The following is a 225,297-nucleotide window of genomic DNA, read 5'->3' as shown; positions in this document are numbered from 1 at the left end:
GGAATGTTTAAAATCAATTTTGGAACACATTTGCTCAGTTCTTCAGCAGAAATGAAAATAGCCTGGGGACTACAAAGCAATACTTTTGTATGAATGCATAATCAATAGAACTGCCTCCCCAAAGGCCCACAAATTCAAAACCAGATTCTAATAGTCCACAGATCTGTGGAACTAGCATATGCAGAATGTAAACTTTTTATTGCGCAATCAATCTTGCAATAAAGATACATAAACAATTCTCAAGTTATGGAAATTTCATTTGGTTTACTGCAAAGCTGATTGAGCTTCCAACTGAGACCGTTATTGTGCAATTCTCCTGCCTCATTAAGGGACCTTTAAAGGTATATATGATCCAGCTGACACTCTCTTCCATTTGTACCCTTTCCTTAGCAACCCCTTGCGTCTTCAGCCTTTATTCTTAACATACAGACAGAAGACAAAAATTCACTAAAGAGAGAAAGCTAGAAAAACTGCACAATGCCTTTTATTGATGGCATTGGGAGTTGTCCATCTGGAAGCACCTTGAGTGCCAGTTTGCAAAAGATATCTTGCTGTGCAGATACAACAGTGCCAAAAAAGCTCTTATATACACAAAAGCTCCAGCAGTTGATATAATCACATTTAAAAGATTTTATCCTCTGCAAAAGCTTGTACAAAACCAAAGAAATATATCCCTGGCCTAAGAACAGTTATTCGTGCTCTGGTAATTTCCCAGCTGGATTATTGAAATGTGTTATAATGGAGATGCCTTTGAAAATGGACTGGAAATTTCAGTTAGTTCAAAATACAGCAGCTAGACTGTTCACTGGGACTGACCAATAGGAACATATGCCAGAACTTTGCCATCTACACTGGCTGCGGGTCTGATTCTGGACCCAAACAGTTTAAGATAAGGCAAATTATGTTGCAGAAATTGGTAGATGTCCCAGCTAGTGGGAAAAGATATTTACCAGTTGCTCCTGCTAATGTGGGCTGGTGTCCGTGCTAGGATAGGAGGCAAGTTTTTAGCCACTTGTCAGAAATGTTACAGTTCACTTTAGAGACATCCTGGTTTGTCACTTTCTCTAGTGACTAACAGAGAAAAACATGGACTAAGCACCCTGTAAGTGCTCTGAGAAGTCCCATTCTACATGTATCAATAAAGGAGTAAGATCACAAAAGAGGTTGCTTAGAGAGGTCTTGGTCTACTGTTTTCTCTAGCAATGTTGCTGCTGCTGCTGCTGTTCCCAAGATGTCTTCTCAGTCCAGTGGCACAAATCAAAATGGCCATGGAGGAGAGTCAGTGATGACTGGAGTGGAGGGTGCATGCCTACGACGACGAAAAGGAGCCAGCAGGAGATGTCAGATCTCAGCTCCTGCTGTATCACCGCCACCTTTGTCATAGGACCTTCTCTTGCAAATAGCAAGGCTTGACTTGGGAGAAGATGGAAAGCACCACTTTTACATTGCATCAGAAATGTCCCAAGTTAGTGGCCTTGCTATGGGCTGGAGATGATTGGAAGTTTGCATCACGGAGATGGATCCTCAAAGTATAGTTAGCAAGAATCTTTGAGCTGAATTTGGGGAAAGTGTTGATCTGCCCACTGAGAGCTAAACGTGACAGAGTCGGGGCCGTAAGGAGAGTGCATAAAAGCCAATGGGATGGGGAACAAAGTTTAATATGATAAGGGTTCATAATTCTTTAGTCAAGTCATGTCTCCACATGTTCTGTATAAGAAGTAATCAAAGAGGACCTTTGAATATGTGAAATGTATATTTTCTATGAAACAAAATAATTAGCTGGCCCATACAGTTCTGGGATAATTAAAAGGGATTTCAGATCAAATGGCTGCCCCCCGCCAGTGTAAGATGCAGTACATCTAATTTTAGACATGAAATATTAAATACAAAGTGACGATGGAACAGGTTGTGTAAGGAAAACAGTGCTAGAATTATTTTTTAAAATACTTTTTTGAAAACCAGATGGCTATCCAAGGAATCGAGCAAGTTGGGTGGAATGGAATGAGAGCCTTGGCAGAAGAAAAATTGATTATGAGTCTGAACGTGAGGATTATGCATCTTAAGCAAGGGTCAAAGTAGTTCTGCAGTCTGGAAAACTGTATGAAGGTTAGGAAGGACACTGAAGATGGAAGCAGCATATGACTGGGCAAGAGTTGTAGGAAGAGATCTGGAAATACTAAGCCAGAATACGGTTAAGACATTACTCTGCAGAATTTAGTCTAGCTATACCCCACCTAATGCCCTCCAGATGTGTTGGATTACAACTCTCATCAACTCAAGCCTACATAGCTGGACTATGCTGACCAGAGATCAGAGCTGTAATCCTACACATTTGGAAGGCATCAGTGTTTCAGAGGAACCCAGAAACTGGGTGGGCATAGAGGAGTGCAGGAGTAATGCAAAATGAAGAAAGAATGCAAAACCAGTTAAGTAAATCCTGGGAAAGAGGAGAAGGTGAGAATGAAACTCAAGCTTAACCCGCCTTGATTCTCTTTGGAATAATGGGGGGCAGAGGAAAACTCTGCCAGGCTTACAGGTTTATAGCCTACAACAATAAAGTTGTAATAGTCTTTGTGGTGTCTATTTCCTGACCTGGCCTACCTAGAAGTACTGACAATTGGGTGACCATGGGATGCAGACACAGCCTGGGTGTGAGTGGTCACAGAACACTGATAGAAGCAGGATGGAAAACGGAGAAGAGTGAAGGGTCACAGAATGGAGTGTCCTTGAAAGGAGATGGCTGTCAGGTTAAGGATTCCAAGTTCTGCCCACACTGCAACATTTTGTGGCAAATCCCACTTTACAACAACGATGCCTGAGCAAGTCCATTTTGGAGAAGAAAAATGTATCCAGAGTCAAAAGATAGGGTCTCCCTCAACTTCAGATTGATTCCTAGCAATTATCTGCCCATCCTTGTATTGCTTTCTTATTCCCAGCCTAGTTTATAGCACTGGGGTTTTCTAATAATCTCCTATCCAAGTCCATCGCTTTCCATTTTGGGGTTTTCAGCCAAGGTTGTCCCCCACTGGGACCAGCAAAGCTTCTTCCAAGGCCACCATGACTCTTGGATGCCACCTGTCGTTTTCGTGGCGAGAGTAGGAAGGGGTCTGCCACTGCCTTCACCTGGGAGACTTCTTGCACTTCCCAGTCCAGCCTACAGCCTTGGTGCTTTGCCACTGGTCTCCCATCCAAGTAATAACCGGGCCCGTCCCTGCCTCACTTTCGGGAGCGGCAAAGATCACCGAGTCTCCGGTTGTCCCGAACCTGCCGGTCTCTTCGTCTCGCAGGCGCGCCGGGCTCCCACGCACCCAAGACAGGGTGTCGTCCTCGCTGCCGCCTTTGGGCTTCCTGCTACTCGGGAGATTCCCCGCCCGCGCCTCTTCCTCCGCCGCGGCCTCCGACCCCGCCTCTGAAGGGGCCGCGGCCCTTCCCCTTCCCTTTCGCTTTCCCTACCTGCCAGCGCCGTCCGACCGCCGGACCTTCGCGCGCTCCGCCGCCGGGCTTCGCTTCTGCCGGGATGGCGGCGGCGGCGTCGCTGCCGGCCGCCCCGCTGCTCATCCACCGGCTGGCGGAGCGGCTGCTGAGGGGCCTCAGCAGCTTGCTGGACCGGGCGCCTCCGGGCAAGGGCTGGCGGGACTTGGCGCAGCTCGCGGGGAGTCGCGGCGGGGTCCGGCTGAGGTGAGGGGCTCGGCAGGGAGGGGGTTCGGGAGGCGAAGGACAGAGGAGGGGGACCCCGGACCCGCCCTGAGGGGAGACCGGGTCCTCCGAGGGCCACGGGGATCCCCGTTCTTGGTGAGAGGAGGGCGCCTTCTCCGCGCCCTGGGGAGGCGAAAGGAGGCGCGTCTGGACACGAGATGGCACCGCCGCCGAATTGGGAGGCTTCCGAAGATCCAGGAATAAAGATGAACAGCAACTAGTCCTCCTAGCTGTGTATTGTCTCCTGGATCTGGGTGAAAGACCCCTCAAGACCAGGGGCTAGAACCAGAAGAGGCTGCTCCATCCTGGTTGAGGGCTTCCTGCCGAGAACTTCTGGTGGACCACCAGGGGAAAGAGGAGGCTGGTGGTCCAAATCCTAATGACTTTCACATCCTAGTACTGTTTAGGCTTGAGTAGACTTTGGCGCTACAGTACTTCCTCTTCCTTGGTCAGAAGTCAAGGAGCCGTTGCCAGAGCTATGTTTCCAAAACAGTCAGCAAGTGCAGGCTGACCCAGAAGAGTCAAGAGCCCTGCCCAAAGACAGAAAGAACTGAGACTTGCCTTTATGTAAAAAGATGCCATAGGGAAGATAATCAGGAACTATGTTCCATTGCTAGAGAAACGAGGGCAAAAAATAATGGGTGCAAGTTGCAGCTATCTTTATTTTGCTTAAATATAAGGAAAAAACTCTCTCACACTAAATTCTGTACAACTGTGGAACAGTCTAACCCATGGAGGTTGTGGGTTCTCCACTTCAGGAGGGCTTTAAGAAGAAGCTAAGTAGCCACCTCTCATGGATGGTTTCAGTGGTTTTTCTGCCCATTGCAGAGGGTCAGACTAGATGATCCTTGTAGTCTCTTCCAATTGTACAGTTCTATCATTCCACTTTTTATCATCAGTTCTGCCCAGATTATGGGAATGTCCTCACAGAAACCCAGAATCAAACCAGCCAGATTGATCAAATTGAACATTCCCTAATTTGTGTGTTCTGAACGGGGTTGCTGTTCCCAGATGGAGCAGGTTGGCAGCTTGAGAATACGCCTGGATCTCCATCTGTCCTTGGATTTGCAAGTGGCAGCTGTGGGGAGAAGTGCACTTGGCCAATTACATTTAGTGCACCATCTGCAACTCTTCCTGGGCCAGTTAGCCATGCCTTGGGGATATAACCCATCTCAACTACTGCAGTGCACAATACATGAGGCTACCCTTGAAAAGTGTCTGGGTATTGCAACTGGTGACAATATCCAGGTAACTGATGGTGCCAGATGTAGAGATTGTGGGATTTTTATACTGGAAAGTTATAAAATACTGGCACAGGCTCCCAGATGCTGGCTGGGCACCATTTAAAGTGCTGCTCCTGATCTTTAAAGCAGCAACGGGTTATCTGCTGGACCACCTCTCTTTCTGAGAACTTGCCCAATTACTTAGGTCAGCAAGAGATGCCCTTCTGACGATGCCCCCATTGCCAGAAGCTCAACTCTCGGGAATGCAGAGAAGGGTAGCTCCCAGATTACAGAACTTAAGGAGGTCCCTTTGGCTCTCACTTTTTCAGTGAGTGGATGGTAAACACACATCTCATGGCCAAGCTCTGTTGATTCTTTCAATGGCTGGTTTTGATTTTAATCGATTAAAGTTGTTCTGTTTAACACCCTGTATTTCTTGTTGCTGTATTCCAGGGACTTGAGTGCTGGATAAAACCAAAAGGTGGATCAATTTAATCATACATTTTTAAAAGTAATATTTCCTATTTTAGGCATGTGAATAATACTGGTAATAGTCTTCTATGTGGTTATAGCTTGCATTTTATCTATCAGGTTATTAATTAAAGCAGGCTTTTCTATCCTGGTGGTCCTTTCCATGTTCTGATACAAGCCCCAGAATTCACAGCCAGCATCTTTGCACAGCTCAGTGCTTTGGCTTTTCCTCCCCCAGAGTGGGTGATTCTCCACTTATTTATTTGCATTGGTGAGAACTGATCATCCTAGCTCTTCTGGGGGGAGATTTCCCCCTGTGTGTCAGTGCTGTGGTGGGCCTATGTGTTGGGCCTGAGTCACACAGAGACACAGGAGGTGGCTTCTTGAAGGCTGAGTAATTTCATTTTTTCCCTGCATTCTAGGAGCGAATAATTTTAGATGTGAGGATGAAACATTCTCATAGAGGAAATGGTGCATCTCACTTATTAGATGTTTTGCGAATGTTGACCTAATATAAACATGGTGCTACAGGACAAGGTGTTCCCATCAAATTCTTCAGAATGAATGTGTCAACTTTCATATGGTCCCTGGCAATCTTTGAAAGGCTATCTTCTTGCATATCTACCTGCCTGGTTTCTAAGATCATCTTCCAAGTGACTTCCCCACCCCCACTCCCTTGAGATCAGTTGGAGCAAATGGCAATCACTGAGAGAGTTTTTCAAGTGGTAGCCTTAAAAAAATGTCCCTACATATTTAAACCATCACTTGGCTATTGCTTCTATTTTGGTTTTATTCTATCTATGTTTGCTTTTTTGCTTTTATTGATGTTTTATCACACTCTTTTATGATATATTTATTACACTTATTTTGACTATTGCCCAGAGATTCTTGTCTATTGAAATGCAGTGAATGACATCAATTGCTTGAGGATGGTCAAATTTTGCACAACATGCTGTGTGATCTGGTCGGGGGCTTTTTAAGATAGCTTGACCTGTGTTTTCCTGGTGCTTTTTTCTAGGCTCCCTTAGATTGTTGCAGACTGACTTGGCCTAGCACTGGATTCATCAGTTGGACAAGTTAATTGGGTTGGGCAAGGAGAGGAGAAGTAAATTCTCCACAAGTGCTCATTCTCTGGCTATTATGCAAGACCAAGTCTTTCTCATCTATGATATTCTTTCTGCGAGCTAGAGTTGCAATTTTACTCTAGGCCAGTGTTTCTCAACCTTGGCCACTTTAAGATGTGTGGACTTCAACTCCCAGAATTCTGGCTGGGGAATTCTGGGAGTTGAAGTCCACACACCTTAAAGTTGCCAAGGTTGAGAAACACTGGTCTAGACCTTACTCATAATTAACGGTAGGTATATAAAGATGTTTCCATTATTATTGCTATTGTTATTTGTTGTCATTCTTTGCAGTTCTCTTGAATTGGAGCATTGTTCTCTTCAAGTTCTGGAACCTGAAGGAAGTCCCAGCAGGAGTCTCCTTCAACTCATGGGTGAAAGAGGCTGTACTGTTTTAGAGTTGACAGAATTTCTGCAGTTCCTGGAACTTACTGAGGCACTTCAGTTGCTCAATCCAAGTGAGTTTGAGTTCTCAGCCTAAGGCACATCTTAATAAGCTGATTGTTACAAGTTGCATCTTGCACTTAAAACATGTAATTGTCTTGGTGTCCATCCTACAAGTAGAAAAATCCAAAGGATTTTGCAATCTGACTGTCAAGGAAGGAAGAAATGTTAACAAGGTTTCTTTTCTTGTATATCTTCCAGTTTTATATTCCCTGCCTGCTAGAAAGAGCTTTTAGGATTCTGCCTCTGAAGAGTCAAATTGCTGTTTGTGAGTTAAATGTAACATGTAGTTTAGCTCTAAATACACAATAACCTTATATATTTTATCTTTATTCCAAATATAAGACGTAAATGATTCAAAAATCAGGACCTAATGGAGTGAGCTGTGTTAGAGTGGGATGGAATGATAGCTCTGTTAGTGTAATGATTGGAGGTAAGATTTTGGGTTGGCAGTGCAAACACAGCACGGATTAGGTCTCATGTGGGAACCAGCCACCCCTGATTGTAGGCACTGTGCAAACATCCTGTTTTAGTATGAAATTGTTGCAGGGTATGGGATAGGCCAAGTATTTGGATCAACACTCTGCAGATTTCTGTATCTCTTTGATTCTAACCTTTTAGATGATGAAGTAAGCCCTAATTTAGAGTAGGATTGTGATTGACCACAGAGGAAGACAAAATAAGCATGGTTTGCTATGCAGTATGAGTGTAATTATATCAGAATATCTGTATCAGAGGTGTACAGTCTGAAATCCCAAGACATAGGGCCTTCCATCCAGGATTTTGGTGAGGCCCCCACAGTTATTTATTTATTTATTAAATTTGTATGCCGCCCATTTCCCCCAGAGGATGACTCTGGGCGGCTCACAGTTGATGTCGAATTGCAATTTGTAATGAGACAGTAGAGAATAATTGCAAAATACATGGGTATTCATAGTACCAATATTTTATTAAGCGTCTTTAATTTTAAGCTTCTTTATCATATCTTCTGGAATGCAGTCAAGACCTGGCTCTGCCAACTTGCAGGGGCGAGAAGGGGCAACCAGCCCTGGGGGTGGCTAGCACCTTGAAGTTGCTCCCATATGTTAATATCTTTTCAATCACCAGCACCTTGGAAGATATTATTATTTAAGGATGTATTTGGTTTTATTGTATTATTATACTATTTTAATTGTATTTTAATTAATATTTATTGTTTTTATTGTAAACCACCCAGAGTCATTTCCTCGTGAGATGGGCGGTGTCCAAATTTGAAACATAAACAAACAGAAATAAATATCTAATCTTTATCATATATCTTATTTCAAAGGACAAGGGTATCGATCTTGTCCAGTTGAACAGAGCAGGTGTCATTACCTTAGTTGAAATAGTATTTTTTGCAGCTTGGTATTTGAGAATTAGCATAAGAATTCTTTCATAATCTCTATTCTAGCAAAAATTAGTGTTTTTCCTCCCAATACTTGCATAAGTGAGGTCCAAGAGAATAAACAGAATTTAATTACTGTTTGCTAATGTAGAATAAACATAGAGGGTTAGGGTATTTTAAGTGTGTTGGCTTAAAGACGTACGGTTAGGTGACGTTCTCTCACAGGAATTTTTATCTAATACAAAAGGAACAAAGCAAATTATTTACTTTTCATTGGTTCTTAAGTTCAGGTTGGTACATCATGGTATGGACGTTTTAATTGAAGTGTTTAGAGTATTTTTTACAACAGGAAGTAGTTCTTTGTAAATTGTAGTGATATAACCATAGAACAGCGTAAAACATGATTGTAGAAATACTCAAAGTTCAGATGCAAGGATAAAAATTCAAAGATGCAAAAAATACAAGAAAAAGCTAAAACTGCTGCATTTTGAGATCAGAAAAATCCCACGTAGATATAAGGATAACAATCCAGATCTGAATTCTGTATATATTCCTGACATGGAATCCCACTGTTAAACCATCTGCTTGGTTATTAAATGTTTTGGGGTTGATTTGATTTGCAATATGCTTGGTTGCTTAAAAGGAAGTGTGTGTTTCTGAATCGTTTCTAATGATAGTGTTTCTTTGTACTCTACTTATTGAAAAAAAAAAAGTTAAATTAATAGAAGATGGTATCCTAGATTTTTGTTTTGAACTGAACTCTGTATTTTTGGAATGAAATAGAATGTGAGTCAAAGAATTTACAGCCAGGCATTTTTCATCTCCTACATCATCATAAAACTATATATAGAACTTTGTAATGGTTGATTGCAGGAGCAAAAGGAGCTAAAGTAAGGTGTATTTTGAATGGCAGATGTCATACATACCTACCCATCACACTATTTCTTTTGGAGTTAAGAAACACTATGCAGAGTTCAGAAAAAGAATAAAGCCGAAATTATGAGATAAGAAAAGGAAACATAGCTAGGTGTACTTTGTATCAACACTATTCACTACATCTCTCCGTATCTTTCTGTCCTTGGAAAACATTGATGCTTCAGCTGCATCCATAGAAAGCTTCATACGTTGCCCTTGGTGCTTTAAGCTTCTCGCCTCTCTTTTTTTGAGGATCTTTTTTTTGGTGTTTCCATTCTTCATGGCCTATTCAGTCTTTTTCCATATATTTTGCAGTGTGATCCTTATTCATTCTATGTGACCAAGCTATATCAAAGTCCTTTTTCATAGTGGCTACTCAATTATCCCACCTTTATTATTTTTATAAATAACTCAAGGTGGTGAATATACCTAATACTCCTTCCTCCTCCTTTTTTCCCCATGACAACAACCCTGAGAGGTGGGTTGGGCTGAGAGAGAGGGACTGGCCCAAAGTCACCCAGCCATCTTTCATGCCTAAGGTGGGATTAGAACTCATAGTCTCCTGCTTTCTAGCCAGGTGCCTTAATCACTAGACCAAACTAGCTCTATTGAATTTTGTATTAAATCCACATTTATTCAGCACCCATTCAGGCTCGACCCCATCTCTTCTTATTCTGCCACACAAGACAGTTGCTGTGCATTGATTCAGAGATATTTGCTGAATCCAGAGGTTTTGTTAGAATGATGAATTCTGCACTGTGACACAAACACCACACCTTTTATAGTGTGTGCAGCATTGCAACACGTTTTGCCATTAGACCCCTCTTGCTCCCCCTGTGAATGCTGATGCATTATTTGTAATTTCTAAAATTCTGATTAATTTATATATTTCATCATGATTAATAACAAGTACTAGGGCATTTATTTGTGCATTTTAAAAAATTTACAACAAAGTTTTATTATACCTTGTGAGTTTAAACAAATCATACCACTTTATTAAATTGACACGTTAGATTTAGAAATATCAGGTATAACTGGGGCAGGCGGACTTCCTTTGCTTTTATTGACTGTGTACAAAAAGCTAAGGGAAAGAAATATATGAAATTATAAAGAAGAAAGAAAGGGAAAGGAACCTAAAAACGAAAACTTATGTATATATACACGGATTCAGGGACACACACATATTTGAGTTCTGCTTAAGTATTTCAATTATAATGGAACATATTTCATTATAATAATCCATAGCAAATCTACACTGATAAGTGATTCATTTATAAGTTGCTAATAACATCAATTCTGCAGACCATAGATTTCAGGGTCATGTGTTTGTTTTTTACAATGCTAAATAATGAAGCATCTACTTACTTTGTCCCAAAGTCAACTTCCACTAAATATAGTTCAAAAGAATGTGAGCATCAGTAAATATTAAATCTTATTTCATAGTTGAGTTGATACATGTAGTAACTTCCTCCCCAAATGTAACAATTATAGAACACTGTATGAACATACGTTTAAATGAAGCATTAATCTCATTGCCTCTCAAACAATGTGATGCCTTTTCTGGATAAATGCAGTGGAGTATTGATACGCAAACTGGTTAACAGTTGGCTTCCAGGTGCAAGTCAAAGTGTTGATGGTTATCTTTAGAACTGTTCATGACTCAGGGCTTGGTCATTTCTGAGACTACTTCTCTCTAATTGTCTCTGCCCATCCAACAAGATCTGATAGGGTTGGCATGCTCCAGGTCCCCTCAACTGAAGAAATGTCATTGTATGGCACCCTGCAACTATGCCTCTTCTGTTGTTGTTCCTGCCTACTGATACAACATCCCCTCTCCAAGGTCTGCATGACCCCAAACTTGCTGTTCTTCAGGAAGCCATAAGGACTTCCAGCAGGCCTTGCGCTATAAGGCTTTGAGAACCCATTGCTATGCTGTGACTATTTTAATTTGTTTGTATTCCCTACATGGTGATTTGATTCTTCCTTTACTGTTATATTGTGTTTTTAACTTGTCCTGTATACTGTCTTGAGTTGTCTGATGATTAGACAGCTTTACAAACCCAACAAATAATTAAATAAGCAAGCAAGCAAACTTTAGTGCTTTTATATAATTAGGTCCATCTTTTGCATTAAATATAGATTACTCCTATCTTTTTCACAGGCATAAAGATTGTTGTAGAACCAGAATCCCAAGCTGTTTTATCTGGCCAGATGGTGAAGCTGAGCTGCTGGGCAACAGGATATCCTCTCCTATACTATCAGTGGTTTAAAGAGAAAAAAATGGTAAATAAATATACTAGAATGTAAATGGTAGCATGTAAAATATAGAAAATTCCGTGCCATATTGAATGCAATTTTCTTTTTAAAAATATTTTGTTAAGATTTTTCAATACAATAAAAGTATAGAAAATATTTTTACGAAAAGTATTTCGTAAAAATACTTTTACGAAAATACAAAAGAAAAGAAAAAAAGATAGAAAAAAGAAATACATGAAAAAAGAAAGGAAGCATAGAATTATGGCTTCTGACCTCCTTTCCATCAAGTAATTGCTATCTTAATTTTTCCCCTTCCTCTTTAACCCTTTTTAATCCCCACACCCATAAATCATCAATTCAGTCTTTTCTTCTTTCAACAAAAAGTCCGTATAAGACTTCTAGTCTCATAATGAATGCAATTTTCATTCATCTTTTCCTTACAACATAAAGCTTATGTACACTATGGGATGTTAGACTCTTATGTATTCTATATCTATTATTATTATTATTATTATTATTATTATTATTATTATTATTATTTTATTTATAGTGTTTATATCCACCTCTCTCTTGCGAACTGAAGGTGACATATGCACTACGTAGGGTAGGCTGAGAGAGAAACTGGCTTAAAGTCCTTTGATGTGTTTACATTGTCCATATCTTGTCCCATGACCATGTGTAATGGGCAGAGGGAATGGCCTTATGGGACAGGAGGACGAGCCGCTACCGAGACAATGGTCAGCTAAAAGAAACCTGGGTGCGGGGCAGAACTGTAACCTGAGAAAACATCTCAGACAAGCCCTCCCTAGTTCTCACAAAGATAAAGGGAGGGAGAGGGGAAATACATTCACACCTGCAAGATTCTGCTACTATATATTTATAATAAAAGTAATCTTGACTTGCATGCCTTTGGTCTCCTAGTCTGGTCTACATTGAAGGGTTTATTTATTTATTTAATCAAATTTATGTGGCCACCCATCTCACACAAGATGTCAAGAGTTGACACCATGACACTGTACTGGTCATCTTACAAAATAATTTCCAACTTCTTATTTTTGAAGTTATTTTGAAAATATAATTGGGATAAAATGTATGGAAATTAAACTTACTTCTTAAAGCCAAATACTGTTTTTTCAGTTCCTATGGTGTTTTAAAAAATGTGTTTTTCATATCTGAGGAATAGTAATTTCACATTGAAAGTCAGCATATTGCAGGGATCTTGGCAGCACTCATAAAAATGTTCTGGAATGGGTGTTTATAAAGTGTAACTGAAATATGAATATAACTGTTTTATTTCCAGACAAAACATTTCTATTACATCAAGCAGTGCTGAACAAGATGCCTGTTAATGCTATATGATTTTATTACTGGTAAACACTTGCATTTGGCAGAACTTGAAATTTCACTACTGTTGAAGTCTAAGTACTCTTCATCTGTAATGTTTGATTTTATTTTGATCTGTGTGTACAGTGTGGAATTTTCCCATTCTCAAAAACGACATCCAAAATAGGTATTTAATTAATTGAATTAATTGTATGCTGTGTACACGGAAATGTATTACCATATTAGGCTGCAGTCCTATGTATTCTATCTGTACTAAGTTATTAAGCCTTAGTAAGGAAATGTTCATTATTAAGTCATTTCCCCACTAGGAACTTATAGTATTTTCATGGCATCATCCAGCCGTTGTTGAACTGATATAATCCCAAAGTCCACCAAGGAGTTGTTACTTAGATTCAGCTGTCCTGGCAGTTTCACAAACCATTTTCTTTCCGTAGGTTCAGGGTTAACAACATTGGTCTGACCATGTTCAATGTGACCATAAAAATCTGATTGTTAAGAAATCACTATTTTACCACTATTTTATTCTGAGAACTGCTGTGATCATTTGCTTCTCTTTCTAAGCAAGGGATCCTGTGAATAACGTGATTGCCCTTTCTATGGACTTTAAAGGCAACGGCAGTTGTTCAATGAGCTGTCGTCCATATTGACCTCAAGGTGTTAAGTTAAATTAATTTCTGAAGAAAAGAAAATATCTATGACTTTCCACTAAAGAAAACTCTGAACTAAGAAATTCTGAAGAAATATTTATGAGTTTCCATTAAAGAAAATTCTGAACTAAGAAACTAATTCTACAGGGTACTTTACAAATAATAGATACTTGTTCTTTTTTATGTATGGGTAATTCGCTTTACCAATTCTGATTTGTTTGAATCCTTGGGAATTACAGAGAGCGTGAAGGATATATTGAAGTAGTTTGAACCAAGGCTACAAAAGAGTGTTTCACTTCTATGCTATCTTTAAAATACAGTGGCTAATTAAACTAGCACATAATTGCATAGAGGAAGCATTCTGGCACCGTACTCTCACAAAGCTTAATAATGTAAAGTAGAAATGTCAAGCATTATTCTAATATTGTTCATAATACCGTGTGAGTTTTGCTGTTTTATTCCTGAGAAATGTAAAACTGAAAGCGTATTGGTGCTCGAACAGGGGTTCAGTACTTTTTTTACTAATAAATTGGCTATGATGCTGAATGATATTGTAACTTCCCAGACTTCACTTTGTTAAGAAACACTGCTGTGTTGACTTATAATTCTGGCCTGATGTCTCTATGTCTCAGAAATCAGTCCCTGCCTTCTTGAATAGCATTCCCCTGGACTTTTTATGGCCCCAACTCTTTTGTGTTTTCAGGAAGCCTTGAAGACCTGGTTTTTCCAGCAGGGTGTTTTGTGACCTCACTTGTTGATCTTTGTTTTATGGTGTGTAACTGGTTTTGTTGTTTCTCTGACATGGGTTTTAACAGTTTTACTGTGATTTGCTTGATTTCTCTTGCCTTGTATTTTAATACAACTTATTTATGCTTTGTAAACTGCCTAGAGCAGTATTTCTCAACCTTGGCAGCTTTCAGATGGGTGGACTTCAACTCTCAGAACTGGCTGGGGAATTCTGGGAGTTGAAGTCCACCCATCTGAAAGTTGCCAAGGTTGAGAAACCCTGACCTAGAGTTACTGTTGTGACTGAGATGGCTTATAAGGTGGTAAAATGAATGAATGAATGAATGAATGAATGAATGAATGAATGAATGAATGAATGAATGAATGAAATGTCAACACGCTGGATCTCAAGAATGCTTTAGAATCTCTTCTTTGTGTTCTTAGTCTTGGTCCTGAACTGGAGAGACCTTCAATTAAATCCCTGCTCATCTGCAAGTTTATTAGGGAGCCTTTGCCACCTCATTGCCTTCCAGCTTAATCTGTTTTAACAGCGTGGTTGTGTTGATAAAATGGAATAATCCCATTTATGCTGCGTTTCTTGTAGAATGAAGATTAATTTTAAAATCTTGAGGGCTTAAGATCTCCTTTTCCTTACTTACTATGTTCAGACAGGAAACACTTTGGCCTGGAATCCCAAACTGATCGTTGCTGAAATTATATTCTACTGGTTTACAAATAATGCTTAACACAGAACAATGGCTGAATTTACCAATCACTCTACGTTTAAACCAAACAATCTACAAAACCAGCTTTTGTGTGTAATATAGCTAAACACTATTGTGTTTTATTTTTCACTATCTTCCATATTGTGGCAATATGTGCAGTCTCTTTTTCATGCATCCTAATTCAGGTTCCAAATGGGAATTCCCCAGAACTGGTGTTCAACCAAGTGACTGTAGATGATACTGGATTATACATATGTCGAGTGAACAGCGATTCCTCCTATGAGTTCAGCCGATGGGCACAATTGGAAGTTTGTGATAGCCAAGGAGATTCTGATGGTGGGTTACAAATTTTTTACATCGTAAAAATGATAAGAGCTAGATGCAAATAGGAGGAATACTGATTTTCTAGCTTCATTTCAAAGTTGTGATAATAGTGATTATGAATGGCTATGAAGCCATAGGATCTCTTATTATAGAATCATAGAATTTTCTCCATTAGCCATAGAGATGGCTGCAGTTTCAGGAAATACAAATCAGTGTGTGCTGATACAACTACATTAAAAGCATCTGGCATCTGTGTTGGAAATAATGCTTTACTGGTTTCATGTACTTTCAGGAGGTCCACAAAAGCTTAAAGTCTTGATAAAGCCTAAAATGTGTTTTTTCTCAGTATTTACCTGGAGACCTTGCATGTTTATTCCTTAGTGGTTTTTAAAAATATTTATAGATTACCTTTTAGTCAGAAGGATCTTAAGACAATATAAAAAACACATATTAAAGCAATTTAGCTAACTGTGTATATAACTTTCAAAAAACCCCAAGTTTTAGATCATATATTAAAAACCATCTAATGAAGCTGTAAAGTCTTTATCTCTCATTGGAAACTGAGTAACTAAAGACTTATCTAATCCCTGGAGAAAGTATTTAAATCCATTTAAAGCTTTGTTGGTAAGATCCACATCTTGAATTGGGCCCAATAACAGTTGGAGCCAGGGCAAATGACATAAGATTGAAGCATGTTTACCTCTATATGCTTTACCAACTAATCTAGCTGTACTATTCTGGATTAACTGCAATTTCTGATCACTCTTGCAAGGCAATGTCATTCGGCTGCTAATTGTAATATTAAAATGATAAGTGACTAAAATATTATCCTCAGATGTATCTTGGTGGAAGTTCACTTAAGCAATTGCTTGTCGAGAGAATAATATATTTGAGTCTTTTTACAGCTCTTACAATTCTAGTAAGGTTATTTCTCATTAAGGAAGAATATGTAATTAAGCATGGCAATAGTTATAGTTTTATAGGTAAGTTTTATAGTGCATGAAATAGGAGTGTAGCCATACTTGCAATTTATTAATATCAAACATAATTAAGTACTTCTGTAATGAATTAGCACCTTCACATTAATGTATGTTACCTACAGGAATATTTTTGCTTTAATGCAAGAAAATGCATTAACCATTGAGTAGTTCCCAGAATATGAACATGGCAAATAATTTAATACAAATCAAATTGCCTGAGAAACTAGTACCTTTTTAAACTCAGTATATTGGATTTCTTCTCTAAAGGGACAAGCACACAGTTTGTTGCTCTCTTCTCAAAACCACCCACTTCCTTTAAATTAGATTCAGCAAATAAACGGGGGAAGTGACTGTGGAGGGTACAACGTGGCCGAAGAAATTGTCCTTTGCTGACTGCTTCTGCTCTGCAAATCTTGCCTCTCTTTATTGCTTTGCCGAAAAGACTTTCAGGTTACGAATGTTTAAAATCTTCAATTTAAGGAAACTACTTTGAATTGCCTGAAAAGAAAATACGTATCTGCCTGCACCCACAATCTCAAAACTTGATGGTTGGAGAAATGTTAGTTCTTCAGTGTGAAGCGATAGGAATCCCTGTGCCTCAGTACCAGTGGTACAAAGAGGAATTTCCACTTACTAATGGAGATAAAAAGGTCTATGTGGTGAGTCTTTTTTTCTTCAGCTATACTGATGAGGAATTGATGATCACATTTTAAATTCAAAGCCTCCTTGAAATAAATTCTTCAAGAGTAGCTCTGAAATTCAGTAAATAAAATAGCATGTTCATTAACCCCCTAATGCAGTGTTGTCCAAACTTGGCCACTTTAAGATGAGTGGACATCAACTCCCAGAATTCCCCAGCCAGCATGGCTGGCTAGGGGATTCTGGGAGTTGAAGTCCACTCATCTTAAAGTGGCCAAGTTTGGACAACACTGCCTTAATGCTTTGCCATTAGCATGCTGATAATAGTTGCGTGGTTCTCCTTGGAATACTGCACTCTGAAGTGAGTTTAATTGCCTGTATCCTGTTTCCTAAAGTATTAACTGGCTGGGAGACTGAACCCAAGGCTTTAAATTATTTATCATGACTGCAAAGTTGATGCAAGACTAGGTACTAAGACTAAATGCAGTGACCTCCATTCGTTATTAGTTTTATGAAATGCTTAATACAGTTTTATTCTTGGGCATTAATGCCTTACTGTAGAAAGTTATTATTTTCCCTTAAATTTGTATAGCATATAAAGTACCTTTTTCCTTTTGGGGGAAGACAGTTCAAGTTTTGTATTTGGGATTTTTATTCTTGCAAGCCACCCAGAGTCACCGTGAGTGAGTTGGGCGGCCATATAAATTCCTTAAATAAATAAATAAAGGTGAATTCAAAGTCTGGAGAGGTTTGTATATATTTAACATGGTGCAAATTTTAGAAGGAAAAATATATGCCAGGGTTCTGTGTTAGGAGATAACAACTTTTTTTTTTATGAGGAAGGATTTTCTTTTTTTTTTTAATGGAGGTACGGTCAATTACACGAGCCTTTATTTGCAATTTGAAGAGTTTCTCGTCTCAGTGAATTAAATATTAGGGTGCAGAATTTGTAGCTTCAGATTCAGTCTGCCAGAATGCAGACTTCATTGAACTTCATTGAAATGCATGTAATAGTATTGCTGGAATAAAAAGAATGAACTTTGGAGAATGCCTTACTAGAAAATGTTCTGATATTCTTCAAGATATCCTCCGTAAACATTGAACATCAAGGGACATATTGGTGTCGGGTATACAATAGCCAAGAAAATGAAGAAAGCAGAAAAGTGAAAGTCACTATAGGTAAGAAGTCTAATAGTGAATTTAATAAGCATTAAACTGGCATGTAGTTCAGTTTGGCATATCAACATCAGAAATTACTAATGGGAAGTTGGATCAGGTATAATTAACATGGCCGTTTTTATGGGACTTACTTTCTATTTATCTTAAAAAATTTATTCTATAGAAAATTATGGTCTGAACTTTTTTAGGTTCCTATTTCTTGATGCTGCACACCAATGCAGGTGACATCTTTATAACTGTAATGATTATTTATGTTACAGATTTTTTTTGCAGAATATCTTGTTCAAACTGTGTAATTGTTGTGTTCCTCTGAATGGCATTTCTGGAAGAGATAAGCTTGCCACCAACATTGTGTTCATGTGAGAAACTTCATCATCTAGGGAAAAAAGACAGGATCTTTATACTATTTATCAAATTTCTAAGCATGCTACCATATGTTAACTTGATTTCCTGATATTTATTCATGCCATGTGGGAAAGGAATATATGTCAATAATGTTACCCTACTATTTGCATTCTGCTGGAGGTGTATAAGCAGGATATCCATAAATTTTCATTTTTAATATTTTCATTTTTTAAAACTTTTTAAAATGTATCATACACCATGAAGGAAAATGACTAGTATAATACATGTCTATGTGTAATATGTACACAAAATGTACACGATTAATTTTAAGTCAGGGTACAACAGGCTGCTTCAGCTTTTGCATTTTAGTTTCTAACTGTACAAAAGAAACTGGATTTCCAGTAGGTAGACAGTTAAAACCTGCTGTAGAATTGAGATGTATATTGTCCTTCTGTAAATCATCTACAGTTGTTCATGTTATTTACAGTTCATTGTTCCACAAGACCCTTTAAGTTTATAATACTCTGTGGTCACTATTGGTTAGAAGACTCAGTATTCTGTGTTCTATATGTTTATCACTCTCAGCTCAGCATGCTAATTTACATGTGTTAGCCCTTCAAGGTAGACCAAAAACCAGTGCCATGTAGGTCGGTACTACTTTTATTGTAAAGCTATAGTAACAGAATCTTGCAAGTCTGAATGTATTTTCCCCTCCCTCCCTTTATCTTCATGTGAACTAGGGTGGGGCTTGTCTGAGATGTTTACTCACGTTACTTTCTTGGTCCTGGCTCAGGCCCTCTTATCTGACTGTTACCTTGGTAGTGGCTTTTCCTCCTGTCCTTTAAGGCCATTCCCTATTCCCTCTACAACATGTCTGGTCTATGTGTCAGAGAAGGGGATTTGATTAAGCTCCCTTTGGATCTCTGATCACTGGCATACCAGACTTTGCTTTTCCATTATATAAATGAGATTGGCTCCAAGTTTTTAGAAAAATAAAAGTCTACAATGAAGAAAAGGTTTTCAATGTATCACATGTTTCATCATGCATTGTCGTTTATGAGTTTGATGCAAAAAAAAAACCCACACAAATTCTCTTCAAGAGTTGTGCTTTCCAAGTTTGGAATTTTAAATATCCATTTAAGAATATTAGTTATGTCAAACACAAGATGGATCCTTAGACAAAAAAACAGTTCCAGTTTTCTCTGTTTGACACACGTTTAAGTATGAATTATGCAGTAATGCTTGGCTCTAGACTTGTTGGAAATGTAAATATCATCCTTACCTCCTATTTGTATTCTTATCTGTCAAATAAAATCAGGAGCTTCACTCTAGCATTCTTTTCTCTTGAAACTCAAGGTGGAAAATCTATTGCAGTAGAATGCACTGAAGGTAATGTTAATCAAATACTGTAGAGCTTTCTGATGAAACTTAAATACTGACAATTTGGTGATTCTGGGATCTATAGCTAGAATGGAATTTTGTGCTGCATTAGTCTATGAATGCCTATGTAAGATAATGTCATATTCTTGCATGAGCTGTTCATTTCTTCTTTACATCTTCTACTAATTATACAAAGTCGGTCCTTTTCTTTGCCACTAACTTTGTAAGCATTGAAGAAAACAATCATTAAACATTACCTTCCTTCTATTTTTAATTTTCATTTTTGGATAACTCGTAAACCCCTTTTCATATATTTATCTAATCTGTATATTCATTTTTCTTTTGTTCTTTTCAGAGGAATTAAATGACCTTGAAAGACCTGGTAAGTGCATTACACCGGATAACACATATAAAAACTGTGCAGGATCTTTGCTCATGAAGAAACAGTTTGCTTCTATTATGACTGTTATTGATGTTGCTCATTATTTTTCTCTGTCTTTAAATGCATCCCTGAGTTTATAGTCAGCTTTTATATGTCTTTATCCAGGCTATCCAGTACTATCCTGTACCAGTCTATAAAGTAGAAATATAAATTTAAGCACCATTTAAGACCTAATGAAGGTCCAGCTAAGGATCAAAACCATATTTTAATACATTTGTACTGCCTGAAGCAAACCAAACATTCATCAGAAATATAGTTAGTTAATTAATGTATTGATTGGTAAATTGGCTACATCAAGATACAACACAGCATCAGCTAACAAAAGGATATAATAGATGTAAATAAGCCAAAATACCAGCAAAGTATATCCAGATAAGTGCATCACCTTTGTACGAGGCCCCAATCTCTTCTATGTAACAGGCTGTCAGCTGAACAGTTTTAACTATACGGTAAACTTGGCAGTGCTGCTAGCTACATATTTTCTGGCGTCCTGAAGGAAGTAGGACAATCTGTTGTTGAGATCCCAGTAGGCTATTATGTCAAGTAAAGATCCTAAATACTGAGCCCTTGCTGGGTGTATACAGATAGTGTCAGGCCCATCCCCAAAATAATGGTGAAACAGTCCAGTTGAGTTAAGGTCCTTTATTTGCTTACACCATATAGACAGAATCTTGCCAGACTAAGTCTATACTACTGCAACTTGTGGATACACCCTGGGAGATTCTAGGGAGTGGCTATTTTGAACCTCTTATGCTTCCCACGCTCCACCTCTGGACTGTGTTGTCTTTTATTTCCTTTCCCTTCCTGGAATACACCCCCTCCTTCCTGAAAGTCTTGTTCTCTGCTGCAATCCACATCACTCTTCCCTTTGTAGATACATTCCATCACAGGTAGTCCCCCGGTTCAGAATGCCCAGGATAAAGACGACCCATAGTTAAGAACAGAGCTTATTGTAGCAAAATTCAAGTTAAATACACAATGATTCGAGTTAAATACACAACGGTTCGAGTTCATTACACAATACTACTTATACCATATTATGCAGTAATACTGTTCTGGCTTGCATACAAATTTGACTTAAGGACAGACCTTGGGAACAAAACTTGTTCTTAAACTTGGGACTACCTGTAATTGGCACCCAAATAAGACTAATGTGATGTCTTCTATATATGTAGTTCCACCTATATATTTCCTCTCATAATACACATGTGGTGGAATCACCCATATTTTACCAGGCAGTCCGGCAACTCAAATCTCACTTTGGTAAAGGCTGTTCTTTAATACGGTGGCAGAGACGTCACCTTGCCGACAAAGATCCGCATAGTCAAAGCTATGGTTTTTCCAGTAGTAATGTATGGCTGTGAGAGCTGGACCATAAAAAAGGCCGAGCGCCGAAGAATTGATGCCTTTGAACTGTGGTGCTGGAGAAGACTCTTAAGAGTTCCCTGGACTGCTAGGAGGTCAAACCAGTCAATCTTAAAGGAAATCAACCCTGATTGCTCATTGGAAGGATCGATAATGAAGCTCAAGCTCAGATATTTTGGCCACCTAATGCGAAGAGAGATCTCTTTGGAGAAGACCCTGATGCTGGGAAAGATTGAAGGCAAAAGGAGAAGAGGACGGCAGAGGATGAGATGGTTAGATAGCATCACTGAAGCAATGAGCATGAAACTGAGCAAACTCAGGGAGGCAGTGAAGGACAGGAAGGCCTGGCGCAATATGGTTCATGGGGTCACGAAGAGTCGGACACGACTTAACGACTAAACAACAACAACAACAACAAACCTTTTGTCAAATATTTTTCTGTTTGAAATGTCGTTTTATTCCTGGCCAACCACTTTAAAGATCTAATGCTTGCAAGAAACTCTATATCAATCTGGGTGCTGATATCCATTACCCTCTGTTTAAATATTGCCTTGGCCTGGTATCCAGCTGAAAGTAGATATTAGGTGGATAGCCTGTGCTGCAAGATAACTTTAATAAGTTGGTTTATCCATGTGGTAAGCTGAATCATAGCTATCTGACCTTCTAAGCACATTTTGCATAGCTGCCAAGGTTCATTAGGAGAATCCTCCTCCAGTAGCTAAAGACTTGAATTGTTGAGTGGCTGTGTACAGGGTAGATACCTGTTTCTGCTCTAACCGCGGAGCATCAGAAATATATGCAACTGTTAACATATATCAACTATTATTTATACAGTATATGATAAGATGATCCAGATACTAACTGAAGATAGTATGAAATGAATCACACTATTTGTTGTTCATGCTAAAACTAACACAGAGCTATAATCTGGTGCTTGGTAAATCCATGGATTCAAATGATACCTCCATTGGGAATTATGCCAAGCATTTTGCTCCCTGTCTAAAAATCACATTAGTTCTCTTGCTACAGGAGCATATGTTTACGTATTTGCACTCTGCCAAGTACTAATGTAGGTTCTGAGCAGCTCTTTGCATGCGCGCGCGCATGTGTGTGTGTGTTTGTCCTTCACACTGTAAGCTGCACAGTAATAATAATAGAAAAATGAAAAACAAAAACGTTTATCTGGCAGAGAAGCTGATCTTCAGTTCCCAGTGGCCAAGAATCTTGCATTACTTCAAAAGCAGGATCTAGAATCTCTGAAAGTTACATTAGCTTTATATAGTGAGCTTGGAAAGATGTTGCTAATTTACATATTGAGTTCTCTATGGGTGGCATGGTTAGAATATTTTCATGACTGATAAGATCAGAGTAAATGATTCTGCAAGGAGTTTACTTAGCTTGTGCAGCTCTTGGACAGCAGGGCGCATGAAGTAAGTATCAAGATAGCATTTTTAATTCCTTGGGGCATAACTCTGCTTCAGTTATTCTGGAAAAAAAAGTCTAGAAATTCCAAGATGTTAAAACCATTAGGAATATTTCTCTCCACCTTTAGGTAATAATATCAAAAGAGAGGTTCAAAAATTATGTTGGAAACAGACAGTAGCTAACATCAATTATGGGTCTTTATTAATGTGGCTCTTTACATTGAATGACCTGATAAATGGAACATTTTTCTTTTTTTCAGAACAGATTTTATCTTATCCATATGATCCACATAGTTCCAAAAATGAATCAGTCTAAACTATCATTCTAGCAGATAGTTATTTCTAACAGGTCCAGAAAAATTGTAATTATTTCACTTGAGAAGGTTGAAACTTTACTTTGTAACCTGTATAATGCATATCCAATAAGATAATCTTATGAATATATAACACACATCAGTCTAGTAGTGCTCAGCTTTAAAAGTGACCTACCCACTGTTCCAGTGGGGAGTAAAAGTGGGATAACTCTGGTGAACAGGACACACAAACACATAGATTTCCCTTATAAGAGCTGGAAAAGCTGGATGATCCAAGCTGAAGAACCTTGTAATGTATTTATTATTTGTAAATTATATTGACATTGGGGAATACAAAACTTTAGCATTCTTTCTTTCCAAATAGATCTTGAACAACCAACTGAAAGGCAGTTTGGTAAGTAGCTTAATGCATCTTTCCGACCAGGCAAACAATGTAATGCAGAGATGACAAGATCCAACTCAAAAGCCTTCCCCAACCTGTTTTCAAGGAATAATCAGAGGTCCTCCCATTATCCAAAAATTCACTCTTCAATACCAGATGACTCCATGTGTACCCTTATCCAAAGCATAAAGAAGCAGAGCAGTGTGGTTCTGGCCAAGCTTTTTTTAAACAAATCAGCATTTTCAATATTTAACCATGAATTAAAAGAAGAATTCTGTGAACTAAAATAAAAAAATCCTGTATCTGTAAAAATGCAAACTTTGATTTGAATATCCTATTGCAATCTGATGGAGTCTGCATATCTAGCCAGCACATATATCATCTAACCCAAATCTCCTTGTTTCATGTTTTGTGGTGCCACAGTAACCTTCATAATTCCATGATTTGGACTGTAGCTTCCTCCCTCTCAATTTTGCCTTTGCTTAGCAGTAAGCAAATAAGTAAACAAATAAATTCTATTCTAGGCATACACGTATGTGATTAATTCATTAAGTACAGTTGCTGTATTAAGCAATATACACGATCCTTTATACTGTAGGTTGATACCTTCATCATTCTTTCAAGAATTATTGAAGTTTGAAAATAGTCCATTGTTTAAAAAAGAAAATTGCTTTCTTTTAACTTCAGCACTCCTAATAGCTAGATCAAGTAATTAATTCAGACAAGGTTAATTTCTTGCTTCCATTACTTGTTTGAGATTTGGCCTTCTGTAGAGGGTGTTTAAGCCCATTCTGGGAAAGGTTCCACTGGAATTTGATTCGTTGTTTGGCAAAGAACATTATTTATAAAAGGGATTTAAGTATAGACCTGAACAACAAAAGGTCAGTGTATTTCCTTAGCAGAGCAAAATGCAAACTATTTGCATGATGCTACATGAAAGGTCATCATTGCAATGGGAAGTAACTGGGCTACTGCAGTTACGTTAAACAAATGTAGCCATTGATGGAATTTGCTCCTGCAAATTCAAAATCTGTAACAATCAGTCTTCCTCCTGCTAGTGTATCAATTTGGGTCTGTCAACTTTGTGCAAAGAAAATTTAAGCTGGGTGAGAGTTCTTCCATTATGCTGCTATGGAGAGATCCCCCTGTCAGCTACCTTAAATTCTTGGAGGGAAGGCAGAATATAAATCTAAATAAATAATAAGGAAGGATCAATCTACAGACTGTAATAGTGCATGTGATTTCAAAGTGATGCTTATGTGACTTTAGACAGATGCAAGAATATAGATCTCATAATTAATACTCTGCTACATTAAAACATTGAGTAAATGAGAGAAATAGCATTACATGTCAAAATGTTCTAAACAAGCCTTCTTGGGCTGATCATTCGGTTTTGGTTTTTATTTAACGAGGACAACACAAATATGCCATTGCTTCCCTCAAATGATAGGATCAGAACTCAGATGTCAGCACAGAACTATGTAAATCACCTCTATTGTTATTGTTGTTGTTACTGTTTATTATTTTTCTGTTGCTATCCAAACGCGCCGTTGATCTTGCTGTTCGTCACCGAAGGCAAATTTCTTGTATGTATTTTATACTTGGTCATTAAAGTATTTTGTATTTTTGCATTTTGTAAAGAAAGAAATAGCTACATCTGGGCACAGGAATGAGTGAGGGAAGACACAGAAGGGACAGCAGAGAGTTAAGAGGGACTGTACTTTCTTTCATGTTTTTCTCCTTCAACACTCAGCAGAAAAGTGAGATGTTTCATTGAAAATGAATGTTGAGAATTTCTGCCTTTTCAGGGGAACAGCAGATCTCGATTACCGGTTGCTACGATATTATTTCATCTGAGATACTGATATGCCTCCCATTATAATATATACCTAAGGGAGGTTTACAATCAATAATAAATATATAATAATCAGCAAACATTTAAGTCAAAACACAATTAAATCCCCTCCACACACACACACACACACACACACACACACACATACTTCAATTGCTGGCTTTAAAATATGTCCACCCTTAAGGAAAAAAACATTAAATACCTGGAAGAGGCTGATTTTCAAGATTAAGTTTAATATGTATTGCTGTGTAAGATTAAAAAACATTAAATGTCTTAATCTGACACTGCAAAAGATAAGGTGGGCATCAGGTGTTATACAAATTGGTGGTTGTTGCATATATTCTATTCTCTTGCGACTACGTCTCACACCATTACTATAAAAACTGCTCAAGAAACCTGAGACTATCCAAGGTACAGCCAAGAATCTGGAATTCCTATTCAGAGTTTTGATCAACAATGAGATAGCATTTTCCTATGACAGAAATGTAACATTCCCAACTTGAAATGGTTTGTGGGAATGGCCTTAGAAAAGGGGGGGGGGGAAGAGATGCTGCCTAGGGTACAATCAGATAAGAGGGGGAGGAGCCCGCAGCTGCATAACAGGCAGAGAAACTCAGAAAGGAACCTCTCTAACTTATCAGGCTATAAAAGAGACAGTGGGAGATTTGTACTTTCAGACTTGCAAAATTAATGTCAGTTTTCCCAGGTAGACCAGACAGGAACCACAACCAGATGAGCTAATTCTACTTTATTGTATGGGTACATTAACAGAATCTTGCAAGTCTGAAAGTCCAAATCTCCCGCCGTCTCATTTACTGAATAAACAATTCATGCTGTCCGTTGTTTATATTACACCTGGCAGTTGGCAGACTGTTTTGCTAATGTATAGTTCCTCTCGGGATGAGAACAGGTCAGAGATCCCATTCTGTCATTGTAAATAGGTCTGTATTAAATCCCCCTGTGTTGCACTAACCCCCCAAACAGGTGATAATTGAACTCTTGAGAGCGTGCGGTCATTTGTAACTGTCTCTCTGAAATGGCTGTCACTGAGATAGAGCTTGACAGGTCCTATTACATCTATAAACTATTTGTTTATTTCTAAAGCTGCAAGTATAAATGGTAAATTAAGTCCAAGACAAAGAAATCGGTTTACGATGGTTTCAGGAAAACTGTTAAATCTTATGATACCAAAACAAAGGAGAAAGTGAACCTGAACTTGAATCAAAATTTGGGCTAATGTTTGCTCTTGCTTCTGTAATTGCAATCCCAATGCTATTAACATGCCTGTCCCCCACCCCCGCCCCGGTGCTCATCGTTACACATTTTTTTCTTGGGAGTTACTTATGTGTAAGATACCACAAAGCCTGCCTATGGAGTATCATGCATGTGATTTGCTTGGGTGCACACTTTGGAAAGTCTGTTTAGAAACATGCTGTGTTTTCTGTCTTTGTAGCAGTGGACAAGGTAGCACTGCTCATGGGGAACATGAGCTACTATAACCATCCCAAGCTTAAGGCTCCGTTGGTTGATGTTTATGAGCTGACCAACTTGCTGAGGCAGATGGACTTTAAAGTGGTTTCCTTGCTGGATCTGACGGAACCTGAGATGCGGAATGCAGTGGATGAATTCTTACTGCTCCTGGACAAAGGCGTATATGGTAAGACTTTGTGGCTTGATGGCCCGTCAAGTTGAACTTCAGTTTGATTGCCAGAATGTACCTTTCAAGACTACCTTATTCTGTGGAATTTGGATTTCTGCAATGAGCAGGGAGTGGACCTGATGACCCAAATAGCCTCTTCTTGCCCTGTGATTCTCTGATTCTGAAGAAGTACACAATGAGCCTTACTTTTTAAAATACATAGGAAATGCACGCTACATTAATGTAATTCAGTGTTTCTCAACCTTGACAGCTTTAAGATGTGTGGACTTCAGCTGGCTGGGGAATTCTGGCAGCTGAAGTCCACACAACTTAAAGTTGTCAAGGCTGAGAAATACTGGTTTAGTTGTAGTCATCTACCATTGATGCAATATATAGATAAAACTGCCATCCTGTTTAAATTAGCACTGAACATGGATGTTAAACATGCGACGCTTCCATATATCAAGTGGATTGGCAATCCTGTTACCTCATGTTCCAGCTTTCTGTTCAAAATTTATGGCAAGGATCTATCCCAGCCCTCCATCTAAGGCAGAAATGCAGTCTGTGGCTACATTCTCTGTAATGTGTGGGGGACCTAATCTTTGTCTCCGTCTGGTTTATAAGTTTTTCCTACATGCCTGACCCTTTTTTGTGAGCATGACCCTTATCTTTAATCCTAATAACCTGAAGGTTTGTTGTTGTTACTCCTTTTTAAAGAAGTAACATTATCTAATTCATATTTTGCTGTTTGCAAAGTCCTCATTGTATTGTTTTCACATAGTGGCCTGGCCATTAAATTACCCTAGGACCCTTTCCAGGTTTTCTGAAGCACTCAGGAGTCTTTCAGTCAGTGTTAACTTTTTTGATCATCTCCACAGTAAATCTGCTTCGTTGGGTGGCTGCCTTCACTGAACTTCAAATAGTTTTTTAGATCTTGTCAGGATGCTTGCTCTTCATCCTAAGTAACTATGCTTGGGCACTGAATTTTAAACTGCTTCATGCTTGGAGTTGAAATTATGCTTTTAGGAAGTACCTGAGATGTGGCCTTGAAATGTGATAATGCAATTCAGTATCTTTATCTGTTATAAAACTTGGAATGCCCATTTTGATTTGACTTGGTTCTTCCCACCATTGTGGTCTAGTCTTTGGGATCATCTCCAAGTTAGAATTCAGCCTTTAGGCTGTACATTTTTTCCCATTCATGTTGTGTGTATGTGAAAATGTCTTTTGCTGAGTCTGTTTAATCAAACGCTGTCTGCTCTACCAAATACAATTCTCCCACATCTCTTTTTTCCATCACTTGACCTTTTAAATGAAGATGCTGTGGGCTGCAAATTCTCAGACCACTGATACTCCTCTACACGCCCATCACTTTTTAAAACTGATTTAAAAATGTATGTCTCTGAATTCCCATCAGTATTTTATTTTTCATAGTTATTATTACAGATATTTCACTAGGGAGGATAGGAAGAACCCAGCACCTGATAGTACATAAATGAAGTCAAGCATTGGTTTGAGTTGGACGTGTGTCTGCAATAGATGCTAGCACACAGTGTGAAGTTATTACATATGCAACTTCCTCATCGATCAGATGCTTAATGCTTGATTCACTTAGTTTCTCCTGATCTGACATTCAGAATGCCTTTCGCTCTTCATGTTCCTGAGCCAACATTCACTCTGACAGGAAGATTTATTGTAATAGCAACAGCAGCCACAGACTTCCAGGCGGCAACATGCTTTGACAATCCTTTTTAGCGGTGGCTTGTCAGGCACATTCAGGTCACTCGCGGCTGTAGATGTGATGTTGCTGCTGCTTCCTGAATGCTTGTAGCACTAACTTTGTGTTACTGGTTTCTTTTTCCACTACAACAAAATATTTTAAAAGTTCTAGATGACAACCTATGAAAATCCAAACATGGCAGTAACACAGCCATAGTTGTTATCATGGGCTCTCCAGAGTCCATAACGTGATGTTACCTAGAGATCATTTAACAGAAAAAGATTCTTCTCATAAGCTAATATTGCATATATTTCTCCCATGCCCAACAGACTTTATGCTGTTGATAGCTAATAAGTTTTTATTTTTTAAAGACTCAATAGCGTTCTTGTCCATTTCTTCAAGTTACATTGCTCAGGAGGAAAGTAAAGATACAATACCACTTCCTTTACAGAACTGTTTTTCCTGGAGACTTAACGGATATTTCTGTATAGTTTTCTTGGCAACAATGTGGAAGTGGTTTTCCCCTGTATTAGATAGGGCTGCTTTTTCTGGCTTGTTATTTGTTCAATTAAGTGACCAGCAGCGCAGCGCTCTGCAAGGAACCAAGGGAAGATGGTGTTAGAGCAACCACTGGTGGTGATAGCTGGGGATTATGAGAATTGACGTTCAGTACATCTAGACAATGTCTGTTTGCTTGCTTGCTTGCTTGCTTGCTTGCTTGTTTATTTATTTATTTATTTATTTATTTATTTATTTTTATTTATTATTACATTTGTATGCCGCCCATCTCCCCGCAATGGGTGACTCTGGGCGGGTTGGGAAAGCTGCATTAGAGTCTGGCAACCTTTACAACTAGGAGAAGTCATTCCGTACCCTGATCTCTATACCTGGACTGCCTGTTTGCTTAGCAGTGAAATTAAATGAATAGTGTTGCTTAGCAGTCTTGCTCAGTATAACTGTTAAGTGCAATTTTAGCTGTGTTTTGGTTTTCTCCCCAGGTCTATTATATTATGCTGGGCATGGCTATGAAAATTATGGGAATAGTTTTATGGTTCCTATTGATGCCCCAAATCCCTATCGAGCTGCAAACTGTCTATGTGTACAAAACATTCTCAAACTGATGCAAGAAAAGGATACTGGCCTTAATGTATTTTTACTGGATATGTGCAGAAAACGGTATGAAATTTCTTTCGTCACTTAAAGAATGCAACCCCCATAATTCAGGGCTCAAGATACATAGCTGTACAGATCCTACAGAAAGAGTCATGTTGTTAAATCAACTAGCTAAACACTGTTTCACAATCTTCCAGTCCTTGGAAAATTATTTTTTAAACTTGGTTTTCAGAACAAATGCAAAATAATAGGAAATAAAAAGAAGAACTTCCTGGGCAGTCATATTTGGCTGTTGTGTAAGAGACTTGATCATCCTTCAAAGTTAAATGGTAGATATAACATGGTTTTGATTACCAGCAAACTGAGCTTTTTAAGAACACCAAATCCTTCCTTCCAGCAGACAAAAGTTCAAAATCAATATGACAGAGCAGTTCCCCACCCCCCACCCCCACCATGGTGATATCTTGTCAAAGATCCCTCTACTTCTCTTCAGTCTACAGATTACTAGAAGACTAGCTGGAAAGACAACTGTGCTTCTTCTGTGTGGCATCACTCATCCACCAACCCTACTTTTCTTCACTAGGGAGATAGTCTCCAAAATTCTGAACAGGCCAACGTCTCCTCTTCTTTGTGGTCCATAGGACGTGTAGCCCGTATTGATTATTGTTTGTTCACAAGTTCGACAAGTCCAAAACAAGCATTTTCAAAGAGTCTATAAGCCAGCTTTCAAGCCATTTGTCTCTGAACAATATATAGCAACTTTGCCACTTACTATAATGGGTTGGATTGACATTTAGTCATCTTTAGAATAGGCCAGTGAAAATAGTGGGACCTAAGTCAGTCATGATTAATTCAGCCCATTGATTTCTATAGGTGCATTCCAGTGCAGTGAGATTTACATTCAGATGTGTTTTTAAAGGGTTTTTTTAACTGTTAAGATTAAAAAAGCTGACAGAGGAGGAAAGAACACTTTATGAGAGATTCTCTAGTTGTCAAAAGTAGTCAGATATATCCCTTGTCAATAAGTATGTATTACCTGATGTAATGCTCTAGCAACATATATTAGCTTTGCCCTCTTCAGGATGATAATGATGATTTGCATTTATTTAGTCATCCTTATGTAGCATTCATAAAGCTGTTCACAACAATAAAAACAGAATACAAGAACTGAAGCCATACGAAAGTTAGGAGCTAAGAGTTGCATTTAAGCATCTTATGAAATGGAACCATGGAAGGTATCTGCCCTACTTCCAAAGGCAAGGAGCTCAACAGTGATGGCATCATAACAAAGATTTCTGACTCGTATATCCACCCCTGAGCATCACACGTAAACACTCTTGCTCATTCCCTTTCAGTGAGGAAGCAGGTAAATACTGGAAAGTACTAAAGACCAGTGCCATTTAGCCAGCCAGTCAAGCTAGGCACACCACAGTGGCATTCTGCTTGAACTAGTTGAAGCCTCTGAACTATGTCCTCAAGGATACTGTGGATACTGTAGTAATCTAGGCATGAGTTATTTCACCAGGCTGTCCAGCACACCAGTTCAATGAAAATAGATTGTGACCATATTTTAAACAGACAATAAATGGGGAAGATAGCTGGCTAGCTCGACCAACCACTGTCAGATATGTAGAGGAATGTTAAATGCATAATGGAAAAGGGCTTAGAAGGGCCTAGAAGTGAAGCAAGCGCAAAGTGAGGCTAAATCTTTTTGTTAAAGAAAGAAAGCTGGAATCATCAGATCGCATCTGAAAGACAGCCTCCTAGTATTTTCAGCGTGGTGTAACCAATCCAGAGGCACGTGCTTAATCATGTGATTTCCCAATATTGTAAATCTCTTCACTGGCTCAAAAAGATATTTGGATCCTTACTATATATCAACATGTCCAAAGCTAATAGGTAATATCAAATGGCTTAAAAGACTGGATCACAGATTCCACTCCTGTTCTGCATTTGTTTTGCCTTCACTCCGTCCTTTCATTAAATAGCAACATGATTGGTTTACCAAGCTGATGGAAGCATTTCACACTTCTCTTTAAGTATCCATTGGCAGATTCTTCCAAGGGAGTGAGAGAATAGGATTTGAAAATGAATAATAGTATGCAGTAGTCATAAAAACATTAATTGTTCTATTCTCGTTTCTGATTCAGGCTTTTTTGATCATTTTGTTTCTTATGTTTATTGAAGGAATGAATATGACAATACTGTTCTCATCTTGGATGCCCTGAAGGTTACAGCTAACATTGTTTTTGGATATGCCACGTAAGAGTAGCTATTGAAGTATTTATCTTTTTAAAATGTGGTAACCTATTCTAATTTCTAACTAATAATAATCCATTACTTTGTTATTTAAAGGGAGTATTACATGAATAAAATTCTGCTTGGGGCTTTAGCAAACCTTTATAGTGCATGTTAGAGGTTAAAATCTGTTTTTATCTGAGATAAAATAAATTTATTCATTCATGATCATTATTTAAACTGTGACTGGGCACCAAGAGGGATTTTTCATTCCTCTTGACACCGAGTCATGGACATGACTTTCAGTATTTTATGAGTCTCATCTCTTCCTTGCCACAGAAAAAAAGTAAAGAAATAACTGAGCTGTACCTCATTGATCTGAATATTAGTATCTTCTTAGTCACCCGATGAAAAACTTGCTTCTGAAGGGAGACTGAGAAGATACTGCGTTCAGTTTAGTTTGAGAAATCTCACCACCTGGATTGTTTTCTCCCTGTGCTGGAAAAAAAGCACATTAAGTCTCAGGCTGAGAAATCCCCTGAATTCTAAATGGCAGCTATTATTCTTCTTTGATGGAAGAAAAATTGAGGGAGATTTCTTAAGGCCACATAATGTGTCCATGATAGAGATGGGCTTGAATCCAGATGAGATCCTGTTTATTGAAACTATTGGTTCTCAGAACTTAGAAGACTCTTTTGTTAGGTTCAGACTTGGCTGCTAGTGTACTTTGCCACAATGGCCACTCATTTGTCTTATGAGTCAGTGTAGTATATGTGAACATTTCTTGCTTGTAGGAAGGGTTCAGTATTGGCCTAGAATTCCTCCATCTCAGGAAGAAATACAGTGGTACCTCGAGTTACGAACGCCTCTGCTTACGAATTTTTCGTGTTACGACCAGCTCTGGCCCCAAAAATTTACCTCGTGTTGCGAACCACCTCGAGTTACGAACCGGATCCGCAGCCATTTTCCCTCCCATGACACGTGGTCCGTGGCCATTTTTCCACCCCTGACACGTGGTCCGCAGCCATTTTTCTGCCCCTGACACGTGGTCTGTGGCCATTTTTCCGCCCCTGACACGTGGTCCGCGGCCATTTTTCCGCCCCTGACTCTCCCTCCAAGCAATAGCTGCCTCCCTGTCGGAGGGAGGGATTAACACCAGAACGGATTAACGGTAATTACATTGAACCTTATGGGAAAATTTGCCTCGTGTTGCGACCAATTCGAGTTGCAACCAGAGTCACAGAACGGATTAAATTCGTAACTCAAGGTTCCACTGTACTATTATGTACAGATTGGTTTCTGCATAGAGACTCTTGCACAACCTATCCATCCATCCACTGAAAGAGTCAATTAGATGGCCCATGGCTTCTTTAAATATTAAGTTCTTTTCAATCTGTCTGATCAATGTGAACAATTAAAAATATTCCTGCTGCACAATTTGAAGCAACGCTACATCGGAAGTTTAACCTTTGTAGTTTACATGCTGCATGATAAAGATGCTTCTCCATCTACAGTGCTAACATATGTTGTCAACATATTGTCAAGGTGCCAAGGGGCAGAAGCTTTTGAAATTCAGCAGTCTGGATTAGCCAATGGAATTTTCATGAAGTTTTTGAAGGAACGCTTATTAGAGGACAAGAAAATTACTGTGCTGCTAGATGGTGTAGCTGAAGGTGAGAAAAGCCTACCAGAAATAAAAAGATATGCTTATGGATTAATTGTACAGGTAGTCCTCAATTAACAACTGCTAGTTCAGCGACAATTCAAAGTTATGACAGCCTTGAATGAGTGGGACTTATAACCGGTTCCTGTAGTTGTGGCCATTGCAGCATCCCTGAAGTCACATGATCACAGTTTAGGTGATTGGCAACTGGCTTGCAGTTACGACGTTGCAGCATCCCACGGTCATGATTGCCATTTGCAACCTTCATTGCCAGTTTCTGACACACAAAGGCAATGGGGAAGCTGACAGAAGGTCACAAATGGTGACATAACGTTGTGCTTAATGACTGTGTGGGATTCACTTAAGGACTGCAGCCAGAAGTGCCAGATCTGCCGTTGTAAGTTGGTGCAGTCATGTGACATTGCGCTTTACGATTCCATTGTTTAGTGATGGAGTTGCCAGTCCCAGTTACTGTTGTTAAGCAAGGACTACCGGTACCTGAATCGCTAGTTAAAATTGTCACCGATAAAAGCAACTATTTTGCATAGCCCTAACTTGGTGTTTCATTTGGTTATTTTGAACACCAAAAAGCTACACCAGGAGACTCAGATTGTGAAAAGAAGCTAGGGAATAGGTAGGTATGCCTTGTCTATGTAAGTTTACTTGTTTCCTTATCAGCCTGGAGTTTTTTTGTTCAAAATTGTTCCCCAAATGGATTTTTGACATATGGGGATACAGATACACATTTTAAACAAGCATCTGCAAGTCTGTGAGCTAAACAGCTTGGGGAAACTGGGGAATTTTAGTGGAAAAACTGTTGGTGGAGGAAGGATTAATGAAGCATGCATCTGTCATTTTTCTGTTCAAAATTATCCCTTTTTGAAGCTTTCGCAAAAAAAAAAAAAAAGCAGCAGCCTGAGAATTACTACTAGCATTATAAAATTTTTTTAATGTGCCTTCATTTTTTGGAAGCTGTTTTTTTTTTTTTTTTTGGCAGAGTAAGAGAGGATTGGAGAAGGAAAACCCTCTATCTTTGCTCTTTTATGCAGGTTCTGCAGCTGGTCACAACTATTGTTTATGGTCTGCTGCTAGTTTGGTGTCATTTCTTTTATTAGAAATAATTTCTCTGCATAATCTCAGAAAATCCAGGAGTTAGGTACTAAATGTATTAGTATTAGGTAGGCAATCAAGTGGGGAAGTTCTGCAGCCGTCAGTTATTACTTTGATAGTGGATTTCCTGAGAACTCCAAGCCTGCTGATGAAACAGGGAATAGAAGAAGAATACCAGGAGAAGGCAGCATGGCATGTCCACAGATGCAGTCATCAGAAATGCTCAATTCAGGGGCATGTTTACCTTTATAAAGATGAAAGCGACCTTCATTTCATACCCCAGTCCTAGAAAGCTCCTGCCATTCAGAATAGAAAGAGGCCAGCCCTAAGTAGGCAAAATGGCAATGAAGCCCAACTGAGTTCACAGTAGCCTGGCTGAATCCAAACTCCTCCAGGTGGAATCTCTCCATCTCTTTCTTTCTCAGCAGCTCTTGGATTCAGAGGGTTGAAAATTACTGAGAATTATCCTCCACCTGGCCTAGAATTATGCCTGAAGAGTGGGTGCCTTCCTAATCTGGTTGGGCTTTGGATCTTATGTAAATTTCTGTTCTGCCACCAGATCTTGAAGTTTCCACTTGCAGAAATGGCTCATCCTTTATATCTAATGCATAAAGCAAAGATTTTATTGAATAAAATGTGGCTGTATAAGGGGCTGCTTGATCCAGTCTACCCATCCTGTCGAGAGATCCTGCTCAACGTCCCATCCTGGCAGGAAATGAAAGGACCACGGGACAGAAAGCAGGACTTCTCTTTGGCAACCTCATGTTGTATGGAGATATGTCTGGCTCTCTTTCTTCTGACATTCAAGAAGTTGGAAAATCCATTTTAAACAGGGATTTGGTGCCTAAGCTGTATTCTGGGATCATCATATATTTCATTGTTGGGTTTCAGTTGTATGAATTGAGGCAACTGGGAATTTCTTTTATATTGTTTCATTATATTATGTAATGCCTAGAATCTTAAGGTTGGCAATATGGAAATTATTGTACTAAATAAATATTTTCAAAGGGAAAATATTTTCAAAGGGAAGAAAGAGCATGATAATCATTGATCAAAATAAGCTAAGATGCTTCAGTAGTGTGTTAAGTCCTACTGAATACTACATATGCAGGAGTGGTAGTAGTGGAGATCGTTTTAATGACAATAACTTAAATGACATGTTCTAGACCAGTGTTTCTCAACCTCAGCAACTTTAAGATGTGTGGACTTCAACTCCCAGAATTCCCCAGCCAGCCATGCTGGGAGTTGAAGTCCAAGCATCTTAAAGTTGCTGAGGTTGAGAAACACTGGTCTAGACTACTAAATTTTGAAGATCTAGATTTAAAGGGCACCTTGAAACCTGGTATGTCATGAAAATGCTAATGTGATTATAACCATAGTGACAGGGTTATGCTGCCCAAATGTAGATAGCTTAACTAGAATTTTAAACAACTTTGATTCCTAGAAAATTACCTGTGTTTGATTGATTGATTGATTGATTGATTGATTGATTGATTTTTAGATATGGGAAAGTGTCACCTTACCAAAGGCAAACAGGCTTTGGAGATTCGCAGCAGTTTATCTGAGAAGAGGGCGTTAACTGATCCTATTCAGCAAACAGTGACTTCAGCAGAAGCTTTGGCACGAAATCTGCAGTGGGCCAAAGCTCATGGTACAGTAAATGTGAAAATAACCTTTTTGCTTAGTTAATCAGTAGCCCCTCATGTCTCAGAAAAATATATTTAAGAAATTAGATCGTTTCAGATGAATCAGCATCTGAACTGCACGTATAGATAGATAGAGGGAAAGAGCAAAGTAAATCAAATAGAGGGGGAAATGTCACTATTTCCTTGTTAACTTTATTTCATCAATAATACCCCATAGCTCAGAGGCTGGAAACTTTTTTACTGTCCCCCACCCCCCAAAAAATCTAGTGACATCTTGTCTGTGGTGGCAATACCCAATCCTATCCCATCTACACCTCTGAATTTTGGGTTCCTACCCATCTGAGATGGAAAAACCGCAACAGGTATAGTTTTAATAAAGTTAAAGATAAAAATACCCCCAAAGCTCTGCAACAATTTTACTTATTTGACCCCCCCCCTCCTCCAGTACACACCTGCCCAAAGCTATTAAATGTAGCTTCTAGCTATGCTGTTGCTAGAGCAAAATTGTTTTGATGCTCATGGCCGTTTGACTGTGGCAAAAAAGGGGGAGACAGTTTCCCCACCCTGATTAATTATTTGCAGATTGGCTAATTATCACTTGTTATTCCTGCAAGGCAACCTTCCACAAACTGGGTCCCTCAAGGTGATGTGGGGACTGGGCACTACAGTCTCACACTACTAGGGAATGACAGGTTGATTTTAGGATGCTGCTAGTAAGTGAAAACAAGGGGTGTTCTTCAATGTAGGCCCATACTTTAGGAGGAAAGCAGAACAGTGGATAGCTGTCGGGGCAAGGGAATTTGTGCAAAATATATGAAGAAATCTTCCACTTTAGTTGGAAACCACTTCCCTGTATCTGCAACTATGTAATTGCTAAAATGAACTTCTGAAATTCTGGGAAGATCATGACTAATAGGTATGAGGAACCATGCCATTGGCACAGCTGTTTTTAAAGAGGAACACGTATGTATCTCTGCCTACTGAAATGTGCTTGTTTTCAGAACTTCCTGAAAGTACGTGTCTTCAGTTTCAATGTGGGGTCCGGATTCAACTTGGTTTTGCTGCAGAATTCTCCAATGTCATGATCATCTACACAAGAATAGTAAAGAAACCACCTGAAATAACCGTTTGCAATGCTTACGTCACCGATTTTCCCCTGGTAAGTTAGTCTCAGGAGTTTGCATGTTCATTCTCTTAAAGATGAGATATACAAAATAGAAATACCATGCTTTAAGCCGGAAACACAACTGGCATGATCTAAAGGCTGGGAATGGGAGGAAGGGATCTCAAAACCTAACCACCTCATCATTTTAATTTTTTAAATTTCCACAGGATTTGGACGTGGATCCTAAAGAGGCAAATAAAGGAACCCCTGAGGAAACCGGCAGCTATTTGCTTTCCAAAGATTTGCCCAAGCACTGCCTCTACACTAGAATAAGTTCATTACAGAAGCTAAAGGTAATTACCTGCAGGCAAATTTTGTTTGCTTTCTTACACTTCTACATTCCTTCAGCAGCAGCAACACTATTCAATTATTGTTAACCTACTAAGATTATCCTTTGCTTGCAGCTTTAAAAGCAGAGTATGTGTGTTGAAGGTTACAAATATCCAAATGTTCCATGTTGGAGTTATTGGATGTGGGTCAGTGGTCTCTGGAAAAGTAGAGCAACTGTATGGGAAGGTTGTATAGAAGAAGAAATACTACTTAAGCAGGAGAAATTAGGCTTCTGTAACAAGTCTGAAGTATGAATAGGGCTGTCGGGGCTAGCCCAAGGAACTCCAGGAGACCATGCAGATTCAGTTCAGCGATGTTTATTAGCTACAACCTCTATCAAGAATCTTCCCAGACTGAAACTCTGTTCCCACAGTAGCTATGAAAACAGAGTGAATTCCTCAGGGAGGTGCCAGCCTCATCCTCTTCTCTCTTCCTCGCCCTTCTGGAGACGAAAGAGGATGCTTGCCTCCCTGAGTGTGGCCTTCATAATTCCATTCCATCACAAGGGCCTAGGAATGAATGGAGAATGAAGTACAATTTGAGATACTATTCTGAGCGAAGAAGCCGCCTTAATCCACTGAAACTGCTGTGTGTGACTAAGGAGAAAAAGCATGTAATTTGGTTAGCAAATCCCCCTCATGGCTGGTGATCCAACCCCACTTTCCCTATATTAGTTGGGACTACTGGGGGTTGTAATTCTGCGTTCTGGAGGGCACCATTTTGGAGAAGACTGTCCTACCATGAGTTACATTGGATATATTTGGGCCAAATATATTTAGTTCTTGGTTTGATTTTCCGTGGAATGTCTACCTTTCAAAGCAAATTAGTTTTGTGAAATTCTTTTGTTTGCCACATTCTATACATGTAACATAAATGGAGAATAAGTCAGCCTATGACTGTCATTTCCACTTCTAATATCTGGCATAACATGGTGATGGCCGAACGTTAGAAATAGTTGGCCAGCATCCTTTAGTGTATGTGTCTGTCCGCTTTGTGAATGTAGTGATAGGCGTATAGAGATACTTTGATTGCAGTAATAATATTGTGTTGGTTTGAATGCCTGGCAGTAAAAGGCTATCATTATTAATATATTTCCCTTTAAATCATAGGAAGATTTAACATTCACTGTTTGCCTGCATTATGAATATATGGGACTTGAGGACACTGTGGATGAAAGGAAGGTGGTTAACATCGGCAAGCCACTTGTTGCTAAATTGCGCATTCACCAAGGATTTGGAAAATGCAGCTGTTCCCAGAGCTGCTGTTTGCCTAATGACCCTTCTTCTGCCCAGTCCCTGGGCACAGGAGCAGCTGGATTCTGCCCATCTCACCTTAATCAACCGCACTCTTACACAGGCTTTGTCCAATCAAGTCCTTCTCCTATAGAAAGCCTGATGCAGCCGCCAAGATGCCACTGCAGGATGGTGCCAGATACGTTAATTGCATGGCAGTCAAAATGGTCACATTCATCAGACTCAGACCTGAGCAATATTCCTGTGGAGACCACAGATGAACTAGAATCTGATTTCTCAGGAAGTTTAAAAATATCTCATGAGCCTTAGCCAACCCTTTTTGTAGTTTGGAATGCTGTTCATGTATCTTAGATACTGAAAGGAGAGCAGTAGCATTTTTGTGAAATTATAGGGTCTGGTGGCACCCTTGTCTGGATCCAATGCACTGGAATTACAGGACTGGTTGAGGGAGAAAGAGATTTAAAAATGTTTTCAGACAACCGGAAATGCAAGTTGCAATATTCCCAGATATTATCCCCTGCGAGGTGAAAGAGGAAAAGGAATTCAGTAAAGGCAGACTAGATTTCTGTGGGAAATGACTCCCTAATGACCAAGCAAACTGACTGTCAGAATAAGCAGAAGCTAAGCACCAGTCTTCTGCATTTTCTTACCTTTAAGATACAGAATTTTTAATGTGCTGACTGAGAGACATACAAGAGCTATGATGCCAGTCTTTCACTTTCCCAGGCATCAAGGAGAGGGAGAAGAGCAAATGGGCCATAAAGTCAGGAGATCCCAGTGGGCGAACCAGGCGTACATTTAAGCAATGTTTGGGGAGGAAAAAGGTAAACTGGCCTGTTGCAAAGTCTGAAAAGGAGCCATCACAGAATGATCTTACAATTCAGAGAAGTGGGTGTCAAAGGAAGTTAAGGGATACCAAGCACCTACTTCCTTTGCTCTTCCTTACTGTTGAGGCAGTCACAGTACACAGGCCAGTGCCTTGGTGGTGGTGGCGGTGAAGAGAGGAAACTGGCCAGAAGTCCAGTGGGATACGCTACACTGGCAGTTGCTGAGCAGGAAAGGGAGTAACATGCATTAGGCTTGCCCCCTTTTTAAAATCGATTGGGTGCCATCAAGTCGGTGTCAACTCCTAATAGATTTACATCCCTCCTTTCGTTCAGAAACTTAAGATGGCGTACAGACCACTCCTTCCTTCCATTTTTCTGCAACAGCCCTGTGAGGTGGGCTGGACTGAGAGAGAGTAAGGATAGTCCCAAGTCACTGAGTGAGCTTCCATGGCTGAACCCAGGTCTCTCTGACAAACAAAACCTTAACCATTCTACCACAGTGGCTGTGCCCAGAAAGAAAAAGGTGTAAACATGTAAACACCAGCTGTTTCATTATCTGGGTTTACTCATTGTGCTAAGCCACTGTTTATTTTAAACATGGTCTGTTTAATAAAGTCACAATGGCCATATGGAAGTCACCCATAGTGCTTATCAATCATGGCTTATAAAACACATCTTAAGCTTGTGTAGCTTTGATTATGTGCCATCAGGTTGGTGCCAACTCTTAGTGACCACATAGGTGGATTTTCTCCATGATGATCTGTCCCTAACCTGGTCTGTCAGGTCTTCCAACAGTGGACCCATTGCCGTTGCAACTGAATCCATCCACCTTGCTACTGGTCATCATCATCTTCTCTTTCCTTCCACCTTTCGCAGCATTAGAGACTTTTCCGGAGAGCTCGGTCTTTGCATAATGTGTCCAAAGTAGGATAATTTGAGCCTGGTCATATGCCTCTGGTGAGAACTCTGGGTTGATTTGTTTGATGATCCATTGGTTTGTTTTCTTGGCTGTCCACAATATTCTTAAGAGTCTTCTCCAAAGTCATTCCATGATGACTCCAGATTTTGTTCTTCCAGTACCCCAAACAACCAAAATATTCTTAGTTTTGTTTCTGCTGGACTCTGTCTATCCCCAAACTGTTCAGCAGAATTTCCAGAACATGATGGTATCTTCCTGGTTCCAAACAAAGCATGTATTCCAGTTCATGCATAGTCTTACTTTTGTATCAGATAGCAGGTCACCTTTAGTCATTTAAGCACCTTCATCCAAATCCCATTACAGTATTTATTGTTTATTATTGCCCTGTTCCCAAAAGAGGTTGGGAAATAACCAGTAAAGACATGAATTCTTGTTCTGGCTTTTTTCTTGCATTTCTTATTTTTTTTAACATTGGTAAATTAAGACATCTCAAAAGATCCAAATATAACAGTTTATAAGAACTCCTTGACCTGGGCTCTTATTTCCTCTTCATGCACACATGTAGGACATATTCCACTATTTTATTTTTTCCAAGACAACAGAATGTTGCAAAGAAATTATGTAAAGGATCTTGGGATTCGTTCTGTGTATCCTTCTGTGCATTTATCTGTCCAAAACCAGATTGGAATGGGACCAAATTTCATCTGGTGGGACAAACCAGCAAAATAAAAATCAAGGTCAAAATGGGTTGGATCTGACTGGCAGTTGCAGAGAGACAATCCTGGGCATCTTAATGGGGGAGGCAGACGGGCAGCAGTTTAGAATGTTGCCAAGTCCTTCATTCTTAAGCCCCCTCCCTCTAAATCATGACCCAGAATGGAGCATACACATACATACAGAATCACATACAAACACAACACCAGGGGAGAGCAGAAATGCACAAAGGCAACACATATGCATTTACCTAGATAAGGCCTTCATACTGTACGTGCTACACAAGTAAAACACCTATTCTGATTAGACCCTCACCCACACACGTGCTAAAGGCCATATAGGCACACACACTGATGGCTCCAATCAGAAAGAGTGCACACAGACACACTCTGATACAATTCATTACTTCACTACACAGAAGAAAATAACAGATACCTCCTATAGCCAGCACTGGTAAAGGGGCTGGAAAAAGTTCTGGAAGCCACACGCTGCACGCTTTCCCTATCTTGTTTAGGGAAGGTAAATTCGCACAAGATGATATCAGTGCAGATGCATAACAAAGTATCATTTGGCACGTCCAGATGATAGCCTAATGCAATGATATGATGTAGATTTGGGGATGCTTCAATGTTGGGCCATTTTGCCTGCCTAGGCCAACTTACAGGTACCTGCATTGGTTAACTGACTGGAGAATATTTTGGTGACCAAACTTCTGCACGTATTCTCAGTTCTATGTCAGTAGCTCCTCTTAATAAGTGGAGGAAGTAAATAAATCAATACACCCCACTGTAGCCATCTAAGTAACTTTTGTACCCAGTAAACTTCCAAATATCTAATTCTGCTACTTTTCTGCAACAAGCAGAATTCTTGAGCTCAATGGTCAAGAGTAAGGTCAACAAAAATATAGAGCATGACTGTATCAGTATAGAAAGAGTTTTTCCATATGGCTTCATGTCTGTTTCTCTGCCCCCCCAAAGTATTTTGAAGTTGGCCACGCGATCCTTTTTGCTCCTGCCTACCTTGGAATGCTGAGAACAGACAGCATGAGTCAATCAGGGCTCTTCCTGATTTGGGACAGAGGAAACACTTTCATTCAGTGTCCTGCTCATTTAAGCTACAGCAGCTTCTGGAGTAACAAATTTCCTTTGCCCTCACTCCAGTCAAGCTCACAGACCACCTGATACTAAGCAGATCTCACCTTGAAGAGCTTTTTGAGATCAGCCAAGGTTGACTAGGTGGCTGCCTGCCACCTAATGAGGCACATGTTAGAATTACAATTACCAGCATTGCTAATTGACATGTTGTCTATGCTATCTGGTTATTATGGGGGTTGTAATACTAATATATTGGAAGTTGTCAGCTCAGGAACATCTTCCAACCATTTATTACTGCTCCATTTTTTTAACCTGCATAAATCCTTTGAAATATAATTCCAGTTTCTAAAATCTTTGTGATGCTCTCTGTGGAGTAGTAATGACTAGACACTAGAAAAATATTGAAAAATTATCATTTATAGCAAAGCTCAGCTTTACTCCACAAGGCCCTCTGCTGATCATGATGTGCTTCATCAGGCCAATGTTATCTACATTAGTGCAATATTTTGTGTCACAGAAGAGCTAATCAGATGCCTTCAGAAGCTCCAGTCATGCACAGACCAAAAAGCTGACAGTCTCATCTGAAGCAGAGATTGTGACAGAACAACTGAATTGCCAGCTTCTGGCATTTTTCGTATGAATTTGCATACAACTCCCACCGACTTCATTTATTTGATTGATTGATTGATTGATTGATTGATTGATTGATTAACTGCCCATCTCACATATGAGACTCTGGGTGGCACACACAATTAAAGTAACAAAAACCAAACCAAACGATTAAAAAACAAAACCATTAAAATACAATTAAAGCAGTTAAAACTATAATAAAACAAAAGCACAGGAGAGTGCATTCCAAAACTTACAAATAGGATATCCATTTTGCGGCCTCCATAAGATTCTGTGGGATCCCCAGGCTCGATGACAAAACCAGGTTTTAAGGGCTTTCGAGAAGGTCAGTAGAGTTGGGGCCGATCTCCCTTTGTGGGGAAAGATGTGCCACAGCAGAAAAGGCTCTCCTCCTGGGTCCTGCCAGACAAAGGGCCCCCTCCTGCTGGACCTGATGGTATGGGTAGATGAAACTGGGGAGAAGCAGTCCTTCAAATAACCTGGCCCTATGCCTATAGGGCTTTAAAGGTCATAACCAGCACCATGAATTGAACCCATACGCAGATTGGCAACCAGCACAGCTTGCTGAGCAGAGGTGTAATGTGCAGCTCGAGGGGCACACATAACTGCCCGTGCCATCGCTTTTTGCAGCAGCTTGATGCTTCCAGATACTTTTCAAGTATCATTTTGCAGCTCCATGTAGAGCGCATTACAGTAGTCCATTTGGGAGGTGACCAGGGCATGAGTGATTAGAATAGAGCCTCCCAATCCAGGAACATACACAACTGGCACACAGCACGAGGTTGCGCAAAGGCCCTCCTAGCCATGACTGCCACCGGCTCTTTGAGCAGGAATCGTGAATCCAGGAGGACCCCCAGATTGTGCACAGGGTCTTTTTGGGGCAGTGCCACCCATCAAGCACCAAAGATGGTAAATTCCTAGATCCAGAAGGCCCCCAAACCCAAAGCCACCCGGTCTTGCCAGGGTTGAGCCAAAGCCTACACAGCCAAAAGCTTCAGTGGCCGAAGGTAATAATGAGCTGCCAACTATCACAGAGGATACGTTGAGAACAGATGTGGCACAGGAATTGTCTCACAGGAATAGGGAACTTCCAGCATACAGTTCATAAGCACTGGCACAGGATCAGCTGAAAGCAACTAATGCCAGCACGTAATCTGCTGTGAAATTTCCCAGAACTTTCGGCTTTCCACATTGTTTGGTACAGTTAATTTTAAATGCTTCGATTTCATGCATGTTGCTTAATAGATTAACAGCCTCTATCTTTTGTTTATTGACTTGTGGGGGTAAACTGCTATTGCTTTTGAAGTCTGGATATATTTTGATTAATTATGTGGCATCAAGTCAGTGTCGACTCTTAGTGACCACATAGAAGACTCTACTTAAGAATGAATTAAGATATGAATATTACTTTATGGAGCTGACATCAGACAAACACAGAAAATGACAATGCACTTGATTTTTGACACAACACTGCCTCCCCTTTTCATGAGGTTTAATTTTTCCTACTGTCTAAAAGTGGACAAATGTTTGGGCATTTTAAAAATTTCTTTAGACAGATCAGAGAATTTCAAAGAGGCATCAAATCTTACTCTCTCTCCTCTCCCCAGCAAAGTTCTGGTATACAGGTATAAATGATGCTGGTTCTGAAATTAAAATGTAAATCTGGAGATCACAGGGACCAAATTGGATGTATTTAATACTGAATATTACCAGTATTTGAACTGGTCTTGTTATGAGTAGATTCACTTATTATACTTTTATATTTCACATTATACTCTGCCTTTCTACCCATAGGACACTCAAAATAGCTAATACTAAGACAAAAGGAAGGGAAGGGAAGGGAAGGGAAGGGAAGGGAAGGGAAGGGAAGGGAAGGGAAGGGAAGGGAAGGGAAGGGAAGGGAAGGGAAGGGAAGGGAAGGGAAGGGAAGGGAAGGGAAGGGAAGGGATTACTGTATTGTGAGGAAGAGGGGGAAAGTTTCAAGAACTTGAAATGGTCTGCTAACCTGATATTCCCATTACAGTAAAAGCTTGGTAAGTGTTGGAGAACATCATATATATATAACATCATATAATCTGGACCATTTGTGATTTTGAAGTAAAACCCAGGCAGAACAATTCTCCTGCAGTTTTTCTTTACTGTTCTCATTCAGTCTGATGAAGGGAATGTGTTTTTAAACTTTCTTCCAAAGGAGAAAAGCATTCTGGTGAAATTCTCATGGTGGAATGGAGCGTTCTTCCCCTTTCCTAGTTACAAGATGGTGGATACACATATCCTGTCTTTCCTCTCCGTACCAGTTTGCACCCTCTCTGGCTTCCCGCACTTCCATTAAATCCCAAGTGAACTCTGGGAACTCCAGAGGAAATTCCTCTCAATGGACATTTTTTGTAGTGATGCTCCTCTCAGCCATAAGGAGTCCTGCCTTTTGGAATGTGGTGCCATTGCCCACTCAATAAATTGAACCATTTGGTCTCAACTTCAAAGGACCATTTGGATCCACCAAATCCAAAGTTCTCCAGAATTGGTTCTGATGCCACTGTTGATCTAGCACTCTGCAAACTTCTTGGACATGATGTGCTCTTTTTTCTAATGCCTTTTTTGTCTGTTAGTTCCATCCTGATAGCCTTGATTAGCAAATCAAGTGTTTTAAGCAAGAATGAAGGAGGTGTGTGTATTGCTCTCATCTTTTCTTAGTGTCTCTGTTAAATCTCAGTCAGCAGTCCTGTGACTTGAAACCCTGACCTTTTGTAACTGTGCTCCAGGAACACTACAGTCTCTTTTCTGTTTGTTTTTAAAAATTTAAGGTTCCTGAAGTTAACCATTTTCCCCTTACATGACTGATACACTCAACCACATTTCAGAAAGCACTGAGAGAGCAATCCTAAACTGATGGGAGAACTGCTCAGGGCTATTTAGCATGCTGCCAAGATCATTGTCTAACCCTAGAAAGAAAGCTTGCGACTGGATGCCTCCCCAGAATAGTGCAAGGAGGTTCCCTTGCCCTGGTTGACTGGCAAGGTTGCATTCTATGGGTGAATGGTAGGGGGCTGAGAAGGTTGCCTGAGGTTTCTAGTTCTCCATCTACCTATGTAGAATTTAATCTATTCATACCCCATTTATTTCAGTGAGGAAATCAAGTACGTGCTGAAGTATCTGGACTGAAAACACGCCTAATGCTAATTTCTCTAGAATTGATATCTATAGGAGTCAAACATCTTTGCTGAAAGCTTGAAACATTTACAACCCTTAATTTGGGGAGCAAACTTTAAATAACTATAACCTTCAATACTTTCTGGCAAGTTTATCGATAACTATGCATAGGAATAACGGAAGGAGAATAAACACATTTCAGTTTCAGAGGCATGACATCATTCCTCTGATTTCAGTTCTACCCAGGTGATTATGAGTGTATTCCCAAACTATTCCACTAGAGGTCACACATTACACATCAGTGATACCAGAAAGCACGCTTGTACACAGCTTTTCCTAAGGCTATACTATTAAGCTGTTCCATCATTTTCTATCATGTATGCCAGGAAAAAAAAAATGAAGATCAGAATTGGATCCAGAACCCAAGAGCAATCAAGACTGGAGCAAAAAATGCATCAGAATCAAAAGGAAAACTGAAATACACGATGTGTAGCAGGCTATGTCCCAAGTATGTTTTCTGGTTCTTCCAGTCCCATCATCCCCTACTACATCAACTGAGAAGACCAGGCTAAATTGTGACACAGAGTCCTGAAGGGTAGGTCACTTGTCACATATAACTCTGTGTACCAGCTGTATTCTGTCTTTTTTTGGCATCCACTCTCTAGGGTAGGACCTGTCCTGCCTGCGAGAAAACTCCAGGCTATTTTAATGACTTGCTTTTGAACCACATCTTGGTTTCTTCCCATGCTAGTATGACATGATCATGTAACACATACAAGGCATACTGACCAATATCCCATTATTTAATCTGTTTCTAGGTGGAGTCCAGGCTATGAAAATTAATTACACATAAAAATGATTATTTATCCAGAAAGGGAGGGAGGGAGGGAGGGAGGGAGGGAGGGAGGGAGAAATGACTGAACGTGCATTTCATCCAGCTGGCTTAGATGTGCTTCACACAGAAAATAGGACTCAACTAGATGGGTCCCTCTAATTTAATTGGTGGCCAACCAAAAATGCTCTGCTAAAAAGATGTTCTACTCTCTCAATGTTCAGAAAATGTCTAAAAGTGTCTTTTTTCCACTGGACTTTTAGGCTGATAGCCCTATTTTATTGTAACTTAATCTCTCTTTTTAAAAAAACATTTGATGTCATTTTTGTTAGCTGCCCTGAGTGTTCAACAAAGAGAAAGGTGGACTGTAAGTCAAACAAATAAATAAAATAGGCTAAACCTCAATGGTAGAGCACTTTTTAAAATTTAAATTGTATTACTTTAGTATACAAAAAGGAGGGAGGGAAACCAAAAAGAAAGAAAAAATAAAAGCAAAAACATATTATGGTACATATAAAAAACAGCTCAGTTTTTCAAGACAGCGTTAAAATTTGACCACGTGGAATAATACTATTATTCAATCTTGCATTTATATCATTAAAGAGCCAGCTGATATGCAGAAAGCAAACACAGGTCATCAGTCCAAAATTGTAAATCTGGAGTATTTCCATAGTAACAAAATAACCATTGTTATACTTCATGCTCAATAAATCAAATGTTCTTATCAACAGTTCCTAATTTTTAGTATATACTTCAGTATTTTGCTCTTCTCCTGACATAAACCTTGCAATAGAGACTACCTCTGACATCTTGATGGTGGTGGTGGTGATCGTGTGGTAAGGGCAGGGATCTGCCTAGCTCCCATTGACCACTTAGGTCTGCTGCAGAATGTTCCTGCCCTGTTACTGGGACTGACCCCTATGGCACATTGGCTTCGATTGCCGAAGAGATAAGATGCCTCTTTCTTCCCACCATTCCACACAACATGTCTGTGGGGTAGGACAAGCTGAGAGAAAATATCCGGCCCGAAGTCAACCAGTGAGTTTCCATGGCTAAGGAGGTCCCTGACCTCCTTGGCCCTAGTCTGATGCTTTAATCACTATGCCACATCTTTGTTGAAATATAACACAGAGAGGGAACAAAAAAAAAGTATAATGAAAGGGATGCAAAACTTCAAAGAAACTATCACAGCACAACAATGGGAGAGCTATGGAAAAAATCAATAAAATTTACTCCAAGTTATAATTTAAGGGAAAATTGGTATGAAATGTTTTACAGATGGTATTTAACTCCGTCAGTAATTACCAAGATAGACAAATTATATGACAATGAACATTGGAAATGCCAAAGGAGGAACATTTTAACATATGTAATGTTTATGTAAAAAAAGGCTCAAAAATACTGGAAAGAAATACATCAAAATATTCAGAAAATCCTAAAAATAAAATCTGAATGGAAAGCACCAGTATTTTTATTAGGTATGATTCCAGATGAAAAAGAGATGAAAAATATCACAATTTACTAAGATATACACTGACAGTTGCAAGAACAAAATTTGGCACCACACTGGAATAGTGGACAGTTGCTGACGATATCAGATTGGACCATTTCAGACCAAAATGAAAGAATACGCAGCAATGGCAGCATTGACAGGTTATATTTAGGCAGGAATGGTTCCCTTATATGCTACACATTTCATAACCAGGCAAATTTAGAGATTTGGAATATGGTTTTAGGAAAGATGAGTGGACTCAAATAGATAGTAGCGATAACTTTCAGTGTAAAGTGTTAATATCTAGGTTGTGATTGGGGAGAATGTGTCACTAGAAAGTTTTCCCACATTTTTATTTAAGCTCAGTAGTTGTCTCCCTTTTTTTTATTCTTCTGTCACAATCTAATATAGACTATTTTTTCCTTTGTATTTCATTATTCTAATAATAAAAATATTTTAAAAAAAATATTTGGGTCTCCTTGGGTCTCATATTATTCATCACCTGGGTATTTATTTCCATGTGTCCTTGTTGGTGTTGTTATTCACAGCTGATACCAAAGATGGCAATTTTTTTGTTGAATCCTGTAATGGCCTACCAAATGCCTAGCGTTTGGTTTATGTTCTTGTTTGGCCATTCTTGTCATCAACCTCATCATGTATCCTAGCACATAATACACACATTTCGCTGTTGCAGGTTCTGAAGGAGACGGTCTCAGACAGGACCTGCTGAACAAACACCTTCCTCTGTCATCGTCTGTAGAACACCTGAAACGGCTTGTTGGCACAATATAATTCTAATGATGACCTGAGGCAAGCCAGAGTGGGTGGGGTGGAATTGATGCATCCATCTTTGTGCTCCTTGATCTCTGTGGCTTTCAGCACCATCAGTCAAAGTATCCTTCTAAACCGGCTCCAGGGGTTAGAATTCTATGGTGGTTTTCTTCCTTCCCTCAGGGCTAGTTCCAGTCGGTATTAGTTGTGGTACAAGTTGCTCCCTAGGCCCCTTCTTTGTGGGGTGGCTAGATTAGCTCTCCCTCCTATTCAACATCTACTGGTTTGGGGTTCAGTTATATCTTTTGACCCACTTTTGAGCCATCAAAGTGAGGCTGTCAAAATCCTGCCCCAGTACCTGGAGGCTGTCTGGACATGGATGGGGAGGAACTGTCTCCAACTCAATCCTACCAAGACTGAGTGGCTGTGGGTTTGAGGGCCACCTAATTATGGGGATATTCCCTTTGCCTTTGGATAGGGTTGCACTTCCCCCTTCAAAGATGGCCTACCATGTGGGGGTCTTCATGGATTCACACTCCTGCTTAATGAGCAGGTGGCAGCTGTGGCCAGGAAGGCCTTTGCACAGCTCCATCTACCAGGAAGATCCTTCAGGTAGTCACTCATGCCCTAATCACCTGGCTCGGCTACTGCAATGCACTCTAAATGGGGCTGCCCTTGAAGACCACCTGGGAGAGTCAACTGGTCCAGAATGCAATGGCACGGGCAGTCATGGACACACCTCAGTACCCATTACTTAGCACTGGAGCCCTCTATACTCAAGAGCGTAGCCAGGTTATTAAAACAAATGAGATATACAACAACCTGGATAAGTTCAATGTCAGTAATGCAGAATTCCTTTATGTCACCATGCAGGTGAGCACACAGGGCCTGAATAACTGATGACAAGGCCATCTGGGAAAGACTAGCATTGGCTTATTAATCTGTATGGGTTGCTATCTTATCAAGCACGGGTGCAACATATGATGCAGTGATGAGCAGCATATCTTTAGTACATATTAAAGAAGTGAAGCCATAGGTCTAGCACTACAAAGGAAAAGGTGGAGAAAAACACGTTGCAGTTTTCCTAAGCAGAGAAGCTGAACTCGACCAGGTGTTCATCACTGATGTATTTAATACCCACTGAGTCTGAATCACAGAATATTAACAATATGACTCAGGAATACTAACAAGTGTGTTTTCTCCTGAAATGGAAAGAAAAAGAGAATTCAAATGGTTCAAAGAGAAGGAAATGAGTGTTTGAAATGGCCAACATAGTCCTGGTCTGAAATATCCTAACTTCCTGTCTTGCGGTTCTGTTCCATGGAGCAATATTTTCTAGATCTCTTCCCTGGGTAGGGGAAACCAAACTGCCATTCCTGCCCACAAAAGAGGGTCTACATTTGCATAAAATCTGCATATGTGAACAGATGCAAATATAGGCAGAATTGCTAAGAATAAATTATAATTACTGTAATTAACCTTATTATAGTGGGAAGATTATGACTAGACACCATCTGCTCTGTGTTGATGCTTAAATCCTAAATGCTGATGAGCCGCTTCAAGGCCTCTGGGGTCCCATCTTGAAACTGGATTTGGGTGAGCGGCCCTTCAAACAGAGGACTATCTTTGGGTGTCTCCTCTGTAAATGAAGACCTGCATCAACCGGATCCCAACATAACATTCAAGTCTTCTCAAGATCAGGAGCAGGAACCTGTGTGCTACGCGTAGCCTCGAGAATGGAAGGGTCAATTCACGCCTTGTATTTGGCTGGTGTCCGATCGTACTTTAAGTTTCAGAGCCATACCGCAGTTATTTCATACTCTCCCCCCAAGCTGGGCCTTTTTCCTCATGGGGGAGGTTTAAGCTCAACGCCCACTCTTTGAGGCTAAATGCATTTTTTAAAAAACAAGTCAGAGCCAGTTGTTAAGGCACTGGACTGTGACGGAGGACACCCAGATTCAAGTCCATCTTCTGCTAACTTTGGGCTGGTCCCTCTCTCCCAGGTCAATACACAACACAGGGCTCGGTTGTGGGGATTAAATGGAGATCCCCATGTAAATCACCTTGAGCTCCTGGAGAAAAGGGTGGATATGAATCTAAACAACAATAATTGCAGGGGATATGGTTGGGTGACAGGTGGTTTTTTTAATATGGATATAACAATTCTATTCTACTTAGATAGAATTTTAGGGTATCGTTTTAAAATGGGGCACACCAATTTGCAGTTTAGAGTTAAAGATCAGATCTTCAGATTAAAAAATTGAACACCACTGGTGTTAGTTGGATGGTGTCAGACATTATTGGATGTTTGGGATATAGAAAGGGTCCATGGATCCTAAAAGTGATAGTGTCACTATTATGTTGCATATAACATCAAGGAAAGAAAAGAGGAAAGAATTAGGTTATCCACTGAGGGTCCCTAGCTCAGAAATTCTCCCAAATCCTGAAGTTGGGACTTGATGACTTTTGACAAATTGTCCTCTCCCTTGGCCTACCCAACCTCATAAAATATTTAGAAGATAAAATGGAATGATCCTACACATCCCGTTGACTTAAATCCATTGAAGGGTAAAAAAAATCAGTGCCTGACATCATAACAATGTGGTTTGATCTTAGTTTAGGGCCACTGTGGTTTGTAAACTACAAAGTGATGGGCAAGTGTACTTTTATAATATTTTGTAACAGATCAAATAAATAAATATTCATTAAATTAATAGATTTCCAAGATCAGGGCTTTAGAGTTAAGAGGATCCACATATCCAAGTATCATCTTTGCACTCCCCTTCTCATCTCTGCCTATTGGGTATTGTGGTCATTATTAATTATTATTTTTTAAAGGTGGACTCAGAGAAGAGGTGGGGCTTTCTAGAGAGCAAAATCAGGGATGGTAACCATGACAGAAGAAGCATCTATCTCAAGACCTTGTCAACAATAAAAATATGGGGTTAGATTAGCAGATGTGTAGCTTTCAACAAGCCAATCTTATTTCATGCCCTCATTTCTTACCAGGATCTTCAGGGGCCACTCTTAATGCTGCAATGTTCCACGTTGCCTCCAGGTTGCCACGAGATGGCAGTTCCAGGTAACTATCTGACGTAAATGGGAGGAGGCTTTCAGAATGAATCTATTCCGACTCACGTACTTCCGTCTGGATCCTTTTCCACGTTCTTGAATCATATGGACCATCAACAAACCTATCTGTAGTGACACCTTAAAATCTTTGTTGTTTGTGAAAATCTTGAAGCAAGATTAGACTCTTCGGGACACATTCTGTAAGAAACCAGAAAAGTTTAAAACAGTTTTTCATACGTGAAATAGTCCTTGAGTGTAGATCACATTATCAACAGATAAGTAGACACAAATAGATTTCTGTGAATGTATGAGAAAATCTGTGTGAGTAGGTGAAGTTAAAATCAACATACATAATAGTAAGATGGATAGTGAATACAGATAACTTTTTACCAAATATTAATTTAATCAATATTAATTTAATCACTAGTTAATGTGCCACTTGTTCTGAACCAGTATGTACAGATCACTGAAAGTTAGGAGTGTGTCTCAGTTTTGGCCAAAGCCCAAATTCCAAGGTGGAGTGGGGTAACTTGATACAAATTTTCATCCTCCCACATGGGCTTAAACTTGCTCTGTTCTGAATCTGAATCACCACAAATCTTCAGTACCAATTACAACATCTTGGAACCAAATGTGTCATTCTACCTCACTGTTGCCCAGTTTTAGATCCTGAGCAACTATGTGACATATTTTAGAACTATGTTAGTTAGCTGACTGGAACCAATTTATCTGATGAAAAAGACTTGCAAATAAATCTCTTCCACTTTTGCTTCAGTCCCTGATAATCAGCTTTACCACACTCCTTATAACCAACTGTTCTTTGCACAAAAAATTCTCAAACTCTGTCTGAAATGTGCCACATTTATTCTTCACCATGGTAAATTATGAAAGGGCAGAGCTCATTTTTCTGAATGCTACTTTTGATCTGGAGATCATGTCAGATTAGACATCACCATGATTCAGAGTGGACTGAGTATTTTCCAGAACTCCACATGCAGTTCACAAAGCAAATCAGATTCTCTCCAATGTGATCCCTCTTCAGTATGAGTGTCCTTGCATTGGGTAATTTTGCCATATATATTAATCTCATAAAGTTCTCATGAGAATAAACCGTAGTAGCATGCATATACTTGTAGTACAGTAGTTGTCTGAATCTACTGTATCACGACTTTTGAGTTGTATCAGAAATCATTGGACATATGTGAGCCTTGAAAACCAAGATATTGTGGGGTGAAAGGGCAAAACAGATCTGACCCTTAACCAAACACTTGCTATAAACTGGAAAATGAACACAGCTTCTAGATCTGGCATGGAAATTAACTGTAGAAGTAGTAACCAGATAACTGAAGAAGAAGCAAAGTGAAATGAAATGAAATAATGAAATAAAGCAAAGCAAAGCAATGGGGTTCTTGCCTTTATGGGGCCATTTTTTAAAAAAAAATCTGTATAAATGAGTAATGAACATGATTTAAATTTCCTTTTATTTAAGACTTTTGCTCAAACCTAAAACAGATTTATCATGAAGGGATTTTAATACTAGCAACTTTGTTACATAAGTTGAGATAATGTTGAGTCAAGGCAAGACTAAAGCGGAAGTATGTGGTTGGTCGCAAACACCCTTAAAGAGGAAACCCCATTCAAACCAGTTTAGCCTGATTCATTTTGCTCCTTATTAGTCTGCCTCTCTTATTCCACAACCACCCACCTTCTTTTGGGGGAGAAGTAAATATGTTTCCACGTTCACTTAAGCAATGGGACTTCCTAGTTTGATCTCACAAATGTTACCATGACTGTAACATTTTATTTTCTTTGCTGAAGGGAAACATTTTAAACAGAAGAGTTTTCAAAGTGATGGCTGCAGTAAAACAGAGTTTTCTCGCACATTAAACAGGATCTCCAGCCTTTCTGGGCCTGTAGGCACATGTGGAATTTAAAAACAGGTTGCATCCACAGAACTGTAATTTCCAAATTATTCCACTCTATTCTGATTAGACCTACCTGAACTCCTGTGTCCAGTTCTGGGCGCCCCTTTTCGTCAAAGATTCGGATTAATTCAGACAAGTTCAAAGAAGGTGAGCAAGGATGACCAAGGCAACTAAAACCTATGAAGAGAAATGGAAAGAGCTGGTCTGTTTCGCTTTGAGAAAAGGCAATGGAAAGGAGATATAATAGCACCCTTCAAATATCTTAATATTTCATAAAAGGTCAAATTCTGCTCTAGTTCCACAGTGCAGAACGCAGAATAAATTGCAAGAGAGCAGAAGATGTCTGTAAAAGCAGTCCCAAAGTGGAACCAACTGCCACAGGCTCCCCCTTCATTGGATGTGCTTAAGTAGAAAACATTCTTTTTTCTTTCTCCTTCCTTCCTTCCTTCCTTCCTTCCTTCCTTCCTTCCTTCTTTGTGGGGGAGCAGATGGCCCCATTTCCAAACCAAGCCCTGAGCTGCAGTTTTTATTTGCAAAGAATAGCACTTGGGGCTGTGTCCAGAGCCATTATTAGCAATAAAGGTGGGGCACGAAATCTGGGGGCTACAAAGGAAGAGGGCAGCAGCCACGGGCACACCAGTCCTCATTTATCCTCACACGTGTTTTTATGGACCTACTTCATTAGTTTTTCAGTTAAGAACATCGACTGAGGTGTCCCTGGTAGTGCCAAGTACTTCTTTTTAAGCCCTCTACCCTTCCCCTTTCTGCTTATGTTATAAAATATATCGACTTTTTCGCAATTAGGGGAAACAAAAAAAGCATCAGCTTTTCCCTTCCACTCCTGCAGGGAAGAGCATCCACAGATCTCTCCCTTTTTTCAAGCTGCTCCTTTCTTCCTCGCCGGTAATTAAAACATGCCGGGGGGGGGGGGAGGAGGAGGTGTTGAATGCCTTTTTAAAAAACAAAAAAAACCTCTTTTTCTCTGCGTTCTCCACAAGAGGGAATCCCTGATTTATCAAGTGACGGGGAGGGGAAGGAAGGGAAGCTTCAGAAGCACTAATAATGGTCGTGCGGGGGGGGGGCACCTTTCCCTCCCCCCTTCTTCCTCCTCCACCATTTCTTCTTCACACTCCAGTGGCAAGTTTTAAATTGAATCCACAGGGGAGAGCGCTTCCCCCCCCAACCCCATCCATCCCTCTTCTTCCCAAGCTAGAGAGGCAGCCCCCACCGCCCCCACCTTTCCCCCCTCCCTCCTCGTCCCTGCCAAAGCCTCACTCTCCCTGCGTCTGCCTGCCTGCGTGCCTTTATGTGCAACCATCTTTTAAAGCCAGGCCTCTGGCTGCAGGCGCCTTGGCGGGGAGAGGGAATGCTTAAACATGTCTGTCTGAAAAGCACCCTGGCAGGATCGGCCCCTCCCCGCGTGGCAGCACCCTGGCCTCTTGCCCAAAAGCTACCAGCAGCAGCAGGTCTGTTTGCATGGGGGTGAAGAGTTTGCATGCGAGGTCGGGAAGCGGGGATAGATCTCTCTCGGTCTCTCTTTCCAGAGACACAAATGCCCATCTCTCTGTGGATCGATATTCCTTTCTCCTCGCCTCCGTCCACCCTGCTGGGGCCTGGCTGCTGCAGAGCCTACACACTGGGGTGGGGACGGGGAGGCACACATCTCCTTCCCCAGCACTGCTTTTCACGCTCCCTTCGCCGGCTATGGCTCCACGCCGAGCCCCGCAAAGGAACCACGAGGAGCCGCCACGGTTGCCTCGCGCTCCGCTCCGGGCCCGCCGTTCCCGCAAGGGTTAGATTTGCCCCGCTGGAGTCGAACTGCCGGCGGCCTCCACGGAAAAGGACCGGGGACCAGCGTGGAAGGGGCCAGCCAGGCCGCCGGAGCAATCGCCGGCCGGGGGGGAGCAGCCGCGCGCGCGTCCCGGTGCAGGCAGGGGTCGGCCGCCGGAGATTAGGCCGGAGGCGCGGGCGGAGGCGCAGCCTCCCTCCCGAGTTTTTCAGAGCCGGCTTCGGGTGGAGGACTGGCGACCCGGGGCTCGCTGGAGCTCGGGGAGGCCTGGCGCCGCTGCGCTCCTTGCTTTATGTTTGAGCGCGCCCGCCTGGAAGCCATAAAGAGCTGGCTTATGCGGCCGCAGAAATGGTTGACTGAGCAAGGCCTCGTTCGGTCGTGCCTGGCAGAGGCGCTCGCCACGGGCGCCGGGCAGCCCGTCTTCCTTCTTCCCCGCAGACGAGCCTTCCGCTTCTGCAAAGCCCAGACGGCGAGCGCAGGGCAGCGCCGGCAGGGGTGACTATGGGGTGACTTTTTCAGGCCCTCTTCCTGCCCTCCTCAGAGCATCATCCAAGCCTGTGCCCATTTGCTGGAGGTTCCAGTAAAGTCCCTGGAGATTTCTCTCAGGTAACGCCGGCCTTTGCTGGCCATCTCAGCCATATTGGAAATACGTGGAGGTTGGAAGAGAGCGTCAGAGAATTTGGAGTTGGAGGGGGCTACAAATGTCACCTAGTTAAAGGCTTCCCAACAGGCAGGAGAACCAATCAAATCGTTATGAGAGGTGCCTGTCCAGTTTATTCTTAAAAAACCCCCAGAGATGGAGAACCCACAACCTCTATAGGTCGCCGGTCCCCTGAGGAACAGATCTTATCATTAAGAAGTTTCTCCTTATATTTAAATCTAGGTAGCTACAACTTATGTCCATTATTTCTGGCCCTAGTTCCTGGCCATCTGCCCTGTAAAAACCAGGAATAGTTTGTCAGCCAAACTGATGGTTGAGGCAGATTTTGGAGCTAGGTCATGTGTGTCCAAAATCAGATATGGAAGGGCACATGGAAGAGGTCGCTTCACCTTTATATCATTGTAGGACCAACCCAACATATCTATAGTCACAAGACATCTGGAGGTTGGGGAGTGATGATAAATGACCCACTAAATGATCAGGTATGAGCAAAGTGACATATCCTTACCTGGGTGCTGAGGGGGATGGGTTGCCTTGACCCATTGATCAATTGCTTAGTGCATGTTGCATGGCTGGTATTTATGTCTGCCTATCGAGATCCATTTCTGGCCCATTTAGCTACTTGCTAAACTTTGCATGGCTTTTATTTCCAGACATTCTTAACCACAAGGCTGGAAACAACAATTTTTAAGATTATAGTCATGTGACTTTGAATCATCTGAATCTGAATTTAACTTTTTTGGGTGGATAGAGTTTCACTCTTGAAATGGAGAGATTGAGATTGAAATCCACTTAGGCAGAAGTGTTTGAGCCAATCCTTATTTAGTACCTCTTTGAGTTACTGAAAGTATGAAAAGGAAACTGTCTGTAGTAGACACAAGCCCTTGGTTAGGAATAACCATATAGTAAAGCGGGTGTTGCCAGAACCTCACTTCCAAGTGGTTAAGGCTGTGTGATACAGAGATGGTGTATGCAAGTGTCAATGACAAAGTTGTTTTCCATGCTGACAGCTGTGATAGGGATGTAACAATAATGTGGGAGCAGCCTCTTTGGCATAACTCTAAGTCTGGTGTTTCCATTCATTACTGCCCCCAAATGGAGGAGGAGTTCTTCAAGCAGCAGCTGAATATAGAGTATTGTATTACTCCAATCCACTGTACCATTCCATCGGTCTTTTCTGTGTGCTCTCCAGCCTTCCTTACTGATGCCTTCAAGCTGATGTCCTCCAATTTCAATTCCCATGGAGGACATAAGTTCAGGAAAGTTTATCTATTCTGATTATCAGTGATCTCCCAGTTCTTACAGTGACAGTGGTCTTTGCCATCACATTAACAGAGATGATAGAAGCTGAAACTGGTCCTTTTGCTTGTAAGACTGGACATTTCCATTAGTTAGAGCCTACTGATTTATAATACAATCATTGGGTTATGGTTATCCAGCAGAACAATGTCAATATAATTGTGAGGTAGGTATAGTTGCGAGAGAACATAAGGACAGTGGTGCATAGAAGGAGGAAAGAATAATTAGAATAAAGAAGCCATGGCTAGGGTCCACCTTGTTGAGAAAATGGTGAGTAACAGTAGAAAAAATATAATGGAAAAAAGTATGTACGATGCCAAAGTTCTTTGGTGGAATCATTGCCATTGCAAAATTGTTCTTCTAGGGTTGATGCCCATTCTGCAGCAGAACCTATAGGTGAAGGGGTTGGGTTGCGTTGAGTCCAAATGTAGAGTCAGGAGGAGATTAGCATGAGGTGCACCTGGGTTTCCTTGTGAGGTAAATATCTGTACTGTATTTAAGAATGTGAGAATAGCCCTGGTAGATCAGGCCTAGGCCAATCTAGCCAGCATCCCATCTCATGTGGTGGTTCACCAGATGCATCTAAGAAGCCCACAGATAGGAGATCAATGGAACCCTCCTTTCCCATTGTTGCTGCCCTGGACCTAATATTTAAGGGTGGACTCCCCTACGCCCATTCATCAGAGCTAGTAGCCACTGATTGAACTGCCCTCTAGGAATTTGTCTAGTCCTCATTTGAAGCGTATAAAATAATGGCCAGCATCAGATCTTGCAATAGTTTATTCCATAAGTTGATTACATGCTGCATGAAGAAATATTTCCTTTTATCTTCTACTAATTAGTTTCATTGGGTGGTGTCTATTTCTAGTATTATGGGAAATGGAGAACTTCTACCAGTTTACTCTTTCTTCACCATGTATAATTTTATAAGCCTTAATTATATCTCCTGTATTTCTTTTTTCTAAGTCAAACTTCACCAACCATTGTATCTTGTCTTCAAGCCCCTGATCATCTTGATTGTCCTTTTCTGCATCTTCTCCAGCTCCATAATATCTCTCTTGAAATGTGGAGACCAGAACAGTACACTGTATTCTAGATGTGGCCACACAATAGGAAAGGAGGGCTCCTTTGATGTCCTCTTCGTGGGCTTCTTAAATGCATCTGGTGGACCACCATGTGAAATGGAATGCTATATATTTGATTGTTGTACTGTTGGAGCCAACCACTAGCAGTTGCACTGGCATTCTTATTACAGAGGCAGCCAAGAAATCAGTCCTGCTGTTATAATAAGACTGAGAAGTATGGGATAAGGGTTTATGGTCATTTATACTTAAATGCTTAGAGGGTGCATTTGTATAAGGATGGTGGAAACTACTGGATGGTGACAATCAGACAGTTACCAAAATGGTGGCTTCTGTTCTTACCTTGAATGGCACTGGGAACCTCTGGCTCTCCATATGTTGTTGAAGTACAATCAACAACGCCCCCTCAGCATGGTTACTGGTGAGGGAAGCTGGGAGCTGTATTTTTGCAATATTCACTGGGCCAGAATTTCCCATCACAACCAATGCATGACTGGACAGCTGCCCAGAATGTTTATGTGTGATCCATAATTCTTGGAGGAGACAAACGGAGCGAGATGGTTTTTGAGAGCCCAGTTTCAGAAACTCTCTTTGAGGAGGTTTTGAATTATGAAAATAGGAGGTTTTAGACTATGGAAATTAAGGAATCTCACAGCTATTGAGGTTGTATTTGGAAGCCATTTTGGTAAGGAGAAGGAAGAAAGGCTGATCTCTGAATGAAAATATGAAGGCCATAAGTTAAAAAGTGCAGAGCAGATATAAGGCACAAGGAAGGAATTACAGCTAGGACTGGGAATTTTGGAAGTTGCTGTCCCAACACATCTAGAAAGCACCAAATCTGGGATGTCTTAGGGGCATCTGTATTTTAATATTGTGGAAGGCAGAGTCAACTTCTCATGGCACCTTGCTTCAAGTTGCAGAAAAACAACACCTGCCGATGTTCACTTATCTATTATTATTAAATAAAAGTAGAGGTGGACCTACATCTCAGTGAGGTATATGGAAAATTGCACTAACTTCTTCATGGCAGGGTGGGCATCTTGTGAGAAAGGAGTCTTGCATAGGTGAAGAGAAGGCCTTGTAGTTGTAACAACTGTTGCTACAATACGTGTAAGTTGCTAGTGGCTTGGAGGTGGATAGAAAAGGTTGATAATAAGCACTTTGTGAAGAGTAAGGAATATTTTACAACCACTCCAAATGTTGTACAGATGTGTGATCTGAGAGCATGGAAATCTTGCTTGTAGATGCCCCAATGTTGAGAGCACATAGGAAAGTATGTCACTCAACAGAAGCATCTCACTCTCTTGGGAACAGACATGGAAATGGGGGGGCCTGCTTAGCAGTCACCCCCTTGCTCTTGTGGCTGAGTAACCTTCATGCAGCAAGAGGAGATCCTGTGAGCATTAAAAAAAAAAAAAAAAACCCCAACTGCGGTCTCTCTTTGTTAGCTTCAAGACACACACAGCTTTTCAGCCAGGTTCTGGGAGGTGAGTTGTGGACGGAAAAGGGAGAAAGCTTATAATGTCGAATGTTCTGTGCGTGTGTGTGTAAGGGGCTGTGATTGAGATTGCAGGGGGTGGGCAGGGGGGAGAAGCAGGACCAAAATCTTCTTCACACCAGAGAAGAAAACAACCGAACCACTCTGGTTTTCAGGATTTGTTGGCAACTCAGCGAGGGTTGCCATAGCTTTTACGTAGGGTGACCAGAACCGGCTGAAACTGGTTTGAGGCAGTTCAGCTCCTGAACACAATGCAGTCATTCAGCTACTACAGTGGGATGGCTTCTCCCTCCCTCCCTGCCTCCCTCCCTCCCTCCATGGCAGCCAAAAGCAGAGGATCTTGCAGAACAGATACCGTCCCCTAACAATATGTGAATGCACACTTTAGACACACAGCACTGGTATGTGGCTAATATAAGTCATAAAGGTTTCTGTGTATGTATGTGCATATTTGCAATGGCTGATAACTTCAGCTGGTTCATGCCTTTAAAAACAACGATAATAATGGTAATGCTATAAAAGAATGGACAATAGCTGAAGTTTATCACCCTTATTAAGAAGAAAGAAAGAAAGAAAATTGTTTCCTTTGCTAAGTGGGACACTTTGATATGTAGGTGCTTGTTTTGTTTTTAAACTGAGCAAAATAAAAATGGGTTGGTTTGCATTTCCCTTTTATGTATGTGTCTCAGGATTGCTACTTTGATCTCTCTCTGTCTCTTTCTTTTTAACAGTGCTTGTATTGTGGGTTTCTTTTCTGGGGGGGGAAAAATGAAAACTGTGTATGCGTATGTATGTTGTGCATCTGTGCAAAGGCCAAAAGCAGTGTTGTTGTAAAATTGCGCATGAAAGCATTTGCAAAATGAGCTTTAAGAGGCATGCTCTTGTTTCGCTTTCAGGCCTATTGATTAGGGCTGCCTTTAACTCGTTCAGGTTTGCTGTGGTTGTACAACTTTGGCTTTACAACTGATCATTGGCATTAAAAGAATTGTCACAGGTCAAAGTACACAAGGTGAGCTATGGTGCTTCTTGAGGGTGTAACTATAGGAGCCTGGGCACAACATGGTAACAAAGCCTGAACGCAATTTGTGATTGCATACCGAGACACACTGGAGAATAACCAGTGGTCTGAGTTAAGAGAAGAAATGCTGTTAAAACTGATTCAGGTTATCTAGGATTAGAGCTATTGTTTATAAAGGTTTACCATAATCAGCCTTTGTTTGGTACACCTTATAGGCAGACATTTCCTCCCTACTGTTAACTCATAAAAGAAGAGGGCCCCGTATGATAGTCATAAATTGGGGACCATATGGCAGGGAGCTGTTTTGAATTACTTGGTCATTAAACTTTTAACATCTTTTCCCCCATCATATCAACATGATGACTTCTTACCCTTCTCCTCTTATTTTTTGTTGGCTCAAATGAGATAACCTCGCTTTGATCTGGAAGTCAAAGACCATTTTAAGACAAACCGTACATTTTATACAAATTAGCATATGTACGCCTTCCCAACATACTGTGAATTTTGCTAATTAAATAATCTTGCATCGAACATTTTAGCAGTCCAGTGGAGGGGATCTGTTTTAAAAGGTTTGCAGAACTCCAGTGGATTACTAGGAGGCTAAATTACAATACTCTCACATTAATGACATTCAAATGGGAACCGGATGGACAGTGCTTCAGCTGGTAAGGAATGTCTCCTCCTGCCTCAGAGCTTCACAGCCTTAGATTTTGGATAATATTTGCTTTCCTTCTCTAAAAAAGAAATGTATACATAGATAAAGAGCAGGCATTTTGCATCTTATGCTGAAGCTGGAGGCTCCAGGGAAAGGGAGTGGAAAGTAACATGAAGCAGTGGCAAAAGGAAGAACAAAGGCTCTTAAAGAAGGTATTGGAGGACTTTTTTTTCCCCTGCATTGGTGGTTATTTTGCTAGAAACAGTGACTTCCTAAAACAGGAAATCATCAGTAACCCTGGAATTTTATGTGCATTGTGAAGTTACAGCAGTCCACCCTGTCGTGGCTGACAATTGGTATTATAAATGTACAGCCATGGAAAATAACAAATAAAAATAGAGGATAAACAGTTGAGGGAAAGAAAATGTGTTCTGATGGAGTTTAATATTTAGGTGTCTGTTGTATTCAAGCGGAATAAAGTAGACAATCTTAAAAGCCCTGGGAGTCTTTTGATTGGGCAAGTTCCATGGAGGCTGATGACAGGCAGGATTCGCTACTTTAGAGGGTGACACAAGCATTAAGGAACCTCTTTATTTCCTGATTGTGCAGCAGATGACATAAGGTATTTAAGGAATAAATTGTAGTGTATTGAAAATTGCATGTGATCTGTTAAGCCTGAAAATATTTGGTCTGGTGTTTTAATGTACTGTGCTTCTCAATTCTGACAGGGCTTTAAATAGCTTGCATGAAGGAGCCAAGTGTGCTGTGATACCATCGTTGTGTTAGTGCTTAATACTACCAATATTCAATAGCTCTGTATTTAACTGTAGATGTCTGTCTTAGAAACCACTAGTCCCTGTTATATGGTGGGGGGAAATATGGATGTCTGTTCTGCACTAAGGCTTTTCCTCAGGGTCAGCTCCAGTCCACAGGGTGACATATAAGCTCACCTTTATATATTGTGTAGGCTTTTCTAAAACTGTGAGTAACAATGCTTTGTCTTGTGACAATATTCTTCAGCCAGCTTAGGTTTTGAAGTAGCTTTGCACCATACATGCTTCGGTTTGTTTGTATGTTCCCTTCATTTGATCTTCCTTACTGCAAAGGCTTTTTCCCTCCCATTCATTCAAACATTATGCTGGGGATTCTTTCGTATCAGACTAGAAAACTGAACAGATACTGTTTATGTTTCTTGGCTGTTTCTATTTAAAATATACAAACATTGTAGAGAAGAAATTTGGGGGAGGGGTTTTTTTTACAGCCATGTAGGCCATTCTTTTAAGCAGAAAATGCAGATTAATGTGTCAGGGCTGGCCTTTTGCCTTCCCTCAGTAGCTGATTCTGAACAAGGCACAATAATTTAATGACAGCATGGGGAGAATCTGGCCTGCAGGCCTAATTTGGGCAGGCTTTATGTCTTTTCAGAAATGAAATAGTTTTGCTTCATTTTCACTGAATATGTTGATCTAAGGTAGAAGATAGGCATGGATGGTGCTTTGTCTGAGCAGGTGTGAATGTATTCATCCAAACTTCTAAGGCCTACATCTTTATATTTTTCAGTGGTTTTTTTTTTCTTGGAGTTACCAGGACTTGTCTTCTTATACAAAAAAAATTGTCTATGATATTTGCTCTGTTTTGCTTTAGCAGAGGAATAAACCAAAAGGAAACCAGAACCGAATATTATTCTTGTCTTGTCTTGTATTCATAACTATGAATCTAAAGCATTTCAAAGCACTCAAGGTGATGTTGACTACACTTCCCAAGTTCTGTCCACTAGTGTCTTCTCCTGCAGCATTGCAGGCCATTTCAGAGCATTCCTTGCCTTTCAAGGTGTGGCTGACTGAGCTAGAAAGGAGAGATATTTTAGGACTGTGTGCCAAACTGTGTATACGTTTGGCAAATAGGCAAAATGTTGAACTAGGTGGCAACATCTAGCTGACACTGACTAGTCTAGAAATCTAAGCAGGTCAGCCCTAGCTAGTACTTGGAAGGAGGACCATCAGGGAAGTTCAGGGCTATAGGTTAGACTGGAAAGTCAAGAAAATATCCTAAAAGAAGGCAGTGGGAAATCACATATGGTATTCTGCAAAGATATGTCGATGTATATTTTTAAAGCCCCCCCCCCAAAAAAGACATTCTGCAATTTCTGTTTAGGATTTTGACCATCTGGGGTAGGAATGCCTACCATATCAGAGGTGATAACTTGAATGTACGAAACAGTTGCTGCCTTTTATTATAGATTACAGTTTCAGTGGGAGAAAAAAATATCCAAAGTGCATATTAAGGCAATATAACTAGGTCAAGTGGAGGAGTTAAACCAGGACAAAATCCGAAGCAGTACTGTAGAACTCTATGATGTTGGTGATGGAAACCATTAATTTATGATCTTACTTTTTTCCTTTCCCTACCCACTTTTTATGCACTTATTTAGCTACCAGATTCTCAGAGCTACTTATTATTCCCTAATTTTCATGTTTCATTGAACCTCAGAAGATTGACATGATGCAAGTCTTATTATATCAGCAGTGGAAACTAAAATGTAACACATTTTATTTTTCTAGTAACAGTGGCTTTCCTAGAAGCTAGAACTTCAGTTTGTTGAAAGACTTGAATAATATTGGCAACTTAGTAGCTTGGAAATCTAGGATTGTTGTTGATATCCAGGTAATAGAAAAATTGCTTAGCAGTCTGCATGCTGGTTTCTTAAAAATATGGAAACTGATGCTTAGAAACTGGAAACGTGGTTTGAAACCCAGCGCATCGGAAATCTGGAGATGGGTATAGCCCACAACTGCTTCATGTTTCTTCAGAGCAGTGCCTTCCAGACTTTACTGTCCAAACAGGGAGGGAAATCTTGGTTTTCTACTGAGGGTTGCATTCACACTGGAGGATAATGTCTTAGTGGTCCCCTATTCTTGCTATACAACAGTAAGAGTACTATGGTCTACCAGACCAAATGACCACCTAACTCAGAATTTTGTTAATACCAGCTCCTTCAGAAAAGTTTAGAAGCCTAATCTTAAGGCAAGACTGGTCTCTCATCTCCAATCAAATCAGATCAAATAAAATCAAACAATATTATTGCAATCACAAATCAGCATATCAAAATAAAATAAAAGCAAAAACATAAAATTAACAAAGTAGAATTAGTGATACGAGTCCACACTGACAGATCTGTCACATTTGCACCAAGAATTGCCATGTTTTCACATTTGCAGCCATAAAAAAAATTGGCTGCTGGGTTGGATCTGCCTCTTATCTAGCATTCTACCATAAGATTAAAGGTGACAACAAGAGGATAATGTGGTTTTCTTGGCAAGAGAACAGAAGTGCTTTTCTGTTACCTTCTTCCAGCATGCTTCCCGGTCTCTCTTGCAACCCAGGTATCCCAGTGGTCTCCCATCCAAGTACAACTAGCCCAACTCTGCTTAGCTTCCAGACCAAGAGGAGGTCTCATGGCATTGCCACCTACCGAGGAATTCCATCATGTATTTTAAAAAATGGCTCTGAAGTTGTATTTGAGTGGCCTTGCTAATGATCACTGATCAACCTGGCTTCACCTAGTTTCTCAGCTTTTCAAGTCATCCAAGCTAGTGGCTGCTACCATATAACTCTTCATTCTCCCTCGTGTTTATATTTCATTTCTGTCTGTCTCCAGCTGTCTATCACAACTGACTTGGAAGGTTTAGGGAGCCTAAGATAATTGTAGCTTCCTTCTTCTCATAGCTGCCAGGGATGATGGGATTGCATTTAGGCACATTATAGGATTTTTCCTTTATAGTAATATTTCTGCTGATATCTTCAAAATGCCTAGGATTGGTATCAGAATTTCAGTGAAGCTTATCAGCCATTGACTACTGCTGTAGTAATACATGATTGTGGTTCAGCATGGAAGAATTTAAGGAGAGTTCTGCTGAATCAAACCAAGATCCAAATTAATTCAGTGTTCACTGAGGTAAGCATTGTGGAGAATTCAATGAGTATTGTGTACATCGTGGAGGATCTAGAACATCCTTCCCCTACTGGATGTCCTCCAGATTTCTACCTAGGAATTCTGGGAATTATTGCTAAAACACATAAGGAGATTGGAGAAGAACTAGAATGACATTCTCAAGATTGAGCCAAGCTAAATTTAATTTTGTGAATTTATTTTATTTACTTAAAATACTTATATTACTGCCTTTCTTGCAGTGCCCCTCCAAGCAGTGCACAGAATTTAAAAAATACATTTAAATGCAACACACATAAAATACAGTAACAATGGGTACACATCAGGTGTTGGTAAGGACCCCTGAGGGGTTACAAGCAACTCAGAGGGAATCATGATTTTTTAAAAAAGAACCTGATTAGGTTTGTAGAAGCAAGGTGGGAGCACTCAGTATTCACTCTGGGCTTTTCTTCTTGCTTTGTCTGCTTCTGTCTGCAGCAGGCAGTTGCACGCCTGCAAAGTTTAATATAAAGATTAAAATGTAATGATTGAAAATAAGTGCTGAATTTATTTTTACCCAACTCTAACACCAATGAAAGCATTTGTTTTATTCATGGGGGCTGGGGAAGTTCCACTTATTCATTTATCTGCTGCCCCTTCATGAAGCCTCAAAAAGCTGAACTGAATAAAATCGTTTTCATCCTGTGTCTAGATTATAGCAAAATTGTGCATGCTCTTTCTAGGGAAAAAGCATTCCAAACAATGGGAGCTGAATAGGGAAGGCATTATTTCTAGATGCATTGAATGTCTGCATTTTATTTTTAGAAATGCAGAGGACAGTCTGATCAACACTGTTGCCATGGGGTGGAGAAAAATATCTAGTTTACCCTGAAGCAGCTGGAAATAGGATGCAGAAAGGTACGATGTGAAGGGACAAACAGAAAGATGAGGAAGGAGACCAGCAGGTAAAAAGACAGACTGGAGATAATGCAGCAGAGAAAGGAAAGGAAGCGAAATATTAGTCAGATATAAGCACGCAATATTAGGATTAGTTTGGTTTTTGCTTAACATAGTGTGTGAACGTGGCCAATAGGCTTGTAAACCATGGTATATAATTTAGTGTTATCTGTGAATTAAGCCCCTGTGGCTTGTTTAACAAGCTGAGATTAAAAAACTATGGCTTAATTTAATATTGATTGCGCAGCTTGGTCAGAGAGCACCAATAGGCAACCTAAGTGTGGAGTATACTTCCATCCATGGTTTGCCTCTATACAAGGGGAAATTCCTGGTTCATTTTGACTGAATAAGACACAGCCCCTTTTTAAGACTCCTTGCCTCTGTCTTTAACAGCTTTGCGTACAGTGCTAATTCAGAAACCAAGTTATCTAATCCCAACACTTGAGCAAATATATTATAAGCTCCAGCAACTGGAGAGAAGATACTGAGAAGGAAAGGGGAAAATGCTAGTTAAATTTGCTTTTATTGTTTTCATTAAATATGTATTTCTTTAGTTTAAACTTCTGCTGGTTTGTGGTTTTGATAGACAATACTGTTACTATTATGATGAGGGTTCTTGATATTTTCTTTTTTCTCCGGAACTGTTCATTGGGTTGATTTGTTCAGCAGTCAGGAAGCAAACTGAAGCAATCCTGCTTCATTTGTTGGGCTGAAAGTAAGTAAGGTGTGGGATCAATCTGTCAAATTCAAGATTGGTAAGGCTTTGCCAGACACACAAAAAATCACATCCCTTAGCTCTTCATGGACATACTAACATATGCATTTGAGATGAAATAGATCAATCAACAAGGAATGAAATACATTTGTCAGCTATCTGACTAGTAAAATAACTCACTTTTGAAGTGACTTGCAAAAGGAAGACCAAAAACCTTTGTAACTCTCAGTCTTCCTTAATCTGGTATCTGCAGGTGGTTTGGACTATATTTTACAGATCCCCACCCAGAATACCCTTTGGGAACTGTATCATCACAAATAGAGGGCACCTGGTTGGATGAGACTCCCCTCCCCAAAAAGCTTTAGAGTCCAGGTATTCACAGACAACATATCTATTCTAACCATTTCCCCCCCCATGATGGCCAACTCATGGTGGTCCTGCTGAATGTTCTCCAGTAATTGTATCCAATTTCAGGCTCATATTGTCTCTGGTGGGAAGGGTCATATGTAGCTGTCATTAGCAGCCGTTGATAGTGTTATCCTAGTGTAATCTCGTTTCAGATGTCTACATAATTTCAACGTGGTTATAGCTCCATGCCATCTGGAATTCTGCAGTCTCTAGCAGATATCTGTTTCATTGCTTAACGTTTTTAAAGTGAAGAATTTAATCTGGTACCTTCCACTGACTAAATTTTAATTCTACCATTCAACTTCTTGACTTGTGGAGTTGGGAACATCATTGAGAGACTGCTGATGGAAGAGATGTTGAAAACCTAGCAGCAAGAGTGGTGTGTTGGGCAGAGGACATTGATCAGATAACTGAAGGGGAAATAGAAATGCCTTATGAGCTGCTTGGTTATCTCATCTATCAAGAACATGAAGACCAAGGATAGAGAGGAGGAACATGTGTATGCTCAGCTTCTCCAGCCCAGTACTTCTAGATGTATTGAATTTACTGAACTCCCATAATCCCATATCAAAATTAAGGGAGTTGAAGTGTAATATTTAGAGTGCATTAAGGTTGGGGGGGATGAACTAGCCATACAAATCCACCACAGTGAGAAAAACACTTGCAGCTATCTTTGCAGCTTTTTGAAACGGACTTCCACAGGATCCAGTGCTTTTATCAAAATGACAAAAGCAGCATTTTACCATTGCAGTACAAGCTCTGTCCCTTTTGTACATGCTTGTGGTATTATGATGGCTGTGCAAAAGGAGTGTGGCCTGCATCCTGATGATCTGGATGTTGCTTCTGTCATTTGACAGCTCCTCCTACAGATGCAGAATAAATATGGTTATAATACCACAATAAATCCTGACATCTTTTGATTAGGTTCATAACCCAGTTAGGAAACTCAACCACTTTAAGAAATGAGATAACATTTCAAAAAGGTGGATTTAAACACTGTTTTGACATTGACTGTTGCTCACCCAGGAGCCCATAGATAGATTATCTTTGGCTTAGAAATGTTTCCTTATGTCCAGCCATTCTCAACCTCTTAGTGTGTTGAAACTCTGATTCTCAGAATGGGTGAAGATGCTGAAGATGAAACCAGGGTAGGAGACACTCCTTCCCTTAAGATCTCAGAATATTTAGAAAACACAAATACTATTTTGAAGGAGGCTCAACCATCGGAAATAATAATACCACTCTGTTCTGTGTTGGTCAAACTCTACTTCAAGAAGTACATTAAGATTTGATAGATCATCACATTTTAAGAAAGATTCAGAGAAACTGGAACAGATATAGATAGAGAAGAGCAGCGAGGATGATCAGGGAGAGATTGAGGGAAATGGGTATGATAAAAGACTGGGGAGCGTGATTGCAAAGCACTTTTCAAGAACCTGAAGGGGTATCACACAAAAGAAAACCAAAATCCCTCCTCTGTTGTTCTATAGTGCAGAACACAGATTAAGTTACAGGATGAGATTCATTCGGTTAAATGTTAAGAAAAGCTTCTTAATGGTAAGAGCACGTTGACAATAGAACTACTTGACCTCTCTGTGGCTTATGATACCATTGTCCATGGTATTCTTCTGGTTCAGCTCAGAAGATTGGGGGTGGGTGGCACGGTGTTGTGCTGGTTCACTTCTTTTCTCTGGGGCCGATTCCAGTTGGTGGTGGTTGGGGAAGAGAGATCCCACCCTTGGCCCCTACTATGTGGGGTGCCTCAGGGCTCAGTACTCCCTTTTCCTATTTAACATCTACATGAGGCTGCTGGGTGAGCTTATCTGTTGGCCTGGGGTGAAGTATCAGTATGCTGATGATACCCAATTATACATCTCTGCCCCTGGCAAATTAAGTGATGTCTTATTCTGGTGGCTGGAGGCTGTGAGGATCTGGATGGGGAACAGCAGGCTTCAGCTGAACCCTGGCAAGACTGAGTGGCTTTGGGTTTGGGGGCCTTCCAGTACTAGGACTGTACCATCTTCGGTACTGGATGGGGTGGCACTGCCCCAGACAGATTCGGTATGCAATCTGGGGGTCCTCCTGGACTCACAACTCCTGCTTGAAGAGCAGGTGGCAGTTGTGGCTAGAAGGGCCTTTACACAGCTTCATGTTGTGCACCAGTTGTACCCGTTCCTGGATTGGGGGTTCTGCTCACAGTCATTCATGCCCTGGTCACCTCTCGTTTGGACTTCTGTAATATGCTCTACATGGGGCTGCCCTTGAAGAGTATCTGGAAGCTTCAGCTGGTGCAAAATGCAGCTGTGCAGGCAGTTATGTGTGGCCCTAGAAGGGTACACATTACACCTCTGCTCTGCAAGCTGCATCGGTTGCCAGTTTGCTTCTGGGTTCAGTTCAAGGTGGTGGTTTTGACCTTTAAAGCCCCTCATGGCATGGGGCTGAGTTATTTGTGGAACAGCCTCTCCCTGATTACATCTGCCTGTCCCATCAGGTTTGGCAGAGCAGGCACACTGCGGGTCCCATCTGTCAGGGAATTACATTTGGTGGGTCCCAGGTGGTGGGCCTTCTCTGCCATGGTGCCCACCTTGTGGAATCTTCTCCCCCCAGAAGTGAGGCCAGTTCCATCCCTCTTAACATTCCACCAGTGCCTAAAGACCTGGCTGTGTGATCAGGCCTGGGGCTCCCAGGGGACTGGGGAGATTTTGCGATGGCTCCATTACTGTGGTTAACATATCCTCTCTTGTTCCATGTGCTTTTTTATAGTTCTTATACTTTTAATAATGGCGTTTTATATCTTTTTATAGGTTTTCTTTTTAATTGAGTGTTGTATGCCGCCCAGAGTCACTTTTTTGTGAGATGTACAAATGTGGATGGATGGATGGATGGATGGATGGATGGATGGATGGATGGATGGATGGATGGATGGAATAATATAATTGTTGAGGGAGTTGACAGGGTTCTTTCCATAGGACATTTTTAAGCAGGGGTTGGACAGCCATCCATTGCAGATTCTTTGATTTGAATTTCTGTCCTGAGCAGAGGGCTGGCTCCTTCCAACATTATGATTCTAGTGTTCTAACTTAAACCTCATGGTTATTGCTTAAGAATTGTATTGCAAAGCCAGCCTTAGATGTCTAGTTAAGGTATGATGTATTAGCTGATATGAAAGTAATTATGTACCACATTTACATGAAATGTGTCCTGCTGTTCATCATAAAACTGATGGCGTATATTGCTTCAATATGCTATGGAAAACAATAGATAAAAAGGTTGCAAATGATCATCAAATCATAGAGTTGGAACAGGCTATTTAGGGCATCAAATCCAACCCCCTGCTTAGTGCTGATTTCCAAATTAAAGCATCCCTCACAGATATCTATCCATAAGAATGAATGTTCAGTTTACTAGATCATAGTTGGTTAATTCATCCCCTTTGAAAATTAAAGCAATTTCAAGTCCGTTATTCATTTTGCAAACGTTTTTGAATGACTTAGTTGTCTTTGGTTTAAAAAAATTAAAATCTTTTTTCTAAAAGAGTTCATTTTTTTCTATTATGCTGCACCAGTATATAATAAATTAATTCCTGTAACTAACTTCCAGATTTTCTGTTGAAGAGTACTGAAAAACTAAAGTACATATTTTCTTTGGATCAGTAGCACTGGCTGAAAAATTAACACAATGGCAAAGATTTTTGAAGAAATTTACTATTAAGGATACCTTAATACCATTTCTTAGCTATATTAGTAAAAAAAAAAAAAAAATCCTTCATCTCTACAAATGTCATTCTAAGTATTAAAGAAGCATATTAATGTTCCCTTAAGAGAAAATGGTTTTTGCTTTTAAGTATTTTTTAAATACAGAATTGGAAAGTGTAGTTTAGACCATCAAGTCTAACGCCTTCACAAGCCTTGCTATTCTGTTACTTTTAAAAATAATAATTAAAATGGCACAAGAAACATATCAAAAAAATTATTACAAAATACTTGCTTAGTTTTTCAGTGAAAGCCAAATATTCTTTTCCTGTGCTTATATTTCTCTGCCGTGGTTTACATTTGTGAAAAACCACAAATAATTATTTTAAGGGGAAGAAGGTGCTCCCCAAGGTATATTTTGGATGCTGAAATCAAAGCTCCCAGCAACAGTTCTGTTTAATTTCAATTTATCATATAATACGTTCTCCATTTATTTTCTTCACATTTTTTCCTGTTAAGCAGTGCAATTAATCTGAGCCATAGATATTTCTGAAGCCAGGTTTACACACTCACTTAAGTCATAGTTTATTTTAACTATGATTGTATGAATAAGCTAAAGTGGCTGAATTCACACAATGCGCTAAACCAAAACCAAACAAACCTCATTCTGGTTTAGTGTGTTATGTGAATTCAGCTATATGTCCAGTTGCATATTTTCCAGTCTTCTTTTACGAGCAAAACAATTCCAATTCTGTAGCATTTCAAAAGATGTATTGTTATGACATATACAGTACTCTCTTGTCAAGATTCCCAACTGAAAGCATTAAATGAGGATAAACCAAGACTTGGGAATTAGTGCTGTATTGCAGGATCTTCCAACTTCTTAACATGAAGTAGCATTCAGCTGCCAGGCCCTGATTTTTAGTTCCATGACAGTGTCAGATGTATCATCTGTACATGTTCAGTAGCACCCCCTTCTTTCAGGTTAAAAATGAAAATTGGCAAGTGGCTGTATACAGGTAGTCCTCAACTTACAACCACAATAGGGACTAGAAAATTTGTCATTAAGCAGTGTGGTCATTAAGTGAGGCATCACAGAACCGCACCTGATTTTATGACTTTTTTGCAGCAGTCATTAAGCGAATCACCATGGTCATTAAGTGAATCACGTGATTCCCCATTGATTTTGCTTGTCGGAAGCTGGCTGGGAAGATTGCAAATCATGATCACGTAATCATGATCATCGTAAATACATGCCAGTTGCCAAGCACCCAAATTTTGATCATGTGTCCTTGGGGACACTGCAACAGTCATAAGTGCAAGGACCAGTTGTAAGTCACTTTTTTCAGTGGCATCGTAGCTTTGAATGGTCACTAAACAAATGGTCATAAGTTGAGGACTACCTGTATAAGTAAGACAACATGGTAGTCATAACATTTATAATAAAGCTATAAATGCATGTAAACCTGAATTTTGTACCCCGAACAGTCTACACAGTAACATATGTTTTATGAATCCCACTGTTTGGGTTCTTTGCTAGTTACAAAAAATAGGAGACTGGTAGCATCTTTTCCGACTAACACATTTTATTAAAAGGCATAAGCATTTGTAGCTGCAGCTCCCTTCATCAGAGGAACAGAGTGGTGAGACTAATGTAGGATTTAAATTGGGATGAAGTGTGGAGAGGGGAACAAGGAGACGACAGGTTGGTGATGCAGATGCAGGCTACATGTGGGACAGATCACAAGTACCTTATCAATTAACAACTGTAGCCTGTTAAAAACCCATTGTGTCAGTTGAGACTTTTCGAGATTGCCTGAAACGTTCTGAGGTTCAGCAACCTCTCGCTCAATGGTGCTGTTAAAAGTCTCATTTTTTTCCAAAATGGTCACTTTGAGGTCTGCAACACAGTGTTCTGGGAGATTGGAATGCTCTGATATTCCTTTATTGTTATTTGTTACAATAAGACTGTATAACTTGACTTTTTCTGATTAGTTTTTCTGACCACAGCAATTTGTCAGAAAGCTACTCTGTCATGCCCTCTGGAGCGAGTTGCTCTCCGCTATCCCTTTGTAAACTTTGTCTTTTTCCTGGTGAGGTGGGCACACTTCCAAACAAACCATTTTTATTCTCTAAAAATATTTTAATTTCATGGGCTCAGAGGCATTCTTGTAAATAAGGCTTCTACAGAATTGTACGTGCCTGTTTAGCATGCTGGCTTCCTGTTTATTTAAAAAAAGGGAATTAATTTATTTTGAAAAAAAGAGAAAAAGGAGGTGGGGCAAGGAGACTGGCAGGCACCAAGCGGAGTGACAGGGGAGCACATTGGCACCCTGGATGCCACATGAAGGAAATCCCAGATTTCTTATTTTCAAAGGGTGTTTCTTTAAAGACAAGAGAAAAACAGTGGTTGAAATTGACCATTGTGTTCATTTTGAAGGATACTTAAAAATAGAGTGCATGTGTGTGGAACTGCAGAATGACCCTCTTATGCATTGAAGCGACCAAGAATCTTTATAAGCAAATCCTGCATACTTTGAGTAAGATGTATTGCTCTGTTCTGTGGCATATTTCCTATTTTGTAAGCCCAGAGAACGCTGGGGAGGGGAAATGCTTGCAGAAGGCATGAGGCTTTGCAAATGGAAATGCATGGAGTCTCCCGAGGCTCTAAATTAAAAACAAATAATTATGATTAAAATTTTAAAAAAATCTTTGAAATGTCATGAGGTGGCCACCTAGTCTCTGTAGTCTTTTGTAAGATCTTGTGAGATATTGGCTGTTTTTAATTTAATATCTATTTAATGTAAACCAAAACAAAACTAAAACTATTTTGGATTGTGATATTGCACTAAGTCCCCCAGAGATGTCCACTATTTGCTGCTGAATACTGCAGAAGGAAGAAGAGCATCCTCAGAGGATCATTTTGTTTTTCTAAGAATAGTTCCTACTCTGTTCCAGTTGCTTATTTTCAGGTCTGTATCTGCTGAAAATTTGCATTGCTGGTTGTTTCTTGCCTTCTTCACCAACCTTTTCTTTAACAATCATAGCAGAAGAGTAGGAGAACATTGGGTGATTGCAAAGTTATCTCCATATCATCTGGACCTTCAAAAATTCCATAAAGGAAGCAGGGCAATTGTACCATAAAATCTCACATGGAAATGATCTTACTGATGGCCAGGAACCTAGACTGTGTTGCGCCAGCTGAGAACAATGTAAGAAAAGTCTGGTAGGGCTTAATGCACAAGATAAGAAGCCATCCTATACTGAACTCCCATGGTTTCTTACACAGAAATCAATTCCACTGGAATTAATGGTGCATATTTCCACATGTTGGGAGGATGGGGCCACCAAGCAAATGAGGTTGCTTAAGGCCTGTTGCCTAAGCAACTATCATTTGCCAGTGTGAGAAGGCTTCCGTCTTTGCCGCAGCAAGTTGTAAAAGAAATAATTGAGGAGGAATTGTAGAAATAGATACATACAATTGTTTACTTCTCTCTGTCTTGATTGAATATATTGATGCAATCACTTGGGAATTTTGTTTGGGAAAATATTTTGTACATAACTTGTATATGGCCACAGCACATCTGTGAGGTGTGAGATCTTAACCCACTGATACTGTATTTGAGAGACAAGGATTGTTCACTGTTCTGTTGAACTTTGTATGGATTAGATTCTGTCTGTTCAGACTTCAGTTTAATTTGGCATTCCTTTAGTGGAGGTGTTAGCTGAGCTTAGAGTGCAGATGGTATGGGGTCCATCTGGAACCTTCATTTTAAAAAATATCCAATGAATATGTGGATTAATTGAGTAAAAGAGATCCCCCCCTTTTTTTTTAACTGTGAGAGTATGGAGTGAAAGGTCATACGTTACAACCAGTGGTAGAACTCACTGATTCCCTTCCCTGAGTTTGGGCATTTAGAGCATCTGATTCTACATTGCTTAACAATAGAGTTGGGGGTTAGTATCCAAAGGTGTTGTGAGATCTGGACATTGTACAGTGTTTTGGAATTGTTTCAAAACAAGTGATTCATGAACATAGTACATGCCTGAAACTCTTTAAATGAGTTGGGATCAGATCGGTGCCCTTCGCAGCCGTGGGTAGAATGTTTGGAATTGAATCCAGAGGTGCTGCACAGCCTTAATATACACACATGCAAATGACTAGCATGTGGGTATATAAAAGGATTTTATTTGATAGGTTATTTTATCTTTTTGGCATTTATACTGAGATCATGCTTCAGCAAATGTAATTATGATAATCTACGTTTTGCAATAATATTTGAGGAGAATAAGTTACATACCCACTGCTGGAACACAGCTAAGTGGAGTCTTTTTCAGTTTTTCAAGATTACCAACTGTTTTTGTCAGTTTACCTAATTTGGAGAGAGCAAAATGCAATAAAAAGGCAGAAATATTGCAGGAAATATTTTTGTTCTTAGATATTGTAATGGAGAATTTGGAGAAAGCAAGAAGGGGCGGTGGATAAATAGTGGCTCATAATTTGCTGTTAACAGAATTTTTGAGTCACCGGGTATGTAAACTGTTCACTCGATTCCAACTTTTCATTTTGCCTGTGATATTCAGATGTTTACATCTCAGATTTAAATAGGTTGCTCAACTGATTTTGCCAAGCCAAGTTTAAAATTACACTGATTTACTAGCAACTTGTTTGCCCACAGTAGGTGCTTTCAGATATCATAATAAACTGTGATTTATAAAGATGAAAGAGAGGAGATAATCTGATTGTTCATATTTCCCCCCTGCTCCCTGCCTGCTATTTTTGCTTCTAGTTTAATTTAGCATTATATTGAACCTTATGATTTAGATGAATTGTGATTAGTTTGAAACAAAGTCTTTTTTCATTTAAAAAAATAGATGCAAAAGTTAAAATGTGCCTGAAGTTTTAGAGGAGGATGTTTTGAGGGGCCAGTATTTTCCTTGATTTGTTCCCATCACCAAACCATGGTTTACAGCAGAGATTAGCAACTAGAGGCACTCACAGTACATGGTCATGTCTGTGGAACCCCCAAATTAAATATAAACTATTTTTAACAGCCAGAGCAGGAAAATGTTACAAATTTCAGGCAAAAAGATCCAAGTTCACAAGAATTTGGGTGTGAATGCATGAGATTCCATGCATTGCCAAAATCTCACAATATTTACAAGATCTTGTAAGAGTTTCACCATTTTTAGTATTTTGGCACTCATACCTATATTTGCCAACTCCTGGTTTACAGTGATAGTCAGGTACTGGAGTTATCTCCTTGGCATGGTTTAAAAATGTTTTGTGTGTGACGAAACAATGCAGATATGCAGAATGTTCCATCATTTAATATTTTTACTCCAAAAAAAGTTCTGTTCTGACTTTGGAATGAGTTATTCCAAGTATTGCAGAAGTGGTCTTCTGTATCTCAAAATCAACCCATTCAGGGGTCAGAAACTTTGTGGAACACTCAGAATGGTTTGTTCCAAGGTTGGAATAGTCCATTCTAAGATTGGAACATTCCATGACATTTTACACGTCTCTGTTTAATGCATTGCTACCACTACCTTATGCTGATGCTGACTTTTGAAAATGGCCATATAATCCTAAAATTAAATTAGAATTGGATTTACTGGGCTTGTTTACATGTGCATTTATTAAGTTATTTTGACTAAACGTCTTGCTTAACTGGCTAGCTAGCTACCTACATTTTATTTTTAAGTTGTCAGCCTGGAGAATTGTATATTCTTCAATGTGGATGTATTGACATAATTAGGGTGCATCCATATTTAAACATAATTCCCATATTTGTAGCATAGATAGAATTTGGTACATACAAATTAATCCCTTTTTCCCCTTCATCTGACAGGGGAAAATCCTTCAAAAATTCCTGTTCCATTGCTGGAACATACTTACACTGTCATTCTTTCTTCTGTGTTCAGAATTGGACCCTGAATATACTTCTTTATAAATCTTATTCTAATTTCAATTTCTGATCAAGAATTTTTTTCCTGAAGCTTTTTTCCTAAACAGATGAGACATTACAATTATGATTATTCCATGAATATTTTCTTGTCTCCTATCCCTAGAGAGGGGCACAGATTTCTTTTTAATGTTAGGGTGTTGAACAAATTGAGCTAAGATGCACTGAGTTTGAGTTAAATGTTTCAGTGGAACTTTTGTGATGCTGTTTTAAAATATTAAGCTTAGTAAAGAACATGGATAAGAATTTTTCAATGAAATGCATAATATTATTCAGATACTCTATGCTAATTATCTTTTTAATGTAATGTAGTGAACTCTCATTAAATAGGGCTGAAATTACTAGTTTTGATCATTTTGATGATATAGTGCTGATATGTTTTATGTGTACATTGTATTAAATATTTCTGCTATGATTGGTTAAAATTGTAACCATTTCCATACTTGGGAATTTTCAACATAATTAGAGAGGTTAGACTGTTCACTGGTGGATTGGTAAAATTAGTGGGAAAAAAAGCCACATAAGCTTTGTTTCCATTGATAGGTTTAAAAAGTGTGTTAAAAAACATAGTACTGATATGAAGCATTTCTTTTTGTTTTCTAGATTGACTTCTAAAAACTAACGTGACCATGGGAGATATGAAGACTCCAGACTTTGATGACCTGCTTGCAGCATTTGACATACCAGATATGGTTGACCCAAAAGCTGCTATTGAGTCTGGACATGATGACCATGAAAGCCACATAAAGCAGAACGTACATCCTGATGATGATTCCCATGCACCATCATCATCTGACGTTGGTGTAAGTGTCATTGTGAAAAATGTGCGGACAATTGATTCCTCTGAAGGAGTGGAGAAAGACAGCCACCATTCCACAGGCAATGGGTTACACAATGGTTTTTTAACAGTATCAGCTCTAGAAGGTTATAATAAAGAGGAAGGAAAATCACTCAAAGATGAGGGTTCAGTCTCAGAAAATACGCTGAAAGAGTCTGCCTTTAACCAATTTAGTCCTATCTCAAGTGCTGAAGAGTTTGACGATGATGAAAAAATTGAGGTTGATGACCCTCCGGATAAAGAAGACATACGTGGAAACTTCAGAACAAATGTATTAACAAGGTCTGTATCCCAGCAGGACTATGAGAAGTTAAAAGTACTTGGAGGAGAAAACTTGATTAAACACGGAGTTGCAGGTTCAAGTAATTCTGATAAAACCAAGGTTGCTAAAAGAGACTCAGAAACAAATGCATCACCTTTAGGTCTCTATGAACCCTTTAAAGCTAGAAAGATAGATGATAAGCTGCTTAAAGAAAATTCTGAAAAACTACTTGAAAACAGAGCAGTTGATGGGAAAATAAATACAGAGAAAGGAGAAGCAAACCTTATCAGTCATTCACAGGCTAAAGCAAAATCATCAGCAAAACTCTCTTCCTGTATTGCTGCAATTGCAGCTCTTAGTGCTAAGAAAGCAGCAACAGACACTGGTAAAGACCCACAGTCCAATTCAAGAGAGCCTTCTCCCTTGCAGAAAGATACCAATGAAAGTCCCCGCGTCATTGACAAATCACCTGAATCTCAAAGTCTTATTGACTGTGCAAAAAAACCCTCTGTCAAACAGCCTGATAGTCCCAGGAGTATATCGAGTGAGAACAGCAGCAAAGGTTCTCCACCATCTCCTGCAGGCTCAACACCAGCAATTCCAAAAGTGCGTATCAAAACCATCAAGACGTCGTCAGGGGAAATCAAGAGAACGGTTACACGTGTGTTGCCTGAAGTTGATTTGGACAGTGGTAGGAAACCAGAGCAAGCAGCTTCCATGGTGGCTTCTGTGACATCATTGCTTTCTTCCCCAACTTCTGCTGCAGTTCTTTCCTCTCCCCCTAGAGCACCTCTACAATCAACAGTGGTCACCAATGCTGTTGCTTCTGCAGAACTCACTCCCAAACAAGTCACTATTAAGCCTGTTGCAACTGCTTTTCTTCCTGTATCGGCTGTGAAGACAGCAGGATCACAGGTTATCAATTTGAAACTTGCAAACAACACTACGGTGAAAGCCACCGTCATATCTGCTGCTTCGGTGCAAAGTGCCAGCAGTGCCATCATCAAAGCCGCCAATGCTATACAGCAGCAAACAGTTGTGGTGCCTGCCTCAAGCCTTGCCAGTGCAAAACTTGTGCCAAAGACAGTCCATCTTGCCAACCTTAATCTACTGCCTCAAAGTGCTCAGACCACCTCTGAACTCCGCCAAGTGCTCACTAAACCTCAGCAACAGATCAAGCAGGCAATAATTTCTGCAGCAGCTTCTCAGCCTTCGAAAAAAGTATCTCGGGTTCAGGTGGTGTCATCTTTACAGAGCTCTGTCGTCGAAGCTTTCAACAAGGTGCTCAGCAGTGTTAACCCCGTCCCAGTTTACATCCCAAATCTCAGTCCTCCTGTAAGTGCAGGCATCACTTTACCCACACGTGGTTATAAATGTTTGGAATGTGGTGACTCATTCGCCCTTGAAAAAAGTCTGACACAACACTACGATAGGAGGAGTGTGCGGATCGAGGTCACTTGTAACCACTGCACAAAAAACCTTGTTTTCTATAACAAATGCAGCCTTCTTTCTCATGCTCGTGGTCATAAAGAGAAAGGGGTGGTAATGCAGTGTTCTCATTTGATTTTGAAACCAGTTCCAGCAGATCAGATGATAGCTTCTCCCACAAGCAATAGTTCTGTTACGTCATCCATTCTTCAGAATCCCACTGGAGTGGGCACCCATACAATAACAAAGATACAGTCTGGCATAACTGGGACAGTCATATCAGCTCCTGCAAGTACTCCTGTTCCACCAGCCATGCCTCTAGATGAAGACTCTTCGAAACTGTGCAGGCACAGCCTGAAGTGTTTGGAATGTAATGAAGTTTTCCAGGATGAAACATCTCTAGCCACACACTTCCAGCAGGCTGCAGACTCAAGTGGACAAGTACAGTATCTTATGTTTACATTCCAGTATTTCTGCAGTGTGCAAAAACCATTTGGATGGGGGCTTTTTCCTAGTGTTCTTTTAAAAATAACTTTTTCCTTTAGGGCAAAGCACTGAAACAATAATTTTAAAATTGGGAGGATATTGTTTGAAAAGTAGTTAGTCCTTTGAAAGAACAAAAGTGGTTTGGAATTCCTGTTTAGCCCTTTATATTTAACCCTTTATTCATTTAGAATATAATTTATATAAGTTATTTATTTAGTTCTATACTGAAAAGTCAGAATAGAGCTGTAATAGTCCAGAAATTAAAGGTGTAGCCAGTTGTAAAACAGTATCATATACATTTCTGCAGCTTAGTGTAGAACTCCCTAATGAAAGTTATAGACTAACCCCATAACTATGGAACTAACCATTTTCCTTGTCTCAGTTTTGTTGGGATCTGGAAATGGAGTGAATTAGACATGCTACAGTTCCCTCCATGCCTTTTTCTACATTTCTACAGATGGTTCTTGTTGCCTCCTAGCAACCATAAAAAAAGATGACAGTGGCGGGAACAAGTGTGTGTGTAAATTACAGGACAGGCCCCATTATATGATTAGTAGATTCACTTCAGCATTCTCCAGCATAATAATCTTAGATGGGCAGGGAACAACAATTCCCAGAATTCCTGACACACATCCGGAAGACACTGTTTTGGGAACAGCTGTGTTAGAGGTTTGCTGGCATGTTCTGTTTTCTTCAGTAGGAGCCACGATTACTGAGCATGCCATGCTGGACATTTTGAACATGGACAAATATTAGGGAAACTGAAATGAAAAGCAAAATGACAACAAATAGTGGAAGACTATTCCTTATTGAGACTTAAATGGTTGCTCTTGTGACCTTTGGTTTTGACAATCAAGAGTTACCTAACACATTTTCTGTTTTTATAAGTGCTTGAATTAATGTTAGCAAATGTTGCTATTTACTTAAGTTGCATAATGCAAGCTGTTTTATGGGAACCTTTCCCAGTTTGTCAGTCAACTGATGCAGCCTTTATTTCTTTTTCCTAGTTAAGCTTTTTCTATAAAGCTTCCTTATTCTGGCCTCTAGTCTTTTCAGCAATATTCTTGCATGAAATCCATGTAACTATGTCTGCTGTGATGTATAGGCCTGTCACAAATTTTTCTGAAGCTGGCTATTAATTGCTGTTGTTTCCTACTATATGGTAGATTTTGTGCTTGGCTCAACATCTCCTGTACTAAATGGCTTTTAATGGAATAGATGGAGGAGCTCCATATCCTTGCCCAGTGTGGACCTTGTATTAAGGGTTTACAGTGGTGGCAACAATACAAATGAAACATCCCAAATGCTAATATATGTTCTTCCAAATAATTAAAGTTTTCCAGTTACAGAAGAACAAAAGTGAAATGAAGCCCAGCTATCTGTCTGTACTTCATTTCCTTGAACCTTCTCTAGCAATTGACTGTCCAAATAAAAATGTTGCACAAAGTCTTAAAAAGAGAAAATACTGTAGACTGTTGGACAGTATATGCACGTGTGGGAAAGAGAGGAAAAGGCCATCCAAGGTACCTTGTATGCCTCAAAGGCATTTGTGTTTCTCCCTGGTGCAAGAAAAAGAACAACGTTCTGTTAGAGATAGCATCTCAGTCTGAATAGTTTTTTCTTTCAGCTTGTGATAGGTGTGGAGGGGTGAGATAGTTCCATTTAAAATAAGTCTTCCTGCAATTTTTCATTGGCATGCCTTGATACCATATAAAATTGCTATCAGGATCATAGAGCGGTGTGCCACTGAGGGAAAACATCTATGAACTGATCAAAACTTACACATAGGATAAGGAGGATAATTTTCTGGAGTGCAGTCTGGTACATCACTGGTGATTATGCTTGCAATCAACAAAATCCTGCCAATAAAACCTTGCTTATGCTTTTCCTTCTAGTAGGATATATAAATACAGATAGTCCTTACTTAACGGTAATTGGGATCAGAATTTCCTTTGCTAAGCAATGCAGTAATAAAGCACGACGTCAAGTGCCTGCACTGCTTAGCAGTGGAAATTCCAGCACTTCCAGTTGTCGTCATTAAGCAAATCACCGTGAGTCGTTAAATGAGGGCATCATGTGGTCGCCATTTGTGACCTCCTGCAGGCTTCCCCATTGACTTTACTTGCAGGAGGCTGGTAAAGAAGGTCACAAATGTCAATCATGTGACCACGGGGACATTGTTACAAACATAAGGACCAGTTGTACGTACCACTCATTCAGCACTATCGTAAGTTCAAATGGTTGCTGAATGAGTGGTCGTTAAGCAAGGACCACCTGTAATATTTTCCCTTTACACTTGTGTAACTTGAGATAGAACTTCTTCCAGATATGTAGTTATTTATCAGTTACCCATCTTCTGCAAGGAATGAATTCCTGATAAAACTGCCACTCCAGAAAGCTAAAAAAGCAAACAGACATGCTAATATCCTGACCAGAAGATTCATCATCTGTGTTGGGCTGATATATGTGCAATTATGACGGGCAGTTGAAAAAAGGATCTCTTAATACATGCAAAGAGGGAGTATAGATCAATTCTACAGGGGAATCTTACACTGGAAGGCTTTTACAACCCTCACTTTCAAATGAAGATACAAAAATTCATCTAGAATTTCAAAGCTTTTGAAGGAGATACTTAGGAGTTATGATATAGTATTCTTTTATTTGCAAACAGAAATACTGGCCCCATGCTATTCAAGATTTTAACAATTATCTTAAGGGCTACTTTGGGCCATGTGAAGCTCTTGAACTTCATTATTCACATCTGAAACTCTGCTTTCCAAGCCACTGCTAACATCATTGGAATGGGAAGTGCACCAGGACAGAGTCTTTTTACTGGTGGTGCCAGAATTGTAAATTGCTTTCTCTGGGCAGAAAAGAAATGCTGCTGATTGTACATGGAAGCTTTTATTTAATTATATTTTGAAAGGTCACTTATGGGCAACCCAGTTTGCATTCCTCATTTTCTTAGTATTGTACTTTATGATTAAAACAAGTTGATAAAGCAATCTAGATTTTAAAAAAAAATTCATTTCAAACATGGGATATGAATAATATCAGTAAATTACCAGATCCTTGCTTATGTTTCTCTGCCTAAAAAAAGGCAAAACAGTAACATCCCAGAGAATATATCAATATAATACTTAATCCCCCAAAGGATAATATACATGTTTCCAATAATTCAGAGGAGACTGATGCAACTAAAACTCCTGATAATTAAATAAGACTCATTAGCACGGCTGTGTTTTAGTTAGTGGAATAGTTGTGTAATTAATTTTGCTAATGCACATGGATCTGGTATGCTGACTAGCTATGATGCTGCTAAATGAGAAATCCATATTTCATATAATTCTCATTTGTTACAATTAGAGACTATAACTCATTCAGTTTATTCCCTGAATCAAGGTCCCCATTTGGTCATCCTGGCTAGGAAGTAGGAGGGTTGAAATCCATCATCTGTAGGAAACCAGATCGCAGAAGGCTGGGATACATGTATCTCATCCTTTTTGGATTGTTAGAATATCATGTGTGTTGTTAAATCTGCATAGCTTATCTGATGTTTTATGGAGTAACTTATGAATAGAGATAAGCTTTGACAATAAACGTTCATTACTCTCTGGAAGTGATTGCACATTCTATTTCTTTTTGCCTCAGTAGTCTTTGACCCAAACTTTTGTGTCTGCATTTGCTGTTTTTTGAGTTTCTCCAAGTGCCATTCTGGATGCAGGGACCTGTTCTCAAATTATGTCCAAGACAGAGGTCTTCATGCAGTGAACTCAGTAGATCAGATCAAAGATGGCCTCACCCCCTGTGTAGCATACCTTTGTAACCATGACTTCCACTGTTCCTGCTAAATTAGGGTGCTGTTCCAGAGTGAACAGGTAGTATAGATTGCTGGCTCTGCTGCTGCTCCTTAGTCTTGCTGTCCTCTCCTGAGGAAAGAGGCAGTGATGGGTGCAAGGAGGAGAGAGAGAGAGACAGATAGCACCCACTCTCCTCTTCTGGATTGCTGTGTGGATTGGAACTGGAAGAAAAGTGGCAAAAACTGAAGCAATCCTGGAGAAGACATTATAGATAATTATTACCAAAGGTCCTGCTGGACTAGAGTTGTCCAGAGGGGACTCTTTATGCTATTCTGAGGTAATAGGGGCCACCTTACCAGTTGGATCCATTCCATAAGCCCTTCCATCCTAGGTGCCTGTGTTGTGTCCCTAGAATCACGGTGTTCACACTACACCTAAGCACATTTTCACATAGATGAAAATCTAGCAGATGCACTAATACCTCACGCTCAGCTTGATTTGAATCATCTCTCATTAGTTTTTTGTAAGTGGCTTCATATGTTGTGCAACTCTGCCCATTTGGTTATATGTATTGTGCCTATCCAAAAAATGGGCTAACCAACTTATGCATCGTTTCAGTGTGCAACCAGTGTCTAATGGAATGCAAGAAAACAAGGGAATGAGTGTCCGACTCCAGAAAGTCCGAGTTACAAATAGTGGTCATTCAAGTCCAATAGTGCTACTGAATCTGTTGCCACTACCCTATGGCCTCTTTTGCATAGTATGTTTAATTCAGGCAACCACTACCTGAGTCATAGCTACTTAGTACTGATTCTGGTAGCATTTAGCCACACGGGTTGGATCAACATGTTGGAGAATACAACATCTCTGCTCGATCCATAAAGCACCTAGTATCTCATGAGATCTTGCCTGAGAAGAAAGCTGCAAACTCCATGCTATCATTAGCTCCTGCCCCATTGCCTAGGCAGTCACAGGTACCCAGGTTTGGGTGCTACAACATGCAGTTTTGTGGCTTCCAGGACTCTGCAGCGAGTTGTGTAATGAAACCTTGCTTTTTCATCTGCTCTCCATTTTTCTTGGATTGGGGCTTTAAAACTACACTTTTTAGATTGGGTTATGTTTGGCACAACATGTCTGGCCCTGAACAAACCCAGGGCTGTTTTGGACTCAGATTAACTCTCCTGTCCACTGCTCACTGAATTGTGATGTTCACGTAATATTAGTCCACTGCTAGCTCAATTAAACATTTTGTGCCAACCTAGCCAGTAAGTAGCTATATGGGGGATATTGTCTTGAGTGCCCATCTCTCATAAAGACAGCCTGGCTAATGTCAAATGTCCTTTCTCCTGTTAGACTGTCCTAACTGAAATTCTTAAGTCTGGAGAGTTGATTGGTTATGAGATATAAGACAACAGGTTTTTTTACCCCAGAAATCTTTTGATGTGCTTCTTCCGAAGGAAGATCAAAATCAGCAAGATGATGGGTGGATCTTCATGATGCAAGTCCTGCCCCTTTTCTATGTGCATTGACATTGCATGCATGTTAAAAGGAGGTGAGACTTGCATTGTGATGCTCCACCTGCCATCTTGCCAATTTTGATCCCCCTCCCTCCCACTTCTTCAGAAACAGCTGCTTCAGATATTTAGTTCCAGCTGAAAAAGCTTTACAAACTCTTTCTGGTTTGGCTAAAAAGATGATCAAGGCAGAAACTACTAACTGTTAATAAAAAGTTGTCTCTGAAGCCTACTAGCTAGGTAACTAAGGCACGTTAACAGTTTTGATCTAGAATGGAAAATAAGTGGATAATTATGGGATTGTGCAGGAAGTCCACCCTGACTGCATCATAATTTCTAAACCCCCTAAAACTGAGTAATGATGGCAAACCCAAACAGGAGGGAGCCCTTTTGATATGTAGACATCCATAGTCTAAACTATTTCTATTCCTGGTACTTTTTATTACTGTCCAGAGATTTCCAGCTGTTAGTCATTGTATGCTCTCCTTCTGGACAAGATTGTCCCATCTGATCCTATGCAGTGCAATCCTGCAATGGACTGGCTGTACTGAAGTAATGCCATTTTTTTCCTTTATAGATTATATAGAATCATGTCATTAACATTTGTTTTGAAAAATCCATCAGACATGCCTGTAAGTCCTTTTTATCAATTGGTTTGGTACATCAGTTGGGGACTGAATAAAAGCACAAAAATCTTTAGCAAATGATCTCTGCCCTCAGATAACTCAACAAAAATGACACATAGCCAGTAGTTGTGCATTGTTCACTATACAGTGTAAACAAAAAGAGGAGGAGTAGAAAGCTCTGTTTGGAATGAATGGCTCTGTAGTTTTATAAACCGGAGCTCCTCTGTTAGAAATATATAATATATTGCAAACTGTATTCTGGGTTTTAACCACCCAGTCTGTGCATACTGACTGCTGAAGCACGTTCTGTCTTCTGAGCCTTTTTCTCTAGTAAATGTGATTATTGTGTATCGATTAGTTTACTATTCCACCTTCCCTGCAGGAGCTCCAGCTGTTATTTGCACTCCCACTTTCATTTTGCCCAGAACAACAACTCTGTGGGGTAGGCTGGCCAAGAGATAATTGACTGGTCAAAATCACTTCCATGGCTGATGGTGAACTTGAACCTAGGCTCCAGGTCCTAGTCCAACCCCTTAACCATTAAGTCACATTGGCTCTTCATGCCATACTGAGCTCTTCATGCCATACTGACCTATAGCCTCTGTCCTATTCATAAAACATTGGTCTAATTTTGCAAGTTGGCAGGGGAAAAGTAAAAGGTATACCAACAAGATTTTCTTGTAGAATATAAAAGATTTCGTAGGGTCTTGGTTTTTTTAAAATATAAGGATCTTCATTAAAATGTAGAATTCTAATACCATTTCCCTTCTAGACAACAGCAAGACTTGGAACAAATTCATTTCAGTAATGTAGAGGACAGCAATATGGTTTAGAGTTCAGATCCCCTATTTTTTTTAATTAGACATTTTAGAGATAGCGTAGAAGCAAACACAAATAAAAGACAAGTGAAAAGAATAAGATTCAGGGGAATAAGCAAGTGATCTAAAAATATCATGGAGGTTTCAGTTTTCCAATATATCATTAATTATTTATAAATCATTGAATATATTATATCACTTTAAAAGACTAAGAAGCTTTCAGAGACTATTAAGCTTTGAGCTGAGAATAAATATAAGGAACTATGGTCAAGTTAGTATAAATCACAGACTGAAATAAGCTATAATAAATTGAATTGCTACTGAGAATCTATTCTAATTTAAATATCCCATGAAGTTAAAATACAGAGTGTATATGTAGAGAACCCCACATTTTGGATGAGGTACAAATCTATGTATTAAGTAATAATCCAGAAATGGTTTCCACTTTGAATTGAATTCTATGTGAGCTTTATTTTTAAGGTGCAACGTTATTCTGGACATTGACACATACTCCCACAACTTTGTTAATCATTCTTTCAAGGAGGGAATCAAACAACCTTTCCAGTATGAAGCATATAATATCCTTGCAGCACTTAGCATATACTTTGAAGGGGTGTATGGTTTAGTAAAGTTTAATAAAAAAAGATGGCCAGTTGAAATGGTAATTCAGCCTTTAACATTTGTTTCATTGTAGTCTGGATCATTTTCCAGAATTGTTGAGCTTTACAACATTGCTACCAATTATGAGATAATGATCTGATTTGCTCATTAAATTTCCAGCAATTTTTAGAGAATGAATTGTCCAATTTAGCTATCAAAACTGGAGTAATATACCAGCAATAAAACAACTCAGATCCTCTGCTTAGTCCCAAAGCTTGCTAGTATTCTAAAGCCAGTTACTACCTCTTTGCTTAACCAAGATTGCTGTGAACTGAAATGGTAGAATGAACACAAAACATGCTGAAAGTATCTGATGTAGGTTCCCCTTCCCTCTGGATTTGAGACAACCTTCTCCAAATTCTGTCCTCCAGCTGTGTTTTGATTTCAAGTCCCTAAATTCTCAGCCAGCCTAGACAAAGAATTATGAAGTTGCAGGTCCCAACTCACCTGGTAGGCACAAATTGGGGAAGAATTGGTCAGGCATAACAGGCTTAGCTATTTTCATACCCCATAAAGATCTGAGTTGATTTTAAAAAAATGTTGCATTATAAATCCATACTCTAGAGGGATTAAATTTTTCCTAAGAAGTCTATTTTCTGAACTGAATATTAGCAAGCAGTGTGTCATCCCTTCAAGGTAGTTCAGGCAGAAAACCAAAACTATGAGTACTAACATTACCTTTATTGTAAGGTTACAGGAACAGAATCTTGCAAGTCTGAAAGCACTTCCTCTCTCCCTTGCCTTTACTTTCCACAGAACTGGGGGGGGGGGTCCCTTCTAACATGCTTTCTCTATCCCCATTCCTTCTGTGGACTGAAATAACTCTTGTCTGACTGTTGTCTAGGCTGCAGCTCTTCCTCCTGTCTCCCAAAGTTATTCTCAGCCCATTACACAGTGTGATACTGCTGCAAAAAATGCAAATTCAGTTTTAGGCTGTGTTACTAGAAATGTCATTTTTAAAATATTCTGCTTTGGTAAACACCACCCTTTGAGAAGGATTCAGACAAACTTAAACAGGTTTGGGAAAGGGACCTGAGGATGACTAGAAACTAAATTCTATGAAGAGACATTCAAGGAGCTGAGTAGGTTTTGTTTTGAGAAAAGATAACTAAGGAGGGAAATGATAGGACCGTTCTGAAAGAATGTCGTCTAGAAGAAGGTCAAGAAAGGTTTTCTGTAGTTCCACAGTGTAGGATGCAGAATAATGAATTTACCTTAGAAGAAGGCAGATTCTGACTGAAGGTTAGAAAAAACTTCCTGACAATAAGAACTGTTCAGCAATGGAACCAAATGCCCAGAGAGAAGGTGGGCACCACTTCACTGGTTGCAATCAAAGGGAGGCAATTTAAACAAAAGAAGGGAGATCTGCTCCAAGGAATTTATAATCTAATTTCATCTTAATGGAAGAGAAGAGGGTAGAAGAGGAAAGGGTAAGAAGTGAAGACAGTGATGAATAAACACTTGTACCTTACTGATTGTAATGGACAAGTTCTTAATCTAGATGTGTAAAAGGACAAAGAGTCAATTATAAGTGATTGTAGATAATGGCCATTGTATTGTTATTATTTTAAATTGATTTCTCAATGACGGTATTTCATACTGTGATTTCATTTTTAAAGTTTGTTGTAGGTCATAACCAACTCTGTAGAGTATTTGTGCCTAGGTTCAATGGCTGATTGTCCCCTTTTTTTGGTTCTGTAGAAGACCTGCGGTATCTGCCAGATGTTGCTTCCAAATTTGTGCAGTTTTGCATCACATCAGAGGATTCATCAGCATAAATCTCCATATACATGTCCTGAATGTGGGGCCATTTGCAGATCAGTCCACTTCCAAACTCATGTCACAAAGAACTGCCTGCATTACACAAGAAGAGTTGGATTCCGGTTAGTATGATGATGATGATGATGATGATGATGATGATGATGATGATGATTCAAAGCTATTCAAATATATACAAAAATCACACTTTGTTAGGACTGGAAAGGAAGAATTCCCCTCCTTTTTCAATATCTTAATTATCTTATTGATTAAAGGGGTGGGGACATAGTGGTAGAAAATTTTTCTCATTAGAAAATGTTTTTTACCTTCTAGATCAGCCTAACTGCTGTCTCATAGAGGACCAAGCTGTACTTACAACTTTTGTCTATGCTTGTTAAATGGTGGTTCTGGCTGTAGTGTGATTTTTGGAGATGCTTACTCAAGTTAGTTTCTTGGAACAGGTTCAAGCCCTACTTATCTGACCATAGCCTTGGTAACAGCTCTTCCTCCCATCCTTCAAGGCCATTCCCTACGTCATCTACATTTATACAAATATACAACTATACAGCATTTTAAATACTCCTTTAGATTTGAGGAGATTTACAATCAAACACAAGAAATAATGGTAAAGCATAACAGTTCTCCAACTGAACTAAAGTATCCCAATTCATCTACCATCACTGCCCAAATGCCCTGTGGAAATTTTTGGCATTTGATTCCATCTTAAAGCCAAAAGATAGGGGCCTTCTGCATCTCAGGAGGCAAAGTATTTCAGTGTGTAGGGCAGTGTTTTTCAAACAAGGCAACTTTAAGATGTGTGGACATGCTGGCTGAGGAATTCTGGGAGTAAAAGTCCACACATCTTAAAGGTGCCAAGTTTGAAAAACACCGATGTAGGAGGAAGCACTGAGAAGGCATATCAACAGATCTTCACCTCCTCACTTTACACAGGATGGAGTAAACCTTCAGCATACCCTCCATATATAAGATGGGCTGATCTTGCCAAGAAACACAGTCTGGTTCAAAATGTAGTCTATGAAAGCTGGTTTGTTTTCACTTGATCACCATTTAGGGTTCATAAAATATGGTGATGCTTCCATTATCTTCATACTGCACCCCAAGGGGCGGGGGGCCTACAAGGTTTGCATAATTTAAATCTAACCCATAGTTTAATATGATGTGTGAATAGCTCAAAATTTTGAAAAGCACTTTCCTAGCATGGAAGAAAAGTTGCACTCTCTCATCTTTTTTTTTCTTTTAAATTCTACTATATTTATTTTCAATATTATAGTTATTAAGTTGTAATCTTTTTTTATTAGCTGCGCCCTGCTGCCAGGTATAAAGCCAACATAGGAATATTTAAAACAAACATGTCATCAGAGGCCTCCAGGAAACCTGAGATGTGCATTTTCCTTGCTGCTGTGGATTCTGTGAGCAAGCCTGTGATCACACGTGGCCTTGCTCACCTAGCTATGTCCCTACAGTACATCCTGCACAAGGGATGCTGGGGAATTTCTCCCATGTAATATAGCTGCCGAAGAGCAGACACCTTGGACTAGTTGTCCTCTTCTGTATTGCTGGAAAGGCGATTGTGGATCTTTTTAAAATTATTATTATTTTATTGCAAATTTATTTCACTTCCAGAATTTTTCTGTATGCAGATCTGAGGTTCATGGTGGCCTATTATGTAGGAAGGTAAAAACTCTTGGCCTACTCCATCACCTGTTATTTTTCTTCCAGCTACAATAAGAACCTTTTCCAGTGCTTATTGGAGAATTTAGCATGCTTTCTTTTCGGTTTCTGTTTGAATAATATTCTGTGTCCAGTTAGAATTGTGTGCAGGAAACTTCTGCATTATCGTTCACCACTCTGTCCTGGAGAAGATATTGGCCAATACATCCTGGAAGGCTCCAACCCCATATCTTTCTTACAGCTGTGTTCACTGCAACGTGGTATATTCCGACGTGGCTGCACTCAAGTCCCATATCCAAGGTTCTCATTGTGAAGTCTTCTACAAGTGTCCTATTTGCCCAATGGCGTTCAAATCGGCACCCAGCACACATTCCCACGCCTATACACAACATCCTGGAATCAAAATAGGGGAGCCTAAGTAAGTGTCATTTTTGTCAAATTGCAGAAATTATTAAAGCTGAAATGGCATACTGTGCTTACTCTCCTACGAAATATATCCTATATATTATGATAGGGCTTTTGTTTTTCATATGCCATTTGAGAAGCAGGAAAAGGCAAAAGCACTTAGCAATTTGAATTGCTAGAGCTGGAGGGCACGTGCTGTGCCTTTTAGACAATGCAGTTTTAATATAAGATGTGTGAAATATGTGTAAAGCATGTCAGGTTGAAAATAGGCTCTTCCTGTGAGGTTGGAACAATCCATTTCAAGCTCAAAATGTTCTGAATTGGAAACTTTTTGCCCCTCTATTTTGATGCTACTAATGGGAGGGAGGAAATTATTTTGAATGGAAAAACAACTTTTGGGAACTGCACTAAGAGAGTTTGGCTCAGGGAAATGCATATGAGTGGTTATTTTGGGGGAGTCTCTGTTAAACCAGAGTTGTTACTTACCTTTCAGTTGTGTATGGATGGCCTTTTAAAATTGAGGTTTGGCTTTGGCATACTGGTTTATGTTTCCATCATGCTATTTTGTCCGGGAGTTAACTTTAAATGTACCATTTTTTATATCCTGCTGAATCATTTATGGAGTGTTTGCCCTTATTCCCCATCGATGGCTTAGCTGTTAGCGGAGTTGTAATTGGAGAGTAGGCGGAAAGAGGGAAATCCTGTTTTGCCCAAATCAGTGGACCAGAGAGAAAGATAATCCCAAATTAAACAGGTGGCAACAAAAGAGCAGGAAACTGCTGTGCCTGGAAGACAAATGACATCCTTTGGAGTCTTGGCTTGTACCCACCTGAAGAAAAGAGCTTGGTTGGCTAGAAGACAGAGAGGAAAATGGATGGTGTGAGCCAGAAAAGTTGAGATCCATGCAACCCCAAATGCTATGTATTTTGCTTCAAACCCAAAACAGGGAGTTCCGCTGAACCCTTCCTGATGGGCTGCAGTTCAGTAGAAACAAAACCTGTTCTGTTCACTTTTCGTTTTGGCTGAAACAAAATCTGCAAGGATCCCGGAGACATTTGACAGAGCAAATAAGGCAAGAGGACGCTGCATCACCCCGTCTCTTCTCTCCCTGGCAGTTTCTAGTGTGGCAAACCCCATAGGGCTTTCTCTCCCTCATCTTCCCAGGATCTTCCTTTCACTCCCTCCCATCAGCTGCCAGTGTTTCAGTATGGCATATCCTACCACTCTGCCATCCTCCAATCTTCTCTACCTCCTTCCCCAAAATACCTCTGCCTGGCAGAACCATATTTTGGTCCATAAGCCGAACAAAACAGCTCCATTTCATTCCATAGCCAACATCAAGCAGAGATGTTTCAATTTGGACACAAACCACCTGAAATCGATTGTTAGATGTGCAAAAGAGTTTGTGCGTGAAGCTTTTGGCACATCCCTCATATTTTTTTAAAATGTGCATAGTTCAGAGTCAGAGATTGATGTAGTGAAATCAGAACATGAGTGTGCATATTTCTTGGATGTGGGTTTGAATCTAACATGGTTCTTTATTCCCTCTGCATGGGCAGGATTTACTGTAATTTTTAGATCAAGTCCTGTAGGGGCATCTGCTGGGGGGGATGTCAAAAAGTCAAAGTAGTGGCCACGACTACACAATTGAAGCTGTGCCTTTTTAGTGCAAAACACATAAAAAACAGGTGTGCCTTCAATCACAGAGTGGCAGCTATCATCTTGATTGTTTTTACCACCAGTACTATCCCACAGATGCCCCTGAAATCCTGGATACCAGTTCCTGCTCAAATAAAGTGAATTAAATGCTAACAAAGATATTGAAAGCTAGTAATAATGGAGATAAAACCCCCTGAGCTATGGATCCTGAGTGTGAAAGAGGAAACCTATATTTCTGTCAGCAAAAGAAGTTATAGCCTTTATAACATATCAACGGAGGGCAGAGAAGTTTTAAAGTGATGGCAAAATTTTGGGTATCTAGAATCCATTGTTTCAATTAGAAGTTGCTGAGGAATTTCAAAATGACAGAGTGAAGAGTGAATGGGAAATGTCTATGGTTAACTTAAACATTTGTTCAATGACCTGTTTTCAGCGTCTGCACGATGATAAACGATAGAATTACTACACTGTTTTGGCTCATCCATCATCTTACACTGAAATGTGGTTGGCTAGTTTGTGGTGCAAACATAGCCAGGAATGAAGAGAGTTTATGTTAGTAAGAATAAGGAGGATTCAGATGACGCCCTGTCTGTTGTTTTAATTTCTGTTAGCACGCATCTCTTTGAAATTCACTCTGCCTCTTTTGTAAGAGTGATGAACATTTCTACCAATTCTCTCTGTGCATAAGCTGCAATTTTTGCAAAAACTGTTTTAGCCATGATTGCTATCTCTCCTCCTCTCCCCTCATCCAAGCCTATATAGGGTAAATTTTAGGATGTTGTTACCTTAAGCAGTCCCACTTTTTCTTCATGAACAGCCTCTACTATTCTGGTTTATCACTTAGACTTGTGTTTTAGACTTTGAAAATAAAGAACAATGTTGGGCATGTTGGTAAAACGTGATTATCACTTGCTGTGATCCTAAAAGACCATAGAACCATAGAATTGTGGAGTTGGAAGAAACCTTAAGGATTGTCTAATTCAAGTTTCTAATTACCTAATTTTATCTCATTCACTTTTTCATTTTGGCCATGTCCCTTCCATCTGGTCACAGCATCACCAGATGATTTCTGCAGCTCTTTAGAAGGTTGAGAGATTGAGTTGTGGCACCTAGTTCCTCTGTCATTGGTCACCCATGTTTATGAAAATTTATGTTGTAGTAAAAATATTGATATTTATGTTGACTTTAACAGAAAATTCAGAGAAATTCACATCATTTTTTCAGAGAAGCCGGACTACTTTAAATAGTGTGACCAACTTCAAGTGTTCCTTCATTAAAAAAAAAAAAAAAGGACCTAGAGATTGGAAAAGGAGCCGTGAGAATGTTCACTGGTACTATCAGAATATTTTTGGTAGCTCTTGACATTCCTCAGATGTTTTACCTGAGGAAGAATGCCTGCTTCAAAAGTTGTTTCAGGCAAAATATCTGTATCAACCTGAATGGTAAATGGCTGATAACACCTCCTGATTAATAGCAAAACAATTTGTACCTTGTTGCCTCTGGCGATCTACACTGAGGCTCTTCCAATGTCATAGAAGCCTTCTATAGAGTGAATTTATAATGCAGAGAGTGGACCAAACTTGTCAGCCCCATGCCCAATATCACTGTGCCTTTCCAGATATGTTCCTGATCTTCAAATATTAGTTGAAAGGCCTGTAAGGAATGTCTGTCTGGGTACAGCTGTGAATCTATGGAGCTAACATATAGAAGATAGGATCCATATTGAGGCAGGACTGAAAGATAGGGTTCCACTCCTCCTCCATATAATTCTCCATATCTGGAAGTAAAGTGATTTTCTGACACTGTGAATCCTAATGTAACAAGCTTGCCTACTCAGAGTCATGTCCAAGTATTCTGTAAGTATCTTTTACTTGGAGAAATGTATCTGAATAAATTGCAATACATTGATTTGAGGGAAAAAAATATACAGTCTTGAATGTGTCTATTTTTGTTGCAAGTAACATTTTCATGTAGTCATTCTATGAACTAAAGGACTGCAATGGGCAGTCATTACTTCTTCAACTCTCTTTGGTTTTTAGAATAATATACAAATGTTCCATGTGCGACACAGTGTTTACCCTGCAGCCATTGCTGTATCGTCACTTTGACCAGCACATTGAAAACCAGAAAGTCTCTGTCTTCAAGTGTCCAGATTGCTCACTTTTGTATGCACAGAAGCAACTCATGATGGATCATATCAAGGTACATGTCATCTGATTTTACTTGGAAGCAAAATTATTGCATAAAACAATAGTGGAATGATAATTAATAATAAGGAAGCTACCAAGAGTAGATGATAGAAGGTGGGAGGTATCCTGTGCTTATAAGATGAGCAAGCACCTGAGTTTAGCAGTGCATTCAGATAAAAAGGATGAGTGTCCCTCTTTATTACCATGTCAACCACTAATCCAGTGGTCCAGAACAGTATTGAAATTTGCAGTCTTTTGAAGCCCTGGATGCCTCCAGCTTCAAAACTACAAATGGCTTGACATCTCAGAGATTATTTCATGTTATGATTTTGATGATCTTATACCATGATATTAGAAAATCTCATGCAAAGATACCAAAACATGTGTAAGATTTCAGTTTTCTCTCACAAAGTGTCATGTGCTCATGTGCTCTCACATGAGATTGATAAAACAGGCAACTGTTTGCATACAAATAATAAAAAGCCATTTGAATCTTGAATATTCCATTCCCTGTAAATAGCAGATATAATCTAATTGCCTGCCTGCCTTCCTTCCTTCCTTCCTTCCTTCCTTCCTTCCTTCCTTCCTTCCTTCCTTCCTTCCTTCCTTCCTTCCTTAGTCTATGCATGGGACGTTGAAAAGTGTGGAAGGACCACCAAACCTAGGTATTAATTTGCCATTAAGTACAAAGCCTACTATCCAGAACTCAGTCAGTCACAATAAAGAGGACTCGAAATCCATCAATGGGACCGAAAAGGCAGAGAAGAATTCCCCCTCCTCTGTGAAGAAAGCAGAGCCCAAAAAAGTATCTAATCCTGGCTGGACGTGCTGGGAATGTGATCGGCTGTTTACTCAGAGAGATGTTTACATATCCCACATGAGGAAAGAGCATGGAAAAGTAAGTTGTTGCTCTAGCATCCTTATATATGTTAGCTCTATTTGCATGATATACTTAACAGAGTCATGGGGCAGGGTACATGCATCATGTGAAAACTCCAGTCTGCACAGATTTACCTAATCCAGAAAGGGTGAGATTTAACCCAAAATCTCTGGCCTTGTTTGGACTAAATGAATTCCTTCCAATCAACTAAATCTTTCCATGTCCTAGAAATGGCTTATCTGAATATGAATTGGCTCTTTTCACTGCGAGCCCAACAAAAATGGGTCCTTTGGGAACTCCCATCTGCCTCCTCTGTTTCACCCTCTCCCCTTGGCCAGATAGGAGTAGAAAAGCCCCTCCTGAGTGGTGGTATGTCTGAGGAGTGCTGACCACAGTCATACCACTGGATTTTAAAATATCCCCTCCTTTGGTGGGGAAAGAAACATGAAAAGACAGGAAGTGAAGAGACAAGTACAACTTCCTTTGTAGCAGCTGTAAGAACTAAAAAAAAAAGATTGCTGCATGATAGATCCGGCCATCTTGTGTTGTTTGATGCCAGCACACAACACAGTGAGTCTCTTGACTGGTGAGTGGGTGGCCGGGGGTTGTTCATGTTGTGTGTGAACGTTAGAGTCAAGCTGCTTTGAAGTTGGTGCTGAGCCTGTTGACTGCTGAAATATTTTATTCTTAGTAGCTGTCTGTTTCTGCACTGAATTATCTGTTGAATGTATTGATTACACCTGTGTGTTGCCAGAACCTCAGAACATGTCTCTTTTGGCAATATTAATGAAACTGTGAAAACATACCATTCAGTAAAGGAAACTAATTATGCTTGTTAAAAAAGATTGCCTGTGCATTTTTCTCTTGCATTCCTTATTAGTGTAACATACAAGGAATAAATTAGCTTCTGAAACAAAACTCCAGTCAATCAGTTTTTCCCAACTTTTGAGAGTCTGAGGCTACAAGTTCCATTACATTAAATTGCATTAAATTGCATTAAATTACAGACTGCCTCACCAGCATGCTAAGTGGGATTTTGCAGATATGCCTTTATTTATTTATATTTATATACCTTTGTTATTCATATAGCCGCCCATCTTACACAAATAACTCTGTGTACTGTTACTCGGTGTACTGTTACTCTGTTGCTCTGGGTAACAAACAGTACAAAAACCAATTTATAAAACCAACATAAACAAAACAAAATACAGAATAATTGAAAATTATCATAATGCAATAATCAAGGCATCTTACAAGAATTCACAACACTAAGCACATAAATTGGGCTTTAGTAATATCCTGGCCCTAACACCTGAAGGAAAAGTCAGGTCTTCACAGCCTTACGGAAGGCCAGTGTCAGGGCCATCCAGGGGGAAGGCTTATTTTTTCATTATTCATTATTATTAATAAAATAGGTATGCCACGCAGTACTGGGTGGTCTACAAATTATTTAAAACATTAAATATGAAAGAAACAAAAAGAAGAGTTAAAGTCAAAACAACATCCAGAGGGCACTCAGTTAGTGATTAAAACTGACCCCTGTTCTATTAATGAACTAAAGCCACTGTACGCCTTTGTTGATGTCACATATTGGTAATTGAGAATGCAGGTCTATTCCCTTCGCACAGTAAAACAGCTGCACATAACAGCTTCATCCACTGGATCAATTCATACATCTGTCTGCCCCAGAGGCATCATCAGAGTCCAGGGGTTTTATAAACATCAAAACCCAAGTTCCACCCCTTGTGTACCTGCATGCAACAGCCCAATGCATGTATGAAAGGGGAAAGGCTTACATCACAATACAGGTAGTCCTCAGTTAATGACAGTAATTGGGACTGGGAACTCTGTCACTAAGCATTGCAGCTGTAAAGTGAAATATCACATGTCCGTGCTGACTTACTTCGGCAGTTCCAGTTGCAGTCATTAAGTGAATCACACGCGGTTGTTAAGCATGATGTCACATAACCACAACTTGTGATTTCCTGCTGACTTCCCCACTGACCTGACTTGTCGGAAGCCAGCGGTTAAGGTTGCAAATTGTGACCGCAGGATGCTGCGACCATCATAATTGTGTGCCAGTTACCAAGCACCTGAACTGCAATCATGTGACTGCAGGGACCCTGCAACGGCTGCAGTTTGGGGACCAGTAATAAGTCTCCACATTCAGCGCCATCATAACTTCAAACGGTTACTGAACAAGTGGTTGGTAAGTGAGGACTACCTGTACTCATTTCATATTGGCCCCTATGGACGCTCACGCTTTGTGCATAAAGAACTAGCATACATCCCTGTCTGTAAGCTTATACACACCCCTCTCTGCATGTGTAACGTTTTCTCAGTTGTCTGTCCATTAGACTGTGGGGGGTGAGAGATTCCAAGATACAATAGGAAGAATTAAAACTGGACGTTCCTTTCCATCTACAGAAATATAAGCCCACCCTGTCCATTGTCAAGCCTCGGGTGAACTAAGTGTGTGCAAGGATCAGGGAATATTTGCTGAGTGCTGGAAGAAGGTCATGGGAGGTGGTAGAAAGGCTGGATATACAGCAAATACATCTGGAAAATGGCATGACTCAAATGCTGAACAGGAGTAGCACATTATTTTCCCCTTTCCCTCTCCCACCCTAACATTCACCAAGAAAGCAGCAGGGGGGAATGGACTCATAACTTTTTATGTCTGACACTCAATGCAAACCCCTAGGCAGGAGTAAACCTAATAAAAATCATGTCAGTTTTGCTGTCTGAGAGGGTTGAGGAGGTATGGGAGGAAGAAAGCAGCAGATGACCTGTGGGAAATCTTGTGAAAATGAAATTGGCTCCAAGCTGTTGGTAGAAACAGAAGCAGATTCGTGCAGATCTGGGCTGCTAGGTGAGACCTTCTTCAAACTCCAGATGCCTTGGACTGCTGCTCTCATCATCCTGAGCCAATGCACCCTTGCTGGTCAGGACAGGGTATTATGAGAATTGCTGTCCCAACAACTCCCCAGGATGATTAGTTGAAGTAAGCTGGCGTAATAAAATGCTGATGTAGTTTCTTTCCAAAGCTGTGGGTGCAAAGGGTAGCACATCTGAGGGCAGATGGCTAAAGGTGTGTGTTTTTGTTTGTTTATTTGCTAGTGAGATTTATATTCTGCCTTCCCTTGGGAGCTCAGGCAGCATATGTAGCACTCCCTCCATTTCTCACAAAAACAATCCTGGGGGTAGGTTGAGATGGGAGAGGGAACTTGCCCAAAGTCACCCATTGAGCTTCTGTGGCTGAGGGTGGATTTGAACCTGGATCCTTGCCCCCAGATTATACTCCAGCACCTTAACTACCACACCCCACTGGCTGTAGAAGATGTGGATTTTGGGGTGTTGAGCTTGTGCTTTCCAATCTTCAGTTGTGTGGTGCTCTGCTTGCAAGTGCCTTGTTGAAAGAACTGATGTTGCAGCTTTCAGGTTGCTTCAGGTCCTGGAAACTGCCTGTTGTGAATCAAGGAATGGCATCAATGGAAGATCCATCCCTAGGACAGATGTAAGGAGGTGTAATCTGAAACAGGGCTGAGAATGTTATCTGCCCATGGATTGGGTTGCCCCTGTAGAGCCAGTTTATCTCAGTGAGCAAGATTTTAAGGAGTGAAAGCCCCACTCTGAACTGAACCCAACACCCAGACTTCTTGTTCTTCAGGCTTCTTTCTTCTCCGCCTCTTTCTTCTTAGACCAGGGTTTCTCAACCGTGGCAACTTGAAGATGCATGGGCTTCAACTCCCAGAATTCCTTAGCCAGCCAGCTGGGGAATTCTGGGAGTTGAAGTCCACACATCTTCAAGTCGCCAAGGTTGAGAAACACTGTCTTAGACAAATGCAGTCCTTTTTCTGTGGAGAGGAAGTTGAGGGAAGTAGCCATTCCCTGCCTTCTGTAGTCATGGAGAAAGCTCTTATCATCAGTCAGTTTTTATCAAAAATAAGGATATTGTCATGAATTAGGACCCTATCTCAACACTGAGCTTGGGAGAGAGAAGATGGTGGGCTGGGTGGACCCAAAGTTAGGTCAAATAGCTGACCTCAGAGTTCTGTCCCCAGTTCAGGGGAATTCATCAAGGCATACTCCAGATATCTGGGAGTCAAACACTTCAAGATCTTCAACTAGTACCAGGTTGGTGAAGGCTGTTTCTTGTTGTTGTAACAGCAGTCATTTAGATGCTTCTGGGAACTGGGCAGAAAGTGGATGCCCTTCAACAGGTCAGTCCCCTTAGTGAATTAGGCAAATCTTCAAGCCTTATTTGCCTTGGACTTGTGTATACAGTATGTATCCTAGGGAAGGAGTCTATAGCAGGACTGTGCAGTGTTTCAGATTTGATGGTAGATGCTTTGAGCTCCCTATGGGTACACATGTAGTACCTTTCAGCACCTTCTTAAACCTTGCATGTGTTTTCACAGGATTGCATTGCTGTCTGGCTCCCCCAGTCAGGACTCAGTGTTAAATCACAGACCTCCAGATTTACATTGCTTAATTGACCGCCTATGCTAGAACTTGACCGAAGTCTCATGGACGGTTAGCCATACAAGCTAGATCAGATCCGGAAACTGACTCTACAGGAAGATTAGAATAAAGCTGTATTGGAATAGGCCACATCACAGAAGTCTGATTGCACTTTTTCTGGTTTTCAGCTTCCTTTTCACCCCTACAGCTGCAGAGGGTGGGACCTGGAAAAGGATGCAGCTGTTTCAGGGAGTTACAGAGAAAGTGTACATAAGCATTCCACATGTTTTGAAGTCTATTTTTGAATCCAAAGCACTGTACAACCCTATAAGCCTAAGAGAATTGGTAACAGGAATCTGGGGCAAACCAGTCTGGTGGAAGATTTGAGGACAAAGAATGAAAAAAAGATGGATGGAAGGATCCCTGTGTTGGCCTGCATTTAACAGCTGGGTTTTTGTGTTTATATGTTCATTTCTCTGCTCTTTGCCATCTGGTCTAGTTAATGTCACCTCTCCTTGACTTCTATGGGCTTGGGGGAAGCAGTTGGAATTGAGCATATAAGGAGGTTTCTCAGTTTCCCTACACACCCACATACCCCTTGTGCTGGTGTATCTATTAGGTTATTATAGGTAAGGGAGAAGTTATTCTCATCGTTTTTCCAAAAATAATTATCTGTGTGCATCTCCCTCTAGTGGACATGGTGGGGTTGACTATAGACATGACTAACTTCAGTCCTGTTTCTTTCAGCAGTTCCGCTTTAAGTCTGCAGAATTTAAGTCTGCACACAGCTGACTGCTTTGAAACTGGTTCGGACAAGCATTGCCAAATTGTTTCCAAGAGCCAGTGGTGTTCAGAATGCTCTCCTTAAGGTTCCAGTCTGAATCCCTCTGTTGAAATTTAAATGTATCTGCTCCTTCTTCAATGTTTTATTTCCTTTCATTAAAGCAAATGAAGAAACATCCTTGTCGACAATGCGACAAATCATTCAGTTCATCACACAGTCTTTGCCGTCACAATCGTATCAAGCACAAAGGAATCAGGAAAGTTTACACCTGCTCGTAAGTTCTGCTTTTGAAAGTTTTTGTTCACCTAAACATACAAATATTTAGCAGTACCACATAGTAAAGGGCCTGGCAACAGTTAAAGATTTGTCATAGGTCTTCAGGTTTGCAATGTCATTGAAGAATCCTTGTGTGTGTTGTTTGTATGGTGCTACTTCAGTGGGTCCATCAGATCTTTGTCTAGTAGGGTTACCTAGAAGACTTGGGGAAGGAGAGCTTTCACCTTCCACGCATCTTGGTTAGGTATATATTGCCTGTTAATTTTTGAGTATAATTTGGATCACACCACACATTTGAACCTATCTGTTCATAGTCTGCTCTGTGTTTTCTTCAGGCACTGCCCAGATTCCAGAAGAACTTTTACTAAGCGATTAATGCTAGAAAAACATATTCAGCTGATGCACGGCATTAAAGAACCTGATGTGAAAGAAATGGCAGAATCAACCAACATGGGAGAAAGTACAGTCAAGGAAGACACAAAGGTGAGATACCGTGTATCTCATGATGCATCATGTGTATCATGTTTCTGTAGAAGCAGGTCTTTTTCCCCCTTTGTTAGCAGCATCCATAGGAGGTCAAAAATCAAAACATTGGTCATAGCAGTGCAATCACAGCTCCACCCCTTGCATGCATCATTGTTGCATGCATGAAAAAAGGATGAGGCTTTGATCACTCTGTCATGACCACCATTTTGGCTTTTATTTTATTTTATTTTTTAATCTCTACATCCACCCTCTGTGAATTTCACTGTTCCTTTTCTTTATTAAAAATAATTGGAATACCAACTCACTGAAATTTTGGGCCCTTGCAACAGATCATATCTGGAAAGGATGGGTTATTTAGTTTTGGGGGCAGTAATAGGAAGGAAGCACCTAAAGATGAAACTATCCATTCTGTAGTCTATTTGAGGGCATAGTACAGTTTTTATGCCATGATTATGTCCTTTGATTTACTTGCACTGGTTTTTTCAGCCAGACCTGCGGACATTATAGAACTAGAGATTCCGTCTCTGTCTTAAGAGGCAGGCTGAGGTGTGTCAAGTAGGTCAGGTTGGTGGTTATACTGTAAGGCTGGATTGGGAGCGAATCATAGAAATCTCATCCCATATCCCATATGGATTTGCCTCAAGCCAGATCAGGATGTTGGTCCAGCTATCCTAATATTTCTGCAGAAGCTGGCTTGGCTCTCATAGGCCTTAGACTAGCACATTGTGTCTAATAGTCATTGTGAATTGAGTCCTTCATATATGCCGTTATGTGCTGAAAACTGAACCATGGCTGCTCTTGAACTTCTGCCAAGCCAATCTAGGGAATCCCTTTATAATGTGAATGATTTGAGGGTGATCTGGCTGTGATATGTGTCCCCTGTTGCTCACCAGGCTTGATTTTGCTGGTCTGGCTGGCAGGATGGGTGTCCTCTTCCTCCTCCACTGCTCCATGTCCTGAAGCTGTGCACTTGGTAGGGTATACCATTCTTCTGAATAGTGATATGCAATAGCTGCACCTGCTAGAATCTCCCAGCAAGCTTGTTTGTATCTTCTGCACTCTGCCCTGTTCATGTTGTGTGAGAATTTTGATATGTTATTAGCATAGGCATCAAGGGAGTGCACTGGGTGAATAAGAGTCTCTAGATAAGATCTGAAGAATTCTGTGAAACAGCAGAGCTCACGAGAGTTGACTTTGCCATATTTCTGAATGGATGGAGGAAAGGGCCCAGTACACACCAATTCCTCAAGCACACACTCAACAGCCTTTGTTACTGGCGGTCTCATCACAGTTTTCCATATCTGCAGTTGATAAATAGAAACCAACTTTCAGTGTATGATAAAAAGTTCTGCAAATTTGCAGTTTGGGCCTTGTTTTTGGTTGCTTTATGCTTGTCGGAAATGGCATATGGGCTTTTGTGCATTCATAATTTTTTTTAAGAATTGCCTTTGTAATGTATCTTTATTTGCTCCTCCTTCCCTCTCAATCGCAACAAATCTCCCTGGATCAACCATCGGGAAGTATCATGGCAGCCAGCCTCCTTCTTCAGAGTGAATTGCTTAGCTGCTTGTGCCACTCGGCTGATACTGGCTTCACTGCTTCATTCAGTTCTTTTCTGGCATTGATGAAGGGCCTCCCCGTTGTGTCGCTGGATGGCTGTGGGGCCCACAGGCTACTTACAGCACCACACTGTGCAGTCATTGGGGCAAGCCACATAGCTCTTTCACAGTCTTAGTGATAAGCCATTTGACAGCTGCGCATGGCTCACTCCAGTGCATGGTGCAAAGCCGCACGTAGCCAGTGGGCAGGAATAGTGTCTAATGGTGCAGTCAAGAGGCTCCTCTGCTGAGATGGCAAAAAAGCTTCAAGGAGCAGACAAGCCGGTGCAGACATGTGGCATAAGTGATGTGACTCCCTTCATCACCAGCCAAGCAAGTCACTCCAGCCGCCTCAAGGAAGCCGCGTGGAGCCTCATAGCTGGGCTCCCCCAGTGAGTTCTGCTGCGACTGAATGAAAAGAAGGAGGGGGAAATACAGATTCATTCCACAGACAAACACTATGGGAGGAAACTTTTATGGAAGATAGAGGATGGCCAAAGGCTCTGGAAGCAACCCTCTCAATTCCTATACACTTTAGGTCTCATTTGTAGTTTCATTGTTCGTGATTTGACCCTGGAACAGAACCCCCATGGATAAAAAGGCTTCAAGTCCAATATACCGAGTACAGAACCTGCCCCTTGGAACTTTATGCCTTTTTCAGATTGTTCAGAAAGCTAAAGGGCAACTTGGAATCATGCAGTCTGCGGGTGGGAAGGGTTTTCTATTCAGTAAATATTAGATAGTAGCTGGTAGATAACTGCATTTGCCATCTTTGGTGCCTGTTTCAATTTTTTCTGGAAACAGGCCAGAGGCAAGCTGTGCTTTGACAACCAGCTTTGCTAGGAACAGATGTCTACCAAGTCTACTCCCCAGGTACAGACACCTGAGGTTTAAAAAGATCATCTTGTAGGTCCATCAAAGTCCAGTTCCACCTCTGTACAACCTGAAGCCATATGCTGACTCCAAAGCTTTTGGTATAGCCCCAAGAATTCTTTCAAAAAGTTGCCACTGAATTTTCACCTGCCAGAACAGAAAGAATATTAAGCCCATGAGAAATGATTGTATGAACAGTATATAATTAAAATTACATCAAATGTAGTTTTTGTCCTGGCCCCTTCCATTTGTTTTTGTCCTGATAGAGCAGGCCCTTGGCCTGAAAAAAATGTTGCACATCCCTATTTTAGAAACTTATAAATGGGGCACAAGGTTCTAGCCTACTCTGTTGTTTGTCTGGTACCATTTGTTGTTATCCTTGTAAAGATAGAAGAAGACATTATTATGGCTAATAATTGCTGAAATACCAGTCCTCCTAGTCCCCTATGACTCCCTTCTTAAAGTCACCTTATGGTAGTTACCGTCTTCATATCACACAAAGGTTTATATAAATTATACTACAGATTGCAGGAAAGATTTCTTCTCGTCTGTCCCAAACTTCATTTCAATTACAAGAGCTCTATATGAAAGTGACTGGCAGTGTTGTTCTTTGTTTCTTTAATGGACATGTTTAATGTTGTTCTCAACTTCTTCAGGTTCCCAGTCCAAAGCGTAAATTAGAGGAGCCAGTCCTGGAATTCAGGCCCCCTCGAGGGGCCATCACTCAGCCGCTGAAGAAGTTGAAAATCAATGTTTTTAAAGTTCACAAATGCGCCGTCTGTGGCTTCACAACAGAGAACCTGCTTCAGTTCCACGAACATATTCCCCAGCACAAATCTGATGGTTCCTCCTATCAATGCAGGGAATGTGGTCTTTGTTATACATCCCATGTCTCTTTGTCTAGGCATCTCTTCATTGTACATAAGCTGAAGGAACCTCAACCTGTTTCAAAACAGAATGGCTCTGGAGAAGACAGTCAGCAGGAGAACAAGCCCAGTCATGAGGAGGAATCAACTGATCGATCCACATCCGACAGGAAATGCAAAGTGTGTGCAAAGACCTTTGAAACTGAAGCTGCCTTAAACACCCACATGAGGACACATGGGATGGCCTTTATTAAATCCAAGCGGATGAGTTCAGCTGAAAAATGACCTGCTCCTTTCTTTCATCCCATAACATCTTCCAAAAGGAAAAAAGAAAAAAAGAATCAGCCTTCCTACTTCAGAATGGGTTGAATTTCTTTGGGGGGGGTATAAAAGATTTACCACACCGTAGATTTAACAATTCTGTCCCAGGTTGTTGCAACAGATTCTGCTCTATTCTATATTCCAATTTATCTTCCTCGCCTCATATCACTATAGAGGTATATAGATATTCATTCATTCATTCCCCTGAAAGACAGCATTAAAATGCAGTATTTGAGTCTAAAAGAATTTGTATATATTTAAACAAAGAAATTTTATAGTCTTTGTTACATGTTTGTATTTAGTGGGAATTTTTTCTTTTTTGTCTGTCTTTCTTGCTTATGTCTTTTCTAACAGCTGGTTTGTTTCAAAGCAGAATTCTTAAAAGTTGGAGCAATACTTTAGATTTATTAAGCTGCATCAGATGTGATCCTTTTCTGAGATTACGTGAGCAGCATGGGAAAAATTCCCTTGTGTTTCTTTCTCATACTCCCTTGGAAGAAGAACCCCAGTGAAACAGTTCCTTCCCCACCAACATCACCCCTCCAGGAAACTAGGGTCATGTTGACACAGGAAAAGATGAACCCTGGGTACATTCACATGTCCTTGGACTCCACTTAACCAGAAATGTCTGATATTGCCAAGATTGTGCTGGAAAGGAGCTCATGTATTTCTGAATTAAAAGTCAGAAGAATTGTATCTGAGCAGTATTGGAAGAGAAGGGTTTTTAAAAGTCAAATGAAATATCTACTTTTGTTGCGACTGAATGATCAGTTGCAGTTGGACCCCCAAATGATTAGCCCGTTTCCTAATTCTTATGACTGGGAGGATTAAGGGTCATTTTAATACAACCTCTTGCTTAAATATTTCAGGTGTTTTTAGAAGATCTATTCAATTTGAGGATTTCTCTATATAGAGAGAAAATTCTGGAAATTCAGCCCATGAGGGCTAATCTTTGCAAGAGCTCCAGTGGAATGAAAAGGGATTAAATCAAAGCAGTGTCTTTTTCAGTGGTGCTGGCAGAGAAGAAAAATCTTGGAGGATTGTGCCATGTGTTATTTCAATCATTGTCTTTCTTCGCAGTCCTCTACTGTGCTCTGAGAAACGTCACTGAATGTTGCATAACCTTTTAAAGGCCACTTGAAGATGTGTTTCAGTATTTTGAATTTTTCTTTTTCTGCTATATAAGATGCAGAATAAGCTTAACTATTTTAGATTTGTGGTACTTACAGTCAATCCAGTTACAGTTATGGAGGGATGAAAGAAGGTCATGTGTCAAGTCAGTCTGCTTCAGCAGCAGTTTTTATAGGATGCCAAGCATTCTTTTAATCATAGATACCACAGATTTAAATTGGGGATCTTCTGCATGCAATGCCACTGATCTATGGACCCTCTCATACAAATTTAATTCAAGTGTTTACTGAAAAGCACATTCATAATTGGGCATCGTAATGATGGAAAATCTCTCCTGCAAGGATGGTAGCTGCCCTTGGGCCCTCATTGGCCCCTCAGACCCTCTGAAGGATTGGAGAGTCCTGCTGGCCATGGATGGGAAACAGGAAGGATTTAATGAGTAGTGCTATATACGTTTGTGTGAGTTACAGAAATACTAACAATTGCAAGATCATGCATTACTTAAAACGTCTTGTTATTTTAAAGCAAGTTTCTTTCTCTCATGAGAAGCGCTGAATGTTAAGACCGTAGAACCCAGAGGACCATGGGCATGAGCAAGATTTTCAGGTTTCATAGAATTCAGAACATAGAATTGTCATCTGGGCTTTTCTTCACGGCAGATCTTTGGCAAATTTATCCTGTAAAGGGCTTGTAAGATGAATCCATGTTTGTTCTTCTGGTGCTTCATTTTAGTCTAGTCAAAGGCCAAGTAATCTCTTTAAAGCCGGGGTTCCTAAACGTTTTGCCATCACACCTCCCTTTAGTGTAATCTTAATGTACATACCTCCCCTAAAAGTCCAAACATCTGAATGAACACAAATGAACAATGAAAGCAATACAGTGAAACTTCGGGAAAGGTGGATTTATTGCAACAATGTTCAGCTAAAAGGTTCTTCACACTCCCCTGGCCTCTGTCTGCACTGCCCAAAGGAGGTACATCTCACTGTTTGGGAAACCCTGCCTTAAAGTATTGGCTTGGGCGGGGCGGGGGACATCAGTGATGATGTCTTACAAAACAGTTGGCTAGACTATTTCCTAGTATTTCTGAACTCTGCAATTTTGTGAACCTTTTGTGTGCTTTTGGGATTTTTTTGTTGTATTATTTTGGTTTGAATCGGCCCTTTTGCCCACTTAAGAATGTGTATAGATAATTCCAGGCTACCCAGAATGTTTGATCCTCACATGTCCCTGCCTTGCTTCTGATCCCTTGGTGGCATTCAAGTTACTGCCACCAACCTTTGAATTTGGAGTTATTCCGGGTAGTTGCTTCCATGGGGGTTAACCTTTTGGATAAAACTAACCCGGTCTGAAAACGTCTTCCAGTTTCCGGAACGTGTCATCCCTTGCATCTCTTTTTCTGCTTTATTCTTAGGCTGTTCTATCATTCCTTTTGGTGGTGGTTTTGAGCTTGCATTAATATTGCAAGGTGACAGAAGTTGTCATGATGTTTTTTCTCCAGTCGTCTGTTTCCCTGACTTCCCACTGGAGGAATTTCCTCCAGATGTCTCCCCTTGGCATTTATTGGAAGTGTGGGAAGTAAGGGAAGCTGCAGACACCTGTAAGAACAGTTGCAGAAGATGGCAGGGAATCTCACCCAAGTGCTTTGACCCGGATGACTACAAGGATCCCACTTTCCACCTACTTTCAAAAGCAGTTTGTTTTCCATCAAAATGGATGAAAACAGTGGAAAAAATTGCCGCAGAAATTTTCAGCCTGGCACTAATTAAAAAGAAGGTGATCCAAGAGCTGCACTGGCTCTTTTGGTCTCTCAGTCGAGTCTCCCATTATATATGAACAAGGTAGAGATTTATGCAAGTTTAAGGAATTGCTGAAATCTGAAAGATGTGTGATTGCCAAGGTGATGGATGAAAAGTTTGCTATTTCAGAAAAATGACTTTTTTCAGGATATACGTTAAATCAATGTTAGTCTTAGGACTGTGAGGTGCAGGCATCCTATTGCATCACAGAAAGAGATGGTAAGAACCATCAAGCACTTGAAATGTAAAAGGTGTTATATAAATAATAATCAATAAATAATTCTAGCCATCTGGTGGCTTCTGAATTTGGAAAGATGATATAAATTCTAAAAAAAAAAAACATTCCAGTGTACAGGTTATACATATACATCATATAGGTTAAGATTCTAGGTAATATTAGGAGTTATAAAGTGCTTTAGATTATTCCAAGTGCTTCACATATATTATCTTGACATTTCTTGCATTCCTGTTAGATAGAGATAAGTGTTGTTATTCCTATTATCTCACTGAGGTGAGAGAGCATTGAGTCATAGCCAGCAACTTGTCTAAGGACACATGAATTCAGAGCCAAGGTTAGATTTGTATCTGGGGTTTCTCAGCTCTGCCACCATTACAGCACATCAGCTCCTTTACCACTTTGTGCTCCAGATCTCACGGGGCATGTAGTGCTAGCCTAATCCTTCCAAAAAAGTGTAACCTGCATTTTAGACAGTTCCCATGCAGGAATTCAGTTGCTAAATATGGTACATTATGTGGTGGACTACAGTATTTAGACCAATTGAGGTCACTCTTCTAGATGGGTGTTTCTAATTCTGCTGGTTATGAGTCTGTACGAACAGCCTACAGATAAAAGGTGAAAGTAGCTGAAGCAAAGATCTGAAGCCCTGTTTCTCACACTAAAGCCTTTTCTTCTTCTGTTTGCATATTTGACAATGGTAGACATTGGTCTCCCACAGAGATTTAAGAGACATCTTGTAGATGTTATTCTGCTGCCACAGAAGTCAGTTCTGAACCAGGTCCACTCAACCAGAGACTACCGCAAAACATTAAAAGGAGAACAAGTGGTGAGTCTGGCCAGGATGTTCTCAGAGATCAAATATTCAGACAAGGTTTTGTTGAGGGAAGAGATCCCCATGGTTTCTTCAGTACTGGAGAACGTTTCTCTGAGAAATCCCATTCAGCTGTCTCTGAACTGAGAGGGAAATTGTATTTAAGGTGCTCGTAGGTGTGTACGTGTCAGTATTACCATTTACACCAAAGCTGTTGAAAGATTGTGAAGGTTTGGAACAGACGTCCTTGTTGCACAAGGACCGAGGGAGCAGATCATCACTTTTGCATTGTGTAGCTGTTTACCCATATTCTTCTGGCACAAACGTATTGATTTAGAACCATATGGTTCTTATTTCCTCAAAACCTTCTCTACTCTCTTCTGGTGCTTTTTTTGGCGGGGAGGGGAGGAAACAACACTTCAGGTTCCACCCGTTATTGCTGGAAAAGAATTCCAGGATGGAAAAGGTACTGTCTGCTGTCCCTTACACACTCGAAGGTTCTCAAAAGGCCTTCGTTTTGTTCTGTTTTTGCTTTTGCCCCACATCTGTATTCCCTCTACCAATTTTGTACTTTTTTAAAAATCAAAAACATTCTGTGTATGTATGTAATGTATGTAAATATGTATAGCTAAGAGAGAAAGATGCTTGCATGACTTTGACATAGTAAATGTTCTGTTTTTAAAAATCAAGGGAAGGTGTTGCTACTCTTGAACATTACCCATTTTGTCCATAGTTATTGTATTAAAACACATTTCATATGTAAATAAATGTGGGGCTTCTTTTCTTTTCTTTTCTTTTTTTTTGCTTTGCCCCGAAAGAATTATGAAAAACTGTTATTTATTGATGAACTGTTTGACAACTTTAAGCACGCAGGAGCAGAGAACTTCCTCTAAGATGAATTGTCTCCAACCTGTGATTCTCTTTATGGATCCATGCTGGTTGGGGACCGGGGAAGACACTTCTAGATATCTGGTAGAGACAACTTCCAGCGTTTGACTTCAATTGCTCTTGATTTCTTTGATAACCATTAAATGCTCATTATACTTTCCCTCCTTTTTGTACTCACCAAGGGTTGGGTGGATCTGAAGAGCTTCTGGATTCTCAAAGCTGCAGTAAAGAATGCAGACTCCTGTTACTCTTCTGTCAGTGATGTATACAAGCTTATCACTGCCTTTTTTAAGGAAAAAAAAGAACCCTGTGTACCTCTTAAAGCCTCATGCTTGTTGATGTGCACTTTTCAAGATAACAAATGGGTTGTCACTATGCGGTAATGATGGTTTTTTTGTACAGTGCGAATGAATAATAAAGTTACCTTTTTATTACAGGAAATTTTTGATCAGTTGTCCTTTTCTGTGTAACTGCGCGGTCTTCTCATTATCTGGTGCTTGCAAGATCAAATGCCAAAGCATTTTGTGTCACCACATAGGTACATTTTAGGGGGAAAAGTCTTGCAATGTAGTTGTCTCAAAACAGTCTTTAGCTTGGGCCAGAAGTATAGTTTGACACAACTCTGGGATCCTACTGGCTTTTTTCATACATTAGCAATGTTGTACCATGCCCGTTACAGATATGAAGAAAAGATCTAGAACTGAGAGTGCCTTACCCCTCTTTCTATTGCTTTTGGTGCCATCTGAAATTAGGATGTTGTTATTGACAGTAACTACACTTGGTAATGTGTTCTTGGCTCTTTGTTTAAGGTTCCATAAGTATCCTTATGATGTTAGGATATAAATCAATAATAATAATACCATATACCTACAGTGACCACACATCCTTTATTATGAAGGACAGCCCTTTATTTCAGAAAGCTGTCCTTTAGATTTATTTATTTTTCAAAAAACTCACATTTGTCCTTTATGTCAGTCATTTAATTTTTACGATAGTACAAATGGTACCGCTTAATGCACAGTCTTTCCCATTCCTGTGAAAAATATGGAAATTGTATTGCCTTTTTAAAATAAATTTACATATGCTGTTTGATTTTAGATGTTTTTGCTAGAATATGTGTTTTTGTAACATTTTTCTTGGTTTTGCCCTTGAATTGTCCGTTGTAAAGCAAAGTTATAAATGGCTGGTGTGGGTCTTCCGGGCTGTGTGGCCGTGTTCTGGAAATTTTGTTTCCTAACGTGTCGCCAGCATCTGTGACCGGCATCTTCAGAGGGCAGGAGTACAGACAGGAGCAGTTCCTGGGCACAGAGAGAACTGCTCCTGTCTGTGCTCCTGCTCTCTGAAGATGCCAGTCACAGATGCTGGCAAAACGTTAGGAAACAAAACTTCCAGAACACGGCCACACCGCCTGGAAGACCCACACCAGCCATTGTATTCCGGCCGTGAAAGCCTTTGACAATACACAAATTTAATTATAAACATAATTAATTTTTTTTACCCTTTCATATTTGCCCCTTTTTCAGGTTAATATGGTCACTGTATGGTCACTGTACCTATATGGTCACTGTACATATACCATAATAAGGACAACAATGTGATCTTTATGGACCATGGGGAAGAGCTTCCAAGTCTCCAGAATCTGGCAATTCGTTTTTCAGATACAATACTTGTATTTCCTAATATTTAAACACTTAAAATGCTAGTTTTGAATTTTGAAGTCAGAATGATCTAGGTTCAGGATGGGCTGTCTTCTGTGAGAATGTTCACAGTTAGGGAGCTAATGGCCTAAGAGCATTCTTTTGTGAACTCTAATTAAGAAATCCCTTCCCTAGATTAATTCTCCCAACATCTGGAGGATGAAATAGTGGAATCGAATTATTTCATAAGGTGAGGGGAGATGTGGTTCCTTCTTTAAAAAAAAAGATACTGCTGTGTAAAACAGCAGTATTTAATCTGGGTCATTTTTCTGAGAAGTTAGTTTTCTATTTGCAAGAAAGATTGAAATGCATTTGTTTCCTGCAGTCTGAGTTCATATAGCTGTTTGGCCACTCTTTTTTCTTTTGCTGCATCTTGTTCAGATCAAAACTTAAACTCATTCTGTTTACCCAAACCTTTTTTTTAAAACAAGTTAATTTTTTTTTAATGGGTGTCACCTTCTATTAAAAGTACATTTTTTCTTTAATAACAATGCACTGCATTTCTTACTGTTTTAGCTTGTTTTTCTTTTACCATTATGTAAGCTACCTGGGGTGGGGTGGAGGTTTATAACAGAAAAATGGAGTAAATTTACCTTAAAATTAATAATAGTTTGAAGGGGGACTTCCAGTTGATTCTACCTTGCAGATAGTTGTCCGTTTGCTTTCAACACTGAGAGAAGTGTTAAGACTTGCCCTTGTTTTGACTGATGCTTCTCGTATTTCTTCTAGTTCTTTCACACTCCCATTGCAATTTTTATTTAGCCACCTTCCTATCCCTCTTCTTGCCTCTTAATACCAGCGTCCCTAAGCTGGTGTTCTCCAGTTGTTTGGGGACCACAAGTCCCAAAATGACCAGACAACATAGCTGTGAGAGTTGTGTTCCCAACATATCTGAAAGAGACTCAGCTGGGGAAAACTTTTTCTTCATTTTTCCCTGAAGGTGCAGCAAATAAAGGTTCTTAGGATGGTCACTTGCAAGGCAAGAAGACTAAAAAGATCTAAGAAGCTTGTATTGAAGCTACATGGTTTCTGAATCCTTTATTCTCTACAATATGAAGCAATTTAAGTTGATGGTCTGAAATAATTCAATTCTTTCTGCTGAAGCTCCAGCAAAAACGTTCTTTCCACTCCCAGCCCAAGACGCTGTTTAACTGCAGGAGGAAGATGAGACCGACAGTCCCCGACTGTTTCTTCTGCCTCTGCTCGCACTGACCACACTTAGTCTCATGCATAATTTGGCCTTTAGAACATTTAAATACAAAATAACTCCGTTGCACAGAACTATCCTAAAATATCCTGGTAGAACAGCATTTTCCATAACCCAATATAACAAAGGGTATACGTGTTAGATAAGTCCAAAGCCGTGACAGAAACACCATCAAAAAGGCAAACAACGTGTTGCTTGATCTCTGGAACAAATTGCAGCAGGTGGTGAAGAGAAAATGGGCCAAACGTGCAAAGCAAGACAATACTGGTGCAGAAATAGGTTTTTCATGGTGGTAAAATTTCCATTGTGCTGCTTCTGTTTTCAAAGAGCACTGAGCTTTTCTAATTAACTTGTGTAGATTGGGTTGTCTTCCCACCCCCAAAGGGTGGCCACAGTCCTTAAGTACTGTTTGCCACTTGTTCCAAAAGGCAGAACCCTAGAGATAAACATGAAGAGTGGGGAAATGGTGACCTACGTCTTCAAGGTTTTCCTGTTTTCTTTCCTGACTTCGGCTTCTCCTGCAATAAATATAACTCACGAATGCTGGGAAGACGTCACTGAATTCCTGTCTGACTTGAATGCAGAAAAACCCAAAAAGTATGCAATAAAGAGTAAGTAGAAGTGATGTAAGTTTGCCTTGCTTGATTTAGACTCTTCGTTGGCTTGAAATATTCATAACCCCCTACTGCATGAGGCTGTTCCAATGGCTGGCAATAAATTTTAAAGGCAATCAAAAGAGCCAGGATGTTAGAGTCTCTCACCAGGCTGCCAATGAGATATTATATACTTCCTTTCTGCAAATGGATCTAAGGGCTACAGAGCACACAAACATTCTTCTCGGCTTTCCTTGGGTTCTCTGGAGTGGAATATCTGAGCTGTAGCAAGCCTTTGGAGAAACACCCCTGTCTGGGAATTGCCAGATGTTAACATTTTTTTAATGTGACCAGTTGTCTACAGATTGAAAAATGCTAAAAAGTTACTTCAAAGAATTGAGGGTCCCCCCCCCCCAAATTAATTATGGATCACCATGGTGTGGAGGCTATCTTTCTCAGGTCTCCAGCACACTGTGAAGGTGGGTTTATCCTTATTAGTGCTAAATTACCATCGGTTTTGTAATAGTTTTTGGATTATTCTAACTTTACAGTATTTTTTTAATAAGCAAAGAGCAAGTATTATTTATCTGCAATAACTAATTGAAGTAATGAGTCGGACTATCCCATATTAACAGATCAGTGGGTAAGGGTCTTAATGTATATTCAATACATTTCTAAATGTCCTGAGATGAGACAAATTCAACTAAAGATTCTTTTTCACGTTTACTGGATACCCCAGAAAAGGGGTTTGAAAGGTTGGCTGGAAATGTCATTATGTTGTAAGGGGACACATATAGTTATGGGCTTGTCCCACTATTGCCCTATTTTAGTTCAATGTCAATATGCTTGTCAGTATGGTATTACAAAGATCAATATGGCTTAAAGATGTGGATGTACTTCTGAATTTTATATTCCCAAAAGTGGGAAGATATCCCTAAATGAAGACTTACAGATTTATCAAGCACCAAGGCACCACTGTTCAAAGTTGGAAAGATAGTTCAATTGAAGATTTACAATCTTGGGTTGTTCGTATGTGTCTGGTGTATGTTTACAAGAGGGCCCAACAATTCCCAGGACTCTCACCCATGTTGGTGCTTGGTAACAGATTGTCTGGAGGAACAAGCAACCACTTAGAATTCAGAAGTTAACTTTTCCTGCTCAAGTCAGTTGGTAAGTGGAGATGATCTACAATTCAGCCACTTTGCTTTGATATTACAGTGTATGATTCAGTTGGGAAATACAGCAGCAATATCCTGAATGGAAATGTGGACAGATTGGGGTCTTACACTGAATGTATTTCTGCAGAGGCTCCTTCTGGAAGATTCCGTGGACAATATTGCAAACTTCAATTGCAACAAGTGAGTGATGTACACTGCTGTTGCCTGAACATATAACAAAAGTACACCATATTGATATGCTAGTGCCAACTCTCCCAGGACCTTTAGCAAAAGAGATTCAGTGTAGAGACAGTCCTAACACCGGAAGCATTTAGACATTTGCATTCTAAAATCTGCCATGGAGTGGGCTAGATCAGTGTTTCTCAACCTCAGCAACTTTAAGATGCGTGAACTTAGACTCCCAGAATTCCCCAGCCAGTTACTGAGGTTGAGAAACACTGGGCTAGATTCTACAGTCTCTGGCAAAACTGTTTTTCAAGATAAGAACTATTATTTCTCTTGTTGGCTCTAGAAGGGCTAGAAAAACTAGATGGCAGCAGAAGGTTTTCTGTACTCTTTTGCTCTCATCTAGGTTTTTGCAACCTGATTGGGTAGCCCTGCTCTGGCAGATGAATGCCTTTAATAACAGGCTAAAGATATATCCCTCTATGGTGGAGCCCCAGCATCCAGGACTGGTAAAAGCATAGTCTCTCACCTCATGCTATCTCATGAGTTCTTCCATAAAATATAAAATAATAATGATAAAATCTCCACATATAGTGATTTGACATCAGTGTACAAAGATGCTGTATACACAAATAAAGGTGTATTATTGTGACCGAGAGCCAGTTTGGTGTAATGATGAAAGGCAGTAGGCTAAAATTCAGGAGACTGTGAGTTCAAGTTCCACCTTGGGCATGAAGCCAACTGGGTGACCTTGGGCCAGCCGCTCTCTCTCAGCCCTAGGAAGGCGGCAACAGCAAACCACTTCTGAAATCTTGCTGAGAAAACTGCAGGGGCTTGTCCAGGCAGTCACCAGGACTCAGAGGCACCAAAAAACCCCAGAAATTATTGTGACAAAGATTGATCAGGTGCACCTTTTTGGGAAAGCTGGTTCTTGTCTCTCTTCTGTTGCTCTAACTGTTTTTTCATCTCTAGGAATCTCACCCACTTGAGCCTTTTCCTTGAATTAATCTGCTGACACCTTTGATAGACTTATAAACTTATAATTTCTCATTCTTTGCTTGGGCCCGGTTGAAGTCAATGCATTTTGAGTATCCGCTTAATTTGTTTGCTTTTGCGAAATCATACAGTAACAGGATTAAAACCATTATACTCCCAGGACAGGATTGATTACTCCAATGGAATATGTGTCCCTGATTCCTGCCATGAAGAAGAAATTACAGCATTAGCCACATTAGGTAAATGGATTGTATTTATGTTGGTCCTTAGTATATAAATCTTTCAGATATGAAAATAATTCCTGAAGGACTATTATGTACTGATTTCCTACACATACATGCCTGTTAATTTACTACAGTCAAGTGGCAAAGACTGTTGCTGTCTTGCAAAAGCTTCAGTCCTGGGTTTACTGACTAAATAAAAAATTAAGTTGCTTTATGCATCCTCTACCTCCCTCCACCTTCCCTAATTTTTGAACCATATTTTTAATGCCTAAAAAAGAATAGTAAAAACAATAGTAAGGCATTGGAAAAAAAGACGAATTCCTTTATTTGCTCATACTGCACATTTCATTAATTCTGAAAATATACCCTATCATTTATTGCTAATTAATAGCTTATTTACAATTAAGAGATATTTCACAAGGGGTTTGGCATTGTGCAATAAAATCTGTGCGCCATACAAACATGGTACTTTAAAAATAGCACACTGAACCAATTGTATGACAGAGGAATACTTGTTTTATTGTATTTTTTTATTATTTTGCAAAAGTATTGCAAAATAAAAGTCAAATATTACGTCAACAACTTTTCATTCTAATCCTTTCACCCTCCCAACGTAACATTCTCCCCTTTATCTAAGCTTTTCACCAACTGATTACAGTTCATCTTAAATCACCTTATAATTTATTAAACCCATAATGTTCATCACTGTGGGGTATCATATTCACTATATTTAATTTATTTCATTTCATTTTAATTAAATGGAAATTCAATGTTGCTTGTGACTTGGCTTCATTAACTTGCTTCTCCGGGCCTTGCCAGGAGAGTTAGGGATATTTGCCATACAAAAGCCAAACGTAGTCCTTTTAAAGACTTTAGTGTGATTTTTTCAAGCCTCTGGAGCCTGGCAGAAACAAATTAGAGCCATTTCTGCCAAAGCTAACAATAGTGCCAAAACAACCCTGAGTTGTTTTCCTTCTAAAAGGGACAGATGCGTACCTTCTACCATGAAGCTTTTTAAATGCTATATGGTGCACAGGTATACCTACACCAACAACGATCCAGAGCCCGTAGACGTAGTTAAATCTAGGTTTTTACGAGGGCTGTTCCAAGTTCCATGCCATGTTTCAAATATTTTAATCCACATGGAAACTTGTATAATTCTATTAGAAGTGAGAGTCTGTGTTTACTGACTTAAACTCCCATTTTCCAAAGGCTCACTGGCTCCATGAATTCTCCTTGATGGTGTTCCATCAAGACGGACAGGAAAACATCTCAGCTGACTGGTGTCATTGTGGCTTTCCCATCCACTCTATCTTGCCTCAAAGTTTAGAGAAAGCTAACACTGAAATCCATCAAAGAGTATTTGACATTGCATGGCAGATGGATTTGGGGGGGCTGTAGACAATTTTCAGAGGTGGGTTCCAGCATGGAAATCTTTTACACCTGCAAATTATTCAATCTTGTTTGCCAAGCATCCTATACAGCTTTTTCTTTGGCTTGTTTCAATGTTTATCCTCAGCAGTATAGATAGTCCTTGACTTACGACCATTCATTTAATGACCATTTATGTAATAAAGTTACAATGGTGCTGAAAAAAGTGAATTACAACCAGTCCTCGCATTTATGACCACCACAGAGTCCCTGCAGTCACATGATCAAAATTCAGGCACTTGGCAACCAGCGTGTATTTACGATGGTTGCAGCATCCCAAGATCACATGATCGCCATTTGCAACTTTCCCAGGGAGCTTCCAACAAGGAAAGTCAATGGGGGAAGCTGGAGTTGCTTAATGACTGTGTGATTCACTTAACAACCACAGTGATTTGCTTAATGACTGCGTCAAAAAGGTCATAAAATTAGGTACAACTCACTTAATGACCGCATCCTTAGTAATGGAAGTTCTGGTCCCAATTGTGGTTATAAGTCAAGGACTATCTTTACTAGATGGGAGGTACAACAGGATCCCATTCACTGAGATGCTATTTTGTCGTCAGAATGACCCTGAGACCAAATTGCGTGTATTTTTCTGCTGTCCTTTCTATACCAATTTATGTGCAGACATACCTTTACTGCCTCCTAATAAAAACTGAATCTGTTATGAAGAACAGGGAGGTTGTTTCCTACTTGCTGTACCATCAACAATAGAGTTGCTAAGTTTCCACTTGTAGTGATTTCCATAAAAACGCGTAATTGTCCTAATCTTGAAGTGATAATATTATAACACATTTTCTCTTTTATTTTATTGTACTTTTATTTTATTTTATTTCATTTCATTTTATTTCATTTCTATTTTATCTTATTATTGTTGTACTTTCTATTATTCAATTTTGCCCTTCCTTCAATTCTTCATGTTTAAGGTTGGTATAATCATTACACTATTTTTGTTGTGTTTGGTCATTGCTTCTGTGTTCAAATCTGAATCTGAATCTAGTCCTTGGATTGAAAAATGTGCTTATGCCAAGAAAAGTAGAATTGAGTCCAGGGGGAGTAAAAAAAAATCAAGATGGCTGCCACCTGTTTTACACATATGTCATATGCAACACACATTAGGAAGGGGTGGACCCGATAGCAGTTGTAGTTGCCATCTTGATTTTTTTACACACACACCATGGATGCCCCTGGGTTGGGAGATTGTGAGAATGGAAGCACAACAAAATAGAGGGCACCAGGCTATAACTCTCTTTCTTCTCTCAGAAACAGGTGATTAAAAACAGGAAAAAATGAGCGATTCGTTTTTTTAAAAAAAGACTCCCATGAGTTTACTACTTTTCAGATAGAAACGCAATAAAAACTCCCTGTACCAGAGGCAAACACTCTTTGTACCTCAAGAAAGCAAATGTTTCCATGAATTTTCTTCAAGAAGCAATAAAAATCTGTAAGCAGAACATGCTCTTTTGTCCTGACCGTGGGTTATTACTGTTGTTCTTTCTTGACAGATATATTTAAATTAAAGTCCACCTCTTTCCTGTTGCCTTTCCCATCACTCTTTGCTCTGAACTCAACCATTTCTATTAGCACAGTGGCCAGATGTGCGAAAGACTTTTCTACTGTTGATGTGTTCATAGGAGTTTGCTTGTAAGTACCGGGTGTCGGGGTGTATATGTATGCAAAAAAGGACATTCCAACAATTGCCTCAAGGCACCAAGACTTCTGCAGTAATGAACTTCTGTTTTCCCTAGGTTTATTAGCGTTTTCTTCATCATTCTGCCAGCTGCTGGAACTATTTACAGTGCTGTTCTCTGGAGGAAAGCTAAGAGCAACCAACTGCCTTCAGATGCAAATTATGGCAGCACATCTTCAATGCAAAAAAATACCAGTAAATCAAAAACAGAGAGAACACAGACCCATGAATCCATATCAGGGCTATTGCCACTGGTGGATGGTTCAAAGCAAAGTAGGTGTCTTAATATATTGTTAAAAGTACATATATATTCATGAATAATGTGCATAGTGCATTATGCGATAGGATCCAAAAAGGTAGTTTAGTTCATTAAAACTAATATATATTAAGATATATAAAAAGTACAGTTAAAATACAAATCAGAAAGTATAGAAAAGGAAGAAAATAGAACTAACAGAAAAAGACCAAAACTAAAACAGTGAAAGCAGGTAGAAAGATGAAACAGAAAGTGACTTCTGACTATCTCCAATACAGTTATAAGTACAAATTTTTTAAAAAATTAATCTCTTACCGCTAATTAATCCAAGTTCACATTATTTCTATCAACACAAACCATCTAATCATTAAATCCCACAATCAAAGCTTCATGTTTTCCCAACCCAAGCACATAATCTAGGAAAGGTTGCCATGGGGAGACAAATTTAGAAACAGTATTCTCTCTTATGAAAGCTGTTAACTTCGCCATTTGAGCCAAGGCCATTAATTTGATAATCCATCCTTCCACTGCAGGCATTTGTGAGTCCTTCCATCTCTGTGCGTATAACAGTCAAAAAGATGGTTTAGTTCATAGTCTCTGTGCTGTGGGTACTGGCCTTTTGCATACTGTGAAATGAAAATGACAGAAAGATAGCATGATCTAAGAGCCACAAGTCTTCAGCTTTATAGACTGTGCCATCTGGGTTGACGTCCATCTTGTTTCCTACTTGTCCTACTTATCCCTTGCCCCTAAAGCCTTACTGCAAGCTTTAGGCCATAAAACAGGACTGTAGTAGTAGTTGTAGTCTGGCCAGGGTGCTCCATTGGCTGGTAATTTCCTAGCTGGATTACTGCAGCATGTTACACATGATACTGCCCTTGGAGACGATTCAGTAGCTACAGTTGATGCAGGATTCAGCTGTCAGAATTTTTACTGGAATAGCCAGGTTGGCTTTCTTGCTCCGATTTCAATAGAATAATGCTGGTTGCTTATTTGTTTCTATTCAAGATGCTGGCACCAATTTATTTATTTGTAAAAATAAAATTCTGTCTTACTCTCTTACACTCAAGCTTATCTTTAAAGAATGGGCTGGGAGCATCATGTCTGAAAGACCAGCTCTCTGCAAAGTAGCTTTCTTGTGCCTGAAGGTTGCTTTCCTTGAGAAGTTCATTATGAATCTGCATCAGTGTTTTTCAAACTTGGCAACTTTGAGATGTGTGGACTTCAACTCCCAGAATTCCCCAGCCAGCTGGGGAATTCTGGGAGTTGAAGTCCACACATCTCAAAGTTGCCAGGTTTGAAAAACACTGATCTATCTGAAACAGGCATCTACTGTAGTAGCACCATGACCTGGGAACACTCTTCCAAAATACGGTTTTGTTCTGAATTTTGATACAGAATGCAGAATACAGGATACTTTAATGGCCAAGTATAAAATATATACAAGGAATTTGTCTTCAGTGACGAACGTCAAGATCAACAGTGCATTTGGATAGCAACAGAAAAAGAGTAAACAATAACACTACACAGTAAAATAACTTTTTCAAAGGGAGAAGCCACTGTCCAGCACATATCGAGTCATGTAGTGTTTAACAGAGCAATGGCACAAGAGAAAAAACTATTCCGATATCCAGATGTTTTAACATATGGTGCTCTGTAGCGCCGTCCTGAAGGAAGAAGTTGGAACAGTTTATATCCAGGATGGGAAGAGTCTGCAGATATCCTCTCTGCCCTCCTTTTGACCCTCACAGTATACAGTTCTTCTATAGAAGGCAGGCGGGTTGCAATTCTCCTTTCTGGAGACTTAACTATCCGTTGGAGTCTGAGTCTGTCCTGTTTGGTTGCAGAATCAAACCAGACAGTTATAGAGAAACAGATAACAGACTCAATGATTCCCCTGTAAAACTGTACCAAGAGCTCCTGGGATCATTTAAACCTCCTAAGTTGCCGCAGGAAGAATGTCCTCTGTTGTGCCTTTTTAATGATAGCTGTAATGTTGAGCATCCATTTCAGGTCTTGGGAAAGTATAGAACCCAGGAACTTGAAGGACTCTACCACTGATACTGGGCTGTCGAGTATGGTAAGGGGAGGTGTATTAGAAGGATTCTTCCTAAAGTCCACAATCATCTCCACGGTTTTAAGTGTATTCAATTCCAAGTTATTATAACCATACCACAAGACCAGTTGTTGAACCTCCCGTCTGTATGCTGACTCATTTCCATTTCACATTAGACCAATGACAGTTGAATCATCTGCATATTTCAAGATTTTAACAGAAGAGTCTTTTGAAATGCAGTCATTGGTATAAAGGGAGAAAAGCAGCAGGGAAAGCACACATCCCTGAGGGGCACCTGTACTGATTAACCAGGTACTGGATGTAGTTTTGCCTAACCTCATGTGTTGTTTCCTACCTGTTAGAAAACTGATGATACTTTATTATATTTACATTGGCACAATTAAGTTTATTCATGCTTTAGAACATTGCTCAGGAATGAATATAACATGTGCTACAATTAATGAATTAAAACAGATGTTTTGTATGTTGGGTATTTTAGGTACCTTGGATTATGTTCTGAAGTGTTTTTCCTTGCAAAAAAATCTTCCAGCTGTTTGGCTGACCCAACCTTCTCAGGAGGTCTCCCCGGCTCTAAACGGTCTCAGGGCAGTAAGTCTTCTATGGATCATTTCTGGACATACAAGCCAAATGACAGCATGGCAGAACTTAGGTATGAGCTGGAGGTGCCAAAGTGAAGCTAGTTCTCATCTAAACTCAATCTCTTTGTGGCAGGCATAAGCAAATTTTTACTAGCCAAGGACCATTCGTCATACTGAAGGGAGAAGCCAAAGACCATGAAGTGGGTGTGCTATATCACATGCCGCTGAGACTGGGCTTTGGGACTTTTTACTGTTTTAATGCCTACAGTATTGTTTTCATCTGATTCTCGGCTAAGAATGGCAGAAAACGATGTCATCAGTGTCTAACAGTCATGATCAGAGAAGACTTTGAAGGCCAAGAAAAAAGAGATTCAGGAACAACATAGTCCTGGGGCTACAGTTTGCCCAGCTGTGTTTGTACACTCATATTAAAGAAATTGCTGTTTTATTTCATAGTTAATATTCTGAGTTATGGCTGATGGGCTGTGACTTGTTGATTAATAGTCGTAGGATGCCCCCAGCAGATCTTTTCACATATGAACAGAGTTCATCACCATAATTTCAGGGAGCATCCGGGTGAAGTTGGCATCTATCCTTTAGGCAGCAACTTATGTTCCATCTCTTTTTCATCTGTTACATCTCTGAATGAAAGCCATCCATTTAAAGCAGAAATATAGGGATGTTGTGTAGCATTTTGTTCTTGGCAAGAATTTTCAGGACTCAGGTGAAGCTTAAACAAGATTAAGGAGAATAAACCTGAATGGCTGCGTTCCTCTGCTATAGTCATCACCCAAGAGATTTCTCCAGAGTAGAGACATTTTGGGTTGCTGTCCCTATTACCTGTGGACAATTCTCCCTGATGATACTCCCCTTGCACCCCATACCTAAAAAGATGAGGAATAAATTTAAATCTATCAATCAATCTGCTTTTGTGAACCAAATAAGAATCTTTAATTTATCTACCACCTTTTTTACCCCGCATCTGCTCCTACGGTTTTAAAATAATCTATATTGTTCTGTTGTGTTGTTTTCTTACTTCCTAAGTGACATAGAGCTCCAGAGGGGAACCCATCCAGCTTCTTTTCTAAGTCGAGATAGCTGCTTAAAGGTAGATAACACGTGGGATAAAAATGCTTAAAATAAATAGTACATTTTCTTTCAAAAAACGTATACGCCTGATGTTGTGAAGATTGCTCTGATTAGATCCGTGGGTCTCTATATGTTTAAAAATAAATGTCTTTGGTAAATGCCTATCTAAAAATCCTTACTTCTGTTCTCTTCTTATGTGTGTTGCTACAGATAACGTGCTGGAATGGGAAGCTAAAGTATTAAAAAATCCTATCTACATATTTTCTCGAAGTGGGCCATTTTATTTAGGCGTTGACACATTTTTCATCATTAGGTAAGTCAAATATTATCAGCAATTTCCACCATTCCCCACACCTACCTCTTTATCACACATTTAAGCTAACTGAAGCTTTGCATGTGGATATGTGTGTGTTCAGTGTCTAAAATCTCATGGCAGCACAATTTGCATTGTCTGCACAGAGAGCCATATCAATACCAATGGTTCCACTGATTAAATGGTATCAGTTAACAATGAATTTGTAGGATAGAAAAAAGGAAGAAACTCTTCATCAAGTTTCCAAAAGGGTTATTTTCAGTTTTCTTTTATATTAATGATGACTTAAATTGTCCAATTATTTAGTATGATTATCCAGCCTTATTACTAAAAATACTAGTTCACTGCCTACTGGAATCATATGAGTCTCCTGCCTGTAATTTGACCAGGAGTGTCCATAGCATATTGTCAAAAAAGTCAAGATGGCAGCCCCAATGATGTGACTACAGCTCCTCCCACTTTTAATGTGCGTTGCACTCATGATGCGCATAAAAACTGGGCCAAGCTTCAATTGCACCATCATGGCACCATTTTGGCTTTTTTGACAACACCCTGTGGGCACTTCTAAATTCAGCAAAGGTCTATTCCACAATTACCTGTAATATTTATCAGGGGCATACCAAATAATGTTAAAAGAAATTCTTCAAAACCCATTCTTATCATATTGGCACTGTATGAATTTGGGAGAAATTTTAAAAAGTTAATTATTCAAAAACTATACTACAATTTTCATATGAAAGAATACAGTTTCAACTTGTTGACACACAAGATTGGTTTAGAGTAAAATTATGAAACTTTATGGAGTAACAAAGAATAGAAAAATGTGTAACTCTATGCTTTCAATGCTTTTGAATTCCACAAGCTTATAAGAAATGGTAGATAAAACATACATACTTGAAAAAGATCATCACCAAGAAGTAGTTGTCTTTTATTTATAAGGTAATAATTTCAACAAACGTCAGTCAGCCAAAGATGTCTTAGTGCCCAAGTCAAAATAGCAAATGACCTCTGTCTGTTAAGTCGCAGTGCATAGCAGGCCAGGCTGGTCAAATTATCTAGATAAAGGAAGTAGAACTTCCCACAACCAGCCTGCTCCCATCTGTGGTGGAGCTACTCTTGCAGTAAATGAAGAAAGGAAATATTTCATGTAAAAATGGAAAAGGGTATGAGACACACACACTTTTCACCTCTCTCTCACAAATACACCAGATATGTCTCCACATATATTAATTCAGAGGTCCCCAACCTTTTGGACTGGTGGGCACACCTGGACGTTTGGGAACATATTGTGGCCATATTGTTGGGGCAGCTTGCCCATTCACACTGCAGCTGTCATAGACTCCAAAATGGCCACCATAAGAATGCTACCTACCACTCCATCTAGTCCCACCCCCTCCAGAATGTTTCCTCCTATCCCTGCTTGGGTTTCAGGTGTCCATCTCCCCCCCCCCCCAAAACAAAAACAGTATAGGGAGCCCATCTTGGACCAGAAGCATTTTCGGAAATGAAAGTAATTCTGGAGTCAGGTACTTTGCTATGCAATATGTCAGCATTCCTTATTTTATCATCAAAGCAATATTTTAAAATGCAAAAGTCAGGCAGGACAAGGGGCCTGTTAGGCAAACATTCAGGGGCACATTCTGTTGATATATGTCAACATCAAACACAGTAAAGATATACCTTAATGATAATGGTGTAATGGTTAAGGCAGTGTTTCTCGCCCTCAGCAACTTTAAGAAGTGTGGACTTCAACTCCCAGAATTCCCCCAACCAGCCATGCTGGCTGGGGAATTCTGGGAGTTGAAGTCCACGCATCTTCAAGTTGCCATGGTTGAGAAACACTGGGTTCAGGTGTTGGACTGGCACCAGGAAGACCCAGGTTCAAGTTTCCCTCAGCCATGGAAGACTTTGGGCCAATCACTCTTTTTCAGCCCAGTCTATCTCACAAGCTGGTTCTTGTGGGAAAAACTGTGAAACAAGAATTTAGGAATGGTGGGATATAAACCTAACAAATACATAAATAAAATGTCACTTCTCACATGCTAGCTCTGTAAAAATGAAAAAAATCCTGCCCACAAAGCAAATCACAGCTTTTTGGGAAAAGGTATAGTCTCTTTAAATATTACTATTGGATATCCTTGTAAGAAATGCAGATAGAGTCACTCTGAACCCTTCCTTCCTCCTTATACTCAGGTCATCATGCAAATAATGTAATTTGTACCAGTCCCCTCATAGCACAAATGATGTGCAGTGTGTCATTTGCATGATGACAACAAGATGCATGTGAGATCATCATTTTCCTCCACTTGCTCCCTGCAGACATTTACAACATCGGGCCCTTAATAGCAAAATGGACACTGCTGAAGTTAGTAGAGATGTACAATCTCACAGGTACTTAACTGCAGTCCTATAGATCATTTTATTCCCAATTCATGAGAAGGCCTGAGCTTCAACACAGAGGAGACAATCACAGGCTCAGAAACCTTCCTGACTTATGACGCCAAACCCAAGGCTGCTGGACAATCAAGTTAGATTAAGAAGAACCTTCAGAATTTGCACCTTGCCTTCTCTTGTGGACCTTTTCCTGATATGCACCAACACTGCAGTTCAGCTTTCATCCCACCTCCCCTTTTACCTTTTTTCTTCCATCCTAAATCCAGATTACCCTTTAGCAATCTCCTTTTTGCCCAGAGGTAGTTGCCAAATCAACTAAGCCCAACCACAGTGACCTACCAGCCATCTCCATTCTGTCTCCTGCCTTGAAGGTAGATCACAAACCTATTCCCAACTCTTCCATTCTGATGCCCCCCAGTATGTTGGAACTCTAATTTCTGGAATTCCCATCCAATAGGACTAATGCATTTCTGAACCCAGAACCTAGGTGTTCACCTAGATAGTTTCAAAGCAGGTGATTTGAAATAATGTTTTCACCATTAATCTGCCCGCACGTTGAGAATATATGAACTGGGGGGTCGGGTGGGGGATATGTGTAAGCAATTCAAGCCATAATAGCATAGTATAATCTCCCAATTATTAGGCAGCAAATATTCTTGTTTTAGGAAAGAGAACTTTACCTTTCAATGAAGGAAAGGGGAAACTGGCATTATGAAGTTAGGATATTTGCTTTTTGATAGCATGTGACTAATTTTGTGTTGTGGTTTCATCAACAATACAGTTATATAAGAAAGCATGAGGAAGAAACAACCTTTGGAAAAGTAAATTAGTAAATTGATTTCTTTTCCTTCTAGTGGCTTATTAAGCTCCTGGTCATTCCTGAAGATGTTGAATTGCTCAGAAAAAGACATTAACTTTTGCATTGCCTTGAAGTACTTATGGAATCGATTTCTCCGGTACAAAACTTACAAAAGTTTTCTTTAGCAATTATTTTTTCCTGCCTACCAAAATGGACATCAAATAACTTTTTCAATCACGTTAGCAGACACACAACACACATGATTTGCAGATGCTATAAAAAGAACCCAAGTATATGAGGTCTTCCAAGGAACCATATCCACCATGAATTCTGGGGAGAATTCTGGGGAGAACAATTCTCATTTGGAAAAATACTTGGGTGAATGATATTGCAAGATCAAGAATGGGCACAGAAGGTACCCTAACCCAGTTTTTACCCATGGCAGCAAGTTGAAGAGCAGTATGAGCCATGCAGAGCAGAATGTTTTTCTGGAAAATATATTGACCATTACAAAAATTCATAAATATGTCCAAAGAACCCCAGGGCTGCTTGGAACATAGTTTGAATGTATAGTAATTCTATTCTTAATTATCTTTGAGCAAAGTTTTTTTTTCATAGTAATCTATTGTGTTCCATTTACTAGAAAATGTGCTATATGTAGCCCTTCTTCGGGGCTTCCACTTCATAGTCCCATCCTGATGGTAGCACAATTTCCCATATTTTGGTCTCTTCCAAGTTTTCCAATCTTCCTGGAAATGGGAGGACATGAAATCTCTTCACGCAGTGAATATCAGGAAATAAACAAAGAATGTACCACCATATAATCTCAGTCAATGGTGTGGGAATCTTCTAAAATATAAATCAATAATGAGCAAAATCTGGCAAGATCATCAAATCTTATGACATTTCAGACATCTTACCAACAACACATTCTCAACAGCGATAGTTTGGCATTATGGTCTGAAATCTCACTAGATCTCATGTGAACATACTAAAATGTCATAAGATTTGATTAACTTGTGAGATCTGGGCCTTCAATCATTTTTAATTTAATTATTGTTCTTTTACTCTCATGTTTAATTCTCTATGTTGTTCTAGTTGTATTTTATAATACTACATCTGACTGATCAATAATTATAAATAACTTTACTGCTGCTGCTGTTTAATTATTATTTAATTTTGGGCTTCCATCTAAGGATTGCCACCCCTAATGTAAATGCAAATTATATAATAATAATAATAATAATAATAATAATAATAATAATAATAATAATATAAAATTGTATGCCACCCTACTCCCAACTTAGGCATTTTAAAAAGTTAAATCAATAAATGCACTTCGGTATACGGAAATAAGTTAAAGGGTCAGGAGTGTCTGTGGGGTGTGGTTAAAAAAAGTCAAGATGGCACCGTAATGGTGCCATTTGAAGCTCTTCTGTTTTTTATGTGCTTCACAATGCACACAAAAACACACACCAGGCTTCAATCATGTCATCATGGCTGCCGTCTTGACTTTTTTTAACCACACCCCACAGACACCCCTCTAAAGGGGAATCAGCTGTGAAGCTCACAATGCCTGACAATCTCACTATTTTTACTGTCATTGCATTTATAGACTTCAGCCACTCCATATGTATTCTGTGTGTCTTTTGGTTGGGTTGTATTCTGTCACTCCTTGGGGAGCACTGTGGGAATTCTTGAAACTTGAGGTGGATAACTGTAGAAGAGTGTGGTGGACCAACCTATTCCTGATAAACAACTTCATTGCTGGGCCTGAGTCAGTAAGTTTCTACAATGGAATGCTCTTGGTTTGTTTGTGGAAAGGCCTGGTTTCCATGTCTTTCTTCTCCAGTCCTCCTGACTGTGGTTGTAGACAGGGAAGAGAAGAGAAAAGAAGAAATTTGTGAGTCACTCGTCAGCCATTGGCATGATAGCTCAGGGCACATGTATTGGAAGGTCAGCAGCTGTAATGGTATGTGGAAAGACCTTGGGAGATGGGGTGAAGAGATGCTGTCTAGGGAATGGTCAGATGAGAGACAGCATAGCCCACAACTAGATAGTGGGAGGGGCAAGAGGCTCAGAAGAGACCTTCTCTAGTTTCTTAGGCTATAAAGGGGATGATGGGAGAATTGTACTTTCAGACTTTCAAGATTCTGTTAATGTAACTTTACAATAAAGTAGAATTAATTTATCTGGTCATGTTTCCTGTCGGGTCTACCTTGTAAGGCTGACAGCTGCTGAAGATGACTATATCTTTTATATAATGTAAGAGCTAGGTAATACAGGTAGTCCTCGACTTATGACCATTCATTTAGAGACCATTCAAAGTTACAACGGTGCTGAAAAAAGTGACTTATAGCCAGTCCTTGCACTTACAACTGTCATAGCATCCCCGCAGTCACATGATCAAAATTAAGGCATTGGCAACTGACATGTATTTATGACAGTTGCAGCGTCCCAGGATCATGTGATCACCATTTGCAACCTTCCCAGCTGGCTTCCGACAAGCAAAATGGGGAACCACATGATTCGCTTGACAACTGCCACAAAAAACGTATTAAAATCGGATGCAGTCACATGAAGCCTCGCTTAATGACCACACTGCTTAACAATGAATTTTCCGATCCCTATTGTGGTCGTAAGCCAAGGACTACCTGTATAATTAGTACTGAATGTGTCCATCATGTATAATACCTCAAGATGCATAGTGAAATGTCCTTTAAAAATTAACTATGGGGATGTTTTTGCAGATCTACTGAATGTTGATTATATACACAGAGAAATATCTTTTGCATATCAAGTTGAAGAAAAAATGAGCTGGATCACTCTGCATTTTAAACCACGTTATTAAGAAATATTGCTTACCCTTTGCACGAAAAGTTTAAAGATAAACAAAGAATGGAATCGTCTGCTAAGGGAAAGAGCTCCCAAATTATAGGTTATCCTTTCTAGGAAGATTTGGGACCTAGCAACCTTTCCTCTAGAAATTAAAACTGAGTAGCTATAAAGATATCCCTTGATACTCACCATGATCCTGGAAAATCAACAACTGTACCACAGAGCAGTTTAAAACTTAGAAGCAAAAATGTCCTTCGTGCATGTAGTCTGTCTTTATGTATATAGCTGCCTATTTTTAAAATGTATGTTTTCTGTGTGCTTTTCAGTGTAATGGATGGACATGGTATCTTGCAAATGATTTCCAGTTTTATTTCATAACACCCCCACTAGTCTTTCTTTCCACCAAGTAAGTATCTTTCAGGAATACGTAATATTTTCAGTGTTATGGAGGAATATTACTCCATAATACTGAAATATAAATATCTGGTTGTTCTGCTCTTTAGAAATATCTGGGGGGAAATGGCAGGTCCTAAGGTGACTCTGTTGGAGGCCAGGAAGTCCCCACCCTACTTACTGCAAATGGTTATGAATGAGGGTCTTATGCGATTTTCTATGCATTTGTCTTAGAACGAATGAACATTAAATTAATCAGGCCTCATTTGAGTCTCTATTCTCTGCATTTCAAAACAAGTGTTATTTTACCTTATTCTACTCACAGTTTAAAAATGAATAATTTATTTATTTTATTTATTTATATTTCAAATCTGTTACCACCCATCTCACTGCAGGATAACCCCGTTTCTCTGGAAAACTAGTATCATTTTTATTTATACCAGGGGATTAAGTGCCACCTATCCAAAAAATATAAAAGCAGCCCTCTAGGTACATAGGTGAAATTCTGTTGCTTCTGTTTTTCTTTTTGGCAGAAGTAAATACTGGCTTGTCATCTTGGGGATCTTTCTGTTCCTGGCAATGTTTACAGTTACAGCCTTGCTTTCACTGTTCTACAGACTTCCTGTGGCAAACCCACAAGATATGAGGTAAGGATCTTTAAAATGGCTTCATACATAGTTGGTCACTTACTGAGAGGCTGAGAAGAATCCAAAATTGGTTTGTGAACTTGAGTTGAATCTTTCCTGCAATGTTTTTGAAAGAGAGAAAAAGAGAAAGTTGGTACGAAGAAACAGGGACATTGAGAATAAAGAAATAGCCATTACAGGCTGTAGTTAAAAGACTTTGTTGTAGCTGAAAAAGGTTAGCATTATAAAAAGTCAGAGTTCTGGTCAAGACTTAATATCATTAGACCAAAAATTGAAATAATTCAATATAGATCAAGGCACAACCCCCCCAATACATACATAGCTACTAAGAGTATTCATGACCTCTAAGACTAAATACAGCCCCCAATTAGGAATTTGGAACACAACTGACTTGAAATGGTTCAAACTAAGGTGCCCCAATCTGAATTGCATCCATATCTAAAGTGAGAATTGGAGACTCCAAAGTTCTGCATCTCCAACTGAAGAACATAGAACTGTTTGCAATATCATTATTTCTAACACAGTTGGATGAAATTTGCAAGAATACTACAGCTTTGTGAGTGGATAAAATTGGCTTATAGGTAAGCCAAATAATCTAAATTGTCCACCCTGTTCCAAAGAGTTCATTTAGTCTTAGAGGAGGCAACAACCATAGGTCAGTTATCACTATTGTAATAACTAAAGTTAAGATCTGAGAACCAAGAAATGCTTGGATAGTTCCTAAGACAGAGAAAGGAAAAATATTCAGGACAGCCTCACAGCGACACGGGCTCCTTGATCCTTGCTAAGAAAGAAAGTCTTCTAGGGAAGTTAGCTGTTTGCTCTGAACTAATCCTTCAGATTTTTTAAAACAAAAGTTGGCATCTCTAGAAAAAAAATAGCATTCATGAAGATTTCTTCCAGCTGATTTATTTATTTATTCATAATTGTCTGAGATCTTTTCTCTTATTTACCTTTTCAAAAGGCAGTCACTGACCAAACAAGCTTTAGTTCATAATAGTTATTTGTTCTTTTTTGCCCACTTAAGTTTCACCAAAATAATTTCCACTCTGCTTTCAGGCAAACGTCCACTGAGATGTATTTTCTGGAGTATTACTCAAAACCTTACTGCCGATATGGTCCATTTCTCATTGGTGTCTTTCTTGGACTGTTCATGTATCACCACCAAGCATCAGTCCTAAGAACCAAGGTGAATGAGAGATCTGCTTAACAAAACAATTAAAGATGTTCTGGATTTATACTGGTTTCACTGTCATGGCTCTGTTCCTGAAATCAAATGTACCTAGAGGAGACCAGACCAGGGAAGACTGATCAGGGCAGTCTGAAACTGGATTGGGGATTACATATACAGTATGAATAAGTAGCCTAAATGGAATTGGACTCCACAGAACCTTTGTCCTGTTGTTGGCATACTGAGGGCAAGAATGAATCACGAATTGAAAATTAAAATAAAATTGCAGTTTTAAGGATGTTTATTGAGGAAGGTATGCTTTGGATGAGAGCCTTCACATGGAATACATCATTATTTCTCTGTCTCTCAGAAATTTAAGGTGTGGGACAAGGCTCACATCTCTGAATAAATTTGATTTGTTCTATATTTGCTTTTCTATAGCCACAACTAATTGATACTCTGAATTAGAGTGTGGACCCTTAAGGGTTGGGTTTTCCAGATTTTCCTCTTCCTGCTCTCACATCCCCATAGTGTTGCCAATGCCACATACAGATATTCCAGATCCTGGCTTCTTCTGCTTCACTGAGCAGTCTGGGGCAAAGAGAAGTTCTTCAAGTTCCATGTGGTGGCCTCCTTCCAGGATGGGAAATGCTAAGAAAACCAAGTGGGATCTACAATAAAACATATGGAATGCTTTCCTACAAGGTTTCTTCTAGGCTATTCCTTTCCATTGTCTTTTCTCATCTTTCCATTATTCCACCATACAATAGTCAAGCAGTATTCCTTGCCCACTAAGCATCTTCTGTTCTCATGGGGTTGTTTCCAATTATTTTTTTCCCTGGAACATTTTCTGTATTTCTACAAGCTGTGTGGTTCTCTTGGGTCTGCTGCTATCTCATTCCTGTGCAAAACAAAGAAAGGATGAGTCATATTTACAGAAGCAAAGTTTTTATTGGCATGAAATACTAATTAAGGATGCCCGGAGTACTCTGTTTTGGCCAGTAAGGGAGTACCTTTGATTTCTGATACTGGAGTCATTTGAAATGATTGCGTGAATGGTTACCTTGGGCAAATAATTCTTGATCTCATAGAGATGTGTTGAAGGCATGTTATGAATTAGAAGGAATTCGACAAGAAAAGTAGCATACATCAATATGGGGAGGGGGGTTGTCAGAAGAAAGGATTGAAATGTAACTAGTCAGGAAACTATGACTAGAGCTCCAAACTAGAAAAAACACGTTCTATTTTTTTCTAGTTTGGGGAACAAATAATAATGGTGGTTTACCATTGGAAAGAGTGTCTCTTCCTGTATTTATGGAGGATCTTCTCTAGGTGCCATTGCTTATGATAAGGTGAGAGGCAGTTACCAGACAAAGAGCATTTCCAATAGGTGGCATCTGTGAAATGCCCTCCCAAGGCAGATATCCTTGCAGTGTATGTAGATATCAGGTTGAGACTAGCCTCCCTGGTCTAGTAGGCATTTGATCTTAAATGTGCTATTTTTATCAGTTTTACTGCTGCTTTTTAAAACATTTATATTGGCTGTCTTACTGTGTTAGATTTTAATACTTTTATTGGGGGGTATTTTATGTTCGTAAAGGGCTACAAGGACGCTTGCCAGTTGAATGCTGGCTAAAGAGAAAACTGAAAGGGAAATCATATGAAAATGGGAAAGGGAGGGAGGAGCTGATCTTTTGCTAATTCTGAGACAGGGTAATTTTAGGAGAACAAGGTTAAGACCTGCATGTAGCCTTGAAGTGATGTGTTGGGAGTCAAACTATAGTCCATGGATGGGACCAAAGCTGAGAAATGGATAGGATAGGAGAAAACCTATTAATTTTAATTGATTAGATACTTACTAGATGATGATGATGATGATGATGATGATGATGATGATGATGATGATGAGCCATCAAGTTGTTGTTGACTCTTAGCAACCACATAGATAGATTTTCTCTATGATGTTCTATCCCTAACCTGGTCTTTCAGGTCATCCAGCAGTATTCCCATTGCCACTGTAACTAATTCCATCTGCCTTGCTGCTGATTGTCCTCTTCTTCTCTTTCATTCCACCTTTCCCAGCATTAGAGCTTCCTCCAGAGAGCTGGGTCTTCACATAATGTGTCCAAAGTAGGATAATTTGAACCTAGTCATTTGTGCCTTGAGTGAGAACTCTGGGTTGATTTGTTTGATGATCCATCGGTTTGTTTTCTTGGCTGTCCACAGTATCCTCAGGAGTCTTCTCCAACACCAACTTTCAAGAGCATCAATACTCTTCCTATTCTGCTTCTTCAAAGTCCAACTTTCACTTCCACAGAGTGTCACAGGGAATACTGTTGCTTGCAGTATTCTAATCTTTGTAGATATAGACACTTCACAGTATTTGAGTAACTTTTCCAAGTCCTTCATGGCTCTTCTGTGAGAACTTTGGATTGATTTGTTCTATGATATATTGGTTTGTTTTCTTGGCTGTCCATGATAGGAGGAGTCTTTTCCAACACCAAAATTCAAAAGTGTCAACACTCTTCCTATCTTGACCACATGGATAGAAAACTTACTATATCTAATTTAAATTAAAAAATAAATTAATATTATAACTGTATGATTACTCCCCTCATATCTAATAATGTCTCCCTCCTGTCACATAAAAATTTAAATTCAATGGCAATTTTTGGAATGGCTATAAGAAGTCACATCAAAAAGGAAGGCTCTATATAAAAGGTAAGCAATCTGTAGAGTAGAGGGTGGGATGCAAAGAGGCTGACAAAATGGAGGGCAGAAGAAAGTGTCCAAAGAGGAGGAATAGGAGACTAGCTGTAAGAAGAGACTGGTTCAGCCTGCATTGGAAACAAAGGTATTGCAAAATGCTATGGATGAATCAAGATGAATACAAATGTCATACATTATTCTCATCTTCCTGCAGGTTCAGGCCTCTGTTGGGTGGCTTTGTGCAATGTTCTCCATGTTGATGGTGGTTGCTTTGGCCTACACCTTAGAAGACTCCCTCAGCTTCTACTCACCTTTAGTTGCCATTTACCAAGCTGTTCATCGGACACTTTGGGCAACTGCTGTGGGATGGATAATTTTTGCATGTGAAGAAGGCTATGGAGGTATGATATCCAAGGAGAATGGGGCCTTTTTTGACCAGGGGCTAGCAGTCTTTTAAGAACAACTTATGTTCTTTTCTCTCCCCTGCCCACTGAAACACTAGCATAGGCAGGATTCATCCTGCTTAGTGCTGAGAGAGTGAGAGCAGGTGCACTTACATTTTTCCTCTTCTATGAGCACTGATGCCATTGAACATGGCATGGGTTGCTTGGGGCTGTACTTAGAACCTGGTTTCCAGAGCTGGAAAAATAAGGAGCAATTAAAATGGTATGAAAAGACAAGTGGGCCCTTAATCCTATATATTCTGCCCTTCAGAAAGACTTTCCAAGAGTTTCTTTTCTTTCTCTTGCATTTTCAGTCTTCTTTTCAGTTGAAAAGGTTCTTAGAATGGCTTTCATACACTCAAAAAAATTCCCTCTCTGTAAGCCTTGCATTGTAAATGACAAGCACAAGGGGTAAGAGGAAAACATGTGGACTCAACCATCAGTTTTTCAAATTATATCATACTGTGATTTTTCAAGGTCCCAAACTAAAGAATCTACTTACTCTTACAATTCTGGGAGTTGAAGTACACACATCTTAAAGTTGCCAAGTTTGAGAAACACTGAACACTTATATGAACCTGCTGGGTGAGATCATCATTGACATGGGGTGAGGTATCATCAGTATGCTGATGATATCCAATTATACATACCTGACTCATTGACCAATAATGCCACCAGGTTCTGGTCCAGAGACTGGAGGCTGTGGGCATCTGGATGGGGAAAAACAGGGTTCAGCTAACCCTGGTAATACTAAGTAGCTCTGGGTTTTGATACTTCTCCAGTTCTGGAGAGTTTTCATATTTATCACTGAATGCAGCAGCACTTCCCCAGATAGAGCGGGTGTGCAATTTCGGGATCTTCTTAGCTTCATGGCTCCTGCTTGAAGAGCAGGTAGCAGCCATGGCTAAGAGGACCTTTGCACCAGTTCATCTTGTGCACCAATTGTGCCAGCTTCTGGACTGGGAAGTCCACAGTAACTCACGCCTTATCCACCAGGAGGGTGTATTGGTATAAAGTGCCCTACATGGGGCTGCCCTTGAAGAGCATTTGGAAGCTGCAGCTGTTCCAAAATGAGTGGAAGGAGCAGTTTTATATGCTTCATGATATGCCCATATACAACCTCGGTTCCTGAAGCTGCACCGGCTCTTGGTGGATATCCAGGTGCGATTCAAGCTTCTGGTTGTCATCTATAAACCCATATAAGGCACAGGCCAGGGTACTTGTGGGACCACCTATCTCCAATTGTTCTGCTTGCCCCACCAGAAAAATGTTGCTTCATATGATTATATGTAACTCTGTCATGGTCTCCCCTTACATTCTTTTCATCCAAGCTACAAAATCTCTGTTACTATAAACCTTAAGATTTGAATGTCTCTTGGAGTCTCACACACCTGTATATTAAAAGAAAAAAGAGCTCTAATTGTCAATATGTTTCGTTATTCAAATACAAAAATATTTCAAATTGCCCATATATATTGCAAATTCAGTAATGTTAAGTCCAAACTCAGGCATATAACAAGGCTCTACGAACAGTGAAAATATTTAATAATGCTACATAAAAGGATTAGAGATTCTTAGCCATTGCTTCACAATTCACTGACTATGGGTTAGTTTTTCTGTTTTAAAAAAATACACGTTTCCTCTATCTATCCAGATATAACAAGTCATTGCAATCTTCACTGAGAGAAAGGGTTACCCTCTTAACTTTATAGCCCCTTTATACATTTTTAAAAATCTGAGCTGGTATTGGGGTGAAAAATTATTTCTAGTCCCTTTATAAAACTGTTTTCTAATGAGCCTAGGACCAAATATGAGCTTCTATCCTTTGATGATCAAATTATATAAAAGCAGACGTTTTGCGCTTATTAGTGGTAACTGAGTCAAAATAAGTTTATAATTTTCTAAAATGGTTGATTGGTGGAAGCATCTAAAAATTAACTCTAAGAATGTTTTATATATGATAGTTATCGATAGAAAGAGGGAAGTCAAGTGAAGCTGGTGTCTCTACACAATTAAGGGAAGGGCCCTACTTTACAACACACCCCAACAAAATGCAACTGATAATATTCAGTGTCAGAATTAACAACATGTAAAGACAACATAAAACTAATTTCACCCTGTTAAGAAGCCTGGCCTCAAAAGCTAATTCATTAATTCAGTAAAGAGCCAGTTTGGTGTAGTGGTGAAGAAACCAGGAGACTGTGAGATCTAGTCCTGCCTTAGGCTTGAAGCCAGTGGGGTGACCAAGGTCTCCAAGTAGGTGTGGTTTTGGTGGGTTTCAGCAGCAAATCAAATAATTATTTTATTCTTTGAGGAAGACAACTACAACTTGTTGCTTAGAGATTTATGTTGGTTTCCCCTGGCAGGATTCATCAACACAATGCTTTCATGGGGCGTTTGGACTGTGGTCGCAAGAATTAGCTATGCTTGCTATCTGGTGCATCCAATGATGATACTGCTATATAATGGACTTCAGGAAACTTTGATACATTACTCAGACATCAATATGGTGAGTGCAAAAAATGCATGAGAAGAAAAATGGCTACACTTTAGTGAACAGAATGCTCACAAAGGTTTTTTAGAGCTTCTTTTTATAAGAATCCAATTTCAATGTCTGCACAAAGATTGGCAAAGACCCCTTTGTTGCTACTTTGTTCCTTTCTCTATCCCAAAATCCAATATCTTTTCTTGGGGGAAGGCAGCGAAAGTCCATAAAGTCACCAATCAGCAATTCCCCAAAGGTGTTGTCTATATAATATCCAATTAAGGGTGGGTCTTTATTTATTTATCATATTTATATAGCTGCCCATCTCACACAAGGTGACTCTGGGCGTCTTTTTCTATTCCCAATACAGACATATCCATACTGACTTGAGATCAATATTGCCCATTTTAATCCATCAGTCTATGGTAGTGTTTCTCAACCTTAGCAACTTTAAGATGTTGTGGACTTCAACTCCCAGAATTCCCCAGCCAGCATGTAAATTCACACACCTTAAATTTCTCAAGGCTGAGAAATACTGGTCTATGGACATGACTTTCTCATTGCATCTAGAGTTGTGCAAACTAGTTACATATGTCAATATTTGCAATATTGTCCACCAGTACATCTTTCAGATGTATTTCTAGATTGTGATATGCCTCAGTTTGCATTCATGATTAAATTCTCTCCCACCTTCTAATTTGTTAACTCAGAATCACTGGGCTGAGTGACAGAGTTCCTGTTGACTTGGCAGTAGACATACATTACCATTTCTATCTCCCAATGCTCCCTTCTTCTAAACTGTTTCACCCAAAAATGGGGTAAAGGCAGAAAAATGAAAAATGCTTCCCACTCCATTTTGGGCCAGCACTATTGATACTTGCTCCTAAATTCACCATTGATACCCGATTTCAGTTGTCTTCTTTCTATCCAAATGAATATGATGTTGATGTTTAGCAGAAAACCACCCTAACTTAGGAGATGGGTAGGCAGTGTGGTGCCCAAGGGGCGATGCCCTTGATGCTCATCAGGTTTCCTGTACCACCTTTTAAAAACAGTACAATATTAAACAGGAAGCTGGTATGCTGTGAAGAAAAGAGCCAGCCTCTAGCATCATATTTATTTGCACAAAAGCTTATGCTCCACAGAGGTCTCACTGGGAGGGTAAAGAGGGTAATTTGCCTTCTGGTAAATCGGTGTTAGGACTGGCCATGCCCACTATGGCAGCCATTTTGTGAACAAGCACATTTCCCATTGTAGCCATTTTGTTATTGTCTTTCTCATGCCTTCAAAATTCCAAATGTGCCTCTGGCCCAAAGCTTTGCTTACCCATGATTTGGGATCAGAATTAGCAGATGGAAATAGCATTTCCTAGCATATAACATTTCCTAGCATCTAACTTTTCAGAAAATATGGGGGGGGGGCTGCATATTGAAAGCTTCTTTATTTAGAAAGGTTCCTGATAAGTATATCAGGGAAGAGGTTCATCAGAACCAGAAGCATCTTCAGGGGCTGTTACCTATGCCAAAATGGCAGGTGTGATTAGGTGACTGAAGCCCATACATGTGTATGATTCCTTTGGCAGGAACTTAGGGCATGTTGATTTTCCAAAGGATAGCTTCAAAGATTCAGTTTCTCATTTTCAGTCTGATCTCATTCATTCTTGAAACATTTATTTCTGCACATTGGAATCAGGCCTCCTTTTCCCTGTTCTGATTCAGCACTGCCTACAGCAATGTTCCCCCGTGTTGAGCATAGCTACTTAATTGAAGCTCTCCATCAATGGCTGGAAGTCCAGAACTGCTATACATTACTGTACCAAACAGCTTTTATTTTGTTTGTGCTTATCTTTTTAGTTCTACTTGTTCCTTGGACACTGCCTGATGACATTTGTGTTAGGACTGGCATTAACAGTGATGGTTGAGATTCCTCTTCAGAAGTTAAAGAAGCCTTTGGGTTCCATGCACCGACACGGATCAAGGCTTTAGAAAAGGAAGCAGGAAAGATATGATATCTTGCAGACCTCCTCTGGCAATTCTGAACCTAACCAATTTTTTTTTTTTTTTTTGGTGCCTTCCCTAAATTGAACCCTCCAAATGTTGTGTTTCAACACTCGGGATTCCCCTATCCACACGGGTAAAGGCTAGAAATTGTAACACTCACATTAAGCATGCATTACTTTGGAATAAATAAAACAGTTGCATGACATTATTATAATATATGATCCATATAAAAGAGTATATATTCCCTTCTTGCCTACTGCATGCCAGTTATAGTTATACTTGCACTTAGATGTTTCCATACTCACATACATTAGTTTAACTAGGAATGATCCTCCTCCGTTTCAGCTGTTCATGGTATTTGCTTTGACTGGAGATATGGATAAGTCTGCCAAGGGATAGCTTCAAGTAGGCATGAATTGTCAAGGATTTAAAGGGTGGTACTTGAAAATTGTGGATAGCCCTTAAAAATGGGTGCCTCATTTGCCTGTTGAGTAATTTATATGAAGAGAAGGAGGAAGCAACAGTTAGAATGGAATATGGAGCAACTATATGGTTCAAAGTTGGGACAAGAGTGCACCAAGGTGGTGATGATGATGATGATGATGATGATGATGATGATGATGATGATGATTCACAAGATTTATGAAGCCACCCAACTCAAACAGCATGACTCTATTTGAATGTGGGAAAGTCAATAACTCTGGAGTTTGTGCCTTTGTGGGACTGTATGCTTATGATTGTGATCTCAATCCACCCCATTCCCTTCTCCATATGATCCCTGTTTTCCAACAGGTAGAACACGTGGCCTCAGACCTCACTACTTACAGTATTGTATAGAAATGTCATAAATAAATAAACAATCAACCAAAAAACCCAGAACAATCTAGGGAATGTCTACAAGATATACACTATTTGAGCAATGACTTAAAGTATGTTCACCCATTATGCTCTTGTTAAGGAATGGCATAAAGGTACACACATTGGCTGTAATCACACATGCATAAAACCATAATGTCATTTACATTTGGCCTTGAGTATTGTACAAACCCAGCCCCTGTGATTTGTAAGCCACTGTTTGTGGCTCAGTGATATCTGAACCCAGCCCTTGTGGCTTATCCAACAAACCATGGCTAAAACAAATCAATCACTGTGATGTAGTGACTGAAGTGTTACGCTAGGACCAGGGAGACCCAGGTTCAAGCTGACATTCTGCCTCAAAAGTTCATTGGGTGATTTTGGGCCAAGCAGTTTCTCTCTCAGCCCAAACTACCTCAAAGGATTGCTGCTGGAGGGGAAAAAAAACCTTAAACACCATATCAATTTAAACATTGTCATCATCTCATGTGAACCCAGCCAATGCTTCATGTCTAGTTTGAAAGCTGGAGCAAGAGATGTTCCTTGGAAATCTCTCTTATGAACTTGTATCAGAATGCCTGGAAAAGGATGGTCCATGCTCCAAGGCTCTGATTCTTGAGCTGCAGAGCCTGAGTGGGCCATGCATGCTCAACTTCTAATATAATTTCAGAACCCAAAGGGAAGACGTGTTGAAGGTCCAGCAATACAGAGAAAATTATGCAGCGTAAGAAAATGGAGACAAAAACTCTTCAATTCACAGAAATATTGCCCTTGCATGTTTTGGACACCTTTGAATTATTCTAGTAAAGGAATTGCTCTAGTGTGCCACTGAGGTCATACAAACACCCTTCCTTGAGCTGCAGTGGAGCAAACTGGGTGGCCTGGTATACAGACCGTGACATCATGATCTGCCACAGACAATGCTGGCATGTGCACTGCAGCACCTTCTCTGTGTTACTGCCACGCTGCCACCTACCCCAGCACTCTAATAGCAACTTCAGGATAATGTCTGGGCACAGCAGTGGAGTAACTTTATTGCAACAACTAGATATTGCCTCTGAGTCCTGATGCACAATACTCAACCTTTCTAAACTTCTTTATTCTTGGTACTAAATCCATTTAGTTGCAGTTCTGTACACAGTAAGCACTGCATTTGTGTGTGTGTGTGTGTGTGTGTGTGTGTGTGTGTGTATTCCATGATCCCCAAGCACCATATATTTTCATTTGCATAGTAATTTGAAAGTAGGCCTAGCATCCCAACATTTTTCTCTGTTGGGCTCCTTCTCTCCATCCAGAAAACCTGTAGCATCCTTCGGCATTCTTTGGCATATGACTCTGCCCCTTTTAATTAAACTTTTAATTAAGTCCCAGGAGGTTTGCTTGACATGGATAAAATTCAGATCACTTCTCCACGTAGCATGGCAGAGAATAACCTATGCAAGTATTCCCCTGAAGGCAAGGAAATGATGCTTCCAGGGAATCCTCATTTGCCATGCAGATGTGCAATCAGTTACCTTCATCTCAATATCTGGATGAATATGTCTGTGGTTACTTCTATGCACTACAATAAAACAGGATGACTGCTTACAACACATATTTTACTGAACATAGTATGCAACATCCATGGGACACAATATGAACTGTGTACACAAGTTTCCTGTATGCTGGATGGGGAATGTAATAAACAGTGTGGGATGATAGGGAGACAGTAACCCTCCTCCTTCTGATGCCTTTCTTAAACTTCTTTCTCCCACCAACAGGGTTTAGATGAGGGGGAAAAAAGATTCAACAGAAAAAAGTTCTTCCAGCTAGTATGTAGAATCCTTGTTAAAGAGTTTTTTAATTGACATCATCCCTACTTTAAAAAAAAAATTGCGATGCCCTTATTCTGAGATAGCCATTCATGAGACTTTCTTAAACTGCCCTTAACTGTACTAGAATTACGTTCTGCTACCTCAAGCCAAAAGCAACCCACAGCATTTTCAAGATGTGTAAGTTCTGATGCACTTTGCCCACCATTAAGTTGGCAGCACCATCAGGAAATCCGTACGGGTTGGGTTCAGCCCAGCTACTCTTACACACATCAGCACACTGCTCCCCTCCAGCCCCTGGGCATTCTCCTCCACCACCATTCTCTAGGCTGCAGGCCTATCAGTGGTGTGGACATTTTGAAAGAGTGTTTAACCCTTGCTGAAAATGAAAGCAGGAAGTCTGGTTCTAGCCATTTTTCAAAACTTGGGAACGTCAATAACTCTAGAGTTTGTGCCTTTGTGGGACTGTATGCCTATGACTGTGATCTCGATCCACCACGTTCCCGTCTCCATATGATCCCTGTTTGCCAACAGGGAGAACATGTGGCCTCAGACCTCACTGCTTACAGTATTGTATAGAAATGTCATAAATAAATAAATAAGATGTCAAACCCTGCCCTATTCTTGAAGTGTTGTGATCGGCAGATAATCTCCCACTGCCTGGTGACATTCAGAAAAGGGAAGAGCAGCATAGCCAGATGGTTTAACCAACTGCTTTGCTTATCATGTCCTGCATATATGAAATCAGGATATAATCATTCAGCAACAAGCCAAAACAGAAGCAACAGATGCAGGATGGGGATTTACAGTGGGAACAACAAATGTTATACCAGTATATTTTCTGTTGACTCAAGGAGGGTAAATAACACCAATTTATCAATGGAGGTAGGCCCTCAAGTTCATGAATGCTGGTGGCTATGCTACTCTGTAACCTGCCCATGATTTTTCTGCAGAAAAATGCAGAATCCAAATTTCATACCATAGACTAAAATTGAAGGCCAAATAGACTGTCCTCTGCCAAAGGAAGCAATACAATGGAAACTACACTCTGCTATTTTAAAACACAAACATTGGTTCTTGGTGTCCTCTGAGCTTGGTTGCTTTCCTGCTGACGTTTCATTACCAGGCTGCGGAACATCATCAGTGTGAGGGAGACTGGGGTTTGCTAGCCTTTTGCCTTGCCAGTCTTGGTTGAGGTATGGTTTTTTCCTGGGTTCCTTGCTTAGGACATTGTTTCATCCCTGACTGTTTATCTAGCAGGGTTTCCTGCTTATCTGCTAAGGAGGTTGTGCTCAGGGCTTCCTTCCTTGACTTTGAGCTGTATCTTTTAAATGGTGTATAGTTGGGGTTTAACTTCATGTGTCTGTGATGGTTCATTTGTCTGAATGTCAAGTTTCCAGGAATTCCATAGCATTTTTATTTTTAGGCCTTGATATAGAATGTCACTAGTTTCCCAGTTGAAAAGGTGGTTGAATTTGTCTATGTGTTGAGAGATTAATGAATTTTCATCATAAAGCAATCAGTCTTTAACAATGGACATTGGACCTGTCCCGCAGGATAAGATGGCCTAAGACAACAGAGTGCTTTATTATCACTTATACATACATAATTGCAGCAAATCTGCAAACTTGCAATACTCACTGATTGGCTAATGCATTTGTATTACAAAATTTGGGCATATATGTAAGAAAAGATGGAATGTAGACACCGAGAAAGATCTTCAACGGAAGTTTTATCTCTAATTCCTTTGTTCTTTGTGGTCTACACTATCAATGTGGTTTGTCTGCTAAACAATAATGCACTGTATTGTCAAAGGCTTTCACGGCCAGAACACAATGGCTGGTGTGGGTCTTCCAGGCTGTGTGGCCGTGTTCTGGAAGTTTTGTTTCCTAACATTTTGCCAGCATCTGTGACCTGGGTCCTACAAGCGAATGGCTACTCCAAGAATGAAATAAAAAGAGCCATCAAACCAAGAAAACAACATGCGACTGAAGAAGAAAAACAGCCACCCACCAACAAAGTATTTCTGCCCTACATCAAAGGGGTCACAGACCGCATGGGAAAATTGATAGAAAAACACAATTTCCAAACAATCTTCAGCCCCACCAGAAAAATACAAGAAGTGCTAAAATCAGCAAAAGACAAAAGGGATCCCCTCACCGCCGCAGGAGTATACCGCATACCATGCAGCTGCAGGCAAGTATACATCGGGACCACAAAACGCAGCATCCAGACCAGGATAAAAGAACATGAAAGACACTGCAGACTACAGCAACCAGAAAAATCTGCAGTAGCTGAACATGCTCTCAAGCACACTGGACACAAAATCCTATTTGAAAACACAGAGATACTGGACAACACCAACAGCCACTATACCAGGCTATACCGGGAAGCCATTGAGATTCACAAACACCAGCACAGCTTCAATAAAAAAGAGGAGAGTCTAAAAATCAACAAAACCTGGCTACCAATCCTGAAAAATACAGCCTGCAAAAGGTCAACGAACTCAGCTCAACCACCAGGACGTGTGAGCAGCTCACACAATGAACATACTAATCACCCCCAGCAGCCACTTGTTAACAACTCAATAGAAGAAAAAACCCTGCCTAATCCCCAGGAAGATACACACGTATTCTGACACAAAAACAAGCAGCCACTCGTTAACCCAAACCCCACACCCCCACCCTAACCCCCCACCACACACCCCCAATCCCCCCCCCCTCAGATCTCTATAAATACCCACAAAAGGGTCACCTCATCCTGGGCACAGAGAGAACTGCTCCTGTCTGTGCTCCTGCTTTCTGAAGATGCCGGTCGCAGATGCTGGCGAAACGTTAGGAAACAAAACTTCCAGAACATGGCCACACAGCCCGGAAGACCCACACCAGCCACAATGATGACATTGACCTATACGTAGAGGGCTTTTGCACAGGTACATAATTACAGGTAAACAAACTATTTTTTGGCTTGTTTTTTATGCATAATATTAACCATCATAGATGAGATCATAAATCCTGCTGAGCCAAAAAATAATTAAAAATGTAATTTAGTGCAATGGAAGAACCTAGTTTAATGACGACATCATTAACTAAGGAAAGAAAGGAAGGAAAAGTTCTGCTCACTCTACTTTTAGAAAATCTACAATATTGACCTAAGAATTCATTCCCATGGCAATATATCACCTGATGTTGCCTAACAAATAATGCCTGGCCAGATCTAACTAAAACATTTGATCACTTTAGTAGTTCTTCTCTTATGTAGATAGTGTTTTTCCCTTCCTAAATTCATAAACTGGATAGAAACTTGAGATCACCTCTTCTAACTCTATATTTTGTAACATGACTTTTCTCTAAGTTATCTCAAACTGTATTTATTATATTGTTTTCAGAGGGCTATCTATTTAGTCCACTATAGCAAAAATAAAAATAATAGTCATCCCAACACCAACAATAAATAAACAAAGGATCTCAAAAGACCAGCAACTTTTTTTATATATCAGGTCTCATGGACAATAGTTTTGTTCAGCAGTCCCAAAAGCTGATGCTGTGATGAACTGGTCTGCTGTATAAATGGAACAGGGTATTGCCAGGGAGCTTGAGTGGTAGATCAAAGTTTAGGCTGCATTAATCTGTTCTGTTAATCCATTCTTCACAACTTTAACACTTGCCAGATAAAACTCATAGCAAAGTTTAAAGGCTTGGCCTTGAATACATTTAAGATGGTCTTGAATATGTATTAGAAATAGTGTATTTTGCAACACATAATTAGTAGCTGAGCATTAGAGTCACATTGAGTTGGGCTACCTTATAAATTTAGTAAATAAAGAAAATTAATTCCACAAAATGGGGAAAAGTTACCCAAGTTCCTTGTTTTGTAAGTAAATCGATTTCTGCTTTTCATACAAAATCTTAGAGTTGGAAGGAGCCTTATCTAGCTCAACCCTGTGCTCAGAGCATAATGTCATAATCTATTGCCATTATTTATATTTAGGGCAATAGAATGTAGAACTACAAATATTAATTTTCTTCATTCACCAACATATCTGTTCTGAAATCCAGTGGGGAGGGATTACTGGACATAGTAACTGATCAGAGGACAAAGAGCTGTGTGGGGTGGGGGGAAAGAGAAACCATGAGAATGTCATTTCCTAAATTTCCAATGTCAAATTAATTCTACACATTAATTTTTGCTGAGACAAATGCCTTTCAAGGTCAAGAATTCCTAATTTGCACTGATGTATACATGTATATACGTATAGAATTTGGGACTGTAAATCTAATTCCCCAAAGGAAAAGCATTCACTACAATATTTCCTTTCTATTCCTTTATTCCATGCCTGTAATTATACTTTTTGTAGTTCTAAACTGATCCTGAACTGGGAAGAGATAAATTCAGTTCAAATCCATATTCTCATCCTTAAAACTCAATAGGTATTGAGGTTAATAGGAGAGTTTGTCTTCAGGTGCCAGGAACAAACAATGAGATAACAATAGTTTTCTGGCTTCTCTATAATGCATTTAGCAAGCCATGGTTGTAAACAATATACTGGTTTGGAGGCTGGTACTCACAAGCAATCGATAAACTGAATAGGACCAAATTTGTGGAGTCCTTGGTACTCTCTGAGCTTGGTTGTTCACTTGCAGACATTTCATTAACCAACTAGGTAACATCATCAGTGCTAGTGAGTGTGGGGTTTGCTCCCTGTTTATGTACAGTAGCTTGCCCTGCCAGTGTTGGTGGGGTGTGGTTTTCTCCTTGGTAGTTCCTTGATTAGGGTATTGTTTTTTGCTTGATTGTTTGTCTGCTTGATTGTTTGTGCCCTTGGTAGTTCCTTGGTTATTGTTTTCTGCTTGATTGTTTGTCTGGTGTTAATCCCTGCTTATCTGGATGTAGGTTGTTAGAATGTATTCTGGTCTTTTTGTTTCCTTCTTAGCTTTCTGGTCTCTTTTGAATGGTGTGTAAATGTAGTTTATCTCTATGTGTCTGTTGATAGCTGATGTGTCTGAGTGCCAAGCTTCCAGGAATTCCCTAGTATTTCTGGATTTAGCTTAGTCTAGGATGCTCAGAGTTTCCCAGTTGAAACTATGGTTGAGTCCGTCCATGTGTTGTGAGATTAAGGAGATTTCATTGTGTCTTCTGACTACTAGTTTGTGTTCATGAATGCACTCTGCTAGTCTTCTGCCTGTCCTATATAGTGGCTGTTACAGCCCTAACAGAATATGTTGTAGATGACTCCTGCTTTTTTCTTCTTGAGCTACTGGGACTTTTGGTTTACTTAAGATGTTTAGGAGGGCTTTAGTTGGTTTGTGTGCTACGGTGATGCTGTGTGGTTGTAATAGCCTGTTGGTTGTTTCTAAGATGTTTCTGATGTATGGCAGTGTTATCCTTTCCATAGCTTATGTTGTAGTAGGTTGAGTGGTCAGGCACTTTTTGATAAAGTTGCATGGGTATCCATTTTGTTGGAAGATGTTGTATAGGCAATCTGCTTTCTTTTTCTGGTGTTCTGGGTGGCTGCAGTGCATTTGTGCTCATCTGAATAATGTTCTTACACAGCTCCTTTTGTGGGAGGTTGGGTTGTTACTTTGGTAATGGAGCACTTGGTTAGCATAGGTAGTTTTTCAATAGACTTGGGTTTCTAATTTGCTGTCATTTCCTCTGCTGATGAGAATATTCAGGAAGGGTAGTGTGTTGCTGTTTTTTTCTTGCCTTGTGAATTTTATTCCTTTGAAGGTGTTGTTGATTGTTTCATGTGTCTTCTCTAGTTGTTCCTTTTTTATTATGACAACAGTGTTGTCTATGTACCAGATCCATACTTTTGGTTGTATGTGTGGTGCTATAGTTTCCAGATGCTGCATTACAGTCTCTGGTGATCCCGTGGGTGTTCCTCTGGTTTGTTGGTATATTTGTCCATCAAACTGAAAGTAGGCAGTGAGGCAGAGATTGATTACGCTCTTCTGTTCAATTTGCTTGCTGTGAAAAGGTGTCCCAAGCAGAAACATTCTTTTTTTCCCCTTGCCAGTCCTCATTCAGACTGATGAAAATTTGCTTTAGAAATTCTTTCTTAGAAGAAACAGATTTCAGAGAAATCCTTGTGGAAGAAGCGACATAGGAAGTGTCCTGTTCCTGCACTTGCTTAGTTGCGAGGTGACCAATACTTTCAAATGTCCTTTCCTGATGATGTTACTGCACCAATGATATTATCTACTTGGCTAATGAAACATCTGCAATTAAACAACCAAGCTCAGAGAGCACCAAGGACAACCCTGAGCTACAGATAATCTCTTCTATTGGGACCAACTTTGTTGAAATGACATCAAAACAAATCAGAGTAGGTAAAATTATAGTTAAGCAGATAAATCAAATTAATTCAAGTAGATTGGAAAAGCCAATCAAATTGAAGAAAACCAAAGTATGGCAACTCTGATTAAGGTAGATCAGTTTATATTGGCCAGTCATGGTACACCTGGCAACTGTTCAGGACCCTGGACAGCTACTAAATGAGCTATAGAAAGCCGCTCCAGTAGAAAACTAATCTAACCATAATAAACTTCCCAGGGCTTTATATTCATGGGATTCTGTTCTTCACTCCGTATCCTCACTTTATCCCAGAAAAAGTGTCTGAAATTCTTAAAGGACCCATTACTGATTTTGTAGCCGCATGAACCTCTGTTGCTATGCCGCAGGGAATTATGTGCAGAATCTGAGGGTGATGGGAACTATGTTCTCAGTTTAGATGCCAAGGATTGCCATCTGAATGGGATGGCCTGTTGACCACCTGTTGGTTAGATTGGTCTTGTCCAGAAGGGCTCCTCTTATATTCTTATCAGATATGTCTCCCGGAATTTCTGTGATTTGCTCCATTTGTAGGTCAAAAGAAACAGTGCTAAGTGAGAAAGAAAATGAAGACTATTGAAGGGCAGAAATCAAAAGATATTCCCACAAGATCATGTAAAGGCTATCAGGTTTTTTAAAATATACCATTTTCCTTTGTGACATATTGAAGGTGTTTACAAAATACAGTTAATCTTGTTATGAATTAATCAACGTTCTAAATTGCACAATACATTGAACCATAAACTAATTGCACTGCATTCATGCAGCATATCAAACCACCCACTCGCACACACCTCTAACCTATATTCAGTGTAAACAAGTTTAGCATGCTTGGTCTTTCACTGACTTGGTTAAGCATGTTGTATGAATCTAGTAACTTTGTTACCTTACGGTCAACTTATCTGTGTTTTGAAAGGTATAGCATCTGCTTTTCCTACCCGTAATGAGTCTACCTGAAGAGTAAAAGTGTTAATCTATACCCTGATCCATGGAGATATGTGTACCATTAATCTTTTTGGAGGACATTTACTCATGTTGAGTTCAACTTCTCCAGAGGCCTCATTCTGCCAGTTTTAAAACTACTGGCACAGTGTCTGCTGGGAATCTGATACGCCAGGCATATTTAGTTTTGAAAAAGGTATTTCTTATAATTTTCTGACCTTTTCATTCTGTTAATATTACTTCCCTCTGAGCACTCAAATGCACACACTTAGATTCCAGACCAATAATGGGGCACTTTCAAAGCTGTTTTGTTAAAAAAAAAAAAAAAACCTTTCACAAATATTGGGATGTGCGAGGAGTGGATTTTACTCTATTTGAATTTCAGATTACTATTAAAAGGTTATCTGTCTCAGCTCCCTTAAGAAAAGAGGAAGAGAAGCATCAGAAGAAAAAAAAAGAACAAGAATCTGTTGTTGCAAACTTTATATGCCAATCAAACTCAGTACTTCCATTTTTCAATCACATCACCAGATGCAAGTGGTGTGAGCAGACAGAACATGAGTGGTTTAATCTCTTCCCTTAATGGTTAACCTCTCTCTTGGACAGAAACCAAGATTTTTGGTCACAGTATAGAACAGTGATGGTGATCCTATGACACGCATGTCAAAGATGACATGCCACAACATTTTGGGTGACACGCCAGCATTCACCAATATCTGACAACAACTATTCTCCCTGTTTGAGTTACCAAAGAAACGGAGTTTGTTTTATTCATATTTCATTTTTGAAATTATTTGATGTTTCTTTATATAATACATAGCACCACGCATGATTGGACTATATATATATTTTTTAAATAAATGAATATGTAAAGAATCATTTATCTTTTGCTGGGAGGGTGACACACCAGCAGAGTCAAGTTAGGCATTTTCTGAATTTTTGACACACCAAGCTAAAAAGTTTCGCCATCATTGGTATAGAAGGATTCACACATCGTATAATCCCATACTCCAGTCTGTTTGGTGTTGGCTTATTGTGCTGTAGAAACCCAGCTACTATTACACGCTTTGTGCAATGTCTGAACTGGGGCTGCATGTATGGGAAGTGGTTCATCAATGCAGGAGTGTTCGTGTCATACTTAACTATTGTTTTGCTAACAAACACTGGCTAAATTCATATAACTTACTTAACCAATTAGTTAAGGGTCAACAGCATTGCACGAAACTGCTAATCCAGGCAGAACTGGGATACAAGAGGAGGCAGTTTTAACTATAAACTGTACCAGGGCAATTGTGAGGCAAATTGTTATCTCCCAGATCAGGCAACTGAAAACCCAAGTCAACTATTAGGCAGTGGCTAAGCCTTGCCTAGTTCTCCAGTGAATTGAGATGGAGGTGTAGCCCAGGTGAAAATGCAAGGCTCGCCATTACCATCAAGCCCATCAGAACAGAACACACGTCCTCAACACCGATTGGCTGCAGCACCCAGGCTAACCCACTGCTGCTTGGCTGACCAGTAAGGAAGACGACATTGATGTGATAAAAGTTTGCCGGTGGTCTCCTGACACAAGGATTCATGGGGTACCAGGCAGGACTGAAGGAAATAAGTGGGAACTCTATATTCCCCAAAATGATAACCCTTGACCTGGTCAGCATGATGGCGTGCTGTCAGATCAAAAAGGAAGAAGCTAGAGACTGAGTCAGCCATGTTTGTTAACCCAGTCATCGTCATCATCTTCTTCATCATCATCATCTGGCATAAAGTGAGTGTTGACTTTTAGCAAACCCAGCCACTACCAATAAATCATTCTAACTTTCAATTCTCCTTTTTCCCTGCTCCCTGCCCAACAACAGTTGTGGGTATGAATAATATTCCTTTCTTTGTAAACATCCTTTCTCTGGATGATGCTCCATGCACCTCATGAAATGATATGTGAAGGCACTGATTATCATGCTTTCATTAGTCATTATGGTAATTGTGGTTTTTCACAAAATTCAACAAGTCCACACCCAGACCAACTTAACAATCTAAAATTTGCCACTTTGCTGAGACATAAATCCCACTGTCCAAGGCAGAGAAATTCCCAGAGAAATGTGTCTGCCATCTCAGGGGAAAAGTTTATAAAGGACCAGGCAGTGGAATTGTTCTGACCTAATTTCCTAATTTCTTTATGTTCTTTTGTTGCTATTTTCCTTATATACTTATAAAAGATTTTGAGTAATAACACACTATACTAACTTGAATTTAGTAGCCATAAATGTGTTTCCTTAATGTAATTTTGCAGAAGCTTTCACCCAGTTTGCCACCATTATATCTCCCAGCCTGCTTATTCTGTATTTACCGACTTCAGTATTGTTCGGCTGATAAAGATGCACTTAACATATTAGCCACAGATTTGTGCTCAAAATTCTGCTGAATTACTTGTAATTCAGACAGGCCATATTAGTATTTGAGGTCAATGAGGAAATGTAATTTTTCTTTTATGTTACTGCTACTTTCTTCCAAGTTAAAATGCAGAGGAGAAACTTGAAAAGATAATACCTCCATAATTGGAAGACAGATTGTCACTTAATGCATGGTTTGCCCTCTTTGCATATATCCCACTGGTCTTTTGAGGAATTACTGGTATCCTTGTTTGCATGCAAATAAGGCTATCTTACCCAATAATTTCCAGAGGACATTTTCCATAACTATAAAAGTCTGTATTTTTTTCAAACTTGTTTTGAGAGATTCTTGCAGACTTAGTGGAGGCTGCAAAGCACCAACACATATCACACATTCCTGGCATGGTTGGGGAGAGTTACAGAATTAGGGACTGAGCTACGTCTTCAGTACACTGAGGGGGAAGCCATGTCACTATCTCAGCATACAGCTTTTTCTAGAGCAAGATCTGCAGAAAAACAGGGCTGCCACTTTCCAAATAACCAACTCTACCTATCCATGGTAGCCATTTAATGAGGCATGATCTCCAAATGCCAAACTCTCTAATGGGGCCAAAAGGTTGCTTGTTCCTTTCCCAGGAGAAGGAATGTTCAGCTGGAAAGCAGGAGCCCTCCTATTTAGCAGATGAGGAGAGGAGTACATTATTACTGTATTCAGACCATGTGCATTAATTACATTATACATAAATCAAAAGACAACTTGGGCCTGTCCTTAAGCCACCAAACTTAAAACAACACATAAGGGAAAGGAGGGGAAGCAAGAAGGACGAGCAAGAGGGAAAGTGATATTGCTAAGTTCTTTGCTGGCAGGATTAACAGAAGCATCACAAGATAGTTGCAAATTAAAATGACCACTCCCATGATTTATAAAAATGTCTATATTGTTTTAGGGAAAGAAAAAAAACAAAGACATAAGAGAACATTCCATTTGATGTCCATCTTGCCCAGCAACTTCTCCAGGTAATACTTTTTTAACAGCAAAATGTAGCTCATATACTATGTACATAGCATCTGCAAAGAATACTGAAATGAAGGATCGGCAATTCAGAAGAGATAGTAAAAACAAGATAAAACATTGTGACAGTAAATAGACCCAGTGGAAACATTACTGTAAATACTAAATAAAACCAGGAACATATTAAGCCCCAAGTCAATATTCTAGCATTAATCCTGTTATGGTTATCAAATGCCTAAACATGGACATAAAAACCTAAGAAGAGCCCTGCTAGATCAAACCAGTCACACCGTGGTCACCCAGATGCATTCAATAACTTTAAAAAGCAAATCTGAAGTCAAAAGCCATCTAGGTTCATATGTCAAACCATAATGCTATTTGTTTGGTTTTGATTTAGCAGAGTTGGGTGAACCAAGCCATTATGATTTGTAAAATCATAGTGTTATATATGAACCAGGCCAATGAAGCTGGACCTAGAAGCCACGACAAACCAGCATAATGTGAGAACCCAATTATTTACTCCTCTCATCTCTTAGGACTATGGGTTCACCATCACATCCTGTTAACTGTGGCACAAAGACATCTCACTAATTCTTTTCAGAGGACGTGTCCTTATGGTGCAGCCTTTGTCTCATCTCCAACCCACTGGGAAGACAGCCTACATTCATCTTTAGTTGTCCCAAATTATGATTTTTGCCCCCATATTTTACTCATCATCTGCAGATCTCAAATGCTTTCAATATTGCATTCACTGTATACTTGCACATCTGGAGCTCACAGAGAACATCTTCAGCCAATCATTGCTCAGTGTAAGCTAGCCAATAGCTGAGGGCAGAAAATGCCAGCCAATCAGTGCTCACTCTTTCTATTCCCAATGCTGAAGGTACCATCCAAGGGCTTCCAGCCTTCTGTGAATTAATAAACAGACTTTCTCTCACACTTTTTTAAAAGAAGAAAATCAATATCTAGTGGCTTCCTTGCCCCAAACCCCCAAAGATAGTCCCTGCATTTCATCACAATCTGCTAGGGGACAGTTGCAACAAAAGGTAGTTTCTTGAAATTATCATCAAACGCACTGGGAAATTCAAAAGCCTTCTGTTCACCATGATGCCAGATCAGTGATGCAGAAAATGTTGGGAAAGCAACTTTTTAGTAAGTCCTGTAAAATGTGTTAGCCAAGCAAATCATGAAAATGGTATATGGTGACCGTCCCTGTGACTGCAACATGCCAACAAAATTACATTTCAGGGCTCCTAGATGGGCTGAAGGAATCATGTTAGCTAAGACCTGGAAGGCAGGTAGTGACAGACAGACTCACCAATGGGAAAACAAACACTCATAAATATTGGATAAACACATTGGAACGGGAGTTTCATTTAACTCTGAAGTAAAAGAAACAAAATGCAAATAGGTTTTCTAGGGGTGGTGAGGAGTCAGAAGTTCTGAAAATTCACTTCTCCACCTTCTGGCTAAGATCAAGAGTAGATGTTTTGAAAATTTGCACATCAGTATTACTTTGTGGACAATATTATGTGATAAACACTGGGGTGTGCTCCCTAAAAGGTGCCAACAAAATTACATTTCAGGGAAAGTACTAGAAAATATTAGGAAGTATTAGGTGTCTGAAAGTATTAGATATGAGATGTGTTAGTTAGAAATCCTACCTCCTGAAGCAATGAGCTTTGGCTTTAAAACACGCAGGCCTATTTCATATTTCATTTTAAGTAATGAACAACCTCCTACTGGTATCGAAGAGATTTCTTCCCAATGGAAAGAAGATTTTTAGAGGAGCACTTTTCATCAGGATTACAGAAATAAGAGGTTCCACACAGAGGTATTTGCAGAATTGTGTGGTTTTGTCAAAATGACAAAATGAGCATCGCAATATTGTGATGCAAGCTCCAGCATTTACATCATGCGTGCAAAATCATGAATAGCATATACCAAGGGGGTAGGCCTTGCCCCAGGACATCACAGTGCTGTTTTCATCTTTTGTTCCCATGCCCCACCCCACAAACACCCATAAAACCCCATTCCCTGCTTGCTGCAGACCTAAATCATTTCCATCCCATCTGTTCCCTCAGCAGCTGCTGCCACGCACGTTCACTTGGTTGGCGACAGTTGAGGTGGAGCCCAACCGTTAGGGAAAACGAAGCCACTACTTCAGGCAGCTAACCAGGGAGAAAAGCAGACGGGGACCGAACTTCTACCTCTTGCTTTCTCTGCCTGACGGCTGGTGCCACATGCCGCCCAGTGAGCTCATTCTCAGAGTCCTTGTGTCCTAGGAATTAAGTAAAATAATAATAAAAGCTGCACGAAACTTATTATTGTGTGCAATAATTGCAGTAAGCCATATTGGGTGCTGGATCAAAAATACAGAATGCAAGTTTAATAAATAAGAGCCAGTTGGTCTAGTGGTGAAAGCACCAGGCTAGAAAGCAGGAGACGGTGAGTTCTAGTCCCACCTTAGGCAGGAAAGCCGGCTGGGTGACTTTGGGCCAGTTCCTCTCTCTCAGCCCTTCATGGGGTTGTTGCGGTGGGGAAAATAGGAGGAGGAAGGAGGAGGAGGTATGTTCACCACCTTGAGTTGTTTATAAAAAAATAATAAAGGTAGGATAAAAAAAAATCTAAAATAAATAAACACACCTCCACCCACCTACCCACCCACGCCCATACACACACACTCCCCTGAACATTTCTCCTGCTTGAAGCCCAGAAGAAGAAGCTGAGGTTGGAGGATTGTGGCTACCTTAAGTTGCCACGGCTAAGAAGAGTTGGCATCTTCTCTTTAGATTTTGACTTAGACAACTTTATCAGCAGCTACCAAGGCAGCAGAATGGGATGAAAATGAGAAAGACCTCTACCAATGTGCTTTCTGTAATCGTGGACGCTTTTTTCCTTCTCTTTCTCTCTTCACTTTAGCTCCAAAATGTAATAAAGTAGTGTTTATATAGCTTGCCTGATAACCTTTTTTTTTTCAGGTCAGCAGTTGCTGGCTGTTCAAAACCAAGCAGCATTTGGGAAGGCAAACAGCCTGGAGATAAACAGTACTTACGGATAGATGGGCAGCAATAACTCCTCCAAATCTATGAAGACCATGGCGGAGTTAGAACTTCAGGCTCTGTATGTTTACACATATCCAACATTCTTCTCAACTCTCTAGTGCAGTGTTTCTCAACCTTAGCAACTTTAAGATGAGTGGACTTCAACTCCCAGAATTCCCCAGCCAGCCATGCTCGCTGGGGAATTCTGGGAGTTGAAGTCCACTCATCTTAAAATTGCCAAGGTTGAGAAACACTGCTCTAGTGGGTTGTGTGGATCCAAAAAAAGGGAGAAAACCTGCTGATTTAAAGCAGAGACGAGATTTCCATATAGGGATTTCCCCTCAGGAATTGCCTTCCACCCCAGTTCATCCTTGTCCTCCTTCTGGGCTTCCAAACCAACTCAGGGGTAAGCAATGAGGAGGCCAATTTTGGAAAAATATTATTGAGGGAGGGGAACAGTCCAAGAGTGCTGAAAGTGCTTTCTCATGGTGGTGGGGATTGTTCCTGGGAAGGGTGAGTGAAGAACACAGAGTGTATGCCAAGAGCATGTATTTAGATGGATGGGGAACAAGAGGCTTCAGCTGAACCCTGGTAAGACGGAGTGGCTGTGGGCCGGGGGCTCCTCTGTATCCAGGAGTTTACCATCTTTGGTTCTGGATGGGGTTGCACTAGTGCATAATCTGGGGGTCCTCCTGGACTCACGACTCCTGTTCAAAGAGCAGGTGGCAGTTGTGGCCAGGAGGGCCTTTGCTCAACTACGTGTTGTGCACCAGTTACACTCTTTTCTGGAGTCCCTCCAGTCAGTCACTCATGCCCTGGTCATCTCCCGCATAGACTATTGCAATGCGCTCTACATGGGGCTACCCTTGAAAAGTATCCAGAAGCTTCAGCTGGTTCAAAATGCAGCCGCATGGGCAATTTTGGGTGCCCCAAGGATGGCACATGTAACACCTTTGCTGTGTGAGCTGCATTGGATCCCAGTTTGCTTCTGGGTCCAATTCAAGGTGTTGGTTACCTTTAAAGCCCTACATGGCATGGGACTGGGTTACCTGAGGGACCATCTCACCCCCATCATATCTACCCGTCCCACCCGGTCAGGCAGAGAGGGCATGCTGCGGACCCTGTCGATGAAAGAATGTTAACTGGCGGGGTCCAGAAAGAGAGCCTTTTCTGCCATGGCCCCTGCCCTATGGAATACTCTCCCCCCAGAGGTGAGGCAGGCCCCAACTCTCTTGTCCTTCCGGAAAGCAGTCAAGGCCTGGCTCTGCCAACTGGCATGGGGCGAAAAAAGGGGCAACCAACCCTGGGGGTGGCCAGCACCTTGAAGATGCTCCTATATGTTAACATCTTACTGATCATCAACATCTCGGAAGATATTATTATTTGCATATGTGTCTGGTTTTATTCTATTTTTACTGTATTTTATATTGTTTTTATTGTATTTTAATTAATATTTATTATTGTTTTATTGTGAACTGCCCAGAGTCATTTTTTCGTGAGATGGGCGGTATCTAAATTTGAAATATAAATAAATATAAATAAATACATTTCCAGCAGAGTCACCTAAGGTGTGAAGGTTGTCCCAGCTGCCTGGTTAAAGCAAGCAGGCACCTATATTAGGCAGCAGTGATATAAGAAGATGCTGCAGGCAGATGAAAACCACATGGATAGAAAATATAAAATGACTGATGATACAATGCCAGATGATGGGCCTGTCAGGTCAGATGGCACTCAACATGCTACTGTTATGTGGACACATGATGTGAAGACCCAGCTCTATGGAAAAGGCGCTAATGCTGGGAAAGGTGGAAGGAAGGAGAAGAAGAGGATGACCAGCAGCAAGATGGATGGACTCAGTTATTTTATTTTACTTATTTATTTATTTTCAAATTTGTATGCCACCCATCTCCCCCAATGGTGGCAATGGGTGCACCACTGGAAAACCTGAAGGACCAGATTAGGGACAGGTCATCGTGGAGAATCAGTGTAGTCACCAAGAGTCAACATCAACTTGATGGCACATAATCAATCAATCAGTCAAATAATATCACAAACGTGGGAAGGTTTCCCTGTTACAGTAATGTTCTGGATCTTTTATTTTTAGGGAGCGTGTTATAATTTTTGTTTACCTTCTACCTCAAAATGGCAAGAAATCATTTTGTCTGCCCGTTTTGGATCCTCACACCTCCACAGCATATAGAAATACAAACGAAAAAGTCTCTAGAGTCTAAAAAATGGTTTGGAAGTAGCACGTGATTCCGGGACCCAAGTTATTGACTCCTGCTACAGTTATTTATGCTGTATTATGCTATGAAGATGAACATCTTTTAGAATTCCACCTCTTAAATGTTATCATTTCAATAGCTTTTGCATCCATAGCCCACAATCGTTAATGCCTTGACACTGTCTGTTGGTTTGGCTGCAGCTGAATAATACAGCTTCCCTTCCTGGCTTCCCTTCCTGAAAATTTAAGTCTGTTGCCTTAAGGCATACAAAACAGGTCCTTAACATTATGTGCATATGTTTTTTTAAATACAACATGTGCTTACTGTTGGAAACCTTACTTTTAGAAAGTTATCAGGCAACAGAGTAAGTAAGCACGACTAAACAGAGACCTATCCATCTACAAAAAGGACCTTTAAAGCAAATGACGCAAAACAATTTATGTGAGTCAAATCTCCAGTTGTATTTGCACCATATTGTAATTATTATATTTTTATCCCACTTTCTCCTGCCTATTTTCCCCACAACAACAGCCCTTTGAGGTGGGTTGGGCTGAGAAAGCGTCACTGGGTCAGTCACCCAAAATCTCTTTTAAACATGGTTACAACTTTTGTACGGGTGTGTAACTTGCAATGGTCCACAGATCCATCCGATTATGATCCAGGCTCTTATGCAAACGCAGAACTGGATAAGCTCAGCACCCAAGTGAAGTATACAAGGAAACACAATCATGGTGTGAGTGGAGGAATTAAAAGCAGTTATAAACTCAAAACTTTCCGGGTTATTCTTAAAAGCACTTTGCATTCTAGATTAACTACTGTCTTCCACCCAGGATAAATGCTAAGCCAAATAAAATCATATGATGGAATAACGTAATACCCTGGTTCACATAACGTATTAAAACAACGGCCGGCTTTTTCACAACACACTGAACCCCAAACCGCCCATTCTAGTTTTGCAACTACAACTACTGCATTGAGTCTATTTTCTCTGCAACTCCTTCTTAGCTCCACCCCCACATCTTCCCGCACTATTCTCCTAACCACGCCCACTCTCCTTTCTCACCTCGACTAAGCCCCTCCCCTTCTTCTTCTTTTCGCCAATGAACAATGTACACGGGTAGAAGAACCTCACAAATACTTAGCTGCCCATTCTACGGCCCGATAGAAGCGTTCGAATTAATCTCCTCGGAACCGGTATGGAACGGGCTCGCAATCTCGTTCCTCTTCTATCAGACTTCTGTGGCGTTTTTTCAAATCGCGCCTCGGCCGCACAGATAAAGAGATTTCCCTGCTTAGAACAGGGTAATATTTTAGGCAAACATGTGGGGCGCCAAGGTGGAAAATGGAAAGGTCCTCCTTGTCCTCTCCGTTGCATTCTGGGACGGGTAGTTTCCCGAGGCTTCAGAGCGCCCCTTCGAGTAGCGTGAGAGCGCAAAGGAGGAGACTACAACTCCCAGACGCCTGGGCCAAGCCGCGGCTCTGTGGACCTGGCGAACAGCCCTGAGGAACGGGAATGGGCTTTGGGACCCGGAAGGCGGCAAGCCAGGCGTCCGCAGCTCTGCAACCCCCCTGACCGCGGCTGGCTTGAGCGGGAAGCGGGGGCTGGCGCCGTCTTGGGCGGGGGGCCAAAGGCAAGAGTTCCGACGTACCTGCGCCCTCCCGTGTTGCAAGTAGAAGAAGAGGGGGCGGGGGAAAGGTGAGCGGCGAAGGGAGCGGGTGGCCGGCTGGGCTGGAGAGGGAGGGTCGGGGGGCGCCTTGAGCCTGGGGTGGGGGTGGGGGTGGGGGGATGCCTCCTTTGGGGGAGGCCTGGCTGAGTTCTACGAAGCGCAGCCTGCCTTAGGCGGGCTCCCTGGGATGGGATGGGCAGCGGTCCATGGGACCTTCTGGGGGGGTTGGCTGGGGATGATGGGCAGCTAGTGGGTGCGAATCCTTGGTGCTCCCTGAGCTGGGTTGCTCGCCTGCAGACGTTGCATTGCCCAACCGAAGAGAGCTTGGTGCCGGTGTCGCCGCCAGGTCGGCTTGCAGTAAGGCCGCCTTCATCTGCTTGATCGCAGAATGACCTGGCGTGTATTACTGAGACCTGGCTGGGCCAAAATTGGGGATGTGGGGGGGTGCCCTTTTCGGAAATGTGCCCAGCCGGGTTTCGGTGCTGCAGGGGTGGGGGGTGGCGGTTGTCCTCCGGGAGCCCCTTAGGGCTTTCAGGGGCGCTGCTGGATGTGAGACCCTGTTCCTTAAGCTGGGCTCAAGGGGCCGGTTGGGACTGTTGCTGCGGCGGCAGCCTCCCTGCCGGAGCTCCTCGGCTCCATCTCCGGGCTGGCATGGAGTTCACCAGGCTTATGACCCTGGGGAACTTCAACCTGCCTTCCTCGGGATGGAGTCAGAGGTAGCCCTGGAATTCACCCAGGGCCCAACGCGGGCAGCGGTCACACGCTTGATCTGGTTTTCTTGTTGGAGCAGTGGCAACGTGCTCTGGAATGGGGGGAGCTCTCTGGGGCCCTCCTGTCATGCTCTGATCATGCCCCATGGGATTTTCTGGTGCTACCCCCCACCACAGGCAGGCAGGACCCATTCAAACGGTCCACCCCTGGCAACTGATGGACTCTGAGGGGTTTATTCCTGAGGGTCTGCTGCACGGTCCACCTGAAGCCCTGGTTGTTGCCTGGAATAGGTGGGTGACTGAGGCCTTGGATCAGATCGTGCCCATGCGGCCTCTCTCCTTTCATGGCTCTTGTCACTCGTCATGGAAGAGCTGAGGGGGAAGAAGCAAATTAAGAGATGCTGCTGGTGGAGAACAAAGAATGAACTAGACCAAACACGGGCAAGAACCACTATTAAGGCCTACCTTGTGGCAGTAAGGGCGACAAAGCGTCAGTACTTCTCCGCCCTTATTGCGTCCATGGAGTCTGTGACTGGCGGCCCTGTTTAGGGTGACCAGAGCCCTCTTGGGTGGAGGGGACTCTGGGATACGCCATCAGAGCCGCGCAGAGGAGTTTGCAAAGCATCTGTTGGACAAAATTGCTTGGATTCATTCCCAGCTGGACACTGGCCTTGGTACAGGTCCTGTGGAGATCCCTGGGGCACAGTCTTGCCATGTTATATCGGAGGAGTTTGAACCTGTTGAGCCCGTGGAAGCAGGCAGGGTCCTTATGACTGTGAGCTTGGCCACCTGCTTAATAGATCCATGCCCTTCCTGGTTGGCAAAAGCATTCAGGGAGGTGACATGTGGCTGGGTTTCAGTATGGCTTTTAACTGTTGAATTGTTTTTAATGTTTGAATTGCTTATATGGCTGTTTTATTTTTTTTATTTTTTGGTACTGTTAATTGTAAGCCTCCCAAAGTCACAACTGTGAGATGGGTGGCTATATAAATTGAATAAATAAATAAATAAATCAGCGCAAGAGAGAGTAGGTTTGCTGCCTGTTTATATGCTGCAGCTTCCCCTGTCACTTTTCATGGTTTCCTCCTTGGTTGGTTCCTTGATTAGAGTACAGGTAGTCCTCACTTACTGATCACTCGTTCAGTGACCGTTTGAGGTTATGATAACACTGGAAAAGGAAACTTACAACTGGTCCTCGAAGTTGTGGCCGTCACAGCATCCCCGCAGTCACGTGATCGCAATTCGGGTGCTTGGCAACTGGTGTGCATTTACAGTGATCGCAGCATCCAACGGTCACGTGATCGCCATTTGGAACCTTTGCAGCTGGCTTCTGACAAGAAAAGTCAATGAGGAAGTCACAAGTTGTGGCTGGAACTGACATCGTAAGTCAGCATGGTCGTGTGACATTTCATTTTATGACCACATCACTTAGCGACAGAGTTGCCAGTTCCAGTTGCAGTCAGTAAGTGAGGGCTACCTGTATTGTTTCTTCTTTGTCTTGTATTAATCCCTGCTTATCTGAATGTGGGCTTCTGAGTTTTAGTCTTTTTGCTTCCTTCCTAGGTTTTTTATTGTCCCTTTTGAATACAGTGACCATATTTTCTTGGAAAAAATGAAGGACAAACCTGAAAAAGGGGAAAAATCTGAAAAAGGTTCATAAGAATTTTTTAAAAAAATTGTTTATGTTTATAACTTTGCTTTACAAAAGAAAATTCAAGAGCAAAACCAAGAAAAACTTTACAAAAACACATATTCTAATAAAAATATCTAAAATCAAATGGTATACGTAAATTTACTTTTAAAAAACCATACAATTTCCATATTTTTTACATGAATGTGAAAGACTGCATTAAGTGGTACCATTTGTACGGTGAATGACCAAAATAAAGCACAAAAGTGAGTTTCTGAAAAATAAATAAATCTAAAGGACAATTTTCTGAAATAAAGGCCCGTCCTTTATAATAAAAGATGTATGGTGACTGTACTTGTGAAGGGGGTATAAATGTGGTTTCATCTCTTTATTGATGGTTGATTTGTCTGAATGCCAGGCTTCCAGGAGTTCTCTAGCATTCTTGGATTTGGCTTGATGAGGTATCCTAGTTGGGTAATGAAATGTCTGCAAGCAAACAACCCAGCTCAGAGAGCACCAAGAACTTCACGGTTCGACCCTGAGCTACCAATATTCTCTTCTATTGAAGCTAGTGGGTGCAGCTTTGCTGGGCCCACTCTAGGAACCCATCACAGCATCCTCAGCAGGTTACTGAATTGATCCAGTATTTGGCTTTGTACAAGGGATTGAATTGCACCTTTCTCAAACAGGTGGGGTGCCTGGCCCCATCCCACAGGGCACGGTCAAGGAAGCAAGAATCCTACAGACATCTCTTGGAAGTTTTAATGCAGGAATTAGGGTAAGGTCTGTCCTCTTCAAAACTGCAGTAGGAACCTCCAGACCTCGCTTGTTAGTGTGCTTATTAAGGCAGAAACTCTTAAAAGTTTTGAATCTCTTCCAGGGCTTAAATATGTGATAAGCTACTAACAAAGTATTCTTCCTTTTGTTGATTGTTCTTCCCATTTCTTAGTCTCCCTTGCAAACTCTCACATTGGTTTTCTACCACATGCTACGCCACAGGAAACCTCAGTAAGGTTAACATTCAGCAAGCTAAGCATGTTAAGAAAATGGTTGGACTAACCGCCAAATTAAATTCATTGTCTGAACCCAGCCATAATGTTCAGTGGTGAGAGCCTGCAAGTGTTGACTGGGTACCCACAAGTGGACTAAACTCTACTGTGGTTTGCTTATGGCAAGTTGTGAACCCAGCCGGTTGGCATTTGTTCAGTAACAGTACTTGAGCAAGCCTTATTGGGTGAACTTTCTTCCATTCTGTGCTTGCACACCATTAGAAGACAGTGTTTTATTTGTTTCTATTACATCAGACACTGCACTGATGCACATTTGCACAGTGCAAATTATAGACCCTGAGCTGTAATTGTGAGATGCAGTTCATTAAAAACATTGGGTATGCATTAACTGGGCATTTTTGATACACAGTTGAATTTGCTTTACAACCATTGGGATTAAATTCAATCAGCTGTTTGTGGTCTTGGAAACCATCAAACGCCAATTTGATCTCTGAACAAAATTATTCCTGCAGCCTCTTCCTGCTGCTTAGCTTTATGTTAGAAAAAGTTGCTAATTTCTGAGACTGTGTGTATTCATAACTTTGTTTTAGCATGTGTTGCAAAGGCAGTTGGCTTAGCTCCTTCTGTGGAGTCCTTGGGGTTCTCTTGGTTGTTTTCTTGCAGACGCTTTGTTACCCATGTAGGTAACACCTTCAGTGTTAGAAGGAAGTGGGGTTTGCTCTCTGTTGGTGTGGGTGTGGTTTTCTCCTTGGTAGTTCCTTGATTCGGCTGTTATTTACTGCTTGTTTGTCTGAATTGGTAATTCCTTGATTAGGGCATTGTTTACCAACTCTAGACAGATAAACAAGCAGTAAACAGCCTAATCGAGGAACTACCAAGGAGAAAACAACACCTCCACCAACTTTGACAGGGCAAGCTACTGTATATAAACAGAGAGCAAACCCACTCCGTTCTAGCACTGAAGATGTTACCTAGTCAGGTAACGAAACGTCTGCAAGAAAACAAACAAGCTCAGAGAACCCCAAGGGCTCCACAGTATGTGTGTGTGTGTGTGTGCACACACACACACATACAGTATATATGAGCTACATATATTCTCTTCTATTACCTCCTTCTGCCACGTGTATCTCTTTATTAAAATGTTCCCATGCAACAAATTTGGGAAAGGCCTTTGGTTGAACAACTGAACAGCTGGTGCCAATTAAAATAATTAATATTGGGAAACGCCACTGTGGCCTTACTTGGTATAAGGTGACTTCGTTACCCATTTAGAATATTCTGTGTCAAAGCAGAATGTCTACTTTTAGGCTCTTTATAGTGACTTCAGGGTTCTTTCCACACCATGGAATGTACTTTCCTTCAGAAGAACATTATGGTTTGCCTCCATTCTCTTTCCTCTTACAAAGAGTTAAGACATTTTTCAGTGGTAGACAGTTTATATAGCAGTGTTTCTCAATCTTGACAACTTTAAGAAGTGTGGACTTCAATTTCCAGAATTCCCCAGCCAGCTTGCTGGCTGGGGAATTCTGGGAGTTGAAGTCCACATATTTTAAGGTTGCCAAGGTTGAGAAGACTGGTTTATAGTGATTTTAAATATTTAATTTCTGTTTCAGTAACTATGTTGAATGATCTGTAGGCACAAAGGTGGAATATAAATTGAAACAAAAACAGACTTTCAAAATAATTACGGTATAAAATGTCAAACTCATTTCTCTGAAATCTTCGATAAAATATGATAGGATCTAAGATTTTTGTACATTATTGCCTCTCTGATCAAAGCCATTCAAACCTTGTTGCTAGGATATTTTTTTTTAACAACATGTACCTGTTTTCCCCACTGAAATTATTTATAATATTTTCAACTTGCCCAACAACAGTGTTTTCTCATACAATTTTATCTTATCATAGTTTTGTGTAACCCCCGCCCTCAAAATGTATCATTTTGCAGTAATTGTAGACTCAAAGTCTGTATCATTTATATTATGACATATGTATTGCAATCTGTGAAACAATTCGACGTTCTCTCTCCTCCTTGGTAACATAGTAGATTTATTTATGCTTTATTCTTATCTTCGCTGTATCAAATGAAAACCTTCTGAAAAAGGGAGGAAGATTATAATGATTTTAACATTATAGAATATATTTAGAGGCTAAGAATCATAATAAAGTTCACTTTCCCTGTGAACGCCGCTATTTATCTTTTTCTCAGTCTACCGCTCTGTAGTAATGCTTACTTTTCCCTCATTGTTTTAAATTATTACTAGATTCTGTAAGCTAAATTCAGGTTGGTGTAGTGGTTAAAGGCAGCAGGCTAGAAAGCAGGAGACTGAATTCTAGTCGTGCCTTAGGTGCAAAACCATTAGGGTGACTTTGGGCCAGTCACTCGCTCTTGGCCCCAGGTAGAAGGCAAGGGCAAGCCACTTCCAAAAATGTTGTCAAGAAAACTGCAGGGACTTGTGCAGGAAGTTGCCAGGAATCAACACTGACTCGAAGGCGCACACACACACACAGAGTACTGAAAAAGCTTGTTATATGAGCCTGAAGTATTATTGCTGTTCAAAATGATCTGTGCTCATGATCAAAAGGAATGCTGTAAAATCCTTGTCCAGTCTGGCCCCTTGTAGATGGCTGGACATTAACTCCCATAATTCTGTATCTAGCATGGCCAGTGTTGACTGGAAGATTAAGATGTAGGAAATTTACAGGGCAGCAGCTTGGGAGAGACTGCTATAACTGGTAAGGCTATCTCCAGCTTAGTTTAAAAATAAAATAGATGGAGTGGATTCAGGCTGAGCAGTACAATTGAAATCTACCAACAGAGTTGATAACTGTTAGGGATGCCAGCCCTAGTACCCTGTTTATTACAATTTGGCTTAGTTTTTGGCACCACCTCTTGATTGTGTGAGAAACTTGGCAGAATTCAGCATTTTCTGACTCACCCCAGTTTAAGAATAACATCTTTGTTTTCTTCCATGATGGGCACTCCAGAAAGCTCTCACAATGGATATTTTTGGAGACCTGCGGCGAATGAACAAGCGCCAGGTAAAGGAGGCGTACAATTTGCTTAGCTATATTTGCTTGTGAGCAGTGACTGAGTTTTGCTCAGAATTGTTTATATCACAGTCTGAATAGATTTATTGAAATTGATGGGTCCTATGCAAGGTACTACAGGCAGTCCTCCCTTAACGACCATTTGTTCAGTGACTGAAGTTACAACAATGCTGAATGAATGGTATTTATGCCTGGTCCTTGAAGTTACAGCCATTGGAGTGCCCCCTGCAGTCACGTGATCAAAATTTGGGCACTTGGCAGCTCACTCACATTTACGACTGCAGGGTGTACTTCAACAACCCCCACCTGCCTATCTCTCTTTTGACCCCCTAAACTGCACAGTCCCTGCCACCCTGCACTCTGCTGCCCCCAGCTGACCTTCGCCGTCTTCTTGCTCCTGCTGATGATGAAGCGCACCGGCCTGGCTCTTCATGAGGCAGCTGCTGGGAAGAGGGCCTTGCACGGCCAGCAGCTGCCTTGCCAAGGGCCAGGCTGGGTGCACCTCATCAGCAGTGGGAGCAAGAAGATGGCAGAAGCATCGTGACGATGCAAGGTCTTGCATCACAGTGCCGCCTCTGCCACTTTGCCTTTTTTGACCCCCCTCAGATGCTGCTGCTCCCTCCCAAAGCTGGGGGAAATACATTTTGGCCCCATCGCTTTTATCATTATCCTTCCCTCTGGCCATCCCTAAAAGCTTGAGTGACCTTCTCTTAGATCAAAGTGGGTAGGCTGCGGACTTCATGCATTTCCCGGGCACACACATGCAGCTGCTTGAACATCATGAAATCACTTAGTCAAAATTTAGGCACTGATTTGAGGAGCGCAGATTTCCATTTAAACTTACTAATAGATGGGTTGGGTTTATGTTGCAGTAGCAACGTAAAGTGCTTAAAGCATTCTGCTGTAGTGCTTCTAACCCTGGAAAGATCTGTGTCACTCCAAGAGGTGTGGGGTTTTGATTTTCAGAGCCAGTTCTGCTGGAGATCATGAACTTGTTTGTGTGTGGGTGCAAACACGTGGCATGAGCCAGTGCTGAATAGCCTTTTAATAAGTTGTAAATCAGTGGTTCTGTTTTTAGGTTTCTACTGGGCTGGAATGGGGAAAGGATAAATCTGTTTCCCTTGTTAGCAATTTCCTTGTTTTTTAAATAAATGGAAAACTGGGCCACCTCCTGGTACAGAGCATTGCACTGTTACCCCTTGCAGATGGGAAAGGCTCAATGCCCTATTTGTTCCACGTGCTGATCTACTTTGTGGCTCTTCAGCTGCTGTGCTGTTCTTCTTGCTGATCGGTTTTTGATTGCCCTACTTCACCCACATCCATGCCACACTTCATTATAAAAATGCAGCACCCTGGGAAGATTGACCATTCTGAGGAAAGAAACGGGTGTCTGTTAAATATGAAGATTATAAAATATTTATGTATCTATGTCTCTGTCCTGCCTGAAACACTTTGTCACTCAATAGGTTCCCCTTGGTCTGCTGCTCTTTGTTCTGTTGAAGCAGTCCAATGTAACTGCTTAAAACATCTTTAAAGACAATGCAAACACCCCTTTTTCTGGTCAACTGTAGTTACGGTAGATGCAAATACATGGTCTTTTGCCTTACTCAGAGCCACTAAAGGCCTGAAAGGGCAATACTGCAAATCAGACCAGTTTCCCTGTTCTCAAAACTCATTTACATTTGCTTTCACTAAAGTGAAAATATTCTGGATTTGCTTTTCATGGCCAAGCTCATTTTCTTTAGTATTTTAGTTGAAGTTATTTCATTTAAAATAAATAAGATTTTTGTTGGTGTTGCGTCTATGAAAATTAAATTTGTACCTTAATATTTAAATTTGAAGATATTCAGTGGTGTATCCTGTAAAATCAGAAAGTGAGTACAGTGACTCTTGAAATAATAACAGCGATGATGATGATGATGATGATGATGATGATGATGATGATGATGAAAGACCATACATGAAATGTGTTCTTTTCATTCCACTCTTCATTTTGTTGTAGCTCTATTACCAAGTTTTAAATTTTGCCATGATTGTGTCTTCAGCCCTAATGATATGGAAAGGCCTTATTGTTATCACTGGGAGCGAGAGTCCAATTGTAGTAGTGCTCAGGTATGTCTCTCTATGAACACTTTGTTTGCTGGGTTAGTCTGCAGCCCACAATTTTTGTCCTATTTCTCTCCCAAGTTGGGAATAAGGAAACAGAGTGTGGGTGGGAGGTTGTTGTATTTATAACCATTATTTCTTCAACCTGTTCTCCTTGTTTCTATTAAGTTCTATTTATAATAAACTGTATGGTGAAGTTTGGCTAGGTCATAGTAAGCTAGCCATTCCTTCTTGGTCCTCTTCCTATACAAAGCATGTACTGTTGTATAAGCAGCCTTATTAGTCAACAACACATGTGTGTCCATTCATACATGATGATGGCAGACTGAGAAGCCAGGGCTAATTCTGGCTTATGGTCTCCTGCACCCTGATCTATACAGGTTAGAAATAGGTGTTGTTTGGGTTCTTGGTGCTGAACCTGGTTGCTTTCCTGCAGAAATTTCATTACAAGGTTAGGTTACATCATCACTGATGTTGGTTGAACATGACCAAACTGAGAACACCAAGAACCCAATAGTTCAACCCTGTTCTAAGTATATTCTCTACTATTAAAATAGGCATTTATCGAACTTTTCCAATAATGTACTATGACATTGGGCTCCTATGGATAAGATTTACAGAATTTCTTACATCATTGAGATAGATTGATTGATTTAAACCTATTTGTGGGTAAGCATTTGAAACATTTTAGGTCTTGTAACACAAAACCACTTCAAGTATCCTGTGCTTATTTATTCTTCTGTAATCATTGTGTTAATTGTAAAAATTCTCTTCTCTTCTCTTCTCTTCTCTTCTCTTCTCTTCTCTTCTCTTCTCTTCTCTTCTCTTCTCTTCTCTAGTGGCAGTATGGAACCAGCCTTCCATAGAGGAGACCTCTTGTTCTTGACAAATTTCCGAGATGACCCCATCAGGGCTGGAGAAATAGTTGTTTTCAAAGTCGAAGGCAGAGATATTCCAATTGTGCACAGAGTTATTAAAGTTCACGAAAAGTAATGGTGGCCATACAAAGTATAATCAATGAACAGCCCTGTGTTGGGTTGTTAAGGCTTTTCTGAGCTGGATTCCAAGTAGTAGGTGGAGTTAAGATGGGGAAATGAGCAGAATCAAGACACAATTGAATGTTGAATTTATTGGGATTTAAATTTTAGTAAAGTGAAGTTGAATTACTGATTCATTACTACTATAATTTTTCCTATAATCTGGCAGAAGCTTTTAGAGGGTGCTAGGGCTGTACCTGTGTCTTTTTAGGGGATTGGATTTAAAAGAAGCTAAACTACACATTTAATTGGGATGGGGAAGAAAGCAGACATTGGTTATTTAAGGATCAGCATTACCTTAACTGTTGTATGACAGGCTTCTCTCTGGGCCCTTGAATGCCAACTCCCAGTACCACTTTTAATTTTGCTTTCCTTCCTCTTTTATGGGAGGAGGGCACTCTCTATTCTGGATATCTGAATCAGTGTTTTCCTGGTGTTCTTGTAGCACAAATGTCCAACCTGACTTTTCTAGTGGGTTATCACTCTTACAACATTGTGACATTTTCAGAAGACCATTTTTACAACATGACTGTTCAAACATTGCTTCAGAGTGATGTGACAGCCTTAAAAGGAGATGTGCTTTAGACCTCTCTGCTCTATACTAGGTAAAAATCAGAAGAAGTTTGGTGGCACCTTTTCTGACTAACCAATTTCATTAAAAGATCCAAGCTTTTGTGAGCTATAGCTCATTTCATCAGATGCATGGAGTGGCAAATCTAATGATGAAGTGCACTGTAGCTCACAAAAGTTTAGGCCTTTTAATGAAATGTGTCAATCTGAAAAGGTGTCACTGGACTCCTGTTTTTTGGCCACCATAGACTAATACAAATCTCCTACCATTTATACTGGAGATTGCTTCTCCATTTGATGTATTTCTGGATTTCAGGTTAAGGTGATTTCCATAGCTGACTATCTGACCATTTAGCTTGGGAACGTCTTTATCAGATCATAAACTCTCACCACAAGCCAGAGGTGATGAATCTGTGACCCTCCAGACATTGCTGAACCACAGCTTTCAGCAGTCCCACCCAGCATAGTGGAAGGGGGGCAGCCTTGAGGTGCAATTCAGCAACAACTGGAGGCTGACAGTTTCACTGCCTACACTAAGCTATTGAAAGCAGTTGTGACTGATAGTCACTGATACAGACTGGGCCTCCATGACTTGATCTGGCTCAAAAAATTAGCCTCTGATTTTAAGCACCTGGCAAATTAAAATTAATGTAATGAAGTTTTACTCGATAGCAGAAGAACTTCAAAATTAATGTAATGAAGACGTTTTACTTGATGGCAGAAAAACTTATCTTATTTAGTAGCTTATTTTTTTCATATGTAGTGGTGCTTGTTTTCTAGAAGACCTCTTTCTAGAGCAAGTATACTTGATAAATCTAGTCCTTTGTTGTTGTTCTTTAAGATGACTCTGTGGCTATAGTAGTTAATGCATTCAGGAGGGCCAAATGGTTGTTTAGCTCTGTTAGCAACAGTCCTAAAACACCTGGACATTTATTAAAATACAGGAAGGATAACATGTACATATTGATATCTTATCACCTGATCCTGCCTTTGGGTAGTTAGTAGGCAATTTAATAAATTGTTATAAATGAGGTGCTAATACCTTCCCTGTCCTGTTGCTTGCTTGCAGAGAAAATGGAAACATCAAATTTTTGACCAAGGGCGATAATAATGAAGTTGATGACAGGGGCTTGTACAAAGAAGGCCAGAACTGGCTAGAAAAGAAAGATGTTGTAGGCAGAGCACGAGGGTAAGTAATGCTGGTTACGCAAGCAGCCTCTCTTGTGAACACCAGTGTATCAATGATGTGCGCAGGAGCATGAGAAGCATCAGATGGAATTCTGTCTTCTTTGTTTTTCCCTGCCAGTGTTGTGGATTGATTTGGAAAATACATTTATTTCAGGATGAGTCACCTGGGGTTTCAGGGCCACATACAACCCTCAAAACTCTTTTTAAGAGCTCTAGGAATCCCTTTTGACAACAGTTGCTGAAAAATGGTAGCATGATTTCCAACCATTTCGAGGTGGAAATACATGTCACCCTAAATTTGGCTTCAATTATTGTTTTAATGCCTAGAGCAGGTAGCAGTACTTATAGATGGGAGACCATTCGGAAATCATAGACTTGAAGTCGATTGGGAAGTAAAAAAAAATCTAGAAAGAGTGCAATAGCTTCCACACTATTTCCAAGAAAGTTATTTGGACATGTCTGTGAAGTTTCCAGAAGTCATGTCCAGCTTGAGGGAGAGTCATAGCAGGTAGCAGCACCTTGCAGATCTTGTCTGACCTGCAAAAAGTTAATCAGGTTCAAAATTGTTTGGCACTTGGAGGGGAGACAATCAGGAAGTGCTAGACTGGGAAGTGGAAAAACATCCCAGAAGAAGGCAAGGACAGATCACTTCCATATTTCTGCCAAGAAAACATGGAAGTGTCATGGAGTTGCCAGGAGCTCATCTGCCTGCCCTCCTTGTCCCAGCTCTGAAGTGCCCTGCTTGCCTTTTGTCAAGGAAAGGCCTTACAAATTGGCCTCTGTCTTGGAGCCAGGCTGCCACCTGAGGTGGCATCAAGGTGACCTGGCAGGAATTGGTGTTTCCCATCAGAAAACACAGTAAAAGGCCTATATGAAGATTCAGGGTCACGTGGAAGAGGAGCCTGAGAGGGGTTGGGGACATGCAGTGTTCCTGTTGGCCCATTACAGGACTGCCCCCTCCCATCTGGCCACAGGCCTCTGTAGACGCTTGTGTTTTGGGAGAGAACCGAGCCTTGCCCAACAGTCAGTGTTGATTCCTGTTCTAGCATTTGGCAGTCTAGGGAATATTGACCTCATGATGGACTTTCCCCAAGGTCAAGACTATTCCTCCCCCCCCCCCCGATTTTCAGCAACTGGCTGCCCTAGATTGCAGCCATGTCCTGGCAGCAATTTTGTGCAGCACTCCACCATACTCTTCCTCTGTAGGGAGGTATCAAAGAGTCTGTTTCTCAATTCAAAACGATGCTGGCTTTCATTGATTGAGAAAGAAGGCCTCTGGAAAGCCTACTCCACTTTGGGGCTGCTTTCTGAAGGTCACTCTGTTCTTTCATGATTGATGTACAGGTAGTCCTCACTTACCAACAGTAATTGGGACCAGGAACTCCATTGCTAAATGATGTGGTCATAAGGTGTGACACCACATGATCATGCCAACTTACGACAACAGTGCCAGTGGCCGTCATTAGCCAAATCCTACATGGTCGCAGCCTCCCATAATCATGCGTTCACTATTTGCAGCCTCCTGCTCGCTTCCTCATTGACTTTGTTTGTCGGAAGCTGGCTGTGAAGGTCACAAATGGTGATCACATGACTGTGGGACGCTGCCACGTCATAATTGCAAGCCAGCTGCTGAGCACCTGAATTGTGATCACATGACCACAGGTACACTACAATGGCCACAACTACAAGGACCAGTGATAAGCCCCCTTGGTTCATTGCCGTCATAATTTTGAACAGTCACCGAACAAGTGGCTGTTAACCAAGGACTACCTGTATTACCTAGTTTGGCCCTCAGGTTTGCAGATTGTGGATTCAATCTGGACCTAGATACCCTGGTTTTATTGATGCCCCAAAAATAGTTTACCAATTACATCATTTCCTGATGATGTGAACATGATCATACATCTCTTTTGGATTGCTCTTATTATGTCCACTTCAGGCTGCCTTGGGAAGTGTTTGGAAACTTGAGAAGCTCTGAATATTGAAACCAAACTATTTGACAAAGCCCAGTACCAGAATGTATGCTTCCCTTGTAGCAACAGCTTGAGGATCAGGGGCCTCTTTCCTACCCTTATTTTATTGGGGGGGAGGATGAAACTGAAAATTGTGCTGTCAAAATCTGGCCTTTTACCACTTAATGTTAGTGACATGTTTTGTCCTTGGGGGGTGGTACTGAGAATGAAAAAACTTCTCCTTCCCAATGTCTTGTATTCCCCTTTTTTGAAATATTATTTCATTCTGCCAAAATTCAGCCAGTTTCACCAAGTTTCAATGGCCTGTGCTTGGAAGGACTCAGATGGAGTGTGGGAGGCCACGTGGGCCTGCAGACCACAGGCTGACCCCACTTGCCATATGGCTTGAATCCAGGCTCTCTAAAAGCCTGCAGATTCCCTTATAAGCCTGCCTTGGTTTTCTGGTGCTCAGGAGAAGTCCTTTTCTTAGCTTCATCCTCATCAGAAATGCAAAAGAGGCTCCCTGGTGGTTGCTTCCAAGTCAGAAGGCTTGAAGATCCAAGGTTACAAGTCTTGAAGTCCTGTAGGCCTGGACTTGGTGATGGCAAAGAACCCCAGAAGTATCTGGTGGGACACCATGTGTAATAAAATGCCAAATTAAGGTGGGCCTCAGCTTGATCCAACAGGGCTAATTATAGGTTCTTATGTGGCTTCATGCAGGCAGCGACATTTGTAGCTTTGGGTTTTTAAGAGGTTTACTGAAGAAGTATTTTAAGCTTGCACTGCATTTTTTTAATGTCTTTGTTTTTATGTATTATATAATGATGTATGCTATATTTAATATTAGCAACCTTGATACTATTCGTATAAAGCAGGATATAAATTTAATTATTAATATATTAAATCAGTAACACCTGACATTTTCAGCAACAGCACTGAAGGCTTAGCTAACAGGGAAATTACATTTCATTTATACCTATTTTAGATCTGTATTATAAACATAAATGCTATTTTTGAGCTAGACAGTAGTGCAGTGATTTAATGCTACTCTGTTCAACAATGCTTGGTCAGTGACTGCATTGATTAATCAACCAACTCTCTTTAACTTCTTTCAATTAGGTTTTTGCCGTATGTTGGAATGGTGACCATAATCATGAATGATTATCCAAAATTTAAGGTGGGTACAGATTTAACTGAGAGTCTATAAAATGATCTTTAGATTTAGAATGAACAATTTTGCTTAGACTGGATGAGAAAGATACCATCTAGTAAGATTTATTCTATCACTTGACTTTTACCACTCACATAGTTTTCTCTTTCAGGCTGGAAATTATGTGGGTCATATTTTCAACACATCTGAAGGGACTAGAGGTCTGTTGAGAGTCGGGCAGTATATAAATTTAATAATTAAATAAATAGATTTGAGGAGAATGTAGCCAGTGTTGCACATTGTCAGCAATTTGATCCCAGTTTATTGACTGACACATTCAGCCAAGTACATTCCAGAAAATTTTCACCCTAAAAAATGTGGTACTAGGATGATCTCTTCCAAGGTAAATGGGGAGAAGAGAAACATCTTGTTCAGTCTTAAAAATGTGCATTAAAAAAAAAAAGTCAGAAAATTACTTAGCTTTCAGATGAATTAAAAATTAATCACAGATTCAGTCACCCTCTAGTAATCCCAACAAGCTGTGAACCAGTCTCGGAAAAATTGACATCAATTCTTAGACTATATTTATTTCTTATTTATTCAGGATTATTTTATAATGTATTTTAAACTAATTTTAGCTTCTCTGTAAACCGCCCAGAGTCGTTTTTTAACGAGATGGGTGGTGACAAATTTGAGAAAGATATATAGATAGCTTATTTTTATATATGTATGTATGTATGTATGTATGAATGAATGAATGAATAAATGTATATGTATATATAAAAATAAATAAAAATAAGCTGACTGTAAGACTTCACTCCTAAGTGTGTTTAGGATTGACTTGTGAAATACTTCCGAAAAACCTGTGTGGAATTAAGTCCTGTGTGCTGGAAAATGGCAAGGAAAACAAACCTTGTATATCATTTATGAATAAGCATTAGGTTTTCCTTTGCAAAGCAGAATATTTAATTCCAAATAAGGTTGTTGTGGGCAACTCTGTTCTGCAGAAGGGCATCTTTATCTTTTATTCCCATGTGCATTTCAAAGGGAGGGTGCCTAGTATTAGAAACACATCAAAGAATCATTTGATTATATAATCCTACCTTATCACTCTGATCAAATGCAAATTTTACACGTTTCAGTATATTCCTCCTGTATCCCAAGTTCTACCTGCTGCCTAAATACCAGCAAGGATGCTGGCTTCGTTCCCTTATACGCAGAGGCACTCAGATGGAAAAGAATGTAACTTCTTCAGCAATGGCAATACTAACAGTGTATATCAGTGTTTCTCAACCTTGGCAACTTTAAGATGTGTGGACTTCAACTCCCAGAATTCTCCAGCCAGCCAGTACTTAGCTTAAGATCAAAACCTTTATTATGCGACAAATACTTTGATGCGAGTCACAGTTTTTTTTTCCAATGTTATGCTCAACTCTGAGAGCCAGTTTGGTGTAGTGGTTAAGGCATCAGGCTAGAAACTGGGAGCCATGAGTTCTAGTCCTGCCTTGGGCACAAAGCCAGCTGGGTGACCTTGGGCCAGTCCCTCTCTGTCAGCCCTAGGAAGGAGGCAATGGCAAACCACTTCTGAAAAACCTTGCCAAGAAAACTGCAGGGACTAGTCCAGGCAGTCGCCCCGAGTCAACACTGACTCAAAGGAAAAAACAAAAAGCAACGACTCAACTCTGGATAAAAATAAATTAATAAATAAAAAATGAAATCCTAAATTGTAGTTAACATTGATACAATATTTTTTCTTCTTTGTTTTCAATACTCCACGCTATTTAAATAATAGAATGTCAGTACAGGTAGTCCTTGACTTACAATGGCAATTGGGACCGGAATATCTGTTGCTAAGCGATGCAGTTGTAAAGTGTGATGACTGCATCGCTTAGCAATGGAAATCCCTGCAGTTCTGGTTGCCGTCTTTAACTGAATCCCATGGTTGTTAGGTGAGGCAACTTCCTGCCGACTTCCCACAACTAAAGTCATTGGGAAAGCCAGCAGGAAGTTGCAAGTCCCAGGCCCGCAGGCAGGTAAGTGGCTGCTGCTGCGTGGGAGAGGGAGCAAGGGGGGGTGCATGGCAGGGTCAGGGAGAGTGTGCAAGGGTGCAAGGGAGTGCACGAGAGGTGCACAGAGGGTCGGGAAGGGTGCGTGAGAGGCAAAGGGAAGGGAGGGTACAGAAGGGTGTGGGGGTGTGCAAGAGGCACCACATGGGTCGGGGAGGGTGCATGGGGATGTGGCACAGATCATCAAGGGTGTGAGTGGTGCGTGAGAGGCAGGCGAGGGTGCACAGGAGGCACAAGTTGGGCAGGGGATGCAGGTCGGGGAAGGTGCCCGGGGATGCGCAAGTGGCCAGCACGGCATGAGCGCAGGGGGGCTGGGGAGGATTCCCCACTGACTTTCTTGGGAAGCCAGCAGGAAGGTTGCAGATGGTGATCACATGATCATGGGGCATTTGGCAACCGGTCCTAAGTGCAAATGCATTGCCAAGCACCCAGATCACGATTGTGTGATTGCGGGGGTGCTGGAATGACTGGAACTCCAAGGATCGATCATAACCACCATTCGTTCAGCGCCTTTGTAACTTGGAACAGGAATACCTGTAACCTTTCATTGTACTGAAATAATATAATGTATCAATATTTATAACAATGCTATAAAAAGGAAAGAAACAAATGTAACTTCTTTTGTGTGTAAGGAAATCCATGTTTGCTGGAGCATCTTTATAGGCAACTGTTTGCTTTTCATAAACTACATCAGTATTTTAATTCAGCTTATTCCAGTCTACTGCTTGCTAGATGTGCTTAGCTACATCCCCAGCCAATCCTGACAGGGCGAAGCAGAGGAAGGCTAGCCAGTTGCGCAAACATGCAGTTGATGAGACGTGCTGTGGAATGTGGTGCCTGCACTCAGTAATGTTCCATGTGTTTGTTTTTTCACAGTACGCTCTCCTGGCTGTCATGGGGGCATATGTGCTTCTGAAACGAGAATCATAAAAGAACCTGGTATTGCCTCAGACAACTCATCAGCATAATTATATGAAGAGATGCTAATATATTTGAAATGTCCCCTTGTCTGCAGATAATATTACGTGACGTGTGCGCACCATGTCGCATTTGTTCTTGTCCTCTTCATGTTGCAGTCTTTAAAAGCATCTTGTGGGCCAGCCCAGTTACCTTCACTGAGTCACACTGAGAAATGTTTTTATTATGTCCATCTTCCCCAACCTGGTTCAGCTCCCCAAATTGTCAGCCAAACAAGTCTTTTGGACATGTTGGCTGGAGGTTACATAAATTACAGTTTAAAACCAGGTTAGGGAAGGTAAGATTCTCTTGGCTGTTTTGTTAACAAATGTTGTTTTACTTTCTTCATGTTCACACAGTTGCTACTAACCAAGAATAGTGGCAGAATTGCTGAGAGGGAAGTGGTTGGAGCTTCATGGAATATGTGTACCCTTTCTCATCAGTAACAAAAATTGATCTTATTTTGAAAATAGTTTGGAGAATAGTTTAGTAGCAATGAATCTTGACTACACTGAGAATGCTAGTTTTTATTACACCTTTCATGCAAGGAACCTACTGACACAATTCCTACCCACCTCCAGATGATTCAGATAATTCCCAACTGCCCTGATAGTAGTTCAAACAGTTACTGATTATTTGGTGTACAACGGTCCATTCTTGTGAATGAATTCACAGACATATGGTTCTAACAAAGGGTTTAAAAATAGTTTTGATTAAGGTGGTGACATACACATTTCTGCAAGAGTGGTATTCAAGTTGCTTTGCTTGAGCAAACCAGCTTGAAAATCAAAGCCCACAATGATATTATCTGATTTAGTGCCTTGCACTTGTACAAGTAATCCTCGATTAACAATGGTAATTGGGACTGGCAACTCCACTGCTAAGCAACACAGTTGTAAAGTGTGACATCACTGTTGACTTTCAACAGCAGTTGCAACAGTTCCAGTTGCAGTTGTTAAGCGAATCCCACGTAGTCATTAAGCACGATGTCACATGATTGCCATTTGCGACTTCCTGCTGGTTTCCCCATTGACTTTGCTTGCCAGAAGTCGGCAGTGAAGATCACAAATGGCAATTGTGGCCGCAGGACACTGTAATGTAATTGCAAACCGGTTGCTAAGTGCCCAAATCACGATCCTGTGACTGCAGGAACACTGCAATGGCCAGAACTTCGAGGATTGGTCATAAGTCTCCTCATTCAGTGTCATTGTAACTTTGAATGGTCACTGAATGAGTGGTTGTTAACCAAGGACTACCTTTTATGTAATAAGAATGGGGGGCGGGGAAGCCTGTAGATGTCCACCCTAGCTTGAGTGAGTATTTATGCTCCTGCTAGGCTGCATAAGTAAGGCACTCTGTTTGCAAGTTCCCTTAACCATCAGTCAATTCCAGGTTTTATTGTACTGATTTAGATTTGCAGCCTAAGAAGGCTATAGAAGTAAAATAACTGGAGGATGATTTTAAAAAGAATGGCATCCTTTGCAGCTTTTTCAATTTAATATTTATAGAGGAGTTCCTTTATTAATAAAATGTTATAAAGCACATGATGATATGGTATATTTGACACGGCCATTTTTAAACATATTGTGCCAGTAATGTGCAATTTCATTTGCCTAGATATCAACAGCTTAAACCCTCATGATTTTTGAATTGCCTGTAATAAGGGTAACAGGTTTTACAGAACTTGCAATCATAGCTTAGGTTTCATAGCATATAATCAACAAGGCAAAGTATATCATCTTTGCAGTTGTCTGGTGTGGCTTTTTTTTTTTTTAATGACAGCACATGTGGGGGTCACCTCAGTCTCTCACAACATCAGGCAAGCCAACTAACTCAGAGTTTGACCAACCATGGATCCAACTGTATTGATCTATCCGCTAAGGCTGTGCAGTGGTTCGGATTCAGAGGCAAAAAGATGCTTCAGAGCATGCCAGGGCATGAACATAATTCCAGTTTGAAACTCCTTAAAGCAGCTGCATCTTTTCCTGGATTGCACACTTGGCCTCCAGAGTTGCCACACGGTCATAGGAAAAGAAGTGTTTCCTGTACATCCTGAAATGGGTTTTTTTGCCTTTGTATCTGTAACACTGCAGAGACCTAGTGTTCACTGTGGATTGGTTATCTGACAAATGGTATAAGCATTCAAATTGGCAACAGTGAAAGACCTATCATTGACTGGGTTCACACATCACACTAAGGCAAGATACGTACTGTTTGATTTTGGTTTTGTACATTGTGAAGCCAGGATTTCAGTCAGTAAGCCACAGCTAATAGAACCATAGCATAGTATAATGTGAAAACTCAGTCATCAGTAACCATTTGGTAATGTCATTTGGATGGATGGATGGATGAAGACCATCAGCTCAAAGTAGCTTTATTATAATGAAGTATGGTCCCGTGCTTGGATATTTTGCCTGAAATTGCTGCTTCCCTATGCTTTGAAGAAAGGGGCAAAAGTTTCCTTGGTATAGGATTTAGACAATCTTGAAATAAGAATAGGACTGCTCTAAGTAAAAGAATGATACAAGATACTTAACCCCACTAGTAGCCCAGACCAAGAGATCAACTCCACAGGAAAGCTAAAACTATAATAGCAGAACCTTGCAAGTCTGCTTATGTTGTACCTTCTCCTACTACTTATAGTTCAGTGAATTAGGAAGCTTTCTGTCTGAGCCTCTTTCAAATATTATCTGTCTGTTGTGGACTTAAAATGTGTTTTACCATTCATTGCCCTGGCAATGGATCTTGCATATCTCCGTCAAGGTCATCTTCCTTACTCTCTTCAGTACTTTTGGGTTCTTGGCGTTAATTGAGCTAGGTGGTTTTCATGCAGAGGTTTCATTAGTAGGCTAGGTAACATAATCAGCGCATGGAAGAATGGCCACATGCACCAGTGATGTTACCTAGCTGGTATTGAAATGTTTGCAAGAAAACCACCAAGCTCAGTGAACCCCAAGAACCCAACAGTTGAACCCTGAGCTATGTATAAGCTATAATATTGGAACAAGGTACGTTCATGGAAATGGGGAAAGGTTTGACCTAAAACCTTTTATTATATCTGTGCTGTTGGCATAACCCTTTGTAACTGCAATAACTCCACTCAGATGGGACTGGGAAATACAATTTGTAGTGTAAAAACTTTACACAAGATCACATTCTAGTTTAAGAATCCAACACTTGCCCTTTCAGTTTTATTCTTGGCATTTTATAATCCCTTTGTGGCCTTAGAGAAGTCACCTTAAAAATGCAAATAATCTGTGTATTTTGTTTAACTACTCAGAAATACTTTTTGCTTTGCATTTTCATGGTAATTTCTGTAATTTGTCTGTTTTTTAAAGTAAATTGCTATCAAGGCTTGCTAGATTTGTATGAAGGGACCTACAAAGAGCGAAATCAAAAACAAGCTGTTTTTTAATGAGTTGTATTAATAAATGTGATGCCCACTCATCCATCTCTCTTTGTTTTATCATGCAGTGCAATAATATCATTAAAATATTGGTGTCTTGGTTTTATAACTTAACTGGACTCTGTTCCCTTTCTGTGGACGTATTTTTGTAGTTAATGGTTGAGGATTGTTTTTAAAAAGCAACCTTGTATAAAATATGTAGCAATTGGGTCTTTTTTTGTTGCTGTAGTTTTCTTTTGAAAGGTAGTGATTTCATTAATTTTTTAAACCAATACAATTAATGATTCAATTAGTACAAGTAACGTTGTTAAAGGACAAAACTCATTTTATATAGACTGTTAAGTTATATGGCTAAAGGTTAAACAGAACAGACTAAAAAAGAAAGAAGGAAAAACAATAAAATGGGAAAAAATAAAAAACACTAGAAATCATGAAAAATTTGGGTACTTTTTTGCGATACCAAAATGTTTTATACAAAAAGTTACAAGGCAGTTGTTAAACAATGAGTCAAACTTGGACCACAGAGAATTGGGTTGGAACTGGATCTTAGAAGGAGGGGGCTTGCATGGGGAAGAATGGGTTTCTCTAGATCAGATGCAAATAACTTTATTGCAGTTAAGTTTAATTTAAAGATAAATAAGTCATTGGAGGGCTTCTGAGTGGTGTGGTCAGTGGTGGGTGAAGTTGCCAGAATATGCAGAGTTGAAAATATCTCAGATTTGAGTCTTTGGATGAGTTTGGGTTTATGGAACTTTAAGTTGCCGTCCACAAAAAGTTTCCAATACAAAGGAATTTCTTAAGAAAGTTTGGGAGGGGATTCCCTCACACTGCTTCTTATCCTCTTGTGAAAATACTTTCTTCCTACATTGTAAGTGTTGATTTGTGCTAACACTCTTAGCTTGGTTAGATATGTATATCACATGTAACCCCATATTTAAACATGCAGTGCTCTGTCTGAGCACACATCCTCTGCCCTTTCTTTTTTATTTGCGTTAATGTACAGAAATAAAGAATTTTAGTAACTTATCACCTCCTCTTAAAATACAACAAATGATCTCTTCTGCCCATATCCCACAAACCCCATATCCCTTCCCTGCTATCCCTAACCCTAACCCTTCTGATTCTACAAGTATTTGAATGATGCTCTTAACATTAATATACCATCTGTATCGTGTATGATCAATTAAGTTTTGTTTTCATTTTTTTGGCAAAATACATTTTCAGCTAGATCTTTCTGAACTAGTTATCTTAATTTCATGATTGAGGGAAAAGACACAGTTACATTAAAGGGCTGCAGACAAATGCTATGTTTGTACTCCTACACTCTGAAGCCACTTTTTGGAATTGAGACATAAGCATTCCACAGCCCTATTAAATATGAATAAATGCATAAATACCATATATGGAAAGCAAAATTTTACAACATAGAGAAGACAAAAGAAGAGGCTGGATTTTGCATAAATTCAAAAATTGCAATGTTTTCAACAAATCTCTCATTTTACATACTATTATGTAATAATATCTAGGTAATAATATTCGGTTTTTCAAAACAAAAAAACCATTAGTTTAATTCTGCATTTTGCATATGATTGCTTTTCCTAAGAGGAAATACCCTGATGGGTGTGCATGCTTCATTCATTCTGGTTTTGAAAGAAGTAATGCATCTCTCTCCCCATTCAGAATCTTAAACCCCTTCTGCTTTTGGGATTTCAGCTAGCATCACCTGCACATTTAAAAAATAGCATTATATCCAGAAGCACTAGAGAGGAAAAGGCATTTTATAGAGACGAAAGAGTCAAGATCAGCAGGAAGGTGATTGATGCATTTGGCGACATCATTGGCATTTTTCCTGCTCCCCTGGGAACTGCAATATAGGTGTAATCCCCGTGACAACAACATCTCTGCTTTTTCCCCAGCTGAGAAACTAGTGTGTTGACTTACAAGCCCATATGTTCTACTCCTGTCTTCCCCAATGTGGTACTCTGTAAAGGCCATGCAGGCTGGAAATTCTGGGAGTCCAATGTCAGTATCTGGGTGACATTTGGCAGGATGAGGCCAATCCAAACCCCTGCTCTAAGCTCATCTTCCTTGCCAGCGGAAAGCAGGAATGTTATAACATTGCCAGTTTGCATGCTGTGGTCATGTCAGTTGCACCTTTTGTCATTTGTATGAAGACCTAGGAACACAAAATCAAGATAAGTCTATTAGCAGTTCTCTATGGGAGGGGAGTACAGAGTTCTATGTACTGACTCATACATTGCTGAACCCTGGAGTTCTTAACTCAAAATACCAGCCTGCTGACAGTGATCAGTAAATGTCAGCTAAGTTACTACTGTATCTTGCTTTTTCAACAGACAATGCACACAGCTTCCCAGGAACTATTAATACAGAACTGGGTGGAAGTTTTGTGTCCCTGCAAGATAATACATTTGTCTGTTGCAGTGTTTCTCAACCTTAGCAACTTTAAGACGAGTGGACTTCAACTCCCAGGATGGCTGGCTGGGGAATTCTGGGAGTCGAAGTCCATCCATCTTAAAGTTGCTAAGGTTGAGAAACACTGGTCTATGGTCTATTATCTGTATGTGAGAAAGTGAAGAAATTGTTCTGAGTGACTGCCGGCTGTGACATAAAGGATCATACCTAAAGCTTCAGGCTGAGCCAATCTCTAGTATCGATTATAGGCAGGTTGTTTTATGGGCAAAGGAACTCCTCCATGTTAAAAATCAGGAGGAGTCTGGTAGCACCTTTTCCAACCAACACATTTTATTAAAAGGCAGATGCAGTAAATTAACACAGCTCTCCTTCTACAACATCCTCACGTTAAAATCAACCTTTGAGGTGCCATGTGCCTGCTCAGAGGAATCAACTGTATCACAGTCATTGCAGCTGAGGAAATGCTAGAGGTACACAGAGCCAATAAATGCCTCTGACTCACTCTCTCACTATTCCTCATTTGATATTTATTAACAGTTAGACTTATTAAATTGCTTGCTGAAAGGACCTGTCATTTCTCTACATGCAATCATTTCCAATGTTCCACAGAAAGGTCCCACGGGCATTATAATCCAAGCTGAACAATACTTAATGTCCTTTTTGCATTTTCAGTACAACGGGCAATCATTTTCCTGTATGCTGGTGTCATTTATGGGTTCATTACAGATAGTGTTGTCTTCCCATCTATTTCCAATTTTGCCCACATGGTAGAAGAGCTTCAGTGGAATATCTTGATTAATCAGAGAAGAGTTAAAGGACAGAAGTCCTATTAGTTCAGTCTTCCCCAACCTGATGCTCTCTAGAACTCCCAGAAGTCTCCATTAATATGGCCACTGGCTGAAAAATCTGAATTGTAGCTCTATGCATGTGGAGGACAGCAGGTTGAGATAGTTGATGTGGTCCATTAACAACCAGGCAGTTGCTCCAGGAAAAGCCATAAGGAGAGCTGAAGGCAACATCCTTTTATCATTACCTGCTCCCCCAATAACATATTCAATAGCATGTCTGATTGGGAGGTTTCCATAATGCTAACAGCCATCAAGAAGCCAATTCCCCGTATGTTCAATTCCCCTTTAAAGCTATGTAAGAGGTTCGTATGACATCTGCACATTACATAACACATTTGCAAACTTAATTAGTAGCAAAGTCTTAATTTCATTCTGAATGTTCACCTTTGACTGTTCTTAACTACATGCCCTCTGAAAAAGGTCACTCGCAACAAAGATATTCTGGTCCCTTTTTAAATTCTGTCCGCTTAATTCTGTTTATGGGGATATATCTTTAGAAGAGAATGTATGCAGCTCAGGGTTGAACTGTGGAGCCCTTGGGGTTCTCCGAGCGTGATAGTTTTCTTGCGAACGTTTCGTTACCTGGCTAGGTAACATCTTCAGTGCTAGAATGGAATGGGGTTTGCTCTCTGTTTATATACAGTGGCATGTCATACAACATACAACACAGCGAAAGAACTGACAAAAAAGCTTGGACATCTCACAGAGAGGAGCAAACATTCTATCAAATCCTCACTACAGTGCCTCCAGAAAATCAAAGATGTACACATAGATGAAGATGAAATTATGATCTCATTTGATGTCACAGCACTCTTTACATCCATAAACCCAGAACTAGCAAAAGAATCCATATCAGCAGTATTACACAACATACCCGACCTAACCAAATATACCCAGATCAAAATACTCAGAATCATGGACCTCATCAACCTCTGCCTCACTACCTATTTTCAGTTTGATGGACAAATATACCAACAAATCAGAGGCACACCCATGGGATCACCACTCTCAGGATTCATAGCAGAGATTGTAATGCAACGCCTAGAAACTATAGCACTTCCACACATACAACCTAAAGTATGGATCCGGTATGTAAATGACACCTTTGTTATAATAAAAAAAAGAACTAGAGAAGACACATGAAACTATCAACAACATCTTCAAAGGAATAAGCCGCCCAGAGTCCCCTATTGTGGGGGAGATGGGCGGGGAAGAAATCCAATAAATAAATAAATGATAAATAAATAAAATTCACCACAGAGGAAGAAAATAACAACATACTACCCTTCCTGGATATCCTCATCAGCAGAGGAAACAACAGCAAATTAGAAACCGAAGTCTAATGGAAGACAACCCACCCTAATCAAGTACTCCATTACCAAAGTAACAACCCAACCTCCCACAAGAGGAGCTATGTAAGAACATTATTCAAACGAGCACAAACACACTGCAGTAACCCAGAACAGCAGAAAAAGGAAACAGAGCACCTATACAACATCTTCGAACAAAATGGATATCCATGCAACTTTATCAAAAAGTGCCTGACCACTCAACCTACTATAACACAACCTACACAAGTTATGAAAAGGATAACATTGCCATACATCAGAAACATCTCAGAAACTACCAACAGACTATAACAACCACATGGCATCTCCATAGCACACAAACTGTGATGGAATGGAATTATGAAGGCCAGGCTCAGGGAGATAAACATTTTCTTAGCTCTCCAGAGGAGCGTGGGAGCAACAAGAGGATGAGACTGGCACCTCCCTGAGGAATTCACACTGTTGTGGCTGGCTGGCTTGGGAGCTGGTACTTGAGTCTGGGAAGATTGATGTCAGGCCTAGCCCAAGGAACTCCAAAAGACAATGCAGATTCAGTTCAGCTATGTTTATTAGCTACAACCTCTAGCAAGAATCTTCCCAGACTGAAATCCCAGCTCAGCCAACTGAACTGAAGCCAGCCAGCCACAACAGTGTGAATTCCTCAGGGAGGTGCCAGTCTCATCCTCTTGTTGCTCCCACGCTCCTCCGGAGAGCTAAGAAAATGTTTATCTCCCTGAGCCTGGCCTTCATAATTCCATTCCATCACACAAAGCCCTCCAAAACATCTTAAGCAAACCAAAAGACCCAGTAGCCCAAGAAAAAAAAAACAGGAGTCATCTACAACATACAGTGTAAGGACTGTAACGACCACTATGTAGGACAGACAGGCAGAAGGCTAGCAGAGCACATCCATGAACACCAACTAGCAATCAGAAGACACGATGACAACTCCTTAACCTCACAATACATGGACAGACTTAACTATAGTTTCAACTGGGAAACTGTCAGCATCTTAGACCAAGGTAAATCCAAAAATGCGAGGGAATTCCTGGAAGCTTGGTATTCAAACAAGGCAGCCATCAACAGGCACATAGAGATAAACAACACCTATACACTATTCAAAAGAGACAATAAAAAGGAAAACAAAAAACCAGAACATCTCCTCACCAGCAATCATCACCAAGATAAATAGAGATTAACACCACGATTATCAGCAGACATACAATCAAGCAATAAACAATACCCTAATCAAGGAGCTACCGGAGGGGGAAAAAATAAAACAAGACAAAACCCCCACCCCCACCAACACTGCCAGGGCATGCCACAGTATATAAACAGAGAGCAAACCCCATTCCATTCTAGCATTGAAGATGTTACCTAGCCAGGTAACGAAACATTTCCAAGAAAACAGCCAAGCTCAGAGAACCCCAAGGACTCCATGGATATATCTTTCATGTGTTTGTGAAGAATATATGGCAGCATTGGTGTGCTCTGTAGTTTGGGTGTTCCCAGGTCTATGATGTACACAGAACTCCTTTGTATTGTGGGAGACTCTGATTGGTCAGCTCTTTCATTGGGAAAATCTCCATGTGCCCATGTGACATGTCAAATGCGTAAGAGTGTGACACAGCTGCTATTTTGGGACAAATTAATAGGAGCATAGAATAGAGTTCAGATCATGGGAAGTAACTGTCCTACTCAGCTCTGCCTTGGTCAGGCTCCACTTGTCCAGCTCTGAGCACTGCAGTCTAAAATGCACAACAACAAATGGGAATGAGTTCAGAGGAGGGCAACCAAGATGGTGAAGGGACTGGAAGCCAAGCCCTATGAGGATGGTTAAAGGACCTGGGTATGTTTAGTCTGCAGAAGAAAAAAACTAGGGGGAGATGTGATCGCAGCCATCGGGTATCTGAAGGGTGTCATGTAGAAGTGAAGGGTTAGGGAGTGGACTTGTTCTTTGTGCCCTGGAGAGTAGGACCAGAATTAGTGGGTTGAAAGTAAGGGAAGTAGATCTGGGTTAGATATACAGTAAGGAAGAATTTCCTGACAGTAGATGCTGTCAACGCATGGAATAGATTGCTTCATGGAGTAGTATGTTGGATGACTTTAAACAGCAGTTGAATAAACCTTTGTCCAAATTATTTAGATGATCCTGAACTGAGAAGGGGGTTGGGCCACATGACCTCTGATATCCCTTCCAACACTATCATTCTATGCATGAAGAGTTCTTTCGCAAGCCACCTAAATACATGTTTTACTTAGAAAACCTTTCTACTGAAGAACCCAGTGAGTAGGCCTTGGGCTTGGTACATTGATTGATTGATTGATTGATTGATTGATTGATTGATTATGTGCCATCAAGTCATTTTCGACTTCCAGCAACCACATAGATAGATTTTCTCCATGACGATCTATCCCTAACCTGTTATTTCAAGCCTCCCAACAGGGGATTCATCACCACCTTAACTGAGTTCATCCCCCTTACTGCTGGTCATCCTCTTCTTGTCTTTCCTTCTACCTTTCCCAGCATTATTGCCTTCTTCAGAGAGCTAGGTCTTTGCATAACGTGTCTGAAGTAGGATAATTTGAGCCTGGTCATTTGTACCTGGAGTGAGAACTCTGGGTTGATTTTTTTCAGTGATCCATCGGTTTGTTTTCCTGGCTGACCACGGTATTCTCAGGAGTTTTCTCCCACCCCAAAGTTCAAAGGCATCAATACTCTTCCTGCCCTGCTTCCTTAAAGTCTAACTTTCACTTCCATAGAGTGTCACAGGGAATACCATAGCTTGAGCAATTCAGGGGATGGGATTAAAGTTGGTGAGGATACTGGGCATTGCAGTCTCAGCATAATTATTTAGGGAAGGCTGTACTAAAACACAAGAAAAATGACAGTGCAGCCTTTTGGGGATGAAATCCAGGAACTGAAGTAAAAGATGCAGTAGGAGAAGTTCTTAATAAATTCATGGGAGCTAATTTTCTTGCTGGGGGGAGGGGAGGAACATAATATTAAGCTGACAGGTTCAGAGATCTGTCTCTATGGTCAGCTCTGTCCTCTCTCTTTTTCCCACTGCATTCAACAGGCCAACTAGCTTTGAACAATGTCACCATTGGGTGGTGGGGGCTGCCCTGGAGTCAACAGTATACAACCATAGGGCCTAAGGACCCTACTCCTCTTTTTGCAGCCCATGAGATCCTCAGACACAACTTAACATTCGTGGCATGGGCTCCTACCATTTTGAGGCCAGAAATAACTGTTGTATAATCCCTAAAGTAGGCTTAACATAAAAAAACAAAACCAAACCCAAAAGCCAATTCTCCAAATCTCTGCTGAAAACAACTGAAAAATACAGACAATCCCGTCCCTGCCCAGTTTAGGTACTGCCCTGCCCATCACTGCACTTGTCTTCCAAAAACAAAAAAACTTCAGGTGTGACACACACACACACATGTGCGCGCACACACACACCTCAGCACCAATATGACTCAGACTATTGGACAGAGAAATCCGTGCCACTAATGATCATCCAACTGGAAGGGAATGACCATAATAAACTATACTGTTTCAAATCAAGCACTAAAACCAAAACACCATTCCATAGACCGGGATGTATTTCTTCCTATCGATTTAGCTTTTCGCTCTCTTCCATGATACTGCAGAATGATGTGTGTGTTTTCCACGCAATCACTTTCTTGACATCACCAGCCATGACATCACCTTCCTACTCCAGGTAGAAAAAAACCTGACATGCCATATCAGCAGATTCACATTGGCTCTTAAAGGTCAGTGATAATTTTTTCATATGAGGCTTTGGAGGTAAAAAGAGATGTGAATCATTTCAGATGGTTCGGATGCAATAATATAGAAGCACGTCCCTGTATCCTGCCCTGTCTCCCATCTATGGGCGTCCACAGCCCTACAGCATCGTGTTGTAAACTCTGCCCCTTTGTACATGCACGTGACATTGTGGCATATGTACAAAAGGGGCTTAGATTGTATTGCAACAGTGCTTTCATCATTCTGCCCAGGGGCCTCCTGCAGCAGAGACGTTTTCTCAGGTCACAGTTCTGCCCTGAACTCAGGTTTCTTTTATCTGTCTGTTGTCTTGGTAGTGGCTCTTCTCCCTGTCCTTCAAGGTCACTCCTTCTTCCCACTACACCTGGCCATGACTGCACAACCAAAACCCGCCCCTTCTTTTTACAATGTTGCATCCTGTGGACAGCCCTGGTTCTGCCCTCTGCAGACACTGCTCTCCCACCACTGTCATCTGGTCCAGGTACATGTTGATCTATTTCAAAAGCAAAAAATATCATCCTTTATCCTTTTCTTCTCAGCTAGATGTAATGCTATTCATTCCCTTGCAAATGGACAGGTTTCTCTTTAACAAAAATCAGGTGTGTGGAACAACCTGGACTGAAATCCTCATCTGGATGGGGGCGGGAGCTATCTCAGCCCAACTCACAAGGATTTGTGGGGACAAAGATGAAGAGGAGGAATACTATGTATCCCACCTTGGACTTCTGAATGAAAAGGCAGAACATGCATCTACCAAACCCTCCTCTTCCTCTTCTCTGTGAGCCTTTTAATGTGAAAACTCTTTGTCTGCTACTTTTATTGGAAGAAGTGCTTCCATGTCTTTTCAATGCAAATAGTAAACACCAAATTCAGAATCTGGGTTGGACCATATCAGGTTGTGCAGACTTAAAAACACCTGATGCTCTTCAGGTGTCCCCAACCCAGATAGTTAAAAAAGCTGATCGGCTCCATGCCTTGTCATTCCATTTTTATGTAGCCCTTCCATTCCAGTTTTCCTGACAGAGAACTTAGGCCTTGCTTTTCTAGCTGCTTTTGAAAACAGATCTTGTGTTACTTTAATGGTACAGGCACCATTCAGCAATTACTTTCCTGACTTACTGCTTCATTGTGGCATTAGAGCATTATTGAGGATTTCCAAAAGGGCAAATAGGCGATATTCAGTGTCCCAGAATTAGTAGCATCTTCTCTTTGTTCCTATGTAGGGTAAGACCTTATCTAGAACAGTTTCTCAGGTCTGGTTAGCCTTAAAAAATCAGGGAATCCAAGTCAATGCCCCAGTGATGAAGGCCATCACTCACCATAACAAGCCTTGCCACTGTCTCAGAAAGGGGCTTGATTGGAACTGTTTGCTTGGATGGCTTTTTCAGAAATACCAATGTGGGGTTTGTACCAAAGTTTCTGCTGCCTAACTTGATGAAAATTTGTGCGTATTTATTGGGCATGTTTTCAAACCAAACTGATGTTGCAAGGGGAAAACATCCTAACAGCCAGATGATTCCATCATCTCCTTGGAGAAATTTCCCAACCCTGGGAACTGTTGGTTGGGAGATAGCAGAGAAGATGCATATTGGATGCTCCTCTCTGTGTTCAGGGTCCTTTCCCCAATCTTAGAAGAAGGAGACTAAGAAATCTTATGGCCCCAGGAATGACGTGCCTGAGGTAGGGAGGGAGAAGGAATGGACCAAACTGGAGTTGGGGGAGGGGTTATGATCTGCCTCCTGCCTTTCTCCATTTCCATGGCTGGGGGAGCAGTGATTTGGTTCTTCTAAATGTTTTTCTTTCCATTGAAACAGAATGCAGGAAACAAGCCCAGGACAGAGATAGGGAGAAACAACTAGAAGGTTGAACAGCAATGGTCCACCCCAGAACGTAGGATTGCTGTGTGTAAAGTATTATGTTATGCTAATTTTATTTCATGTATAAATATCCAGAGATTCATTTTCCAGTAGCTTGACAAAGCAAAACTAAAACATTTTTTGGAGTGAATCTTTGAAATCCAGTTAAGTACACTTAAAGGCTTAAATGTTATAGTCAAACAAATTCAAACTCTTATTTGGAAATTGCTTTTTTAATGGAGACCTTGTAAATATGACAACTCAGTATCATACCGTTCCCTTACTCTGATTGAGTTGAAGAAAGTAAAATGAAGGCAATAACTACTGTGAACATAGTTGGTACATGTACCCGCAGCTCAGTAAAAAATATTAGGGTTCTGTGAACGTCACAAGAGCTTCATCACAGTGTCAGACTTTACTGTAATTTGTTCCCTCAGACTCCCTTTATATATTAGTAGGACCCACATGACACTCAGTAGCATTCAGTAGCAAAGACTGGCAAAGGGGTGAAGACTTTTTCACAAAACTGCATGTAGTTTTCTAGATACAGTTATCTGGAGCTCGGGGGAAGTGATGAGGATTTAACCAGTGTTGGATTTAATCAAGTTGTCTGATTCAGTGATGTTGCTTTCTAGCTAATTAAGGTTATGATGCAATGCCTTTTGAAAAGAGGGAGATGCAATGCCTTTTGAAAAGAGGGAGGGTAGAAAAATACAGTAGCAGTGCTGGCAGAATAGCAATTCAATTATCCCGTCGCTGCTCAGATCACCTTTTGCAGCCAGAAGGGTTCCTTCCATTCTGAGTGATCTGCGGAACCTTCTCCAGATAATTGCAATCGCAACAGAACGCTTTAACATGTATGATGGCCCTAAGATTTCTCCTCCAAAGTGCCAGCAAAGAGCTATATTCTGAGAACTATTCAAAAGAGCTAAAAAACAGAGAGTTTACTGCTAATCTTGGCATAACGATTGACATGTTACTGCACCATTCTCCAAACGTGGCAGATCATATATCCTGTCTATGCATCATCTTGATGTCCAATAGACATATTTGCACCTGACATAACGTGGTTAAAATATCTTTTAAATTATTTATTTAAATTACTAATCCCAGATCACATCTACTGAGTTGTTGACTGCTTTGTGCTCCTCTTTCAACTGAAAACCTTACATCATTTAATCCATTTTTTTTCTTTTATGCTTTTTGCTGTTCCAGAAATGCCTGGCTTTGAACTATCCACACCGATGTATAAACCTAGAAGAGACCCTTCACAGGTTTACATTCTAAGCCACAATGGGATTGACAATTTCTAAGATTTCTGCCAGCTAGCCATTCTTCCACCCACCCACCCATTTACTCTTTTGGCCCCTAGCTCTTCCATTCTTACTTGTATTTGACCATTAGCTTTTGATAAACGGGAGAACTTAAGTTTTTTTTTTTTTAAAGCCCATTGGAGAAGGGTTAACTCCACTTCTACTTGCTGGCCCTGATCTGGATCAGACCCCCTTCCCAACATACACCTGCTTTGCAAAACAAAATTAAGGAGACAAACTGAGATGCCATGCCACTTCTAGCGTAGGTATTTTTCCCCCACTGTTCACAACTGATCATCAATATGTCTTGCCATTAAGTTGCTTGTTTCATTGGAAGTTTCCTCCTCATTACTGGGAAATATCTTATCTTGAATACCCGCTGCTGAGTTTTCTCTCTTGCCGACTCCTAGCAACCACCTAGCTTTGACCGGGAATGGAACACATAAAGGAAGAGATTTTGCCAATGTTGAGAAGGGAGGTCATGCCTATTTCTACATTTGTATATTTGGAACCTAACTATGGATTACCATGAGAGTTGGGAAGCTTCTGCCCTTCCAAATTGTGTATCAACTTGAACATAATTTAGAGACAGAAAGTTCTGATCCAAAAAATATATTGAAAGAGCCTGAAGAAGATAAATCTAATAAGAAGAATCAATACATGGTAATCCCCACAGAACATGTGAAGCAGTAGTCAATTTTCAGGAGTTAGGCTGCTATTCACTGAGCAGAAGAGTTAAATTACAAGGTATTTTGACTTGCTAGAAGGAGGAATTTAAGCCACAGAAAAACGGGAAGAGGGGGGAGGTTTAAGCTTTCCCCATCTACCATTCCCCTCTCTAAATTCTCTCCCCACCCCTAGTGATGTTTCATTTGCTTGTTTGAAAACCTGGGGCCATTGGGCTACCGGGTTTTATCTAAATTAAATTACCCACAGTTTGAAATTTAAGGGAGACCAGTGTGCAAAGTCAGCTTTCAAATGTTACCTAGCAGTGATTCAAAACTGAATCTCAGATTTCAACATGGCTGAATGGGGTTGTTTAGCTTGGATCCAATTCATTACAATTAATTTCTTAGTATATATTTTTCTCAACTACCACTTCATCCTACATTGCCATTACAGTATTTTTATTTCCTTTTTTTATATTTTAACCAAATAGGATTTATTCTCTATTAAAGGAGAACTTACAAAGATAAGAAATTTATTTGTTTATTCATATACAGGTAGTCCTCACTTAGTGACCACAATGGGACCGGCAACTCCATCGCAAAGCATCTGAGGTTATTAAGTGAGACATCACGTGATGATGACGGGCTTACGTCACTTCTGCTGTGATTGTTTTAGCAAGACATCACATGACTGTGACGGGCTTACAACCTCACTTCCAACATGGTTGTTAAGGAAATCACCTGCGGTCATTAAGCGAGACATCACGTGACTACAACTTCTGTTTTTATTGCTGCCTTCTCCATTGACTCTGCTTGTTGGAAGACAGTTGCAAAGCGCCCAAGTTATGAACATGTGACTGCAGGACACTGTGACAGTTGTAAATATCTGCTGGTTGTGAAGTGCCCAAATGTCGATCATGTGACTGTGAGACACCATGCAGGTCATAAATGCAAGGACTGGTCATAAAGTTACTTTTTCAGTGTCATTGTAACTTTGATCAGTCACTAAATGAAGTAGTCAGTAAGTGAAGACTACCTGTATTTGTAATATATCTGAAACTTACCAGTAAGTTAAAATTAACTGGGTACATAAATGTCTCATCCAGTTTAAAATGCTATTCATTCTCTATTTCTTGGAAAGGATACAGTATACACAAACGTGTCATTACACACAATAACTTATTCACACACAGAGAAAGAGATTGCATTCATAAATATGTTCAATTAATTCTGAGTTAACCTGTTTTCTTAGATTTGCACAATATATTGAACCATAAATTAACCATGTGCATTGGATTTGCAAAAGTTACAAATTAGAGCAGCATCATAGTTAACTAGAAACTTTTACTTACTTGCCTTTTTTCTGAAAGCATAATACATAGTCAAATAAGGAATGCCAGTTCTGAGTCTAAAGAATGTTAAGTTACCTGGTTCTTCCCCACGTTTGTGATGAAATTTACCAATTTCTCCACATCACATTGCAGCCATCAAATAATGATGGTTTTCTCATGAGTTACCAAACAGGAGATCAATTACTTCATGATCCCAATAGCTTGTCTCTTGAATATCAATTTTAATTTTCAGGGTGGGCATGGCCAGCAAAAGCATTAGAGTTGCACACACTGTTCCTTCTCCTCGACTACCTCATTTTCTGACAAGCAAAGAAAAATGGGGAAGGCCATTACACAATAGCACACCTACCGACCAGAGGTTGAGCATTGGCCCTTTGTAAAAATGTGTTTTCAGCCAGAGATCCTTTTTCCTAACCTTTGCCTTATATATTGTATATCTGTGGGATATTTTAAAAGCTTCCTCTGTGGATAAGGAGGGAGGGGGGAATTTGCATTTCCCTTTAGCATAACTGGGCAAGTATCTCTTTGTTTTTGGCAGGTGCACAGCTACAGATATTATCTCTGTCTTATTGCATTGGTTGCCAAACCTCCTGGAGAAAATATTTTCCCACCTATGATCCAAGGATACCATCTGGTTCTTTATCTCTGCACACAAAGTTGGGATAGATATTGCAGAAATACTCCCCCAGCCATTCCAATGAGTTTTTGAAGCCCCAATTTAGATGAGTGATTGATTCTGTGTCATCAAGTTGTTGTCGGCTCCTAGCAACCACATAGATTTTCTCCATAAAAATCTATCCCTAATCTCTTCTTCCAAATCTTCTAATGGTGCATCCATTGTCACTGTAACTGAGTCCATCCACCTTGCTGCTGGTCATCCTCTTCTTCTCTTTCCTTCCACCTTTCCCAGCATTAGAGCCTTCTATGTCTAGTTGGAAAAATGAAACACTTTCCAAATTCTTAAGCCTAAATGCCTTCCCTTCCCTTCCCTTCCCTTCCCTTCCCTTCCCTTCCCTTCCCTTCCCTTCCCTTCCCTTCCCTTCCCTCTCCTCCGCACAAGAATTCATCTCTAACTTTCTGATCATCCTTATTGCTCTTCCCTTCACCAGTTCCAACATCTATGAATCTTTCTTAAAATCTGGTGCGCACAATTTGAACACAGAATGAGTTCATGACTTGGAATCAGTACTTCTGTTCATGCAGCCTAAAGCTGTATTTACACTTTTACATTTTAGATTCAACATTTATTTCAATAATGTTCAGAGTCATACACTGGTGGGAGGAACGGTTTTAAATATTTTTATGGAGTCCTTTGTGTGAGAGAAAGAGAGAGAGAAAGCACACTGATTATGGTTGTCATTTTTTGTCTTTATATTATTTTAGCCTAAATCTACCAGAAAACTTTTTATATTTTAAATTTATATTATACATATATAAATAAACAAACAAGAAGATACTTTCTCTTACTTTTGTAAGTTCTTCCTTAATAGAGAATAAATCCTATTCAGTTAAAATATAAAGGAAAGGAATAAAAATATTTTAAGGCAATGTGATTATAGAAATTAAAACAGATTAATGTCTTCCTGATCCATGCAACTTGAGTGACATATTGCTAAAACTAGGCATCCAAGTGTGTCAAAACTCAGAATGCTCACCTTTGGATATGAACACATTTTGAACAAGTGTCACAAAGGAAAAGAGATACATTTTTAACAATGCACTAACATTTTTTGTTGACTTCTCTATATTGTACATAAGCTTTGTAAGAGGAAATGATTGACTGTGATAAATACGAAAATAATTTTGTATACCCATCTACCCATGCTTTGTTCAGTGTAGAATGATAGCATTTGTTATATGTTTTTGTATTTAAATAGTACTCTAATTTCTAAATCAAGGGATTTATCAAGGGTTTAATCAAGGGAGAGAATGACCTACATTCCGTATCAGTAAAGCAAGATAATGTATGTTCACTTTGTCTTTGTACTCTGCAGTGCGCCCCAAATCTGATTCTGAAGAACCCCAATGCTCTGAAGCAGATCTGGGGATGTGTAAAAGATAGAGATGGAAATGGGAGAAGAAATTCATTCTTTCTCTGTCTCTGCAACCTATAGAACTGACATCACAATATGGCATCAAGATCTTATCCTATTCATTATTCTTGACTGGATGGGTTAATCAACCTGAAGTAGCATTTATGGAGACATGCACTGAATAACACTGGGAAAAAAAGGAGTGAAAATTCTCACAACTTCCAGAATTTAGAAAGAAAGCAGCTAATGCCACCCCAACCAGAAACAGGCTCAATGTTCTTCACTGCTCTAGTAGTGAGAAAATCAAACAGGCAGAGTTAGGATAAATAAGATGTCTTATATACCCAGTGCACCATCAAAGTTGCAGGCACGATCAGTCAGCCCCTGACTGGAACGGATGTGCTGTGTATCCACTTTGTAGAACTTTGGACCACAGCCACAATACAGATCAGAAGCTGGCAGTGCAGATTTAAGAAGGGAAACAACGTGTGTAGCAAAGATACTGTCAGGTTCTCCCCTCCATTCTTTTTCAGAGCAAGATGTTGTGGGTTTGTGTGCAGAAAGAGGCATGTGTTGGTGGGGGAAGGGGAGCAGAAAAATAAAAGATGCATTTAGAAAACTGGATAATGTTGGACATCAACAGACCATACGGTGGGTGTTTGCCGGAGTGTTCCCCACTATCTCTCCGTGGCTGCAGGCATATCCAAGTATGCAAGCTACAATAAGGGAGTCAGAGGGCTTCATCAATCAGAGGCAAGAATATCTGGTTATCAGTGCCGGAAAGTCCACAAATAAAAAGCCCCTTCCCCTGCTTTGATAAGGGGACGGTTGTCCCCGGCCTTATCAAGTCTCACCAACCACAGGGGGAAAACAAAGATTCCCACTTCATTCATGGGGGGGTGGGAGGCTCCTGAAATGCAGAGGGGGAAAGGGACTTTCCTTTAGACACAGTAAGCCACGTTTCACTCTCAGCGATCCCTGCTTTGTAGAACTAGCTGGTTGAATGAAAACAGGGGATGAGACATGAATGAAGGGCAGGCAGTGGGGAAGCATCGCGTGTTTCCTAATCAGAAAGTATCAGGGGCTTCCAACTAGACCTCTGGTGAAGAAAGGGAATGGGCAAGGAAGATGCTATCATGACATGCAGATTGCACTCCAGTTGGGTGCCTGTTCCAAATAGATCATTTTGAAATGTGGCAATTCAACAGGGCATGTCCTTGGCAAAAAAATAAGCCCAAAACATTAAGTGCAAGATTAACCATGAGAAGAACTACTAGAACAGACAAGAAGTGGGTTGGAACACATGTGGGTTGGAATGAAATTGTCCTGAGGTGAGTCAAGACTGTTGTTCCCTCCGCACAATATCGTGGATCCCACCTGAGCAGATCTCGGGAACTTCATCCAGGGAATCCCCTTGCTAGTTCTGCCACCTGGCCATCAAGCTGGGGACGCCCCTTAACATTTTACTGCCAGTCTGAAGTGTCTGGGGGTGGAAAGGAGGCTAGGCTGTCTCTGCAACTCTTAATAAATTGTATGTTTTTAACTGTTTTGTATTTGTATTGGTAAGCAGGCCAGAGTCTATGGGAGAGGGCGGCTATAATCAATTTAAATACATAAATTATAATACGGTATTACTGGTCATGCATAGAGTGAGTGGTTGTGGGATACCACTTGGCACATGTGGGGGTGGCTAGCCCCTTAGAGGCCTCATCTGCAGCTCTGAAAACCATCAGCCTCTTGGACTTTTTCTTTTCTTTTAGTAGCATTTTGCATAGTTTTTATGTTTCCGGTAATTTTACATATATTTATTGTTTTATGGGTTATGTGGGCCGCCCAGAGTTCCCCATCAGGGGGAGATGGGCGGAGATAAATTTAATAAAGAAATAAAAATGTCCAAAGGGACTCTTTCCATTTAGGAGGGAGTTGTGACCAGGTTTACCGACTCAGAGGTCTACTTTCCCCAGGATTCCTGGTTTGCAGGTCCCCTTGGGCTTCCTCCCAGAGTCCCCAAGGAGCCTCTACTGCTGCTCCCGGGGCCGGGGCGCGGCTTCCTCCCCCTGATTTTGGAACCCAGCTGGGGGCGCCGTCCCGTCCCATCCCCGGAGGGCCTCCTCGGAGCCCGCACAGCCTCGGCCCGGGGCTGCAGGCACGGCAGCCGGGCAGCTTTGCGGTCCGAGCGACTGAGGCGAGCCGCCGGCGTCGCGGCTGGACGGAAGCTCCGGAGAGGCCCCCCATCCCTTTCCTTGCCCTGCCCGTCGGAGTGGGGCTTCGTCGCGCGCCCGTCGGCGGGACTGAAAGCGTTCCCGGGAGAACGGGTCAGAGCCAGGCTGGAAGCGGGACGGCGGGGCCAACGGCCGGCGCGGGACGTCGAAGCCCCGGAGAGCGAAGGGCGCGCGGCGGGAGAAGGTGGGCTCGGCTACCGCTCGCCGGGCCAGCCAGTCAGGAAGGCGGAGGCGCGCCTCTCGGCCCCCAGATCCTGGAGTGCCCTCCCCGAGGGCGGCGTCACGTGCCTGACCTTTGCTGACACTTCGCCCAGCCGGCATATAAAGGCGGGTCAGCCGGCGAGACCGAGCAGCGCCGCACTCAGGCTTCGACCGGTGGGCACCGCTGTTAGTCTCGCCCTTCTCGACCAAGCGCTCGGCGGACTCTGCCCCGCGAAAGCCCTCCACGCCGCCCGATGGCCCGCCCGGAGACCTTCCAGCTGCTGCCGAAGCCCCGCGGGCAGCTCTTCCCGCTCCTGGCTCTCTTCGCCTTGGCGCTGCTGTTGCAAGGGCGCGGCGGCCGCGCGGCTTCTTTGCAGGGCGTCGAGGAAGCGCCCCCGATGGCCAAGATCTACCCCCGAGGCAGCCACTGGGCAGTGGGTGAGTGAGGGTCCTCCGGCGCCCTGGCTGGGCTTCCCCGGGAGGCTCGCTTGGCCAGGAACGGCGAACCACGCTCTTGCTTCCAAAATGCGCGGCTCTGCCCCGAGGCCCATACAGTCTTCGTTTCGGCAGAGGGCGAGGAAGCCAGTGCGGGCATCTTGGAGAAGTAGGTTTGAGCACAGGAAAGGATTGTTTTCCGGACCTGGAGGCGCCTCCAGGAAGGCTAGGACTGTATTTTTCCCCAGCCAGCCCCCGGTTGGGAAAAACGAGCTTGGATGCCAGACTATGGGAACTTGCCATATGTGTCCCCAGTCTTCGAAAAGTGGGCTGTTTCCCCCCATCCTTGCCGTGGCTTTCCTTTTCCTTCCAATTCCCCACCACCAGCCTTCCCATCCTCTGTGGTATGCCTGTAAAACTCCACATCCATGCCTCTCTGGTGTCCCAGTTGTCCTTTAAATCCCTAGGCAAGAGGTCATGGAGAAGCTTGTCCCCTTGGGCTTTTTAAAGTTTGGGCAGCCAGGGAGGCATCGAAAGGATGAACAGCGGAAAGCCGCAACAGAAAACAGCAAAGATGCACATCAGAAGACTGTCAGCAGTGGCACGCTCTGCTGCCTCCAATGATAAAAATAATTCAAAAATGTAAAATAAATGAGATGTGTTTGGACTGCAGTAGACAGAATTCCTGGAGATTGGGAAGCAAATTCTTCACTACAATATTCACTCTTTCCAATTGCTAATTTAAGTTTGTTTGCTTGTATTACAAGTGTTTTGTGGAAAGGCCGTAGATTGGGAAAAAGAAAGGGAAGGAGGAAGATTCAGGAAGAAGGAGCTGGAAGGTAGAGGCAGAGATATCCCATTCTCTAAGCATTGCCAGAAATTTACCACTAGGAATTTACTTTGATGGCAAATCTAACTAAGATTAGAAGCATCATTAGTCAATATTAAAGCAAAGATCACAAACATATTCTCCATGAAAATAAATTGCCTATCAAGAAAAGGTGAATTCTACTGCAGTCATAATCAATCGAATGTTGCCTATTATTCATAATGATTTTATTCCTCTTCTGCTTGTCATAGAAAATGCCAGGAGCATGCAAGCCCCGGTTTTGGCTGCTGAGATTTAACTAAGCATCACCCCACATCCATATGGGTGTATATGAAGTCTAGAAAGTTGCTTTTTCTTGCTAAAAGGAAAGTGGGGTTATTGCCAAACAGATGACCATGTTCTGCACTGTATTTGACATTTGCAGAAGAGCAGAATAGAGAACCCATCATGGGAACTTCAGCCATTCTGCTTGCTTGAATTGTTCCAAGCCAAACAACTTGGATGCAATGGTCTCCAGATCCAAAAAGGACACAGATGTCCCAATTGACACTAATTTCACGGCATGTTCTTTCCTCTTGCAGGTCATTTCATGGGGAAAAAGAGCACCGGAGACTTTCCTTATATATATGAAGAGCGGCAAGAGATGCCCTTCTCTTTGCTGCCAGATAATGTCAAACAGCTGGGCAGCTATTTGCAGCAGGATGAATCCTTCAAGGAGCTGCTCAAGCGCATGGAAGATAGTGAAGATCAAAGCACTCAGGTTCTCCGGGAAGAACTGCCATTTTCTGCCAAGAATGTTTGGGGGACAGAGGAAAGCAGCAGCTTCAAAGACGTAAGTGGGGCTTTCACAACCCCATCTGATATTCTTTGACCTGCATTCTAGTTATTTCATCCAATGCTCTTCCGTTCAGTTTGCTTGCTATGAAAAGGTGTGCCAAGCAGAAACATTATCTTTTTTTCCTCCTGCCAGTCCTCATTCTGATTGATGAAAATTTGCTTTAGAAATTCTTTCTTAGGAGAAAAAGATTTCAGAGAAATCCTTCTGGGAGGAGTGACAAAGGAAGAATGTCCTGTTCCTGCACTTGCTTAGTTGTGAGGTGACCAAGACTTCCAAATGTTGAGGATGTTACTGCACTGATGCACTGATGATGTTACCTAGTTGGATAATAAAACGTCTGCAAGCAAACAACCAAGCTCAGAGAGCACCGAGGACTCCACAGTCCTTTCTTTCACTGGGTTGTCCTCATTGGCTTCCCGCATGCCAATGAAGTCCCAAAGAGGGCATCAGAAGGATACCTCTTGTTGGCCATATTCATTCCATATTAGAGAGAGAGAAGGTTGAAACGATTTTCTCCTGAAATTCTCTGGCCATTTACTCAACAGATTGGAATTGTGTGATGTAACTGCTGCTTTGGGCTCCCCTAAAAGCAAGACTAGATTGAGAGGGAGGGAATTGTGGGAAGGGAAAGCTGATTTCGGCTAAATATTAGAGGAATCTTATTAACTGATTGAGGCTGGGTTGCCTTTCACTGGAAATATTAAATAGAAGCTAGATAGAGCCTGCATTAAGTATGGGGCTGAACTATATGAATTTTAAGATCCCTTTTCACTTTAGGATTCTGAAATTATTGAATAGAAGAGAAACGATGATGGTATTAAAAAATTATATCCTCAAACCATTGTCTGAGGGCCATCTCTGTGGTTATCCGGGAGCAGTCTCTTCTTCCAAAAGTATCCTTGGTTACTCAGATGATACTAGCAAGTCCAACTAGAGCATTTAGAGCAATAGCTGCATTCTACACAGATGCGTCCTTCTGGATTTTTGCCAGATTTGAAGTTTAGGAAGGTGTTCTGGTGCAAAGTGGGGGATGGTGAACTTTTGGTTTTCACAATGGGACTCAGATTCCAGGGTCATAACTTTGCAGATGTTGACAAGCAATTAGATTTCCAAATATCATATTTGTTTGTTAAAAAAACAAAACAAAGCTTAGGGGTTGGGTCCAAGCGAGAACTCTCTCAAGGGGAAGCTGTGGAAATGCTTTTGCCTGGATGATTGAATGCTAGTCCAGCATCACCTATCAAGTTGTGTTCCAGCCTGAGGTCCTTTGAACTGGGTGGGACCAGTCTTCCCCAGTTAGTTCCATCCAGATATGTTGGAACTGAACACACCCCTAAAGGACACTTTTTAAAAATGGCTAATATTTGAAAATGGCTAATATTTGTATTAGAATTCTTCCATGAGTACATTTTTAAATAGGTGCATAGTGAAGCTACACCATGCCTTTTCCTAAGAGGACTGTGATGGATAATACAGGCATGTGCAATGGAGTCACTGATGCAACATTGAAAAAGAAAAAACCCTCTTGAAACCACTTTATGCAGTGGGCATGTGTTAATTGACTGAAAAGTGGTGATAACCTCTGATGTAGTTAGAAAAGGGTTAGATCAGCTTTCAACAAGAGACATGTCATAAATCTTAGGGACCTTCTCTTAGGTAGTGTGGATAGGATTCAGCAAGGGGGGAGCAAACTCTTTGATTCAGTATAAGGCAGGCCTTGTGTATTTGTATTAACTGTTTATATTCCACACACACATACCTACCTGCTTTTCCTTCTATTAGCAATTTTCTAACGTTGCCCTAGGATGTCTTTGACATTAATTGGAAGTTCCTGTGTGTGAAAAATGGTTTTCTCAGACCACATGCTGGGCCTCTGATGAAGTCTCATATTTTGTTAACTACCCTGAGAATCCTTCTTACATTATGAAATAATATTTTGAGATCTAGGAAGTCATTCTGAATAAATGCTAGGGGAATGTATTGAAAAACCATGGCCCTATTTTTATATATAAGCCAATTGCTTTCAATCAAAGTTATTTGTGGTAGAGTATGTGTAGAGATACATAAATAAATATGAGATATTGTAGGAGGACAGCTGTGTTAGTCTGTCGTATCCAAAAACCAGAAGGAGTCTGGGAACACTGTTTCAGACTAACAGACTTTACTGAAGGGCACAAGCTTTTTGTGAGCTGTGTTTTAATAAAATGTGTTAGTGTGAAAAAGTGCTCCCAGACTCCTTCTGATTTATAACACACACACATAAACCTCTCCAGGGCTGTTCTTCCACTCATAAAAAGCCCCTTTTTATTAACTTATTTCTCTAGTTTGTTCCACGACAAAAGCAGTCCATGATCAGAGTGTGGGAAGGAGGGTGAGGAGTTAGAGATTATATTTACTGTTCATGACAGTACCACATCAGCTGAAAGGGTGCTACCTATCTTCTTCCTTTCTTCTAGTTTTGAGATGTTCCAAGGAAGAGGAACACCTGGCCAGCATTGCTGGAATAGAAAACCAGTAACTCTCAAATACATCACTGAGAAAGGGGAGACTTGTGGTTTATTCAGGCATCCTGGGACAGTGGGTGTGTTAGGTGGGGAGAAGGGGTCTTCCTAGGCCTGCAACCAATGAGACCTCAGGGTCAAAAAGATTGCTTATTCTTGAGTTCAGAATCACACTGATCTTAGTAAATTTGCTCATCAGCAATCAGTTCCCTGCCAGTGTTTAAGCCAGTGTTTCTCAACCTCAGCCACTTTAAGATGGGTGGAATTTTGGGAGTTGAAATCCACCCATCTTAAAGTGGCTGAGGTTGAGAAACACTGGTTTAAGCAGAGGGCTGCAGATAAATTGGGCAGCAGATGTTGCAGACAACAGTAAGAGCATCCAGTCCCTGTCTGCCTGGGGGACAGGGTTGTGCACGTCCTAAACCTCCTCAGCTAGCTTGCTGTAAAGAAGATGCTTTCCATTGCTAGATGTTGCTAGAAGCTACATCACTCAGCTTCACTACAAGGGCTGTGGAGGACATCTTGCCTTACCTTGCCTACCTGATCATCTGATCAGCAGAAACTTGGTCTTCAGAGTCTACTCCTTTTGTGGTTGAGGGCTCTTCAGGCTGCAAGGTTGCTCACCCCTCATTAAAGAGTGTGAAATAGCATGCTTTTATAAAGAGGAAGACCTGTTGCAAGCACCCATATGTATTAAAACCAAACTGTTTTAGACAAGATTGTGCTCCAAACATTCTTCTTTTTTTCTCTCTCTTCTATCAGATGATGGAGCTCCTGCTGCAAGTAATGGATAAAAAGGAAAGCACTCCCAGTTGAAATGACTGCCATCCTGCACTGAAGACATAGAATAATGTCCTTAAGAGACTATTGTTTCATAAGCATTTTATTGTACATGATAACTAAACAATTATCTTTTCTGTTAAAACAAGATTTTTTTCCCCTTTAGTGTAAAAGAACCTATTTACTTGTTCCCCTAACAATGGCTACGCTTTTCGGTGGCTTTTTTTCCTTTCCAAGCAGCATTTTTCTTGCTTGAATTGCTTTGTTGTACATAATTGTCAATGAAGGGTCTTCCAATTCTCTGACAATACTTTGCATTTCTCTCTTCAATCATCGCATCTTTTATCTTGCAATCATCTAGCATTTCAACATCTACAATAAATAAGTATATATATTTAAAAAAAAAGTTGGCACTTTTATTGATCTCGGAGCACATAACGCAGCCAACTTGTTGAAACTAAATTGATCTTGGTACATTCAGCACATTGGGACTTAAGTTCCATGAGGAAAGAAATACGGGCTCAAACTTGAGAAATAAATAACATGTTTAACAACATGTAAAACAGTAGAAAACGTTACTCCTAGATTCACATCTGCATATTGATAGACGGGATGGGGAGTATCTAGTTCTAAGTCTATTCCATACTAACCCATCTATTTCACCAGGCATAAATGCAGATTCTCCCCTTGTGATTGGCAGTAGACTCATATTTACAGCTGCTACAACTATTTCTCTGGCCTGGCATCTTGTCTTAAAGGTAAAAGTCATGGGAAAGGCAAGCTAGGAGGCCCTTCAGTTATCTACCTTAGGAAAAAAACACTTGGAAGTGCTCTGGTGTTTTGAAGTAGCTCCTTTCTGGGAACTGGATGATGTCACTGGGAAAAAGAGCCTTGAGGACTGGCCTCCCCCAAATTATATCTGAGATGATCTTGGGAAGGATCTGATCTTGACTTTGCGATGTAGACGATTGCTTACATGTTCCTTGAAACAATGAACAAGATGGACCATCAATCAAACTAACTTGATGGTGATTTCAAAGCACTCTTCTTAATGGTGCTCTAAAGTGGAGGATAACACTGATGGCAATGGATGCCAAGCAGGCCATTGAAAAATAAGAGGGAAGGGTCAGCCTGCTGGTGAGAAATTTGCATGTGTTGTGAGTGCTCCAGTTTTTAAAAAAAGAACAGCTTTCAAGTAGTAGCTTAATAAGCTTGAACATGGCAGAAGGAGAACATGGGCTGTCAGGGAAAAAAGACTGGCTAGACCAGGGTTTCTCAACCTTGGCAACTTTAAGACCTGTGGACTTCAGCTCCAAGAATTCCCCAGCCAGCATATGCTGGCTGGGGAATTCTGGGAGTTGAAGTCCACAGGTCTTAAAGTTGCCAAGGTTGAGAAACCCTAGGCTAGAGGGCACTGAGCCAGATGTAATGGAGAGTCAGTTCCTCTTAGAAAACATATTACTGCAACATTTTAATTCTGGTCTTACTTGCAAGGAACTGCTGACGCTAGCCCTGATCAAACACAGATTTAGGTGCACCTGAACCCATTTAAATCAACTAACCTTGGGCTGAATTCTGAAGATCAGAATCTCCTTGGGGTATTATCTTCATAGCTACAAGCCCCTGAAGAGAATCTGAATTGAAATGATATAAAAATGTGTGGTTCTTCTTTTTTCTTTGGAAAAAAGGGATTCAAGTTTAGCTATAAAGGATTAGATCCAATCTAAAATAATTTAAGGAGACACATTCCTATCAATGGGGCTTCGGTTCCATCTTGACTAACTGATCTCTCATTGAACTCAGTGAGTAATGATTAAGAGTAGATTTAACCCAGTGATCTGGAAGTATGAAAGAGGGAGGAAGAAGATTTGTTATAGGAATGATATTAACCAAAGCTGTGATATAATAAGGGGGAAATTCTCCAAAATGAGCACATGTGAGTTTTAAAATGTCAAATTAAAACAATAATTGTAAAAGTTATGCAAGGAGCATCACTGGATCTGGCCTGAACCCCTCTTTCAGTCACAGTGGAACAACTGTGTTTAGGTTCCTTGATTCCATTTCAAGAAGACTGCAGTCCCATTGCCTTGGGAATAAACCTCACTGAATTCAGTTTGACTCGGTCTGAAAAGGAACATACAGGACTGCACTGTGTCAAAACCGATCTGTCCTACATCTCTCCCTGCCAATGTAAGGTTAGAATCAAATTAATGTTTTTCAGGAAATAAGCTGGATTTAATTGAGGCTCATTTTTGAGTAGGCGTGTAGAGGATCAGCTTTTTCAACTGAGGCCATTTTTACTTTTAGCATGTAGGGGGGAAATGAATAAAATAGAAACCAATGCTCTTTTGGGAAGTATGGGTGTGGGGGCCTTTCTACTTGGCTCTGTGGGTTTTAATTTGGGCCCCATCAAATCAGAATTAGAGTGTAGCTCTCAAAATCTTTCCTAGATTTGGGCTGTAAAGATTCTCTACCTCTGATGTAAACATAGTCAAGTAAACCATAGGGAAATTCAGATATCTTGATGTAAGTTTATTAAGTTATATTTAATACAAAACCATCCTTTTAGGCCTGAATAGACAGAGTATATGCTGGGGAGAAGAGATGGGAAATTGTACATTGGGTGAAGTACAGGGGTATCTGGAGGGTGGGGGCCAAAAAGGCAAGATGGCAGTTGCAACCATGTGATTGAAGCAATCATCTTTTCCCCTTTTTCATATTACTGTATTTAAGAGATATTTAACTGTTAACAAAAAAGAGGAAGGAAGGAAGGAAGGAAGGAAGGAAGGAAGGAAGGAAGGAAGGAAGGAAGGGAGGGAGGGAGGGAGGGAGGAGGGGTTAAAAGCTGTATAAAACTGAATACAATTTTCAAAGTCACATTACTACTCCTAAAGAAGTGATCTAGCATCAATTTAGTGCTTTAAAACTATATTTAAAATCAATTCAATAACAAATAATTATCAAAGAACCAATATGATATGAGTCATTAATCAGAATAAACAGTTAATGAGTTTCTATCTAATGTGGTCCCTCTGTGGATGCCATGAGGTACACCAACATTCGGATTCCAAAGTGTTGTTAGCTACAAATCGCCTTTAGATTGTCTGTGGTTGGTCCCTCCCTAATGTGCTCCAAAGGAAGGAACAGGTTAGTCTTAGGTAGCCTGGCAAAATATCCAAATTGGGCAGAGCTAGAACAAATATTAAAAGATCCAATCACCTGAGTAGAACCTTCTGTTCAAGCAATGGTCCTGACCAGGGCTGCTGAATTCTTCCAATCTAGGCATGAATATGACTATCCAAAAGCTGGAGCTATTGCAGATTTGATTTTTATATCAGAAGCAGGGGGTGTAAGCTTTGCTTGTGAAAATAAGCACCTGGTTAATGCTATACCAAGGAGCAAGCCCTGGAGATAGGACCTATTTTACCGTCCTCGAAGAAAGAAACAGATAAAATAATAAAAGGGCAAGTTGGCCCTTTTGGCCAATGAATCCAGGCTAACAGCGTCATGAGAAGCCCTTCTTATCCACACTGATGTCCACTTTATATGGGGTGGCAGAAGGGTCTGCCCCATATCCCTTTCTCACTGTAGAGGCCACTGAGAAGAAACTTCACTCAGTACGTTAGCAAAGGGAGATGGTGGGGAGCTAACTCACTGAAAGTAGTCTGCAAAATGTTTTCAAGCAGTTTACTTCCTTGGCAGGTAAGGCACTATTCTGGGGGGACAACACACTCAACAATAATGAAAGAAAAACAACTTTATGTGGCTAGTTTGAATATGGCCCTTCCATGTGCTCTGCCAGTCTCTGGGATTCCACCAGATGGCACTCTTGGCTAACACATCATTTTTGCACACAGCAGTAGAAAAGCTAAATCCAAACTCTACTGTGACATAAAAGTCCTTATTTATTTGATTGATCGGCCTCTATAAAGTGCCAACTACTGCATGTTGTACAACCTATGTAGTTAGTTTAAGAATCAATGGTGGGTTCACACGATACATAAATTACAAATGATCCAATCCCAGTTTAGCCTATTCTGATGTGTTGTGCAAACTTGGTTGAGTAAAGCACGCAATAGTAGCAGGGTAGTGATGATAATAATGATCAAACTGCGAAATGTTATAATCATGTGTGTCAAGCTTCATTACCACCAAGGAATATCCAGTAATAACTATGCTATTGTAGTTAAGATCTTTTCTGGGGTGCAAATTCAGTGCATCTCCTTCAACTTTGTAGTCTTAGCCTTATATGACATGGAAAAAGGAGAGAATTTAAATCATTATGTATAATGACATAATGAAGCCAACATGTTTCTATTTGGTATGTTTCTGACATGTCAAAGATTTCTCTTTCCACATACAAGATTTTCTAATCTGGGACAAGCAATAGTATATGAAGCTGAAATGAAAGGAATGGTGAGGTTAGCTTGATAAGCTTCAGATTAATACCCTTGCTTGATCTATCTAGTCCTAAAATCAATACTCATGAAAGCTTGTGCCTTTTAATAAAATTTGTTAGCCATAAATGTTTCTATCTGACTTCTTTTGGCTACCGTAGATGGCTTGGTTCTTCTACAATGTCCATTCCTATTAGCTCAGCCTGTAGGCTCTTGGCCAATTTACCTCCACATCAGCCTTCTCTGGAGGCCATGAACTTCCAAAGTTCCCAGACAGCATGGTTGGGGAAGACTGTTCTAAAGAATAGCTAAAAAATTATTCAATTGCATTTCTGGTTGGAAGATTTCCTGCAATTTCAGATAGGCCAGTGTTTTCTGTATATCCATAATTTGGATGCAAGATAAAAATGATGAAATTTTAAGAACAGAACCATAAGCAGAAATAAAATCTCAGAAGAGGAAAGGGTACCTTAGGGTATTAATCTGAAGCTTATCAAGCAAGCAAGTCCTTGTTTTTTAGGTATAAAAATATTTACACAACTTGCTCCATCAAAACATTAAGGCCAGGGCAAGATGCCAGTCTTCAAAGATAAAACTGTATTTCATTTTAGGGACTACTTTTTATCTTTGTAATTGGTGGTAGCAAAGTTAAAGTGATACCCCTCCATAGGAACATCAGTCCACCTGTTCCACCAAAACTCCACCCACATCATACTCCATCATTTACTTAATCACCCCCTTATTTCCAGTATGGAGGACAGATACTTCTAGGAGCACATCTGCATGGTGGTCCCATTTCCTCACTCCTTCCCTTTTTTCTTCAGTTTTCTTCCCTTTTTCCTCATTGTTATTATTATCATTCACCCACCAACTTAAATTTTCCGGGTGGATTACAAGTTATTTAAAACGTTAAAAGATTCTAAAATCATTTTAAAAAGGAAAAGGAACTCCATAAAACCATACAATGCAATTAATAAGTGCCACATGAAAACCTAAGAAAAACCACTTTTCCACTGTCAAGTAGGTACCTAGAATCAAATTATAGTAACCATTCTGTACTTCTGTTGCAGCTGATGTCTAAAACCTTTGGGGAATTTCCAATAAAGTGGTTAAGGATCCAGATGACCCTGTAAATGGTGTTACAGTGAGCAACTAGACAGTGCAGAAGGAATTAATCACTAAGGGGTCAGTATATTGTATAATGACTGCATTGCATAATTAAGCAGCTGGAACAGGTGACTGCTACAATAGGAGCCAATCAGCTCACTTCCTACCAATACACTGAGGTCACTTATTTATCACTTAGCTTGTTTAATATCATGTAATTCATTTATTTAATTGATAGTCTGGCAAATCCCTTGAACTGGTTTCCACACAAAAGCAAATCAGGGTAAAAACAAAGCTAATGTCAGTTTTAAAAACTATCCATTAACATTAATAAAAGTGTTTAAAGATTTGATGTCTGTTAGAAGAGAAAATGAGGACAAACATTAAATTGTATTGTGTTGTAATAAAAAGTTGATTAAATGCAAGTTAATCAAATATTGCCCCTTAATTTAGTCCTTTTTTTCTTTATCCCATTCAATAATATATTAACTAGTAAATTTTAGAGGGGGTCCCAGGTGGTCCTACACTTTCAAGGCTGCATCCTTCCCTCCCCTCCTTTTATGTGTTGATGGATGGGAAATGCTGGACAAACCAGGTTTGTTTTGCGGTATAACAAAAGCTGGGAACATGCATTGTGGCTTCTTAAGTAGTTGTAGCTCTATGTAAAATTATAAGGCTGCTGTGTTGCAGAGGATGTCAGGGGCCAGCCGGGTGGTGATTTTCTCTTTAACTGCTTAGAGGCGTGTCCTCCGGGGGAGTCAAAAAAGTCAAGATGGTGTCTGCAGCTGGGTAACCAAATCTCTGCTCCCCTTTTTTTTTTTTTTTTAATGCAAGGTCCTAGTTTGCTAGAGAAAAAGGGCTTGGCCGAAAGCCACCCCATAAGCTCTGTTGTCAAATGAGGAGTTGAACCCGGGACTTCCTTAACCGCCAGGCTCCCCTGCACCTCCATTTTGAAAGACACTTACTAGTTTTCCAAGTCCTTCACTGAGTTGCTTTTTTCCCTGTGTGTTTCCAAACCAACCAAAGCAATGCATTGTCTGCTCGCTCCTTGAGCTTGTCGACTTGGTTACAGGAGAAAGGAGAAGGCAGAAGGGCTTGGAAGGTGAAGGAAAGCGAAGGGGGCTGTTTTCAAAATACAGTGATTCCCATTATTATCGGCAAAAGAAGCCCTCCAGTCGACAAATGGAAGCCCCATTGTTGCAAAGCCCCTTTGGGGAGGGATGTTGAGAAATTGCTAAGGTTAAAAAGGGCCCTGAATGAAGGTTGAACAAAGATGACGAGCTTGTTTTTGACAGGCCCCTTAAAGATACGCACAGATTGTGAAAATATAATTAGAGGCCTCCTTTTGTCTGCCCACAATGAGTGGGAAATGCTGAAAGGAGAGGTCCCCCACTCTTTACTGAGCCCTCCCCACCCCCGAGAAACAATGCAGGGCCTTGTGAACCCGCTTCTCCCTCTAATGAGAAGCGTTAATTGCCACAATTTCCCGAATGCCTGTAAAGCACCCTGCGCTTGAAAAAAGAGAGGGAGAAAGGGGGTCGGTGGATGGGCAGAGATGGGTGGATGGGCGATGCAGGGGAAGGTTTTACTTAAAAGGCTTCCAGACCCATTAAATCTGGTAACAGAGATAATGGGGAAAAATGTAAAATGCAGAGTTTCTAAATCGTAAGCTGGGGACTGAGGGAGAAGGCAGGCGGATCTGCCACAGATTCTTGTCTTCAACATGGTAACGCTGAGACAGGCCCGTTTCTCTCCTCCCGCTTCTTCCTCTCAAGATAGAGCTGCTTTTAGGGCTGTGCTGAACCAAATGAAACAAAACTGGCAAAATGGGAGATATGAAAAGGGAAAAGGTCGCCAGCAAAATGAGGATGTTTTCCAAAAATGCAAAGTGCTTTTCGTGTGTGGATAAAGTCATGATAGTTTTGGGGAGTATGGGTCATTCCTCATAAAGGCATTGCCTCTTTCTGGGTTTGGGGATATCTCTTGTGTGTGATTTGGTTTAATAATAACAACCTTAAGATGCTCTAAAGCAGGGTTCCTCAACCTTGGCAACTTTAAGACGGGTGGACTTCAACTCCCAGAATTCTGGCTGGGGAATTCTGGGAGTTGAAGTCCACCCGTCTTAAAGTTGCCAAGGTTGAGGAACCCTGCTCTAAAGTCTAATTTAACCTCTCCCTGGCCCTTTCTGAAATGAAACTTGCAAGATTTAAATTTTTAAAATGTCTTTAGTTAAAACCGTAGGCTATAACTGAAGGAACATGAAATTAAACACCCATGATTTAAATCAATCCACCCAGTTCTAACTAAAAGTTATTTTTGTCTCCAAACTTTTTTTTAAATAACTTTCTGTGGTCAGCCAAATGCTCCTTCTTTGATTCCTTGGAACGCCAGTTACAGGAGATTAAAAGCCTAAAGTCAGAGGCCTGCATTAATTACACATTTTTAAAAAGAATCTCCTCATCTCCTTACAATTTAGTCATGCACCTTTATTAATTCCATTTACCTTATTCCTGTGATACACCTCTTCCCAGTACACCAATGTTTTCACTCTAAGCTATAATAGCAGATTGTAAATATAGAGCTTTTCGTATCTGAGAGCCTCCTTTAATATGCATTTCATGATTCACTTGGACATCTGAGTTAAAGGTGGCTCTAGAATCTGAAAAGCCAAGACTCACTAGCATTAGGAGCATGTATTGAGAGGGGATAAAAAAAAAATGGCATTCATGACTGTGTGATTGAACATCACCCTTTTTTTGTACATGCAAGGTGGCCCCAAGTTTCAGCTTGGGATGGGTCTTGAGGACGATCTTACGCATTGGCTGAGCTTTATAGTGTGGGGGATGGTGGAAGGAGTAAAAGGAAAGTCGGTGGAATGTGAGACTGGGAAAAAGAGGGAAGTGGTTGGACTTTTGTGGAAGGAAGAAGTGGCCCCTTTCTCTGGGTGAGAGACAGAGAGGATTACAGACTCAACTGCTAGAGAGATGGGAGAGGAGCTTTGACTAGGGATTAGAAGTAGTGAATTGGAAGAAGGTGGAAGAGAAGGTTGGACGTTCAGGAGGTGTAAAGGAATGTGGAGATAACCTTGATGAAGGAATGGATGAACTGTTAAAGGAAAAACGAGAATTCACTCCTGGGAAAGTGGAGACCATGGCAAAGAAACTCAAAATAACTCTACCTGGATTCTGTTTGGTATTAGAGGGGGCATGCCCTAGATCTGAGGGGCAGGCATTAACAACTGCCCCATGTCATGGTCAGATCACTCTCTGATTGCTATGAAATTGACCAGTGAACCAACCTCTATAGGGAATATGGATCTATTTGATTGGTCCATCCCAGATGCCTAAGGAATCCATTTCATTTCCAGAAGGCACCTGAGGAGTTTTCTGGGCCAGTTCTACCAAGGATTTGGTTACCTCTCAAAACACCAAGGCAGTGGCTGCCTTGAACAGAATTGGACCCAGATAAAGTTTCTTGGTTTACTATCCTCCAATTAGGTTGGGAATAGCAGACTCCCTCCAAGATCTCTCTCTTCAAGAAAGTCATCTACGGGGCTCTTGGAGGTGGGCCTTCTCAGTTGTGGACAGCTTCTCTAGAAGAGCATCTGCTAAGAGGTTTGACTTAACCCAACATTATTAAGATTCAGGAAAGCAATCAATGCCTGGTTCTTTCAACAAGCCTTTGAGGGGGAGACAAATCAAATGAGATTTGTCCTGTGTCTGTGTACTGATTGTACTAGTTTTTATGCCCATTTTGTTATATGAAAGTGAGCATCGGGTATGTCTAAGAAACCTAAACGTTGAACGCAGTGGGAATGTGTTACTTAGTAATGATAATTAGTAATAAATTGTTGATTTCCCCCACCCCCAATGCTGTCATTTGCAGGTTGGTACATCTGTGGTTGGGAGGGTTCAAAGATGGTGGGTGCAGCCATATGATTGAAATTCCACCCTTTTCTATGTGCACAGATGCTCTAACAAGTGAATTTTGAGTGAGGTTTTCAAAATTCTATTTTGACATTGCCTTTTAAACAAGACTTTAATTCTGCTATTGCTTCATTTTTATCTCTGTCGCTATAATTCTTTAAGGGGTTTTTGTTGATCCTTTAATAAATTGGCTATATTGACTTTTACACTTTATGAACCATTTTGAGCAACTTTTTTTGGAGATCCCAAGTGAAGTTTTAAAAAGTTCTGTAAAAATAATAAATAATATCATTGTTTGTGAGAGATTAGCGTGGATAAATCAGAGAAGAGAGCCCGTTTGATGTAGAGTGGTAGCTAAAGGCACCAAGCTAGAAACCAGGAGACCATGAGTTCTAGTCCTGCCTTGGGCACGAAGCCAGCTGGGTGACTTTGGGCCGGTCACTCTCTCTCAGCCCTAAGAAGAAGGCAATGGCAAGCCACTTCCAAAAATGTTTCCATGAAAACTACATGGATTTGACCAGGCAACCACCAGGAGTCAAGAAGTTGAAGATACCCCCAACAACAAAAATCAGAGAAAATAGGAAATAATTAAATAAGATCCTTTTTCCTTGATAAGGTTCTTGCTAGCAGATTAAACTTCAGAAGTTTGCTGTCACTCCTCATTAATAACTAGGGTTTATCTTACAGCCAGCAGAGGCTGCCTGATCTCTTATGCAACCAGAGAACCAAGCACCACTATGTTCAACAGAATTTACTGCCATGGAACTACAGTACTGTATGTAGAAGAATGCAGTCAGCCTAACTGCAATGAATTAGAATATACTGTATGTACTATATTATATTATTTTTTATAGAAAAGCACTTTTACTGCTTCTTTTTGTTGTGCACACACTAATGGAATTGCACAGGAGTGTATCAGTACATTACTGGTTACAGTAGCTCAGGGTCAGCCTGCATATGTTTACAGAAGACGTCCCAATCTAGACAAATATTTTGACCTGGTGAAAAGCTTCTTCCTGCATAGGGCTGATGTGGATGTATGCAGAATTGGTAGAAGAGCTTGTAATGTTTTGAAGAATTTGGGGGCCTAAGCTAATAGAGAAACCATTGCAATACTTCCTCAGGATTGGGGTTGGAGAAGATGAGTTGGGCAAAGCTCTGCAGTGCTGTTACTCCAACCATTATGGATAATTTGAATCCTCCTGACACAATGACTGTTGAGAGCAGAGGATCATGCAGTTGCAGTCAACATTAAAGCATCTTTATATGTAGTTCTCCAGCCAATTGGAACTCTTACCTACTGAGTAAGAGTTTCCACAGTTCAACTACTGTTAGTTAACCTTGTCTTCCTGTATTTTCCAGCCATTATTGGGTTCTCCATCCTGAGATGATACAGAACAGGTCTTCTCCTTCTCCTTCTCCTTCTTCTTGAAAAATGTGATCATACCCATACACCCCTATCCACAGAGTTCACTTTTCTCTAAGCCAAACATACCCATTTCCTTCAGCTTCTCCTCATAAGGCTGAGTTTCCAGTCATTTTTGTTGCTCTGCTCAGCACCTGTTCCAGTTCCTCTGAATCTTTCTTAGAACGTGGCACCCAGAACTGCAGTTTGCCCAATAAGAATATAGCAGAATTGTTTCTTCCTATGTATAAGGAATGATGCAGGTGAGGTAGGAATGGGTATTTCCAAGCCATATAGAACCATTATGACAACACTGATCCAGTGCTTCCCAATCTCAAAACCAGAGAAAAGATAGAGATAGATAGATGATGGTAGGTAGGTAGGTAGAGATATAAAGAGATAGAGATGATGAGATAGATATAGATAAGGAGGGTTTGGTTTCTATGTGCTGGCTTCATGTATATGGCTTCATTCTTAATCTGCAATAAAGCAAGTATTCTGTGTCATGCCTATGGGCTTTTGCTGTAAGGAATTTCCAGGTCTGATATGAAGCCGAACACAATGCTTCTGTTGGAACAACAGAACTGCACTTGCCTTCTCAGCAGCCATGCCACGCTGCTGACTCACATAAGTTTGTGATCAACTAAATTCCAAGATCCTCTTCATATACCTTTACCAAGCCAAATAAGCCACCATTCTACATTTGTGCATTTGTGGGTTCTTTTCCTAAGAACTTTGCATTAAATGTTTCTGTTAAATTTGCTTCTGCTTTTTTTCAGCCAATTTTTCTAACCTATCAAGATTATCTTGAATTATATTTCTGTTTCCTAGAGCAGTGGGCTCCAAAATGCACCCTCGGTATATGTATATTTATATAATAAATTATGTACATGCACTAGTCTACTAATAAATTATGTACATTATGAAACATAACCTTCCCCCAAATAGAAATTAAATAAGGCTGAGATAAAGGTTGAAAAAATAAAAAATACACATCCTGATGTTTTCTTCCCACCCCCAAGTGGATTGTCTTGCTGGGCTGTGTGCACCCCACTTTAGAGGCCACTGTCCTAGAGGATTAGTTATCCTACCCACATTTGTATCCTCAACCATGCTGATAAGCATTCCATCTCACTCTGAATCTTTTACTATTCAGTGATGATTTCAGACAAAGTCAACTGCTTTAAGGTATAATGCAAAAATATCTGTGTTTAATGTTTACAAAATTCACCTATGAAAGTTACAGTTGTCTTTGCTTCATCCAGCTGATATCAAATGATGAGATCATTAAAAAAAATCCTGCGATCTCATCCAAAGCAAACCTAGAACTAACTCTAAATCCTGTTCTGGAAACAGGACAGAGAACCAGAAAGATTATAAAAGGGAAATGAGAGGAGGCAACTGATGACTTGTGCTGAGTGTTCAAGTTACTTCTACACTCAAGTTCACTCTTGAGAACAATGGTCCTCTTTATCTGTCCAACAGAAGATCTAAGAAATGAGACCTCTTTTCAAAAGCAAGGAAAATAGTTCAGATTGTCTGCCACGGTTTGCCAAAGGACTGGATATGCTCCTTTGCTTTCATCCTTAATGATGCAATACTGGTATTCCGGGGATCAACTTCTTCCAATGGGAATTTATCCACAAAGTTCGTTCCACATTGATAAGGTGGTGGTGGCCCCATGACCCCCAGGGGCTGCAAAGTGTGTCCTATGGGGGGAGAGTTTAAGAAAGGAGGAGGGGTGTAGCTGCTAGGGAGGCTTTGGGGGGAAGACACAAAAGCAGGCAAAGTTTGGAGGGGGCTACTGTTCGACATGGGGGGGCTGAGCCAGGATTCCAAGGGCAAGTTGCTACCAATAGTTCCAATGGCAGAAGGTTGAGGGGAGCGGTTGAACGAGAGGATGGGCGAATCCTGCAGCTTCATGGAGGTCATTTCCAGCTTCTCCTGCCTCCTCCATTTTGCTCTCCGGTTCTGAAACCAAACCTAGAGAAGCATAACTCAGAATTAACCACACATCAGAGAAAGATGCCATTCATGTTATAAAATAGCACTACTGTTATTAAATGCTTGTTACTATGATGATGTGAATGTTAGAGGGAGAAGAAAGGGTTTTTTTATACTGTGTGTAGCCTCCAAGAGCTGAGTTCAACCTGAGGGAGACTTAATTTTTATCAGATAAAGTAAGAAGACACAACGGTTCATCTACTCCATCATGCCTCCCAAGTGTTTTAGGCCAGGGTTCCTCAACCTCAGCAACTTTAAGATGGGTGGACTTCAACTCCCATCAACATGGCTGGGTGGGGAATTCTGGGAGTTGAAGTCCACCCATCTTAAAGTTGCTGAGGTTGAGGAACCCTGTTTTAGGCCATATACATAGATCATCATGAGAGACAGAATAAGGCATCCAAGTTTCTCCAGTGAATTTTTGGACTGGAGGAAAGGAAAATTCTGCACCATCCTCTTTGTAATCCAGATTTTACACTCTTAGCAATCTAAGGAAATGTGGGCTTCTTTTCTAAGTTTAAAAACTTGTGGTACTATTAGGAGTGAAATTTAAGATAGATGTCAAGGTTCTCCAAACACAGAGTTGCAATCTGGCCAGGAAGACGACTTTGGAGCAATATGGTAAATGATTTTGGAGTCATAATGCTTATAATGCAATTTCCAGTAATTTCTCTCTTTTTTAATGATTACACTGATCAGTTTTGAGGGTGAATTGATTGTTTAATACTGTTCCTTTATTGATTGGAGGAGGAAGAGAGAAGGTGGAAGAGCATCATCTTCATCATTCTTTGCTCCTGACTCCCACTGCAAATAGGCACAACTCTAAACAACTGAAAATAATGAACTTTCTTTTCCTTCTCTATTCCTTATTTCTGTCCTCTTCTTCTGCCATCTACCTAGGGCTGAATTTTAGACTGTAATTCTTCAGGGCAGAGACTTATATTTTGCAAATTGCCATGCGCGCTGATGGAGGTCAGAGGTGTGTGATTTTGCAGTATTGTGCATTGCCACAGAGAGTATTAAGCATGAACCAAAACAGGGGTGAACCAACTTTAGGGGGCTTAAAATCCATGCTTGGGCTTAGCTTGGCATGCCAAGCATTGCATGGCTCAGGAAGAAAAAAGCCTTAAATTTATTTCAATCAATCAGACTGACATTTATTTAAATTTTGATTAAACTTTAATTTTATTATTTTTAAAAATTTTCTATTAAGTTTCAATTAATAGGAGTGTTCCCGCACCCCAGCATATATATTTAACAAGTGTTCTTGTTAAAAAGACAAATTGGCAGCAGCTTTGGCTGGTTGTGCCTCATAGACAATGTTGTCCATGTTTTTAACTTTTGGAGAGCCATCCTGAATGATGTCCAAATATCGTAAGTTTTGTGACTGAAACCTGGGGTTCCCTCAGCAAACATTTTAATTAATTGAGAGACAGAAGTTTGGTGGGGAAATGCCCTATGTTACATCCAGCTGGCTGGGGAATTCTGGGAGTTGAAGTCTACATATCTTAAAGTTGCCAAGATTGAGAAACACCGCATAGAGTATCCAGTGGAATAGCAGGTATATTGGAGGGAGCGCTCACTATTCCATAATTAAGTGCATTTTATTTCTGTAAGCCACCTGGAGTCACCATGAGTAAGTTGGGCAGCCATATAAATTGCTTAAATAAATAAACTAAATAAATAAAATTAAGTCGCCAGTATGGAAATCTCAGTTCTTGAAAATTATTAGCAAGGCTTCCTATTGCTTTTGGCCTGGAAACACATGACACTATCAGTTCTAAAAGAAGCTCAACAGAGCTTAAAAGGTAAAAAAGAAAACCCTCAAAACTCCTTCCCATAAAATCTATGAAAGACAAATAATCATGCCCCCATTTATTTCGCACCATATTCCTTGCCCCAACAAATAAGGTTGCCCACCCTGAATTAGGTGCTGCCTAAAACATTTCAAGCCTACTTTGTGTTCTAAGCAAATTTAACTGAATCCATGTTTGAGTTTTTCGACAGTGGCCATTCCCCACCCTCTCCTTCTATAATACCTCTTAGTTCATAAATCCATTTCTGTTCTCATTAGCCAGGAGATAGGTAAAATGGTTTCTGTTTTTCCCCTTTGTCTTCTGACTATTTAATCTTAACCAGTATTTTTCACTTTCCTTGTACACTTTTTTAATGAGCTCTTCAAAGTCTTCTGTACTTCTAGCTCACAAAGCGGTATTATCTGCATATCTCAGATTGTAAGTGTTTTGACCTCCAATTTTGATTCCAACTGTCATTGTTTCCAATCCTGCCTCTCTTATAATATATTTAGATATGGATACAATATAGCATTCTTGTCTCATTCTCTTCCCTAAGCTAAAACACTAGATTTCTTCAAATTAAATTCTTACTGTAGCTTTCTGCTCACTAAATTAATTAACAAGAGAAATAATCAGGTGCTTGGGCACTCCTATTAACCTTTAATACATTCTATATTCTGCCATGATCTGCACTAGTATTCCCCAACCTCAGCAGCTTCCAGATGTGTGAAGTCAACTCCCAGAATTCTAAGTAATGGCCATGCTCCCTGGGAATTCTAGGAGTTGGAAGGCCAATCATCTGGAAGTTGGGTTAAGGAACACTCCAAGTCTTGGACTTCTGGAGGAAGAAATGGTGGACTGAAGACAGCTCCACGAAAAGCAGAGCTGATGACCACAGTGAAGAATGAAGAGCCAGTGAGTAGACCAGCTCTTTGAACCTCTCTGGATAAAGAGAGGATGGGAGATCACCCACAAGTGTTCCAGACAGTTGCTCCTCATGAGGAAACAGCAAGACAGCAGTCTCCGGCAGGTTTTGAGCACTGGGAGATGCGGAAATAGCTCAAACTGCAGTCAGTGCTTTTAAAAGGACGTTAAGTTCATATACTTCCTTTTCTAATCACATTCAGAAATTGCTTGTTAACTACTTTTCAGCTGTGGATCAACAAGCTTGGAAACACCAGCTGAGTCTGTCTTCAATCCTTAACAAAAGAAAATTTTAGCTACAAGCTTAAGAACTTTAAAAAATTGAAATAAACAACAAAAAGCTAAGACTTTGATTTTAGAAACTGATAAATGGATTAAGGATCCAGATAAATTTGAAATAAATTTTGGAATTAATTATAAAGAATCCTTCCCATGGGAAAGTGGACTTGTTTTGAATTTTTTCTAAGACATAATAGAAATAAGTAATTTTAAAAATTGAACACTAGAAGCAACTAAATATTTTAATTAAAGGAAAAGAATACATAAACCTGTTAACAGCTACAGAATGACGCAAAATATTCTAATATTGGAAATACTGAAGGACACTTTTGAAAAATGGAATCAGAAGTTAATATCAACAATGTCAATAGCAATGTTTGCTTCTATGGATAGACTGTGTCCAAAAGTTGTTATGGAAGAAATGGCAGAAGAGGAACACATTTTATTGGACAAGACAGAGAAAGAGTTGGCATTGGAAGTGGATCTTCAAATGACAGGCTACAAGAATGAAATAGAAAAAGATGTCTCATAGGACATACAAAAGAAATTGGTTGATGCTTTAATAACAAATAATAAACCAAGAGAGTGACCTGGATAATTCTTTTATATTGGTTAAAATTTGGATGAATCTTGTGAGAAGGGATAAAAAAGTAATGAAAAGAAATCAAGTTCTATGGCATTATTTGAATGGACTAAAGATTAAGATTGTTAGAAAAAAAGGAAGGATTATAAAGTTTATTTGATCAAGATTAAAATATGTTGTTATTTCTGGCAACCCTCAATGGACTTTTGCTGACACCTGGAGTGAAATGACAAGGCTTTATGGATTTATTTATAGAGAAGGGATGGGACATGGGATGAAGAGATCATTGGTTGTAAATTAAGAGGAGGTGATTAGTTATTAAAATTGTTTATACTTCTTGTGATGAAGGTTGGAAATCACTTCTTTATATATTTCTTTTTGCTCTTTTACTATATTCTTACTTTTTTTCTTTTTTCTCTTTCTTTCTGTTCTCAACGGGTTTTTTCTTTTCCTTTGCACTTTTTACTCTTTCTTTCTACTCTTTTTTCTTTTCGTTTGTATTAGTTTTTACTATTGCAATTACGATCTTTAATAAAATTATTTTTTTAAAAAAAGAAACACTCCAAATCTTGCTGTTGTCCATCATGCAAAGACAGACCTCTTTCTTACATGCTTTCCCCTTCCCAATTATCTATTTTACTTTAGCAATCTGATATAATGTATCTCTGTCTGTTCATTAGGCATTTCCTTTTCTAGGTAGGGCTCTATTCGTCTTTGTAGTATGTCAAGCAAAGTTCATTTCCAATCTCAGGTCATGTAGTCTTGTTCTGTAATAATTGTTGATACAGAGCGGTTAGCATTATAAATGCCTACTGTCCTGTAGCTTTAAACAGTTAGATTCTTTGCACCTGGGACTTTCCGGTTTGGTAGTTAGTCTATGGGCTGCCCTACCTCACTTTCTAGAAGCAGAGTCAAAGCAGCTACAAGCATGGAAAGTTATGAAAACTGCCTTTCAGCTTGCCAAATAAAAAATGCCAATTTTGATTGAAGGAGGGAGGTGTTCTCCCAAACCATTGCAATTCCAGGCTAACCGTAATGATTCCTACCCGGGCTGACTTAATGGTTCAATATATGACTGATTATTGGATCAAGCAGTTGAAGAGATACACGCCAAGGGCACCAAGCCATTTGCTTTAAAATGGAAAGGGTGGTAGTCTGATCTTTGTTAATTATGTTGCAACTCGTTTTTATGAGTCATGAAAGAAAATATGTACTGTATAACATAAGCTTTTAAAATACACTGCTTGCTTTGATTTTTGTTCTTACAAATTAATTTCAGTTCTTCTTTGAGTCTCCCCCTTCCCTGCTTCAAAATTCCCATAACTGGCTAAATAACTACCTTCAAATAAACCCCAAACAGATTTAAAAGTGTTTGTTTGAAAGAAAAGGGGGGGGGTGTCTGATTTTGAAGTTTGCATGGAAAAATAGCAGCTAAAAGAGTGAAGCACTAAAAACAAAGGTTGGGTACCAACTAATCATGATGTCTTCTACACTATAGTATTCTCAATTAAAAAGTAATTGAATGTTAATTGATCCCTAAACTTCTGGCTATCTTCCTTCTTTGCTCCTGGATCTCTCCCTCCATCCCTGGATTTAAAGGATCCAATAAATAAATAAAGACTTCAGTTAGCTTGCATTAGGGCTGGGAAGAAATTCACTTGGATCACATTTAATACAAACCAGCCTCATTTATATTTCTCAAACTAACACTGAATCAGAACACAATTATCCATGGGCTTTGATAGTTCTCCAAATTTTGTAATGAAGCTCTTGAATCAAAAACCATGAAAGAAATTTTATATCATCAGGCAGATCATCATGAAACTTGCTAACAGAAATGTGAATATTTGGGAAAGTGCATGCTAAATGGATACAAGTATTCACAAACAGATGCAGAAACAATACAGAACACTCTTGCACTTGGGACAAGGTGAATATTACAGAAAGCAAAACAGGAGATTAGTTCATTTTTACATATGTGATTTTAAGTGATTTTGCAAACTGCACATCTACTTTTTTATGGGCTAGTAATGCTAGGAGTGGGAGAAACATGAGTCACAGGTGCTGAAACCAAACACTAATAATTACAGTCTGAAATGCTAGAACACACACACTCTCACGCACCCAGATTAAAGAAAATCCCTTTAGAAACCATTTAACATGTGTGCAAATCTGAAATTAGTTCCAGAAGGGAAAAATACAGAAAAGAGAGAGTGCCTTTAAATTGGATTAGTAAAACAAGGCTGCTGTTGGATTGCAGTGCCCTAATGAAGGAAGGAAGGAGAGGTTAGTCATTCAAAATTTCATGGTGCAGCTAGATGGGGGGAAGGGAAGAGAAGAGAAGAGAAGAGAAGAGAAGAGAAGAGAAGAGAAGAGAAGAGAAGAGAAGAGAAGAGAAGAGAAGAGAAGAGAAGCTGTCTTTTTACCTGAACTCTGACTTCAGGTAGGTTGACTTTCATGGCCAGCTCTTCTCGGCTATAAACATCAGGATAGTGGGATTTTTCAAAGGCTCGCTCCAGCTCGTGCAGCTGATAGGTGGTGAAGGTGGTCCGGTTCCTTCTATGCTTCTTCTTGGGCTGGTCTTCGTCTAACAGTTTGCCATCACTGTTACAGGCAGCCAGCTCTGGGCTCAAGCAGCTGTCTAAGCGTTTGGTACAGTAGGGATCTGAGAAGCAAGAAGTAGGCAAAGACTGATCCACCTTTAAGTGGATTTGCACCAGAACATTCAAGTTGATGCTAAGCATATTCATACCCATGCAAGTCCTCTTGATTTCAACATATTTTCTTCCCATATTATTCTTTTCCAGATGGTTCTCTCAATTGCTTATTTCTTTTATTTGGAATAGCCTTCACAAAGAGTTACACTAGATGTCTCTAGCTATTGGT

General features: G+C 40.4%; 6 protein-coding genes and 1 long non-coding RNA gene across 16 annotated transcripts in view; 5 read left to right on the top strand and 2 right to left on the bottom strand.

Annotated features, from left to right (window-relative positions):
* Positions 1-3,374: 3,374 nt before the first annotated feature.
* On the top strand, positions 3,375-42,830 carry MALT1 (MALT1 paracaspase). 2 transcript variants are annotated; one of them, XM_088152964.1, is made up of 17 exons: positions 3,375-3,678; positions 6,806-6,969; positions 11,398-11,519; positions 15,120-15,270; positions 16,719-16,897; positions 17,960-18,056; positions 19,758-19,790; positions 20,137-20,163; positions 23,691-23,720; positions 27,017-27,220; positions 29,921-30,098; positions 32,223-32,297; positions 33,819-33,946; positions 36,548-36,697; positions 37,694-37,851; positions 38,025-38,150; positions 39,297-42,830. In XM_088152964.1, exons 1-17 carry the CDS (start codon positions 3,518-3,520, stop codon positions 39,747-39,749), a joined length of 2,436 nt encoding a protein of 811 aa, XP_088009090.1. In that variant the 5' UTR covers positions 3,375-3,517; the 3' UTR covers positions 39,750-42,830. The 2 variants fall into 2 exon arrangements, with proteins under 2 accessions (XP_088009090.1, XP_088009091.1); XM_088152965.1 differs by lacking the exon at positions 19,758-19,790 and having other exon boundaries at positions 3,376-3,678.
* LOC112542024 (uncharacterized) lies at positions 38,577-55,837 on the bottom strand. Of its 2 annotated transcripts, XR_015798296.1 has the most exons (4): positions 54,940-55,837; positions 52,876-53,139; positions 43,861-44,054; positions 38,603-38,696 (listed from the first exon to the last, which is right to left on the bottom strand). It is a non-coding gene; the product is annotated as an uncharacterized LOC112542024 (long non-coding RNA). The 2 variants fall into 2 exon arrangements; XR_003085922.2 differs by lacking the exon at positions 43,861-44,054 and having other exon boundaries at positions 38,577-38,696.
* Positions 55,838-56,153: 316 nt separating this feature from the next.
* ZNF532 (zinc finger protein 532) lies at positions 56,154-108,242 on the top strand. 6 transcript variants are annotated; one of them, XM_088152963.1, is made up of 9 exons: positions 56,154-56,332; positions 79,138-79,337; positions 90,668-90,849; positions 92,658-92,834; positions 96,520-96,682; positions 97,289-97,567; positions 102,959-103,071; positions 103,409-103,556; positions 106,687-108,242. In XM_088152963.1, the coding sequence occupies exons 2-9, from the start codon at positions 79,164-79,166 to the stop codon at positions 107,179-107,181; spliced, it is 1,731 nt and encodes a 576-aa protein (XP_088009089.1). In that variant the 5' UTR covers positions 56,154-56,332; positions 79,138-79,163; the 3' UTR covers positions 107,182-108,242. The 6 variants fall into 6 exon arrangements, with proteins under 6 accessions (XP_088009089.1, XP_088009085.1, XP_088009088.1 ...); XM_088152959.1 differs by having other exon boundaries at positions 79,138-81,503; XM_088152962.1 differs by having other exon boundaries at positions 79,138-81,503; positions 106,935-107,084.
* Positions 108,243-115,164: 6,922 nt separating this feature from the next.
* LOC112542017 (O-acyltransferase like protein) lies at positions 115,165-144,665 on the top strand. The gene is made up of 15 exons (XM_088152843.1): positions 115,165-115,596; positions 116,797-116,936; positions 118,078-118,156; positions 121,078-121,216; positions 121,321-121,535; positions 124,074-124,244; positions 125,473-125,575; positions 128,824-128,925; positions 130,384-130,549; positions 131,933-132,012; positions 132,533-132,646; positions 133,706-133,835; positions 136,741-136,927; positions 139,336-139,478; positions 141,308-144,665. Exons 1-15 carry the CDS (start codon positions 115,434-115,436, stop codon positions 141,437-141,439), a joined length of 2,064 nt encoding a protein of 687 aa, XP_088008969.1. The 5' UTR covers positions 115,165-115,433; the 3' UTR covers positions 141,440-144,665.
* A 16,827-nt stretch (positions 144,666-161,492) lies between these two features.
* SEC11C (SEC11 homolog C, signal peptidase complex subunit) lies at positions 161,493-182,674 on the top strand. 2 transcript variants are annotated; one of them, XM_007421708.4, is made up of 8 exons: positions 161,495-161,756; positions 164,757-164,845; positions 168,066-168,119; positions 170,131-170,240; positions 171,074-171,223; positions 172,911-173,030; positions 176,101-176,158; positions 179,074-182,674. In XM_007421708.4, the coding sequence occupies exons 3-8, from the start codon at positions 168,078-168,080 to the stop codon at positions 179,125-179,127; spliced, it is 534 nt and encodes a 177-aa protein (XP_007421770.1). In that variant the 5' UTR covers positions 161,495-161,756; positions 164,757-164,845; positions 168,066-168,077; the 3' UTR covers positions 179,128-182,674. The 2 variants fall into 2 exon arrangements, with proteins under 2 accessions (XP_025029527.1, XP_007421770.1); XM_025173759.2 differs by lacking the exon at positions 164,757-164,845 and having other exon boundaries at positions 161,493-161,756.
* Positions 182,675-200,774: 18,100 nt separating this feature from the next.
* GRP (gastrin releasing peptide) lies at positions 200,775-206,359 on the top strand. The gene is made up of 3 exons (XM_007421715.3): positions 200,775-201,045; positions 202,453-202,703; positions 205,973-206,359. Exons 1-3 carry the CDS (start codon positions 200,862-200,864, stop codon positions 206,024-206,026), a joined length of 489 nt encoding a protein of 162 aa, XP_007421777.1. The 5' UTR covers positions 200,775-200,861; the 3' UTR covers positions 206,027-206,359.
* Positions 206,360-218,355: 11,996 nt separating this feature from the next.
* RAX (retina and anterior neural fold homeobox) overlaps positions 218,356-225,297 on the bottom strand; it is a 9,231-nt gene continuing 2,289 nt past the window's right edge. Inside the window, exons 2-3 of one of the 2 annotated variants that reach the window (XM_007421716.2) lie at positions 224,838-225,076; positions 218,356-218,808 (exon numbers count right to left, since the gene is read on the bottom strand). In XM_007421716.2, coding sequence (XP_007421778.2) covers positions 218,356-218,808; positions 224,838-225,076 — 692 coding nt within the window. Of the gene's footprint in view, positions 218,809-224,837; positions 225,111-225,297 lie in introns of both variants that reach the window. The other variant, XM_088152824.1, reaches the window with a different exon arrangement.

The sequence above is a fragment of the Python bivittatus genome, unplaced genomic scaffold, assembly GCF_059951505.1.
Source record: "Python bivittatus isolate LINGU-HERP-01145 unplaced genomic scaffold, Pbiv_v1 ctg000570_np1212, whole genome shotgun sequence".
Taxonomy (NCBI): domain Eukaryota; kingdom Metazoa; phylum Chordata; class Lepidosauria; order Squamata; family Pythonidae; genus Python; species Python bivittatus.
The sequence above is the reverse complement of the archived record's forward strand: the minus strand, read 5'-3'. Positions and strand labels throughout refer to the sequence as shown.

Bases quoted from the DNA above. Each gene is read 5' to 3' on its own strand.
- SEC11C (XM_025173759.2), top strand. From the start codon at position 168,078: ATGGATATTTTTGGAGACCTGCGGCGAATGAACAAGCGCCAG. The intron at 170,241-171,073 runs GTATGTCTCTCT...TCTCTTCTCTAG, and splicing joins CCAATTGTAGTAGTGCTCAG to TGGCAGTATGGAACCAGCCT. The intron at 176,159-179,073 runs GTGGGTACAGAT...GTTTTTTCACAG, and splicing joins ATGATTATCCAAAATTTAAG to TACGCTCTCCTGGCTGTCAT.
- ZNF532 (XM_088152959.1), top strand. From the start codon at position 79,164: ATGGGAGATATGAAGACTCCAGACTTTGATGACCTGCTTGCAGCATTT. The intron at 96,683-97,288 runs GTACATGTCATC...TTCCTTCCTTAG, and splicing joins TCATGATGGATCATATCAAG to TCTATGCATGGGACGTTGAA. The intron at 103,557-106,686 runs GTGAGATACCGT...CAACTTCTTCAG, and splicing joins CAGTCAAGGAAGACACAAAG to GTTCCCAGTCCAAAGCGTAA.
- MALT1 (XM_088152964.1), top strand. From the start codon at position 3,518: ATGGCGGCGGCGGCGTCGCTGCCGGCCGCCCCGCTGCTCATCCACCGG. The intron at 18,057-19,757 runs GTAAGAAGTCTA...TTGAAACTCAAG, and splicing joins AAAAGTGAAAGTCACTATAG to GTGGAAAATCTATTGCAGTA. The intron at 36,698-37,693 runs GTACAGTAAATG...GCTTGTTTTCAG, and splicing joins GCAGTGGGCCAAAGCTCATG to AACTTCCTGAAAGTACGTGT.
- LOC112542017 (XM_088152843.1), top strand. From the start codon at position 115,434: ATGAAGAGTGGGGAAATGGTGACCTACGTCTTCAAGGTTTTCCTGTTT. The intron at 124,245-125,472 runs GTATGAGCTGGA...GTGTTGCTACAG, and splicing joins GACAGCATGGCAGAACTTAG to ATAACGTGCTGGAATGGGAA. The intron at 130,550-131,932 runs GTAAGTTTCTAC...TGTGCTTTTCAG, and splicing joins TCATTGCTGGGCCTGAGTCA to TGTAATGGATGGACATGGTA.
- GRP (XM_007421715.3), top strand. From the start codon at position 200,862: ATGGCCCGCCCGGAGACCTTCCAGCTGCTGCCGAAGCCCCGCGGGCAG. The intron at 201,046-202,452 runs GTGAGTGAGGGT...TTCCTCTTGCAG, and splicing joins AGGCAGCCACTGGGCAGTGG to GTCATTTCATGGGGAAAAAG. The intron at 202,704-205,972 runs GTAAGTGGGGCT...CTCTTCTATCAG, and splicing joins AAAGCAGCAGCTTCAAAGAC to ATGATGGAGCTCCTGCTGCA.